Source organism: Cavia porcellus, unplaced genomic scaffold (genome assembly GCF_034190915.1).
Source record: "Cavia porcellus strain 051 isolate PalLab524CR breed Dunkin Hartley unplaced genomic scaffold, mCavPor4.1 scaffold_24, whole genome shotgun sequence".
Classification (NCBI taxonomy): domain Eukaryota; kingdom Metazoa; phylum Chordata; class Mammalia; order Rodentia; family Caviidae; genus Cavia; species Cavia porcellus.
The window spans coordinates 35,905,607-36,159,069 of NW_026947507.1; the positions used below are offsets into that span (position 1 = coordinate 35,905,607).

General features: G+C 49.0%; 2 protein-coding genes, 4 long non-coding RNA genes and 1 pseudogene across 14 annotated transcripts in view; 4 read left to right on the forward strand and 3 right to left on the reverse strand.

Annotated features, from left to right (window-relative positions):
- The window catches only part of Egr3 (early growth response 3), a 5,353-nt gene extending 3,612 nt beyond the window's left edge, over positions 1–1,741 (reverse strand). Inside the window, exons 1-3 of one of the 3 annotated variants that reach the window (XM_005008113.4) lie at positions 1,296–1,451; positions 823–875; positions 1–26 (exon numbers count right to left, since the gene is read on the reverse strand). The exon at positions 1–26 is cut by the window's left edge and continues 3,612 nt beyond it. In XM_005008113.4, coding sequence (XP_005008170.1) covers positions 1–26; positions 823–862 — 66 coding nt within the window. In that variant the 5' untranslated portion in view covers positions 863–875; positions 1,296–1,451. Of the gene's footprint in view, positions 27–822; positions 876–1,019; positions 1,233–1,295 lie in introns of those variants that run through there. The other 2 variants (XM_003479660.5, XM_005008114.4) reach the window with 2 other exon arrangements.
- A 16,860-nt stretch (positions 1,742–18,601) lies between these two features.
- On the reverse strand, positions 18,602–221,257 carry Pebp4 (phosphatidylethanolamine binding protein 4). Of its 7 annotated transcripts, none has more exons than XM_013143648.3 (7): positions 221,055–221,257; positions 208,643–208,776; positions 204,575–204,701; positions 105,793–105,891; positions 31,969–32,014; positions 29,679–29,792; positions 18,602–18,872 (listed from the first exon to the last, which is right to left on the reverse strand). In XM_013143648.3, exons 2-7 carry the CDS (start codon positions 208,756–208,758, stop codon positions 18,745–18,747), a joined length of 630 nt encoding a protein of 209 aa, XP_012999102.1. In that variant the 5' UTR covers positions 208,759–208,776; positions 221,055–221,257; the 3' UTR covers positions 18,602–18,744. The 7 variants fall into 7 exon arrangements, with proteins under 7 accessions (XP_012999102.1, XP_063090947.1, XP_063090949.1 ...); XM_063234877.1 differs by having other exon boundaries at positions 204,575–204,704; XM_063234879.1 differs by lacking the exon at positions 221,055–221,257 and adding an exon at positions 209,062–209,262.
- LOC134472718 (uncharacterized) lies at positions 21,256–62,339 on the forward strand. The gene is made up of 3 exons (XR_010042645.1): positions 21,256–21,520; positions 41,776–41,843; positions 59,792–62,339. It is a non-coding gene; the product is annotated as an uncharacterized LOC134472718 (long non-coding RNA).
- LOC134472719 (uncharacterized) lies at positions 74,279–88,934 on the forward strand. The gene is made up of 4 exons (XR_010042646.1): positions 74,279–75,317; positions 77,650–77,758; positions 81,390–81,564; positions 85,454–88,934. It is a non-coding gene; the product is annotated as an uncharacterized LOC134472719 (long non-coding RNA).
- LOC111754537 (U2 spliceosomal RNA) lies at positions 133,167–133,342 on the reverse strand (annotated as a pseudogene).
- LOC134472720 (uncharacterized) lies at positions 137,088–140,092 on the forward strand. The gene is made up of 4 exons (XR_010042647.1): positions 137,088–137,444; positions 137,634–137,759; positions 139,122–139,225; positions 139,866–140,092. It is a non-coding gene; the product is annotated as an uncharacterized LOC134472720 (long non-coding RNA).
- Positions 190,987–198,341, forward strand: LOC134472721 (uncharacterized). Its single transcript, XR_010042648.1, has 2 exons — positions 190,987–191,278; positions 195,837–198,341. It is a non-coding gene; the product is annotated as an uncharacterized LOC134472721 (long non-coding RNA).
- Positions 221,258–253,463: the final 32,206 nt, after the last annotated feature.

Here is a 253,463-nt window from a genome sequence, read left to right on the forward strand (position 1 = left end):
GGTCAGACCGATGTCCATCACATTCTCTGCGGAGAGCGGGAGAAGGGAGAGGTGAGTGAAGCCGAGCCGGCTTCTGCGCTGCGCCCAGGTCCTTGCCCAGGTACGGAGGGTGCGGCCCGCTGGAGTGCGCAGCGCATGGGTAAGAGGAACGCTGAGCCCGGGCGCAAAGCGGGCGGTGCCGCGCTCCCGGGCGCAACCTGGATACAGCAAAATACTACGGATCGGGGTGTGGAGAGTCTGCGGCACACACTCCGCACACGCCACGCACACGCTCACGTACCACACACACGCGCGCGCGCGAGAAGCATTGTTGTTCTTCCCGAGGTGGGGCGGGCAGGTAGCTGCAGCTACAGGTAGTTTCAGACCCGAAGTGTGCGGAGATCCAGCTCTCCAGCGCACCCAACTCGTCCTCTTTCCCTTGCCCTATCTACTCCAGGACGCCGCGCCTTTACCACCGCGGCAGTGCCCCCTTTGCGCGCTGCACCCAGGTCGCACACCCAGAGCGCTCCGACGCTTTGTCCTCGAGCGTGGAAGGGTGCCGCCCGCGAAGGGAGCTCTCCTGTCGCCTACCCCAGCCCTTGCTTCCTCTGGGCCTGAAGGAGCTTTCAGCTCTCCCTGGAGGGGAAAAGCCTAGCCCCAGCTAGCAGGATGGAGGGCGGTGGAAAACCGGCCGGTGCCTCCGTGGCGGTAGCGGCCGCCCTTCCCAAGCTCCGCGGTCCCGGGATAGCCCCCCGTGGCAGCCCCCCGTGCCCCCTCCCTCTACCCGCCGTCCCCACACCCCAAGGCTTTGCTGAACGCCCCGGAAAGGCAGCGTCGCAGTACCTCTCCCACCGCGGGGACTCCACGCCGCACATGGCTCCATCCCGGGTGGGAGGCTGAGGGAGTAAGGGGGAGAGCGCGGGTGAAAAAGACGCTGGGCTCCTCCCGAGAAAGGGGGCGATAGCACCACGCCTTGCGCGCAGCCCAGAGATCGGGCCCCCTGCGTGGGGAGGGAGAACCCCGGAGCCGCTCGCACCTACCTCCCTCTGGTCGGCGGCTGCCCCCACCCGGGAGAACCAAAACCTCTACGGTGGCGTCGCCAACCAAGCCTTCCCGATCGAGGAGGGAGGGAGGAGTGGGTGGGATGAGCAACTCGCCCCCTGGATAATTCCCAGCGGCCCTCTTCATCTATCCAACCATCTCTGCATCTAGACATCCATCCATCCTTGCATCCATCCATCCACAGCTCGCTCGCTCCCTCCTCCTCCTTCTCCTCCTCTCCCTTGCCTGCCTCGCCGCCTCCCCGCCGCCCTTACCTGTAGCCATCTGATTGTAATGGGCTACCGAGTCGCTGCTGCCGGAGAAGAGGTTGAGCGCGCTGGGGATCTCCTCGGGGTACAGATTGTCAGGCAGTTGGTTTAGCAAACTGCTCATGGTCACCGGCAGCTTCTCGGCGAGTTTGCCGGTCATAGCACTCCCGAGCTGACGCCGCCACCGCCACCGCTGCCACCGCTGCCACCGCCGCCACTCGCTCCTAACGCAGCTTCCAGGCAAGCGGCATCCGAGAGGCAATCCGTGGTGCAGGGGAAAAGCATGCGAGAGGGAAAGTTCGGAGGGAGGAGGGAAGAGGGGAAGGGGTGGGCCAGGGGAGGGTATCTTCTCTTTTTTGGGGATAGGCGGGTGGGAGGGGGCAAAGGGGGTGATCCTCTCGGGTGCCTCCGGTAGTGCCGTGTGAGGCTGGGTCGCGGGTGGGGGGCTGGGGCGTGTGCAGGGGTGGGGTGGGGGCTGGGCTGGGGGGGATCTCGGCTTGAGGGGGTCGGACGCGGCCTCGGTATTGATCTCACAAACAGACACGCGCCCGTCGCCCCCCCGCTCCCCGATCTGCCGCCGCCACCGCCGCCGATGCTGCTGCCACCGCCGCCTCTGTCGCCGCTGCCGCCGCCGCTACCACCACCACCAGCCCCGCCGCTTCCTAGCAAGCTCACTGCTGCCCAAAAGCTCCCAGCCAGGGAACTCCACCAGCCTATTTATCTGAGCCCCGGGAAAGCTCCGTGACGTAGCTGCCCATATATGGACAGACAAAGCCCAGCCGAAGGGGCGCGACGTCACAATGGAAGCTCCTCACAATGGAACATTAGAAAGCAGGAAGCGAGCCGCAGCCAGCGTGCAAGAGCCTTGCACCTCACGCCGCTCTTAAAAAAAAAGAGAGAGAAAGACAAATAAGAGCAGGAAGAAGGAAAATGCGAGAGGAGAGAGGAAAAGAGGAATACAGTTGGATGCAAAGCGCCAAGCGCGCGGCTGAAAAACCAGCAACCAAGCGTGTGAATGTGTGTGCGCGTCTGTATGTGTGTGTGTGTGCGCGCGCACTTGCGCTTGCGCTTATTTCAGGTCTGCATTATAGGGCGCGTTTGAGGGTGGGGTCATAGGGTGCGGTTGTTTGGAACAGGCTTCTGACTACCCTAACCGGGGGAAAGAGAACCAAATCCACCCGGCGGCGTCCCTGGAAACTGCTGGGGATCCCAAAAGGTATCCGTTCGGACCCTGCTCCCCGCCGCTGGCCGAGTCCCTACTCAGGACTCAGACTGTTGCAGTGCTTCCTGTCGGCCGGGGTGGGGCTGGGGTTTCAAAGTGTCAGGGCTCTTCGGTCCACTATCCTGAGAACTTTTGTGCCTACTTCACTTTGATTCGTCGTCACAACTCCTGCCCCTCCCTGGGCTTCTGACCCTGCGCTGACTCCCTGCTGAGCTCAGCGGCTGCGCGGGAGGCAGGAGCGCCTCACATCTGGGGCTGAGGATGTGCGGTTTAGGTAGCCGAAGAAGAAGGGATGGAGAGTAAGAGAGAAAACACGTGCACTAAATAAATTCCCTAACAGCTCCAAAGCAACCTCTTTGGCCACAGGATGGCAGGAGGTCCCAGCAGGCCCGGGCACAGTCGCTATCTGCTGCTGCCTGGGAAGGGCCCGCGGCTGAGCTGCAGCAGGAGGACACCGACCGAACCCACGGTCTCCGCGCCTTCTCGGCGGCTTCCCCTGGTTCTCACCCCCTGCCCCTCCCCCGCCCCAGGACTGTCCTCAGTGCTGCCTGCCGGCGCTCCGCAGTCAAGGGCCGCCAGGGTGCCGACCCGGAGCGCTGTCACCTCCCAGAGCGGCAGCGGATCCCGGGGGCGGGTGCTGTGTTCCCCGAGGCCTGATCCGGGGTTGCGCGAGGCCCGACCCGGGCGAGAGGGGAGGACAGGGAGGGAGCACAGAGGCGCGACCCGGAGGCACTCCAGCTTGGCGGGGGAGGATTCCCTTCTCAGTGGCCGCGTGGGCACGGTGAATCCCGCGTACCCCGCTGGAGAGACGAGGCTGGGGGAACGTGCACATCTCAGAGGGAGTGGGAGTGTTGACGAGGAGGAAGAGAGGATCCCCGGGCCTCACGCCGTGGGAGGGCCATGAGGGCCGGGGATGTGTGGGAGGAACTCCCGAGCTGCGCATTGTAGAGGGGGCGGATGACAACCTCGCTCCCCCCCCCTTCACTTGGGGAGCTGAGGAGGGGAGGCCCCGGCCTCCCCCGGATCTTCTCCGGTTCTTAGGAAAGGAGGGATTCCCGCCGCCCGCGAGCCCCCTCTCGGCCACCCCCGCCGCCTCTCCCGCCAGGCTCCCGGTTCCCGAGCCGTGGAGGCGCAGCGCTTCCGGGCTCTCCTCCGCCCGCGCGGCGCAGGGAAGCAGCGCGCTGCAGCGGAGCCGGGCTCCGGCCGGAATCTGGGCAGGCAGCGCCTCCCGCCCCCGGCTCCCTCCCTTGGGGGTGGCGAGCGGCCGGTCGGGGGCGTGGGTGGCGGTGTGAGCCCGGCTGTGCGCGGGAGGGGCCCCGAGGCTGCAGGGAGGGTCGCGGGGCGGCGGGCCAAGCCGGGAAGAGCCATACAAGGAGCGGATCCGGTGACGCGCCGGCCGCGCCCCTTCGTCTTCTCTATTTGGCTGCAGATTCCGGTCCCCGGATTTGCACATTTTAGCATCCAGTGGAAAAGGAAAGAAGAGCGGAACCCGCAGCCTTTAAAGGAACCGCACAGGCTGTAGCGTCACCTAGGGAGGCGGTCTGGGGGGCGTGAAATATTAGCCACCAGCTCAGGCCTCTGGCCACAGAGCCTGGTAGCAGAAGAAGGGAGGGGAGCGGGGGCGACCCCGAGCTTGGCGCGCGCCTGGCCCCAGTCCTGGCCCTTCCGAGGCGCTTCCTGCTGCGCGTGCACACGAGGCTGGGTGGGGTGTCTCCGCGGGCTCCAGCTCGAGGCTGCTGCGAGGTTCTCAGCCCATGGCGAGCGACAAGGCCCTAAGACTGCATTGCCCATGTCTCCCTGCGCGAGGCAGAGCTCAGCCTGCGGGGGTGGGGGGAGGAAGTGAGAGGCCTCCGGTTGCCCAGTTCAACTCCCAAGGACCCCACAGTGCACCCGCTTTCCACCTGTCGAATCTCTTCTGGGATAGGACAGGCAGAGCGAGGACCTGGCAGCCTTATCCCTCCCTGCTCCACCGGGTCTGCGGTAGGAAAAGCAGAGGTGGTTGCTTTAGCAGTCCTTTGAACCTTCCAGGGCTGCAGCACATAGTGGAAAGTGGCCACTCCAGGGAAGCCACTCCACAAACACCCGGGGGACAGCATGTCGCTGGGGCCTTCTTATTTGCTGGGCAAGAATACTTTCCCTTCTTCCCATTGTTAGCATAGCATGGAAATTTTCCGTTAAAGCATTCAGGAAAGCTTCTGTGTGACTTTGGATAAACTTCTGAATTTCTTTCTTAGGCTCGGTTTTCTAATCTGTAAATTGGGACAATAATAAGTGCCTATCCTGCAGGAAGAATTAAATAAGAGAATCCTCATAGAGTATTAATGCCAGGCGCCTAGCAATCAGTAAATGGCAGGTAATATTAAACTGCATTCTCCCCCATCCTGCCTCCACAGAAATGCTCTCCTGCTGTGTGTCCCAGGAATGAGAGACTAGTAAACAGGGCCAGGTGTGGAGCTCCATCCCATGCCCATATGATCATATATAAGATACTAATGCCTATTATTTATGGAGAAAAGGAAATTCCTATTTGGGCACTGTACCAAGGTAAGGATAAAGAATGGGCCCAATCCTGCGGGAGCCCAGGCATGGATTAAGGTCTCAACACAAGGCAGCATAAGAAAATGTTGCTCTTTCACATTCTGGAGCATCCTTTTAGACTTTTTAATTTTTATTTACTTTAGACTTTTTTAGTGGATTGCTGCGGCTCCTGGTGTGAGGTGAGGACTTCAGGGCCTTTCCTTCTGTGCTAGGGAAGCCCTCCCTACCCACTTGTGCCCTTGCCGACTGCTTCCTGTTCAGGCTGGCCACTGTCACCCTAGATAATGGTGGCACACAGAGGCTACCATTGTTCTGTGGCAAGAGGGATAGCCATGATTGTAGAGCAGTATAGCATGTTTGGAGGGGCTGCTTGGTAGAACTCTAGTATTCTCTTTTCTAGTCCTGATTGCCAGGACTAGAATTCATCATTAAAAAAAGCACCCCCCCTCTGTTGTTCCCTCCTTGTTTTCCCTCTCCCTGGAGAGGGGTTGAAGCTGTTTATTTCAGTTTTATTGGCATGCTCAGGTGAGATTGCCAAAGGCCTAATTACCTGAACTCTAAGCCCTGAACTTGTTGGGGAACGAGTAGGCACTGGTTCAGGGCACCCTCCCCCAGAGCTGGTGAAAGGAATCAGCCCTCTGCAGCAGAGCCAAGCCCCCCAGGCCCTGGCGCTCTTGCTGGAGGAACCCAGCTAGCCCAGCAGCTGCACTTACTGGGACTGTTTCCATTACTGGGGGCAGGAGATGGGATGCCTCACAGCCCCTTCAGAAAAGACATTGATGGCTATGTCGTGGTCCCTTAGTCTGTGGTCACCTCTGCCCTCTGAACTTTATTTGGCTCCCCCCCCCCCATTTGCAGAACATAATCCTTTGCTGTCTTCCAAAAGAGAACGCCCCCCTGTCCCGCGCCAATTAATTCAACCTGGTGGAGGGCGGGATTAGGCAGTTAGTGAATTATCCTTCTCAGAGGGTGTTTGCACTTTGAAATGCTCAGGGCTTGGGATGTAGTCCCTTTGGGGGACACTTGCTTAGCAGGCCAGGCTTGGGTACTTCCCCAGAACCATAAAACAGAAACATAAACTTTAGCAAGGGTAATAAATATAGCAAAGAAACTAAAGTCAGTACCTAGCATGAAGATACCTGGAAGATAGCAGGGCTCATTAATGATGCTGGGATGAATCTGGTAAGAAGTGGGAGGTTTAGGGACCAAATGCCCCCAAACACCCGTGTGGAAGGGCCCACTCTGGTGAGACTGCGCCTAAAAGTGGTGGTTCTGTTGAGGGCCCTTGGTTGTTTTTTACTGGGCCGGGGGCTGCACAGAAGGTTCATAGGGGCCCCACAGCTCACCAGTAACATCTACCCTGGCCAGTCCTTCCTGTATTTCTCTAGGTCATTGCTATTTCTTTGGTAACTACAGGAGGTTTAGAGGCCAAGTAGGTTTTGCCTGGAAGCTTGCAGAAGGGAAATATATTGGCTGCCTGGCAGAGCCCTGCATACTTCATGGAGAACTTTAAGCTGGTGCTCCTGGTTGATTTGAAGCATGTCTAGGGTGACACACAGAGCTTTTTGCAGCTTGAGAAGATGGGGGCAGCTGATTACTGATGCTTGCCTGTCTGGGCTGTGTATACATCCTTGATTTTCTTCATTCTTTACAACAGTCCTAGTGAAACTTTTTTTTTTTTGTCTTTTTCCTTTTTATCGGTACTGGGGATCGAACTCGCGACTGCCTGCAAGGCAGGCGCTTGGGGCCGCTGAGCTAAATCTCCAGCCCCCCTAGTGAAACTTTTTGAACTACTCTGTCAACATTTGCCTTTGTGTTTTTTCTCTTTCTTTCTTTCTTTTTTCGAGATGGTCTTGCTATGTAGTGTAGGCTGGGCTTGAGCTCACTATGTATCCCAGGTGGGCCTTGAACATCCTCCTGCTTCAGCCTTCTGAATACTGGGATTAGAAGTTTATGCCACCGCACTTGACTGCTTTTTTTTTTTTTTTTTAAATGAAAAATCTAAGTCATTGGGAAGAGTCTGAATAGCTTTCTGGAGGTCACTTGGCCACAAAGGGACTGATCTGACATTTGAATGCACCCTGCATGATTCCAAAAAGAATGCTTGCAACCTCACCTCTAGTGTCCATTATTGCCATGTCAGAGGAAAGAAATGAGACGGTGCATATGAGTAAGAGGATGAATAGGTACCAAACCTGGGGAGAAAGCAATATGTAGGAGAAAGACTTGAATGTGACATCCCAGCATCCCTTGAATCCAGAATGGGGCTGGGGGGGAACTTTTGCCCAGGGAGGACCAGCGTCAGGGGAACTGTGACCTCTCGAGCTTAGGTCCCAGTTCCTTAGACTGTGTCAAAGGCCACAGCATCCTTTCTAGGCCAACCATGCACTTCCATTTTATTTTTATTTTTAAAATTTCAGTTATTGATTTAATTTATTTTCAAATTTTGTCTTCGTTTTTTGAAACAAGGTCTCACTGTGCAGCCCAGGCTGGCCTCCAACTTGTGGCAGGCCTCCTCCTGCCTTAGATTCCCAGGGTTGGGGGTTACAGGCCACACTTCCCTTTTATGTACCTTTTTGTATCTAAATTCAAAGTGCACTAAGGGATACCAGTCATGAAGAAGCAGGATGTTTTTGATCAAGCTTTAGATAATTTAAGGGAGACTCTGGTGACCAGGAAGAGGAAGTTACAAAGTAACATTTGCTAGGAGGGTACACCAGAACCCCCCAAGGCTGATTGTTCTAAATACTCTTCTCCAGACAGGAATTCCTAGCCTCCAGTTACATGGCATGGGTGGGCAGAGGATGAGAGCATGCACGGTACCTGGCTGGGCTACACAGCAAGTGGCATGGGTTGGGGCAGGGAAGGAATAGGAGGGAGCAGAGGATGAGACCTGGGAAAGGTCAGGTGGGTAGATATCAGCCCCAGCTTGGGAACCTGGGTTGTAATTTCTACGATAAACTACGGAACTTTGGACCAGGCCTCCTTCTTAGGTTTTAGGGAGGGGTTGGACTAGACCACCTTCCTCTAAATTTTTCCCAGCTCTGTTAATCCAGGGGTTTCTGGATTCTGTTGCAGGTAGTTCTGGGAAAAATGTGTTAGAGTTCCATTTGGGGGTTTGGGGTGCTGCTCTAGAGTCCCTAGGGAGAAGGAAGAAGGGGTCAGGAAATGAGGGCTTGTAATGGAAACTGCTGTCGTAGCTCAGGGAGTCATGGAGAGTAAGAAGAATCATGTGCTTGAGGGCTTGTTATTCCCCTGGGGCCTGCTGTGGGACGGCCCCTTCTCAGCTGGGAGAGATGGTGTCACTGTAGAAAGGACTCTCAGGGGATGGCGCTTTTTGGAAAGAGGAACTTTATGATTTGAAATGAACCAGAAAAGGTACAAATGTGAGGGGACCAGCAGTCAAAGGGAGCCAAAAAGGGGGTGATAGAAAAGGGGAGAGAGAAAGAATGGGGGAGCAGAAAGAGGAAGGGGCAGGCGAGAGGAGGTGACAGGAAGGGAAAAACAGATGAAGGCATTATGTCATTTCCATGGTTTGCCATACATACGGCATCTCTTCCTAGGCTTTTACCCATGTGGCAGAGACTGATTCTAAAGCTGGCAAGTCCCTCTGTTCTCTCCTCTGTAAGAAAAGCCATTGGGAAACTAAGGAGGATTGCAGTTCCTAAATCCTCTCTCTGATTCTCTTCTAGCCTCAGTACCCTCCTGGGCCTAAGACACTGCCTGTCAATGAGGGGTTGGAGGTGTACATTTTTCTTCTTTGCTCTCTTACGCCATCAGTAACCTGGGACTCAGGGAAAAGCAGTTAATGACTCTGGGGGCCCATGATTGGAGTTCTCTGGAGGCCTGCGCATTGACCAGGAAACCCTTATGATAGCATTGCTTTCCCAGACAGGTAGAGTAGAGGAACAGGAATGTGACTTCCCTCTTTCTCTCTTAGATAATGCAGAATCATCTGGGTTGGTTGCCCAGAAGGTTACTGAAAGTTAAGAGGTAGTATCCAAGCTCCCTGTGAGCAGAGTCAGAGTCTTACGCATTTTAGGGGTTCAGCCCTGTGCTTATCTCTGGGATGAGGACAAGCTTCTTGTCCCATCCCAGTGAGAGCTTCTTGACTCTCCTCCAGTGTCCAGCTTGGTCACTCCTGATTCTGAAATGTGGTTGATTAGAAGGAGAGCTGGATCCACTCCACCTGCCCTACCTAACCCTTTCAGTCCCATCCTCTGCTCCCCAGCTCCCTATTACATGGGTAGATCAATGAGATCCACTTCTCCAGACCACTTCCTGCCACTCTGAAAGAAAGCAAACTGGAGATTTGAGCCTGCTCTTAGAAGCAGGCAGTTTAATGCAGGATGAGGAGGAGCTCTGGTGCAGACCGTCACATCTAAGACAGAAGTGTCCTGTAAGGAGGCACACCAGGGAGTTCAGAGGAGATGAGCCAGGCGCAGAAAGGAGCTGTTCAGGGCGAAAACAGGTTTGATGGAGGAAAAAGGTGTCTGAGCAAGCCCTTGAGGAGGGGCTAAGACTCCAAGTGAGGAAGACAGGGAAGAAGGGAACGGAAAGCTGCAGTTGCTGGAAAAGACCTAAAATCCAGCCCCTCTTCAGGTTAACGTCAATGTTCTAGTTTCATCTCTGAAACTAGCAAGCACTAGCACTGTCCTTCCAGCTTATTCCAAGCGGTGCCTGGCCTAGGGCCATCTGTTGTCTGGACAAACAAGAAATCCTAGCGGGAGGGAGTGGGACTGAAGGGAATCCTGGGTATGGGTCAGAACCCACTTGGACATTTGGACCCCTGAAGGTAAGCCTCATGAAAGGGCTCAGGTCTGTGACCTTCCCTGCTGGATGCCAGCGGCTTGCACCTGACACATCCGGGAACCTCAGTTGATGCTTGTTGAATGGGAATTGTGCCAAGTGGCCTACGAGGGCCCCATTCCTGAGGAGCGATTTCCAATGTGAAATTCAGGAGGAAGGTGCTGGTGGCGTGGGGTGTGTGGGGTAGCCGAGGCAGGGACCTTAGCACAGAGTGGGTCCCAAGTTAGGGGAGGGGTCAGGGTGGGGTGGAATTAATCAGGCATAAACTCAAGAGGTAATAGCTCCGTTAATTGAGTGGTAATGATCCTTGCCATTTTTCATCTTCAAAGCTAGGAACAAACTGTAATTAATACTCCTGCCACCCGGGGGCAGGGTATGTGTGGGGGTGGGGGTGGGGGTGGAGCATCTCAAGTTACTGCTACTCCATTTAGGAAACTGAGGCATTCACTAGTGAGAAAGTCTTTAGGAGATAAGATGTGAAGCCCAGCCCAGCCTGGGGTCTTCCAGGGTCACCTCCAGAAGCCAAGGAGCCAAGGCGATGAGTAGAGAGGGGAGAGCTGATGGCTGTCGAAGCTTCCCACCACAAGTGGCAGTGGGAGGACTGGGTTTGCAGGTGTGTCTTGGCCCAATGATGATAGCTGACCCAGACCCAGGCTGCATCCAGCAGGGGCTGGGGTATCCTGAGGGCGGGTGCAGCCCAGGGAACGGACCAGGGACTAGGTCCTTTGCGCCCAGCACAGGCCTGCTCTATGTACACTCAGCGTGAGTCATCGGCGGCTCCCAAATGCCTCCTGGTTTCCTCATCCCAGTCTGGCGGCCCCAGCCCCGAGGGAATTTTTCATTAGAGTGATTACCCCGCCATCATTAAGAGCTGGTAAATAGCACCCAGGGACAGGGCTGCCTGCTGCTTCTGAACTGCAGCCTGGGTTCACAGGCCCTGGCTGTGCCTCTGTCCCATGGGGGCGGGTGGGGGGAGGGAAGGAACACCCTGCAGTGTGAATCACCCCGTTCTGCTTCCTCCTGGACCCTACTTCCCGGGGGCAGGGGCAGGAGCTGGGTCTTTGCAGTGTTACACCTCGGGCACCCTCAGTTCAGCCACCACTACTCAGATCCTTCCCTCTGGCGCCCTGCTAGGAAGTAAGCTCAAATCCTCCCTGAGTGCCGGGCTCCTACCTGCTTACATTTTTATGTTCATTTGTGTAATCCTTCAATAAACGTCTGTCTCCCACATTAATAAATACTATCTGCCTTCCTCCCACCCCAACTTGCTCCACAAGCACAGGAGCTACTTCTGATTTGGCATTATGTTCCCATTGTACATACACCCTCCTTCTCCCCTGTTTCACTGCACCCCACTCCACACAGGTGCCTGTGCATAGCAGGCCTCAGCCTTTCTGAACTAACCAGCCCCCCTAGGGCACTAGGAGTGCTGGAAGGCTTTCCCTCCGCCCACCCTTTGGCAGTTGATTGTGTATACACCGTCCTGTCACACACGGGGATAAGGTGTTGATGAAAGCAGTCCAAGTCTTTGCTATAGGGAATCTCAGATCTGATGAATACTCAGGGAATAAGGGGTGTGAGGAAAAGCCAGTTAGGACAAGAGGGAGAGGGCAGTAGGGCATTGAGATCCTGCCTGCTGCCGCAATTTCTCTAACCATCCTTGCATTCGCAGCTGGCATTCATTTAACCAGCTTATTTGTTTATTTTGCAGCATTGAGGATTGAACTCAGGGCCTTCACACTGGACCACACCCCCAACCCCTTTGTATTTAATTGTTTGATTTTCTTTTTATTTTGAGACAGGGTCTTGCTAAGTCTCTAAGTTGCCCAGGCAAATCTTGGACTTTTGATCCTTCTGCCTCAGCCTCCCAGAGTTCACCATCTTTTTAAAATACTGAATCCAAATGGCACGGGTCTGAAGTTCAGTCAAGTTATGGCCTAGTTTAGTGGCTGTGGAACTTCTCTGTAAACAGCATCTTTGTAAAAGAGAAATAAATCCTCAAAGTACACAAGACTCTGAAGGCAAAAATCACTGCCATCTCTGACTTTCTACCCCAGCATCAGCTCCTCTGCCTCTGGGTCCACTCTGCCACCAGGTGGCCCGAGATCAAATTCTACAGCGTGTGAGGACAGGGTCATTTTCAAAGGCCTTCTGGGGGAGTGTGGGGGAAGATCAGGGTGACTGTGCTACAGTGTCCCCTAACCCCAATCTCAGAGGCGAACTCCCTTCTTACCCAAACCCTGGCTTGGAGAGGTGAGAAAGCTTCTTCTAGACCTCAAACGAAAGAAAAAGTCACCCGCAATGGAAACTCAAACGAATCCTCTCCTTTTGCCCTACTTCCCTCCCTCGGTCACACTTCCGGCTGCTGCCACAGGGTATTTCTGGCTCAAAAACAAAGCGTCAGATCTATTTGAGCAATTTTTGTTCCACTGGAGTAGAAGCCCAGGGGCCTGTGGCTGCCCTGGGCTAGGCTACTTCCCCAGGGAACTGACGCGTTTCCCCTTCTCTGCCGAGGTCCAATTTAGCAACTCAGACTGGCCACTTTTGGGTTCTCCTTTCCCTGGCCAGGCAGTGTGTGGGCAAGGAGTGAGAGGTAGGGCTGCTGAGAGGAGGGGCGTGTGTCTGTGTCTGGGTGCCTTCCTTGTAAACTTCAGGGGAAGGTCTGGCTCCCTGCTTCTGCAAGAACTTCCCCTCACCCCTCCCAATCGCCCTCTCTCAAACCGCACACATAAAATCTCTCTTGCAGCCACCCAAAAATCCGCTTGCAGCTTTAGGAGGCTGCAAAGTGACAGTTGTGGTTAGGTCATGTCTGCTTTTCAGTGTACTCAGGATGGAGGTGTCTCTCTGTCCATGGTGGACAAAATCGGTGTGCATGGATGGAGACTGCATGTACATGCAAATCCCATGGGTGCATTTGCTGGGGCTGAACACACACACACACACACACACACACACACACACAGCTTGCATGGATGTCTAGGAAGAGCTTGGCAGAATCGATACCCTGGAATGTCTAGCGGGTGCGTACACCATGTGATTGTGTGTGGGCTGCTATATTTACAGTATGTATGCACAGGTTGCCGACAGTAGAGGTGTGTGTAAATGTGTGCGTGTACGCTTGTATATGTGTGAATGGGCAAGGTAGAGCTTTAGATGGCAGGGAAAACTTTAGGCTCTGGACAATGCTGACCAGTGTGCTCATGGGCAGACTGGACTGTGAGTGCTATCTGAGGGTCAGAACTGGAGGACAGGTTTGTGAACAGCAAGTATGAGTCCGTGTACCTGGACGAGCACTTGTGTGCCTTGGATTCCAGCCTCTGTCCTCTAGCCTCCTCCTCATCACCCCTTTGTTAGCTTATCTTCCTGCTGCCTTGATCTGCGGCTCAATCTCCAGAGTCACAGGGCTGCCTTTGTATGTGCCCATTTTTCTCCTACCGTGCGGGAAGATTTTTCTGGGGCACAGATAGCTAGGTTTCTTTTGTGGTCCCTTCAACACCCAGCACGCAGCTCGCAGCTCGCGGCTCACAGCATGCAGCATGCCTGCAGCTTAGCCTTCCTGTCTGTCCTGGAGGAGGCTCGCTTTGCAGCCTGTGCATACAGTGTCATTTCCTTGTGGTGATTTGAGTGTGTGTGCCTGCCTTTTCTGTCTCTGTTGTGATGGTCTCAGGATGCGTGGAGTGTTTGGACTCCCTGGCTGCTGCCTAGGCCCGAGGGGAAATGTACTCAGACTGCTTTTCTCTTGTTTCATGAGACTGGAAGTGAAAGCTGCCTTCCTGACAAATTCAGCTTTTTCCTTTAACTCTTTCTCCCCGCCCTGACCTACTGACCTGTGCCAGTAGGGTGGACATCAGCTGGTGCTTCAGTGTCCATTCCTTGGTCCCGTGGCCTTTCCCACTGGGTACTGAGGGTTTCCAGGTGGGTTTCTTCCTGCCGGGGACTGGAGTGGATAAACTGGCGCAGCTTCTGGATAGTTTCAGGGCCTCCAGCTCCCCACGTCTGTAAACCCATCTTTAACCTGAATCTCCCATTGGGTTTTCTGGCTCTGCAGCCAAAATTGGTGCTGTCTAATAGCACTAGTTCTGCCTGTTCTGATGGCTCCCACTTGCTCCCAGCCAAAGGGACTGATCCAAACTGCCCACAGAAAACCTTCAGCTGAAGGGGCCTCAGAAAACATTTGTCCCAAGCTCTGTAATAGATGGGGCAATCGAAGACTAGGCTTACATGGCAGTGAATGGCAGCGCTGATGCTGGAATCAGACTTCCCATCAGCAATTCTGATAGCTACCTCACAGCAAATAGCCATGTCCTTTTTCTGTTTCCTTCCCTTTCTCTTCCTCTCCTTTGCTAGGAAATCATTTCATTCTTTTCCCTAAAGATGTTCATTCTGTGTTGAATAGGATTATTGATGTACCCAGTGCTCCCATGATGGCACTCAGAGATAAGTACACTGTATTGGCATGGATGTCTGCAACCTTTTCCCTTTCCTGTTTCCTGTCCCCACAGGTCTGTAGCCAGGGACACTCTCCTCCCTCCCTCCTTCCCTGAACCATCCTTTTCAGCTCCCGTTTCTCCCTCCAGACACAGGAGGCGGGGAGGGGGCACAGAAACCCTTAGGGAATTGTTCCTTTCTCACCTTAGTTTCCTGATCTCTAAACTGGAGCAAGAGTCTCAGCCTCCTGAGTATGGCCTTTTGTGGTGTGTGTGTGTGTGTGTGTGTGTGTGTGTGTTTATACACGTGTCTCACTCATCTCCCAGCAGCTCCTGGAGGGTACAGAGGACAATTAATAAGCATCTGATGGAAGGTGTCCTGGGATCATAGCAAGTGCTCTTAGAGTGGTCAGGAGGATTGGTTGAGAGGTCCCCAGAGGTTCTGGGGTGGATAGCCCCAGCTCCACTCCGGGGCTCCACTCTGGTAAAGGTAAAGTTGGTGAGATACCTGGAAAGGCTGGGAGGAGGGAGTGTTCTGAGTGAAGGGTCTTTGTCTTTACAGGGATATGCATGCTAGTTGCTAAGGAACTGAATGTCTTTCCTGATCCAAGCTTCCCAGTGTTTCGCTTAGCTTGGGAGGGGGATGCTAGGCTGGGCTTGAGGCTCGCATGGCAGTTAGTCCTTTCCCTAGGGCTGTGGAGGCTCTGATGGGTCTCACAGGAAGGATTCTCACCTGGGAGCCATAGTTCTTGACCCTAAGCCTCACCATTTGCTCCCGTCAAGCTGGCGAGAACAGGTGAGGAGCAGGCAGGGAAGGAGGAGAATTCATGCATTTACTGAACAGTCTGTACACCAGGCATTGTGCTCAGCAACTGCCATGCTGTCTCATTGTAACCATCTTAAGAGGTAGGCATTTGCTTCCATTTTTTCATTATAGTTTTGCACTTGAAACATAGCTCTGAAACAGTTAAGTAAGTTGCTCAGGGTCACTGTGCTGTCAAGTAGTAGAAATTCTATATGAATTTAAGACTGATAAGAAATATTGTGCTTTTACAAGTATTCAATGTAATGTACATATGAAGCTTTCTTCTTATTCCATGACTATCACCACCATCACCATCATCACCATCACCACCACCACTGTCAACACCGTCACCACCACCACCATCACCATCACCACTGTCACTACCATCATCATCATCACCATCATCACCATCACTAACACTACCATCATCCCACTATCACCACAATGTCATCACCATCACTATCATCACTATTCCACCATCACCATTACTACCATCACCAGCATCAGTGTCCACATCATCACCATCACCACTATCGCCATCAGATTCATCACCCATCATCATCAGCACCATTACCATAGTCACCATCAGAATCATGATCGCCTAGTGATCCACTGAGTCTATCTAGGGGGCTTTATCTCCTTTTCCACCTTCTCTTTCTAGGAAAGAGAGGGGGATAGGGGCTGGTGGGTAGAGGCTGGTGAACAGTCAGGGTGGTGACCGTCGGCAGGCAGGGGTGGTGATATCATGGGCTGGGCAAGTCTGTTGCCTTGTATATTCAGAAATACAGCTCTCCCCACAATCTGACCTGGCCTAAGATGGCTAAAGCTTTAAGCTGTTGCAGCCTTTCTCTTTGGAGCATTCCAGCTCTAAAAAGGATAAGTTTTTAGTTTATATACCAGAGAGTAACAAGAAAGCTCTATTTACCTCAAAATACTATGGTAAGAGGGCCTAATGCCAGATTCCATTACTGCTATTTGTGGAACAGGGAGTAGGTCCCTTCACATAAGGGAGTCTGGTTCCTCATCTAGAAAACTAAGAACAGGGCTACCTGCATTATTGGGCTCTTGGGATGACTGAATGAGAAAATATGTTGAAGGTCCAGGTAGGCCGTGAAGAGGGGTGAGGAGTGCATTAAATGAGACACTACATGCAACGCCTGGTACACAGAAGGTGCTTGGTAAGTGGTGTCTGACAGTGATGATGACAATGTCAGCCCTCTCAACCCTGCAAAGGGATCACCGTTGCTCCCTTGCATCTTTCTTGTCTGTTTCATTAGAGGCCTTGAGCAATTTGCATGTGCATCTTGTTTCCACTTGGAGGGAGCAGTGGAAAGAAAAGGAGAGGCTCAAACAGCCTGAGGCAAAAAGCTTCCTCAATGGTGGTTGCCATCCACCGCGGCCTCCAGGTTTCCCCTGTCTGCCCCAGGCCCCTCCTCTGTGGTTTCCAGGGACAGCCTGGTAGAGCTGGCTTCAGCCTAGAATCTGGGCCAGCTGTGTTCTTTTTTCACATTTTGGGGCCAGGAGGGTAGAGGGGTGTCTCTCCTGCCACTGAACCCAAATCTCAGAACACCAGGGCAAAGCAAGGAGGGGGAGAAAGAAAGCAAGCAAGCCGATAATTTCCTCGAAGGATAAACATCCGACTTTTTTCCCTTACCCAAAATAAACAGGCTAGCCACAAGGAATTAAAAGCAGAAGAGGGGAGGATGTGTCTCAATTTGGGGCTGCTTTAGCAAGCTGACCTTCTATTTATCCTGGCCCTGGGCACCAACCGGAGCTGCCAATTATACACTGTGCCTAGTGGGGTGATGGGTACAGGAGAAGGTCCCAAGGCATATGGAACCCAGAGAGTCCCTTCTGAGGCTGCCTTCCATGACACTGCAAATCCTTTTGCTCCTTATGTTGGCTCTGTTTTCAGGCTTGCCTGGTGGGGGAATGGGGAAGGTTTGTTTTGTCCTGGGCTGGTACTAGATGCTGTTCTAAAGCATAGGACTTTGCTATCTGCTGCCCACCCCCTGGGCATGGAGGAGAGTATCAACAGGAGAGGCACCATCCTCTGTGGTCACAAACTCAGTCTGCCACCCTGCTATCTTTTACAGATGTCATCTCAGGAACTGTGCAAGTAGTTGAAAGCATGCTCCCTGGCTGACCTGGGCCCCCTGCCTTGCAGCTAACCTGGTGCATGCCTCTAAGAAGACAGTAACCCGCGCCCAGCTCAGTCTGCTTCTTTCATCTGGTGAACTCAAAAGCACTTTGCATGCATGAGTCACCAAGGTTGCTGCACCGTGGCCAAGGAGGGGGCCTTATTAACTCTTGGAGGGAAACTGAGCTGAAGGCCTGTTGGAGGAGTGAGTGGGCCACAGTTTAGGCCATGCAGGAGGTCAGCAGAGGGGTCTGCAGAGGGTCCTTGGGCGGGAGCATCAAGAGGCCTACAGTTCAGTCCAAAGCATGCAAAAGCTGGAGTGCTTTCCTTGTAGACAACAAGGAGTTTCCTCACAGTTTTCCAAAAGCACACATCTGATGGTGCCACCTGTCACCCTCCAATCTGTTTATCATCCAGTGATGTCTCAGTGTTTGCAGGGTACAATCCAAGATATTAGCAGGGCCACAGGACCTGGCCTTGGCCCATCTATGAGCCCTTCTCTTCCTTGTCTATTTCATTTCATTTCAGCATTTCATGGTTGGCCCTTTATTTCCTGGAAGATGCCACGTGTGCCCCTGTCAGCTGCAGCAGCTTGGGGAGCTTAGGGATGTTCCCTGTCCCTATCTGCACTCACCCAGTTAACCCTACCTCACCTTCCAGGCCTGAAGTTAAAAACCACGTCTCCTGTGAAGTCTTGCCTGAGCCTTCAACCCCCACTAGAAGCTAGGCCTCCTTTCCATCCTCACAGCCCAGATCACACTCTGATGCTCTCACCCTAGTCAGTACCATGCTCGCCCTGTTCACCTCTGGATTCCCAGGCCCAGCATACAGCAGGTCTCCACTATATTTGCTCAGTGAATGCTGATGCACGAGTGGGAAAGGTCCATGGAGATAAAGGAGTGTCCCCTGCAGCGTCTTCCCACCTCTGTGTTACTGTTGAGCAAGCAGAGCTTAGAGAAGATGAGCCACTTGCTTGAGGGCTCAATTCTGGCCTAGGGATCCGCACCTCCTGTCTGTCAGCCCCCAGCTACACCCACTTTCAATTACGGGAAAGCCCCAAACCTAGTTGGATATTGGCTGATTTTCCTTTGACCTTCTTTCTCTTTTTTCTTTCTTTTCTTTTCTTTCTTCCTTTCCTTCCTTCCTTTTTTTTTTTTTATTTTTCATCCCTGCAGATTAAACCCAGTGTCTTCCCGCTGAGCTATATCCCTTTTTATTTTAAAACTGGGTTTTATCAAGTTGTCCAGTCTGGGGCTTGAACTTGCAGTTAGTCTGCCCAGCCTCCAGAGTTCCTGGATTACAGCCATGCTCCACCATGCCCCGCTCCCTTTGCTGATTTTACAAAGAAGACAAGTTAGGAAGCAAAACAGCTGTAACTGGATGACTTCTTATTTTTATTTTTAAAAATTTGGACAAGAAGGGATCCATACCCAGAAATGGTCCTGTCCCCAGACTATTGTGGACACACACTTGGACAGTGAAGCTTGTGGCCCAGCAAGCAGTTCCCTCTTGGCCTAGATGCCACCTGCCTGGGAAGTTTGGAACGTCGATGAGTCCTGGTAGTTCTGTGTCATGAACTGGGTGCTTGCTTCAGGCTCGTTCAGGTGGAAGCGGTACAAAAATTTGTCCATTTCCCAAGAGCCTGGAAGAACAGACAGACCACAGGGTGGCAGTGAGAGAGAACCATGGTAGAAAGAGCTGGCAGGGACCTTGGCCCCTTCTGGCTGTGGGGGCATAGTTCCTGGGGAGCCTTCTGGCTTCTGGCTCCAGGGCAGCCCCTGAGTGCTAGTAGGGTCCCTGAGAAGTGCACCACAGTTACCTACTTTCCAGGAGTGTAGGAACTAAGTCCAGCCTGAGTCAAGGCCACCTTGTGCCTCCTTCCTTGGGCCCTGTGTTTAACATGCTGCTGGCTGCTCACCCTATGCAGAAAGGAAATGCCCAGCGAGCAGGCAGTTCCCTGGCTCTGCCCTCTGCCTCTTCCTGCAGGTGTCCTGACGCCGTGACAGACTTCAGTGCTGCTCCTCACCACACCTTGTCACATTAGCTGCTGGGGCTGAACCTGGCAAAAGTTCCTGTGCTGCTCTTACGATCTTCTTCCCTGAGTCCCAGTGGCTCCCCGCTCAGGGCTCCTCCTCCTTGGTGGATGTAGATAGGCAGTGTTGTATACCAGAGGAAGAACAAGTGTGGGAGACACATGAAAAAACTGGATCTTGGAGAAGCCCAGTTGGTGCTCAGATTGGAGGGGACCTTCCTCAGGGGACAGAGCAATAGGGGACACACATCTTCTGGGGCAAGGGTGAACAGGCCTCATAGTGGGACAAGGAGGACCCAGTCCTGGGTGCTGGTGAGAGGCTGAGGGAAGTGATCCGTGGCAAATTCCCACCCTTGTTTCCCAAACCTTGAGCTCAGGCACCCTGGGTGCATGGTTGCCAGGAAAACACAAGAAGCTCAGATAAATTTGGCTTTCAGATAAACAGCAAATAATTTGTTGTGTCTATTTCACAGAGCATACTTATATTGAATTATTTTTCATTGTTTATCCAGAACTTAAACTGAACTGGAATTAAAATGCATCCCATAGTTTTGTTCTTTTGGAGCTCTCGTGTTGCTTTGGAAGATCAGTCTGCAACCTTCCCCAGAGTGGGGTTGGCTGTTCTGGGGCGCAGGAGCCACGGCTAGGCAGTGGCTGATGTCCTGGGGGCCGTGAGGCCAGCCAGTCACCTTCGATACCCAGACAGAAGAGGTGAGGGCTGGCCGCCTGCAGTGTTTAGACACAAGAGTCACGGACCACTCATTCTCCCTGCATTGCCTCTGCCCGCATCCGTCATCCTCTTCATGACACCAAACGGAGCGACTCCACCCAAGTGTGTTTCTCCCTCTATTTCTCCTTCCTCCGAGGGTCATGGATATTTCAAAAATATTTTTAAGGATAGGACAATTTTAGTTGTACCCCCATCCAGTAGTAGTAGTGGTAGTAGTAGTAATAGTAATATTAGTAGTAATAATAATAATAATAATAACAATAAAGATGACGACCACGATGATGAGGCCGCAAAAAATAACACCAGCAATTGCACACCTCCGTAGTGCTCCTAGGAGCCATTTGCACCATGACCAATCATTCACTCGATTCTTACAACAGTCCTAGTGTAGAAGACTGTGATGACCCCTTGCTTACAGATGAGAGGCTGGGTCCAGGATGAGGTTCAGGGGAGGAAGCACCCTAAGGCAGCCAGTTTCCTGGAAGACAACTTTCCCGAAGACGGTGGGGTGGGTGAGGGGTGGCTATGGGGCGATTCAAAGGCGCCTGCAACCTGGATCCTGTGAGGGCACGTGCCATTCGCAGTAGGAGTCCTGCTCCCATGAGAGGCCAGGGCTCCGCCTGATAGGAGGTGGTAATTCTAGTGATGTGGAGCTGCTGTCAGTACAGATGCTTTGCTCGTGGTCCAGCTCTCACCTCCTCCTGTGTGGCATCAAGCCAACTTGGGCAACAGGACCTAGGCAAGTCCTTTCTAGCTTCCCTCTGTCCTGCCTGCCTCAGCAATGGGATGCAGGAGCAGCATGGGGAGGGCTGGCCGAGGCGCTGAGAACTGGGCTGTTGGGCGGGTACTGAATTCATTGGGCATTTCCATGGTGCAACTTTGTGTCACTCCAGTGTCTTTTACAGGTACTGTCCTTGGCTGGGGCCTCTGCACACCTGGGGCTGGTATCAGGTATCAGAATTCTGGTATCAGGACACTAGGAAAATGTGTGCATGCACATGTGGGCACACTAGCACATGCTTGTGTGTATATGGTTGTGCATTCATGAGTGTGCATACCAGCACATATGTACATGCACATGCACATGCACAGGTGTATGTGTGTGTGCATGCTAGGGAAAGGGCCCATGGGTGAATTGGTGGGTGACAGGCACGAGGGACAGAGGGGCCTTCCCCACTCAATAGGGCAGGAAGGAACCTGGGGGGTACGGAAGGAATTGAAACCCATCACGAGATCAGGCAAGCTGGTGAAAGAAATCCCCTTGCGCCTTTCTTTCAACAGAGCTGGCCTCTCCTGGCTCAGCGGCTGGCTCCTGCATGAGCTTGGAGTGTCCCTGGGGTCTCTGGCTCCTTCCCTGTCCCACTTCCGACAAGGCTGTAGTTCTCCGGCTCCTCCGGCAGCTGTTCCCCACACCCAGGCCCTGTGCAGGCCGCCTCCCCTGGCTTGCCTGGACTCTTCACCACCCCCCAATTTCCTGCCGCAGAGGGCAAGAGGAACTGACCCCAAGCAAGTTCTAGAAGGGAGAGAGGTGAGTCAGGCCCGCAGGGGTGCGTGGGGAGAGATGGGAGCTGTGGCTTCTGTGGTCACCGCTCAGAGGAAAGCCCCTTCCTGTATGGCATACTGGGTCCCTGACTGCCAGGAGGCTGCTGCCATGCAGGAAGAGGGCAGGGCTGTGTCTGCTGGAGCCACTACACTAGGGGCCAGGCTGGGCTCTTCCTGGGGCAGAATGGGGCGGTGTCTGGTGTCTGTCTTTTGAGCTGCCCAGAGATGAGAATACAGGGGCCTGGGCTCTCTGGGGCAGGGCTGTTACATAAGATATGTGAGTCCAACGCAGGACAGGCCCAGGGGTGACGCCCTGTCCTGCAGAGGCAGCCCTGCAGAGAGGACATCCCTCACTTGCAGGTCACTGCTGATATTAGCCAAGAGCTATGGATGTTAAGATACTGGAGCGGGAGGAGGCCGAGGGAGAGCACATCTTACCTCAGGCCTGGGGAGGGGGGCGGTTTCTGAGCTACTGCTTGTACCTGAGCTGCTAGACACAGGAGACATCCTGTCCAGTGGCTGAGAAGGGAGCACATTCTCTGGGCTTTAGTCTGGGAACTGCCACAGCTGCAAGATTTGCACCAGGCCTTGGGCCAGGTCTTGAGAGTCACTTTCTCCACCCCTAGGTCCTAAATCTGTGGAGCTGGCTTTGCATGCTTTGGGAGTGGCTTGTCATGTGCTCCTGACCAGCTCCACTGAGGCTTTTAAGGGCTAAGCCAGCCTCCAAAAGACTAAAAAATGGTGCTCCACCTACCCTGACCCCAGAGGCTTGCAGAACTTGGGAGGAGGGATGGGCTGCTCTTGGGCTGGGATATGTTCTGTGAGCCCTAGAGCCTGGAGCAAGGCCCTTCTGTGTTCCACACAGAAGCCTCTGCTGGGTGTGGGGGGCAGACTGTTGCTTTATCCAAAATCATTGCTGTCCTCCATGAGTTTCTGTTCTCTTTTTCCTTCCCCGCTTCTTTCTTTCTTTCTTTCTTTCTTTCCTTTCTTTCCCTTCCTTCTTTCCTTTCTTTCCCTTCCTTCCTTCCTTCCTTCCTTCCTTCCTTCCTTCCTTCCTTCCTTCCTTCCTTCCTTCCTTCCTTCCTTCTTTCCTTTTTGTTTTGAGACTCATTATGTAGTCTAAGCGGGCATTGAACTCACTATGTAGCTCAGGGTGGCCCTGACCTCACCATGATCCTCCTGCCTCAGCCTCCCAATTGCAGGTACATGCCACCACCTTGGATTTTCTCCACGAGTTTCTAATGTGAGACAATTAACAGTGGACAAATGACAAACTTATCCTTTGAAGAGAGACCTTGGCCAGTGGGCATCTTTGCCCCTAGGTCCTGGAAGAATCTGCAGGCCCCCTCTTACCTGCCATGAGATAGGACTTCCTGCCAAAGTGTGTTTTCCACTGGATGTGTCTCTTGGTCCTTGGGGGTCCTTGGGGGACCTGGAGTCAGGTGGCTGAGCCCCTAAGGTTGGGACCTTATGCTGGACAGGTGCTGCAGGGCCCTGGGAACTTGGCTCTGAGTCACCCTGTCTCCCCAGGCTGGTGACCTGTGTCTAACTGAGGCAGCTACCTTTTTCTCTGGCCCTGGCCTTGCTCTATCCTCCAGCTTGGTAGGGCACCACCTCTTGTCAGGGCACAGTGTCCCTGATGAAAACAGCAAGGATTCAACCCCAACCTAATAACCGCCCCACGGCGAGCTCAGGTCTGTAATTTGTCTGGCTCACTTGGGCTGGCTGCCGTGATAGAAGCGCTGATGCCTTTCTGCCGAGATTAATGATGTCCCAGCAGTGGTAGGCGGGAGGCCTGAGCCTTTTATTTTTTTGTGTGTGCCATTAAATGATATCCAGAGACTTTCACTCAGGAGCTGAAAAGCCCTCGTTCCATCACATCCAATTGCTCCTAGAGAATATTTGCTGAGTGGCGGATCCAAATGGTTCTGGGGTGGAGGGGACACTTGGACACTGGGGAGGCCAGGCAGTTGCAGGGTGGTGAGGGAGAAGTTGGGGAGACTGGAGAGTGGGAAAGAGGTTCCTAATTGTCCAGTGAATGGGTCATTCAGGTCTCCTTCTTCCACCTGTGACTGAGGGTGGGTACAGGGAGGGGACCAAGAGGAGGAGGGGCTCTAGGCTGCTCAGTTAGCTTCCAGTTATAATATTTGAGGGTTACCCGCTGTTTCTCCAAGTGACCTCTCTAATGGGGCTTTGGACAGCTGGTGTTGGCTTGGCTTGAGAAGGATGCTCCAGGAATTCTGTCTGGGGCCCGTGGAGATTTCAGGCAGCTCCTGGCCAGGGTGCCTTTCTGAGTGTTGCCCAGGTTGGCTCTGCCTTGATGCTTGTCTGAGCCCTCATCCTACCAGGTAGGTGGGGCCTTCAGAGGCAGAAGAGAGCCACCTGTCACAAGCTTGCCTGGTGTTCAGGGGCTGGGCCTTGGGTTCTGGGGCTGGGCCAGGTGAATCAGCATGGAAGATCATGAGGGTGGGTTGGGCTGTTCTGCAGTGAGCTGTGTTTGTGTGTGTGTGTATACACACGTGTGTGTGCATGTGTGTGCTGGCTGGTGGGGAGCTGGTCTCCAGACAGGGCCTGTTTCCTCTCAGCCTCTTCTACTATACTTCACCACACCCTATGCTGCCCCAGGCTGCCTCTAGGCCGGTGGGCTTTCTCCCTGCCTCGGTGCTGTGTCCCCTTCTTGTGTCTGTGGCTGCTTGGGGCTCTGCTGCCCTCATGCCTTGGCCCCTAGTGCTCCTGTCTCATTCACCCAGGGAGCCCCAGAGACCTTCGGATGTCACAATAAGACTGAAACCCCACCATATGGCAGGTCCCTGCCTGCCCCCGCTTTCTGATTCCTGGAACTCAGGTGCTCATGGTGCTAGGGAGCAGTTTATGGCCACTCTTGGTGCCCTTACCTGGCACTTCATTGGTTTCCCAGCAAATGGGCTTCTGTCTTTGTGAAGACCCCTGAGGCTGCCCCTGTGAAATGGCAGTGGAGCCCCCATGAGCACTCTGGCACTGTCCTAAACTTGTGACCTCGGTGTGGCTTCTGGAGAAGGCTGTCATGTGTTGTGTGTCTGTCATCTAGTGGGACAGCAAGAGGAGTATGCGGCCACTTTGTGATACCTTGGGGCAAGGTGGCTGGGGTGTGGCGAGGCGCTGACTGTGGCTCCCTGGAACTGTGGGCTGAGCCACGGCTTTTACTGAGATGGGAATTGTGGGAAGGATGGACAACTGTAATTCAGGGCAGGTAGAAAGCAGCTGCGGTCTGTTTGCCCTTGAAACAAAGGTGGAGGTCTAGGCAGCTTCTGGGGACACAGGCCCTTCCTCAGGTGGCAGAGAAATTCATCTGCTGTTCCCAGGGACCTTTGGCCAGTCATGCCACTCACTGTTGGGGCTCTGGTTTCCTCATCTGCTCTGGGAGATGCTGGCTGCTATCCCTCCTATCTGACGTGAGGGGGCAAGGTGAAGGTGTGGAGAGGGGGCCCTGCCCAGGTTGGGACAGGGAGGGTATGATGTGGAGATTGTCCTTTGTGGGCATGGCGCTCTCAGAGGTGACAACCCCTTCAGGTGCTGAAGGCAGTTGATGTGTGTTTGTGAATGTGGGGGTGTGAGAACGTTCAGATCTGTCTGTGTGTGAATGGCTTGTGAATGTGCGTATGTGGGTGTGTAGAACACACAGACACACTCATTGACTGAGAACTCAAGGTGGCTTGGGCCCAGTGACAGGTACTAAAAGGCAGGAAGAAGTGAGCTCCTCTTCAAGGAATTTATAGTCTCATAGTGGAAGCAGGGTGATATGAGTGAGTGAAACTCGATTTAATAACATGAAAGAGATACAGGCAGACTCCTGAGGACAGTCAACAGAAAGACAGGAGATTGGACGTAGAGACAAGGACCCTAACAGGAGAGGGCAGGGCCAGCCCTGGAGTGTCAATGTGGAGCGCATTAAGGAGCCTCGGGCTAGAGCCAGTGTCCACGACAGTGTGGTCAACACATCCCCGGGCTGAGGGGAGGGAGGAGAGAAAAGGCCCACCTGGATTGTCTGGCAAGGACAAATCATTTACTTGGTGAGAGTCGTGGGCAGGGGGCAGGAGTGAAAAACTGGATGTAAGGGACATCTTGGCAGTGGGGGAGGGGCATGCCCATGGAGAATCCCTTTGGTTGGTTCCTCTAGAATCTGGAAGTCTATCTAGATGCTGCATGCAAGGTGGCCACGTGGGAAACATGCAGTGAGATGATGGAGAATCTCGGGGAGCTCAGAGGCCAGATCTGGGGCCTTGGGAATGTGTGTATGGGTGCACGCGTGCTGCACAGCATGGAGCTGGAAGGAACAGCTCGTGGGCAAGCAGAGGATGGAAATCAGGTGTGTCCCAGGCCTGAGGTGACAGAGCTCGAATATGGGGAGGTAAAGTGTGACCTCTGGGGCAGTGTCAGTGAAATGGGCCAGCCCTTGTTAGAGGTGGCAGTGCAGGCTTTCTGGCCTTCCTACCTGTCCCCTAGTGGGGGCCTGGTTATGCTTCAGCTGCCTAAATAACTCCCCTGATGCTCTCTGTGGGTGCTAGCTCCCCTGGGTTACACCATGGTGACACATCCATCCATGAGAGGAGGAGCACGTGGCTCCTTTTGCACTTGATCCTTGCTATGATTATCTAAGGTCCATTAGAGGGACTGTGGAAGGCAATGGCCAGTCCTGCTGCAAGAGGAAGGACTATAGAAGGTGAGAGTGGCATGAGGTGGCAGGACTTTGGAGCTAGAGGAAGGGTAGCTCGAACCCCCTCTGGGCCCCAGCTGTGGTCCTAGATGCCCAGGAAGAAGCATGCTGGGAGGCCTCCATACACATGTCCAGGGCTCACTGGCAGGGCCAGCCAAGCTTGTCAGCTCTCTGTATCCACGTGGCAGAGCTCAGAGGCAAGAAAGGCCCACAAAGTGGGTAGCAAAGCTGTTTCTGGTCACCCAGTTGTAGAGCAACTAGTCCAACCTTTTGTCTTGGAAAAGCAGAAATCAAGGCCCAGGGAAGCAAGGTGGCTTGTGTGAGGTCACACGAGAGTGTGAATGTCATGAAGTCTTCATTTCCTGGCCACATGTACAATGAAGAGGAATATTGGGGAAGGCTTCACCCCTTGGCTCTAAAGATGGCCACTTTGTCACCTGTTTGTGTGGTCAGGACAGGGCCAGCTACATGAATCTCAAGCTCCTCGAATACTCTTAACCCTGTCATTCACATACAAATACCAGGGAGGCCAGGAGACTAAACAGGACAGAACCATGGCTCTTCAAAGGTTTGTTCTCCACCATGTGTTTTCAGTACATTGAACTCTGTGCCACACTGGGGACCTTTAGGTTACTTCAGTTTCAAAATTGCTTGGCAGAGTGTTCTCATAATGGCCTGCTAAGTGACTAGTTAACCATCTGTATCATGCCAGTTTACGTGGCTCCTACAGCCTACCCTTTCCCCTGCAGCCTGTGTACTGGGGGACAGGAGAGGCTGATTACAACCCCTTGCCATACCTGGGGGCTTGTATTCCTTGGCAAGACCCTGTTGCCTCAGAGCGTCAGTCCAGCCTGGGGCTCCGTGAGTCTGCAAGCACTATCCAGGTGCTGTGGAGCCTGCCAGGCCTCAGCACACCAGCCTTGCCCAAGCACTGCCACTGCTGCTTTTGCAAATGTACTGGGCTCATCTTTGCTACATCCTCACGTTGTGGTGCCTCTGGTGGCTTCTGTCTCTGGCCACTCAGTTTGGGTTTCAAGAACAACCTTCATGTGTTGTGTTCAGTGACTTCTTATGGTCTACCAAGCACGCCAGTCCTGGGGCATTGAGAACCTTCACAACCTCTGCTGCTTTCTCCTTTCCTTCCCATTTTTCACTATGTATATATATATAAAACCCTCCTCTCTCTCTCTCTCTCTCTCTCTCTCTCTCTATATATATATATATATATATATATATATATAGTGCTTCTGCCTCCTACTTCCGTCAAGGATTCAGACTTCCTCCTCTCCAGGGCCCAGCTCCACCATGGAGTCTCCAGGCCACAGGGATCTAAGGAGTCTGCTAATGGTCATCTCATTTACCAGAGAGCAGAGGCTCAGAGGCAGATTTGTCCCATTGGATGGAGAGAGGAAACACAGTTTCCCCACCCTGGAGGAAGAGGCCATGCTCTCCTAGAGAGACCAGGTACCCAGAAGGCCAGGGATCTGTCCCCAAACCCATGTGGTGATCTCTGTGTCCTCACAGTCAGAACCACACAATTAAAAGCTTAATTATAAGCTGTTCTGTATTACTATTTAACTGGTTCTAAAGTAGACTGTACATCCCTTGAGTAGAGGGAATTCCTCTCTGAAGCCCCCAGCCCAGGGCTGGGTATATGGAAGGGGTCATGGTGCAGGATTGGTTCCATGGCTGGGGCTTTTGCTCACCAGGACGATTTTCCTACTTTCATTTCTGGCAGCAAACAAAACAGCAGAAGAGCTCAATGAACTGTGCATAGATAATAAGTCCAGTGTGTGAGTTTTTATGTGGATGGAAGGGTTGCCCGCGTGCATGGGTATATGTGTGCGTGCACAGTATAAGTATGTATGTTCACGCACAGGCACAGGGAATGGTGTTTTGACAGACATCCAAAGGAATGAATAATGGTTTCAGCCCTGCTAGGCTTCCTTCCAGCTTCCTTCCTTGCCACCTGTGACCTAGCAGGGCAGGCAAAGCCTTCGTGTTTTCGGGAAAGTGGGCTCTGGGACAACCTCAAGAGGCATTGCCTTGACCGATGCGGTGCCCTTGGGGCAGGTGGAGGTGCAAGGCCCCTGCAGCCACAGAGCCTGGGCTTGTGGGAGGAGCTTCCTTGTGTCTTTGGTGAGATTGGTACCCAGGATGCAGGTGAAATTTTTGCATTTCTTTTTGACTTTGTTTCTGTTTCTCTCTGTGTCACTTGATTAAACCCAGGGCCTTTTCCTTTAGCTATATCCCCAGCCCTTTAAAAATATTTTATTTGGAGACTGGAGCTTGCTAAGTAGCTAACATGCCCAAATGAGGCTTGAACCTTTGATCCTCCTGCTTCAGCCTCCCACAGTGCCAGAATCACGGGCACGTACCACCACACCTGATTTCCTTTTCTCTCTGTATCCAAATTTAAGTGTGTGTTTGGCACAGCTGTTCAAACAGGTCTGATTGGCAGGATGGGAGGGCAGCCAGGGCAGGGTTCACGGGTAGAAAGGTGGTGCTAACTCCATTCCTAGGGTGGCTGGAGCCATCTGTGATTGGTGGCCCCTACTCCACACAAATCTGAAGGGCTTCAGTGCTGAGCCAGTGCCTCTCTGGGCTCCACTCTCTGGGGCCTTGGGCTTCCCAGTGGGTGGAGGTTGGTCAGGGTCACTGGGTGAGAGGAAATGGTTACTGACATGAGCCCTCCCACTCGCCTTCCCCAGTGCCTGGAGGATGTGCACGGTGTACTCTCAAATTGCCATTTCTACATTCGCCATGTCCTCCCTTTCTTAAAATCAGGGTGGTTACGCAGCATGCAGAGATCACTTTATGTCTCATTTTCCTGAAGAGGAATCCAAGGCCCAGTGAGGGGAGATGTGGCTCACATGAGGGGGTCACCTGTGGGCTGTTGTGGCCAGGTCCACAGCTCTTCCTTCTCTCCAGCCTTGGTGCTAGGAAGACCAACGCCAAGCCGGTAGGAGGCTTTGGGCAAGGGGGTCCTTTGCCCAGTGTAGGGAGGCATTGCTCCTGGGCTAGGGGAGGGGTTGTGACTGGAGAAGTCTTTGCTCCTCCAGGGAGATAGCAGGGCAGACCAAACAATTAGCCACCAATGAAGACAGACCGGCAGGGTGGCATTCCAGCATCCTCTTGCCCAGATCAGCCTCAATTATAAGGCACAATTACTGGCCAAGGTGTTGTGGGGTAGCTGCCTGCACATGCCACGCAAGGTTTTAGGGATGCTTCTTGGTTTAGGGGATTTGTTTCTGAGAGGAGACCACATCTGAAGCCAGTACCTCCTTTAGGGCACTTGTTCCAGTTCATGTGCCAGAAACACTGTCCTCTGACCCCTGCCTCCAAGGCTCATGGGTCGCTGTCAAGTTCTGACTTCCCCAAGAATGCATGAGGCTTTAGTTTCACCTTATAACCTACCCTGGCTGCAGCAGGAAGGATGGGCAGGCCTTACCTCGCGTTTTGTTTTCCTTGGGAAGGAGGTTAATGGTCTTTCCTTCCTGAAGGTAGAGATAGAACTGGTAGCGATGGAAGCCACTGTGAACCGGGGGAGAGGGAGGCTGGTAGGCTACAGGTAGAGGAAAGAGAGACAGGTGAGTTCATACCCCACACGACCTGCGTCTGTCTGCTGCTCCTGGCTGCTCTAAAAGAGAACCGCCCTTGACTTTCAATGGTTCCTGCTAACTTTTCTGGGGTCCCAGAGGAAGGTACCTCCATTGCACACCCTTAGGATTTATATTTGGCAGGCTCTTGCCTTCAGTATCTTCATTTAAGATGTACATTTTGGGGGCTGAGTGGGGGAGGGAAGGAAGTGGTCCTGGAGGAAATGCTCTGTGCTGATTGAAGGTCTGGGGTGCTGGCACAGCTCCCAGGCCTTTCTGGGCCAGTGGGTGTTGGTGTTGTCCTGTTTTTTGCTTTAGTCTATCGTGATGGATTTCCTGCCTCAGGAGAAACCCATCTTCCCTTGTGAATGTGTTTGGTGTGGATTTTTATTTATTTTTTCAGCATTTCCTTGTGAAGTCAATCCCCAAAGAAGCCAGTTTCTTGGCTGGGTCTGGAGGATCTGGAAGTGGTTACGAGGGTGGGTGGGACCAGGTTCAAAGGTTTGATCATAGGCGCTGTAGGAACTGGGCGCTTGGGGCACTGGGAGAAGGAAGGCCCATCTCCCTCCCCTTCACTCTGCCTCTGGGATACTGGCTTTTTAGAGGGGGGGGGGGGGAAAGTAGGGTGGAGATATCTCTCTTCCTTCCCCCAAGTCTGTGTAGGAACCCAGGGTTTTGCTGGCCTGGTCTGGGTCTTCCAAGCTGGGCCTCTTTCCAAGAGCCCCTTCTCATTCCCCTGTCCTTTCTCCATCTCTCTTTCCAAGGAGGAGAGTCAGGCTGGAGCCAAGAATATTCCTGGGGTGGGTGGGGAAGGAGTGTTTGCATGAGCTCCAGGGTGGGAGGGAGCATTGGTACTTTCTGGCTGCCCCCCTCCTTTCCTCTCCTGATCATTAAACAAAAGAGCAACTGGCTGTTTGGCGCTGTTGGAAGTGTTCCTCATTGTGCACTTCCGGCCACGGGGGCCTCCAGCCTGCCAACAGCCAGGGGAATTCCTGACTGATCATCTTTCCCATCGCAGATTGGTGTGTGTGTGTGTGTGTGTGTGTGTGTGTGTGTATGTGTGTGTGTGTGTGTGTGTGTGTGTTCAGAGAGAACAGAGGAGTTGTGCAAGTCTGGTGGCATGGAGTCCTCATCAGGGCAGGTGTGCATTTGGGAAGAACCAGTGAGCAAATGCTGAGGCTACATTGCAGGCTCTGTGTCGCCGTGTGTGGATTTGTGTAAATCTGTGTGTCTTCACACACACTGGAGAAAGTGAGGACTTTCCAGTGTCTCTCCATGTGCCTGAGTATGTGGAGAGCAGGTGTGACAGGAGAGCTTTCGGCCAGGCTGGTTGGCACAGGAGTATCCAAGTGTCCCTGAGGTGGGCATACCCCACACTTCCAAAGGCAGGTAACCAGGATTATGAATTAAAGCCCAGGGGTTCCCTGCCATTGTGGACCAAGCCTCAGAGGAGATGGACACTTTGCCCTTCCCAGGAGGGCTTTCCTGAAGAAGCCCCACTCAACACCTCCTCAGGCCAAGTCTGGGGGGCCAGAGGGGAGCATACACTTTGGAAGCTTCTCTGGCTAGGACCTGACTCTCCAGGCCTTAGTAGTGTGAGCACGAGCTCCCCTTTCTGGCTGAGGAAACTGCTCTCAGAGGTTAAACTAGGATCCCAGGAAGTGGCAGAGCTGGGATTTGAACTCAGGCCTGTGAGGCACCTGAGCCCGTGTGGCTCCATAACCTGTCAGGCCATTTCTCCTGAGTCATTTGTGACTCCCCCAGTGCCAGGATCCCCTCCCAATGGGGCTCAGGGGACACCTTGGGAGTGGGGACCTTGTGAGGAAAAACGCAGGATGAGGCCTCAGAAGAGACCACGGCTCTCAGGTCAGACAGACTCCAGTGTTCTGCCTCTGCCCTTCACTAGCCCTGTGACAAGGGGCAGGTATGCCTGGGCCTCAATTCAGTCTCTTTAAAATGGAGACCTGGATGTTAGTAGCTTTGCAAGATAACTGTGGAGATGACATCCAGGGCACAGAGGTGACCTCTGGGCCTGGCATTTGCAGGTTGGGAGGCACCACCAGGAAGCTGTGTTGCTGTCACTCCCAGGATTGTCACCGAAACCCTGGCTGGGGGAAGGGGTGCTGGAAGGCCTTTACTCACTTGATAATTCCCGGCCTTGAATCATCCCTCTCTTCAGGTTGGTACCCTGAAATGAGAAACACGAGACTGGGCTCACTGCTGAGGCGTTGAAGGCTGATGCCCCCTGCTTCAGTCCCCCTTTGTGGCAGCGGGGCGTTCATAGCCACTCTAAGGGGATGGGCTACAGGGCTTTGCAAGGGGTGTATCAGGGGCTCTGAGGGGAGAATGAGGAGACATGGTATCCGAGGGTGGCCTGGAGTTGGAGGGCAGATGCTCGACCTCTAGGGTTCCCAAAAAGACCTTTTATAAACGGCTGCCCCATGACTATATCCGCACCCCGAGACTGGGCCTGAGATGTAACTGTTCATGGGGACAGGGCCACATGGTCCTCAGGAGCCTGCTGGCAGCCCATCCTCTCAGGAGACAGTTCTGCTGTCTTCAGAGCTTTAGCACATTAGGCCAATGGCCATCTGGACAATCAGAGGGGACAGAAGGGCAGGAGGGGCTGGACCACCTCCCTCAGCCCACAAGATCTAGGCACTTTCTTTGGCCTCAGTTTCCCTCCTCTCTCTCCCTCTGGCTCCTCCACTTGGTGTCTGTGGGATAATGAGGTGCTCCTGGGGGCGGGTGCTAATTACTGTTTGTGCAGGACTGGGAGATGCTCAGATGAAAGGGACTGGAGCCGGGCCTCTGGGTCTGTGCCACAGCTCGGGGCCCCGGGCCATGCTGGGGAGCCCTGCAGGCCCTAGGTGTGGGGTTTTATAGTCTTAATGATGGTGATTAGCGTGGCTCTTAATTGATTCTGCCAACACCTAACTGTGCCCTGGCCCCCTTTCCAACCTTCCTGGGGCAACTTTTGCCCCTTCTCTCCCTGAGGTGCTCGTGGGGGTGCAAGAGGTGCCTTGAGAAGAGGATGGGAGGCCTTGCTGGAGCATGGGGCCATGGAACTGGAGAGAGGTGAGATGCAACCTCTGACTCCCATCCACCCATCTGCCCACTTCCCCTTCAGGCTACAGCTCATCTGCTGTCTTCAGTTCCAGCCTTACTCACTGTAACCCTATCCTCGGGCTTGTCCCTATAGGTCTCCAGCACTTTGGGAGGGGACAAAGGGCAGGACGCTAGGAGGAAAGGCCCCTTCATACTTTGTTCCAGCCTGTGCAGGTGAAGTCTCTTTTCCCAGCACCCTCACTCCATCTCTGTTCCGGTCTCTCTGAAGCCCCACCCACACAGCTCTGCACACCCCAGTCCTGCCTGGCCCTGTAGTCCTGACTTTCTTGGTTTGGCGCCTGATGTTGTCCAGGACTGGGATTAGGCCTAGCGGGCCAGGAGCCGAGAGGTGGAAACCCATGGGGGAGCATCAAAGGCTGGAGCCCAGGCCCCTCCTGATGACCTCCATTCCTCTCAAGAGAAGAAATCAGGACCCAACAGCATCCAAGTAGCCACTTTTCCCTAGATAACTCTTCCGACCACCCTGGCAAGATGGAAAGAGCTGGGCTGGCCCCTGGGAAGCCCAGCCCATCCTCGCCCACTCTGTGTTGCTCAGCCTCCCCCTCTTTCCTTTCCAAATGGCCCAGCCAGTGTTTGTTGAAACCAAACAATAGCAAACTAGGCTGGCTGTTTCAATTCCCCACAGGCTTGGGTCCCGCCCAGGGCCATGAGCAGGCCTCTCTCCTCTGAGTGAGGGCAGGGAGGCCACCATGGGCCTGCTGGGGCAGTGGAGTCAGAGAGCAGCCTGCGTGAAGCTGAAGCTGGGCCCTGTGGAAAGTTTGACTTGTAGCTTGCAGGGTGGGGAGCCTCCTCCTGCACCCTGGGAGTATCTTCTTACCCAGTGGGGCTGCTTGGCAAAGACTGCATGCTGGCCCTTAGGGTGGACTCACCAAGGGGTCCACTGAGACCACCACCACCCTTCTCCCAGTGGACAGATACTCAGTGCTTGCTGGTAGGAGCAGCAGGGAAGGACCCATGGCAGAGGTGCCCACCTGGCAAGAGGATGGTGTGGCAGTGATTTACGGGGTTGGGGTGAGGACTGGTGGCTTGGCACTCTGGCCATAAACTTTCCCTCCAGTTCCCACTGGACTGTCTTAAAATCTCTACCACAGAATCAACATGTGGAAAAGACACTAGATTCTAAAGTGTGAGACAATTGGGATCCAGAGAGGTTGAAAGAATTGTCCCCAGCCATTTGAGCAGTGAGTTTGAGCAGACTAGAATGCTTAGGGAAAAGGGCAGCAGACTCAGACACCCCCAAAGCCTGATGGTTGAAAGGCTCAAGGCTCCTTGACCCACAGTGCTGCACTGGGCTGTTCCCTGGCTCGGATACTGGCTGGAGATGTGATTTAGTGACACAGTGGGTGCTTGTCATGCGTGAGGACTTGAGTTCAATCCCCAGCATCAACTAAAACAGAACGGCTATTAAAAAATACACTGCTATTACCTGGAGAGCTGGGGCTGCAGTGGAAACAGTCCCCTTCATTCTATACCAGCTTTCTGAAAATATCTTTGTGGGTTAGAAAATCACAGCTAGCTATGACAGCCTTAGCGAGCAGCAACTCTCCGGAGATGGAAGAAATTCAGTTCTAGGAGCTGAATAGGGAAGTTGCTAGTTGTTAGCCCTGGCCAGGGAAGTCCCCTGCAGGGGGCAGGGTAAGAGTCCAGGAGCAAGGGTAGACACTGCACCTCCCAGGGTAAGCTGAGACAGGGCTGTGGGAGGAGACCCTGCAGGAGGCCAGGGCCTGCCAAGAGCTTCCTGCACTTTGGGCCTGCTACCCTTCCATCGGCAGCCTTCACCTGCCCCTGCCAGCCTGCAGGTGCGTGTGCTCCTCCTTAAGACGGCCGAGCACAGACCGACCTCCTTTCCCTCACTGTAGCTAAAGACAGGTTGACATTTCCAAAAGGAACTTGTCAAATGCTCAGGTTAAAAAAAGGAAATAATTATGGAAATTACAAACAGCGTAGATGCAGTTGGGTTTCTGAGCCTCAGGAACACAGAAAAGTCAAGGATGGGGTTTTTAGGATGACAGGACAGGGGCCCCGAGGTGTTTGGCTAGTGTGGCTGGGAATGCATTCTGGGCTCCTGTAAGTGTGAGGGATCAGATGCCTTAATTAGCATCCTCTGGGGATAGGGAGTCTGATACCCACTCCAGCCCTCCTAGCAAAGACACAAAGGAGGGGGGAAATTGCTGGGTGGATCCACGCTCAGGACATAAGAACAGTTGCTTTTTTTTCTTAGAAGTTGGTCTCACATGTATGTGTGTGCATATGCATGTGCGCATATATATGCGTGATATATGTGTATATGTGTGTGTGTGTAGGGTGCTGGGTAGACACATAACTGCCTATTACATGAAGAGGTACAAATGACTCAGAGAATCATTGCAGAGAAGGGCACTGGGCACTTCGGTGAATTTCTGCATTTAACACAAGGAACCTACTTCTTCTCTGTCAAGCTAGTTTAGAACCGGCATACGAGATTTTTTTGGGAGGGACATGAGATATTGAGGAAAAGTTGGGGTTCAATCTTGAGTTCTCACAACCCCATTGCAGGACTAGGGAAACAGTCTCAGACACAGGTCAAGAATACAGTACTGGACACTGGTGTGGAGAGTGAGGGTCTGTCTTCATCTACTGTTCGGTTCCATTTCTAACAAGATTTTTGTGGTTGTTCTCTAGGATTCTATCCTATTAACCAAACTTACAGTATCCCAACATAGGCAGGGCAAAGAGCATTATCTCCAAGGAGCCAGACAGACAACCGAGGGCTCATCCTCTGGAGGGCAGGGACCTCAGGGTACTCTCTTTGCAGCCCCTGAGATGCTTGCATGCCTCTGCCACTTCAGTAGGATCCACTTCCAGCTGCCACCCATTGCTTCCTGTCCCACAAGGACAGCTGAGAACCATGCTTTCTGAGACCTTTCTTAGAGTTAAGGGTCCTAGGACCTCCCCCACTCCCACCCTACAGGTACCTGCTCTGTGGCTGGATACGGTTTATGGACCCTGGTGGGTGGAAAAGGGGCTGGCTGTTGCTGTCCCAGCAGGGTCCTGGCTGCTGTCCTTATTCCCCTTCAATTACCTGCAGTCAGCTGCCCGCCCACCTGGGCCTTCGTGGAGGCCCGAGGCCCTCAGACTGGCCAACCCTAGAGTGGAGGGTCAGTGCATGAAATGATTTAATCTCTTCCCTACTTGGATGGGAGGATTCAATCACTTCTGCCTGGCTACAGATCCCTGGCAAAGTGGGAAGTTTCACTTTTTTGATCTCTGGGAGGGTGGGGTACATCCAAAGAACCTCTAACTGAGGCAGAGAGAGAGAGAGAGACAGAGAGACAGAGAGACAGACAGAGAGACAGAGAGACAGACACAGAGAGACAGAGACAGAGACAGAGACAGAGACAGAGACAGAGACAGAGCGAACAGAGTGTTCTTGGGTGGGTGGGTGGGGGGGGGGGAACAGCCAAAGAGGGAAAATAGAAACAGGGTTCCAGACTGTGACACTGGTACTGAACGACAAAGCTCTTTGCTGTTTTATACAGCTGTCTGCAAGCTGCCAAGTGGCAAAAGAGCCAGGAAAAGGCCCAGCACTGGGAAGTGCTACCCAGTAATCTTTGCATTCTGCAATTAACAGAGGGTAAGTGAGTGGAAGGCACTGACAGCTCCCAGGCACTGAGGGCCTTGGCTGCTGGGCCAGTGAATGCCAGCTTGGAGAAGCCCCAGCCTGGAGCACACTGTTGCTTCAAGGGAAAGGCTTCCAGTCAATTAACTCCAAGGCCTGCTCTTGCCCTGGGGCTGGAGGAAGGAAGGAATAGTCTCTGAAGTGGTGGTCTGAAGCCAGCGTTGGGGAGCGGTAAGGAGGAGGCACAAGGGACAAGCCCTCCAGAGCTGAGTGCTTCGAGACCCCAGGGGGTGGGAGACTCCATTATGTTGTACACCCTGATTCCTTGAGAAATGTCAACATCAAAGGCTTCATGGGCCTCTTCCTGGCACTGCCATAGCTTGTGGGGACGGGATGGTGGACAGTATCTTTAGAATACACCAAAGGAGGGCTAATGGCAGACCCTGGTAGGTTGGCAGCAGGACCTCTGAGGCTTTGATTCCTAACTTTGGCTTCCAATCTGGAGTGGGTTACTTCCCCAGGTCACTAGATGCCAAAGTGGGGTGGGGTGGGGTGTGGCCGAGGGGGAATGATTTATTTCTTGGAGTCAGTAGTTAGTTACCCCAGGATAGGAAAAGCTTCCTCTGAACTTCCCTGCCTGGCATGACACTGGGTTAAAAGGCAAGATTTCGTAAGGCCAGTGTTGCCCGAGGCTGGGGAAGTCCTGAGGTTGTCAGGACCCTTGGTTCTAGGCCACGTGTAGGGTCTGTGGTTTCTTAATAAGCCTGCGCTCTTGAGTGTGTGTGTGTGTGTGTGTGTGTGTGTGTGTGTGTGTGTGTGTGTGTGATAGCATGGCATCCATCCTGAGGAATGGTGGCAGGAGAGATGGGTAGATGAATGAATGAATGGGAGACATTCTGTTCTGTTGAGAGAAATATAAATAAAATATATTTCATAGCATCGAGGAGCTCATAGTTTAGTGGAACAGATATATCAACAAGGAAATAACAACAACAGTCAGCACTACAAAGGAGTACAGACAGTACCCAGATATAACTGCTGGGCGTGGTGATCAGAGAGAGCTACTGAGAGACCACTCTTTGTCTTGAAGGATGCATAGGAGTTTTCTGGTTTTCCAATGGACAGACTAGGGGTGGGAAGCACAGTTAAGCAGAAGAAACTGCCTAAGCAGTGTATAAACGTGTGAGATCCAAGAAGATTTCACAGGACTGGCTGCCTTTTGAAGCCAACTAGTGTATGTGTCTGGAAGATACCCAAGAGGAAGCTGGAAGTGTAGGCAGGAGGTCAGGCTTGGGTGGCGGGCAGTACTCCCGATTGAGAACCAAAGTTATCAGCAGGCTGTTCCTCAAGTCCACAGATCCCAGCAAGCCTTTTTGTCTTTCCCAAATGCTCACCAGCTTTGTCCCAGAGGGACACTAGAGTGGGCTGCTTGAACTTCCGGTCAAGAAAAGACATGGGTGGGACTGGGCTTCAGGTTGCTGTCCCCACAGCCTCACTCAGAGCCAGGTTCGTCTGGGACCCCTGACCCAGAACATCTACATTTTACAAACCATAACTTTATTTCAGATCATAAAAGGACTAAATGGTCATTGTAGAAAAAACTAAAACCACAAAAAAACACAAGAAAGGAAAAGAACCTGCCAGATTCTGTGACACACGGAGAGCAGTGTCCCAGGACCTCTTTCCTTCCTTCACATTTGGCTCCCAAAGCTTCTTGTCATATAGGGCCAGCTCCTGGGCCCCCTGGAGCATGCATTGGCTGGGACTCCCATTTGTCTGCCTCAGGGACCTCCTGTGTGGGGACACTGGCCCCAGCTCTCGTCAGTCTTTGAATCGCAGGAAACCATGGGGCCTCCCTCCTCGACTCTGCTTGTCATGGGTCACTCATTCTCTGGATGTGGCTCTGGGGCCATGAGGCGAGTGGGAAGAAGAAAAAGGAAGAAATCATGCAACATAGGAGTAGAAATATTAAAACGGACGGAAAGCAAACACTATGAGCTGCTGGCTAAATGTGACTCCTGTGTAGAAGTCTGTTCTCTATTGGCATGAAAGATGAAGCCTTTGTTGTCAACAACAGGTTGCCCAAAGGCTCTGCTGATCCGGAGCCATGTGAGGAATTGGGTGTTCCTCATAGGTACGTTTCTCCCATAGCTTGAGCTTTGTGTGACTGGCTCCCTAAGTCCTTTTATCTGAACGATTTTGAATAGACATCTTATTAAAATGCTAGGTTTCATCTTCTCAAACACAGGACACAGAGAAGACTTTATATTATTTTAAATGCCATTGCGGATGTCACAGTGGATACCAGTTGTGTGCCTTACTATAGCACCACATTACAAAGCAAACAAAAAGCACCATTTATTCAGCCGTCTACCTGCTCTGGCCTCCTTCAGGGTCAATAATGGGATGTTTCCGCAGTTGTCACTGCTTGAGGAAAGAGGAACCCCCTTATACGGGATGCCTGCACTGTGGCAGGCATTTTGCTGGGTGTTTTGCTTAGTTAGCTCATCCTGATCTTGGGGGCGCCCCAATGCGAGGGCAGAGGCTTCTGTCTTTCCTTTAAGGAGTTTTGCTTTACCAGCTGACTTCTGGAAGCCGCGAAGGCCAGGAAATGGAGACATCCAGTTGATGGGCAACTCCGGCTTTCATCCAGTGTCATTGCCAATTAGCCACATGACTCTGAGCAAGCACTTTTGCAGTGTTTCAGTCCCTGTACCTATAAAGCGGTGATGATAACGCTGTAGCGCCGGTTTCCTCACAGAGCTATGAAGATGCAATTAGGAAATGAGTGTTCTGAAGTCCCACGGGGCCATCCAAGTGTAAGGGTCATTACCAAGCCAAGCTCCTGGCTGAACTCAGCAGTGCAAGGCACGGCAGACAGAGGAGGGGGCCGAGTGGCTGCTGAGATGTCAGAACCCAGCCTGCCAACACTCCTGGGCTATGCCGAGCCTAAGGAGACTAGGGGCAGAGTCAGCCTTGTGAGGCTAATGGCTATGTTGTGGGCTTGGAGGTCACCCAGCTGTGACCACGGTACCCCCCCCCCGCCCCCCTGCCGAGCCTGTGCTCGCCCAGGGTGTGTAGAGTGAGCAGCACATGGTGTTTATTAATATGCCCTGATGAGGGCATTAATCTCTCCTAATGACACCATCTGAGCCCAGTCTGCGTCTTTTCTCTCCCTTTTCTCCTCTCTGTATCTCCCATCTTTTAGAGATGCACACCCTCGCAGTCATGGAGGCATGGGTGGCCCTGAGGAGGCTCAGGATAGAGGGCCAGGGCCTCTGCAGGAAGCAGAAGTCCAGAGGGAGGGTCCCAGGCGCAGGGAGCAAGCCACCACTGCTAGCTCTGCCATTGAGTGGAAACTTGGCCAGAAACCCCTTGATGATGGGAGCAAGGGAGGCAACACAGCCCGAGACTTTTCCAGAACAGCAGGAAAGGGCGTGGCAGGGGTGAGCTAAGAGCTGTTGGGCTGAGAGGGCTGGAAGGAGGATGATGAGGCCTCTAGGTCACACCTGGGCTGAGTCTGAGCCGGCGGGGCTGGGGGGAGAAAGAGCCAGAGACGCGGAGGGAGAACATGGAGTCACACATGCACACGCGCATTTGCAATATACTTATAGAGCACCTGCTCACACCTGCATGCTGACATGGCCACATGGCCACTTATTTACACTCCTACCCGCAGTGCGCTAAGACATCCAGTGTTCTCGCAGATGTGCCCTTGTGCTGTACACACTCACACGCCACCCACTCACTCCACCTGCTCACATTGGAATATGTCCCCCACACAGATACCTATGCTTAGACCCTGCACTCACATGTGCTCACGTATACACATGTTCACACTCACAAATGCTCACCCATGTATGTGCTCACATATAATATGCTAGCACTCAACATGCTCACACATGTGCATGTTAGCCCTGCATCGCATACCCACATATACCCATGCCTATGTACACAGATGCTCATCCACACATTCACACACTCACAACCCCCCTGGTATGTTCACATATACGTGTTCATACACATCTATGCATGCATGTGGTCTTTCCGTAACCTCACCCACACACTCACATGTGTGCTCATAAATGCACACTCACAGATACACTCACACCCACAGTGGCTCATTCCCATGCTGACACACATGTTCACAGACGACAGGCACACTGACGGTGCTTATATACACTGTGTGTCAGGGGCCAGATCTGACAGGAGAACCAAAAGGCTGCATTTAAAAAGGATGGGGTTAGCAGAACTGGTTGCAGTCTCACTGTTTGAATCCCCACTTTATATGCTCCATTTTAGTATCTTGAATAACTATTTTGTAAGAGGACAATTTGTAATCATCAACTAGTGATTTCTTACTGTTTATTTTTTTCTTTGGAAGTATGTATTATTTCTACCCATTTTCTGTTTTGTCTAGTCTTTCTTTAAATAAAATTAAAAAAAAAAAAAAAGACACTACAGTACCCAGTGCTGATCCCGGAGTGTCATGATGTGAAATCCAGCAATACTATTATTCTTTGTTCAGAATGACTTTAGCCTGCTTTGGTTTGTTTAATCCCAACATAAATGAAGATATGGATAACTGCATGTATGTTTAAGTGTATAGGATTGACAACCATATTACTAAGTTTTTGTTGGAGAGTTGAACTGTTTGTGGTCTTGCTGTTTGAATTCCCACTTTATATGTTCTACTTTTGTATCTTGAACAACTACTTGTAAAAGGACAGTATGTAAACATTAACTGGTGATTTCTTACTCTTTATTTTTTCTCTGAATGCATGTATTATTTCTACCCATTTTCTGTTTTGTTTAGTCTTTCTTTAAATAAAATAAAAAAAGAAAAGAAAAGGATGGGGTCAAGACTAAAGCTCAGACTGTGGAGTTAGAAGTGGGTGAGGGACCCTCCAACCCCAACAGGGAAGGGCACCAACAGACAAGTGGCTAGGCCTAGAGTCTGGAACAGGTATCAAGCCGATCTGTTAGGTAGAGAGGGTCTGCAGGCCTGTGGGCCGGGGTTGTCCAGGATAGTGGGAGAGGAGGGGTCGGCTGGGGGCCAGTGGGGCACCCTGACTCAGCCCTTCCCTGGGGCTGCGTGTAAGAGGCCACTGGCTCTACAGAGCAGCAAGACAATTAGGAAAGGGGTGCAGTTAATCTCTGAACAAACAGGGGTTGGGAAATATGGCCTGGCCACAGACTCTAATGCCCTGTCTCTCTTACAGGGAGCAGTGAGGGGAGAGGATGAGGATTGAGACTCTGGAAGGAGGTGACCCCCAGCAGACGTTGCCAGGTCAGCACACCCCTGGCATGCCCCACCCTGGAGATGGCGCTCCTGGGGCTCTTCTGGTTGGGCAGAGCATCTGCTTCTGGCCCTTCCAGCTCCCCTGTGTTTGGCTGAGAGGTACCCCGGGACCCCACCCTGACTCTGGCTGTCTACCACCAACCAGGAAATGGTCAGCTGTCTCTGGGCTGCTCTGTACTCCCCACCTGCCATTGAGCATAGGAAAAGCTCCTCCAGAGCCTGGCTCCACAGGCTGGGCCCTGACAATCAGGGGACCTCAGGCTGGCCACTCTGGGGGAAAGTTGTCCTGGCTTCCCCTCTCTGCTTTGTTCCCCTCCTGCTTCCAGTCCTGGGATTCCATCCTCAGCACTGATGGGAAGAAAAACCACAGTCCCACAATTTTGAGCCTCCCACCATTGGTCCCTGACCTGGGGCTACCTTATGAATAGGGCGGGAGAAAGGAAGGAAAGTGGAGGAAGGAAGGAAGGAAGGAAGGTTGGAAATTAGAGAAAGAAGAAGGGAGAAAGGAAGGAGGAATCAGGGAGATAAACGAAGAAGGAATTATAGAGGGACTCAGTGGAGGGAAGTTTAGGAAAACCTGGCAAGAAGCTGACAAGAGATGGAGGCTCCATGAGATAGGGGCTTATTAGGATGTGTGATACCAAGAAGAAATGGTCCAAGGCCCATTCGAGCCCATCTTGCTCTTTTCCAAGGACTGCCTGGCCTGGTCTGGAGCCCCTGGCTACTCAAAGCACAGTGCTTCGAGTGGTAGCGGCAACCTGCCTGGGATGGGGACCCCCCCTCCCCCGAAAGGCAGAATTACGGGCTTCAGCAGGCCTCATGAATCAGAATCTCCCTTTCCTCAAGGACCTGTGGTGATTCATGGGCCCATTAACACCTGGTCACGACCCATCCCTGAGTCCAGCCTGCTCCAGAGTCTTGCCTGAGTCCTTGGGACTGGAGAGCTTCTGGAGGTCACCCCATTTCCTGTCTCCTCCAGGCTCAGGCCCCTCGGGAATCACCGTTACCCCGGGACCACCGTTACACCTTCAGGTCTTGAGGTAGCTTCAGTTCCCAGTTTCACACTGGGTGGCTGGAAGAAGTGTATCACACTGGGAAGGCTCTGCTGGGCCAGAAGCAGGAGGCGGGAGGCTCTGTGCCTTGTTCTTAGGGGCCAAGCACACTGCATGATGGGCTCCTGAACCCACTGGTGCTCCTTCCCTGGACCATGCCCCTGCCACCCATCCTATGTGAGACGGGAATGCCAGTTCTCCAAGTGGGCAGGGGCCTCAGGGGCCCAGGGAAAGGAAGAGACAGGATGGCTAGGACAAGGAACAATGGTTCTTCCTTGTAGCCCATAGGCCCAAGGAGAGCACATGGCCAGCCCTGGGTTGAGGGTTGAGATCTACTCTAGACTCTGGCCCCATCAAGAGGCCTCAGCCCAGCCATTGCCTGAATTTTCTCCTCTTCCTGTTGCCCAAGCAAGCTGCCAGCCCTAAGCAGCTGCCCTTTTGCTTTCCCTGCCTACAGGTGGCAAATTGAATCTGTTTGTCTGGGTTGAGGCAAGGGTGCATGCAGCCCACCACAGGCCTTGCCAAGGTCCTGGGCCACACAAGCCAGCACCAGCAATGCCCTCATTCTATTGTGTCACTTTTTATAATGCCTAGCAGGCAAATGCCAATCTGAGGAGCTTGGCAACCACAATGAAAACAACAACCGAGAGGTGGACAGTCAACTCCACCCTGACCTCCTAGTTGGTCTAATTGGTTTCTGGATTGTGCTGGGACTGGTGTGAACCCAGGGAGAGGACAGGAAGGGAGGTCCTGGCCCCCTTTGGCAAGACAAGGTGAACCTGGGTGGTCGTTTGCTGAGGGCCATTCAATGCCAGGGGCTGGTGGGGAGGTTTGTATGCCCAGGAAGCCCTGGCTGCCTCTGTGGCAGGCAGAAGAGCAGGTTCAGGGCAGCTTGTGGTGCTTGGCATCCAGCCCTGGTGGGGAACATCCTCAGTCTCCAAGTGTTGAAATGAGCCTTTGCACAACCTTGAGGAGGCTGTTCCAGGTGACGGTGCCAAGGGGCATGAGGAGATGGGAGGAAAGGGGACCAGGTAACAACATAGCAGAACCCTAAAGGGGGGCAAGGGACAGCATCCAACTCTCTAGGCCTCTAGGTACCCTCCTGGCATGGAGCTCACCCAGTTTCTGTCCAATCAAAGGCCATCTATCTCGGCCCAGGTTGGGTCCCCACCCATGCCACCCATGCCACCCATGCTGTGGGCCTCCCAGGCCTCCCAGCTGGGGCATCTGGGAGTTGAGGATACCTAGGCCAGGCCACAAGGAGCTGAGACAAACTTTTCCCTAGAACTTTTTTTGTGAGCAGTTAATTGCCTTGGTGTCGGGCTGCAGAGCACTGCACACAAGCAAGGGGCCTTTAATGGATGCAAATGACAGCTGATTAATCTGCAGCTCTGGAGGCCTGTCCTCCTGGTGGGTTTTGGCTACGCTTCATTCAGCCTCGAGGGTCTACAATAGTTGTGTGGGCTCTGACCTATTACTGTGGGCACTTCTGTCCCCCTTCCCCCTTGCCTGCCCTAGAATATTGACCTTGCCTTTCCTTACCTCTCAGGGGACCAAAAGGGGGCAGATTTCAAGGTGAGAACCAACTAGCATCTGTGGGATTTGTGGGAACAGATTATGCTTGAGAGGTAAGCAGGGGCACTGGCTAGATATGGGCAGGTGGCTTGTTTTATAGCCACTTGCTCTCTGTTGCTTTGAGAAAGCTGCCAGGCCATCAGAGCTGGAAAAATGGTTCACATACAATGCTTTGACTCCTAGCTGGTGCCAATGCAGCCCACATTTACAGTGAGCTCCTGTTAGGTGACTGCACAGATGATTGGAGGGGTCAGGGAAGGCTTCCTGGAGGAAGCCGTATAGGAGCTCTGCACTTAGCAGTGTCTGATGGGGAAAATGGTGAGAGCTGTGTGCTGGGGTGCAGTGCTGCTTTAGCTGGACTATGTCTAGCTGCCAGGCCTGGCACTGAACAGGGCCTCCCCTTCTCCAGGTGGCCCCAGACCCTTACCGCTCCTTCCTGAGCTCCTTGTCCCTCCCTTGGGCTGCCTGGCTCTAAGGGAGGAGCACGAGAGGGCCTGGGAGTTGGAAGCTACTGACCTGGAAGCTGAAGCAGGGTTCCCTTTGGGGGAGAAACCCCCTCAGTTTCTGCTGCAATAAAGAGGAGGCCCGAGCTCTCCCTGCAGCTTTTAATGATGGGCTTGGGCTGTAATGAATATCTGCATGCTCATAAAACAGGCTTAATGACGGCCCTCATTTCATGGACCCCTTTCATCCTCACTGTTCCCAAAGCAGAAGGGACTGTCCTGGGGGCTGAGGCTCAGGGCCCAAAGGAAGCCAAGGACCGTCACTGACTGTACTCGGGAACCCTGGGCTCAGGAGGCCACCGTTCCTGCTTCCATCCCTTATCTGAGTAATTCAGGCTTAGAAAGGCACAGCCTGAGGATGGGGTAGAGATGGAGGAGGGAGGATGCCCAGTTCCTAAGAACCGAACTCACAGAGGAGGCTCGGAAAGCACAGACAGCACCTGAGGCAGTGCCACGCCCCCTTCCCCTGGCCAGATGCTGATAGGAGGCCCTGAATCATCCCAGCCTCCCCCCAACACCTGAGCAGAGCTAGACTGGGAGGGAGGGGCTGGCCTGCTGACTCACCGCAACACCTGTGTTTTGCTTGGGAGGTCTCCCTTGCAGGGACCAGCCAGGCCTGACCCTGTTTGGCTTCCTGGAGTTTGGTGAGCTCACAGCCTGAGGTGCTGTGGCTCCAGGCCAGTGTGACCTGCTAGGCAGGGAGGATTTTTTAAAGAGATACTCGCTCCTGTGTTCCCAGAACTAGTTCTATGAGAGAGATTCGAGTTGTACTTTGAATCTCCCACCCCAATTCCAATTTGGTGTAGAAACCAGTCAAGGGAACATAAAAGACCCTTGGATAAAATATTAATAGAAATCAACAATCCAATCCGTTTCCCGTAGATGAGCACCTGGGCGGCTGCCAGGGGGTCTTGATGGTCATGCACTTTCAGGAGGTGGGACATGGGTGGCACTAGAGCTGCTGTTCCCCTGGTAAAGGAAAGACCAACCGGTCTATTCTCCCTGGAGTTCTGGAACTGCCTGAGGCCTCTGGTCACAGACTGAACAAGGCTACTGTGTCAGGGTCTTCGATGGCCAGGGACTCACTCAGTACTGGTTCCCGGGCTGGCTGGCTCAGCCCAGCCTCCAGGCAGCCCTCTGGTAATAGGGGTCAAGGGAAGGCAGGTGATTCCAAGAATGTGGGTTCTTTGCACCCCAATCCGACCTCCTCATTTCATGGCCTTTCTCTTCTGAGACAATGGCTCTTTTACAAGCCAGGACCCACAACAAAGCCCCATCCCAGGTCACACATAGCTTTCTGTGGGGTACAACCATAGGAAAGGAACTGCTGAATCCTAGGTTTGGGAGAGTGGGTGAATAGGCCCCCAGACCTCCCCAGATGAGGTAGCACTGAATCCTCCTTTGCTAAGAGGCAGAAAGGCAGAGGCTGTCACCCTGAATTTGTGGTGGGGGAGCACAAGCCCTCCACAGATTAAGGGACTGGCTGGGAACTGTAGCCCCTCCCACTGGCAGATGTGTGAGTGGAATCCAGATGTTCCAGGTGCCCTGGCCCTCGGCTACCTCCTGACTCACAGTCAAAAGCTCTCTGGCCTGCACCCCAGAACAAAGGGGGCTGTGTCAAGGGAGCCGCTTCCAAAGGGCAGGGATGTTTTCATCCCCCTTAGCTGGAATCTCTCTGGGGACTTTGGACCTGCAGGTGTGGAGTGGAAGGACCAGTCTAGGGCTTCTAAATCTTTCCTACATCACACCAGGCCCAGTCAGAGCTCTTTCTGCAGTGCCCCCCCTGGCTTAGGGGGCCCAAAATACCATGGTGGGGGTGGGGTGGGTAGAGATGGGGCTTCGATGAGCCAGCTTGTTCCCAACCTTGGGTGCCATGCAGGTATCCTGACAGGGAGGGGGCCCTGAAGATGTCACCAGGCACTTTGCTGTCACTTTACCGTGTCACTTTTTACTAGGATACGAGGCAGGTGATTTTGAGGGCCTGTACCCCAGTGGTGGGAAGTTCCTCATCAGGGTTTGTCTGGTTTGATCAATATGAGCAGGTAAGAGGTTCCTGCTGCCTGTGACTCATGGATTTTATCGGCCCTCAGAGTCTTTCTGGAATTCTCGCTTTGTTTTTTTAAATTAAACTTTTTTGGCAATAATGATGATTGAAACTAGGCCTTTTGTACTGAGCTCAGCCCTTTTGTTTTGCTAAATTGCTCAATCTGGGTTTGAATTTAGGATCCTCCTGCCTCAGCCTCCCAGAGCATTGGGATTCCAGGCTCCCTTCTGATGATCTTACCGGCCCACTCCATGCTCTTTTTCCTCTACAAAGCCGCCCTCAGCTTCCCTCCTCTCTGCACCACCTCCTTTGCCCTCTGCGCGTGTCTGCTGTGGCGGGGGACCCCCTTGCAACTGACCCTTCTGCTTCTTTTCGGGTAGGGAGCAATTCATTTTCTGCCTCCTGCCCATCACACAGGGGAGCGCTGGGCCAGAGAAGAGGAGCTCACATACCCCAAACACCTGCCTTGCCTCTCTCAGGGCCCTTCCTCAGCTCATCAGGCCCCCAAGGCCAGAAACTGGGGCTCAGGGTGGGTGGGGCCCAGGTGCTGAGGGGCAGAACTGGAAACAGAGCCAGACATTTCTGGATTTCATGGGTGATGCTCTTTGCCCAACTCAAAGCTGCCTCTCAAATGTTTGCTTAGAAGGATGTGGGAAGAAGTGACAAAATGGATTTATCACGTGGCCATGGCATGGAATCAGTGTCCCCTCATTTGAAAAATGTGCTCAGCTGGTGGTGGGAAAAGCATTTTTATGTTATTTAGTGCTTTCTTTTTCTTCCTTCCTATGTTCCTTCCATTCTTTGACACATTTTTCTTGTTGATATGACCTCAGGCCTCCCGTTAGATCCACCCTTCCTACAGCAAGGGGCAAGGGCCATCTCTCCACCAACCAGGGCTCAGGGGTGGAAGCCACATGGGGACAGAGAGTGACCAGGTGGAGGCAACTTGGGCTCTTTGGTCCCCAGCTGATGGTGGTTACTGTGATATTAGGCGCTGGCCCTTAGGAGGAGGGCGGGGATGGTTAGTCTCCCAGAGTGAGAGCCAGTGGGGAGAGCCAGATGGGTGGGTGATCTTAAACTGTCACCTCCTATTTCCCCTTTCCACCTCTCCTTCCCTTGCCCAGCCTCTTCCTCCTGTGCCCTCCTTGCTCTCCTTCTTCGCTTCCCTCCTCTTTTCTCTTCTTCTCTATCCTACTCTTCTTCCTTTGTGGGAGACCACAGTCCTCCATCAAGGGACAGATGGGTTCAGGCCATGGACCCCGGTCTCCCTCCCTCCAGATTGGCCCTGCCCACTCCAGTATTCTGTGATGGTGGGAACATTGTCCCCTTTCCTAAGTGTCCCCTCAACATTGCTAATGGAGCCAGGGCTAACTGAGGAGCAGAATTAGAACAACACTTCAACTGTAATGAGCTGAAATGGTAAGTCACTCTACGGGGCCTCAGAGCTCTAGGTAGCACTAAACGCTAAACTCCTGGAGGTCTCTAGGCTGCCCATACCCTGTCCAGGCCCTGCCCCTTCCCCCAGGTACCTTCATCTGGACCCAGTGTCCTGGTCCATGGGACAACACAGAAGTCTGGGTTTGGCCTTGGAGTTGGGTGACCCTGGGCAACTGACTTGCCCTGTGGGTCTTTGTGGCCTCTTCTGTAAAACTATAAGGATAATATTTTGCAAGCCTCAAAGTTTCTTCCCAGGCCCTCATTGCTCTCAGCAGGAGCCTAGTACGATCAGATCTGGGCGAGTCTGAATGAGCAGCAGGGCAGACAGGGTGCACCTGTACATGAGTGTGCACACGTGTGTGTGGGAGGGGTTCCGAGAGGCAGCAGTGGATCTTAATTCTCTAGAGGCTCCTGATTTTCTGCCCACCTCACCTCGCTGAGGAGTGGGAGTCTAGGAAAAGGGTTAAACGCTGCAGCGTTAGTGGGAAGGCTGTGGCCCAACTCTACTCCTGGCAGGCATCTGACCCAGGCTGTTCCAACGGTGCCCAGACTTCCTTTTTGGCCATAAAAGTCTCCCGGAAAGCTTTCTCCCCAGGCCCCAGGGGCATTCTCAGGGAATGTGTGAGTGCAAGCATGGTCTCCTGCAGAGCCATGGCCAGTGCAGGGTGGGGGGGGGACGTCTGTCCTGCCTGGGTGGAGGGAGAAGGGGAGGGGAGGCTGGGCTGAACCTGGACTCAAGCCCATCTTATGCAATGCTAAGGTTCTTAGTGAACTTGAGCAACTATGCACACGCACATGAGTTTGCACACATATACGCACATACACTCATGAAGAGAGACTTGAGGGAAATAAATCAAGCTTTGCTGCATTGCCCTCCTAGCCTCCAGAAGAGTGCCCCAAATCTGGAAAGAGGAGGGGGATCCCCAAGAGAGGGCTTCTCTCAGCCTGCCTGGGTGTGGCCTCGCTCTCAGCCAAGGGCTGGGGTTTGATGGCCCCTGAAAGGAGCACTAGGGCCAGCAGAGAGAAGCCCAGTAGCCAGTAATTCATGGAACAAGGCCATGGTGTAAGAACAGAGGATGCTGTCTTTTCCTGCCCCGGAAGACGCACAAGCCTCAGGGATGCTGGGTCACAGAACCCGCCTGGCAGTGTTGCGTCAGAGTGAAACCTGTGCTAGGTGCCTTTGGTGAGAGGGCAATGAGGGCTCAGGAGCCTACTTTTCCAAACTTGAGGTGCTCAAGGTCTAGTGCTTGGCCTCCACCATTCTTCTCCCCAATCCCACACTCTTTTGCAGGGGACTGCACATAGATGGAGGTGGTCTCTGACGGAAGGCAGTGAAGAATGGGGGCGTGAGTCAAAGGTCACCAGGCTTTCATCAGCCTTGAGTCAGAGGCAGGGCAGGGAGGAGGGTGGGAACAACTTCAGGCAGTGTTGGGGTTCCCCAGGAACAAGAGCATCCAGGGAACAGCGAGCCCTCCTGGAAGCTATGAGGCTCCCCACATGCAGGCAGCGCTTCTTCTTGGCCACTGCTCTCCCCAGAAGTGGGGAGTTTACCACCAGGCTTAGCAGTAGAGCCTCCTAGGGGCAGGGAGCTGGCCCAGTTGGTCCCTTGGGTCCATCTGCACGCCTTGATTCTGCACAGAGGCCTCACCACGTCAATGCTTCTTTGCCCTATGGATCCAGATCAGTCTGCTGAGAGTTTGGGTGCTTCCACTCTTGGGACTCAGCGGCAGACAGTCTGGGTTCAGGGGACAGTTTGGGTACAGGAGGGTGTGTCCACAAGGCCTTGTCTGCACTGGCTCCAAGGTTTTTGCTTCCAGGAAATAGGGAAGAATAGGGACAGGTTTTAGGTTATGCAGGGTCTTGGAAAGGAAGTCTTGGGGTGTGCTCCTCCGTATCCTAGCTGACACACTTCACTTCCCTCCTTGCAATGACTGGAACCTGAGGTCTGACTGGTTGACTCCTGCTTCTTCTGTCTCTAAGGGCCTCTCTGTAGCTCTGTGTGCTTTCTAGTTGAAAGCAAGAGTTCCCATCCCTCCCATGTCTCTCTGGACAGAGGTGTCACCAGGACACAACCACCCAGCTGGATCGACTCTCTGAAACAGTCCCCATTCAGTTTGTCTGAACATTGCCTCCTCCCGCTGCCTTTGAATAGACTCCTGCCCAGGTGGGGCACTGCCAGGGCCTCTCCTGCATGGGACAGAGCAACAAATTAGGGGCATAGCACCTGTAAGACCAGGTGCGGGCAGCAGGGTGGTTCTAGAAGCCAGGTGCCTGATTCCTAGCTTGAGATTATTTATAATAAGTTAATGCTTTCATTTTTCTAAGGCTTTGGGTATGCATGGACCTGGGAAAACATATATCTAGCACAGATTTTTTTTCTTCTTCCAAAGCCAAGGTGGATGGTCCTGGGCAGGCGGTTTGTACTTAATAAATGCTTGTTGACTGATTTGTTACACTTGGCAACTCCTGTCTCAGCTTTACTGTTCGCACTGTGATTGACTTTTCTGGCAATGATTTGTGGGAACGCAGGATGCCTGATACTGCCCACCCCTAGTCCCCAGGGCCATACTTCGCTTTTCTTAGTCTCTCCCAGCACTAAGCCCTGAGCAAAGGAGGACGTCTACGCAGTGCAGCCACCCTGATTAACTGTTAGAGAAAATAAACAAGATGTTATTTTTGCCGAGGGGAGAGGAATTACATCAAAAGTATCTCAGAAAGGAAGAAAGCCAGTTTTTTTTTTTTTCCCCTAATATGAGATGCATGGATAGGGGGAAGAGAGGGGAAAAAAGTGCCTGGGTAATTAACTTAATAGGTTTCTTAAAGAATGCCCTTGTGAGTGATGTTCAACACATTCAAGTGTTGACAAGAAGGCATTGAACTCGACACCCACGCAGCGGGCAGAAGCATGCTCTGGGCTCCGACACACCTTCTTTGTCTGAAACTTGTAGTAAAACCCAGGGCTGGGTTGTGAAATCTGCCCCAGAGAGTCCATGCAGCAGGGGCTCCAAGGTCAAACCCACTTGCCTCTAGGTAGGGTTGGGTGGACCAGGGTGGCCACCCTAGAATAAGATTCCATGAATAGGAGAGCAGATGGGGAGGCCCTTGACTCAAAATCCTAGAGATGCTACTGAACTTGCCTGTGACTCTTTTGGGGTAGGTGTCAGAATGAAGCCCTGTTCCTTCTTTTGAGCCCTCGCTGCCAGGGAGAGCAAGGGTCTGACACCCAGAACAACAGTGAGACCCCCTAGGCCTTTTCTATCTTGAGGAACCAGTGGAGGATTCCAGGTAAATACGTGAAAGTGCATTTTTCCTTTCTCAGAAATCTGCCGAGGGGCGGGAAGCCCCCAGTCTTTATGGGCTGGTGGAACAGGAGGTTTACCTTGTAGCGGGGAAGAGCTGTGTGTTGTGGTGTCTGGGTATTTTATTTAAAGAATACTTGGGTTGTTCTTGGTTGAAGCCCCAGAAAGATAAATCACTTGACTCCAAAACACAGAGAAGCTTCTGCCAAGCACTCTCCTCCGAGGCCCTGGATGGGGACGTGCTGTGTGCTTATCAACCTGCTTTTCTGCTCATCTGTCATCCAGCCTCCTGTCATCGGTCATCTCCTCATCATTCATCCTCCTTCTCGGATGTTAGGCTCAGATTTATCAGATCAGAATTTTCAGGCTGGGACCTGAATGGCAGGGACTCTGTCACAGTAATGGTGGCCAGATTTGTGAAATGGAAGGAAAGGTGACATGAATGCCTTTGGGAAAGAACTTTTCTTTCTTAGATACTTAAAACAATACTTTCAAAACAAAATAATTGAAGTCTATCTTTGCCTGGCCACCCAGCGGCAGCTCAGAAACCTGAACTGACCTCCACAAGTAATGGGTTTCCAGCCTGGCAGAAAAAACCAGCATTGCTCCTCATGTAGTCAGATCCCAAGGGTATGTGTGTTTGCACGTGTTTTGGGGGAGCGCAGCGACTGGAATTACTTATCACAGATGGCGGTGCAGGAAGGCATGTCCCTGTGCCACTGGAAAGCATGGGCATAAGTTCTTGCTCCAGACACTCATTCTCACCCAGTGAGGTCAGTTCTCATCCAGGCAAGGCCACTGATCAGGAGGTGTGGGGTTCTGGGGATTGCACACCGTTTGAAGGGTCTTATGAGTCTAGGATAGCGAAATGATTCGCCATCTTGCAGCTTCACTCCCAAGGCATTAGGTCGTGCATTGACAAAGAGGCCCTCTGAGTAGGGGCCGCTGGTTAATTTCACACTCCAACGTCTCATTTCCTCCACATTGGGGTCTCTACTCTACACCTTGCTGCATCTCACCTTTTCCTGATCGCCCACGTGGTTGGTGCTTCCTAACTGCGAACTGGAAAGGTTCATCAGCTTCCCCGCTTGCCTGTTTGACCCAAGTGTGTACCGGGCGAGGATGCTGGCAGCCCAGCTAGGCCTGCACCTCCTGAGCACCTCCTGCTACAGGAAGACAAAAAAGCACAGTCCCACAGGCTGCCCTTGAGGAGTGGCCCTCCCACAGGAAGTGTCCCAGAGAGGGGATGCTCTGTGCTTAGGATCCAGGAGGGCGCAGCAAGCGCCCCAGAACAAGCAAGGTTCAGAGACCCATCAGCTCCTTTCAGCAAGCACACCCCACCTCCTCCCAGCAGCAGGATGGCCAGCAGGATGGCGGGAGCCATGAGTCCTTCCATAAGGAGGCCGCAATCAGGTGCCACATCTTTTTGCATCAAACTGTCTTTGAAAGTGATCCTTTGCTTCCCTTCAAGGCACCTGGCATGAGTGATGAAGCCAGATCAGTGATACTGTGGATGTGTTCCATGAGGACGAAGGTCGCTGGGAGGACTTCAGAGCCCGGCAGCTCCTGAGCAGCGGCCAGGAGACGAAGGTCGAAGTCCAAGGCACAGCCCTCCAGAGTGGCCCAAGGGAAGACGCTACCTTATTGAAGTCCTTCCCAGGCCACCACTCCTTGCCCGGGAGTGGGAAGGGCAGGAGCTGGGGCTCTGTGCTTTGCTATGCTGGTGGCCGCTTCGACACTGGCTTTTGGACTGAGAAAAAAAGTCTATGGACTAGACTTCCCCACCCCTGCGTGGGAGGTGTGAGGGGCTGGAGCAGGCAGGCAGGAAGTGAGCGCAGATGGGCCTCCTGGCCAGCTGTGCAGGGAACAGAGCACATCTGTCTGGGTGTGAGTCTGCCGGGGCCCCTCCCACAACCTCTATCTGAGTCTACACGTTCATTGACAGGGTGTGGGCTAGGTTTGGGTCCCAGATGGGGAAAATGATGGGAAAGGAAAGTCTGAAGATAGAGGCTGGGGCCGGGGGTTGCTGGTAGGGGATTTTCAGATGGAAAATCTCTGGGTTATAGGGGAAACCAAAGACAAAGCACAAGTTTGTTGAGTGAATAAGTGATTTCATGGCCTAAACTCATACAAAGTTCCCTATTTTATTCCTTAATTTTCTCTAATTGGCTTCAAATGTTTCTGGGAAAGCTTATCCTGAGTAGACACCTGGGAGAGATCTTTGGGTGATAGAAGCCGAATCGGACTTTTCATCACAATTCGCCTGCAGGAAGGGGTGGGGTACAAGGTATGGAAGGAAATCTTTTGTTGTTTTCTAGGAGGCTGAGCAGAGAGGAGAGGCTTGTTGTCCTGACACTGGCTTGGTATCCGGCCCTCTGTGTGGTCTCCTTGGGACAGTCACTGTTCCCTCTGCAGAGCTGTCACCTGTCTGGTATGGAGCCAGAGAGGCAGGCAGCATGGATGACACAGGCCTTGCCAAGTTGAGAGGCGGACAGATTCTCCGCACACATTATCTCCAGCACCCCTCTCTGGTCTTCCCAGTGTAACAAAAGGAGATGAACCCTTGAATGGCTGTTCAGTTCTTCAGTCCGGATGAAACATTTCTCCTTTCTGGGCCTCAGTGTTCTCATCTGGAAAGTGGGAAGGCTGGACCAGATTCCCTTGGAGGCCCCTTCCGGCTCTTCCCACTCAGGAATTTGGTAGGTTGGTGAGTTAGGGGTGTGGCCTATGGTGGGTATCTCAGTGCAGACTGCCTGGACTGGGGCCATTCCCTCCTTGAGGCTTGGGAAAGGGAAGAGAGCCCAAGACGCCTCTGCCCTTCTCAATGACTGCTGGGCTCCCCCACACAGTAGTGTCTCTTCCTGAATGATGAGGTCAGAGGGATCCTTACATGTTTCTCAAGCTCTCACCGCTGGTTTTCTATCATCTAACAGAAGCATCAATGGGCACGAGAGAAAACTGAAGCCCCTGGGGTTGGGTCAAACTAGGACACACATATTCTTTAACAGCCCCTCCACCATCGTCATCTTCATCATCAATATTGTTAAACACTGCTGGTTCTTTATTCAGCCATATGCAGTGGGATGAGTGTATCAGCAGGAAAAGCTGGCCACAGACCCCGACTCCATCCTAGGGAAGCCCTTGGTGGAAGCTGATCTCTGCTTGGTGACACTGACCTCTCCATAGAGGTCAGACCTGACTTTGGGAAGTGGTGTCGATGGCTCAGAGCATCCATGTCTGCCCGTATTGGCCTGGAAGCCCAGGCCACCACTTTCCTTATCTTTGTAGCACTGACAATGCCTTGACCAGAGCACAGTGAATGAAAAGTGTCCCCACGGTGCTTGGGGGGGGGAGGTTAGTTATTGTCACGATGCATTATGGTATATTCAGCAGTGAGAGTGGGCCTGGAGTGCCTGCGGTGTTACTGAGCTGCCAGCAGCTGAGAACCATTTAACTCATTGTCTGGGGCATCTTCCGGGCTAACGCCTAGAGCTGGGCTGTGGGTTGCAGGACTAGCGCTGGATCGCATGGGAGGCAAGTGGCCAGCCTCCTGCAGGAGGTGAGCTGCTGGCGCCTCCTTCTGGCCCTGCAGAATCAGGCCTGGGGAGGGCCAGTGCTGGAACCTTAGCCCTTGGGCTCCCTGCCACAGACCCAGAGAGCCCCAGCTCCTGGAGAGCTAACTGAAGAGAAGGAGGGAGGCTGTTATGTAACCGGTTTAACTCCTCGTCAAAACTGGTGACTAATTCAGACAGTCTCGGCCAGGTTGGCTCGGCAGCTTTGCTATGAGTGGCATGGAGGTCTTGGCTGGTCTGTGGCTGGTTCTCACACCCTCTGCTGGATGGATCTCTCAGCTGCCTGGCTGGCCTTAGCTCCCACAAACTCAGTTGCTATCCCATGACCACTTGGATCAGCTTGGTCAGTGAGGGAGGCCTTTTCCATGTGAGTCCAAGGCCCATCTTTGCAACCCTTCTTGCAGTGCAAAAAATGGCCAGAGGGAGAGAGCTCATGTGTGTCTGCCCCAAGGCCTGGGGATTCACTGAAGTCTGGCATTTGCAAAAGAAGAGCAAGGAGTGATCACCACTGCTTGAGAGGAAAGATGTCCCAGAAGTACATGGTCACCACAGTCTCTGACTGAGGGTCCCTGGGCTCCCAGGAACCCTGGGCAATGCTGGAAAGCCCTGTGGTCACTGCCCACTTTTCTTGTTCAGAAGGTGTTCATGGGCCACTCAGTCCTTCTGTCCATTAGAAGGCTGTCCTTAGGGAAAAGGGTGCACGGTAAGTGTTTATCAACAATCATCACAGTGAGCGTCCGTGCTGTGCCAGGCACTATTATTAACACAACACCCTCTGTGTTTGGAGCCGTTCCGTTTTGTAGATGAGGGAGCTGAGGCTGAAAGCGGTTGGTTGTGGGGTGTGTCAAAGCTGGTAAGCCGCTGAGGTGGGATTTGAACTCACAGCTCAGAGACTTGGAAGCTCAAGCTGGCTGTGACACATGCCTTACTGCGGTATTCCCAGCGCTGGCTCTGAGGCCCTTCAAAGACTTCCCACGTCTCAGCGAATTCATGGTAACCACCCAACCAGCCCCAGAAGATAATGTGGCCTTGTACGTCTCCTGCTGCTTCCTTCCGCCAAGCAGCTCACAGACATGACCTCATTCGCTCTCCCAGATCCCATACTAGGGCTGGGGAGGGGTGGGGAATCCTTCACTCTGCTCCCAGGGAGAAAAGAGAGGCACAGAGAAGCTTGGGAACCACCACTGGCCACACAGCCAGAGGCAGGAGAGCTGCCACTGGAACCAGGCTTCTCTGCCCTCTAGGGCAGTTACACAGCTTGTCGGTGGGAGCCAAGATCACCCTTCCAGATCCAGCACATTGGGGTGCTCCTCTTAGGGGTGACTGAGTGACTGAAACAGGTCCAAGAGCATTGGGCATGTGTTGAAAAAGGAAATTGGAGATGTGCTGAAACTGGATCCACATGAGAAGGGTATGTGGGATGAGGGCTTGTCACCTCCCTACCATGGCTGCCCTCCTACCCAATCACCTGGGTTCCCTGGGCTGCTCAGAGCCTCTCTGTGTCCCAGCTTCCCTTGCCAGAGGGTCTGGAGGTCAGAGCCAGCCTGGTAGGATGGAAAGAATCTGGAGAAGATGCCCACCAGACACCCCTATGTTAGTCATTTCCCCTCTCAGCTTTTCCATCTTTCATTCAAAGCCCGAGAGGCTGACTCCAGGAAGGAGACGTGGCGTGTGAGAGACTTCATCATCAGACAGGGATGAATTTGCTAGTGTCCTTTAGCCCCATCACGCTAGGCAAGCCCTCTACACCCTCAGCCCCACATTTAGACACTTTGGTTGGTCCTGCTGTTGTACTGTTTAGGAGTAAAGATTAGCTGGAGACCAAGCACTGATTATACACCAAGCCTGGTGCTAGGCATTTTATCGCATTATCTCACTTATTATTGACAAGTGGGTGAAGAGGTGGCCTTATCTCCATTACAGACAAGGAAACTGAGCTTGGAGCAGCTAAATAACCAGCCAGGGTTCCTTAGCTGTTAAGTGATCAGGCTGAAATCCGAATCCAGACCATTTGACTCCAGCGCTCGTCCGTCCTCCTCCTCATGAAATTATATTGCTTCCCTTATATTACTCATAATTGCCCTGGATCATAATTACAAATTTATGGGCCCGTAAATGTCTCAAGAACAGAGACCGTGACTCACGGATTTCTGTTGTCCTAGAACGTGGTGCACAGTAAATACACACAGTAGGTACTCAATGGATGCTTATGGAATCAGTGTTGAATACAAGGCTATAGGAGCTGAGGTCCCCAAGGAATGTGGGATGCCTGAGAATGGATGCGGAGGTCAGCCGAATGGAGACAGTGCCAGCCTTCCAGGAGAGGGAGTCCTAGCAGCCCAGCAAGAGTGACAGGATCCAGGATGGTGTGCTGACCTCCTACTGGGGAAGCATCTGCAGGGCTCTAGGAAGTGTCTCACATGCTGTGTTCTAAGTCCGGCATGAAGGAGTGCCGTGCGAGTCCGAGGCAGCCCGTACTGGAAGGACAGATGCCCCTGACCTTGTAGGGTGGACTGTAGCATAGACGCTCCCTGAAGGCAGGGACTTCGTGACCTTGCAAATGACTCTGACCCTTGCAGGCCTTTGTCCTCTCTAATGCTGTGCAGGTTTCAAGGTGAAAACAGGGATGTGCACCTGGTCTCTAATCTCTTGCTTATGCTCTCTGCCTGGCCCTACAGCCTAGAGGGCTGGCGAGGTCTTCCTTCCTGGACGGAGGAGACAGCTGACATTTCTCTCACAGGTGGACCTGTCTCTGGGAGCTGTCGAGTGGCATGTGGGAAACACCACCACTAGCCTCATTCACAGCCCCCTCTGGGGCAGAGGCAGTGGTGCCCACTGAAGCCAACCAGAAGTGCCTTGCTGTCCCGGAAGCGGCCCACAGCCTGGGTAGTTTGCAGACATGGTGGGGTGAGGCTGCGGTGGGGAGGAGGGAGGCACTGAGTGAGAAGACCCCCCTGCGAGCCGCATTCATACAAAATGCATTTCCCAACGTATCCCTCTGGCCTGTCGAGGCCCTTCTGCTCACTGCTCTGTTTATACATGATAGACAACTAATTAACAGCCGAACCTCTTGAAAGGTCTTTTCAGAGGTAATGTTCTGACAGATTATGTCAGCAAGGAGCACTGATTTGTCTAAGCATGGATCACATTGTTTCAGACTGAATGAGGTGAATATTAAACTGCTTTAAATGTACTCTTCATAAAGTACTAATTACACACTCCCAAGGGAGAACAGCCAAGGAATACTAAACAGCAGAGAAGTCAACAGAGGGTTCTTTTTATAGTATGTTGCTGGGCTCTGTGTTTTTCTGTCTCCTTTCTTGCTCTCTCTCTCTCTCTCTTTTTACAGTAAAATCACAGCACGCTAAAGAATACACATTTATAGCACAATGCTTCTCATCTAATTATATGGCAATCATTAGTTTTAAGCTGGATGCATTATATTTTCCTTGATATATTATGCCTAAGGCATAACTCTGCATTTATTGCTGCTGCTGGCAGATTTGAGTCCCCTACCCCCCTTTTTCCAAACCTGAAGGCTTCTCTATCCCCCACCCTTCAACAAATTATTTAACCCCACTGTTAGTTTTCTTATTGTCTCAAAGAAAAAAAAATTACAATTTAAATTAGCAAAAAGGGGGGAAACAACACACCCTTTTTAATTTAAAGAAAACACACACACACACACACACATGGAAATTGTGTGTTTTAATTTAAAGAACACACACACACGTGTGCATTCTAGGAAGCTGTGCAGGTTTTTTATTATTATTATTAACTAGATGGTGTCCTGGATACACAATCTCTATGTCCCACGCCAGCAAAATTCCTTTGCAGAGAATCCTAACAGACCACAATGAATTCCCACTTGGTTAAGCCTCATTGTTCCTCAGGGAGCAGGGATATTTATATGTACGTAAATATATGTCTATATATCTATAAAGCAGCACAGGGGCAGAAGACCACATGGCAGGGGCATTTCTGCAAAATGCCTATCTGCAGATGTTGCCAGAATTCTGCTCCCTCAGTTTTTTGGGGTGTTTGTGACAGTCACCTTTGTTCCTGCTAGAGGAAAATCTGCTCTTAACCTCCACTGTTCCTCGTTCTTCAACTTTAGAGAACGTGAAGTCATACTGGACAGCTTGAAAAGCAAAGTCAATGTTGAGGTGCCCTAGATTCTTAGATTCTCAGTCCTATGGGAGGAAACGGCTAAGTTCCATGGGGATGGGTGAGCTGGTATTGATCTGCCTGATTTCATGCTGAAAATTCTCTAGTGACCATGCCACTAAAGAGGCAAAAGATGGCAGAGGCCAGAGAGGTAGAATTACTTCTGCACAGGGAACCGAGCAGGGCGTCTCCTATGGTCTACCTTTTCCTCCTCTACAACAGAACTAAGAACCGTGGGATGCTGGAGTTGAAGGGAGTAGAGATTTTCTTTGTTCTCTGTTTTACAGCTGGGGAACCTTGACCAAGAGGCACTGTGTACATCACTTAATGTCACACAGCTACCTGCAGTAGGGCTGGACCCCAGGCTCTTCACTGCCAGGTCAGTGTCCACTTCAAACAGAATGGTCCCAAGCAACTCTTCCTTCAGAAGAACAACCACGGGCAAAGGAACAAAGCAGTTAAGAGTTGCCCATTCATTTGCTGCTGAGTCCCTGTGACAACGTCCATGATAAAGAACTTGTGCCTTCCTGGTTCTGGGTCCTCTCTTGTGGTGGTCCAGCCCTCATGGCCTGGCTCCAGGGTTGGGAGGGTTTACGAGAAGTGACTGCTGGAGCTAGCAGGCCTGGCTTCACCTCTGACCTTGGATAAGGGACTTCATGTGTCTTTGCTTCTGCTTCTTCCTCGGCTGAGAATGGGGACATTATGAGTGCCTGCCTCACAGGATTAGCCATCACCACTGCCAGAAAGCTCCTGCCTTCTCTTGAGCTCTACCCCTGTGCAACAATTACCAGGAAAGAACGATCTTTCCCCAGCAACTACCATGGCTATAATTGTGCGTGGAGCCCCATGGACCAAGATGAACTTTTCTCCTATCTGAACGCTTTCAACACTTTCATTCATTTCGTTCACCACACAGCTTTCACCAGGTGACTTCTTTTTTTCTTTTTTTTTGTGGTACTGGGGATTTAACTCATGACCTTGCACTTGCTAGGCAGGCACTTATGCCACTGAACTAAATCCCCAGCCCACACCAGGTGACTTCCACAAGCCAGGGTCACATCTGAAGGAACTTATCACTCTGCTTCAGAGTTCTTCCTCAAGGGAAAAGAAAAAGAAGGGCAGCAAATCTGAGCTTCCATTAAGCTGCTGTAGTGTACTCATGGTCTTGGGTTGAAGAGGGTTCAGTTGAGTCTAAAACACACAGACACACACACACACACACACACACGGACTCCACCCTGGGTCATCTGACCAGGCTGCCTTTGTTCCCATCTTGTCTCTGGGATTCACTCTTCTCCTGCTTCTGCTGAGCTGTGCCCTCAAACCCAGGCTGCTCTCTCTGAGCTGTTGCTGGAGGTACCACGGGCTGCCTGCTACACGAATCCTCCAGAAGCACCGAGTTAGGGGACAGTCCCACTGCCCACTATGACCTAACCTGAGCACTGGGACTGGCTTCCTAGGAATGTGGTCACTGTCGTTCCCAGAGACCCTGAGCATCAAAGGGACCCGTGTCTGGGTTTAACGCTCTGTGGTTGTTGTGTTTGAGTTTCTAGTACTCTCATCTCTGAATCTGGGTTTTGTAAGTGAGAGCTGACAGAACAGTGGCGCTTGCACTGGGCCCCTGCAGCCTGGTCCCACCCGCCTTGTGATTGCTGTTTTCCTCTCAGTGGCAGCCTGGGCACAGGTGCCCAGTGGTCATCAGACAAAATCTGATGGGTCTTAGAGTGGGATAATTGCCTTTGTTCCTAGCTATGACTCCTACCCACCCCCAATCCAGGGACCAAACACATCTCCACATGGAGGTTGTGATCCCTAAGGATGTTCCTGGCCCTGAGGGTGGGAAGAATGGACTGACTTCCCCACCCTGGGTGCACCCAATTTCCTTGTCGTATCAAAGCATACATCTGGACCTCTAGGGACTTAGCTGAGAGCTTCCCCCTCACTGCCCTTCCATCCCATGGCCACTTGATTCTTGGTCCTTTCTCAGGAACATCTCTTTTCAGGGATGAGTGTAGCCCCACATAAGCCCACGTCTGGACTACTGTCGCTACTGCTGAGGCATGGCCAGCATCTGGTCTCCTATCTGCTCTTGACTGCTGCTGCCAAAGCTGGCATCACAGGAAATAGATGTGACCTGGTCACTCTCCTATTGAGACCTATTCCATAGGTTTCCTCCCCTGAAGCACAGTCGTTTTCTAGATCCCGAGGATATGATGGTGTCTCATACAATTTGTGATGTCTGCCTAACACAGTGCCTGACACATAGTGGTTCCCTGTTACAAGTTTGGTGAATCAGGAAACCATGACCCTTAGCATTTAGGGCCCAAAGGAGGGGACACATTGTGGTGAAATCATGGACGGTGTGGGTGCTGTCTTGGCAAGGATGAGCTCCTGTCAAGAAGGACTAGCAGCAGATCTAAGCAGGCAGTCCCTTGGCCTCTTTGGGTGGAAATTAAACGCACTTTCCTATTGAGCCCTTACATCTGCACGCTACATCTCTAGCCAGGCCGGGTGCTGTGAAGCCATCTGGTGACAAGGACGAAATGGTCTCAAGGTTGGCCACACCTGGCCATACATGTCCATAAGACTCAGGCAGTGAAGTCCATGCATAGGTAATGAGCACCCAGACAATGTCACACAGTGGAACATGCCGGCCACCAGACCCTTCGGTCCCTGCCTTCACGGAGGCTGCAGGCTCATGATGATATACCTAACTCTAAGCAGGACTTTCTCATCTCCAGAAGGGGCTTGGAGGACCCCTCACACAAGTTTCTGTAGAGGCTGAAATATCACATGTAAGGTGTTGGAGCCAAAATAAACCTCTTCTCCTTTAAATTACAGGTGTCTGGTATTTCGTCCCAGTGAAAAGTGCCTGCCCAGTGATAGCAGAGATGCTGCTCTTTTTTCTCTCCTTGACACTGCTCCGTGCCCCAGGGTGTCACTTTCATCCTCAGTGTGGCTTCTCCGTCTTGCTCACAGACACTCAGGGTTTGCTGTCCCTCTGGTCCCTCGTGAGTCACAACATGAGCTATGGAGGAGATTAAGCTGGCTTTGATTGCCTCTGCCACCTGATGGTCTTTGGCTGGTTCTGTGACCTCCCCGTGCCTCAGTTTCTTCATGTACAAAGCAGGGATAACAATATCACGCTCCTCAGCATGTGGTGGGGATGGAGAGAGGGCCGCACAAGGGCAAGGGTACAGCACAGGAGTTTCGGTTCCTTGTGAGTCACGCTAAGGGGCACCGTGGACTAAACAGATTCTCTCTCCATTCTCTCTCTGTGCAATTAAAAAGGGGCTGCTTTTTGCAGTGCAATAAAATGACTGGGGTGAGACTTTTGTGGAGGCGGGGGGGGGCAGGTATTTCAGGGGCAGGAAGTGGCCTTCCTTTCCTTCTGAAATCACACCCCTGAGACTAGCAGTTTTCAGCTTCAAAGCTGTGACACACTGGTGTGGGACCAGCAGTTGTGAGATGTAGCACAGACAAATATGTTACTAATAATAAAGTGCCACCGTTTTCGAATAATCCCCCCTTATTTCTTTCTCTTGGAAATGAGAGGGAATTCAAGGTTATCCCTGCAATGTCGTCAGACCTGCTGTCATCCCCGTGTCACTTCTGCAGGGTGGAAGAGGTGTAGGACCCTGGAGTTGAGCCTAGCGGTGTGGATGTGCATGGCCCCAAGGTCACAGATGGCCAGGAGAGAAAGTCACAGTTGACGGCCTCCAACTGAGACACAGTCATGAGAGCCTCTGAGAAACCAAAGGACAACAGCGCGTGGCACGGGGAATGAACGGCTGCTTCCACAGCCATTCGGCTGACTCTGGAGGAAGAAGACCATGACACAAATCACCATCTGCCACCTGATGCCATTTACATGGTGTTAAGAACATGCCCAATCAGTGGTGACAGCAGTCTAAATAATCCCCATTGTCGGAGGTGTGGAGTGGGAGAGAAGCCTGTGAGGCCTGAAAACCGGGGTACTGAAAACCTATAGTTTGATCTTGGTGGTGATTCCACAGGTAAAAAGCTGTACAGGAATTCACTTGAGATCTGTGTCCTTGGTATATGCCTTTGTAACTTCATAAAAAGTATGTGAAAGCCACTGTGGAGTCCTAGTCACACACTGGCAAGGGGTTTTCTGACAGCACCTGTTGGAAGTTCCCCAAATACTCTAGGGCTTAGGCAGGGACAGTGGGGTGATGATGTTAGTTCAGGACTCCTGGGTGCTCTGGGGTCCCCAGCAGGCTCAGTTTCCCCCTCAGGGACTGCCCTGAGCTCTTTTCAGTGGCTCTGCGGCTCCTCTGTGGTGCTCCCTGGGAGATGACTGACTTTGGGAACCTGAAGTCTCAGTCTCATTAGCTCCAGGACTGGCATATTGGCCCTGATCAGGAATCTTTTTCTGGTTTTCCTGATAACACAGCTCTGTAGAACAGTGGAAAGTGTTCCTTACTGGCCTGGAGTTTGGAGCTCCCCATCCTGAATCAGCTCAGATTAAGGAGTGAGACAGGCATGCCTCAGCCTGGTCACCAAGGCCTCAGGATGCTGAGGTGACTGCTCCTGGGCCACCCATGTGGATCTCATTCTGTTTGCTTTGTGTTACTTTTCACCCACCCCTTCGGTTGCCAAGGAAACGGTGACACAGCCCCAGATGAGACCTGAGCCCAGTCAATACAGTCTTCTGACTCGAGGTACAGGGAGGCAGGCCTAGCACAGAGGGCTGTGGGTGTGGGGGATCAGGGCAGTGTGGGGTAGGCAGTGGGGAGAGGGCTGGCTGCTGGCCCAGACAGAGGCAGTATTCTACTCTCAGCCTTGGGAGACCCACCCTTAGCTGTGTCACCAGCAGATACCAGACAGATGGCTCCAGAGGCCAGAGTGGACAGCCTTTTCCATCCTGGTGCTGTGTGGCCTGGGGACATTGGTTTCTGAGGCTCTATCACATCCAAAGCCTCTGTAGACCACAATAGAGCCAAGAGCCAGACAGAGTGGGTACCTGGGCACTGGACAGTTGGGGAGGGGGCACTGACTAGAAGCTAGGATCTACACAGACCCTTCTTTATGGGAGACATGCAACCTGTATCCTTTAGGGCTGGACTTCCTCAATTTGCAGGTCTAGTAGCTGTGGGCCCTTTGGGACTTTCCCAAGCCTCATCCTGTCACCTCTGTCCCACCTCAGTCTCATGCATCCTGCTGGCTCTCTGGATGCACCATAAAGCCATCCTTGCTTCCTGCAGATCTGCCTTTGCCTCTTCATACCAACTACACAGCCCAAGTGCCCAAGCTGGGAGCTGGACTGGTTCTTGTGTATGTGTGTGTTGTGTTTGGGGTGTTATCATGGTTCCTTGACAGTAGCACAAGCCTTGAGATAAGGTTATTCTGAGTTTTGTCCTTGGCCCCAAGCCACCCTGCAATCTGACGAGTTGACCAACAGCCTCTCTACAGGTGCCTCAGGTCTTTTTGCAAAGAGACCCTCTGTGGCCATGTGATGGCCCTCTAGGAGCCAGCAGCTGGACACTGCAGCTGGACACCGAGCTGATCCTCCCTCCATGACTGCCCGCCTGCACTCAGGTATTTCCCTCTCACCCAGTCACAAAACTTCGGAGTTATTTTTGACCCATCTATCTCCTTTGTCTCCCTTACCTAGTCACTTATCAAATTCTGTCAGTTCTTCCTTCAAAATGCCTCTAGCATATATCTCTTTCTTTCTAAAATACAAATTTCAGGGCCAAGGATACAGCTCAGCAGCACAACCAGTATGAGGCCCTGTGTTCAATGCCCAGTACCAAAATATAAAAATTTCATTGTTTTTCTTCCTATAAAAGAGGAATATGCTCAGTGTAGAAAATTTAGAAAATACAGTACTTATAACCAAGAGGAAAAGAGATTGCCCACAGAGCCTTCTGCACAGTTCCCTGTTCTCATTGCTTCGATCCGCGCACAGCTGGCCACTTTGCCTTGCCCATGAGCCTGCTTCTTGCTCTTCTTCCCTTCTCCGTCTCCATTTCCCTGCCACCCTCCTCCCTCAGGGATCTCTATCCATTCTCTCCTTGTCTTCTCCTTGTGCTACCTTTGAAATGCTGCTGTGGTGTTTGGAGGCAGCTGCTTTTGGTATCATGGTGGTACAATGGCTTTGTAAGAAGCAGGAGAGAGAGCCAAGCTGGCATGCTCGCTCTGTTTTCTGCCATGAGGTCTCTGTTGCCATGTTGATAATGCAGCACGAAGCCCTCACCAGATGCCAAGTGAATGCCATGTCCACTGCCATGCCCTAGGATGAACCACTCTCCAGGACCGTAAGTCAGATAAGCTTCTATTCTTTACAAGTGACCCCATCTCAGGTATTTTGTTATAGCACCAGATAGCGTACTAAGATACTCAGGACTTGAGTAAAAAGTCAGCAGAAGATAGGGTCCCGTCAGGAGAGCAGTAAGCACTGTGGGAGGTGGTCCCGGTCAGATCTGCCCCTGCAGCACAAGTGTGAAGCCCACCTCAGCTTGTCTCCCCTTTCCCCAGTGCTTACCCTTCTTGTCTAATTGTGCTTTTAAAACCTGTGTGTCCCATCCCTCCTCAGACTCTGCTTCAGCTGCATCTCCTCCTCCTTGCTACATCCATAGGTCACACCTCAAATGCCTCCTAGGTCCAAGCAGGTCCCCTGACTTCATCAGTGGGTGGGGTGGGGTCTGTGGTGAGCAGGAGAGGTCCTTGGTCTCCAGATCATTAAATGTAACCTCTAATTTTTCAGTGTTGCCCACTGATATCAAGATATCCTCCTTGATTTATGCCGTCACAAACTCATCCTAAATGAAAATTATCATTATTTGAAGTTGAATTTTGTTTTGTTCCAGGGATCAAACTCACAACCTCACGTTTGCCAGGCAGGCACTTACACCACTGAGATAAACCCACCGGCCCATGACAATGAATTTCAGTCTACCTAATCCACTGCACATCAGTTTAGTAACCCAGCAATTGAACTGTTGGTGACTTTCCTCCTGACTGCAGAGCTGACTGGGAGCTGAGGCCCCCTGCCCTCGTCACAGTCATGTTCCCTGGTGCATAGCCTGGAGAAAGATCAAATTTCAAAATTCCAAAGCATAGTTTCTCCTGAATCTGGATCACATTTGCATCATCCTAATGTCAAAAAATATTACGTTGAGCCAACATTCAGTCAGGGACTGTCTATAGTTCAGTACCGTAAAGTCCTTACCCAGGCAGAGGAGAGCTGTCCAACTGTCCAGCATGCCATTTCTCCTCTGGAGAATTCTGTGGCTCCAGTCCATGGGCCACTCCTTGATCAACCTGGATCCTCATGAAGAAGTATACACACCCTACATTTAGGTAGGGTCTGTGCTTTAGTGGGAGACACACTTATGCACCCATTCAACAAAGATTTTGGAACTGCAGATTTTGCAGTAAAAACCTGACTTTAGCTACCAATGCCAGCACATTCTTGAGCAAGTCACTTATATTCCCCAGTCTTCATTTTCCTACCTGTAAGGTAATGAGGATTATGAGGACCCGCTTATGAGGACTCGCTTATATGGAATCGTGTATGTGAAAGCATGTTGCAAAGCAAGAAGCTTTGTGAGGTGCCATTAGCACCCCCTTTCCCTTTGCTCAGGGCTGCTAGCCTGTGTTTCTAAATAGTGGGCACCAGCTGCCTGCGGTCTGGAGTATATGTCAGGCATTTAATAAAATCTATTTATGATACCGTATCTACCACCGTCAGTAGAGGATCTGCACAGATTACCACAAAACCATATGCAATGAAATAATAACATAGTGATGTTGATAATGATAAGTGACCTTCATGCAGCTCCTACTCCATGCTTGCCGTTCTCCTAAAAGCTGTATGATCATTGCCTCACTTCATCTTCACGATAAATCTATGCAGAAGGTACCATTGTTGCCAGCGTTACATAGATGAGGACTCTAAGGCTTAGTGCAATTAAGCAACTTCTCCAGGGATGTTGGGCTGGTGAGAATCTGGACAGGACAGGGAAACATCTGACACAGTGTTTAGCCTATAGCTTTGATTATTAGAGGTAACGCATGGAAGAGTCTCAGGTGAACTGTATGCAGCCAGTAGCTCGTGCCTATTACTACTGGGCTCCAGGCTCATTCCATATTTAATTTAATTCTCATAACAATGCTGTCTGGTGGGTATTTTTGTGTTCATTTTACAAATGAGGAGAGCAGCAATCAGAGAGATTTAGCATATCTACCCAGTCTACCTGGATAGGGACCGACAGGCTGCCTTGGGACCCACGTCTTACTGTCTCCTTGAGCCCATAGTCAGCTTTGGGCAGCTCAAGAGACTTGCCTCACCCAAACAGGTGAGACGGTTTGCCATATCTTTGATGATGGTTTTTCCATGGGCTGATTAGCCAGAAAACTCCTGTAAGGCCTTCAAGGTGTCTCCAATGGAACCCAACTGTCTCTCAGTAATACCTGAGCAGCTCCTGTAAACCTCAAGGGAACAAAGGCTTATAGAACTTACCCAGGCCTTCCCCACCCCCTATGTATTCCCCCCCCCCGCCAAGAAAAATGAAAGAATCTGATAATTACTTCTATCTACCACCCAACTGTACTAATTACCAACCTATTTCTTCACAGTGTGACAGACACCAGCTCTGGAAAACACATAGAGATAAATTAGCACTAATTGGTTTTCCTCTGGCTGTTTGAATTAGTATTTAAAGTTCCAATTACAAAGCAGAATAATTGCTATTAATGTCCTATCACAGTACAAAAGGCAGTTCTCTCGAGAGCCAGCCCAGGTGTATGATTACTCTGATTACAGCATATTTAACCTGGCTCATTAAGAGAGAGACACAGGGGACGGTTTCAATATGGCGGACGGGCCACTTCCTGCAGGGTAGAGAGCTAGAAGGGAGGACTGTGGCTGGAGGGAAGAAGGTGGGTGACGAAGAAGGGAAGGGAGAAGTGTGAGGTTAGGAAGGATAGAAGCCAGAGGGATTTCTCAGCTGGGATCCTGGGGCCTCTTCCTGCTTATGTCACCATCTTCCGGGGACCTGCTGAGGCCCAGCCTGCCTCACTCCCTCAGAACTTCCTGCTCACACTTGAGGCCTGTACAAGCCTCCTCAGGTTTGTGGTCCTGAGAAGGATGGCCACTGTACTGGCATCAGCTTGGTACCAGTGAATGAGGAGGGCTTTACCTCCATTCATACCTCCATCTCTCACTGAGGAGTCTTTGCTTTACGTTCACCAGCTCCTGGATCCTTCCCAGTATCATTTTTCCTCTATTTCTCTACCAGAGATCTTCTCTGCTCTGAGTAGAAGATTCTGGGAGAGCTGAGGATGGACGCTCCACAAGGGTACTTAGAGCAGCTCTGAGCAGGGCAGTTGAAGTAGGCTCCCACACCCAGGAGGGGGGAGTCCTCCAGCCTCTAAGGTGGGTCACTCGGATTGCTGTGGAGCAGCTATGGTTTGAGCTGGATCTGCCTCTTGCTGCATTTTTTTTTTCTTTTCAATAACTTTCCTTCCTCTTCTTTGTTCCTTTCTCTGATTCCCCTTCCTGCCTTCCTTTCTGGCTCTCCATTGCCCAGATCTCCTCATTCACTCTGGAATATGAAGAATTCAATGAATTCTTTCCTGGAGCAGTTGTGTTTAAGAAGGGAGGGCTATGTTTAACCCAAAGAAATGAGTCACTAATGGTGAACTTTCAGGCAAACTGAGATGATATTTTGTGGGGAAGCATGAGGATGTCACAGCGCTCTTCAGAGCCCCCCAGACAGCTGTCTACTTGCTGACACACTGGCTTGGTGTGGGCCTGTGCCAGGCACAGTCACAGCCAGAGAAGGAAGAAGATCCGCAGAGAGAAAGGCAGAAAGACAGGAATCACTTGTGGGCCACCAGGGTCCCTGCAAACCTGGCTGAGCCCGCTAACCCTGAATGTCAAGGTCACCTCAAGAGGGCACCTCCTGAGGAGCAGCTAGCCCTCTCTGTCTCTCTGGCCCAGAGTATGTTTCCTGGGCAGGCACCCTTGAGGCCTGTCACCCTCTTTGCCTTCTGTTGTCCTAGCTTGTCCCCTTAGAGCTCCTATGTTGCCATACGGGAACAGACCCATCTGACTTTCCCCCACAGGACTCCTAATAGGTCCTTCTCGTGCCCTCTGGATCCTTTTACTTCTGAGCCTTCCCAGGTAGCCTCTTCTCCCTTGGTCCTACATCTTCTGTGTATTCCTCCCCTCTGCATTCAGGGAGAGATACACAGGGCAAAGGCACAGTGGCATTCTTGGAACCACGACCAAGGTCCAGCCCAGGTCTGCAGCCCTAACCCTTTTTCTTTGTCTCTCTGACCTTGGTGTCCCACCTGTACCAAGGAGATGGACACTAAGGCCCCTTTGAAGGTAATAGTCTAGATTGAGGGCCCTCCTCTCCTTCTCCTGTCTACCCACCTGTTCCTTTATACCCAAGCAGCCTGCATCTCTTGGCAGTGTCCATCAGGGACCCTGGAGCCCTGAGAGTTTTGGCAAGGGAATTCCCAAAATGGGCAAAGAAAAGGCCTCCAGGGCCTGTCTGCCAGGCAGAAGCCCCTGGGTGGTCTCTGTTGGGTGGGCCCAGCTGTAGCAGCCCAGGCAAGGAGCAGCTCTGCCAACCAATCCCTCCTTTACAACCATGCTGGGAGGGATGTGCAAGGGCCTGTGGGTGGTGTTCACGTATGGGGGGGGGGATTTCTTTTTAAGAGACAAGGTGGGTGGAATGGGGGAAGCCAGCTGGCTGTGGGCTCTATTTCTACTGACAAGGCTTTACCCTGTAGGTGTGAGGAATTCCAATTAAATATGCAGCCTATTTGTCTGTGTGTGGGAGAGGGTTTGCTGGGAGGGAGGGGGACGGAGGCAGCGCCTCTGCGGCATACCAGCAAACCAGAAATTAGCTCCGTTCATCACAGGCTCACGGGGCTTCCCTCAGCCCTCCTGTGCACTCGCAGGAGTGGCGAGAAGGAGACAGACAGAGGAAGTGAGAGAGAGGTTGGGGAGGCGGGTTCCCCGGCTGGAAGGGCTTCCGGAATCTCTGAGTGGGCAGGAAGGATTGCCTGACTCCTTGGCTCTTAGAGGGGAGGGTTTCCCATTCTAGAGGCTGTGGCAGTGAGCTCCTCTGGGCCATCTGTGCCCCCCGGGGATGGCCAGGGTGGTCTGGGCTTCCTCTGGGACAAGGTGGGAGGTCTTTGATACACATGAGGTCTGTGCCCATGCTTCCAGGTTGGATATCATTTCTGTACCTCTGCTAGGGACCTCCTGAAACCGTTGCCTTTCTTCCCTCTATGCCTGAAAGTCTTACCTGGGGCCAGTGGTTTAGTCACAAGATGGAATCCTGAAACGGCAAGGCTGGGGCTCACATGTTCAGTGTCTTAGGGGTACAGGAGCCATTACAAACCCTTTGCCTTCCCTTCATCTCCCTTTTTACTCATAGGTGGGATTTGGTAGAAAACATGAAGGCTCCCCAGGTCACAAGGGCCAGTCTGTGTTGCAGCTGGTAGACACAGATAGACTTTTGACAGCTCCTGTGGTTATCTGGGAGGTTTCTATGGGTGGGGCACTTTGGTTGTCACTGGTCCTTCCTCCAGGTGTTCATGCCACCTTCTGGCTCCTCCATCCACTAGTTTCTCCTCTGTGGAGTCCCCTGTGCCTTTACTGATTTTGGATGGTATTTCTCTCCCTAGCTCCAAACAGATCCCACTCCACCTCTAACTCCACTGCTTACTTCCTGACCGCTTAAAATGTAGTCACTTAATGATAACTGGATAGATAGAGGGGGAATGGTCGGTTGGCTCTTTTTTCTAAATTAGAGAATCCAAGATGCTAGTTGAGTAAGTCAATGCCAGTCAATGCCACTGGCTCAGAGAAACCTCAAGGAGAGCCTGCTTCATGCCACTTGCTAGGGTGGCATGGGGGCATGGTCATGGCAGCTAGTGAGGGGCCCAAGGAGGGCAGTCCTAGGGAGACATGGGATGGGTTCTGGGCACAAGGGGGCACCACAGTGGGGTCTCAAGGGAAAGTGTTACAGAGCAAGTGGTTGCCTGGACATGGGCCAGGGCCAGCTGGTGAGCAGCTGGGGAAGAATCACCCCCTGCCTCACCCTCCCTGATTCCCTACCTCCCCCCTTTTCTACCTCTCCTTTACTTCTCCATCCTCCTCCTGCTCCTCCCTCTGTGGCATCTCTGACATTTACAGGATAGAAATCCGGCATGGCTCCTAGCACTGAGAAGAAGACTCTGCAGTGTATGATAGGATGTGGCCCTTGCCCTGCAGAGGCTCTTCTGGAGTTTTGCATTCAATGTCAAAAAGATAGGACTCCAAGTTTCCTCCCCAACTACTGTATCCTCTTTCTCTCTTACCCCTCCTCTTTCAACAGGAAGATGGTGACTTTTAGAGGAGAGAGCTGGGGTGGAGGTGGAGGCGATCAGAAGAGGAGAAAAAGGAGGAGAATTTGGGGAGGGAGAAGGATCTCTGCTTTGTGAGGATCGAACAGTAACAAGTCCATTTTTTGAGGAGGGAACCCTGCAGGCCCATTATGTGGGGTTTGCAGAAAAAAGACAAGGGCTATATTCAGACACAGCCTGGTTCCTTGCCTTGGGCTTGGCTAGGGTTGTCCTCGGTGGATGTCAAGGATGCTGTGTTGACCGTGAGGCATAGGGACTGTGTCACCTTGCCTTCTTGTTACCCTTCCCACTTCTTGCTTTGGGAACCTGGGACATTAGGAGCTGTGTAAGTCTTACAGATGACACCAACACTGGCCTCTAGGAGTACACTAGAAGAGACGTCTCTCAGCAGGAGGAAGCGACTGCTTCTTTCTGCTGCCTAAGATTGGGTTCACAGGCCCCTTGAATAGAACTGGGCTTTGAGCCTAGAAGAGTGTGGGCAGTCCAGCGCTGAGGTGTTTCCCTGAGCCCAACCAGGAAGCTGGGGAGCACCTGGGTGGCAGGTTGCCATGGGGAATGCCATTAGAAAGGGCAGCTATGTCTGCACTGCCCTGGGTGCGGGCAGGGGGGGAGACTTAGGCTGCAGGTGGGAGTTGTGCTGTATGGCAGGAAGTGAAGTGGCCAGCGGGGAATATGTGGCCGGTGGCATCCTTCTTGGCTTCAGATCTATGCACACTAGAGAAGACACAGGCCCCAGGATCGGCCCCTGGGCCCTGGAGGAGACAGGGGGGCCCCTGCTGCTGCAGGGTCCCATCTGACAGGGTCTCCCTGTGACAGCCGAAGGCAGCAGGTGGCTCAGTCCCTGGTTCCCACCCTTCTCAAGCTCCTCCACATGCAGCACTCCTGTCACTCTGGAGCTGGGGGCGGCTAGGGTGAGGGAATGTTGTGAATGGCAGAGCTGCTCCAAGCCCCCAGCCTTCCTCTTGAGAGGGAGGAGAGAATCCGACCATGAGGTGTTTTCCTGGCATGCAGGATAACCTTGTAGGAGGCAGAGGGAATCCAATTAGACACACAAGGCTGGGGAGCTGTGCCGGCAGCTGGGGGTGTGGGGAAAGCGGTGCTGTTCCCTCTCTGACTTCCAAGTCCTCAGGGAGACATTGCAGCCTGGCTCTGTCTGCCAGCTGTGTCCCCCATTCTATGTCCCCTTCCAGGATCACTACCCCACGGAACTTGTGGTGGGACAGTCCCCCCACAGGAGGGGACAACCCGGAGACTGCAGCACCACCAGACAATGGCTACCACTGGCACTTTCTTTTCTCCTGTGGCCCCTGGGCTTGGACTGGAGGCTGGCTCCTGTACCCTAGAGCTGGAAGCCAGCTATACCTGGCTCTCTACTTGTTCTGAATCTACCTGAGCTCCATGACAGGTGTTTGTATCACCTGTGCTGCTCCCCGGGGACTCCTCTCAGAGTCAATGTCCCCAACTTCCCCCAACAGCCAAATCAGGGAGCTGACCTCTGAACCTGGGCTCTGCCTCCTCACAGCACCCCACTCAGCTTCCAGCAGGGGCAGTTATGGGGGCGCACGCAGGAACATGCATATTGTAGATATTGCCATGTGCCTTGGCTGTTGTGGGCTTGCAGCAGGTGTCCTGCGTATGGTGGCAGCCGCTGCGTACCAGCTGTGTCCACCTGCCCCCTATTGTTCATGCTTTTCCTCCTCTGTGGCTCTGGAAGGGCAAAGAATCCACCACTGTAGGGAACCAGGGTGAGACTACCCTTTCTACCGAGCCGAACAGGCCTGAGCAGAGCTCTTCCAGCCAGCCTCTGAGAAGGTTCTGGAAGTTCTGTCTGGTTTCGAGCTAGGCACCAAGGTCTCTGTTTCCTTTTAAGCTCTCTTCCCTGCATGTGTCCTGGACTTATTCTTAAAAGGGTCCCTTGGGTTGAAGGGACAGCCTGCCCTGGCCTTTTCTTCCTGCCCTACATGGCCATCTGAAGGCCATGTAGTGCTTTGTTGGGGACATCTGGAGGGAACCATTTTGGGGAAGGCCAAGTCCTTGGCCAGTGTGCCCCTGCCCCCCACAGGCCCTGACTCCTGTCATCCCTGGCAGGCAGGCTGTCCTCGGAGGTGTGAGGAACTCCAATTAAGCCAGTCTGCCTATGTGGGGGGTCTGGGCTGTGGGGGTGGCAGTTCTGTGCTGGCTCAGTGACTAATCCTCACAACACCAATTATGAGCCTCTGGGGAGTAGGTGGTGGGAAGGTGGGATGGGAGGCGGGGGAGGTGGAGGACGGGGTTTCCTTTGGAGTCAGCTGCCTCTTTGCTCCCCAGCTCCCCACGAGTGTGGGCCATTGTGCTAAGAGGAGAGCTTGAGATGCAGACTCCCCACGGAAGGACCCTGCCCCAGACAGGAACAAGGAACCCTGTGTTTAGACGCAGTGTCTTCTGAGGACCCTGATGTCCTCCCAGGCCCTCATTCTCTGCACAACCCTGAGCCAGCCTCTATGTGTGGCTTCTTCATCTGAGGTGCAAAGAAGTGACTTGTCAAAGGTTGCCAGTGAAGCTCGGGCTGTGGCTCCAAGACCAGGGGTGGGGGTGGGGTTTCTGGATGCTGTGAAAGCCACCAGGCAGAGCTCTCAGGGTCTCAGGGAGGATCTAAGTCCCAGATTACAAGTAACCTCTGCCCCCGTTATACAGGGAGAGAGTTGGGGCTGGTCCGTGGCTTCCTCACCCCCCATCTATCAACAGGTACAGTTCTCAGGAAACTGGGCATCTTCTCCTGGGAAGCATCAGGCAGGCAAATTCCCTTCTCTTACTTCTATTGTGTCCCCAGCCCTCCGCTTCCCGCTGGGAGGGGCCAGGAAAGCCAAGTCTGGAGAGAAGATGCTCAGCTGAGTCTTTGAATTCAATGGCAAATGCAGGTGGCACTAAGGATCCAGGAAGAAAGTCCAGAGGGTTCGACTGGGCTTGGGAGAAGCTAGATTTGGGCCTAGGCTGGGCCAGGATGGAGGAAGGGGTGGGGTATCTCTGCACCTCTCCGGTGGCCTCTGCTGTGAGGGAGGGCCAGTCTGTCCCTTGGACCTAGAGGACTGTTTTAAGTGTAAGTGCAAGAGAAATGCAGGGAATGGAGCTTTAAAAAAAAGAAAGAAAGAAACAGAGGGTCTCCTTTCGCATCGCTGGGGCCTCTAGAAAGACGCTGGGTTGCAGGCCTTGAACACCTTGTGATGGTGTTCTTTGTATACTGGGCTTATGAAGCGTGAGCATACAAAAGGCAATTAGCTCTTCTTTTGTGTGATATTTCTTTCCAAGGAGGACAAATGAGAAGAATCAGAGAGTAAAAGGTCACACGGGACAAACAGACCCTCGAGAGAGAAGACTGGTGGTGAAGAGGGCCTGTTGGGACGGAACAGACTCCCCAGTATCTTCCTTTTTCATTTGAGGGTAGGTGATGGGTCAGTTTCATTCAGGCCTCGGTCAAGCTCACTAAGGACAGACATCCCTGGTCACAGGGCACACAGCAGGGAGAACAGAAAGCTTGTGGCACAGGCCATGCTGCCTGAACCGCAGATGAGGTTTTTCAGTGACAAGATCTCATCATTCTGGTGAGGTTCTGTGGTTCTCTTGGGCTGCTCTCAAGAGGAACCTTCTGGTAAATGATCCCTGGGTTGCGAATTTTGAGGCCTAAAGGCCTAGGCTCACCCTGCCTCATGCTCACTAGGCAAAGTGGGTTTTGGGGTTTGAGAATGTAGGCAGACTTCAGTGATGGGTAGACTCCAGGCCCAAGAGAGTCTCACACTAGTCTCAGGATCTCCAGGGCTCCTTCTGGCTAAGAGGGAAGGGAACTTGCACAGGGCGAGGGCCTCCCACATGTCACCCTCTGCCTGCAACTGCGTGGGCACAGTTGTCTAAGTGAATTACCCCCACAGTCTTGTGGGCACAGACACTGTCCTGGCTAGGTCAGTTCTCCAGGGCCGCACACTTGACAAGGACTAGTGTCAAGGTTCCCATCTGGAACTCTCTTTTCCCAGTGGATGGGCCTCGGTTTCAGAACAGGGAAAATCCTTTCTCCCCATGTTGTGCACACCCTAGGCACCATGCTCCGAGCAGAGACCCCACAGTTGTCAGGGTCCACCTTTGAGGCCAGGATGGAGCAGCCCCTGGTCTGTGCTGTGTGCTCCCCACCTTATTGGGGTGCCCTTGGCAGAGAGCTGGAGGACCCTCCTCCTAGCAGTCCTGTGGAGGAGTAGGGAGTTCCGGGAGAATGGGAGGGGGCTGGGCCGGTGGAAACTCCCCGAGGAGGCAGGCTTGGGACTGGGAGTGGGGAGGAGGGACACGGGGGTGGGTTCCAGGCTTTTCCCCACACTTCCTCAGGGATCGCTTTACATAACCAGGCCTGCTTAGTCACCGCTTTTTACTTTTTTTTGGAAACAATTTTCTCAGCATCACAGCTCCTCGTCTCCATCCCTTACTAGTCACCGGTGCTAGGGAAGTCCCTTTTCTCCCGTTCCCTAGGCAACCCAGCACATTTGCCTTTCAAATGCTCCAAGGCCTGGGCGGGGGTAGGAGTTCCCTCCCCCTGTACCCGGCCTCCTACACAGCCACTCCTGCCTCAGTTGGTGATGTCAGGTGGCCCAGCCACCCAGAGACATCTGGAGAGACCAAACTTCCTGCCTGGCTTCAGCCCCTCTTCTGGACCCTCACATTTCTGCTCCGAGTTTGGCTCAGGCTCAGAGCCCTCTCGGCTCATGTTCGGAGGTGCCCGTGTTGGACTTTAGGGATGGATGGCTGGCCTTGTCTCTTTCTGGGAGAGAGAGGGAGCAAGATATCTTCGGAAGGTGACAGTGCAAGGCCTATCTCTGTGGGCTGGAGCATCGTGCGGCTCCCATACCCTAGGCACTGGCCTGAAGGCCCTAGTTCCCCTCTTTCCTCTCGGTGTGGTGAAGGACAGGGTTTGGGGTGTGGTCATCTTCCTTCTCTGTGCTATGGCCCATGCCAGCCTTGACTGGACAGAGGAGCCTAGTGGCTTGGAGAATTAGTCTAGGGTGAGTGAGGATGAGGTCTCTCAGTGTGGATGCCACAAACCCTGGGCAGAGGATGTGAAAGGCTAGACTCCATGTTCCCCCAACAGATCTCCCTTTAAAAATCCTGTGATCTTAATGACATGAGAGGCTTGACCCGTGGACTCAGGAGTATGATTTAAGATCATTTGTGTGAACTATAAAAAATAGAGTAGTACAAAATCACAGAACATATAGAACATTTCCTTCTTTCAACACATGTTTGTGGAACACCTACTATGTGCTAAGCATTATGCAAGTCCTTGAAAAGCCATCAGGACCTAGACCCATGCCTCTGGGCCACCCAGCAGGGAGTTTCAGAGAACTGCAAATTTCAGACACTGGCCAGGACCCCTATACAGAAAGCCTCTTGCAGTGGCCTCAGAGGAGCACATGCCTTCTTCAAGCAGGAATTCTTAACTGAGGACTCCTGAACAGGCTTCAAGGGGTGGGTGGATGGCCAGTAACCAAAGCACTGCACCCCTTTTGTGTATTTACATGTGTCTGTCTCCAGGTAGCAGCCCAACACCTTTTGTCCAGTTTGGGTCTCTGGTCCAATTCAACTGTGTGTGCAGAGATCTAGTTTGGCTGCTCCTTCTGATTGGTGATCTGAGGTGGAGCTGAGGTGGTGATGCTAGCATGACACTACTAATAAAAGAAACTAATCCCCCCTCCTCCCCACTCTGACACTTTATCTGTGGAAAACTGTCTTCCAGCTTGTCCCTGGTACCAAAAAGGTTGGGCCCTGCTGCTCTGTAAGGTTACGGACCCTCTCGTTGGAGGCTGATCTGAGAATGAAAGTCTGTGCACACATCCTACTTGGAGGTTAGTGTCCATGCTGGTAGCCTCACAAACACCCTCCCAGAACTCCTGGTGTTTGCTTTTGCTGGGTCACAGGGAAGACCTTCAGGGCCCCTCCCCCTACTTACCTGCCCAGACCCATAACAGGAAGTGCCAACCCCAGGAGGTTTCAGTTACTAGCAACCCTGCCTGCCATCTCAGCTGGAGGGCCCTGAGTAGGGACCTGCTTCTGCAAGAAGGGCAGTGCCAGGTGTGAGAAACCCTCTGGGGGAAGGGTTCGGGCAACCTGGCATTGCTCAGGGTTCTCTCTCTCTCTTTTTTCTTTCTCTTTCTTCCTTTTTTTTTTTTTTTTTTTTTTTTTTTTTGGAGACAGGGTCTCTCTATGCAGTTCAGGACATCCTTGAGCTCACTTTGTAGCCCAGGCTAGACTCGAACTTGCAACCATCCTCCTGCCTCAGCCTCCTCCATTCTAGCCTCATTGTCCCTTTCTATTTTGGTCCTTTCTGAGTTCTTCCTTGGCACTACCTGGGTATATGTTCTGTGCAGCTTTGCTGCTGACAAACATGGTGTGGCTATCCACTTGGGGCAGCGGGTGTCAACGGATGCATGGGTCCTGTGATTTCTGTGTGGGCGGCTCCCTTTGCCTCTGACTCAACGCTGGGATTCCTCCCCAGTGTCAGTGCTTGGGGCTACCCTCTTGGGAGTCACACAAGGCCCAACAAGAGCAGCTGCCGATAGTTTCTTGGGGCTTTCCACAGCTTTCTTGTGGCTAATGGCCAGTGATCCAAACAGGATCGCAGTCAGTGTTCTCAGCAAGACCTCAGCGCTGTAAGTGTCAGGCCAGCAGTAACGAACAATGCCACCTGACACATACTTATTTCTCAGTGTCTCTTGTCTACCAGGAGTGGGCAGATCACAGGCCTCAGAGTCAGACCTGGAGGAAAAACCCAGAAAGACTCTCCAGGTCCCTGTCCCAGCCTTGAGCAAGTTATATAACCTCTCCAGACTCTGCTTCTTCATGGGTAGAAGGAGGTTGCGGATATCCAGCTCTAGTGGTCATAAGGACTACGTGGATAGTGTCTGCAAGGCTATGTGCTGGCTGTCTTCTGTCCCTGTTCCTGGCACCCTTGCCACCCAAACTGAGCACATGGTGATATGTGAGTGGACAAGGATGTCGGGAGGCCAAAGTGTTAGTGGAAGAAAAGGGGATAGGAAAGAAAAACCACAATAAACAAAACCACGCCCTTGGAAAGGAGGTTGGACTCAGGAATCAAAGGCAGGAAAAAGGGCTGGGCAGGCAGGAAGAGACAGAGTGTGTTTTCCTTGTAGTTGTTTTTAAAATTTGTCACTGAATGCTGACTTTAGGGAAACTGAGGCAGTGGGATGGCTGGTACAAGCTGTCTTGCCTTGAATTCTGACCCTATTGCCAGTGACTACATGTGACCTCCCATCCCATCCGGGGAGAGGACGAGGTGCCAGGCTTGGGTGCTGCCAGCCGGGAGCCTGATTTAGCGCAAGCCTTGTTAAGAGAAGCTAATTAACAAACCTGCATTTAAATAAGCAGCCGCCCGGGTGTTTGTAACCACCGCCTTATTGAATTGTGACAAGTTATTAGCCCTTGCATGTTAAATGAAACAGAAGCATCCAGGAAAAGCCCCTAAATCCAATCTGCATAAAGCAGATTCCTGCTGAGAAAATGACGGCAGCAAAAACTGATTCACTGCCGCCGAGGCTTTGGGGAGAACTCCAGGCTCCCCTCGTTCCCGGGTTACATAACCCTCTGCCACCGGAGAAAGGCAGAGAGCCGGAGGGAGGGCCTTGGGAGATGCCTGGGGCCTCATCCGGGACTCTGCACCCTTTGGGGGTGCTGGGGACATAGCCTAGACCTCAAGGCACCCGTCTACACGGATTGCGTGAGTGGCTGCGGCCGGCCTAGTGTCCGGGGAGCCTGGTGTCCTGGAAGTTCCTCCCACCACCCCAGAGAGAAGAGCTTGGCACTGACTGAGGCCCAGTCTCAGGGCAGCAGTGGCCCCACTCAGCAAGGTCCCCTCTGCATTTTCTTTAAATGATGGGAGGATACAAGCAAGAGGCAAATTCAGGGGTGCCCTGAACACTCTTTTTTGATTGAAAAAAGGTAGCCATTGGTATGTAGTGGTCCCCAACCAAGGATGCCTGACCTTAGAGAATGGGTCTGCCTTGCCTTCTCCTGTCCAGTAGCTGTGGCCATGTCAAGATTCTGAGTGTCCTCTATCTAATGTGTGCTCTCGAAGAAGGCCACACCTCTGTGACTACTCTGGGGGCTGGTTTGGGACAGGTCCGCTAGCCACAGATCCTGCTCCTCTTCATTGGGAGGAGGGGGGAACTGAGACTAAGCTGGCACAGGCAGCAGGGGTGATCAGGGTCAGATGGGCCTAACTCTGCCTCCTGGCAGCAGCGTGACATGGGGATGCTACTGGTCCTCCCTGAGCCTGCCTCCTCCTCAGAAATGGGAACAATGTCTTCCAGGAAAGGTCCTGCAAGTCTGGCTTGGAGGAAGGTCCTAGGCAACCATTATTAGAGGAAGGAAATACGGGGCAGGAGCTGATTCTGGAGATGACAGGGGTGTCAGAGACCAGTAAGGCTAGGTTTAGATCTCAGCTCTGCTCCTTACCAGCTGTGTGACCCTGGATTAGTGTATTAATGTCTCAGAACCAGGTTTCCTTGTACATCTAGTAGTGTTTGCAATTATTTTGTAGAGCAAAGGCCAAATTCAGGGGAGAAAATGGATATTTACAAAGTGCCCAGCAGAGTAGAAAGAGAATACTTCCTGCTCTTTGCCTTGCTCCTGCCATTTCATTTGACCCATTGTCTCCCTGAGAGAGAGACAGAGACAGAGAATTAATCCATGTGTTCTGGAGAGTTCTGGACTCGTAATCCAGGCAGGGAGGGCTCTGACATGTGACAGTGTTCTGAGATGTGTTTGTCTCACTGTGCAGAAGATGCCCATGGTAGGGGCTAGAACTATTTCTAGGCTTCAAAAACCCATTTCTTAATGGATTGCAAAGATTCGCTAGAGCAACTTGAGGGTACAGAGAGGAAAAATGTCTTTCTCTGAACAGTCAAACCCTCAGTGAGTGGACTGATTGAAGTTACTCACCAGAGTACATACAGACCCCTGGACTAGGTATGGGGGAGAGGATTGGTCCTTCTGATTGGGATCCTGGCGATTAGGCAGGAGAGATGGCATCAAGAGTGGTTCTCTCAGGGAAGGCCCCAAATGCCTCTTCGAGGGGAGGTGGGATTTGCACATGCAGGGAGAGGGCAGAATTTAAGAGCAGCTGGAGAGGGGGCTGGGGGTTTAGCTCAGCGGCATAAGCACCTGCCTTGCAAGCAGGCGGTCATGAGTTCGATCCCCGGTACCGATAAAAATGAAAAAAGTGAGACAGAGAGCAGCTGGAGAGTGGGGCTCTGTTTTAGGCTGTCAGTTAGGTTAGCATGAGTTTGTACTGCACAAGTAGGCAGAGGGCAACAATCACCAAAGGTCTTAACATCTCAAACTAACCTTGCCTGAGGGCTGTTTGTCAGGTCTGAAAAACTGGCAGATAGGAGAGAGGAAGGCATAGCAGCAGACTGGCAGGTTACTTGATCTCATAACACCCAAGCCCTTCCCTTGCAGTCCAAAGCAACTCTTGGAACAGATTCTCAGCTGGCAGAGGATGGCAAAGAAAAAAGACGAGATGACATTTGCTTTTCTTCACCACCCGACTTAGTCTGCAAATGCACTTTGGGACAAGGCCCATGGAATGTGGCCTCTGCTCTCAAGTCGTTGAGTCTACTGGGGCATCACAGAGGTAAAGTACTGTGACTTCTAAGGGCACTGCCACACTAGGTTCCACTCCACGGGGTGGAGTGGGGTGAATGTGCTAGGGTGGCTTCCTACCCAGAGGGGGCTCTGTGTGCCCTCAGATTACCCCTAAAGGATGCTGTCCACTGGCAAGGAGCGGAGGGGAGGGCTGGGACAGGCAAGAGCTGATGAGTTTGTGCCTAACACATGGCAAGTGACCTTGCAGAGGGTGCAGGGACAGGCTGTGGGCAGAGGGAAGGAGGGTGTGGCTGGAGCCTTGGGAACAGAGGCTCATCCTGAGAAAGCACCGCTGCAAGGAAATAAATAGCAGCAACATGCAGGGAAAATCAGGTAGCAAGAAGGTGCCTGGGAAGGTGAGTGAGGACGCCTGGCATCGGCTTGGGAGGAAAACCCTGAGAGGAGGGAGGCGAGGATTTGGATGCAGGGCATTTCTTCTTGATCACTGAGCTGCCCATGGGGTGAGAGCTGCTGGGTGCCATCAGAGGTGGCACAGGAGGAGGAGTGTGAATAGGGAAAAGTGATGGGAAGTGTGGGGGCAGAAGTGGCCAGGGAAGCCTGCTCTCAGAGATGGGAGGGCTGCAAGGGGCAGCGGGTGAGGGGCAGGGTGCTGGGCAGAACTGAGGTTTCAGTGGCCTGAGTTACAGTTACAGTTGTGGGCCCACAGTGGGCAGGCAGGGAGGTGATGGGACACTAACAGGGTCTCTTGATCTTGGGCTTGTGGGGAGTGCCCAAGACAAATATGTAGTCCCAAGCCCAGCCTCAGTTTCCCCACCTATACAAGGGAAAGAGAATGGGCCACCGCCTTGTTTTGTCTTTCTTTAGCCCCGAGATAAGATGTCCTGATCACTATTCACAAGCTATTGCTAGGATTCTAAATGGATAGAAATTTCTAAATTCTGAATGGCATTTTAGTAACATGGACCAAGAAGATTTTGGAGATGCAAAACCTTTAACCTCTGAGGGTTTATCCTAAGAAAGTCACCCCAGAAGGGAATGAATGAATAGCTGTGTATTCACAACTTGATTCATTGTAGCTGGTGACAATATATATCAGAAATGCAGACACAACCTAATGTCCAACAGTAAAGGATTGGCTGAGTAAATTATAGTACATCCATATGGTAAACTACTTCTGCAGTACAAATCATGGTTTGGAAGATTATGTGTTGACATGGGAAAATGTTAATGATATATTGCTAAGTAAAAAAGCAGACTACATTACAGAACATACAGTATGATACATTCATTTTCAAAATTTTTGATTAGGACACAGACCAAATCTTTAATTAATGTCATTTTTCCCCCTTCTCTTGGCAAGTAAGAGGAGTATTATCTGGAATAATGTAACTAGAAAATGCAACAGAAAGACAAGCGTTCCACACCAAGTGTGTGCACGTGAATTCCAAGTCGTTAGGATAAAAAACAGGCTGTCAGTGAGTCAAGGAAGAGATGAGATTGTGCAAGTGCGGAATTTTAGAAGTGGAAATCACCTTGGATGTGAGGGCCTGACCTCCTCAGCTTTTCAGCTAAAGGAATTCAAGCTTGGTGGGAAGTCTTGGACAGCTGTTAATCAGGATGGGCTTGTCATCAGGCCTGGGGCCATGGTCTCTTAATTTCCAGCTTATGCCAACTCATTGTCACCCCTCTAGGAACAGCAAGGCTACTATGTACATGGTGACTCTGAAGCTCCCAGGGCTGGGACTGGGGCCTCCTGCATTCCTCCAGCCCCTGGATATTGTGTAGCTCAGAACCACTGGAGGGCAACAGGACCGTACCCCACCCCATTCAGAGTTCTGGGGTGACCTCTCTAAGTGTTGGAGCTGATCCATGCCCCACAGGGAAATCTAGGTGACCCTGAGCTGGGTTTTACTGATTTCCCCAGTTCCCTGACCTTGTCAGGCCCTTGTAACTTAACTCTCCTTCCTTACAACAAGGCTCCTCTCTTCCATTGGGCCTGCTAACTCCCCAACATGCTAACTCCCCAACACGAAGGGAGCACCTCCTTTTCACTGAGCTTGGTGCCCCTGCATATGCTCCATAGCAATGCTGGAGCCGTCACACACTTTCTTAGGCATGAGTAGATCCAGCTTGGACTTCCCTTTCTGCCTGGACTGCTGCAGTGGATCCTAACAGAGCTTCCTGTTGCTACCCATCACTCCAAGCAGCCTCAGGGATTCGGCTAAGACCCCGACCTTAACATGCCCCTCCTCTGCTCACTGGTAGGGCTGTGGCTCCACCCACCTGCCCCGGTCCTCTGCACTTGCTCTTCTGCAGCTATAGGGAGTTCCTGGGCTCTCCTTGGACACCCAGGCCCACACTTGCCTCAGGCCTTCTGCACTGCTTGGTCCCCCTCTCTGGGGCCCTCTTTTGTTTGAGCTTCACTCTTTCATCACCAGCAAGTATTCAGACCAAAGTCAGCTCTCAGCAAGCCACTCCCTGGCCACAGTTCCGATCCTCAGTCTGCATCTCACCTCACCACACACTCCTCTTCCAGTATGCCGCACGCCTTCTGATCTACTGGATGGCTTACTTCTTATTACTTTTACTGTGGTGCGTCATCCTCTTTTAGAGTAGGCTGTGGGGGTAGGGGTGTTGCATTCATGGAAGTTTCCATAGCTCCTGGAGCATATCAAGCATTCAAAAAAAAATACTTGAAGGCTGGGTGTGGCAGTGGATTGCTATAATTCTAGCACTGGGGAAGCAGAAGCAGGATTGCCGAGAGTGAGTTTGGACTTCATAGTGAGACCCTGTCTCAGACAAACAAAGAAGCAAACAAACAACCCAAACAACAACAACAACAACACATGTGTTGAATGAATGCAAAAAGTAGATCAAAATTAAAAGCTGGGAAACCTTTCCCCACTCAGGAAAGCATGCAGAGGAGGCTGAAGAAAGCATTCAATCAGAGGAAACTGCGTTCATGGTGAAAACTGTGTGTGAGACTAAATGGATGATTGGCTTCTAAATTCTACCCAACATCCCTGTGTCCAACTCTCAGGCCTAGAAACCTGTCTTCATGTACTGCACCCATGAGCTTCCCTTTGTCAGCCTTTGCAGGAGCTGGCTGCTGAAGCATTCATTCATTCACCCATTCATCCATCATTGATGTGTTCACCATCCATGCAGGCACAGAACTGGACACAGTTTTGCATTTAAGAAGGCTGCAGGTCAATAGGGCACAGAAACCTATGGCGCTGACCGTCCCCCAGTTAGGTGGAAGCCCCTCTTGAGAGGCAGATATAGGAGGAGGTCAGGGGAGAGGACACCCCTCAGGACTGAGATAGGCATGGAAGCCAGCCCTATCCTAAATGGAGGTGGCATTGGAAATACAGATGGGTGAGAGGGTGCAGAGAACAGAACGGAAGCTACCAGAGAAGGCAACCAGCTTGGTAAAGACTCGGCAATGGCAGGAAATGCTGGGAATACTTGGGGGTTAAGGTGACTGGTTAAGGTGATGGGATCAATTGGGGTCAAGTCGACAAAAACTGAAGTGGGGGCCTGACCTTGAAAGGTCTTGTGGCTACCTCTGAAGGCTTAGTGCTCTAGTTCCGAATTTGCACATTTTACAGGCTTCTGGAGAAGTGGAGAGTTGGCTCCTTTCTCAGCAAACAGACGGGGTTTAATTGCTGTTACTGTCAGTGTAGTTGCAAATATCATATAAAAAGGGCTTTTTGGCTAATTGTTTTCAGAATAAAAATTCCAGAACTATCTATAGATATTATGCATCCAGGGTTCTTTAAAGATCAAACTGTTTATATTACCCTTAAACACAGTCTTTAACATGAGGCACTGGGAATCTGAGGCCGGGGACCCGCAATTAGCCCCAGGGCTTATGAAGCCAGAGCAAGATGACAGTGGTGACTTTCTTCCTGCAGGAGGAAGAGGGGCAGCTGGTGCTCTTGGCTTGGCTGGGGGCCCAGGAGGATGGACGACGAAGCTGGGTGCTTCACAGGCACCGGGAGCCTAAAGCGCCCCCCCCCCCTGGAGGAAACAGAGCTGCACCGGTTGCTGGGGTGGGGATGGGGAGAGCAGAATGCTGCATTGTCCCCAGGTTCCCACACAACCTCAGGACCAGAGATGAGGACAGGAGGTAGCGTCACAGGTAGCCTCGGTGCTGCCTGGGTGGCTTCTTTACCTCCCCTCCGCTTGCTTTCCCCACCCTGAAATGGTACAGAGAGGATTTCTGAGCTGCACAAATAAAGCAAATTCATATCTATTCATTGCCATCCTGTCCTCATGTTCAAGCCTCTCAAATTTTAATTTGGGAGCTTTTAGAAAGGCAAATTTATTTGTGACACCATCCAAATTCTATTTTATTGGGCTTCTATTCTCAAAGGATGCAGTTGACTCCTGAGAAAGCTGTGGGCTTCTCCTTTTGATATTTTCCCAAATGCTGTGTGAGTGTGTGTGTGTGTGTGTGTGTGTGTGTGTGCATACACAAGCATGCACATTCATTTTTGGGTTTTCTACATATCTGATGTACAAACACATGCTGCATACTCACAAGCAGCCACAGAAGTGTGTGTAGATTCATCACATGTATGTGTAATGTACTGTAGGCTCCTATAAGCCAATATTTAAGTTATCATATTTAATTTATTCAACAAACATTTAATAAGCACTTACTATTCATTAAATTCCATCATAAGCCCTGATTATTGTAATGAGTAGGTTTTGGGCAAAGCCATGGCTTTTGGGAATTGATATTTAAATCTACTGGCTTCCTAATAAAAGGCTTCCAACAAATGTGAGGAAATCTGTACGGACAGTCCAGTGTGCTGACTGGATGTGTCAGTAGAGAGGTGACTTTTGGGCAAACTGATGACAAGGAAGAGTGACATTAGCTTCTTGGCTATAGGTCACCTCCCTGGGCTATGAGACCTGGCCCTGGTAGCACAGTTCTGGGTGCTTCTCATTAGAGATGAGAATGCTGGGGCAGGGATCATCGGGACCACTCCTCGGTGACATTTTTAGCTCTTAACCCCATGTTCTTGGTCATGTCCTATGCACACTTCCATGTGGTTTTCAATGGCTTCCTCCTTCATGAAACCTTCCCAGCTCATCCCAGGCAGGCCTAACATTTTTCTCTTATGAGCTCATCCTAACATCTGGGTGATTCAATGGGTACTTAAATGATTTGTACTTTGTTAGGGATCATCCTTTATTCTAAATGTATGTTGCTCTTTCGAAGAATACACAGAGAATTTCTAGTGATGCAAGGAGGAAGGAACCTGGTTCTGCCTGTTTGGGGCTCTCGGTGAACACATTTGTAATTTAGAGTGACAGAAGTGACAGAAGTGTGCTCAGGGTGCTCTGGGGAGATTGGTGGTGAGGTGGTGCCCAGCTAGGTGGTGACACCTAGCTGCTCCCTAAAGAAACCACAGACTCTTTGGGGGGAAGGGACTTTACCTAAGTCTCTCTAATCCCCTATACCTGGGACGACCAAATTTTCTTGTCCTATAATTTAATTTTTTAAATAGCACTTTAAAGTCTGATGATAAAAATAAATATTACAGAAAATTTGAAAAAACTAGTCAAGCCCAAACACAAGCATAAAAATCACTTGTAATTCTACCACAACTACCTAGATTTGACTACTAGGAACGTTCTGGTACATATGATTTCCATGCACCCAAAATGGGTTATTCTCCATTTATTTTTAACTTGCTTTTAATGTAACAAAGGCACTAATATTTATCTTCATTTGCTTTAATGGCCACATATTATTTCATATCCATCACTTAGTTGGTGGTCCTTTCCCTCTGGATGAACAGGTCAGGTCTAATTGCTTTTTGTGCATTGCTCACCTTAAACTACACACAGACACATAGCATTGTGGGTAAAATGTTGCTGCCAATCTTTATCCTTTACTTAGTAATAGAGCACCTGGTAGGTCCTATCTTAATTTGGTAGATATCATTTCTGAATATAAATTTCTAGAAGGAGATTGTTGGATTGAAGATTAAATACATTTTAAAGGCATTGACATTTGATATTTGCATCCAAGTAACCCTGCAAAAGAGTTCTCAACAATTCCCACCAGCACTCTATGAGAAGACTCTGGATGTTATTTTTTTTTTAAACAAAACTAAATTCAATTTGTTGGTCACAGTTGATGTAAGGAGAGATAGATGGTTTGTTGCATCTGTTTGTATTTCTGACTATTGACTACTAGCATTTTTTTTTCTTTTCTGGCTTTTTTTTTTTTTTTTTTTTTTGATATTGGGGATTGAAACCAGGGAGCACTTGGTTACAACCTCAGTTCTTTTTTCTTATTTTCTCATTAAGGTCTCAGGTTGCCATTGAACTTGTGATTGTCTTATCTCAGCCTCAGTAGTTAGGATTATTGGCTACCATCACACCTGTTCATTTTTCATGATTTTGTGTTACATTTCTTTTTAAAGAACTCCTTAGGCTAGCGTTGTAGCTTGGTGTTAAAGCATGTGCCTAACATTTACCAAGCCTGAAGTTTGAACCCTAGCAGTAAAAAAGTCCTATTGATGTCTTTTGGCCATTTAAAATTTTTTCTATCGATTAAGAAATGAGTTAGTAGTGGTTAACATTTATGGAGAGCCTACTATTTTCCAGGTGCTGCCATCAGTCCTCCATGTATTGCTTAATTTCTTTTACTTCTTCAAGAATCCTATGAGGTATACACAATTGTCATCTTACTGATTCATCAGTGCTTATATGTCAGGGGCAAGGGACCTTTTGTGAGATATACACATTATGATACATATTCATATATATATATGACTTTTTTCAATGTGTTCAATATGTTTTATCTTTGGATGCTTTTATTTATAGAAGTTTGAAGGTTTTATGAGGTTAGATGGATCATTTATTTTACTTTGCATCCATGTATAAAATGGTCTCTTCTTATATTAAGATTTGAGAAATGTTCATGTATTTTTAATTCTTTAATGGCTTAATTTTAACATTTAATTTAACATTAAAAACTAAGAATTAATTATGTAACCCACTTAGAATTTATTTTATCATAGGAGAAAGAACTTGAGTATCTTTTTCCCATCCCACATGGATAGCCAATCATTCCCAAGCTGCTTGTGGCATAATCAATCCCTTCTGTTTTGAAATGAACCCTTTATCATATCTGAGTATTTTAATCTGTTTCAGATCTTTCTTTTATGTGTCAATATGTCTGTGTGTTTTTCACTACTACCATATTTTTAAATTATTGTACTTTTACAATGTGTATTAATATCTAGAAGTAGACATGCTCTGTCTGACCCATTATCCTTGTTAATCTTCTTTTGCAAAACTTTCTTGAATATTCTTTGTATGCCCCCCACAGGGTGGAATCATCTTAAATTTCAATAAAGATTATTTTATCAAGCTCTAGTAAAAATTCCTTTTGTATCAGCAAGATATAAATTAATTTGACTTGCCTTTGTATCATATATATTCAATATTATCCCTTATTAGTGTAAAATATAAATGAATTTACCATATTTTCTGAGCCAAAAATCAACACATACATTGATGAGACTGTGTGTGTGTGTGTGTGTGCATGTGCATATGTGCACACACGCACGTACTAAGTATCAAGGATATTTTAAGAGGCGCTGTTTGCATGCTGAAACGTGGAAATTTCAGATCATGCCTAAGGTCAAGAGGACAATGAAGTGAACCCCAATGCTCTGCCCTGAGGCACATAAAGTCAGTGCTTAGGGATGTCTTCCATTGTGAGGCTTCCAATGCTGGCAGATGCCAAGAGGGATTAAAAGCGGTGACTCAGAGCCTGGGGTGTAGCTCAGTGGCAGACCTTGCCTAGCATGTGCAAGACCCTGGGCTCCACCCCCAGTGCAGTCAAATCGAAATGAAAACCCAGCAGAGAAACAGTGAAAGTTGGTATGAAAATCAGGTTCTTGAGCATATAGATTCATATGGTTCCTTTGGCAATTTTCAAATGGTTTGTGTGTGTCTGTGTGTGCATGTGCATATGTGCATATGTGTGTGTACATTTGTGTACAGCCCCAGCCTTCCATAGCACCCCTCCTCACCCAATGCCCAGCAGAGAGCTGAGTTGAACAGATCATTCTAACCATCAGTGGTGTGGCCCCCAGTAAGGAGATGAGAGGTTCCCTCCAGGAGTCTGTGTCCTTTCTGGGGCGAGCACACCCTGACCACAATAGCCCTGTTGCCTTAGGGGACATTCTTGCCACAGACAGGAAACATCACAAGACAGAATGTTAGCACCCCAGAGGGCACAGCCTGAAAGGGCCTAAGTGACCTTGTAGCCGATTCCTCAGCTTACCTAGCAGGACACTGAGGTCGACAGAGGAATACTTAGCCTCCAAGTCAGCCAACTCATGGTAGATGAGTTTGGTGTAACTCTGAAGGCTACAGGTTGGCTGTGAAGCAGAGTTTGGAAACTAGGAAAGGCGGGAAAGAAGGGAGAGGTTTGGTGGTAGGAGGGTGAGGCTGCCGCTGAGCAGCAGTAGTGGTCAGATGGCAGAGGCTGTGAGGAAGCCGTGCGGGTCCCAGAGGTCAGGACTGGGGGAAGAGTCTCTCCATTGCTGGTGGGAGGGGCAGCACAGTGCCCTGAGGCAGTGTGAAGGAGCAGAAGATGTGAAAGGGGAGGGGATCAGAGTGAGTAGGCTGGCTGGGTGGTGACCAGGGAGGGCTGACGCTGAGAACCACCATGGCGCTCTGGGTACAGTGCCAAATCCCTGCCAGCGCAGGAGGGAGGTGAGCCCAGCCTTCCCGAGGGAGTGGGAAACTGGGGCAAGTGCCCTGGGAGGACGAGGAAATGAGAGCATGCAATCAGGTGCTAAATTATGTGGCACAGACCAAGTGTTAAGTGGACGGCCAGTGAAGGGACAGAATTTAGAGTTTAAGCACAATTAAAAAAGAAAAAGAGCAGTATCCAGAGAGAGAGGGTGCTAGGCATAGTAATCATGTTTTATTTTCTCTATTTTATGATGCTTTGACACCTTGGGGCTTCACTTCCTCAGGAGAGAGATGCCCTTTAGGGCTCGCTGATTCCTAGAGATGCAAGCTGAGCGCCACTGTAGACATACAGCCCACTGAGAGCTGTTCCCCAAATGCCCTCGCCTAATTCTATGCACTGAGCCAGTGTTCCTGCTGCTCTAAGCCACCCCCGGGACGGGACAGGCAGCCGGTGACAGCCTGGAGCCCATGGACACCATGCCAACTGGCACTGTAAGCTCGCTCAGACTTGCTTATACTGCCTGGTGGTTCCTTCCCTTGGATAGCACAGTAAAGGCTCTGGGCTACTATCTTGGCTCACTCGTCTGCTTCCTGGCCCACCTTGGAGCTGCCAGGGCTCTTTCTCTTGGAACTTCTTTCAAAGGCATGTATCTTTCCATGTCATTACTCAAATGCAAGCCTAGGCATCATGGAAACACTAGGAATTGGAGCAGACATTGCTCTGGGGCATAGCCAGGTATGGCAGCGCTTGCCTGTTATCCCAGTACTTGGGAGGCTGAGACAGGAGAATCACTGCAAGTTCAAGGTCAGCCTGGGGTACATAGTTGAGTTCAAGATCAGTTTGAATTACATAGTGAGAATGTATCTCAAAAAACAACAACAACAACAACCCCCCCCCCGAAAAAACCCAACCAGCCAGCCAGCCAGCCAGCCAACCAACCAGCCAACCAACCAACCAACCAACCAACCAAACATTAGAGGCCACTGGTAAAGAGGAAGGAGCTGATAGACGATAGATATGTAGATAGATGAGCTTGGGTGTGGTTGCTCTCTTTCCTTTGAGTCTTCCAAGGGCCTCATGGGCCCCCTGCCCTGCTCTCCTCTGAGTCCAGCCATCACCCCCAGATCACTCAAGATCACTATGATCCCCACCCCCAAGCTTGTAAGTGACCTTTTCAGCCAGCCCTTCCACAGCTTTCTGCTATTAAGGAAATTTAGACACCTCTAAAACCTATAGGGGAGATAACATGGGACCTGGGGATAGGTAGATGGGAAAATTTCTCTAGCATCTCTAAAACTGTGGTTCTCAACAGGGGCCAGGTGAGGCTCACAAAATAGCAGATTTTGATTTTGGAAGAGACAGAGATAAGAGATGGGAATAGAGCACCCAGAGCAAACTTTCTCTTTCTTCTTCATGACAGTGGGCCTTGAAAGTTGCTTCCTGTGCCTGGGACCACATCACACAGGGACCACCCTGGAGCCTCCAGTTGGATGGTGGCTTCTCTCATTCAGCAAGGTTGGGACAGGGAGCAGAAATAGCAGTGTGATTACAGCCGAGGTATGTCACTGTGTCTTGCATGACTTTGGGTCTCAGTGTCTTTATCCATCAAATGCAGAGTATGATAAGACAAATCTTCCAGCTCTGGGCTTCTAGACAACTCTGACGCAGGCGAGAGGCTGCTTCTGTGCTGGCAGCCCTGTCCCAGCTATGGGCATTTGTGGGACCTTTTACTCTTATTGTCAAAGGAACAGAAAATCCCCCTCATGAAGCCCTCCCAGGCACATAGTCCCTGGGCAGGATGGCTGTAGCCTGTCTCCCTGGGGAAACTGCCCCTCAGACAACCGGGGACACAGAACAGAAAGGCTCTGGGATGACAGTCACTTTTATCCCCTGGATGAGAGTTGGCCAGAGCAGAGTGTCCTGCCTGAGGAGGGGCAGCAGATGAGCTTCCTGGAGCCACCTGCAGAGCCCTGGATCCTAGGGAAGATACTGATTGATTATTTATAACCTAGGAACAGTCTGGAAGTTGGCTGCTTTTGCTTTCAGAGATGAACACACTCCTCTTTCTTGTCACTCTCCTCCTGCCCATCCCAATCCTACCTATCTTCAAAGCCCCACACACAGCCATATTCAAAGCCTGTTCCGTGCCCTCCTGGTCCACTTGGGGCAGGCTCTTCATTCTGACCTTCCTCTATGCCCTGCTAAGACCCAACAGAGTGCAGAACACATGGCAGGTGCTGAGTGGAAATTGCTGACCACAAGATCACACTGCAGAAAGATTAACCCTGTGCCTAAGATGAGTGCAACTTCTTCAGCCCAGAAAGGAGGCAGGTCATAGGCAGGTGGCAATTGAGGGACATACTTCATATCAATGTGCATGTTCTTGTTGGTCTCATTGATCATGATCTCACGCAGGAGTCTCCAATCAGTTCAGTGAGGTACATAGTATCCTTGCTTATGGCAGGTTGGGGGTTCATGAAGAGTCCTAACTGATCAGGTCCACCTGGTATCAGTATCCTGCTCCTTCTGTGGTACTGCGTTGCCTTCTGGGTCAATGAGGTCCCTGCTTCCTGGCTGCCTGGATCTTCTGGGAGGAACCTGCTCATGATGTACAACAGACAAGAGGGCACCCACGGGGGGATGGGGACAGTGGAGGGAGGAAGAGTTGAGGGTTTCTATGAGGCTCTTGGCCCTGCAACCTTGAGATGGAGGTCTCTTTGGGTGGGTAGGGAAGTGCGCAGTTCTTAGGGCAAAGGCAGAAACTGAGCTTACCTCCTGGGAAACAGCTTTGCAGAAGCACATGCACATGGGCACCCATGCACATGCAGTGCGCACACACATACACACACACACACACACACACACACACACACACACCACACAAATGCCTCCACACCCAGAGCCACGGCAGCATGGTTCCCAGCCACCCTGGCTCTCCCCCCACCAGCCCTGCTCTCCCTCCTACCCTATATGTGCAATCTTGTGAAAACTCCACCACTCTTAAGGTTAATAAGGCTCATTTGCTTAAGATAGCACCTGTTTCTATGGTGACTCCTGCCACCCAGAATCTGTTCATCAACGGAGACAAGAAAACAGTGACTTCCACCCTCTTTGAAAGGAAAAAGCTAATTCTTAGCCAAAGGCTTGACAGGCCAGCAGCCCAAGGCACTCTGGGCATCTGTCCTTCCCCTTGAGCTAAGTCCCCACTCCTGGATCTCTCCCCACCCCTGGCAGAGTCTGCAGGTTCCTCCTGCGCATGCTGGCAGCTCCCTCCTCACCATCCCTGGGTGCCACGGAATTCATTGTGTGAGGATGCATTTTCTTGGCACCCTAGGCCACCAGCTATGTGCCCCTCAGCCTCTGATTGCACCCTAGTTCCACTGGGGTCTTTCTGGGCAGAGCTAGCAGAAGAGCCTGGGATGGTCCTGCCTTCTCCCAGCCCCACTGCCCCATGCTAAGCCTGCCCATTGCCTGCTAACCTGGGTTCCTGAAGCTGTCCCTCATACACCTCCTGCTGGGGAGTTTGTCCTTCCTGTCTGCAGGAGGCTGCTGGCTCACTCTGGCTCCTAAAACCAGAGCTGTTCACACCTCACCCCTGCTTATTAGCCCATTCTGGTCCTCTGTGGCCTGCAGTTGTGGTTTGCAGCACTGACCTGCTACAGGACCCAACCGTGGATCACAAATCACTGGGGAAGTAGGTTCCCAGGCAGGTGTGACTAATAATAAAATGCCAGTGAGTGATGTACCTTTTAAAGTAAATGAAAGCAGCTTCCACGTTCTTCCTCTAATAATTTCCCTCTGGCTCCCTCTCACTGGTGTTCCGAAACACTTTGTTGATGGGGAGAGCGGCACGCAGGGAATTGCACGGAATTTGGAGCTTGTTTTATGTGTTTCGCGGCCCAGGGGAGCTGGTTGTGCTTATGAACAACATTCTGGCAGAGGAAAAGGTTGAGGGCTGCACAGTGGAGGATCTGTTATGGAATCACAAGTTACCGGGGCCCGGCGCTGTCCCCCAAATCTACTTAGCTGTAGGGAAGACCACAGAGATCCACCCAGGGGCAGAGGCTGAAGCAACTGGCAAGTGGCCTAAGGGACGAGTCTTTGGAATCCTGGTCCTAAACAGTTTCTGAAGCATCACTAGTCCCCACCTAAACAGAGCCGGTTCCTTGCCCTGGCCTCCCTGTGTCTCTCAAGAGGGTGCTTGGCCAGGGCTCATTTATAAAGTCCTACCATCTGGGAGCCAACCTGGCTCAGCCCGGGCAGACAGTTCTCCTTGGGAATCACCAGAGACAACTCCCTTGGTCTAAGAGGCAGTAAGAAATCCCACATCCTTATTGCAAAGCCAGACTCCTGTCTCTGCCCCTCCTGGGAATTCCAGCCTCATTTCAGCCTACTACTTGGAGATCCAAACAGCATCTCAATATGAGCAGCTCTACAGAGCTTCAGGTGGCCCCTAGCTCCAACACTGCCCACCCTGCAACGCCCCCTCACAGTCAGTGACACCTAAATCGAGGAGCCAACCTGAGATTCCCCTTCACTCTCCACTCTAATCCATTGGCAGGTCCTGCTGACTCCTAGCCTCCTGGGAGATCCCCAAACTGTCTCCTCCATGTCCTCTCGTGCCTTGACACGGGCCACTCTCACCCCTCTCTAAAGAACAGCAGTGTTCTCTTCTGGTTGCCTGCTGCACCCACAGGGCAATTCGATCTGCTCAAAACCACAAGGAGTTTTGACCCCAGGATCAAGCCTTCCAGGAGTCTGCACACTGAACTCCTGCCCAGACCCGGGGGAAGCTTTGCACAACAATGTTTATCAGCCCAGGACACCACACACCACCTTTTTATCTGCTGAGAACACCTTATACGAGGTGTACCTTCAACATGAGTTGAGTGCACCATACAGTATTAGGAACTACAAGGACAATGCCCTACAGTGGGTCTCTAGGATTTAATCAACTTGTGTAACTGGGACTTTAGAGCCATGGACGAGCCCCACTTCTCCCTCCCACCACTCGGTGCCTGGATGCCTCTCTGCTGTCATCTCTGTACATTCTACCTGGACCACTGGGCTCCAGCCTCACCAGCCTGCTTCTGATTCAGGACATGTCTGGCCCCCGCCCGCTCTCCCTCCGCCCAGACCCTTCTAGCTTGGTCTCCTGGTAAGCTTTACTCTGCTCACAGAGCAGAGCTCTCCACTTGCCCTCCTTCTCATCTCCATGGTTCTCAGACTTAACTGCAGCCCAACACTCCCCGCTGCATGTACCTCAGCCATAGATTTTCTTCCTCAGCAGGCAGGAGCTCCTTACTGGAAGGGATCTGATTGTGTAAGCTTCCAGTTTGCAATGTCTGAATGAAACCTACAGCCCAAGATGCACTGAGCACACGCTGAATGAATGAAAGAAAGAATGAATGAAGAAAGGAAGGAAGGAAGGAAGGAAGGAACAGAGCTAGTCTCACAAATACAGATAAGGAGAGCTTTCATTCTTCAGTGATCTGAAGCCTCCATTCTACTGATGTGGCCTAAGATTATATTAACTGTCTTAACTCCTGCATTACAGTTTGATGTTCTATTATTAGCTTAAAATTTGGATTTAAATTAGCTTAAGAATTAACAGAAACTCTTATAATCTTCTCCCTTCATGAACCTCTGACATGCCAGATCTTTCCCATGTGTGCAATGGGCTTGGAACCTAAATATAGAACTTCAGATTAATCCATATTAAAGTGAATTTTTGTAATGCAACTCTATCCTTCTGATTTACCAAAATTAACTGTTTCATTGTAGCAGCTATTCTTTGAAACTTTTGTGTGACCCTACAGACTTGGTGGGCATGTTATCCATCAAAATATCAAACAAGCTGTGAGTCATCCCGGGATCTTATAGCATGTCACCAGTGACCAGCCTTAGAATGGATACTCATTCATTTGTCACTGTGCAGGTAGGTGGTCTAATATCTTCCTTTCTGAGTGTTTCTGCCATGCCAACAATGAAAGGGGTCACTAATGACTTGCTTTTGGTCAGCCTATCCAGACTCCTGATGTTCACTTGTGAAATCATTTTTTAATTTTGATGAGGATTGATATGATACTCCAGAGCTCACATTTGGGAATCCATGTTTTCCTTTTCCATTTCTGCAAATGATTTCGTGATTGCAGCTCTAAGCTCTAAGCTCTAAGCTCCTTTTGAACCCTGAATGTGTGGTTCACCTGGAGACCGAGACACTTGTAAAGCAGCTGTGTCAGCACAGAGGGCTTTTAGGACGAGGCAGCAGAGCAAGTAAAGGTCCATAGAGGCTGCAGTGGCAGAGAAGTTGGAGACATTCTAAGAAGATCATCAGGAAACTATGGAACCTGGGTGGGGTGGGGGACAGGGGGGCAGGATCTGGGGCTGCGGAGGCCTTGAGTAATGCGCTGGGAAGACAGAACCCTGGGCTGCAAGACTGGAGAGTCAGTCGCTCAAGGCATCACACAGATAAGGAATACGATCATGTTTAGATTTTAGAAAAATCGTCCTTAGAGGGCTACTTTTGAGGGCACAAAATTATAGGAGAGAAATCAGCAACTTCTGTAATAGCAATGCAAAGGTAAGTGGTAAGGGCCTCACTTAACTTAGCCATCTTGGCTTTTAGGTCTGTATTCATGATTCCTCTTTCTACCCTATGAAACACTGAGCTTCTGGTTGGGCTGTTCCCTTCCTGAAACTCAAGTCTCTTACATCCTTTGATCTTTTCAGGCTTGCTCATAATTCAAGGTTTGTCTCAATTTCTGTCCCCACCCTGAAGTCATCACAGAGTTATGTCACCTCTTGCATACCCAATCTTTATCTGTTTTTCCACCCATCCAGTCACTTATCCGTTGATCTTTAGATTCATCCATCCATCCATTCATCCATCTACCTTTTTATCCATTGATCAATCAATTAACCAATCCATTCATCCACCCATCCACCCATCCATCCATTCATCCATCCATCCACTCTTCCATCCATCCACTCATCCACCCATCCACTCATCCATCTATCCATCGATCTATCCATCCATTCACCCATACATGCATCCACCTGTGCATGCATCTGCTCACTCATCTAAATATCTATCCATTCACTTACCCATCTAATCATCCTTCCATCCCTCCCTTCATTCTTTTATCCATTCATTCCTTCATGCCTTTTATCACTCAACATTAACTGAAGGCCTTTTGTATTCTGAGTGTTGTGCTAAGTGCTGAGGATATAATAAGAAGACACAGTTTTGCTTTCCAGAAAACTATGGTCTAAGAGAGGAAAGAGACTAGAATAATGACAGTCTCATGTGATGAGAGTGCTGGGTGAGGTTTAACTGAGTGGCAGAAGCACAGATAGGACTGAATTAGCTTGTGGGTATTAGAGAAAGGCTTTGGATGGAGGTGATATCTGAGGAGAGCCTTAAAGAGGGAGAGGCGGCCCCCTCAGGAAAAGGAGTGTGCTCCCAGCTCTCACTGCTCTTTGGGTGTAAAGGGCCAGCTAGAGTGGACACCAAGTCACTGAGTATTAATCCTTAGTTATTCCCTTCAGGTTGGCCTCGTCACTCCAACTGGGAATCTGGAAAACCACACTTAACACTCCTAGCATGTATTCATCACATTCTTATTTTTATCTGTTATTGTTTTAAACAGCCACAGTGCTGAGTGAAGTGCAGGTTACACAGTTGGTTCTAACACTTCCCTCTTCAATCCCATGCTCGCAATTGGCTTTTCTCCCTCAAGGTCTTGTAAGTGATAACCACATGGGTAGCTCATTCTCCTGGCCAGGCTCTGTCTTACCTCTAGGGAGGGACAATATGCTCCTGACCATCAAGAATTCAACTGAAGATGACTGTAGAGGATATAAGGTGACAGAAGATGAAACCAGTGAGTATATACATACAGAAACTGCTCAGTGCCAGGTGCTAGGCTCAGGTGCTTCACAGGTCTCATCTCAACATTTCTGCACAGCTGACATTAGTCTCCCCTTAACCAGGTGAGGAAATAGGCTCACAGACGTGGATAATCTGCTCACAGCATGTTGGAAAATGGATCTCCTGGGTCCATGCTGCACATGAAAGACCAGGTTGGGACCATGCCATTGCTGAGGTGGAGTGGCTTAGGGAAGAGGGGCTACCACCACCTCTTAGTTTCCCCAGATGGTCCTGGGGCAAGTACTCATGCTGGCCATGCCTAGGTAGTGAGTGTGGAGTACATAAACTGGATGTGGCTCTGGTGGCAGAATCTTGGTCACCAGTGTGGTGGCGCTGAGATGGAGCTTTATTCTTAAAGTACAAGGTGCCTTGGTGGAAGGCAGTGTCCTCAGAAAGGATTAATTTTATTCTGTTCTTTTGAATGCAAGCCTGATCCCTGATCTCTCTGGCTTCCTGTGGTCCCCCCCACCACCGTGATGCCCCATGCCATGAGGCCTTCACTTGATGCCAAACAGATGAAGCTGCCTTTTTTTTTTTTTTGGACTTTCAGCCTTAAAACTGTGATCTAAATCAAATTTTTTTCTTTACAAAGTACCCAGCCTCAGGCATTTTGTTATAGCTACAGAACATAGACTAATACAGGCAATATGGCCTTATGAGTGTTTGTATAAGTTTTGAGTTCAAATCTTGGACATGTAGCGTGTCCATTTTAGGCCTCAGTTTTCATATGTCTATGACCTTTTTCTTAGGACCTCTATGAACATTAAGTAAGATATATAAAATGTCATGCCTTGCACTACACACCAAACATGCAAATGTTGATTCTTTCTCCCCTCTCTCCTTCTTTTTCTTTCTTACTTTTGTGATGGGAAAATATTAACTGTCAACTTGATTGGCTTCAGAGATGCCTAGGAGATTAGTACACTTCTGGGCGTGGCTGGGTGGGACCTTGGAGACTATTTCTGGTCCCTGGTCCCTTCCTCTCTGACGCTTCCTGCTCCTGGCCACCATGAGGCAAGCAGCTGTCTTGCACCATGCCCTCCCACCATGATGTTTTTGCCTTGGAACCAGTCAACCATGGGCTGAGACCTCTGAAACCATGAACTAAAATAAAAGCTTCCTCCTTTAGGAAGTATCCAGTATTTGATCACATCAAAAAAAAAAAAGCTGAAGAATTAAGTATTATTGTGATTTATATATTAGTTACCTGAATTAAGCTCTAAGAAGAGTGTCTCTGGCCAGCAAAGGAAAGACAGTGGGTGGCACATCTTACAGGTCAGGCACCTGATGCTATGCCAGGGGAAGTTCTCTCAGTCACCCAAGGGTAGCTGCTTTCAGTGACAAAGAGGTGGCTCCTTCAAGGAATTTATGCTCAATTCTTAGGCAGTTCGAATTCTTGGAAACTTCTTACTGATAAGGCACCAAATCTTGCTACTTGTCAGACTTTACCCACAGGTCCCATGATGCCTGGGGAGGTGCAGCTCTCGCTCCCTCCTGGGGAGGTTTCCATAGATCTTCAAAGACATCTGGGTCTGCCTGTCCTGAGGTACCTCTGGGATGCTGGTCCGTCCTCCTCCTTTCCACTATGCTTTCTAAAGAGCCACACTCTCCTGGCCATCTCCCTCAGGCTGGCCATCAGCCTTTGAAATGGTGTGACCAGAACAAAGGACATTGGCCAAAGAGACAGAACTTCTCTGAGCTTAAGGGAGAAGGACCCCTTCACTGCAGTCTGTCACACCCTGCCCCAGGCGAGCCCTGTTGCTTCCTCAGAAATTTCTCCAAGGGTTGGTGACTGAGGTCCAGGGGATGGTGACAAGCCCTGGTGCCTTAGGCAAGGATGGCAGGGGACTAGAACTGCCATATACATTTCACAGGGTGTCCACCCTCCCTGTCAGAGCTGAGGTCAGGGATGACCAGGGCTGCACTGTGGCGTGGTGTGTGTGTGTGTGTGTGTGTGTGTGTGTGTGTGTATGTATGTGAGAGAGAGAGAGAGAGAGAGAGAGAGAGAGAGAGAGAGAGAGAGAGAGAGAAAGAGATTTTTTGCCTGATCCAGGAATTCTCCTGGATGGCAGAATTGGTTTCCATAACGACTTTCTGATATAAACATATTTGATAAAAATAAGTTAACAGTGGAGCTGTGGTGGAGCACAGATTCTCAGAGTGAAGAGAGAGAGAGAGAGAGAGAGAGAGAGAGAGAGAGAGAGAGACTTAAAGAACAGCATTTTCCATTTCTCCCCTCCCAGTCTCTCCACATTCATTTGCCTTAAACCCACCAAGTAGCTTTGTTTACCATATTCCTATGCACACTGGTTTTCTCTCTCTCTCTCTCTCTCTCTCTCTCTCTCTCTCTCTCTCTCTCTCTTTCTCTCGCTCTCTTTCCCTCCCTCCCTGTACCTCTTCTCTTAGCTACCTGAAGCACTACAGTATGTATGGGATAATATGATAAATTCATTTCCAATTCACTGCATTATCCCTTGAATATTTTAATGACTCATTGAATGGAGTAAAAAAAGCTATTTCAAATGAACAATTATGCTGCATTAGTCTAAGGGCTGATTATATTTAAACACGGCTCACATGGATAACAGGACAGAGCGACCTCAGCACAGGAGAGCTAATTTGGCTCTTATCTCCAAATAATTTCATACCACAAATTACCATGAAAACCTAAAGGGCTTTAAAAACATTCATCAAAAGATAATATTCCACTTTGTAGCAACATTTTATTTAAATTATTTTGAATGGGAGCGAAGGCATCTCTGGGGTAGGACAATGACAGCAGAGTGGGGACTGAGAGTGTGATAAGGAAGTGGCCAGGAGTGCTGGGCTTCAGGTGAAAATAAAAGCGGAAGGGGCCCCCGCGTGGCCCCTGGGAAGCGCACAGGGACCTGGCCGTTGCCTGAGGCCCAGCCTGCACCCTGGCTGTGGTTCAGGACGGCTCAGGGGAGACTGCTTTGGTCCCCAAGGCTACTGTGCCATCCCAGAGACTGAATGCAATAGTGACCCATTTCCTATGTCCACCAAAGCCAGCCGCGGCAGATCCCCCAGGCTGGGCCTGACTCCACCTAGACCCAAAAGGCAAAGTGCTGAGCCACGTTAAATTTTTACTCTTAAGACCTGTGTCCAACAGCCGAACGGAAGCACAAAATCCTAAGCAACTGTTGTGGTCTGATCTCAAAGTTGGCAGGGGTGGGTCAAGAATCCCTTATCAAGGTCCTACTATTCTAAGTCAAGAATCTTGCTTCTTCTCATGGAGCACTGGGAAAGCAGACATTATTAGCGTGCCCACTTTTAAGATGAAGAAACTGAGGCTAGGAGCGTCCCATCTGGAAGGGACGGAGCCTGGAGCTGCCGTTGGTTAATCTGAATCAAAAGGCCAGGCTCTTGTCCACTCCCCATGTACATGGCATGGCTATGAACAGTCTGGTTTCTGACCAGTGCCACCTCCACAGTATCCCCAACAAACAATGCTCTTTATGGCCACGGTCAGAACCTGTGTGTTCTTAGGGAGCATAACTCACAGCTTTTGGTTGTTTATTACTTATTTTGTGTGGCACTGGGAATTGAACCTAGGGTCTCTGCACTGAACTGCATCCCCAGACCTATTTTATTTTGAGACAAAGTCTCAGTAAGTTGCCACATTGCCTAGGTTGGGCTCCAAATTGTTATTTTCCTGTCTCAGCCTCCCAGAATGCTAAGATTTACAGGTCTACACTACATGCCCAGCTAATAGTTTATTACTCTTTCTTTCTTTCTTTCTTTCTTTCTTTCTTCCTTTCAAGATAGGGTCACTGTATGTTGTTCAAACTCACCTTGAACTCTCTATAGACCCAAGATAGCCTTGAATCTGGGTTGATCTTCCTAGCTCAGCCTCTCAAGTGCTGGTATTTACAGGCATGGATCACCACACATAGTTACTTAAAGTGGAACCTTTTCGTGTATGACAAAGCATGTGTGGATAGCAGCACAAATACACATAAAACTGAAAATGCAAATCTCAATAAAGAAATGGTTATCAATCCTGTGTCCCTGGCTTGCCCTCTTTATCTCAGTGGGTGGCCCTGGGAAAGATCATTTATCCTGCTGATTATCACTGGCTGGGGTTCTGGGAGTAGGAAATAATCACATTGAATCATTGTTTATATGTACGCATTTACATTTGTACTGGATCTGCTGCTCCATTGATTAGGAATGAGGATTAAATGTGTTGCTTTCTTAGCACCTCTCTCCAGGAAAGCTGGTCTTTGCATATGGAATTTCCCTTTTCCTTGCCTCTGTCCTGAAGAGTAAGGGTTTGGAGCAGTTTTACAGTTGAGAAGCCTCAACTTCACAAAGCTCCAGCATCTTGCCCAACCTCTCCCAGCAGCAGCAATGGTCCCTCAGACACAAGCGTCCTGGCGCACCTGACCACAGAACTGGAAAGCAGGGGGCTACAATCCTTGGCTGTTTTTTGGGTTTTCCATTTATCTTATTCACAGAACACACTTAGAGGTCTTTAAAAAAAAAAACCTCAACCCTAATTATAGAAAAATTCAACCCTATAGAACAGTAGACAGAATAATGACCCCTTAGAAGTCCTTTTAATTCAACCCAGAAATGGTTGCATTTACAGCTGCCAAAGGTTGAGGGCACTGAATGAAAGGGAAACGTGAACTTGCCGGTTCCTTTTCTTTCTTAAAACAAAAAAGATATTCAGGGGCAAATTTTAGAATCATTGACGGTTTCTAGGAAGATTTTCTTTTTTGGAAGAAAAAAAGGTACTCTTGTCTCCTTAATTGTTCTTCATGTTCTTTGTCACCAGTCACGATATTCTTTGTGGAAAGTATTAATGCACCACCTTGCTGTGTTCAATATTCCCATTAACAATAAAAAGTCTAATGAAAATATCTGTATGAAAAGCCCCGAGCACTAATTTCAGAGACAAATAGAAGGGGAACCAATAAGTGCTTCTTCTGAAATGAATGATGCAAATTAATTGATATCTTAATTAGGTTTCAGTATGAAAATTATTATCTCAATTGAACCTGCACTGAAAAGCATCTTTAAGGAAATGCTGGGGACACGGCATGGTGGGGGAATGATGCTCCCTGTCCTGCTCTGGCAGAAATTTCTTCTGCTTAGAGGGAGAGTTTCGAGGAGGGTCAAGGGGATGTGGAGTAGTTCAGTCTCTGACTTCCCTGTCTGACTGGATTTGAGGACCACTGCCGCGTCCTGCCCCTGAGCCCAGGGAAACCCACAGGTTCAAGAAGCGCCTGCCCGAGGCCTTTAGGAACCTTGGAGTCCTGTGCCGAGCAGCACCTTCCTCTGGTTTTGTCTGCATGGTTACCCAGAGCTCTGGAGCTACTGGACCTGAAACGGTGACAATAATGTAACAGCAACTGTGTTGCGTGGACTGCATGTTCTGGGTGTGGCTTTAGGCATCTGGCTTAGAAGAACCCAGATAAGCTTCACTCCAACAATGTGAGGCAGAGACCATCAGCATCTCCATTTTACAAGTAAGTCTATGGAGACGCAGAGAAATTGAGCAACTAGTCCAATATCAAACAGCTTGGAATGGTGGATCTGGGATTTGAATCACACCACTCAAGTGTACTTGCTGAATGAAATGAACAAAAAGATACTAAGCATGCCTGGCCCCTACTGCTTGGCAGCTCTCTAACTCCGTGTTTTTATTTCAGTCTCCTGCACCTCTAGAGCCCTATCTAATACTATCGGGTCTCTCTGGAGGTGGGCGGAGGCTCTAGCTCTTTCCTGCTTTCCTAAGACCTTCACATGGGTTCTCCTCTCTCAGCCCACATAGGCTTTCCAAACATTTTCCCGTACCAAGGGGCTCCTGCAGCCATGGCCTAGTCTATCACCAATTAGACCTGACCTTAGGATCAGGGCCAGCTTGGATTCCACCAAGACTGTCTCCGTGGCCCCTGGGAACCACAGAGCCATTGTCACTCTGTGTCTGCAGGGATGTTGCTCTGTGCTTTAATTCTGAGGGTGCCTGGCTAATGATTTGTGGGGTGTGGTTTTATGGGCTTCAAAGTGCTGACCAGGTACTTTAATTACCAAGACTTCCCTGGGAAGGGTCCCTCAGAAGTCTCCATCCACCAAGAGTGACTGGAGATAGATGCCTGGGAGCGGGTTGGGGGTCTCCTACCTTACGGGCATGGTGGTCCCTTCCATGGTGGATCTGATGGGGGAGGTATGGTGTGACTCCCTCACTGTGTGGCCCAGCCTGGGCGATTAGGAGCCCCATCTCTACAGCCTATAGCTTCCCCTGACTATAAAATGGGTCATGATGATCATGAAGTGATGGCGAGCAGGAGAATTTCTTAAGGTGCTTTTCACTTGAAAATGGCTCTACAGCTGGAATGGTGTAACTGACCACAGAGGCATCCAGCACTGCCCTGCAGCCTCCCTCCCAGCTCCTGTATCACAGGATGCTTGCCCAACATAACACCATGTTCTCTTCAGATGGACTGAATTTTGTGCTCTGCAGGGCAGGCACGGTGCCCAGGAATCTGCACTCCACCCAGCTTGCCAGCCCAGCACTGTCTGTGTGAGACCTTGTTATGGTGGCTTATGGCTGGAATCCCAGCATTTGGGAGGCTGAAGCAGGAAGGTCATGGTGAGCTCCAGGATAGCCGGGGATTACACAGGATTTACATTGCATTAAGTTTGGTAATTCAGAATTATGGTAGATACTGGTAATCTGGAGATGATTTAAAGTATTTGGGAGGATTTGTGCAGGCTCTAAGCAATGCCACACTATTTTATGTAAGGAATTTGAGCACCAGTGGATTTTGGTATCCATGGTGTGGGGGGTCCCAAAACCCACAGTGCCCTGACAACACCCACAGATGACTACAGTGCATATTAGAGTAGAAAAATCTTGACAGCCATTCAGTGAGGAATAAAATCAATTCAGTTTAACCCGGAACCTCAGAAACTTGCTTGTCATAGAGCTTCTGCTGACCTCAAATGCCCCCTAACACTCCGCCAAATTTGTGTTTATCAGACCAGGTCTGAAAAGAGTGAGCTGGACACCCTTATAACTATCAGGAGGCAAAGATGAGGGTGGATGTGTGTTTCTGTACAAAGAAAAGGAAACCAACAAGCCGTCTCTATGCCCCTCACCCCAGCAGGAAGAGGACCCCCAGACACCCCCAGGCAGTGCTGCTCCCCGGATCCCACAGAATTACATGGCTCCCCAAACTAGTGACATGTCCACCCCTGCTGTTATGCTTTCAAAACTTTTGTGAGAGCCAGTTTCTCAATTCATTGTGGCCTTGAAGTCAACCATGGAAAGAGAACTCATGCCTACAAATCAGCAAATACTCAGCACCAGGGCTTTTTCTCTTGTTCTCATCTTGATAGCTTGGGTACCAGTGCACCCACTACTGGCCCTTGACAGTTTTTGAAATTGTTATATTTCACTTGTGAGACGTGACAGCCGAATACTTGGGGCCTTCTGACACAGAAGTCCTTGCTTACCTAGGTCTCCAAGCCTCTCGCGTGACAGCTGAGATGGCACAGGGTGATCACCTACCAGCCACAATTGCAAGTGAGTCAGAGGCATCGATTGATCGGCTTACCTCGATATCTGTCACCAGCCAGTGTCTCCAGAATCTTGCTCTGGGATTGTACCTGCTGGGCGCGTCCGGATCCACCATCACCAGGATGTACTTTGCATCCTGTAACACATGAACCAAAAAGTAATATAGTCTGTGGTCAGAATTTTGATTGGAGAACCCCAAAGGAAGATGCTCTCCATTAGTTCTATCCCAGCTGAGAATGACAGCCAGTCCCTGACTCCTCCTACCCAGTCTGTCTTTTTTCTCACAATATTCATCTCATGTCACACATTGACTCTCAGAGACATAAGGTCCGTGCAAAAGTAAGGCTCTCAGCCTCTCCTTGATGAAGCAATAAACCCAAGTTATATTTCCTAAGCATGCAGAAGTCCCTGGCACCATACTAGCAGCTAGTGTGGAAACAAAGAAACCTACGAAAGGGCATCTGCCCTCCAGGAGCACCCAGCACAGCTGGGGGGACTTAGCTACTAATTCAGCAGATAAATAGGAGCTAGCTCCCTGTCAGTCCCACTAGGATCCATTCATCCCTTTAATAAGCATGAGCTGAACATGTGCTATGTGCCAAGGTCTATTCCAGATAACAGGAAGCCAACAGAACACAAGGTAGGAAGATTCACACCTTCAGGAAGCTTTGATGTTAGACACAGGCAATAAAAATAAATAGTTGAAATCACGTCCAGTCGTATCCATGTCCAGAGCTCAGATGAAAGTGAAATAGCAGGGATGAGGGGCGAAGCAAGCATCCCATGAAAAGCAAAGAGCCACTGCAGGTCTTTAAGGTGGGGAAGGGGAACAGGTGGTTTGAGAAACAGAGACAGCATTGTGACCAGGGGCATGCAAGGGGCTTAGAGAAATGGGGTGCCACGTGAGATGTTTGGTGCCAGACACGGAAGGCTTTCTAGGCCTGAGTGAAGAGTGGAGCTGATCCTAAGTACAGCAACCAAAGCATGAGGGGGTTTTAGGCAGGGCAGTGATGTGCCTTGATCTGCAGTTTTGGCTGCTCTGGGGAGAATGAAGAGCCGGCAGAAGGCGACAGAAGTGGTTAGGACACCACTGCACCAGTGCACTGAGGGTGTTTGGACATAAGTGGCAGAAATGACAGAACCAAACAGATGGATGGGGGAAATGGTTTCAGGGAGAATTAACAGGGTTTGCTGGCGGGTTGGATGGCAGGACGGTAAGAAGGGGTTGGAGACAGGAAAATCAAGGATGACTTGGTTTTTGTCTTGAGCAACTGGGTCATTTAATGGCATAGAGAAGACAGGGAGATGAGGCTATTTGGAGGGGGACATTGAGTGTTGTACTTCAGACTTTGCAACTAGAAATGGCTTCAGAAAGAGTCAGAGCTCAGGGTAGACATCAGGACCAGATATGTAAGTTGGGGGTTAGTGAGATAAAACAATCTTTAATTCTTTTTTTTTTTAATTTTTATTTAAGGAGAAAAGAAAAGAAAGAAAAAAAAACAGTGAAGGGGTACAAGTTATACAGATTTACAGAATAAAAAAATGCGCAGTAGGAAATCACTAGTTAATGGATTACATATTGCCATCTTAGAAATAATTGTTCAAGTCACAAAATTAAAGCTTGTAGAGTGGACATTCCACCAATGATACTGCAAACAGTTCTGTTCAATGATCCAATAAAACTCTGTGATATCATTTTCTATCTTATACTTTTAAATATACATGCAGTTATATAGTTTAGAGCACTTTCTTTTCCTCTCTTTTGTACAGTGACTATTACACATTTTGGGTTTCATTGCTCCCACGGTTCTTGTTGCTTTTTTGGAAGAGAGTAAAACCAAATGTGACATAACAGAACAGAATCGGTCAAGTCAAAAGGGTGGACATAATAGATAATATAAAAACATAATACAAGGTGATCAACAATGGTTACCCTAATGCCTCCCGCCATTTCTAATAGAATTGCCTATATCATTAGTTGTAATACAATTGAACAAAACCGTAAAGAATAAAACCGACAAAACCAAAACATTGGAGACATTGTAGGTCTTCAAAAGTAGATAAAAGTCAACGAGAATGGGCGTTATAATGAATCTCATTATCTTCTCAGCTGATGCCTAAACTTTCGAACCTGATACTATCCAGCAAAACAGAATATAGGAACCTCAGTCAAAAACAAGATGGTGAGAGTAATACAGGGCTTCAAATCGAGATAATAGAAAGTCAAAGTGGGTTACTATATTATATCCTGCTATATTTTTCCCTGTAATTAAATGGGTAAAAATAAAAAAGTAAATAATGGAGTGGAGATTGAGAAAAAAAGAGGGCATAACAGCGAAACAGGGCAGATCAAAACATAACCATTTAAGCAGAATAGTGTTTCACCACCAGCTAATCCTGACCCAAAAATAGTTACCATATTGACTCCCTCCCTGAAGTCCTTGAGTACAACTTCATATACTGTAGCATTAAGTATATCAAAACAATGTAAATCCATTTAAGAGAATAACAGCATTATAGAGTATTTAGAATCGACTAACAGAAAATGAACAATGGTCTCTGTATAATCTCCTTGTCTTTAAAAGGTTTTTTCTTATACTATCGTACATAGTAAAATCCAATAAGATACAACCTGTTTAGACCATTGGAGACAGAAGAACAAAAGCTAGATGAGATTTCAAAACAAGATGGTACTAAATCAGCATTACCTATTAAGATGTCATTTTCTCCAAAAAAAAGCTGTTCCTATCATCCAGTCTTCTCTGTCTCATTTCTGTTGAGCTCTTTTTCTGTCAGTAGCTGTCAGTTTGTCTTCTTCGTTTTGGTCTCTGCTCTATTCGTTGTGGCCTCCCCGCCCCTATTTCTGGGTTCTTTGTATTTTTCTTTTTTTTAGAATATCCTGCAATACTTTCTGTAGGGTTGGATTGGTGGTTGCAAATTCCCCCAGTTCCTCTTTATCTTGGAAGCACCTCGTTTTTCCATCAATTTCCAGGGACAGTTGTGCAGGATATCTCAATCTTGGCTGTAGATTATTATCTTTCAAAGCTTGAATTATTTCTCCCCATGCTCTTCGTGATTTGATGGTTTGTGAAGAGAAATCTGCTGTAATTTTGATGGGTCTTCCCTTGTAAGTGATCTGTTTCTTGTCTCTTACAGCTTTTAATATTCTGTTCTTGTATTGAATTTCTGGAATTTTTATTATTATATGCCTGGGTGTTTCTCTGTTAGGGTTGTAGGTAGCTGGGGTCCTGTATGCCTCATACATTTGAGTATCTTTACCTTTTGCTAAATTAGGAAAATTCTCCTGGATTATTTCTGTGAGTAGCTTTTGTAGTTCACTTGTTTGTGTCCCTACTTCTTCTTTTATGTTCTTAATCCTTAAGTTATGGCTCCTCTTATCATCTTCTTGTCTTTGTATTATTGCTGTGTGTTTCTTTGTTATTTTTAAGAAGTTTTTCATTTCATTCTCCCATGTTTCAAGTCTGCCCTCCAATTCAGATAGTCTGTCCTTAGTTTCTTTCAAGCTGTTATGCCAGTCTTGGGTATACTTCTTGATTTCTTGATAGTCCCTTTGCACCTGCTTCACATACTCAATGCTTTCTCTGTTTTCTCCATCAAGCAATTCTCCCCTCTTTTTCTGTTCTTCCACTCCACCATCTGCTTTTTCCTGGGTGGTGCTTAGCATTTCTCTAACTATTCTGCATACTTCTAGCTTCAGGTCATTGATAACTTCATTCCTGAATTGGTCTATGAGGCTCTCTAAATGGCGCTTAATGTATATTGGTACAGTGTCCACTATTGCCTGATTCTCAGGATTGGGGGTCGAGGAGCCTTTTTTGTTGCTTCCCTTCCCCATATTTTCTGTTCCTTATAAAATGTAATCTTACACAGGAGGCCCGGCTTCCCTGCCTGTCAGCTACAGCTTGATCGAATTGCGCTGGCTAGTTGTTCCAGCTCACCGCTGCGCCCCAGGGAGTTGCGGAGGAGGCAGCCTACGCGGAAGTCGGTCGCTCCTCCGGGCCACCGTCAGGCTCTGGGATCTGGGCTAGGCCAGCCTAGGGAGTCCGCGAGCAGCGTCCCTCCGGCCAGGCACCTTTCACCAATCCCGTCCGAGAGGGAAATGCGCGGCTGCAGTTGCCACCGCGCCCTGCTCTTACAGGACTGCCCGCGCCCAGAAAATCCTCCGCTGGAGTCAGACTGCGGTAGGGAGTCAGTTCCTCGCTCACCTCGCCACCAGTCAGCCTTCCTTCCTGCCCGTCGCGTTTCCGAGACCGTTCCCAGACGCCCGTTCCCAGAGCTCGGGGGTCGCGTCTCTCCTTGCTGAGCCGCTGTGGAGGTAGCCGGCCGCCGCGCGGCGGGAAATCCAAGCCGCGGTTTCCAATGGCGCGGAGTCGAGCCTCCACACCGAGATTTTTCTGTTCCTATTTTAGCGCCAGGACTGTATTCCAAGTTGGATTCTCTCAGCCCAGTTCGTTCCTGAGTCAGCAGAGCATATCTCTACTGGTTCGTATCTCCTTAGTCCGCCTCATTCCTGGCCTCTGAGCCGAGCCTTTAGAGAGCATTCAGTAGTTGCTGTTGTCTGTCCGCCATGTTCTCCAGAGTCCAACAATCTTTAATTCTAAAGAACAATGAGTTTATTCACAAACATTAAGGTATACAGAAGAAAAGAGGTTTCAAGGTTCCCTCCCAAATTCCCGTATGTGTGGATGGCAGTTGGATCACGGTTACTGTCCTTACCAGTGGACTCATGCATTCATGAGTTTAGTGGTTGAATATGCTGTTAGGTGGTGGGACCTGGTTAGAGGAAGGCCACTCGGAGGTGCCCTGCAAGGATGTATGTTCATCCCCTTTTCCTTCCTTCCCTCTCTTCTTCCTGGCAGCCACGGAATGAGCAGCTCTCCTCTGCCAGGCCCCTCACCACACCCTTTTTAAAGTCAGCCAACTGTGGACTGAATCCTCTAAAACTGTGAGCCAAAATGGACCTTTCCAGAGTGATCACCAGTTGTGATCACCAGGGACTCCTAGCAACTGTCCAAAGAAGAGAAGTCCACAGGTAAAACACCAGTTGCTGAATGTTAAAATCCAAAAGGAACAGTAAACTCTGCATTAGGTGACATAGGAAATTAATCAGAGACTGTGAAGATAAACCCAAGAATATCTCCAAGTTCTTAGAAGAAAAAGACTAAAACAGGAAAATATTAAGATATATATGATCCTTGTGCAATTCCATCATGAAGAAACAAAGCATAAACACAGTTAAAAAAAGAAATAAAATAATGTATTGTTTATCTTTTTCTTTCTTTCTTTTGTAAATGACATGAAGAAATTCATTTAAAAAACCCAAACTGAAAATAACTGAATTAATATTCAGTAAAGTAAGCCACCACCAATGTATACAAAACCAATACTTTCCTATATACTAATAGTGATAAAATGTGCTTTTAAAACCTCATCCATAATTATCACAAAAGTGTAAACCATCTCAGAACTAGCATGATGAAAAGTACACGACTTACATATGAAGGAAAAATCTATTCATGTCATGAGAAGAAAATTGAGTAATTGAGGAGAGACACACTCTGCTTTCATGTTGCTTCAGCTTCCTGAGTAGCTGAGTAACTGGTGAGCACCAAACACCCAGCTCACAGTCTGCTTTGAAACTGAAACACTTGCTTTGCAAAGTGACAGTAAAGCTTTATTAATCTAGAGCAAACCTAATAAGAAACCTATGCAGATGTTTTTGGAACCTCAACAATTATTCTAAAGCTCATAATTAAATTTTAAAAAGTAAATTGTAAAAGAAAAAAATTAGCCAAGGCAATATTAAAAACAAGATAGAATAGGCAGTGGTGTTCATTTTGTAGATATTAAAATATATGATAAAACTGTAATAATTAGAGCAACATAGTGTTGGAGAAGAAATAGGTAAAAGAAGCAAAATAGAAAATCTATAGAGAAACTCAAGTTTTCCTTACATTAAAAATATGACAAATATATGACAAAGTTATTTCATAGCAGAAAGGAAAGGATAGATTACTTTATTAATGCTACTGGGACAACTGGCTCACTAGCTGGAGTAAACTTAGGCCTCTAATTCTTTCAGATACTAGAAAAGTTCCATATTCATATGCCAGATTGAAAATCCTTAGAATCTGGTTTATTAATGTAATATATAATTTATACAATAGAAAATTCAGAGTTAGATCTATGGCAATATGGAATGTATCTACAATATTCTAGTGTGTGAACTAAGCAAGTCACAGATATGTGTATGATTCTCAAATGTTCAGGAAAACTTTATATATCTAAATATAAACATTATATTTATAGATATATTTGCATATGCACAGAAAATGTCTGGAAAAACACATATCAAACTGTTAAGAGTAAATGGCAAGAAGAAAAAGATTGATATATGCCTACTAGATATAATTTTTTTATTTTTATATGGCAAAAAAGCAAAAGAAAGTTCAAAGACAATAAACTAGGGAAAATTTGCAAGATCTATGAAAAATAATTAATATTCTTAATATATACTTTTCAAGTCAATAAGAGAAAGATTCAATGGAAGAACAGACAACATTGGGGCTGGGGATTTAGCTCAGCGGCATAAGCACCTGCCTTGCAAGCAGGCGGTCGTGAGTTCGATCCCTGGTACCGATAAAAATGAAAAAGACAAAAAAAATTAAAAAAATAAAAAATAAAAAAAAGTACAGACAACATCAAAGGTAATCCATAAAAGAGGAAATATCAGTAATCATTAAACATAGCAGATGCTCTATTTTTTTTTTTTTGTATTGGGGATCAAACTCATGACCACACACTTGCAATTATGCTGCTGAGCTAAATCCCCAGCCAGAAGCTCTATTTTACTAGTACCAAAAGATATGAAAAAAAATCCCATTTTGTCTTAAAAAAATTGCCATATATGTTTAAAATGTTTACTCTTGAGTTTTAAGGTACGCAGGACCCTGTATTCTCAGTCTTTTTGAGAAGGAAAGAAGACCTAAAACATCTATTGCACACTTGTAACCCTTCACAGTGAGATGAGCAGAGAAGCAGGGAGTTAAATGTGACTGATGATCACTAAGTGATGGCATAATTAGAACCTTAATTTACTTTGTGCTTTTCCTGTATTTTCCAAGGTTTTTGCCTTGCTTTTATACTTTGAATAAAAGATTTGTACTTTCTAAAAAATTGCTTTCAAAAAGCCACTGTAAGAAGTCCTGGCACCCTCCTTCTCCCCCTGTTGGAACAAGAGTTGGGGATTCTCCCCAGTGACCAGCTTCACTCCTCCTCATCCTTCCTCTCCGTCCTCTCCTTTCCACCACTGTCACATTCCCTACTTAATGCACCTCAAGAGTAGTGGGGGGTGAGTGTCTGTTGCATGGCCCATTCTGAGGCTTGCCCTAGATCACTGCTGTGAGCTGATTATAAATTCCTCCAAGGATTCATTCATGTGTTGGAGCTTTGGTCTTCAGTGGGATGTGGGACCTTTAAGAGGCAACGCTGAGGGGAAGGTCTTTGGGTCACTGGGACCCCAGTTATTCCCCAGCTGTTCACTGGCTGTCTTGCCATGTGATCTCTTGCTGCCATGTAGGCTCCTGCCACTGTGATGCCACTCCCCATGCAGCTGTCACTAGAGCCAAGTGTAAGTCAGCATCACACCCATCCTCTAGCACAGCAAGACACAGGGAGGGACATGCAACAGACACTTTCAACAGTGGAGTCAGGCTGGGGATGTGGCTTGAGAGTAGAGTGATGGCTAGCATGCATGAGGCCCTAGGTTTGATCCCCGGTGCTGCAAACAATGGTGTCATCACCGGGTATCTTCATACTTGTCGTGTGTCTTCATACTTGTCATGTGTCTTCTTTCTTTGGTAGTGTCACATGGACCTTGTAAAATGTCAAACATCTACTTGGTACCATTAATGCTGGTCTTACTGCAGCCTGATGGATTTTAGCTAACCTTCCCCTACTTGTCCTGTTCCTAAAAAAATGAAGAGGCTGAGCTGGATAATTTACTTTCTCTCTTCCTTTTAACATCTATTTAAAAGATTCTGAGACTTCTCAACATAATGTGAAAATCAGCCTGTCTGTATGACCCAGGAATTCTGCTTTTGGGGATTTGTTCAAAAGAATTAAAGTCAAAGTCTCAAAGAGACATGTAATGATGTGGTTCAAATTTAAATTGTCCTTCAAAACCCTCACATTCAGAGGTGAAGTGTGATTGAAAGATGATCTCACTGTGAGTGGACCTGGAAGGCTATAGTCCCTCCCCTCTTCTCTCCAGTTCCCCTTTTCTGATTCCTGGCCACCATGGTGTGAGCTGTTTTTCTCTGTCATGTTCTTTCACCATGGAGCCCGGTGACCATGGACTGAGCCCTCTGAAACTGTGAACAAAAAAAAATCTGTCGTCCTTTAAACTGTGTCAACAGGTATTGGGTATCAGTAACAAGGAAGCTAATAATGTACAGTTCTATGCTCATTGTAGTACTGTATGTAGCCAAAATATGAAAGCAAACCAAATGTCCATTAGTGGATGAATGGATTAAAGAACCATATATATGTGCATGCTCCTTGACTTACTCTTGGGTTACATCATGATAACCCTTTGTAAGTTGAATGTATTGTATGTTGAAAATGCTTTTATTTCCAGCACTCAGCAAGCTGAGGCAGAAGAAACCCTGCAAGTTTGAGGTACATAGTGAGTTCAAGCCCAACCTGAACCACTAAGTGAGATCCTGTCTCAAAACAAAACAATAAAACCCCCCAAATAAACACAAAACGCTTTTATTATATCTAACCTACCTATAGCTTAATGGCCAACCTTAAATGTGTTCAGAACATTTACCTTAGTCTATCATCAGGTATCAAGAGAAAGCATTGTATTACAAATCACTAGTCTGAGAACTTCCGGGAAGATGGCGCAGCAGTAAGCAGCAGAGAAAATAGCCTCTCTGAGAGGCAGCATCTAGACTCAGGAATGTACCATGGTGAGGAAGATAAGAAAGAAGGAACGGGGTCTCCTAGACCCAGGAAGAGTCTGAATCTGAATTGAAGCCCATAGAGAGAGTAAAAAGAAAAACTTCAATGAAGAAGAAGGCGGTAGCTGGCGGCACCTTCACCTAGAGCCAGACTCACTGCTTGAGGGGAGCTGCTGGAACCTGGGGACGCGCCGTCATGGTGACAGTGGTGGCTAGCTACCCCAGAGGCCTCTGCAGAAAGACTCGGCAGTGGAGGGGAGCAGCAGACAAGAAGGCCTGCCCTGGCTGGCAGTGAGTGCAGCGGACTCGGTCCTCCCACTGGAGGGAGCAATTGGCCGGGAGCCATTTTGGAGTGGGCTGGATGAGCCCGGACCAGAACTGTAGCTGGCGTCCTCCAGCAGCTCCTAGTTGGGTACAAACCCATGGAAATTTCTTGGACTAAGGCAAGCCAAATGAGCCTGGTCTAGGGCCCGGCCTGCTGAGGTTGTCTGCTACTCTGTCATAGAGCAACTCCTGGCTTGTGGGGATACAGTGGCACGATTTGAGACGCTGTCTCCACAGGACAGTAGTGAATCCAGCTATTTTTTGTTTTGTTTTTCTTCTTTTCTTGTTTGTTTTATTTAATTTTTTAAATCTCTCTTTTATTGTTTTCTTTTTTTGAGTGTGAGTGTGGTTCCTAACCTCCATGTGGGTGTGGTTTGGTTCTGTTCTACCTTTTATCTCTTCCCGTTCTCTTTTCCTTCAGTCTTCCACATCAGTTTCCCCAAGTTGGTGGGATCCATCCTTGTCCTCCAACTTACGTGTAGTGTCTTTTTCTTTTCCCACCTGTTTTCACTTTAATCCATTTTGAATCTTAATCCTTGAGGACAGAATTGGTATATTACAGACTTACATATTGCATATAATTGTTTTTTATTCTGTTGAAAAGATATGGGCAGACACATAAAGAAGACACAACCTCAGACACCCAGTTCACCAATGGCACACCCAATCTAAAAGCTCCCTACCAGGTCTCTCCAAAGTGGTAACAAAGCAAGTGAATGAGGCCCTGGAAAAAATGAAATCAGAAATAATCGCTCGAATGACTACAAAGATTACTAAAATACACACCATACTTAGTGATATGAGAGCAGACACAGATTAAAAAAAATAGATGAGCTTAAACAAATTATGGAAGCACAACATTGGAAACAAAGGGAATCCATAAAGCAGATTCAAGAAGATCTCCAGGGGAATAAAACTCCATTAAAAGTGTTTGAAGCAGATTAGACCAATGTGAGGACAAGATCTCAGATACTGAAGACAAGCTTGCAGTTAGTGACCAGGAAAGGAAAGATTTCTCAAAACTAGCAAGGGACAATGAGAAATCAATCCAGCAGCTTCTAGTTAAGACAAAGAATAACTTAAGATTAATTAGAGTCAATGAACAAGCAGGATATACTACAAATGACATTGAAAACATGTTCACAGATCTCATGACAGAAAACTTTTTCTGGTAGAGAAAAAGAATTTGATATACAAATAAATGAGGCATATAGAACTCTAATTAGCAATGATAAAAAAAAACTACAACCAGGGATATCAAAGTCAAGATTCCAGAGATTCAACAAAAGAATAGAATTTTAAAAGCTGTTAGGGAAAAGAAACAAGTCACTTATAAAGAAATGCCCATCAGCTGACTTCTCAGTACAAGCTCTCAAGTCAAGGAGAGCTTGGAGTGAAGCACTCCAAGTTCTAAAGGGAAACAACTTTCAACCCAGATTGATGTATCTCACGAAAGTATCTTTCAAAATTGATGGAGAAATAAGATACTTCCATGACAAAGGACATTTCTGACTACCAAACCAGCTTTCCAAAATGTTCTAAAGGACATTCTAGAAAGAGATAATAAGGACTATAGCTCTGAGAACCCCAACAGAAAGAATCTACTAGGAAAGGCAAACAATTAGAGGAAGGAAAAAGAAAAAAAAAAAGGTGGGGAGCCAATAACAGGAAAATAACCTGACAAGGATAAATCAATACATATCAGTTTTAACCATTAATGTTAATGTCTCCGTTCACCAATCAAAAGACACAGATTGGCAGAATGGATCAAGAAGCAATATCCAACAATATGATGCATACCAAAAGTACATTTAAATCCAAAAAGAAATTCATAGACTGAAAGTCAAAGGATGGAAAACAATACTCCATGCAACAGGAATTCAGAAAAGAGCAGGGGTTGCTATTTTATTTGCAGATACAGTGAATGTCAAGCCAAGACTGATTAAGAAAGATAGAGAAGGTCACTATATCTTGGTAAAGGGAACAATCCAAGAAGAAAGAGATAACAATCATAAAAATATTTGCAACAAATATTAGTGTACCCAGTTACATAAAACAATTATTAATGGGCATGAAAAATCAGATAAGCCTTAAAATAATTTTATTGGGAGACCTCAATACCCCACTGTCACAAAAAGACAGGTCAACTAGACAAAAACTCAATAATGAAATATTGTAATTAAATCAAACTTTTGAAAAAATGGACTTAATAGATGTCTATAGAATGTTCCACCCCACAACATCAGAATACACATTCTTCTCAGTTGCACGTGGGACATTCTCCAAAACAGATCCCATACTAGCTCACAGAACATGCTTAAGTAAATGTAAAGGAATTGAAATTACCCCATACATACTATCAGACCACAGTGCAATGAAACTGGAAATCTATGCCAAAGGAAACCACAAGATCTTCATCAACACATGGAAATTAAATAGCACCCTACTGGATAATCAATGGGTCACAGATGAAATTACACAGTTCTTACAATTGAATGATAATGACAATACAATGCACCAGAACTTGTGGGACACAATGAAAGCAGTCTTAAGAGGGAACTTTATAGCAGTAAACACGCATATTAGGAAAACAGAGCAAGCACGTTTAAACAACTTAATGTTGAACCTTAAACTTCTAGAAAAAGAGCAGATTAAATCAAAAGTTCATACAAGGGAAGAAATTATAAGGATCAGAGCAGAAATTAACACACCAGAGACTAAAATAATAATAAAAAGAATTAATGAATTGAAAGTTGGTTCTTTGAAAGATTAAATAAAATTAACAAAACCTTGGTCAACCTTATCATAAAAAGGAAAGAAAGGACTCAAATCCATGCAATTAGAAAAGAAAAGGGTGAAATTACAATAGATCCTACAGAAATACAGAAAATCATCTATATGTACTTTGAAAACTTGTATTCTAACAAGATGGAAAATACAGGCCAAATGGACAGATTCCTAGATACATATGAATTACCAAAGCTGAATCAAGAAGATATAAAAATCCTAAATAACCCAATATCAATAAATGAAATTAAAGATGTAATTAAAAATCTATCAACAAAGAAAATCCCAGGCCCTGATGGACTCACTTGAATTCTGCAAGAATTTCATGAAGACCTAACACTACTACTTCTCAAATTGTTTAATGAAATCGAAAGGGAAGCAATATTCCCAAATTGGTTCCTGGAAGCAAGCATTATTCTGATTCCAAAACCAGAGAAAGACTCAACTAAGAAAGAGAATTATAGACCAATGTCACTAATGAACATTGATACAAGAATCTTCAATAAGATACTTGCAAACAGACTGCAACAATTCATCAGAAAGATTGTACACCATGATCAAGTGGGATTCATCCCAGGGATGGAGGGATGGTTCAACATATGAAAATCCATAAATGTAATACACCATATTAACAGAACCAAGGACAAAAATAATATGATCATTTCAATAGATGCAGAAAAAGCTTTTGACAAAGTGTAGCACCCATTTATGATAAAAACCTACAGAAAATTGGAATAGATAGTCTTTATCTCAATCTGATAAAAGCAACCTATGTCAAACCAAGAGCCAACATCATACTAAATGGACAAACACTGAAAGCTCACTCTAAAATCAGGAACAAGACAAATATGTCTACTGTCTCCACTTTTATTCAACACAGTCCTGGAAACGTTAGCCAGAGCAATTAGACAAGAGAAAGAAATGAAAGGAATAAAGATAGGAAAGGAAGAAGTTAAATTATCATTATTGGCAGATGACACGATATTCTGCTTAGAAGACCACAAAACTGCAATAAAAGACTTCTAGATTTAATAAGCAAATTTAGTAATGTAGCTGGTTTACAAAGTCAACTATCAGAAAATCAATAGCTTTTTTGTACACAATAACAAACTCACTGAGAGAGAAATCAGGGAAACCATACTTTTTACAGTAGTACCCCCAAAAATGAAATATCTAGGAATTAATCTAACAAAAGATGTAACAGACCTCTGTGTTGAAAACTATAGACTCTGAAAAAGAAGATTAAAGAAGATATTAGAAAATAGAGAGATACCCCATGCTCTTGGATAGGAAGAACCAGTATAGTGAAAATGGCCATGCTTCCCAAACTGTTATACAGATTCAATGCAATCTCAATCAAAATTCCAGTAGCTTATCTTACAGAATTAGAGAAAACAATCCTGAAATTCATCTGGAATCGCAAGAGATTTTTTCTAGAACAGCAAAAGCGATCCTGGCAATGAACGCAAGACAGGGGTCATCACAATCCCTGACTTGAAATTATACTGTAAAGCTACTGTGATAAAAACAGTGGGATACTGGTTAAAAAAACACAGACCTGAAGACCAATGCAATAGATCCGAAAATGCAGAAGTAACTGCAGACACACTAAGCTACTTTATCTTTGACAAAGGCATTTACTGGAAGAAAGATGGCCTCTTTAATAATTGGTGTTGGAAAAACTGGCTCTACTTATGCTGAAGATTAAAACTGGACCCATATCTTTCACCATGTACTAAGTTAAAATTAGAATGGATTAAAGATCTTGATATTGAAACAGACACATTACATCTGCTGGAAGACAGAGTAGGTAAAACTCTTGAAGACACAGGTGTAGGCAAAGGCTTTATGAATAAAACCCAGATTACACAGGACTTATCGCAGAGAATTAACAACTAGGATCTCATCCTACTGAAAAGCTTCTGCACAGCAAGAAAAACCACCAATAGAGTGAAGAGACAACTCGCAATGTGGGAGAAAATGTTTGCCAGCTGTTCCTCAGATAAGGGATTACTGTCAAGAATGTATAAAGCACTTAAAAATAATCAGTCCCCTCAGATTTAAAAACCCAATCCAAAAATAGGCATTGGAGATGAACATATACGTCTTAGATGAAGAAGTACAAACAGAAAATAAATATGTGAAAAAATGCTCAATAGCACTGGTCATTAGAGAGATGCAAATTAACGCTGAGATGCCACCTCACCCAGAAAGAATGGCTAGTATTAAGAAATCAACCAATAACAAATGCTGGAGGGGATGTGGGGAAAACAACACTTTCCATTGTTGGTAGAAATGCAGACTGGTGCAACCACTGTGGAAATCAGTGTGGAGATTCCTCAAAAAACTAGGATTGGAGGTCTTATTTAACCCAGCTAGTCCCCTTCTAGGTATCTTCCCAGAAGAATTAAAAACATCATACCACAGTAATATTCATGCACCCATGTTTATAGCAGCACAGTCTATAATAGCCAGATCTTGGAAACAACCTAAATGCCCATCAATGGTGGAGTGCATAATAAAGATGTGGTATTTTCTATGTAGTGGAGTACTACTCAGTCATAAAGAATGATAAACTGGACATTTTTATAGGTAAATGGATGTACCTTGAGAACGTACTTATTAGTGAAATTAATATGTCACACATGTATAAACATGGTATTGTTTATACCATTAGTGTGACAAGCTGAAAGAAAAAAACATGTATTTTGCCCCAGAGTAATGACTTCAGCCAAAGCAAAGACTCAGGCCACACCTGCCTTTACATTAAATAACCCACTGTGAGCCATTTTGGGTTGACTTTTGAATGTCTTGAGAAATTTTGATGTGCTATAAGGTTTGGGTTTTTTGCACGTGGATAACTAGTTGCTCCAGTATATTTATTGAAAGTACAATTCTTTCTCCATTTAATTGCTTTTGCATCTTTGCCAGAAATCGATTGTCTGTTATGTGGGTATCTATTCTGGAACTTCATATTAGTACTTTGGCGATTTGTCTATCTTGATATCAATGCTGTTTTGTCATGATTGGTATAACTTTGTGATAAATCGTGGGACTGGGGAGAGTTGGAGCTCTAAATCTGTTCCTTCATCAAAGTTGTTTAGACTATTCTGAGTCTTTTGTATTTCTACAGAAATGTAAGAATCAAAACATTAATTTTTATGAAAAATGATGTTGGCATTTTGATAAGGGATTATGTTTTCTGATCTTTATTATTTTCTTCAATTTGGTCTTGGTTTTATTCTGTCTTTTTGATTTCTAATAAATGTACTTGTTGTTAAAAAAAATCACTAGTCTGAGAAAAGACCAAAATTCAGAAATCAAAGCTTTGTACTGAATGTATATCACCTTTGTAACATTGTAAAGCTGAAAAATCCTCAGTGAACCAGGACCATCTGTATATACAGTAGAATACTATTAAGCCTTAAAAGAGGAAATAAATATTGAACTATGTGACATGAATGAATTTTGACAATATTATGCTAAGTGAAAAACCTAGTCATCGGGGGTCAAATTTTGTGTGGTTCCACTTCTATGCACTATTAAAAATAAACCCACAGCAACCAAAAGCGAAAGAGTGATTCCTTGGAGCAAAGGGGAGAGGCAGGTGAGGAGCTGCTTATCTGTGGGTGTAAACTTTCAGTAAAGCAAGCTGAGTAACAGCTAGGGACCTACTATGTAATGTTGTATAAATTGTATTACAACTTACACATCTTTGGAGGGTAGATCTCATTGTAAAGTGGTTGTGTTCTTACTGCAATAAAAAGAAACAAAAAAGAAAGTAATCCTGCTTGAAGAAAGCAGGATGGAATGCAAGCCCTTTCCAAACATGACACGAATCCTGAAGGCTGATCACACATTCTGTGGGTGAGGCTGGGGGGGGGTGCGGTCAAGCCCAATATACCGCTCCTCAAATGCTTATTGAGGGCAACTGGCTCGCCAACTCTGTGATCCAGTTGCTGCCATTTCCACCTGTACACTTGGGAAATAACTTGTATGGAAGGTTATTCATTCATCCCTGTCGATACCAGCAGAAGCTGGAAATAACTCACGTGTCCATCAGCTGGGGATTGGTTAGTAAACAATGATTCATGCTCACAATAGAAAACCCAATTGCTGTAAAAACAAAGCAAAACAAAAAAATGAAGATCTCTAAGGTCTGCAATGGAAAACTCTCTTGGACAAAAGAAGGTGGGAAAAAGCAAGGTGGAAAACAACATGTCTAGTGCCTCACTTTTCACAAGAGAGACGGAGAGATCTATATCTTCAGTTTGTCTGTACTTGCACAAATAACAATGGGACGAGTGGTGAGAGGCTGCGGGACTGTGCAGAGCCACGAGCTGGCTAGAGGTGGAAGAGAGACTTCTATGTGTTGGTTCTAGCATTTTGATTTTTGAGCCGACTGAGCATGTCCCCTGCTAAAAATAAACTGGAGGGGATTACAGGGATCCCATGGCACCGTCCCAGAGCCGTCAGTCTCTCTCTGTCTCACTGATGTCAAGAGGGAAAGAGTAACTTGGTGGCTGGGACGTAGGGATTCGAGTGTCCTGTTTTCTGGGTTTTTGGACTCCGTGCCATCCTTCCTCCTCCAAGTTCACCCCGCAGGCTGGGCCTGGGCTCTCTCTTAGCTCCCTAGCTCTTCTGCTCAGAGCCCATCATTTCTCTGGCTGACCTCTCCTTGAAGCTCCAGACCGGATGTTCAGTGGTCCAGGTCACATCTTCCTTGGTGGCTGCAAAGCACCTTCACTCATTGTGTGTGCCAACATCACCTGTTCCCCTCTGCGAGGGGAGGTGTCCTCCTTCAGGATGTGAAAGTCAGAGCCCAGAGCCATGTTGGCCCTCCTCTTCCGAACATCATCCAGCCTTGGCGGTGCTGCCTGCTCTCAAGTGCACCCGCTTCCCTTCTGCTGCACGAATGAAGCCCCTCCCTCCCTCCCTCCTTCTTTCTTTCTTCCCTTCTTTCTTCTCCTGCACTGTCCTCCCCTCCCCCTTTCTCCTCCTCCTCCTCCTCCTTTTTTCTCTTTCTTCTCCTTCTCCTTCTTTTTCTTCTTCGAGACAGGGTCTTGCTATGTAGTCAGGTTGGATTTGAATGCAGTGTGCAGTCTGAGCCAGACTTGAACTCACGGTGCTCCTCTTGCCTCAGCCTCCTGAGTGCTGGGATCAGAGGTCTGTGCCACTGCACCCGGCTCTATGTCACCCCATCCTTGGTCTTGCCTACTGCAATAGTCTCCTAACTGGTCTTGTCACATTGCTTTGACCCCTGGTTTTCTCTCCTAATCCAGACTATTTTTTTGCAAAACACAAATGAGACCTGGACATTCTGCCCTTTAAATTCCTTGTTGAGTTCTGTGTGATCCTTGTGCAATCCGGCCACAAGCCCTGCCGCCTCTCTGGTCACCTTGTGCACACCCCTTGCAGAGGGCACTCCCTCCCACCTCTGGGTGTCTGCACACGCATTCCCCCTTCTCCAGGCCTGGGATGGGGGTGCCTCCCCCCCATTCCAGGAAACTGGTTAACTCAGTTCAAGGTCACTGGCTTTAGAAGTCTTTGCCAGCCCCCATGCTGGTCATGGTCCTTTGTTGAACACTCTCGAATTTCTTTCCCTCGGCCCCTCATCTTGGTTTATAATCAATAATACATTTACTGGCTTCATTTCTTGACTAAGACCAGAGCATCCTTGACGGGTGGGATGGTGTGCCCTCCTGATCGCCACTGCATCCTCCGCAGATCCCTGGCTCTGCACACAATGACTGCGCCATATATATTTTTGAACAGATAAAGGAAAAATGTATTGCAATTGGTCCTTGCTGGTTCAATTGTTCATTTGTCCACTTATTCAATAAGCATTACAATGTGGATGACTCTCTAAAGCCTCCTGTGATGATAGGTGGGGCTTTGGGGGTTGTGTAGATCAAGAGGGTGCTGTTAGGAGGGGCCTGGTTGGAGGAGGCGGGGCATGGGCATGGCCTAGAATGTCCCAGTCTTCACTCTGTGCATGGAGTAAATAGCTTTCCTCCACCTGTGCCTTCTTGCCCTGTACTGGCCAAGCTTGGACGGAAAATGCGGCCAATACGAACTTCTCCTTTAAGTTGTGGGTGTTGAACATTTTGTGACTAAGACAGTAAGCACTGATTGAACCCTTACCATGTGCTCGGCGCCTCAGCAGGGCCTGGGGTAGGGATGAGAGAGACCAGCTCTGTCTTTGGGCACACAGGCATCCAGGTGTGTGCACAGAGCCTGTGTATCCTTTGTGCTCTATGTGGGGACCATGGGGCACTGTGGAGCTCTGCAGAGATTCTGCCAAGGCTAAGTAGAGCCCAGGGAGTCTGCTCCCGCTGAGCTGGGCCCTGGTGAGGGGAAGTCTGCCCAGGGAGAAGGCTATGCCAGAACCTGGCACAGCAGGTCCACAGGCAGAGCAGCAGCTGTTCTGCAAGGATGGATGTAGAGCTCACAAGGCGAAGGGACGAGAAGACAAGAACAATAAGATGCAGACAGTGGAGAAGCAGCAGCCAGCTCGGCAGCAGTTTACCTGCTGGCTACCATTGGGTACCCATAGCCAGTACTGGCTGGGAGAGCCAGCCAGCCACGCCTCGGAGGAATCGTAACCAGTGTGGGAAGGACCTGGGACCTCACAACCTCTGGACTCCAACCCAAGCAGAGCAAGTCCAAGAGATGTAAACATGGGAAAGATTGGCAGTTGTACACCTAAAGTTTCTGAAATGTTGGCAACTGAAGTAAAGAAACAATTTCATGAGGATATAAAAGAAATTAGAACAGAAATACACCTCAGGCAAAAGAAGAAATGAAAACCATAATAAAAGAATTGCTGAGTAGATCTAATAAGACCTAGATGAAAAAAATAGAGGAGCATAGGAAAATGAGGGAAACCTTGAATGAACACTATAAGCAAGATTTAGAATGCAAAAAACAGATTCAAAGAGATATCCAGGAAATAAAAATTGAAAGCTGACAAAACCTCTTGAAAGAAACTGATGATAAACTTTCAGACCTTGAAGACAGGTTTGCAGCTAACAACTGCAAAAGGAAAGATTTCTTAAAAAAAAAAAAAAAAAAGATGTGAGCAGTGGACAGGCATGTGGCAGGGAAGGTTTGCAAGTGTGGGGCAGGGGTGAGAAGGGAGGACAATGTGGTCAGAGCTGGGTTGAAGAGGGAGAAACCCCACAAGTGAAACAGTTGGGGTGGGCACAGTGATGCCCTGTGCAAGGGACCAGTCAGCGTGGTGAAGGAGCAGTCACCCTGGAGACAGCATGGCCTGCCACACCCCCTGCAGTGCTGAAGTGCTGTGGCCGCACACCCTGGACCCTGCCCCTAGCTCATATCCTGACCCCCAGTGAGCTGGCGTTTGGAGGTAGGGACTTCGGAGGCAACCAGGTCGTGAGGGTGGGGCCCTCAAAGGGACTGCTGCTTGTGCTCTCAAGCAGACAAAGGAAGGTGTCTACAGACCGGGAAGCTGGCCCTCCCCAGACACTGACCCGCCGACCTCGACCTTGGCCTTCTTGGCCTCCCTGATCTGTGAGCACCAGTGTGAGTGAGCTGTGTGAATCACCCAGCTGGTGGTCGTTTATTACAGCAGCCAGAGCTGACTAAGATGGACACTTGGGCTCAAGGGCCGTCTTGACATCGAGCTGAACTTGATGGTTTCCAAGCCCCCTCCTTCCACTGGCCACTTCAGATGTGTTTGTGTCTGCCTTTCCCAGATGGAAAGGAAGGACTTGTAATGTGAGGACAGAATGTGACCAGATTACAGGAGACCTTGAGACATCATGAGTCCTAGAAGTGGGGACCCCAGATTAACCAGGTCTTCTGTCTTCTGCATTTTCTGAGGCTCCAGGAAAGACTGTCCCTGATGCCCTGGGGATGGCCAGATCTTAAGAGAGCAAATCCTGGCCCACAGCACTTTTCTGCAAAATGCAAACTAGTTCTCCAGAGTACACAAGTACAACCACCTTTTTTTCAGGCCAAGCCACCATCGCCCTGCCTGGAGCACCCCTGTGCGGGGGACCACATAATTAAGGACAGCCACGAGCACCCCAAGAGTTTCTCAAATTCACTTTCCTTCCTGTGAACGCTGCAGTGGAGGTCCTCACATGCTGTGGTTCCAAAATGCCTTTCCCAAATCTATGGGCTGGGAAGTTGGCCCTTAAATTCATGGTAGTTGCACTTGGAAGTGGGGGCCTTTAACAGGAGTTAGGATTAGATGAGGCCATGGGCCCCACGACGACTTTAGTGGCATAGTAAGAGGAGGAAGAGAGGTCCAAGTTGGCATTTTTTTGTCCTGCTATGTGATTCCCTGTACTCTCACGCTACAGCAAGAAGGTTTTCACCACAAGGGGGCGACATGCTCGCAGGCTTTCCTAGTCTCTAGCGCAGTGAGCCACATCAACTTCTATTGTTTATAAACTACTCAGTCTATGGTATTCAGTCACAGCAACAGAAGTAACTAAGCCACTGTCCTTCCAGTGGCCCCTCACTCCCTATGCCCCTGCCCGAGACTGGTGCTTCCCCATTGGCCCTGCCTTGTGTGTAGTGCCTCCTGTGTCTCAGAGTACAGACTTCTTTCAGCACCCCCAATTCCCCCACCCCATTCTAGACAGATCGCAGACATTCAGAGCTCCCCGGTCAGCAATTCCGAGATGACTGTCCAGCCTGTCCAGAGCCTCCAGGGAGGGAGATGGTCAGGGTCTGCCCTTGAGAACTTGTAGTTCCTCGCAGGATTATGGCCATGGCTCGGTGGCACAGGCCCAAGGGGAGCAGAGAGTTATTTTCTCCAGGCCCTGATGCTGTTCACCCCTGCCTGTCTATGAGCATTGCCACAACACTGCTGTGAAGAGATTGTGGGGCTGCTTCCCATTGCCAAGAGCTTGGGACTCAAGGATCCCAGTGCCAGGGCTGGGCCTCTCCTGGAGAGTCAGGGCCAAGAACCACAGGCTGAAAGCCAGACCCCTAGGTTGCTGGCCAAACCTGCCCAATGACAGTGCAGGTATGCTTACTTGTACTGAGAATGCCGGGCTCAGGGGACAAGGCTGTTCCCAGCCTCAGCCGGAGCCCCTGCACCTAACCTTGACAGCCCATCGGAAGTGGAAGGCATACACCGCTGGCCAGCCCAGGCCCCGACAACTCGTGATGCTGGTGATTGGAGCACAGATTTATCCTGTGGTGGGCGGAGGTTGGCGCCTCCCCCACACAGCTCTGCGTGGGAACCTAGTTAAGAGCCTTCTTCCTGGGAGGCTGTGCCTGGCAGCTGCTCCTGGCCGCAGGGCTCCAGGATGCTGTCTGCTGGTGCCCTTGAACCCAAACCTTTCATCCTGAGGGCCGGCTCCTGTTTCAGGTTGGCGTCTGCCTGCCAAGCCCGTCTTGCCCCCAGAGCTGCCCACAAAGATGCACCCTGGTTGTGCAGACTGAGGTGCCCCTGCCCCAGAGCTGGGACTCTCCTTGTGCTTTGACATTGTTGGAAAGAGGCCTTGTAAATCAGCTATCCTTCTGCCTCCCTGCCTCTACTCTAACGGCTGAGAACCAAAACTATTAGGTTCTCCGGCCTCTGCTGCACTGAAGGGAGGCTGCTCCTGGGCAACACAGAGCAGAAAAGTCTCGGGGAAGGACATGCGGCAAAATCTCACTAAGAGAAAATCCTCAGTGTCTTTTCATTTCATCATCCGCTCCCTTTCTTTCTGCCTGGACTGTGAACAGGTGTGCAGCAGCCATTCTGTGAGCAAGAGGGGACAAGTGAGAAAGCCATATCCAGAGTCCTGGAGCTGTGTCTGAGTCCCAAAGAGTCTTAGGTGGGTCTGGGAGCCAGGCTGGCACCCATGGAGGCGCACACACCTGCAGCCCTTGCAGGGGCAGGAGAGAGGCTTTCTCTCTTCTCAGGGGCTAAGCTGGCTGGACATGAGGCTGATAATGAGTTCCTTCCAAATGCTGGAAGGAACAGGGCCCATGGATCCTTCATGGGAAACCAGCCACAGGTGTCCCTCACTGTCCTGGCTATACCATTCACCCAGGTACAACCCAGACCTTTAAAAGGGCTGTGTCTTACACAGTCAAAAATGCCTTCCGTACTCATACTTCCTTCCAGAACAGCATGAGAACAGGTCCTGACCAGTTACCTTTCCTTCCAGCCATAGGTTCCAGGTTCTGCAGCTGCTTCAGCTACCACATGGAGATTCTACCTCAGATGGTGCTCAGGCCACCAAGCGAGGCAGGCATGCACACAACTACAGTACCAGCCCAGCATGAAGGCTGAGGCAGGGATACCACAAGTTCCAGCCAAGCCTGGGCCGCTTAGCAAGACTTTGTCTCAAAATAAAAGGTACAAAAAGAGCTTTATTATTTTGATTCAACAGGTGGAAGGATGGAGTCTCAGAGAAATTAGGGGACCTTCTAGGGGGTGGGCATAGTGGTGTGAGTCCCACTCAGTTGCTGTGCAGCCCCAGATAGCTCGCCTAAATGCTATGGTATCCAATTCATTGTCTCTGAGATAGAGATAATAAGCATCCCAGGCTTTCTCTTAAAGCCTTCCACCCACTGGGTGAATTAACCAATGGTTCGCAATGATGTCCGGCGCTTGTAAAGTGAACAGTGAATTCTAGCCACTGTGGCCAACTGGATGGCTTCTCTGGGATTTAAGGCTATGTCCTTTGTCCCCAGATCCTACCCCATCCCTCTTGCACAGAAGGGCAGAGGGACAGGGGAGAGAGGGACAGATTGGGCAGGGGCTTCATTCAAGGCAATATGGTGTTTGTGTTTATAAATTCCTATACAACGAGGTCTCTGGACACTTGTGCAATCTAAAACACACATAACACTGAGACATGCGCGAGGGCAGGATGTTCCAGAGCCCCTGAATCAAGTGCTCTCTTCCCCTGTACTGCCCAGTCTGCTGGGGATGACCAGCCCACCTTGGCATCTACCTGCTCACAGTGGGTGGGGAAGTGGTGCTCTCGCCTGGTGCATATGGCTGTGAGCAAGAGCTGCTGGTGTCTCCAGTGCAGAGTTCAAATGCTCTGTGAGCCCACATCGTGCCCCTTCGCCCCAGAACCCATGTGCTCTGTCCCTCTCTGGGCTGCTGAAACCTCACTGTTCCGTTAAAGCTGAGGGACATAATGAGATGTCACGTCTCTTGGAGGGTGGGAGCAGAGGGGGCTGAGAATGGGAAGGGAAAGGTGCTCCAAAGTGACAGATGAGAGGGTGGGCGGGCTCTGTGAGAGGAGCGTGGACCACAGGGTCACCCCCAGCTCTGGGGTCACACTCCTCTCGACCACGACCACGCCGGCCGGCCCTCCTGACTCCACCTGCTTCTGGGAATGGCTCTGCCTCTTTGCTAGCCACTGAGGTCAATAGATAGCTGGATTATTTGACAGGAGAAGGGAGGGTGATGAGGGATGGGTGTGAGCAAAATCTATTACAGTCTATGCAGGCTAGAAAACAACGTGTTGAAACCCACCACTTTGCAACATTAACAGGTGCTAATAAAAGTGTATTCTAAACAGCTAACTCATCTTCTGACCCTCCCCCAATCAGGTCATGCCCCTTCCCTCTGGACTCTGGACTCTCCCTGGGTCTGTGCCCACACCCTTCCCCAGGGGTCAGGTCCACAGAGCTGTACTGCTACCACATCACCAGCACCCTGGCAGCCTTCTCCCCCACTTCCTCCCTACTTACTAGGTGCCTGCTCACCAGCACAGTGACCTAGCGGGGTACCCAGGCCCTGGCTGGCAGTGCTCGACTCTTTCCCCAGGAAAACATTCACACCAGGGCTGATCTGAGCTGCCAATGGGAGGTCACTTGACGTGGACTGGAAAGACGTGTGGAACTGGCTCTTGTATGACCACCTGGAGAGCTTCCCACAGCTCAGCTCGACGCAGGCTTGGAACCACCACGACCTGGCCTGGCCAAGCTCACTCTCATCAGCTTGTCCAGCCCCCGGCGAGAACCCATGCAGACCAGGACATTGCTGGTCTCTGACACAATCCTTGCTTCTTCACCTGTATGCCTTTATTTGTTCGGATTTCTCTGCCCACCCGAAAAACCTCCCATTCTCCAAGCCACATATCACCAGTAAAGACTTATTCAATTCTTTTCAGCCAGAGACAATGTCATTTTTCTGTGAACCCTGGTCTCATTTTTGGTTGGCCCTCTGCCAGGGCATTCACTCTCTCCTGCTGTGGAGCTGTACGTGGGGACTTTGCTTACCCTTCTTACTAGATGATGAGTTTTTTCAAAGGCAGTGATTATTATTTTTTAACCTTGAAATGCTTCACATCATATAAGATACTTAAGAAATACCTGAGGTAAAATGAGTTTAGCCTTCTGTTCTTTGTTTTTTAAGGGTTTGTTTGTTTTGAGACAGTTTTACAAGGTAGGCTGGCATTGAACTCACTATGTAATTCAAGCTGACCTCAAACTCAAGGCAGTCTTCCTGCCTCAGTCTCCTGAGTGCTGAGACTACAGGCGTATGCCAGCTTTTCCCATTCTCTCTCTCTCTCTTTCTCTGTCTCTCTCTGTCTCTCTCTCTCTCTGTCTCTCTCTGTCTCTCTCTCTCTGTCTCTCTCTCTGTCTCTCTCTGTCTCTCTCTCTCTGTCTCTCTCTCTGTCTCTGTCTCTGTCTCTCTCTCTCTCTCTCTCTCTCTCTCTCTCTCTCTCTCTCGGTACTGGGGATCAAACTCATGACCTTGCACTTGCCAAGCGAGGGCTTGAGCCACTGAGTTAAATCCCTGGCCCTACCCATTCATTCTGAGAGACCAAATGAATTTATCCATTTCCCTTGCTGGAGTAACACATTGTTAGCTCACATTCAAGGAGAGGCAAAAAGCTTTTCCAGCCCCAGATCTGGCCGAGTCTATGGCGCTGCTAGCCCTGCAACCACACTACACATTCCTTACCTAGGCCTCAAACCCTCCCTGCCTCCCCGCCAAGAGCATCCATGGAACACACTGGCTGGGTTGGCTCCTGGCTGGGGCCAGCAAGGTTGGCACTTGCTTAGAAGGCAGGCCTGGGCCTCAGTGGTCACAGGAAGCCCTCCCTGGGGGCTAGGCCATCCCACAAGGCTGGGTGCTGGGTGGCGGCTGGGCCTCCTCTGCCATGGGCCTGAGCCTGCAGTCTCCAGGGCCCCTTGTGTGAAGGAATTTGAGTTCTAACTTTAGGTGGCTACGTGGCTGATGGCTGTGTTTGTGAATATCTCATTCCTACTTTGGTTGCCCAGCTGGTGGGAACAGAACGGGTAGTCATGGGACTGTCATCATGTGCTGTCCAGGTTAACATGTAGCATTTCTATTACTATTAACAGACTTTCTGCTCCTCACTCCATCTGTTCTCTGAAATAATTGCAGTTGTACAGACCATGCCTTCGCTACAGGCAAGCTCTGGGGAAGAGGATAGTGCTTTTATGAGGAAAAAAAAAGTGTTAAAAAATAACAGCAAACACGAGAAGCAAGTGGGAATGGAGCTAGCAGCAGGTTCCAGTTTCTCTCAGATTCCGGCCTGCAAAGGTGGCGTTTTTCACACTCGTTTGAGGTGACCAGGACCAGCTTGATGGGGGTGAACGGTGGGGCTGGTGTATCAGCCTTTCAGAGGCGGTTTTGGTCGCCGGAGGGTTGGGCCCACCAAAGTGGTTGAACCCTTGGGCAGGCCACCCAGGGAGGGATGGGGTCTTCAGCAAGATGGCCGCATCAGTGCCGTGCTGGTGTTCTGCTCAGGGAGCTGGGCAGGGAGGAGGTCACAGGAAACACCCGAGAAATGGGAAGGACTCAAGAAAGGCTGGGCCTTTGGTTATGTCTGGGCCTCTGTTCTTCCCAAAGAAACAGAGGTTCATCTCCATGACCCTCTGTCTTGAAGAGCTATTAGGAGAATGAATGTGTTACTACAAAATGTTTACAACTGTTCTGAGGGAGGGCTAGGAGGACTCCAAAGGCCGATTGAAATTTTCTGTGTGAAATTCAAAAAGCACAAAGCAAATACTGGTGCGTCCTACTCATGGATTTGTGAGCCTGCCCTGGGGGCTTCCGTCTTCCCAAGTGTCCCTGTGAATTCTAGAGTCTGACTGGCCTTCTGACTTGTTCTACAACCTTCTCTGCACCACCCACCTCACCCATGTGAGGCACCCAAGGTGGAGAGGCACATCTCAGCCAGTGAGGCTGAAGATGGTAGTCCCGGCCCCTGGCCCAGCCCCACTGGGAATGGCTGAGGAGATGGACACTTCTCAGCTCCTTAGATGAAAGAGGAAAGAAACAAATGAAGAGATGCAGTCATGTGCCTTCTAAGGCTTCTTCCAGTTTCAAAGGAGTATCTTCATTTCAAAGAAACCCACAGAATTCCACCAGCCAGCTGTAAAGAAGACCCTGGTTGAGGGAAATACTGTGTGTTTAAGAGACACGATACCATTCTCCAAACCCATTAAAAGCAGGGGGCTGGGGATTTAGCTCAGTGGCATAAGCACTTGCCTTGCAAGCAGGCAGTCGTGAGTTCGATCCCCGGTACCGACAAAAAGGAAAAAGACCAAAAAAAAAAAAAAGAAGATTACAAACAAAAATTTTGGAAGGCCTCAGAGAATCAGAGGCTCTCAGAATGTTCTAGATCTTTACAACTGGTTTGGCAAGTTAAGGGGACTGGCAGTCCTTTGTGGAGTGTGAATAAAATGTGGCCCTTTTGGCTTGAAGTCCCCAAAGAACCTTGTTGTCTTGTTAAGGAAATGGGGAGGAGAGTGGACAAACTCTTGTGGATGACAGAGTTAGGGATCCCGGTGTCCCTGGAAAGTCCCACTGTTCTCCTTCACCAAGGGCTTGCTCTGGAAGAACATGAAGCTGTCCCCTGAGGTAATGTCTGTGTTTCCCTCCACCTGTACCTCCACTGGGGACCCCCAGACGCCCCTCAGTATCCTCTACAGAGAGACCCGAGGCCACAACATGACATCTCCCTGATTCTGCCAGTGAGGCCACACCTGTGACTGTGGCCCTGTGAGACTGGAAAGGAGCTGAGAAGTTCATCTTGGCTAGCAACACGCCGCTCTGTAACCTTTGACACACGTTGTGGCGAGGCTGGTATGAACGAGCCCACCGAGCTGCTGAGTGTACCCAGTATGTAATTAAGTACTCTTCCTAACGCTTGGTAACCAGTGACCCTGAGGCTCTGACACTGCGGCATACTTTTATCACTGCTTTCGCACGCACACCTCGTAAAAAGAAAACCATAAGCTGTACGCTGGCCACGCCAGCAGACGCCTTGTACAGTTTTCAGTCATTCTCTCTCCCTTTCCCTCCCCCTCTCCTGCTCCTTACTGTAAGAAGACTTTGGTTGCCGCAGCTGGGTGCCCCTTCCTGGAGCTCCTGCAACCCAAGTGGGTGGGTGGAGTGGGGACGGCAAGCTCCTATTCTATCTCATCCCCCAAAATCACTGTCCTCAGACAGGAGACGTGTCAGGTACCAAACTGGTAAGAACAGATACCAACTTGATCTCAGCTGGCAGGCTGAGAGGCTGTGTTTCCCACCTCTCAATGGCAGCAGGAGGTCACTTTGAGGGTATGACCACCCCTGATGGCTTGAGCACCCTGGCAATGCTCACACAATGACATCTAACAATATTGTCACGGTTCATGTCTAGCTGTCCCCAAGGGCCTCCTGCACCTGCAGGCAGGACCTCTACAAGATGATTGCACGGCGGGGCTGTCCACTGATCTGTGGCTGTAAGGTGGAGCAGGTTGGAAGAGGTGGGTCATGGCTGTGGCTTGGAAGGGCTTATCTCCCTTCCCTTCATCCCCCTTGCTCCCAGTCTGTACCGCTTTGAGCAGCCGCTCTCCCACAGCGCCCTGCTGTCCTGCTGCGCTGCTGGTCACAATGGACTGAAACTTTTACCCCCTGTGAGCCCAAATCCACCTTTCCTGGGTTACACTGCAGGTGTCAGATATCGTGTCTCAGGGATGAGGCAGTCACTAAGACAGACACGTTTCTCAGAACATGTCCCTGTCACCAAGTGACACATGACTGCTTCCCCACCGTCTGACATGCAGGAGATGGTGAATGAAACGCACAGTGAACCCCACTCAGAGTCACACAGTTCACAGCCAAGGAGAGGCCCTCCCATAAAAAGCAAACCTGCGGGCAGGGAGGCTGAACTGAGGCACTCAGTAATAAAAGACCATCAAACAAATAACAGCTACGGAATCCATGTGTACCACATGACAAACACTCCATATCCTTTGCCTTTGTGCTTTTTTTTTGGAGACTGGAAGTGTGTCCACGGCTATTCTGACTGATTTTAGAAGCAGGGTGGGCTTCATGGTGCACAACCTGTACAACTGCACAGGACCCTGCACTGAGAAGGGCCAGTGCTTGGATTAATGCTCCGTGGTCACCATTTTGAAAATTTTGAACTTTGGGGCCCTGCATTTTTGCTTTGTACAGGAGCCCCACAAATGAGGTAGCTGGCCCTGGTTAGGAGCTACTCATCTTGGGAGAATAATGGGGTGGGGGAGGTCAGAGGAGGGCCTAGGAAGGAGGCCAATCGAGGCAGCAGGATCTGAATGATACCAGGCAGTGGAGCATGCATGGAACGGACAGTTTCCTAGGTAACTGGTTGCTCCATCTAAGTGTCACGCACATGCTCTGCTAAAAACATTTCCTGGTGGCAGGGAATTAAAGGAGAGAAACCAGGCCCCAAGAGTGGGCTGGCAGCCCCAACAGTGCTCAGTGACTTGCTTGCCTATGATCAACCCGCAACTGAGGGCATCTAGAAAACCCCAAAATCACCTAGGAAAAAAAAATGCACCTCATATGTTTTAGATGGAGAATGCGCCCCCAAAGCCTCATGAGTTCAGGGACAGGGCTTTGGGAAGGTGACAGAACCATGGGGCTGCCATGGCTGACTTCCGGTCAGGAGGTGGGCCTGACCGGAAGGGGTGGGTCGTGAGGGTGTGGTCTGGAAGGCGCTGCTGTCTCTCTGGTTCCACCACTCACTCTGTGTCCTGGTCACCTTGCTATGCTCTGCACCCTGTGCTCTGCACTGCAGGACTTTCCCCCAGGCCCTTCCTACTTTAGAGCCAGCAACCGTGCCTTGAAACTTCTTCAACTGTGAGCCAGAATAAACCTTGCCTCCATTCACTTTGGAATGTCGGTATTGTGTCCCAGCCATGAGAAACTGACTAATCAGTGCCTCCTCGGGCCTGGTCTTCCGAGGATGTTTGGAGAAGGTGTGGCAAAGCTAGTTCTCCAGAATTCTTTTCTTATTCTGGTTTTGTTTTTTTAAGACAGTCTCCCTCGAACTCACAGCGCTCCTCCTGCCTCAGCCTCCTGAGGGCTGGGATTACAGGCATGCACCACCATGCCTGGCTCAGAATCATTCTTAAGTGACTTGATAGCTCTTGATAAGGGCCACTTATGACTTCTCCCAGAAGCTGTGATCCACAAAGAAGGGATCCACGCTGGACTGGTCCTCCTGGCTCTCATCTTTCACTTTGCCAGGAAATCTCTTAACTTCCCTCTTGAGGGTCTTGAAAACCCTTCTTTGAAAGTGCAGAGAGTCCTTTCTGTTAAGGGTGGGGAGTGAGACTTATTAGGGAAATAATCAACCAGAGTGCCCAGGTGGACCCAGAAATAATTCCAGAAGGGAAATCTAAATCCTCTGGACACTTACTCAACTGTAAACTGGCACTTTTCAGCTGAGAAAAACACCAAGTTACTATAAATTAGGAGGAGGCTTTGCTACAAAGAAATCACTTGAGCACAAGGCTTGGCTCAGTGAGAATATTTTCAGTATCCCAATAAAGTTTTGCATGTGATGTTCTCCACTCTCATGTAGCTAATTACAGTCTACCATGTCTTTTCTTTCCTACTGGGAAAATTGGCCCCGATGAAATCTATGGCTCCAGGTGTATATGGAGAGACCCACCCCTCTCCTCTCTGCTTTTATCCCTTAGTCCTTAGTTGAATGGATCATGATGAGCACATGACCTAGGGAAAGCCAGTCAACCAGGCGGCATTTCCTCTGACCTGAGGAAAGCTGGGCCACGCCCATCTGATCCTCAGGACTTTGGACCAGGGCCCATTAGCAAGGGGGTGGCACAAGCAATCCAGGGTCACAGCAATCCAGATCTGTGTTCAGGTAAGTGTCATGAGAAGCCACAGTGACTCGGCACCTTAAGGTGGCTGAAAGAGTAGAGGGAAGGAGACTTTAGTCCTCAGAGCCCTCTCTGGCCTTCCAAATCCCAGTCTGTCTTCTCCCTCAGCTGCCCCTGCTTGGAGGGTGGAAGCAGACCCTGTGGAGGAGGGCCCACAGACACAGGTCTCCTGCAGCCCTGGCGTTCTGCAGAGCCACGTAGTCTGGAAGGCTACTTGGTGCTGCACCCGGCTCTGCGGCCTGTTGGGAGAAATGCCTCACCATCATCAGGCGTAGAAACCCATCCTAAATGTCACACTTCTTCAGCCCAGACTCCTTCTGCCTCGTGCCTGCAAGGCATCTCTCACCTCCTTAAGCCACCATAGCTTCTTTAGAAATCTGTCCTCTGAACAGACCTTGGGCTGCTCTCAGCAAGCTGCTCTGTTACCCTCAGGCCCTGGCTGAGCGCCTGGCTGGGTGAGAAGGACCCGGTGGAGGAGGGAGGGACAGCTTGGCAAGGCCCTGGATCAAGCACCCTGCTCCTCCTCGATGTATACCTTGGATGACAGAGGCTCAGACAGGGACAGAGGCTTCTGAAAGGGTAGAGAGGCTATGGGTGAGGATCAGGGATCCAGCGCTCGTCTGCCATGTACATCCCTGCGTTCCCTCCTCAGCATCATGAAAACGAAAGAAAGATGCAGAAAGGCCGGAGGGGATTCTTGTGAGTGGGGCTTCTCCTGTGGAACCCTCTGTGTGGGCCCTGGAGGGCGCCTCCTGCCTGGACGCTCCAAGAGCCACTTTCTGCCTGCTTGCCTGTGCACTCAGAGCAGGGTGGCTCAACACAGCCTGAGGCCGTAGCCCAGGAGTTCTGACCCCATGTGGCCAGGGCCAGTCCCTTCCCTCTTCATGCCACCTTGCAGGGTATAAACCCTGACTTAGAACTCTCAGGAGTGAAGCACCACTGCTTTTAAATGGGTGGGGCCCTGGATTGGAAGAATCTGCTGACCTTCGTGAAGCCAGTGTGGGTGACCTCATCACCCCACTGTGAGAAGGCCTGCCCCACCCCATCCTGGCCCATCTGCTCTTCTAGCCGCCCCAGTACCTCTGGCCCTATCATAGCCCTTCCCCTTCTGGGGAAGAGAAGGGGAGAGCAGCCCAGAGCCCAGACCTGTTTCCCTGAGCCCCTGCCATCTCAAGCAGCCCAGCCTGCAGCTCCAGAAGAGCAGGACCTTTAGGTCTGGGGTCCCTGGTTTTCTGTCCATATCCCACAGCCTGAGGACTACCTCACTCAGGTGCAGAAAGAGGATTTGAGGAGATGTCCCAGGGACACATGTGTGCCTAGGCCTTGCTACAGGGTTAGGATACAGTAGGAGGATACAGTAGGAGCAGCAGGACAAGAAAGAGCAGTGGGGGTGACATGAGGGAGGCCTGGGCCTCAGGATTAAATTCCACCACTCAGGAGGCTGAGGCAGGAGGATGCTGAGTTTGAGGTAAGCTTGAGCTAAATGGTGTGTTACTGTCTTAAAAGGAACCTCACTGTGCTGCTGGGGCCTGTCCACAGGTGCGGTCCCCACTGTCCCTCACAGATTTTCTTTCAAAACAGAGAGCAAAGGCTCCGGCTAGCCCCAGGTGGCACCTCTGACCTGTCCCATTCCCCAAGTGGCACTCTTCTCTTGCAGCAGGGAACACAGGCTATGGAACCGAGGAAGGCCCAAACTCGTGTGCCCCCAGAACAGCCCCTGGCCACCAGCCAAGGTGCAGAGCCCATGCCAACTCCGAAGCTGAGCCCACCGCCCTCTGTGAAGGTAATTGCTGAACTCCATGAGCCAAACACCTTGAAAGAGCTAAAATGACTTTAAATGCCTAAACATTTTAAAACAAACCCTACAACACAGGGCTTTTAATCCTTTTTTTTTCTTCACCCCCAGTGCTAATGCTCTTTCTGTCTCTCCCTGCTTTCTCTTTTGGGGGAAATTCAAAAGCCGTTTTCCGCCTCATTACCTGCACACTGTGAGTGATGTCTGTCGGTCCGTGCGCTGTAAATACCTTAAATCACGCTTCATTAAGAATATCTATGGTGCTATTAGAGAGCTATAATAGACAACGAGTTAACAGATGATTAAAGATGAATTCCATTTGTGTCAGTCACCAGCCAGGGAGAGACAGAGGCTGGAAGTTCTCGACTCATTATCCAGGCTCTGTGGGGCCGGGCAGGCAGGGCTGTCTGCTCTGGAGCTGGCCCGGGCCCTGGGGGTCCCAGTGGGGCAAGGTGAATGTGCTTGAGGGACCAGGGCAGGGTGGCTCTGGGGCTGCGGGGAGGAGAGGTGTGGTGTGCATGTGTGCAGGTGTTCACGTGCATACATGTGCTCACCCCCACCCCATGCACGTGTGTGAGGACCTGTGCTCACAGACGGCTGTTTCCATGCAAAGAGTCAGATGCCACTTGGAACTGCAGGAGACAGGTTTCTGCTGACTGCCCAGTAGCCAGAGAAAGGGGACGGTGGCCCAGAAGTGGAGTCTCCAGAGGTTTTGGCAGCAGCCCCAGCAAGTAGGAAGAATGGAGAGGTGTCCTTTCCTCAACTGTGTTTCCAGGAAAGACTGGGAGGAGCATCACCAAGAGACAAGGGGTTCTGGTGAAGGGGCGGGGTGCTGAGGGAACAGAGTTTCCTCTTGGAGAACTGTTAGTCAAAGACCCAAGCACCACCTTGTGCTAACCTCTCCTAGGGCAGTGAGTACCCGCCTTCCAGCTTAGCCCTGGGGACCAGAAGGGCTCCCCCTGGGACAGATGCACAAAGGCACCCCCAGAAATGAAAGGGAGGGCTGGGGATATAGCTCAGTGGCAGAGCACTCGCCTAGTAGAAAGGGGGGACTGGGTGTGGTGGTGCTTCCTGTAATCTCATCACATGGGAGGCTGAGGCAGGAGGTTCTCTTCTAGTTCAAGGCCAGCCTGGGCTACATAGTGAGATTCTGTCTCAAAAAAACACAAAACAGATAAAGGAGATGTGCAAGGTTTCAGTGTGTTTCATGGATATGAAATGACTTTTTTCATCCATCCTTTGGAAGACTGGGAATTATTCTCCCATTTTAAGTGGCAAACCAAGGCACAGGGTAGGAACAGATCCCAGCCATCTGTGAGTTAGTAGATACGAAGTGCCTTCTCCTTGCAGGATGTGCTTCTGGGATCTAAGGCCTGGTTCTTCTGAAGCTCTTTGCAGATGAGAAGGTGGAAATTCCACAGTAACAGTGGAGGAGGAAAAGCCGTGCACTCAAGGTCAGTTAGAGAGCAAAGAGGTGCCGGAAGCCAAGGCATGTGGGTCGCGATCTTGGTTGCGTCTGAGTAGCTCGTGCTAATGATGAGACACCAGCTCCTCCTGGCATCTTCTGACCCAGACAGTGTTTCAGTGCCCTGTGCCAACTTATCCTGGCTCTGCGGGTGGCGCTGATGTGTGGCATTATGCTATGCACGTCCCCAGTGCTGCTGTCACGTTCTCTGACATCCTGGTGTCACCTGCCATGCAGATTTGAGCGTGCTACTTGGCCTGGGGTGTTACTATGCTCTTTGCACTTCATATCTACTTTTTATGCAAAAGAAAAAAAAAAGATGTCAAAATCTGATGCTTCTGCCAGCCGTGGCATTGCATGCCTGTAATCCCAGCTACCTGGGAGGCTGAGGCAGGAGGATCACAAGTTTGAGATCAACTTGGACAAATTAGTGAGACCCTGTCATAAAATAAGAAATGTATGGGGCTGGGGATTTAGCTCAGCGGCATAAGCGCTTGCCTTGCAAGTGTGAGTTCGATCCCTGGTACCGATAAAAGCGAAAAAGAAATGTATGTAGCATGCCCTTGGGTTCAATTTCTAATACAGCTACAGAAAAAAAAAATCTGATTTTCTGGTTTTTCCTCATGGAGCTGACTGTGTGGCTGTTGACGTCTCCGTGACTCGAACCTGTCATCTGTCCCCATGAACGCACTGGTTTGTAACTGAGACTCAGAGAGAGGGCCTGAGTACAGCTTGAGAAGAGGATGGACTGGTGGGCATTTGATCAAGGCTGGATGGAAAGAAACTGAGAGCCAACTGGGATGGGGGGAGTGGGCACAGAGGGACTTGTGTCTGGCTGTGGCTTAATAAAAAGGGACTTGGGGTAGTGAGTGACAGGGGCAGAATGATTATGTTTTTTACTCCAAAGCCCTCCACCTAGGGTTAGGGTTAGAGGGACTCTCCAGAGAATGACAGGCACAATGGCAGGCAGGGGTAATTGGGGCCCGTGGCCACTGGCAGTGGCCTGACTCAGAGCAGCCAGACCAGAGACCACAGGGTAACCGGAAGTGACACAGCCAGGGGCTTCCTCCCTGCGTGGGCTGGTCTCCCTGCTGGGAGAACTGGGATGCCCGATGGGAAAGTCCTGGGTAAATAGCAGGAGGCAGAGCTGTGAGGGGCTGCGGCACTATTTTTTTTCTTGGTCTAAAAAAGTGCACATTTTTATGGCAAGTGTGCGTGCGATGGTAGAAAGAGCAAGGGCTCCGAGCCTCGCTTGCCACCTACTGCTTCTAGTCTTCCTCATCTTTACCGTGGAGAATCGAACCCTCCCTCCCAGTGCGGCTTGCAGAGGTGCAGGCAGGAGCCCTGGCCGGCTCCCAGGCAGGCAGGCCACTGGTGCTGGGCCCTGCCTACCAACAGCCGCAGCCTCCCAGGGCTCCGGGAGGGCGGGAGGAAGGGGCTGTCATGGCAGTGCAGTGCGATCCAAGTTTAGAAAGGAGTTGGAATAGACTTGGGTTCAGACTCCGCCGGCTTCGTGCCACGTTCCACTTCCAGGAAAAGAAACGGGCTTGTTGGAAAAAGCAAACAGACTCCGAAAGCATCTTGGGCATCCAACAGTTCTTAGGAAACAGCATTTGGGCAAACATCACTGAATCAGCAACACTTGGATCCCGTTTCCATTGACAGCCTCATGAACTGAAGAGCGAGAGGCGGGGGTCCTGGGAAGGCAATCTTTTAGGGACTGGGTCCAAATGCATCCTGGGGGATGGCCACTACCTCCTTTCTCCCATCCCCACCTGGCTGCAGGGTCCCTCAGATTAGATCTACCATGCAGGAGCCATGGGCATCGCTGGACTTCTGAGGGAGGGGGTGCAAAAGACCCTAGACCCAAACATCGGGCATAAATTCCATCCTTATCAGGCTCACATGGCCTCTAATGTGACTTTGTGTTCCAGTATCTTTGCAATGACTTTTTTGAGACAAAGTCTTATGTAGCCCAGGGTGGCCTTGAACTCTTGGCAATCCTTCTGACTTAGCTTCCCGAATGCTGGGATTATACGTATGGACCTACCTGCCCGGGTGTAATCGCTTCATGGGAATGAATGCATACTGTCGAGGAAGTGCCCTGGGGATCCACAGAGAGCTTTTAGGAAAGACTCTGGGGGATTTTACAACCATAGGGTGAGACTTGGAGATCATTTGCTATAACTTATTGTACAAAGGAGGAGGCTGAGGTTCAGGAGGACCAAGTAACTTGACCAAAACCACACAGCTAAATTCAGAGTCTTCTGCCACTCCAGTGCTATTCCACAGTGCCACCCACTGCCAGAGTTATTCAGGTCCCCACATCTGCAGCCCACGGTGAGAAGGAAAACCCTCCTCTCTCTTCCTTGCTTACTGGAACCAAATCACCAACAAAAAGCCGCTAGGAAAAGAGGACAGTAAAGAGCTCCCCGGAAAGCACAGGGGGGGGGGGCAGAGGTGGGGAAGGGAGAGAACACACATGGGTCCTGATAATTGAATCTTGGTGCAGAGAGACAGCTGGACGCTCTTGCAATTCCGTTGAGTAGAAAATGTGATTTCCGTATTGTTAGAAGTCTCTGTGGCCCAAGGCCCTGATCATTTACTCCAAGCACCTGGTGGTCTCGCGCATCTGACCCCAGTGCTCAGCTGAGCCATGGGGCAGCTAGGATCAGCCGTGGGGCAGGGAACGAAATTAATTTTCAGTCCCCAGGGTGACAGTTGGTAGCCGAGCAGCCAGGACTACATAGAGCTGGAGAGAATGGAGCAGGCTCCCTCCGGGGGGAGTTACTGAACTCCCAAAGGACTGGTGAGGAAGAAAAGAGGGGGAGAGGGAGACGGGCGAGAGAGTCTTTATTGGCAATCCCATCACTGGCATGCAATGGACATTTTCCTGCTGGAGATTTTGCCTCTCCCTGATTTCTCTTCCGAATATTTAATTTCAGACTCTTGCCCTCCACCTCCAAAGAAGCAACCCCTAGAAATGAGAAGAGCTGAGTTTCTTTTTTTCTGTCTTCTTCCTACCTGTTGTATGGCGGCAAGAAATTGCTTTGCAAAAAGGCCTTGCTCTAGTTACGTGACAAACGTGGTGTGTTTCCGGCTCCAAAGACCAAAGAGCACCCACATCCCAAAGTCTTGTCCAAAGCCAGGGATAAAGGAGAAAGCTTTGGTCGACTTTCCCTTTCAAGTAGTTGGGAAATGAACAGCAGTTTAAAACACCCCAGTGCCACCCAACCAGCAAGAGCCTAGAAAAATCTGTTTTCCAGCCCGTACTTGGTTCCAGCAGAGTCTTTTGTGAGTGTGAAGAAAATATGAATTATGGTTCCTAGCCATGCAAAGTCCTCACTATAAAAAAAGAAAGAGAAAAAAAGAATCAAAGAAAATTCTGCATGTTTCCATTTCATTTGCTCACGTGTTTAAATACACAGCAGCCTAAATTTTCCATGTCCTGAGCAATTAACAATTAAAAAAGAAAGAAGCCTGGAAGATGAGGGCAACATTGGAGAAACGAAAAGCGCTCAGATGGAAATGTGTGTTAATGCGATCACGTCTCTAACACTGCGCGCTGCAATCCCGGTCCTTCTTGAAGACAGGAGCGGGGTCTCAGCAAAGGAACAGGGCATCATTAGCACAGTCAGATCTCTGTGTCTCAGCCCACAGCAATTACCACCTGGGAGCCCACGGCGCTTTCATTACGGAGATGTAAGGGGGCGCTTACACGGAGCCCCTATATTGAGCTGAAACAAGCATTTTCTGCACTAAGGACCCCAGCTTTGTTTCAATATGTAATTGCTTTGATTTGGGTTCACATGGGACATGGCGACTTCATGACTAAGAATTAGATTAGTCAATAAATTTGCTACTTTTATGAATCATTTGTCAGCTTTCATCTTAGTTCTTTCCCACACGGGTCTCAACGGCGTAACAGATTTCTTTTTTCCCCTGGCGAGGGCCAGTGAAATAGCCCTTCGAGGCCACCTGTTCTGGGAATAATTGGCTTCTGGGGGTAGGATGAAATCAGTGGATGCAAACAGGAAGCCTGCTTCCTGCTTTGCTACTCCACGCTCAAGGAGGTCAGAGCTGGGTGCCGGAAAGGGTTGATTGCAAAGTCCTTATACTTACTGAAAGCTTTTCACTATTAAAACTCCTTAACATCTACTAATTCAAGACCCTGGGAGCAAGGAAGGTACCCTTCTGCCCAGATCACCTCAGTGCTCATTGCTTGGGCTCAGTGAATGGTGGCCCAAATCTATGGAAGGCTCTGAGCAGAAATTTGTCAGATGAAGGTAAAGAAACACTTTTTCTAGGCCTTAGGAGCAGTTGAGACTGACAGATGAGCAAATGGCTGGAGATGTATCTCCACTGGGCAACAAACCAATTGCCTTAAAAAAAAAACAAAAACTGGTGATAGTTCAGATAGCAAAGATAACAATCCCTCCCCAACACCAGAATCCAAAGACTGTAACAAACACTCACAAAAGAGAAGAAATTATGGTGGCTCCACACAACAAAGTCAATGGCTACCATGTCACACACAGATGAGTGGTATCACAGTCTTTCTCATCCAATGCATGAGTCCAAGTGCTAGAGACTGGGAGATAGGCCTTCCCTTTGGGAATTGACTGGGTTACCAAGTGGTGCTGAGATCGCCAGCACACTGGGTGAGGGCAGCACTTTGCAGGGTTCATGGTCCAGGATATTTCCACCTATGGGGCTCTAGTTTCCTTAGGAGATGGAACGTGACTTATGTGTCCCTGCATGTCATAGGATGACTCTTTTTCAAGAGGGCTTGATGGATACACATTCATGCTCTATTTGAACCTTTGCACTTTTAGGGCCTGATGCACCCTCCTCCTACACAACCAGCACAGGCTCGGGCCTTACAGGGGAAAGGGCAGAAGACAGTGACACTGCAGGAGAGACCAGTCTCAGGACAGCCCTCAGTGGAAATGGATTTGTACCTGTGCCGGTGACACCCAGCGATGTAAACACCCCCATCAACGGCCTAGGAAAAGCAGGAGAATGATCAGAGGCTGGGCTCTCGGGAAGCAGAGGGGTTAATGTCTTTCCTCCTGCTTTTCACTTAGGGAGTTTGAATTCTCCATCAAGTGATTTGTCAGGATTGTTGTGTATTTACTGTAATTACAGAACATCAAGTGCGCTTTGACGTAATTACCATAAATATGTGTAAAGACATTATAACGTGTAATTATGTCATATAATTCTTTAATAAGGCATGCAGATGAAAAATCACTCTGCACATGCTCACTTCTTTTCTACTGAAGGTTTTATTTCCTCCCTTTCTCCTCTCCTTCCCTATCTTCAAATTACAGGGACAGTTTTTCCTATTGAGGACTGATTAGCAGAAGAGTGAGGTTAGAAAGTGTGTGTGCGTGTGTGTGCATGCAAGTGTGTGGGAGCAAGAACGCACACGTAGAGAAAGACAGAGAGAGAAAGACAGAGAGGGAAAAGAAAGGCACTTTCCCACCCAGAAGTTATCATAGTCCAGATGTGAATGGCACATCTGTCTGGCATTGGTGTCCTCATTGCTGGTGGTGATGAAGTCTATGACCTGGGATCAACCCCTTCTCCTCATCTGGCATTGGCTGGGGTGACCTGTGTCCCACAAGGTGAGTGTGTCCATGCATGGCCACTTCCTTGTCACTGAGGGCCATCTGCTTTGTTGACACAGAGCTCCCGAGAGGAACACTGTGGAGAGAGCTTTGTAAAGATTTGGACAACAGGGAAATGCCCCCAGGTGGGGTCAGTAGGAGTTTTCTAGCAGTTTAGTTGGGCCGGCTTGTCACAGAGATGGAAACAGACTTAAAAGTCCTTAGCTATGGGCTCTGTGTTGAGATGGACAGGTCCATAGTTCCTCTGCCACCCGCAGGCCTTGTAGAGGCCTGGCAACCCTAAGATCTAGAATGCTATCAACATAATAGCTTGAAATTTTATGTTCCCAGGACTGAGAGTTAACTCAAACAAGAAAAAAGTGCTCTAATGAATGGGGAAGGCCTTCCCAGTAATGATACCAAGAAAGAAATCATAAAGAAGATTGACTGATTAGACTATGCAAAAATGTACACTTTTCCTACATAAAAATACTGTAAGTCTGGTAAAAAGCAAACAAAAGACTAAGAAACTATTTGCAATATTCATGACAGAGGAAATAATACTCTTAATGTGTTAAAAAAAAAAGTTCTGATGGACTATTAAGAAAAGTCTGGGTAGAGAAAAGAGGCAACAGTGAATAGAAAAATCACAAAATAATTACAAATGACCAAAAAGCATATGAAGAAAAACCAACTTAATTCACAACCCATGAGGGAGATATTATTTTCACCTATCAAGTTAGTAATTATTTTAGTAAACTACAATGTACAACGTTGGTGAAGGGTTGACCGTATAGTGTAGAAACTGGTTTAACTTTCTTGGAGACAACTTGACAATAAATATCAAAAACCTTGAAAAGGTGAATTGCCTTTGACCTATTGATTTTTTTTCTAGCATCTTATCCTGAATAATTAAAAATGTAGTCAGAGATTTAGGTCTAAGTCTAAAAAAAATTTTTAACTCTATTTATAATGATGAAGGGGAAGAATTCTCTGGGAACAATCTAGTGCCAAAAAAAGGGTTAAATTGGTCTTGCTCCCCTGCCCAAGGGAAGGGTGAATTGGTTAAAGTGTGGTAGGCTCATACCGCACTTTAAATCTATTCAATTATTGCATATGATAGGTGACATTCTTACTGTAGCGAAATTCACAGTAGCCAAAATACGAAACCTGCCTGGGTGCCCATCAACAACAGATGAATGGATAAAGAAAATGTAATACACACCAGAGTATTACTCAGCCATAAAAAAAAATGGAATTATGTAATTTGTGAGAAATTGAATGGAAATGGACATCATGGAGTGAAATGAACTGGACTCAGACATCTAAGTATGGCAAGTTTTTTCCCTACTATGTGGAATCTAAAGAAAAGCTGATATGAAAGTCTTATTAGGCAAAAGGAAGGGAGTGAGGAAGAGGGAAAGGGCATGTGATGTCAGGTAATGGGGGATGGATACGATGTGTTACACGCATGCATACAAATACCACATCGAGACCCACTGTTTTATAAAATAAACAGGCATTAATCAAAGTATATTTATAAAAGAAGAATATTTGGAAAGAAGAAATGAAGGTATTTAAAAATGATAGATAAGGATTTGATGACATGAACTGATAAACTAATATGCATAAAAATACAGACCAATATATAATGTAAGGCGCAATTATAGACATAAAACTGGAGAAATTTATACCAACATATTACCACCAGTCATCTTTTAGTGTAGGAGGTACTTAATTATGTTTCTTTTGTTCTTTTTTTTCCTTTATAAAAATAATTAGATAGTCCAAAACTTTATAGTGAACATTTGGGCTACTTTTAAAAATGGTGCACGTGTGCATGCATGTGTGTTTGTATGCGCGCACACACACGTGCACGCACACACACACACACACACACACACACACACACACACACACACGCACTTTGGTTTAATGCCCTTACCCATTCGGAGAGAATTCACAGCTTATAAAGAAGCCTCCACACTACCCAGGGCTCACTTCGCCTACTGCCTTTCACCCAGCCTCTTGCTCCGCACCACTCATTCCAGAAACCTTGCCAGCCAGGGCCAAGTTTTTGAAGTCTTCACACCAGGAATGTAGGGGTAGATGCTCAGTGTATTTTAAGCAAGATTCAAAATCAGAATTAGAGGCTAAGCTAGTGGGCCAGAGCTATTCTGGGTGATAGGCCCATGAATCCAGGACCAATGTGATGAATCCTTCACCTGAAGTCACAGGAGAACCCCAAATTGGAGGAGCTTTGGGAGCTGACTGTAGTGGGGTACAGAGTCTAGAACCAAAGAGGGGGGCAGAGGTAGGTTACTAAACCAAGCAGCCACAAGCTAACAGCAAATTCTGAAGCTACCCTAATGAGATTGTCAGTCAGTCAGTCTGTCTGTCTCACTCAGCAGTGTTTAAGGCAGCACATGGATGGACCTAGGCAGCTGTGAGCCATGAAGATAAACAGTAGGTGATGTGCAGGTTGCCGGAGGGCAGCCATCTGTGAGAAGGACCTGACTGGTAGAGGCACCATGGTATACAGGGCAGCGTAGGACCGCACAGTAGAATTCTTCTAGGAGCCAGGCTTGAGGCATTTGCTCTTGATACTATTATGACAAGTGGAGATGTCCACGTCCCAGTGGAGATGCCATCGCTGGTCAAAAGGGTATGATCTGGGAGTTGAGGTGGCAGAAGGAGTCATCCAGATTCTTGCGTTTCTTTTTATCACCTCAGATTTCTTTCTTCAGATGTTAGGCAGCAAAATAGCAAGGGCATCAGAGGAGTTTAAATGATTTTAGCAGTGAGGTCAAAGAAAGGAATTAGCCTGGATCCAATGAATGACCATTCAGGTAACTGCTTATGGTCAATTTCAAAACAAGAATGTTCTTCCTTTGCTGCCATTTTGGTAAACATAACAATAAAGGGTATAAGAAGTATGCCCTCAGTGGTAAAGGTTTAGCTTCGGCACCCATGGGAATGCATAGTATGTAAGTCACTCTGTCCTTCAGATTTCCAAGTGTGACCTCGTCTGTACTCCATTCACTATCAGAGTATCTTCAGGAAGTGAGAAAGGAAGGATACACTCGTTTTGCAGATGAAATGACTCAGAGAAAATAACTGAAGCTTAAAAGCCTCATGTGAAGTAAATCACAGAGCTACACAAAGAGGCCTGTCCTGTGGCCATCTGGTGCACAGCTCCATCTAGAAGGTGGTATTCACGTGTCCCCGTGATACCCAAGCATCAGTGAATACAAGCCAACTCCAAATTGTCATAGACCAGCTCATTCCTACCATCAACTCGAACTTTTGTGCTTAGGCTGATGAAAGCCCAGATGAGGAAGGAAACTGAGACAGTGGCCGCTTTCAGAGAAACCCATTGCATGGCCAGCAGACTCCCCAAGAACCCATGCCCAGCGGAGAGACCAAGATGGGCAGAGCCAGTGACATATTATGTCCTGAGTTCATTCGGTTGGAAGGAAGTCAGGTAACTTAGGTTGGAATGCCATCTATTTTCTTCAGTGCAGCGGGAACCTGACTGCTGAGGGGATCAATTCAAACCAAAGCCAGCAGGGACACCCCAGTAGAACCCAGGCACCCTTTCTGCCCAGCTGAGAGGAGGCTTGGGACCTGTCTAGCAGAACAGTGGGGCCGGGGTAGATGGACATGGCAGCAGGGAACACTCCTCCATAGAATACCTTCATCAATTCCAGGGTAGCTGAGGTTCAAGAGACTATTGAAAGCTCCACCCAGTTTGGGACTCTGCACTCCTTGACATGGCATTTGAAGTCCCTTTGGCCTCCATCTGGCCTCATCTCCTATTCTGTTCCTCTGTGTACTTTTCAGTTTGGACCCTACCAGTCAGCATCCCCTTTCCTAAAGCATCCACAACTCCAATGTCTCTAGCCCCTCGCCACCTTTAAAAAGCACCTATTCTCTCTCTTTTTTTTTTAGTACATAAGGTTTACACTCCTTGTGTGGACTGGAGACATGCGCATATCACATCTTAGTCCACTTTTTTATCGCCTTTTCCTCCCTTTCCTCCATCCTTTGATCTCCTTCCTATTGGAGAAAGACCTCCGTACTTCATGTTATCCTTTAGTTTGCTCTTCATTCACAGTTTTGATTTCTCTCCCATTCTTAAGTGTACCATTAAGTAGCCTTCCCTGTGCTCAGACTGCTGTGCAGCAGTTTTGGTTCATCTTGCAAAACCAAAACTCTGCGCTTGGTAAAAATTCCACACTCTTTCTTCTGCATGGCCTTGGACAACCACACTTCCACTCTCTCCAGCAATGTGACTTTTCTAGGTGCTTCACATGAGCGGAATACAGTATTTGTCTTTTTGTGACTGGCCTAGCATCATGTCCTCAAGGGCCCCCTGTATGGTGACTTGGGTCAGAATGGCCCCTTGTTTAAGATTGAAGGTTCTTCCACTCCGCAGACAGACCTCATCTCACTCTGTCCTCTATCTTGTTGATTCTGTCAACATCTGACTCCATCCCTAAACCCAGGTTGTGTCCTTCATGAAGCTGTCCCAAGCCCCTCCTCACAGGGAGTCACCCACGAAGACCTTCTGAAGTCGTGTTCTATGCCGGGCACCATGCTGGCCAACAGACACGCAGGACAGTCTCTCCCTCACAGCACTGCCAGGCTCAGCTTCCTGACCAAACCCTGGTGACTCTGTGACAACCCTGGCTGTCCTGCTGCCACGAGGTTTGCCTACTGGTCTCCACATTAGTTGTCTCCTTTGTAAGCTCTCAGGACCCCTGGGGCCCAGCACAGTGCATGGAATATAGGCACTATATTTGGAAGAGAATTAAATCTGCACCCCTTGGAATGCGGTTGAGGCACAGGAAGGCTAGTTTAACTACTTCATGTCTACATAGTGAATGAAGAGATGCAGCAAGCAAACACAGAAAGCAGAGAAAGCAAACTGTGCCCACCACATTCTTCTGCTGGACTGGCATTGGCAAGACTTGATGTCAATTACATTTGGCAGAAACTCATTGGAGAATCTTTTTAACACTTGACAAGGCACTTGATCTCGGGGTCTCTAATATCAGGCATCTATTTTCTGTTATAGAGTCTCCTAGGCCATCTAGGTTCTGAATTTTCTTGGGTCCAAAAGATGTCAGCTTGATTAAAAGGAAATACTGAGAACTAAGAGCTTCTCTTGAAAGAACAGGGTTGGGTGGGAGTGGTGGTTCCAGAATATTTCATAACCTAGGCACGCTCCTTTTTTTTGAAAGATACTAGAGATTGAATCCAGGATTTTTGCACTGAGCTACATCCACAACCATTTTCAATAGTTTTTGAGACAGTCTCACTAAATTGCTAAGATGCCCAGGTTGGGTGAACTCATGATCCTCAGTTTCCCACAGTGCTGGAATTACAGGCATGCACCACCACACCTGGCTTTCTAGACTTAATCTTTCACTCTGGTGAAAGCCTTGGGAGTGATTTGTTAGGAGCCTTTAGCCAGTGTGGAGTTGGTTTGGGAAGCAGTAACGGTCATTTTCTCCATTCCCAACAATCTGAAGCCGAAACGAATCTCTTCTAGATGTTTAGCTAAGAGCCGAGTGGGGAGCTAGAAGACTAGGGCACCTAAGGGGTGGCATTGGTTCTGATGGGAATCACAGGGGACAGGGGCACAGCAGGAACCAAGCAGAATGGCCTGGAGAGAGGCCTGGGGCTTGGGTAGCAGGAGGGGGTAAGGAAAGTCACAGGAGATGGCCAGCGTGGACTGGCTGGCTAGAAAGGAAGGTTAAAGCAGGAGTAAAGTGAGACATATGGTCAGCACAGGGACTGACCTGGGCTTTCTTATGTGACCCATGGAGCACTGTGGCAAGACTTTGAAGAGGAGGCTGGGGCAGTTTGGAAAGGTTAGAATAGCAGCGATGCCTTAGACAGGCTGGGCAGGATCCCCAGGGAACGGTGGTGGCCAGTTTTCTGTGTCACTTATAGTGAGGGTACGGAACCTGGAGATTCAACCACATTTGCCTTTTTACCAGAATGGCACCAAAAAGCAAAAAAGGGAGCTCTTGCCCCTCCTAAAAGTGAAGCAAAAGCAAAGCCTTTAGGGCCAGAGATTTAGCTCAGTGGCGTAAGCCTCTGCCTAGCAAGGGTGAGATCATGAATTCAATCCCCGGTACTGAAAAAAAAAAAAAAAAAAGCAAAGGCTTTGAAGGCCAAGACAGCAAAACTGAGAGGTGCCCACAGCCACTCACAGAAAGAGAAGATCTGCGTATCACACACCTTCTGGTTGCTCTGCTGGAACCTCAGCACTTTGGGTAGAGCAGAGGGCATATCACATACTTGACCACGCTGCCAGCGAGCACTGCCCACCATGAAGTCTGCCGTGAGGAAGACGGAACACAGCACCCTTGCGTGCACTGCTGATGTCAAGGCCAACAGGCATCAGTTCAACAGACTACAGAGAAGCTCAGTGACACAGACATGGACAAGTTCAATACTCTGATCAGTCCTGACAGAAAAGGCGTGTGATTGGCTCCTCCAGATTCTGATGCTTTGGATGTCACCAAAACAATGGGGTTTAATCTACTGGTTAACCCTAAATGCACACTTTTCTCACCATTAAAAGAGAACAGTGAAGATGGATTTGAAGGTGGCTGCCCTGGTATCCTTTAGAGGTGATTAATGTCCATAACCATCTGACTTTAACAGAAGTGACCTGGGATCATCTGAGTATGCCTGATTCATCAGTGAAGTCTCCCAGAAGAAGAAATGAGACCCGTGGACTGCCTGGTCCTCCTGGTGCCTACTCATGGATTAGGGACTTGCCTTGCCAGTCCCCTCAATAAATCTCAGATCTGCCACCTACTGGCTGTGTTCATCTGGTCGCACCCTGACTAATACAGAGACACATCACTAAGTGATGGCTTAGGGTAGAGTAAGAGGGCTGTCAATACTGATTGTACCAAAGTTTACATGAACATCACCCATGGAAGATGATGGAAGCTTTAGGAGGTGGGAGCTACTTAGGTCTTGGGGTGTCAAAGGGGATTGGCAGGCCTGGTACCTTCTTCTCCCTCTCTGCTTCCTGGCCATGAGGTGAGCAGATTACTGCGTTACGTGCCCACCAGACACCCAAAGTGATAGATCTGCCTCATCTTGGGCTGGAGGCTCCAAAACTATGAGCCAAAATAAATCTTTTTCTTTATGAGTTAGCCTTTTCAGGTGTTTCATTATGACAGAAAGCTGATTAGAATAGATGGAGGGAGGAGAAAGGAAAGACCAAGACACACTGGTTAGACAGAAGGGTCTGGAGAGAGCAGAGCCCAAGGCTGGCTGAGCAGTGGTGCCCTGGAGTTACAGGCAGGAGCTGGTGTTCCCACTCTCAAAGTCCTCCTAATCATCCAAGTATCTCAACCTATGGGGCTTGGAACAATATGATCTGTCAAGATGTCTTCTGGCTACTCTGACTCCAGATGACAGCCAATTCTCTACAAGTACATTGTCTTCAGTCAAAAGTGGGCTTTTCCTCCTAAATGGAGTAGATATATTTTCTTTCCCTCCAAGACCGAATATAGAGTCAATGGGTTTCTTTGAGGGTTTCGAACACTAAAGGAAGGGATGGAGTCAAACTCTACAAGATCTCAAACACAGAGAGATTAATCAGCTGAAGAGGAGCCAGAGGTACAGGCATATCACATAGAAGTGAGGATTCTGGCAATATTTCTAATAATTAGCACTACCCTGGACAGACACTACGCTAGGAGCGTACACAGTCATGAGCTGTTAAGCTCCCCAAGAACTCTGGTATCCATCCAGTTTATACAGATGAAGATATCAGAGTTTCAAAAGCCACATCCTTTAACTGGTTGCCATGGTAGAGACAGGGTGGGTCCAGGAACACCAGGCATCTGGCTCAAAAGGGCTCCACCTGTATGGCACTACATCTCAGGGTGATGTTTCCCCCACCTGCCTGCCACTGGTGCAAAGGAAGCTGTGTCACCTGACTCTCTAGGAAAGCGACTGTCACAGGTTTCTCAAACACACTGTCTTCCGCAGGGCATTTCTCTGTGACAGACTTTTACCACCTCCTGCCTGGATCCCTGCAGGAGCCTCTTGAGGCACCCAACCCACCCTCCTCCCAGCCACCAGCAGGATCTGCTGAGAGTCTACCTGAGCCCTAATCTCGCCCCCACTCCAGCCCTCAGGCCTGGCCCAGGTTGCACCAGGGCTCCCACTTGCTCCCTACAGCTCCTTTCTCCATGCTGTGTAATTGTGATAACATCAGTTCTCACTTATAATCAGACCAGGTGTCACCTCCTCCAAGAAACCCTTCCTCATTGGACATAGTACCCAAATAGCACTGACCCCTCCCTGCCCAGCTAAGAGGTCTGAGCTCGCTTTGTAACGTTTTCAGCAGATTTTCTTGTGTACTGGATGCTAAGTACACCTCCCCCAAGCTCTCAGCACATTAAGACAGGCACTGCCTGACTTCTGCCCCTAACCCAGTCCCGGGCAGACAGAAGGTTCAACCACCCCTCAGCCCACTGTGGAAAGCTTGGGGTTCTGTCCCGGGCTGGATTCCATCTCCACATCCACATTCGTCCCGTGCCTCAGTTTCCCCCCTGGGAGAAGGTGGGGGAAGGGTGAAGAGGGAGCCCGAGGAATCTCAATCGCTGGGGAGGAAGCGGCTTCCATTCATTAGCATTTGTAAAGGGCTCCCAGCGCTGCAGATGGGAACTGCTCAGCGCAGGCAGCTTGTTAGGACTAAAAATAGCGCCGTGTAGCACCTTCTCGCCGGCGCAGCCCTCCAAGGGGCGGTGGGGTACAGGATAGATAACCAGAGGTGAAGCTGACGGGCCCAAGCTAGAGGGTGGCGCCTGCGGGCGGGCGAACGACCCGGACCCTGGTTGTCCTGAGCGCGTGGCTGGGGAAGTGACCCCGTGCGCACCATCCGCTGGGGCCAGGCGGGGGCATGGCACCGAGGAACGGCGCAGTGGTCCTGGCTGATGCGCAGGTTCCAACGCCTGGAAGCCGGGTGGGCTGGTGGACAGCCTGGGTCCGGAGCCTCGGAAGATGGGGGGCAGGCGGGGCCCGCGGGGCCAGACGGCGGCGGGGCTGTGGGTGGGCAGCAGGCTGGGGAAGAGCCACAGGAGAGGGGGCCGGGCCCACGTCCTCCTGTGACTCAGGTCTGACTCAACGCCGTTTCTGAAACAGCCTGGGGGGCGGGGGGGGGGTGCTGTTTTTGCAAAATGACAAAACAGCTCCTGGCTCCGGGCAACTCAGGGAGAGCAGCAGGCGGCTGGGAATCACCCCGGGTGCCTCTGGCGGGCGCGGCAGGGGGACCCCTACCCGGCTTCCGCGCACCTCCCACTGGGAGACCCCAGGGCGCAACGCGGCGACCTGAAAGGGCAAAGACTGGGAAGGCGCTTCCCGGGTCTGTCACCTCCCTCCGCCTCAACTGCTCAGAAAGCCGGGGATCCGGCCCGCTGCGTGGGAACAGCGAGGGGCGCTCCCCGCCAGTTCTGGGGGTGGGGGGTAGCTGGGCGCGAAGGATGCGCCTCGGGGAGGGGCAGGGCGGCCACGTTTGGGGTGCGAGTGGCCACCGTGCAGGGGGGCTGTCGCGCTCGCTCTCCAGGTCCCTCTTCCACACCCGGGTCTCCCCCGGGCTGAGGGCATCCTCGATGCCACGCTGGTGCCCATTCAGGGCTAGCCGGAGCCCTGGGGAGTTCGCACTTCAGCTTCTGAGTTGTGCGGTTTCCAGAGCGGGTACACAAAGTTATCCTTCGTCTCCGTTTGACACGCGAAGAAGTGGGAGCCTCAGCAAACCTGGGTTATTGTCCCGCTTTAGTTGGAAAGTGAGAGAAACAAGGCTGCAAACCTTGGGTCTTCTGCTACAGGACATTTCACCGGGCTCCTAGTGCCAGACACCTTTCCCTGGGGACTCTCAGGCATTGACTATTGCTGGGTAGCGCCTATAAGCAGAAGTGAGGCCAGACTGGTGAACAAGAGTCACCCTGACTCAAGGGACACACGATCCAATAAGAAAGAGGAAAAAATAAATAAACAGATCAAGTGCAGTGCAGACTGCACTGTTTCACACGGGAAACATTCCCTAGGGGCCGGTGTCTCGGTTCTGTGGCACCGAAGCCCAAGTTGTGCTCAGGATTTGAACCCAGTCCGAGGCCAATGCCTACCCACGTGTCCCCCCACCGTGCTACAGTGCCTCTGCTGAGCTTAGCTATAGAGACTTAACCCGAGACCAAAAAAGGAAATCACTGAACAGTACATATAGTATGCTCCCAATTAAAATACAGGTACACACAGGAAGAACAATAAAAACTAAAAAAAGATGAGAATATATGTCAAAAAGATGAGCAACTTGTTTACTTCCTTTTTTTTTTTTTAAGGTCCACACTTTCTGTACTGAACATGGATTTTAGAAGAAATCAGTAGATGTGATTAGTGTACACTTTAAATCCAAAGCTTTCCAAAGGCGATGGTTGATTTTTGCCCCAAAGGAAGTAGAGGTGTCAGTCACCTTGAGAGCTGGGAAGGACCCTAAAGGGAAGACTTTATACTCCAGAGGAACAAACAGAGACTCTGTGAAGACAGAGGTGAGGACATCTGTGTGATGGGAAGAAAGAGGGAAAGAGTAGAACCGCACTTCTAGGGAAGCCCTCCCAAGCTCTAGTAACCTCCTTGGTCAGCGCTTGGAGGGGAATTCCCCTGGGGACCCAAAAGACCCATCCAGGAGAGGACTGAGATTCCTGGAGGTTATTATTGTGTGTTGTAAATCTTTTCCTATCTTTGCAGGAGAGAGAGCTGTCGGTAGGACATTAGACTGTCAGAGTTCGAGTCAGAAGGTGCCAAGTGCTGGGTGGAAGTCACGGAGGATGGGCTGCAGCCATGCACATTTTCATTAATCAAAGCCCCTTTTCCTAACTCAGTTTTACTTGTGCTTAGATCCGTCCAAGTCCCCAAAGACATCACATCAATAAGCCCCCACTTGCTCCATTCTGCCCATCTCTGTGAGGTCTCCCGGGTACCCCAGTGCTAATATCAGCCTCGGGTTATTAAAACACTAGATTTTCAGGTAGTGAATGGCAGGTCTTACCCCCTGCAGCCTCTCCAGGCTTTCCAAAGCGCCATGATTCCCCTTTCCCCACGGAGGAACCTGAGACAAAGGCCAGCTCATTGCTCTTCCCCTCTTGGCCCTGGCCCTGCAGAAACATCCGACTCCTCCCACTCCCACCCTAGAGTTGCAGCTCTGAGCACAGAGAATGCAGACTAGCAGCTTCTCTGTAGCTTCTGAGTTCCAGGCTGGAAATAGAGGGGCCTTTGCTCACGTCATTGCATGAAATTCACCATCTGCCACTTGAACAAGAGTCAGGGACGTTTCGTGTGAAAACATAGCTCTTGCTTGGGCAGCTGGCTGGATTTCAGGGTGAGGACTGCAGCTGGTGATGGTAGCCTTGAGCCCTGGGGTGCCCAAGTTAGGTATATGGCTTCATCCTGGGTCAATGAGATGAACTCACAGTCTTAGCTGTCCCTTGAAACAGCACCTCTGTGCACACACACAGCCCAGGGAGCAGGGAAGATCAGGCTGCTTGACTAGTGGCTGGGCCAGAGCAGAAAGTACTATCTGGGCATCTTCCTCCTCCCCTGCTTTCTTTGTTTTTCTTTACCTGCTTGTAGGTGAAGAGGCAGATGATAAGGAGCCCTTGCATTAACCTAAAAACCTAGAGCTAGAGTTGTTCTCAGTGTTAGAGGGTTTGCCTGTCTAGCAAAGCTCCCAAGCTTTGATTTCCTTCAGCTCAAAGAGAAAGGAAAAAAAAAATCTGCTTCCCTGGTCCTGAGCCATGGAAAACCTGGTTACCTGGTTACCATGGAAAACCTGGTTACTAGTCAACTTTTGGCTAGTGAGCAGTCAAAGCCTGTCGGGGATTTGTCTTTCATCTGAGTTTTTAAATGGTTCCAAGGCCTAAACCCAGGGCCTCATGCAGGCTGGGTAAGTGCTCAGAATGGAGCGATGTCCTCACCCCTGACTGTCTCTGTAGGACAGGCTTTGGTATCTTAGATTTGCTTGCCTGTCTTCAAACATCAGAGGAGCATGGGAGGAGCTGCTTTGGCAGTGTGTCTATCTTACGCATTCCCTCCTAGATTCACTTCACCTCCCCTGAGCAGAAGTAAGGGAATGAGGAATGGTTTTATTCCTCCTTTTCATTCCCTGCAGAACACAGCCCAGTGTTTCAAACAGACAGCCCTGGCAGAGTATGGTAGCACACACCAGTAATCCCAGCACTTGGGAGGCTCAGGCAGGAGGATTGTTGCAAGTTTGAGACCAGCCTGGGCTACAAGGCCAGCCTGAACTACATAGCAAGACCCTGTCTCAAAAAAAGGCAAAAAACAAACAACAAACTAACAAACCCACAGACATCCCTGAACTCCAAATCCATCTACCCGATACCTACCTGATATTTCAGGAGGATGTCGAAGGACATAAACCAAGAGGTCCCAACCATAACTCCCAGCCTCTGCCCTTCCTAGCAACCCCAAAACCTGGTCTTCCTCATATTAGTTCATCGCAACTTCACTCTTCCACTAGCTTAAGTAAAAATCTACCATCCCTTTCTCACCCCACATCTAATTGAGCAGGAACCCCTCTGTCACCTCCTGCTGGGTGGTGGCCCTGGCCTCCCTCTGGGCCTCCACAGCCTGTTTTCAATATGGCAGCCAAAGAACTTTGTGTTCAAATCTAAATGAGATCACTCCTCTGCTCAAATCTCTTTAATAGTTCCCAAATTCTCTCCAAGAAAGAAGTTATGGGTTACACATGGTACCTGTATAACACATGGTGGCCACATGCTACTGGGCCAGCACACAACACCCTCCACACCATCCTACCCACCATCCCCTGTCCCCTTGGCTTCACTGCAACCACGCCGGTCTCCTTGAGTTCCTCAAGAATACCAGGCACACGCCCCGGCCCTCTGCTTTCTGAGCTCCACCTTCATTGTCAGTGCTCAAGTATCTATTGGTGAAGGTCACCCAGCCATCATATGGAGATTGCAAATATCCCTTAGGCCAGCATGCTGTATCTTCTATGTTCTGTTCACATATTGGACTTAGATCCAGAATGCTATATAGTATACTAATGTATGTTTTTCATTGTATATCTCTAAGTTTACTGTTTAGTACAGTTATTCCTTGGTACTTAGCTATTTCAAAGCTTGCCCAATTTGTTACTGGATAAATTCAATGCAAAAATTTTGTCATTTGTTTGCTGGTTGATGCACTAGCTAAACTTGTTGGTGTCAATTGCCTTGTGATTTGCTACTCTTGCCAGGCAAAATAATTTGTTTGGTATTTGTCATTTTTGGATACTTGAGTTTCCTGGAACCAGTGGACAAGTACCAAAATGACACTTGTTTTACTTCCTCTCTAGGAAACTGTACCTCCACAGCTACTCTGGCTGCTTGGCACCTCTTTCAGGGAGATAAGGAACTCGGGGGTCTGCTGGGTACAGCAGAATGGGCTAAGATGAGAAACAGGCCACAGACTGAGAGAAAATACAGGACTTGCAAAAAACACACCTGATAAAGGGCTGGGAGCCAAAATATACAAAAAACTCTTTAAGTTTAGCCAGAGGAAAACAGAGAGCCCAATTAAAAAACAAGCCAGAAGCATGATGTAGCTCACTGGTACATTGTATGTTTAGCATGTGTGAGGCCCTAGGTTCACTCCTGGGGTAGGAGGAAGCCAAAGATCAAAGATCTGAACAGATACCCCATCAATAAAGATCCCTTAAGAGCAGTATAGATTTCCAAGGTTTCAGTTACCAAAAGGGAACCATGGTCCAAACATACTAAGCTGAAATTCTCAAAAATAAACAACTGGATGAAAGTTTTTACGCTATGTGCTATTCAGAGTAACGTAACAAACTCCATCCTGCCTGCTTTGTCCTGAGCCTGGGCTTGGTATACACTTCCTGCTCACTGGCCCTTGATGGACGCATGGTTTCAAGGAGCCTTTATTTTACTCAGTCCCAACCCCAAGTGCAAGAGCAAAAATGCTGGCCTTTGGATATGTCAAGCAAACACATATGAACCGCCTTTAAGTGAAAAGGTGAAAAATCTAGACTTCATAAAAACATCTTATACCAAGGTTGCTAAGACCCACTACAAGAATGAATCTTTTCATGAAATCGTGAGGAAGAATAAAGAAATTCTAGCTAGTCTTGCTGCTACACCTTAAACTACAAATGTAGAACCACCACATGTGATAAATGCTTCGTTAACATGGAAAAAGTATTAAACATAGAGGGGTTGATATAGTCCATGGTCTCAAGCATCCACTGGGATTTGGAATTTATGCGGCGTCGATAAGGAAGAACTACTATGAACAAGTAGTAAATAAGCATGCAAATGTCATGAGGGAATTGCAAATGATGAAAGCAAAGAGATACAACGATGTATCTATGACAATGGCCAAAATGCAAAATACTGGCAACACCAAGTGTTGGTGAGGACTTGGGGCAACAAAAAATCTCACTCATTGCTGGTGGAAACACAAAAACTGTCTTTCCATTCTGAAAGACTCTTTAGTGATTTCTCATAAAACAAAACATACTTTTTCTATACAGTCAGCAATCGCACACTTGGTATTTCCTAAAATGGTTGAAAGCTTATACCCCTCTAAAACCTGCACACAGATGTTGGTTCATAATTGATGAAAATTGGAAGTTGCTGAGATGTCTGTCAGTGGGTGAGTGGATAAATGCACTGTGATATATCCAGCCAATGGAATATTACTCAGCACTATAAAGAAATGAGCTACCAAGCCATGAAAAGACATGGAGGAAACTTAAATACAGATTACCAATGCAAGATGCCCATCAGCAAAGGTTATATTCTATATGATTCCAACAATAAGACACTGTAGAAAAGGCAAAATTACTACGGAGACAAAGAAAAGATCCCTGGCAGCCACAGGTTAGGAGTGGGGGAGGGACGAACAGGAGGATGTTTAGGGTAGAGAGTGAAAATATAGTGCGTGATGCTATAAGATGAAGAGGTGTCATTACACATTTGTCCAAACCCATAGACTGTGCACCATCCAGGATGAACCCTACCATAAATTATTAGCTTTCCTGTAATAATAATACATCAGTGTGGGCCCACTGGTTCTGACACGTGTATCACTCCACAGGAGATGCAGAGGTGGCAGGGATAGAGGAGTGGGAGGGGTCTGGGGTAAATGCAGACTTTGGATATCTTTCTACTCAGTTTTGCTGTGAACCTAAAAAAAGCTCAAAAAAAGTAAACTATTTTTTAAAAAGGTCTTTTCAAGCAGTAAATCTGCAGACTCTGAATGGGAGTTCCTCTCCTTCCTGAAGAAGCCCTAATGTCTCCCAGGGATGAGACACTACTTTCTCCTAGAACAACCGTGACCTCCAAATTCTCAGGATTGAGGAGGGCCCTTGCTGAGGGTACAGAATAAATATCTTAGTGGACCCTCTAAAGATATCCTAAGCTATTCCTGCCTGTTCCACTGGAGAAGAAAGGCAGGAAAAGAAAGGAAAGAAAAGACTTCTGGCTGCCACCTAAACCTCCCTTGACTCATATAATCCCAAAGCAGGAGTCTTTACCTCACCGAAATGCTGCTGTGCCCTGGGGCGGGGTTGGGGAGAAGGACAGCTTACATCACATATTGTCACCCTCACCATTGTTGTAGTAAATGTAGCTTCATTCTGGCTATTGGGACAACAGGAGGTCTCTCAGGGATAAATCCCCTTGGCATTGTGCTAAGTAATGTGCATAGATTATCTCAATGAGCCCTATTTTATAGGTTTTGTTATACATGAAATCAAGCTTCTTGCCCAAGGCAAGAAGGTAGATCTTGCTAACTCAGTGGAGATCACCTGTGGCCAGTAGGTTCTTGGGTAAGGTGATGACCAAAATCCAACCCGTGGCCACCTTGCCCAATTGTGCTAAGTATGAATCAGACCATAAGACAGGGTTCCTTTTTGTAATTTGTAGCCCCGGGGAAGCCTGAATTCTCAAAAATGAAAAGGCAGCAAATTATTATTTCCACATAGTTTCGATATGGTTTATGCCAAAGGGTTTGTGTGCTGGCAGCTTGGTTCCCAGTGTGGTGACACGAGAGGCAGTGGGACCTGCCTGTAAGGTGGGGACTTAGCGGAGGTAGATGGGTTATTGGGATGGTTCCTGATAGGATTTTTGGCGCTGTTAGAAGACAGAATATAAAGTAAAGTGGCCTTTATTTTAGGAATGTGATGAGAAACTCCATGACCAGCAGGGTGTGGCTTTCTTTGCCAGACACATGGTGTGGGGGGCATACATATAGTTTTGATTTGGGTGGTACCTAAAGGGGCATTGCTGATGCCTAAGCAACCCACTGGAATTCATTTCTCGCCACAGGTAAATTGCCTAGGGCAGGGAAAATGACCTCAAGGTAAGCTTCCTCTGGTCCCGCCTCTCACTGCTGTAGTGTCCTATCTAGGGCAAAATCCTTTCAGTTCCGGGGCTGGGGGTTTAGCTCAGCGGCATAAGCGCCTGCCTTGAAAGCAGGCAGTCATAAGTTCAATCCCTGGTACCGATAAAAAGGAAAAAAGTAAACAAACAAACAAAAATCCTTTCAGTTCCCTCAGAGGAGATCAATGCTGGCCTCTCAGAGCAGGTTGTTACTAACAGAGAAACACTGATCCATCCTCAGTCTCTGGCTTTATGTCTTGCTATGTGATCTCATTGTGAGGCATCACCATGAGACCTTCAGAACCAAGCAGAAGTTGGGCCAATACCCTTGAGCCTCCAGGACAATAAACTACATAAACTTCTTTCCATAGGAAGTACTTAGTCTCAGGCATTTTGTTTCAGCAACAGAAAACATTAATATACTAAAATAGGGCATTGCATTAAGTAGTGAGTTTCCCTGACCAGTGAGTCTGCAACTGCTTTGATTGGCTGGATAAGATTCTTTCCAAATCCTGAGTCCTAACTTTCAAGCTCTTTTTCTTATCTCAGGGAAGATTCTACATACATCCAGATAAAGTTAAATGACAGCTGAAACAGAGCAAGTTCTTGCCAAAATCACTCTTTTTGAGTTGCGTATAAAGAGAAAAGGCCAGGGAACACTTTCAAAGATGGTACAGCCACCCCAGAGAGGCTGCACCTTGATTGTTCTTCCTAAACCCATCTTAGTCTCGGTTATATTTTTCTTCTTTCTCTTCATTGTCAGCCATGAAGGGAAGGAGAAGAGAAAAAGATGTCTTAGGAGACAACTTTACATTTTTCAGTTCAAGTTAAGTTCACGAAGACAGCATTTAAAGTAACCTTGTTAACAGAGCTGCAGGTTAAATATATTACACTCAGTATAACACCTTCATTGCCCACATGGCCCCTGCTCAATTTTTATAATTGAGAAATTAATGCACTACTTGACATATTGATATTCACGTTCATTCTGGAGCATGCTTCAGGGTCGCATGTGGACTGGGGAAGGGGTAGTTCCAGATCTTGATTTTGGGGGCTGTTAGGGGAGATTTAGGGCTTGCCTAATGCATGAACTTCAGGATTTGTAGGTTTGGGGCCCCTATAATCTCCTCCTCTTCTCTGGCTCCACTCTTCCTAGATGTCTGTCTGGTTATACCTCCCTGCCATTTGTTCCAATCCCTAGAGACAGCTTAGCTCTAACAGCAAATGGAGGTAAAAAATCCAAACCCAGAAAGGAATTCCAAGTCTTACTGTGTCCGTCCCCTTAGCTAACTCTGCGTGCTTGGATTCCATCCCATAGCTATGAAGTTGGAGGAAGTGTGTGGACCATCAGAATATACAAACCAGAAATCTAGTGCTTCTCAGGAATGGATGGAATGGACATTAAAAAAAAATAAATAAGTAAGGTCAAGAGAGAAGGAGAAAGAAGTCAAAAGCCTCTTTTTAAGTACCTGGGAAAATGGAGAAGGGAAAAAATTATTATTTCAATCACTATGAAAATGTATTTTATTAGAAGATGGGGATTCATCATTGACACTCAAAAGCCCAAAAAAGCAATATCTAGCACTATAATACCCCTGTCTCTATGCAGGAAAAATGAGTTATTAAATTGGAAGATGAATGTTTTGCAGTTCGGTTAACCGCATCTCTTAAAAAAAAAAAAAGGGAAATAACCATAGTGCCCTGACCCATCCCCATTAAAGAGGCTTCTTGCCGGCCCCCAACCATGGGTACCTTCTTCAAGGATCTTGATCTGCCCCTTTCACATTTCTATGCCATATGAAAATTCAGAGTAGGAAAGAAAGAGAAGCCAGCAAATTAAATGCAAACCAGATTTTTATTATTAAAAAAAAACACCCTGGTTGCATATAGTTCAATTGTCGCAAAGTGCGACGATGTAAATGCGGTGCATTCTTGTGTATAACAGCTCTTCCTTCCGCTCCCATGGCAGCCTCAATAACGCTGCGCTTCTGTTCTGCATGAATAAATATGTATAAAATGTAACACTGCAAAGAAATAAAACCTGATAACTGAAAGATACCATTTCTTCGATTTTGGGAGCAACAAGAGGCACCAGCTTTTCTGATTCTTCAGTATTTATGTGTGCAACCATTGAAATGATAATGTGGGATTTATTACTATGTTTTTTTTCATGGGCAAGTAATTTCCAGCTGTTCATCAGGGCTTTCAGGCCTAGAAGGTCTGGTGATCTACCTAACTTGGCATTTTGTTTTCTGAATGGAAACTGGGGTCTGTCTCCCAGTTTGGGCCATCTCCTCGCTAGTACTGGAGCCTAGTACTTGAACCCAAAGCCTCTCACTGAACTATATCTCCCCATCGTTTTTATTCTAAGGCAGGGTCTCGCTAGGCTGATAAGTTGCCCGGACTGAGTTTGAACTTGTGAGCCTCCTGTCGTAGCTTCTCAGAATTCTGAGACTGCAGGGATGTAGGACCACCCCCGGCTTCCCATGCAGGCCTTCTGCCAGTGGCGGTGAACCTACAGCACATATGTTATTTGTTTTTCTTTTAAGACAAAAGATGTTAACATTTCTAAACGAACACCTCAGTATTCAGGTTTGGTCGCAGTGCTGGCACTTGGGGGTGAATAAGTGGGTTTGGGTTTGCAGTTTGAGCTCTCGATTTCCAAATCATTCGCCATCACCACCTTTGCACCCACAGCGTCTAAATCCTCTGCCTGCTTTAGGAACCAGTGTTGTTGGTGAAATAACTAATCAATCTCAGGAAGCAAGCTGTGCACTGCCTTTTTACCCCTGAGACTCCTACTCTTGATTCCCTGCATTCCCTGGGCAGGGCCACCTGCTGCCCTGCACGATGCCAGCCCACAAAAGGTAAGCTCACCCCTTCCTCTCCAGAGTCAAGACGTCCATGGGGCTGGGTTTTAGTAATGACTGCTAATATGAGTGAATTGGTTTTTGAAAGAGGAAATTGTGCCAGGGATGTAGCTCATCGGCACAGCACCTGCCTGGCAAGTGTGAGGTCATGAGTTTGAATTCTAGTACAAAAAAAGAGAGGGGAAATTGCTTACAAAGTTGGGTATTTTCTGTCTGTAGTAAACCACAGTCTCGGCTTGCTGTCTGCCATCTGCAAAGGCTGAGGCTGGGAGTTATAAAAGGCCACGTGGCTCCAGCACCCAAGGCTCTTTCAGGCAGTTGTGTCCCAGCTTCCCTCCAACTGTCCTGGAACACAGCTGAGCTTTACTTGTACCTCTAGACACGTCAGGCTTTTTAGATCTTCTCTACATTTACTTTCCCCACCTCCAGGTCGACCTGCTTTCCAGCCTTTCTGGACCTATATGCTCCAGCTCAAATATCATCTGTTCTGCGTCTGCTTCTTTCGCTGCTCCTGCAGCTCCTTTCCCATCTGTGCACCCCACAGCCCTCTGCCTTTGCCTCTCTGGCCTGGCTGCCTGCAGAGGCCGTGTGTCAGGACTTTCTCCACCAGCAAGGTGAGTGTAGCGTGGTGACATCAACTATGTCAAGTGTTTGTCAAGTGGCAGAAAGATGCATTACCCAGGACAGGCAGTGAACAGCTCACCCTTCCCACAGGACTTTCCTTTCAGTCTCATTCCAGGAGAGGGCTGGCAGGACAATATTTAGGGACACTCAAAATGCCAGGAACGTGGGCAAGAGTTTACTCACCTGCCATGAAGGGCCTAGGCAGGTGGTGGTCACACAGCCTATCAGCTCAGCTCACAGCCAAGAAGGCAAGGCAAGGCAAAGCTTTGTTGATGACAATGTGTGTTTACAGTGCTTGGCTCTTGTAAATAAACAATGTCGGAAGTATAAAATTCTGAAGTATAAAATTACAAGGAAATAAACGAGCTGGGCATTGTTTCCTCTGCTGTTCAAACAAAGCTATTTCTCAAGGCGGGATGCCGTTAGCTTTCTTGAATGAAGCCATACTTGGTTTGTTAAAAGAGAACAAGTCGGTTATAATTAAAATTGAGAGTAGAAAAAAAGACTTGGATAAACCCTTAGTCTCCCCTAGCCTCTGTGTGGCCCTGAGGCAGTAATTTAACCACTCTGGGCCTTGGCTGCTTATCTTTAAATAAAATAAATAAATAAAATAAAATGAAGGTAATGATAGTGCATCCTTTGCTGAGCCTGGGTCACACTCTAAATACAAATCACCCAGCACGATGCCTGGAAGGCCAGCACTATACATTTACTAGCTGTTTTAATTATGGCTCAGGCTTCAGGGATTCACTCTGCCTTTATAAAAAATACCAAGAGGACAATGAGATATGGAACTTTTCTCTCCAAACTCTGCTTCTTCTCCTCCACCTCCTCCTCCTCTTCCTCCTTCTCCTTTTCCTTCTCCTCCTCTTCCTCCTCTTCCTTCTTTTTTTTGATATGGGGATTGAACTCACAATCTCGCTCTGGCCAGGCAGGTGGTTGTGCTGCAGAGCTAGACTTCTGGCCTAAACCCTGCTTTTTAAAAGATGAGACAGTCACGCAGTCCCTAAGTCACTAAGCAGGGAGGCTGATCCCCAGGAGGCTGGGCTGGATGTGAACCCTTGAACTGAGGCCCTGTAGCCTGGACCATGCTGGCTCTTTGTGCTTTCCTGCCTTGTTTTTGGGAGTCTGGTGAGGAACACTGACTTTGGAATAAAAGAAGCATTTGATTGGGTGTAACTGAAGGGCAATTTTCTCTCACTATGAGTCAAACCCTGAAGGGCCCACTGGGTATGACAGAGCAAACCTATAATCTCATCGCTTGGGAAACTGAGGCAAGAGGATTGTAGCAGGTTCCAGGCCAGCTTAGGGTATCAAGTGAGCCTGAACTACAGAGTGAGACCCTTTCTCAAAAAAAGCAGTCTATCAATGAATCGATCAATCGAAATACATAAATAAGAAAAGAAAGAGAAAGAAAGGAAAAAAAAGATTAAGCTACCTAGCTGCAGGGCCAAGCAGAGGCCTTGGGACCCTTGGGGTGAGTGGGTGGGTCAGGTTAGCTGCCTCTAGAGCTCTGCCATGCATTAGGCTGGAGCTGACCGCCAGGAAGCCAGCCGGCAGGAAGAGAGGAGGCAGCACACGACAGCAGTGCCAAGGTGTGAGGAAGCCCAGGTGACCCTCCTGTGCCCTCCCAGGCCTGTTACAGCGGGCGCTTTCCAGCACGAGCTGGTTACAGAACTGCTGCAGGGACCCCTGCAGTGCAGGCCACCAGGAGTCAGAGATGCAGACACTGAGTCCCACTCTGCTTGCGCCCCACATTGCAGCCACCTGCAGAGGGGGTATCCAGAACTCAGAGAAACCGCAGGCAGGAAGAAAGCAGTGCAATCACAGAGTCCCATTTTGTTCTTTACAGGACTCGACCTTTGTCCCCTGCCTCGCCTCCCTAACAGCTGCCAAATCTAAATTGGCTGGGATGGGAACTCCAGCTGTTGCTACTGCAAGCTGGATGTGTGCAGGGGGAGCCATGAAAGGTGCAGAAACCTCTGGGGACGGAGGAAGGGGAGGATGAAGTCACTGGAACTGAGGGCTCTGGGATAGAGTAGGGGGCCAGCTGTGCAACACAGTGTTGGGGGCCTCTACATATGTCTACATAGGTGGTCAGAGCCACTGGGTTCTGCGGAGGGACTGCTTTGTGAAGTGGTGGGGCTGGAAGGCTCCCAGCTCTGGGTCGTACCTTCTTACTCTCTGGCCTCAGTTTATCCAGCTTGCCAAGTTAGACTAAGTGTGTTGTACACATGTGAGTCAGTAGCAGAGATGAGATTAAACCCAGCAAAGGAGAACCAGACTGCATAATTCAGCACACGTCTGCAGCAGCAAGGAAGTTATCTGAGATCTATGCACCGGTCAATGGGAGTTTGAATTCTCCATCACAGAAAAGAGGAAAAAGATGCTTCCTGGGTCCTGACTGCATTATGAAATATGATAAAGTTCTACATGAACACAGTGGTCATTTGCCCAACAGAGGTGCTTGACACAGTGTGGCGTGGTTACTGTAACTGAAAACACTGCTCCTTTGGGTGTTTCAGACTGGAAAACAGATTGCCATATGTCCCCAGTTTGGTTTAAAATGGGAATGGCTCCCCCCAACTTAGGCATGAGCAAGGAGAGTGTGACAGGCCACCAGCAGGACTGTCTTACTCCTGGGACGGTCTGTGGCCTAGCCCAGAAGATGGCAGGTCATAAGGTGTGTGGTGGGGCTCAGAGCCTGGGACTTGGAGACTTCGGGGAGACCTGGTGAAGCAGAGAGAAGCCCTGAGCGGGCTCCATCTGCCAGGCTCAAATGACTGTACGAACATGAGGTGCAGGTATTACTGCTCCAGTACGAAGTTCACAGAGGGTCTATGGATGGCCACCCTGTAGTTTTAAGGGAAAATTTGTTCACAATCACTCCTAAGGCATCGACATTCTGCTTTCCACTTGGGACGACAGTTTTTTAGGACACTTATCCACAGACGGCTGGCCCTCCATCCCCACAGGTTCTGAATCCATAGATTCAACCAAGCTCAGATGGAAAACATTTGAAAAATAAAACCTTCTGTACTGAACACGTACAGACATTTTTCTTGTCATTCTTCCCTAAACAATGCAGCCTAATAACTATTTACATAGCATTTACATCGTATTAGGTATTATAAGTAATCTAGAGATGATTTCATGTGTTCAGGAGGATGTGCCTAGGTTATATGCAAATACTGCACAATTTTCTAGAAGGGACTTCAACATTTGTGAAGGTCCTGAGACCAGTCCCCCGAGGACCCCAGAGGGGAATGGATTAATGTTGGTCTTGATACCCATGGAGGCCTTTCTAGAGCAAGAGTCTCCAGCCCTCCACTGAGCAGGGCACACTAGCTCTGGGACATTTCAGGGTGGTCTGTGTCCTCTTTCTATGCTCCAGGGTCCTTGTCCCTATCTTGTATTTCCGTGAGGTCTTTCTCCCCATCCTGCAGCCTTCTGCATGGGGCAGCCACGGTGGAGAAAGGATGGTACTTCCTCATCTGCCTTTCTCTTGTCTGTCACTGTCCAGCTGCAAGCTTCCTGAGGACAGGGACTTTATCTTGTCCATGGGTATTATTCCCTGAGCCTAGAGCCATGCCAGGCATCTAATGGATACCAAAGACTTGTTGAGAAAATCAACATGTGAAAACATTTAGGACCAAAACAGAGCTCTCCCCTCAGGAAATGCCTCTCTTTGGGGATTCACTCTGTAGGGCAACCCCTCCTGGGATTAATAACTATTGCTGCCTGGAACACAAGCCATCAAGTCCTTCTTGGGTGGCCCTGGCCCCAGTGAAGTGATCAGAAATAAAGTGATAGAGTATAGTGATCAGGAATAAGATCATGGGGTCATATCCTATGAACAACAAGGTTTAACCTAAGCCTCAGTTTCCCCAGCTTTAAAATGGTTCTGACAGTAGTGACTTATTTGTTGTAGTCTGAGTTTACAAGGGAAAAGATCTAATATAGGATGCACAATTCCTAGAATTATTTTATAATGTTCACCCAAAGAATCACATGCAAAAGACTGCAGAAAATCTGTGCACACACTAGAGACTGCAAGAATCCAGCTGAGGGCCTGGATCCCACAGCAATGTACTGTAGGAGTTCAGCTGAAGAACTGAAGCCCACAGCAATGTCTTGCATGACTCCAGCTGGAGGCCTAGAGCCCTCAACAATGTCTCATGCAAGTCTGAATTAAGGAGCTGCACTGCGAAGACCCAAAGGTCAGCGGTAGAAGCTGTAAAGTCTGTGCCAGTGGGATGAAGGATCTGTGCCAGAAGGCTGAGGGATCTGCAGTGGAGGAAGTGATGCTCAAGGTAAGGACCAGAGCTCCCCCAAAAGAACTGCAGCCATCCTCAGCAACAGCGGGAACTGAGCTCCTCCGATGGGGAGAACAGCTGAATTCATATCAAGAAAACCTGTGCAACACGCTTCTCCGAGAGAACTAACAGCACACCATCTTCCCCTCCGGTTCTCTTGTTAAGCTTTTGGAAATAATCCTCAGGTAGGCCTTTTATGCTGCTTCAGTTCTGCTGGGTGTTCCAAACTGACCACTAGTTAATCCAGCACATCATCTTATGCTTGTAAGAATTAGAGTCTTTCCACCCTATAAGTACCCAAATTTTCAGGAAAAAGGAAACATGTAGAACAGGGATCTGCTCTGTCTCTTTGGAAGGGGAAAAAAGAGCCCCAGAAACACGGGGTTGCCTTACCAAGCCCACACAGACTGCTCTGGACAAAGTCAAGGTGGCGGGGTGGAGGGTTCCTGAGTCAGCCTCCTAATGGCCTATCCACAGTCATTCTCACCAGACGTCAGGACCGAGGCGAGACGGGCAGAGCTGGCCATGGGTTGGGGTAGGGAGGTGAAATCTTCCCTCTTTGACTGCAAGGACCATCCCTGGGCAGGCGTGGAGAATACACCATGGCTGTTTGGCATGGGGCAAAGGGTACAGGGAGCCCTGGAATGCACAGAAAAGGGAATGTGGTTCCAAGAGGTGGGGCTGTGAAGGTGGATTAAACATGGCTTTTATCCTGTGCTCTTAGCACTCTGACATCTTAGCACCACGATGCACTGCCCTGAGAACCCCAGGGCCAGGTATCAGCTGACTAGGGCCAGCCGCCGTTCCCCAGAGCCCGCTCAAACTCTTCACACAAGCCGGTCCTAAACTCACTCGCCCTGCCTCATCTATTCCTCCCCAGGAAAACGGGATCCCCAACAAAACTCTGGACAAGAGAAGAGGTTTAGGATCAAAGAGCAGGGTTTGTTGCTGTTGTCCCCACAGGGGACTTGTGTCCTCCTGAGAGCCCTGAACAAAGCTTTGTTTCCGCTTTCATATTATTTCTTTTATGCGGGGCAATTTTTCATTGGAAATCAGCACACAGTGAGATTTCAGAAGCAGACTGATGGTTAAGGGGGTGAACAGAGCTCAGGAGAACAGGGAGTTCTGGTTGAACTTTGCAAGTGTGTTATGCTCTGGAGACATTACATTACAGCCGTACCTGTACATAGCTGGGATCATAACCCCCCAATTTCCTCAGGGAGCTGAGCTGTACAGTTAACCCACAGTTGCCCATTTTCACCCCAGGAGGTGTTCCCTCTGTTCCTGCCTTCGATCTCGGGTGGCCCTGTGTGACATGCCATGCCTTCTCCTTCTAGAGATCTTTGAGAACTTCCTTCATGACAGACAGGCATCTCTGTGTCTGCACCTGATTAGAACCAAGCCCAGGCGCCCTCCCAGGGCATACAGTTGGGGCATCTGCACAAGGTGGGGTGATTAGAGTTGGTGAGAATTTCAGAAATTCAGGACTTGGAAGGATATTTAGCATGATGATAACCCATAACCTGGTCCTTGATCAAGCCTTTTCTGATGTGGGAACGTTCCCAAGGCTCCAGGAGGGGGTCTGGTTCCTCTTTCACATCAAGAGTTGCTGGAATAGTGTTTATCACCATCACCTCCACTTTGTGTAACACCCCTAGCCCCCGATCCTATATTGGCTACTCACAAGCTGGCACCAATGTCCACGGTGTGCTCCAAAGGGCTATGACAAGGTCACATTCCCATCTCTGTCTTCTTCTCAAGGTTGCATCTGTATGCTTAAATTTTTTTTTAAAAAACTGTGTGTATATAGATATGGACAAAGAAGGCACAGAATTCGTTCCTTCACCAGACAAATTTGCTTCTGAAATACTCTGCCAACCTGCTAATGAGTCGCCTTGAACCTTGTGCTGTGTTACCTCTAATTTTGCAGCCTGCTAGGATTTGAGTTCTGTGGACAGCCTCGAATTTGGTTTGGAATTATAGGCTGGATTGCTGCTTGCTCCTATTATTGTGCTGTCAATCTTGGATTAGCACATTATAATATGGTACACTGCATGCATCTGTTCCGCATATCACAGGGTGGCATTGTCATTTGTTGAATCATTTTGTCTTATATGATTGTTAAGCAATTATTTCATCTCAGGCGGCTTAAGCTTTGGTTACTGTATACTATTTACTGGGGATACAAAGGGGAAAAAAAGAGGCAAAGAGCCTCCACCCTTGGTTCTGGTGATCACATAGTTGTGTCCCAGAGCAAAGGCTGCCTGACTGCAGGATGCGTGCCCTCAACCCTGAGTTGGTGGTGGGGAGAGTGGAGGGAGCACACCCACGCTTGCACACTTGGGGTTGAAGAACCACGTAGACAACAGCCCTCTGTTGTCAGTGGCGGATCTGCCGGTTTCCAGGCTGCAGAGAGGGCTCACGTCCACATCTGGAATGTGGGCCTCTTCAGAATGAACATGAAATGCCCCCTGGGCCCAGTCCCTAGTCAGAAGCAGTCGTGAAGGCTTAAGAGCTGTTATTTGAGATCCATAGCCCAAGTTGTGAGATAGACTCTCCTAATTAGTTAGACAAGCAAGACTAGGGAGTCGCTAAAGTTACCTGGCAGGGCTCGGAGCCTGCTGTCACCACCACGATGACAGCGCTGCCTTCTCCGCTGAGCCCATTTTATGTTCAGCATGTGTGTCCTCTTGTCCCAGTGGGATGGTGGAAGGAACTAACTATAAGATACAAGCAGGTGCCTGTCGCAACTGAGGCTTTGGGAAGATCACTGTGAAGGACCATTCAGGGACAAGACTCACTCTCTTCACGCTGCTGGGGACACCTGGGGAGGAGGACTATCTTTGCCAAGCATCCACCCTCTGACTTGGAATCCCCAAGCCCAGCCTCTTTCCTTTCCTTCTCCTTGGAGTAGGGTTCCCACTTGTCCTTAGCCTTTACATGACAAGTTCAATTCTACACCTCCTCTGTATTCCTCTCTATCCGCTCCTTAATTTTGCCACAGCCTCCAGTGTGAATTTTGCCTCCATGTCTTCAGCTTCTCCTATTCTCTTTGCCTCCCTGGATAAGCCTTTTCCCTTTCCTGCCTACTCACTAGATCCTTCCCACCCTTCAAGGGACTTCAAGCTTACCTCTTCCAGAAATCTCTGCCTACACTGCCATCTCCATCTTTTTGTTGTTGTTGTTGTTGTTGTTTTGCATATTTCGAGACAGGGTTTCACTATGTTTCAGGTTGGCCTTGATCTCACTATGTAGCCCACCCAGGCTGATCTCAAACTTGTTGCAATCCTCTGGCCTCAGCCTCCCAGGGGCTGGTATTACAGGCTTCATCTCTATCTTGAATCACAGTGGCACTGACTGTCAGCAATCGTCCTGTTACCTCTAGCACAGCTCCCTGCCCTCCCCCCACAGGAAGTGAGCTCGAAATACATCTTTTTACACACATCAGTGCATTGCGCAATGCTCTAAGAGGGGCTCTCGATCATACTGAAAACAGGTATCACCTTGTTTTATGGTGGGTAATGAAGAGAGCTTTTATTTGTTGAGCGCATACCAGTGCTGAGTACTACATGTGGATCGTCTCATTTCGTCTTTGTGATAATTCTGTGTACCCTCTGTTTTCTCCTGCTCTATAGAAGATGGGCAATGTACGGATCTCTCTGTGTAAATGTGTACTGTATGTATAAAGAAAAGAGGTTCAGCATCTCATAGTTTGGAGCCTGGAAGCCGCAGACTGGATGGCCTCATCTGTGTGGGCTCTGGTGGGGGCCCCTTAGCCGCATCACAAGGTGGTAGATGCTGTAATGGCGGGAGTGTGCCGGAGAGGGAGGCCTTACAATGAGACAGGAATCCAGAAAGACCTCTGGGGTCAGGTCTGCTCCTTTTATAACATGTTGTTCGTGTGGGAAGGAACTAGCTAGGGTCTGTGAGAATGTGTTCGTCCCTACTGAGGTCAGTGTCCTCAGCACCTCTTAAGGGCTCTGTCACCTCCCAACATTACTGCACCCAGGCAAACCTGACCATCCCTTCAAGGGTGGGTGGGACTTAGATGAGGATTAAACTTCCAGCACTCAAACCATATCCAGTCACATGCTGCTTATGAGACAATTTCTCTCATTCCCCATTGTATAGATGGAAACTGAGGTTTGGTGAGTTTAGAGTCAGTAGACAGCACAAGGCTGCACCAGAATTCAGCTCCAGGCCTGGTGGACTCTAGCACCCTCCCTTCTCTGCAATCCACCCCAAGCAGCAACCTTGCTCTGAATGCCAAGCTAGGATTTCCCACGCACTGATGTGGGGCCCACCCCCTGGGCCCTCCACCCGCCCCACATGCCAGGCACCAAGTGTGTGACACAGCTGTGATCCCTCTAAATTCTTTGACCAAGCTGACACTTTCTTTCTCCTCTTCTTTTTTGAGGCAGAGCCTCATTGTGTGTCCCAGGTTGATCTCAGACTCATGATCTTCTTGCCTCAGCTTCCTGAGTGCTGGGATTATGTTGTATGCCATGTATCCTGGCTGACACTTCCCTTCTTGCTTAAAGCAAAGGAGCTGTCCTCCTTTGTGTTCTCTGGCAGATGTGTGCAGCCTGCAGCCTGCAGGCCACCTGTACCTCCTCTTTTCGCAATACTGGGAATTGAACCTAGGTCCTTCATACTGAGCTACATCCCCAGACCTTTCCTGCCTTCTGAAACTTTCTAAAAATTTTAAAACCAGGTCTCTCAAAGTCACTAAGTTATCCAGGCTGGTCTTGAACTTGCAATTCTCTTGCCTCAGCCTCCCAGAGTGCCTGGATTGTAGTCATATGCCACAATACCTGCCTTTTTCTTTTAAAATGTCATAATAACAAATATTTTTTAAAACAAAGTTTTGTTACTTTAACTACATTATATAATGCATATGCTCCCCAAACAATTCTTCCTTACTCCACGCAGTCCAGGCAGGTCAAAAGGCTGGACACCCCCAGGGGCTGGAGTGGAGTTCCTGAGGCTGTCCGTTTTGGAAGGATACAGGAGAAGAGCCTAGTGCTTGCCCCGAAGTTCTGGCTTCTGCGGTAGTGTTGCTATTGAAACTGCGCTGACAAAGCCCGCTGATGATTTTCTGAACTCTTGAGACTCACACATTCAAATGACTATTCCTCAGCCTGGTTGCCTAGAGAAGCCAATCCTTTGTTGCAGGCACGTGGCCAATGTGCAAGACAAGGGGGACCTGTGCCTCTGGCCCAAACTGCAGGTGACTTCAAGAATCTGCCTCATTGCTTCAGAGTTGTGGGTATCTAAAGAGCTGATTTACTCATCTCTTCTCAGGAGGTGGGCTCAGTCCTCTGCTCTTTAGCATTTAACATGAAATTACTAGCCAAGCATGGTGGCACATGCCTGTAAACCCAGGGCTCTGGGAGACTGAAGCAGGGGGATTCCAAGTTTGAGCCTAAGCTGAGTAATTTAGCAAGATCTGTTCCCCTCAAAAAAAAAAAAAAATGCTAAGGATATTACTAAGGCCCTGAATTTAATCTCCAGTATTGCAAACATGTGAAATTATAGGTTAAGGGGGAAGTTTGATTCATACATGAACTCATTCATTCATTCATCCATTACTACTCAGCAATGAAGCCTTCATTGGACAAACACTGACGTGCTTCTCAGTGAAGTCCCTGCTAGGTGCTAGCGCTGCAGAATGAGCACCAAGTTTCTTACCACGCGGTGTGCAGATCGCCCTCTGTGTTTTGTAGTCAGAAAAGACAGAAGAGGTCAGGAGCAGCCACCCACTGCAGGATGAACAGCAGGTGCCCTTCTGGCAGAAGCCGAGCATACCGTGGCCATCCAGCTGGTCACTGAGAGGCATTTCAATGCAGCCCATTGCTTATGCAACTTGGCCCTCAGTTGAATAGCACCCTACCACTCTGGCCACTCCTGTGACTGGGGGACCTTTAGGGTTTCTGAAATTCCCTGTGGCCAGACTGGCTCATCTTTGAAACAAGCTGGCTGCTATGCTAGCCTCTCAGAGACCTAAGGGTCGTATGCAATTGTGTGTAGACAGTGTCAGGGTCCCCTGAAGTCTGGATCTCAGCCCAAGGAAGGCACGCAGGGTCCAACCACCTGGAGGCCCTTTGGATTGAGACTGCAGTCCCAGTACACACATCCCCAGACACACACAGGAGGGTGACAGCGGGGGACAGGAATCTGAGACAGGACCACCTGGCTGAGACCCTGGACCTGGGCACATTGCACAGAGTGGACTCTCAGGAGGGCACAGAATGGCGGCCACATCAAACAGCTGTGCTTCAGCAGGGGTCTGGAGGGAGAGGCTGGGGGCCAGATGAGGGCCAGGGCATGCCCCCCCGCCAAGTGCCGCTTCAGTCAGAGTGAGTTGAGAGGTGGGTAGTCTGCTAATTGTGACAGCTCTCTATTTATTTTACTCCCTGTGCTTGTATGTATTTTCAATTCTCCAAAGTTGCTGGGTGCTGAGGAAATATTTTTATAATATTTACCACATGAAGTTTTATGTTGTTCGCACTCTATAAATAAAAAAAATAAATAAAAGATTTGGCTGAGAATGTAGCTCAGAGGTAAAGCACTTACCTGGCATCTGTGAGCCCTTGAGTCTGACTCCCAGTACCACAAAACAAACAAACAATTCACAAGAACAACAAAAACAGTAATTCCTGCATTCTAGGAGGCAGAGGCAGGAGACTTACAAATACGAGTCCTGGGATGTAACTCAGTTTGAAGGCCCTGAGTTCAAAATTCCAAGTATCATAAAACAAAAACCAAAATAAAATAAAACAAAAAAAGCTCTCTAGAAAGCTGGCTGTGGTGGCGCACACCTGTAATCCCAGCACCACTTGGGAGGCTGAGGCAGGAGGATCGTTGGGAGTTCAGACTGCCTGGGCTGCAAAGTGAGCTCAAGGCCAGCCTGAACTGCATAGTGAGACCCTGTCTCGGTAAGACAAAACAAACAAACAAAACCCTCTCTAGAAAATACACATGCACGCGCATACACAAACATAAACTCCTATCCGTGGTTGTTTGGAGGTAGAGAATGAGTGGGAGGGAGTCCTTAGGGACACATTTGCTATGATCCTGACATATTCACAGTTGCTAACCCAAAAAATTAGTAATGACAATAAAGAAGGAGTGGGATCTCTAAGTCCCATCGCTCTCCACTTAGCTCCGGTTTGTGTCCTTCCTAGGCTCTGAACTGCAGAGACCCCGCTGTCTTCTCTGGAGCATGAGCTCCCCTGGTGCCTGGCTGACCAGGCCCCTTCCATGGAGATAAGCATGCAGCATCCCCCCCACTCTGAGGTCGGTGGCCACGGTTCTGCCACCTCTCGGCTGGGACCCCCAGCTTTCTCAGGGATGCGGGGACAGCCACAGGTATCTTCTCTGGGTCCCAGAATGTCCCAGGGGTCTTTACAGAGTGCTATGGAGTAGAGTTCCTGACATGCTGATTGCATGCCATTCGTGTCCGGGAGCCCACAGGACCTCCCTTTGTCCTCATCTGGTTTGCTCTTTGCAAACCAGAGACTTCTGCCGGAGAGCTTTGGTGGTGGCCAGCCTGCTGGATGCTCACTTTCATGCAACACAGCCTCAAGCCTCTCTTCTCCATGTCACCAAGTACTGGGCTCAGAATTTTGTCACCTTAGGGGTTGAGGATTTAGCTCAGTGGCATAAGTTCCTGCCTTGCAAGTGTGTGGTCGTGAGTTCGATCCCTGGTACCAATAAAAAAGAAAAACAAACAAACAAAAAAAGAATTCTGTCACCTCATTCCCCTTCCCTTCTGGGAATGTTCATCTCTGTCCTCCTTCCTTAACTCACCCTCATTTCATTGCCTGTTTTAGCACATTAAAAACTATTGTCATAACAAAATACCAGAGACTGAGTAATTTATAAAGAGTAAAGGTTTTTTGGCTCATAGTTCTGGAGACTGGGAAGACCATGAGGCACTGGCATCTGTTTAACATCTGGTGAGGGCCTCGTACTGTATGCTTGCCAGAAGATGGAGGGCACTACACTTCCAGAGAGAGCTAGTGTGCCAGTAAGGGCGTCCTCTTCTCTTTACAAAGCCTCTAACACTGTCATGGGGGGCCCACCCTCCTGACTTCATTTAACCCTCATCATTTCTCACAGATCCCACCCCCAAATCCCTTTCTCTATGAACTTGTGAGTGAGCTTCTAACACACGAATTCACAGCAGGCACACTCAAGCATGGAGCCTGAGTCTGCACAGCTGTAAAATGAGGGTGATGCTCCTGTCACATGGAATTGTTACAACCAGGCCTCAGGAGACAGAAATGCCTTTTTGGATCAAGAAAGAGTGCAAGAGCGACTGTGGTGGAGAGGAACAGCAGGGCGCAGAAGCTGGGCCATCTGAACTGCTAGGAGCCCCCGCGACATCTGGAACCCAGACGCAGGGGCCATGAGACAGGCGGGCTCTGGGGAGAGACCTGGGGCCCCAGCGGGAGCAAACAGGGCTCCATTCTCTGTTCTTCGTCAAGGCTCTGGGGAGCCCAGAGTTTAGGGAGATGGTAAGTGGGAGAGAAAATTAAAGGCAAGAGAAGTCTAAGGAAGTCGTCAGAGCACAGCCAGATGAACAGAACCCTGAGAAAAGGAGGCAAAAAGTAATGCCGTAAATTACAGCTTAAAAGCCTCGTTCTGGGAAAATTGCTTTTTAACAAGCAGACAAGCTCTATCAATAGCATCTACCGTATGTTTTTATAAAGTGCAGAAATATATTTTTAAAAGGCCAGTAAATAAAGTTCCTATCGATTTGAACTCAAGTGTAATCTGTTTTTCTGTCTGCCACCAACACTGGTAATAAAGCAGAATCATGTAATACGGTATTTCAGCTAATGTGACTATACATCACTGCAGGGATGCCCTGTGCCGTGGCGATCTATCATTTTCTATTGGTATTGCTTAGCTGCAGAATTTATAAACTTGCTCCAAATTGATGCAATGTTCAATTTTCTTTTCCAATTTATTTTTGGTTGAGCCAAGCAATATTGAGGCCTCTGAGGGAGCTTCTGAGCACCGCCAGATGTTACCTGGAAGCCCTGGTCCTCCTTGGGAGGACTGAGGACAGTGCCACCTGAAACACCACCTTCCACCGGAAGAGCCACCACGTCCTGAGAGCAATGAGTGATGGAGGACAGCTTCTTTCCTGGGGACCCTGGGGCTGGACGCTATGTGACTTCACCAGGGAAACACTCTCGCTGCTGAGTCAGGCAGAGGCTGTTCTGGGGCTGAACAGTTGAGTTTCGTGCTGCCACTCATGGGTGTGGGGAGAGAGATCTGGCAGCAGAGACATCCAGCCTCTGCATTCTCGGGTCGGGTCTCTGCCCATGAAGAAGTTGACAGGCCCCTAAGACCTGTCAGGTGGTGCTGGCTTCTGATCCCTAGACTGAAGAGACTCTCAAGTGCTTTAGAAATCAGTGGTGACTGCCTCACTCCCCAGCTTCTTCCCTGAGGTGAAAAGAGCTGGTCCTTGCTCAAGCCATCTGGTCACTGCATTCCTGGGGGAGTCATTCATGGAGGCCTGAGCTAAAAGCTTCTCCTCAGCCCATCTCACAACATTGCAAGCACCCAGTTTCCTACGTGCAGTACTTTATGCTTAAAATAGCTAGAGTGTGGTTTCAGTTGTCTGCGAGTAAACACCGACTGACACAGTGTTTGGAACCAGGAGAGGCTGCAGGTGGCAGATCCTCCTGTTTGGGATTGGTTATTTGTCTGGTTAGGTTTGAAAGTCTTTTGGATCCAGCCAAGATGGGGTACTGAGGATCTGGTTTACCCTATCTCCCCAGAGAATGGAAAAACTGAACAGGATATGTGAAACCATATTTTTTCGTCTTTAAACTTCTGGCAGTACCGTACAGTGATCAGCAAGAGAAGGGAAATGAATAAGGTGAATTGTACAATTAATCTGACTTACCCCGGATAGAGTTTCTAGATTTCAGTGCAGGGACTGGGACTCAGAGAGCCTCATGAGTTGAGGAGATGAGAGCTGGAACTCCAACATCACAGTACCTAGCATTCCCACAGCAGAGAGAAAACCACAGAAATTGCAGAAGGCTCTCCTGAGTTCTCACCTGAGTACTGATCAGCACTTGTACAGAAGGGACCTGAGTCCAAGGAAAGAACTTGCCAAACAAAGGAAAAGCTCAGCAGAGCTTGTGCAGACTGGAGAACAGCTTTCCAGCAGCCACAGGAAGAGAAAACCTTGTAATTCGTGGAGCAGCAGCTAGAGCACTCAGCAGTGTGACAAACCCGGCCCCATGACTGTTCTCATCTCCCTTGCTAAATCTTTACAGTAAGCCCCAAAATGATTGAATTACTATTAGGAAGCCTAACAATATGTCAGGACAAAGCTCAACAATATTTATAAGACGATAGTACTATTTCACACCTATGTAAATTTACACAATGCCCAGCTCCTAAAAAAATCACTAGGCATGCAAAAAAGAAACAGCAACCATAACAAGGACAAAATCAGTCAATAGAAACAGACCTAGAAATGACACAAATAGAAGTAATAATACAGAGTGTCTTCAAACAGTTATTATAACTATATTCTACATGTTCAAGGAGGTACAGAAATGCTTAAATATTCCCAGAGACAGGCAAATATACTTTTTAAAAGACCCTCACAGAATTCTAAAAAATACAGGTTTCAATGTCTGTGATGGAAAAATACACTGGATGGGATTAAATAGAAAAACTATAGAGTTAAACATTACTACACTGGAAGATATAGAAAGAGAAACCATCCAAATAAAACCTAAAGGAAAAAGATGGGGAAAATCCAAAATATACATCAGTGAGTTATGAGACATCTTCCAGTAGCCAAATATACATATAATTGGAGCCCTTGAAGGACGAGTCAGAACATATATCAGAAGACATAATACTAAAAAATATTCCAAATGTGACTTATTAAAATAAAACTAAACAAAACAAAAAACCCTACAAACTCACAGATTTGACAAGCTCAACGTAAGAAATGTCAGCAAAAGATGCATGAGGAAAACAAAAATAAACATTATAATCAAGTTGCTTAAAAACCAGTGAAAAAAGATGGAAGATCAGGTTATCATTTACTGATGCAGTTTTAAAAAAAAAACTCGTTTCTTTTTCTTTTCTTTTTTTTTTTTTATTGGTATTGGGAATTGAACTCATGATCACCTGCTTGCAAGCAGGTGCTTATGCCACTGAGCTAAATCCCCAGCCCCAAAGCAAGTCTCTTAATTAACCAACATGATTGCCTAGAATGACATGCATTAGAAGTTCACTGGCAGAGCTGTGTAATAGATGATCATATTGGAAAGAGGAATACAAACATGGTAGAATAAGGTGGCTGCTTCTGATTAAAGTAGAAAGATTAGGGCTGGGAATTTAGCTCAGTGGCATAAACCTGCCTGGCAAGCACGTGGTCGTTGAGTTCCATCTCCGGTACCAAAAAAAAAAAAAAAAAAAAGAAAGAAAGAAAGAAAGAAATATAAAGATTAAAGAAAAAAAATTCCAAGCTAAGGTTTAAATTCTTGGCTCAAGACACAATCAGAAAAAAACAAGAAATAATGTACTTAGGACTATCCTAAAAGAATCTCCCAAGCCATGCAGCTTCAAGGTCAACAAAGCTGAAATCAGAAATGGAATCCAATCCCACAGATTGGTGAATTACAATGTAAGTTAAGTTCACAGCCTTGTGATTGAACCCCCTAAGCCTCCCTTTCCTTCAGAAGCTACCCCTAACCCTGTGATCCTGGCCTGGCAAGAGAATCTCTGCTCACTCTGACCCCACACTTAGACACCTCACAACTTATTCTGAGGTCAGGCTTTAGCGCGTCCTAGCAAGATGTGTACAGAATCAGATCCTGAAACACTAGACCTCCACACCCCAATAGCTACCATGTGCTTTATTACATTTATTGACAGGAACATGAGAAACATATAGTAAGGGGCTAGATCAGAGAGAACAAATAATCTTTGATTGGGCCACACCGACCAAGATGAATTCTAGATCTAAAGAATTCGTTGGATCATATGGGTGTGATTCGGTTGTCTAGCTGGACTACCTACCAGCTGAAATCAATAATCATACACCAAATTAAACTGAAGCAACAGAAGGTCCTCAATGAAATATACAGGAAGGAATCAAAATACCCACAAAGCTGCAGAAATGCTGGAGTCTGTTAACACACGTGGTCCCCTCATGAATGCCCTGACTCTACCCTCCAAGAACATATTTCCCTCGTGAGCATTTAGAAATACGTTGGTGCCAGGCGTGGTGGCTCACGCCTGTAATCCCAGCACTCGGGAGGCTGAGGCAGAAGGATCGTTTGCAAGTTTGAGACCAACCTGGGCTATAAAGTGAGCTCAAGGCCAGCCGGAACTGCACAGCAAGACCGTGTCTCAAAAAGACCAAAAAAAAAAAAAAAAAAAAAAAGAAAAGAAAAGAAAAGAAAAGAAATACCTTGGTGAGGAAAATATAAACTTTCATTCCTTCTTCCTTGATTGTCCTCAGAGTTTATCTTCAGATTTCAGCAGTTTGCCCAGTCTAGGTGGTTTTTAAACAAATCCTGATTAAGAGTCTCTGAGGTTCTTGAATCTGTGATTTGTTGCCATTCATTACTTTTGAAAAATTCTTGGCCAAAGATTTCGTCTGCGCTCAGCCTAATGGCATTCAGGTTATACATGGGTAAGACCATTTGCTTGGGTGCTCGGTTCTGCTCCCCACCCTCACACATAGTTCTTTTCTCTCTTTATGCTTGTGTAGACCATTTCCAATTCTGTCTTCAACTTCACTGATTCTTTTTCTTTTATTCTTTTTAAATATAAAAAATTATATTTAATTTGCTGATAAGTTCATCTTAGGTTCCCGTTTCAGTAACTTGTCTAATTTTGCAGGCTTGATGAAGGTTCTGCCACTTTTGACAGATTATTTCCCGGGAGATGAGACCTATCCCTGAGACCAGCCTACGTGGCCTGGCCCTGCTTCCCAGGGGTAGATTTCTACCTGCAAGCCCACAGCCTGAGCCTCCTGTTGCCTCCTCTTCCTTGGGGCAGGTCTGAGGTGTGGCCTAAGATAGCTGTCTGAAAGTTGCTGGTAGGTAATGCAGTTGGAGAGATCAGACTTGTTCCTAACACATTTTCCTCCGGCACAGAGTAACGGAAGTGCCATCAGAATGTACGGTGATGTGAGAACCCAGGGGAGGAAGGTGTGCTAACCTGGGAGAAGAAATAATGAACAGAGCTTAGGAACCACCGTCCTAGGCCTAGGCGGGATTGTGATGAAGGTGTGAAGCCAGGAAGTGCACGGGTAGGGCTAACACCCATCGGTCATCAGGAATTGGGGGATTTTTGTCCCTGCTAGTTCCCAATTTTTCACCCCAAAGGCTGATGTGGCTGCAATGCTCAGTAAGTTTGTCATCAGAGCTCCATCCCGTTTGCTGAGAGCACTGCTCAGGCCACCTGGAGTCTCCTCTGAGCTCCCCTCATCACCCAAATTACCAGTTTCCTTCCAGTCCCACCCCACCCCACCGCACCCCATCCCAGGGGCAGGCTCGTCCTCTAACTCACTTTCCCGACTCTGTGTTCAGAGAGTTTTTTTCTGGATGCCCATTCCCTTTCCAAGCTGGCTCACACGTCCTTGGTCTGCCTCTCTGTTATTGTTGAAGCAGAGGCTCGGCAGTTCTGCAGCCCCTGCCACCACCTCCTTTCACCACTGGAAGCACTGTCATTACACACTTGTTAGGAGGTGGCAGTGCAAGAAGTGGAGTTTCACAGGCACTGGATGTTTCAGCTGTGTCACCACCAGACACACATTATGGTGTCTAAAATTCCACAAGCAGTGTCTCCTTCAGCTTGCTGGTTTTTAACTTACATTGTTAAATAGTACTAATATATATATACTATATATTAGTACGTGGTCATTATATATTCTTTCTTTTTCATTTATTTGTAATATGTAAATTAAAGTATCATATACTTAGATAGTTTTATATATATTTAAATATATTTTATATATATTTAGATATATTTTATATATATTTAGATTTAGATATAAATTGCTAGAACAAATATAGAGTCATACCTTGGTACTTGACTGCTTTAACATTTGTCAAATTTGGTTTTTTGTTTTGTTTTGTTTTGTTTTTTTGTCTTTTTCCCGGTACCGGGGATCGAACTCACGACTGCCTACTTGCAAGGCAGGCACTTATGCCGCTGAGCTAAATCCCTAGCCCCTGACTGACTCATTTTGACACAAAAATTTTGTTCCACTACTCATCATTTGTGGGTATTCAACATACAAGCTAGAATTCGCTGGGATCGATTATCTTGTGATTTGACATCCTTTACAGCCAAAGCAAGTTTTTGGTATTCAGCATTTTTGGTATTTGTCCTGCCTCTTGGAACCAGTGAGAGGTGAGCACCAAGGCGCCACTGCAAAATGAGTAACATAGCTGTCCCTTGATATCCACAGAGGTGGGAGTCTGGGAAACTCCGTGGATACCAAAATTCACAGATGCTCAAGTCTCCTATGTAAAATGACAGCATTTACACATACTCTCCATAAGCTCTCCCCTATCCTTTAAAACAGCTCTAGATAACTGCTGTGGTCAGGGGTTGCAAGGAGAACAATTACACACAGGACACATATTCATAGTATTATTACAATGGTCACCCAAGGAGTCAAATACAAACAAACTACAGGAAATCTGTCCACAACACTAGACCTAGAAAATTCAGCCAAGGCCTGGATCCTATGGCAATAACCTGCATGAGTTCAGCTGAAAACCTAGAGCCCATGACAACAATTCATGCGAGTCTGTTTAACAGATCCGCACTTGGAAGGCCCAAAGGTCAGCAGTGGAAGTCAGAAAGTCTGTGCCAGTGGGGCAAAGGAGTTGTGCCAGCAGGCTGAGGGTTCTGTACTGAAGCCAAGAAGTGATGCTCAAAATAAGGACCAAGGCTCCCCCGAAAAGTACCACAGCCATCCTCAGTGAAAATGACATAAGAACAGCCGAGTACATGCCAGGAAGCCAGCGCGACAAACTTCTTCTGGAGGTTAAACAGCACACATCTTCCTCTGTAGAGCAAGAAAGTGATGCTCAGAGGAAGGACCAAAGCTCCCCAAGTGAACTGCAGTCATTCTCAGCAACAGGGTCCTGAGTTCTTCTGATGATAACAGCTGAGTTCACATCAGGGGTGCCAACATGACAGCTCTGCCAGCTCCTCTGCCAGCATGCCAGCTCCTCCAGGGGAACCAAGGGCTCCAAACAACAACACTTAAGAGAACCCACAACACTACTCTTCCTCTTCAGGTCTCCTTTTAGGCTGGCAACTTTCCTCAGGTGGGCCATCCATGCTCAGCACCACGCTGATTCACTTCAGCTGGTGTTTAAGTTGATTACCAGTGACCAATCCACTACAATAACCTATCATATGTAATATAATATTTCATCATATGATTAATATAATATTAATATAATTAATATAATATTTCATACTATAATGTTTCATTATAATTTGCTCTCACTCCATGAGGGCAGCACTAATATAATATAAATGCTATTACAAATAATTATTACATTGTTTTGTTAAATTTTTTCATTCAGATTTTTAAAGAAATCTTCATATTTTCCTGAGGTTGGTTGAATCCAAGGATGTGGAATGTGTGGCTCTGAAGGGCAATTGTATATCTCTGTCTGTACTTTCTTGTGTGTGAGAATGTAGATCAGATACCCAAAGATACTAAGGCTTAGCGTAGACACGGAGATGCAGAAAAGATTTAAGAAAAGTATGGGGGAAAACACTTAAAATCAAGTAAAGCCTATTTATTTTGCTAATTAAGAAAACACAGCCAATTTCCTCCTCGTCTTCCTCCTCCTGCTTTCACAGTAAAACTGTTCCACGGGGTGCAGTTGGTGCTTGCCTGTAATCCCAGCACTGGGGAGACTGAGGCAAGAGAATTTCAAGTTTGAGGCCTGCCTGAGATAGTAGTGAGCCCTGTCTCCAAAAACTAACCAATCAGTCAACTAATAAAATGAATTTAAGACTCTTCACCTGTATCACAGAGTCCTTCGGGAAAGACAACATTTTTAGTTGTCATGGGTCACCCTCTGTGATGTGATGCATTTCAGGGGAGCAGACACAGATGGGGGTGACACTGAAGAAAGTGAAGACACCACATCTGCGGGGAGACAGATGCGGGCTGAGGGCCGAGGTGCCAAAGGGAGACTACTTGGTTACTTCATTCACACTCATCTCTGCCATCTTGACCCTCATTTATTAACTCTCTGGCTTTGGAATTTGTAAAAATATTGTCAAGCAATTTGCTTTTCTTATTCAAAACTTACATCTACCCTAGAGGATGGGTCTCAGCAATGCCTGTGGTTATCTGGTGAACAGCGGAACCACCAGGGATCCTGGCTGTTGTATAGGCTCCATCACCTCCCGCCAGCGTGACCCTGGGCAAGGGTCTTTGCTTCTGCAGACAGAGGGTCATGGCAGCCACTGCCCCACACACAGAGCCAGCAGGAAACGGGGAAGGGGTGTGAAAAGAGCGGGCTCTCCATGTACAAGTGACACAATAAAATGACACATCCTGCAGGACAGGTGAGCACCACACAGGGACGGGGGCAGGAGGAAGGTGGGAGATGAAGTTTAACTGAACAGCTGCTATGGGAAAGGCTCTGGCCTCTCTCTGGTTCCTCTGAATAGGTTTTCTCTTTAATCCTCTCAGCACCTCATAAAGCCTCTATTATTACCCACTTTTACAGGTGGGGAAGCTAAGGCTGAGTGACTGACACAGCTATGCAAGCCTATTAGCTACAGAACTGGTCCACGCTCAGACCTGCCTGCTGAGCCCGCACTGCCCCTGCTCTGCCCTTCCCGGGCTCCTTCCTGGTCCCCAGCCCTGTGGCAATCACACCAGTGCATCTATGTATGGCGCAGCTTGGAACCCAAGCCTTTGACTCACAGCCTCTTTCTGAGCATATTTACTCTGAGTGTAGATATAACTCCGATATTCTGTTATCAGGTTTCCCATCCTGTCACAAATTAGAAGGACCATAAGGACACTCATCAGCATTGACAGCAGCAAGAAGTAACAGATGACAGGAGAAAAATAAATTTTAAAATATAATTTTAGCAGTCTTGGGTGGTTTAGGGTAAAGGCAAGTAGCCCCGTGAGTTTTCTTGATCTTGCAAACATCACTGTGAGAGACACTGGGAAAGGCTCGCCTCCCTTAGGAACACAGTGCAGGTGATTTTCTCCCTGTAAGCCTGGCTCCAGGGAAAGAATCTCCACTTGGGTGGGGGCCCTCGACCTCGGGGAGCCCCGAGTCCTTTCCCCAGGATCCACTGAGCCCCTGTCCTGGAACAGGGCCCAACACACATTCGCAGTACCCTAGGAAGCAAGAGATGCAACAAGTATTTGTGTGTGCTGAAGACTCAGAGGCAGCAAGAGGAAGCAGAGGAGGAGAGTGATGGGAACTTAGAGCACCCAATGCAACGTGGTCATGGGTTGGTCTTTCACTTCAGCAGGTGGCCATGTGCCAGGCAGCCAAGGGGACTCAGCGGCAAAGCTGGCTGGCGCTCTCTCTCTCTCTCTCTCTTTCTCTCTCTCTCTCTCTCTCTCTCTCTCTCTCATCCCCCACTGCACTGCCTATGCTCTCACAGGAGGTGTGTTGTGTTCATCTTCATCTCTGAATGCTGGGGAGGGACAGGTCGGCCACCTTCATGTAGCTGACACTATTTTTAACGCTATCTATCCGTGCTTTATCTACACTGTCCTACATCACTGAGGCCACCGCTGGTTTCTAATTCCTTGTCCTCTGTGATTAGTGATTAGGGGTGTTTTGTCCATTTTCTGTTGCTATAACAGAATACCCAAATCTGGGTGCTTCTGTAGACTGATAGTACTAGAGGCCAAAAGCCCAAGAACAGGGAGATCCATCAGTTTGTCTTTTGGTGAGCACCCACTTCCCCAACCGGCTAGGTGACAACATGCTGGAGAATTAGAAAGGGGATTCTCATTGGCAGAAGACAGAGACCATGTGGTGAGACAGGAAGTCAGAGGAAGACTGGGGGGCCGGGCTTGCTCTTTTGTCTTCCCTCTCAGTGCTGGGGAGTGAACCCAAGGCTACTGCACAGAACTCCAACCTTAGCCCTCTTTTTAATTTTGAGACCAAGGGCTTGCTACTTTAAGTAGTTCAGGAGGGGCTTGAATTTGTGATCCTCCTGCCTCAGCCTCCCAGAGTGCTGGAGTAGGGGCACGCACCACCAAGGCTGGCTCAGCCTTGCTCTTTCATTACAATTTGCTCTCACTCCACGGGGCCAGCACTAAGCCCTCCCAAGGGCAGGTCTTCAGTGTCCTACGCACCACCTACGAGGCCCAGCTCCTAAAGGTCCCAGTGCCCCTGTCATGGGCACCATGTCCAGCACAGAAACTCTTGGGGGACAAACCCCGACCATACCACGGGGCAAATTCTCCTTCCAGGTATGGCCAGCCCTGCCTGAGGGGTAGCCAAGTAGGAATGTAGGACAGAAGCTTCGGAAAGCCAGCCACCAACTCTGCTACGACAGGAAAAAAAGGCGCTTCTGTGACAGATGTTTTTAACAATGACATGAACTCATTTAACAAAAGCTAAGTCATGTTCTTTAGACTCTGTTGAAGAAGACGAGGCTGTCTGTTACCTATTTTAGAAAGACTGCCATAAAAAGTGATTAAAAGGAGTTTGAATATGTAAATAGGCAAGGTTCAGCTCTCTGGACGAGGGGTGTAGGAATAGCTCGTCCCCAAGTGTGATACAATGGCATCGCCACTTTGCTTATCACAATTTAAAAACAAATCAACCTCCTGACTCCAAGCCCTGGGTCAGTTCTGTAATAGACCACGCTAAGGTCCCCAGGTCCCACCGGAAGCTTATCATAGGAGGCAGACAGAGTGTCCCCTGTGCCATGTGACCTTGAGAAGCTGTGACAACTCCAGTTACTTCATTTGGGGTCTGATGCCTTCTTCACCTCTCCCACCTGGCTCGGGCTGCAGCCACAGGTTTGTCACCAGCCCTAGGTCCTCTCCAGTCTCTGTTGCTGCAGACGTCCTGAGCTCCTTCTGCCTGGGAAGAGTTAAGGCTTCAACACTTCACAAAGGAGCCAAGGGCTTGCAGGTTCCACTGCAGCATTAAGTAAGAGTTTGTAACAGGCAGAGTCCCTGCAGCACTGCAAGCGGCAATTTTCCATAGAACAGGAAGTTTTCTGAGCTCCCAGAGCCTGCCGGGCAATGCTGGGTCTGCACACACTGTGGGCAGGACAGGAAGGACACTGAACCCTGGACCTTTTTCCTAACACCTTTTAAATCGGGCATTTGCTGCCTGTGGGGCATGAAAGGATGTCTATGACCTTTTAGGAGCAAACCTCTAGGACTTGGATTCTATCTCACACTGATGGTGCCAATGCTCCTGGAGTTCAAGCTAGAAAAACTGCCCCCAGGAGCTCAAAAGTGCTAACAGTAGAATTTATTTACCTGCTATCTGAAGCCCAGCCAGGGTGCTGTGATTAAACACACAAATCTGAGAGCCAGGTAGCTGAATTCAAATCATATCCAAATTTGAATTGTGGTTTTATCACTCACCAGCTGTGTGATCGTGGGCCTGCTGCTTAACCTAACCTATTTGTGTCTTGGTTTCCTCATCTGTAAAATAAAGATGATAATGGCTGTGAAGAATACGACCAGCTAATATTGTTACTAGTGCTTGAAGCCATGTCTGGCACAGGGCCGTGTGTGCTAAATAAAACAAAAATCATCAGCAAAGGCAGAGATTGAAAAGATGTGGCATTTTCAAGAAATGTTATGCAGGCTCAAAGGCACGGGCTGACTCTTATTTCACCCCCAACTCCTCACCCCCAGAGGTGGCAATTCCTGAATGGGGCTGTAGGGAGGAGTGCATGAAGGGTTAAACCCTGAGTGCACAGAAAAACAAGTTCCATCTGGTCCCTGGGACAAAGCGACAGCCTGCAAAGCCCCCAACCCGGGCTCTTGCTCAAAGGACACATTGCTTTTTAAAATTCCAACTTGTGGCTGCCTCCGATCTATAAATCAACCAGCTCTCCACACCCTAGAGCTCCCAGCAGGATTTGCAAATGGCAGCAACACAGTCGTGTTCTGAGAATAGGCGCAGGAAGTCACTCTCCACCCATGGTACCTGGTCCCTCACGCTTCATCTCTGGCTGCCCTTCAAGGAGGACACTGTTCTCCCCTCGACAAAGAGGAAAAGCGGGACAGAGCGTGTGAGCAAGGCGAGGCGGAGGTGCAAGGACTTTGCTTTAGATGCCCAACCTCTGGAACTCTCCCCGGGGCTCAGCTCAGTCCCCAGCTTTGTTCATAGGTGCAACCGCACAAATGAAGATACTCTCCTATCTCTCCCACACCAAGACTGGGATCCATCTTTGGATACCAGGCTGGGAGTGGGAAAGGCTGCTTCATGAGAGCCATGGAACACTGCCAGCAGGTTAGGGGACCCTAACCAGAGAAGCAGGGTCTGTATCTAAGGCAGCTTACACCCCAGCATCCACTCTAGGACTTGGGGCCCTCCTCATATGGAAAGCAAGGAGTCAGGATGAGGGCAGGCAGCTTCCTGGGGCCCCTGCTAGTGTCCTGGCCTTGGCTTCCACCGCCCTAGGCACGTGTACGGAGGAGAACACTGAATCCAGCACGAGTGTTCACCCCACAGAGCAGGCAAGTAATTCACAAAAAGTTGGGCAATTCAAAGTTACGGTTTCCACAGCAACCAGCACTCAGACCATTTGGGGAGCTGAAGCCTTTTCCTCTTAGCGTTCACTTTTTTCTTCCCCAAATAGCATTTTTTCCTTATTATTAAAGTAATACATGTCTATTGGAAAACATATGGAAATTACAGACAAGTGTAAAAGAGAAAATAAAAATCACCCTCAATCCTACCACTCAAGGTGCTCCAATGCTAACATTTTAATGCATTCTCTATTTGTCTAGTTTTTTATTTTTGCATGCATAAAAAGATACAATTTTTGAAAAGCAGAACTAGAATGAAATTACTGTTTTATCATATGGTTTCTTTCACTTAAAATATATTGTAAGACTTCCTATTAGCCTTAAATGTTCTGTGAGAACATGATTTTTAGTGGCTTTATGTACTTTTTCAGATGGATAGAATCTATTCTGCTTAACCAGGGTATTATTGAGCATTTGGCTGGTTTTCCTTTTTTTCCTGCTATTTTAATTTATATTACAATGAACATCCTTTTACATAAATTTTTGTGTCTCTGATTAAGTAATCTGAGTGGAATAAATTCCTAGAACTAAAATTACTGTCCAACCACAGTGGATATCTAATGGTCTTGGTACCCATTATTAAATCACCTTCCAGAAAGGCTGAAGAAATGGATACTTCTACCTGTAACACACCCTCTTTTAAAAAAAAAAAGGCACAAGCTGCCATCTGGTTACATAAAGTCTATATCATTGTTAAAATTTCTATTTGAAAATTATAAATAGAATTGAGTCCCCCCACCCATATTTGTAATGAACTTTCTTCTTTCTACAATCACCTGTTAACATTCTGTAATTTCTTTTCCTCGCCAGAGTTCATCTTTTCTTATTGACTTCTGAGAGCTCTTCATGCATGAAGATAATGATGCTTTGTGTACTTGTGACACATATGTTCTCTCAGTTTGTCATTGGGTTTTAGTTTTGTTTGTGGCTTTTTTTTTTTTGTAGCACAGAAGTTTCAAATATCGTTGCAACTTACATCTGCCCCCCTTTTTATGGGTCTGCTGTTTGATCTTTCACTGAGGCAGACCACCCCTACCCTGAGATAAACAATGACCTGGTTGTTGCTCTTTTTGTCTGCAGTGGAGAGGCTTGGGTAAACGTCCACAGCACCTGTGGTTCAGGCAGAGGTACAGTTGGTCATTTCCTTCCCCTCTGGTCCTGAAGCAACAGCCCAGGAGGCTGAGTCAGGAGTGACTGCCAAGCAGATGCAAGAGCTGATCTGTCTGCTGCTCCCACCTGTCTGCTCTCAGCTTTGCAGGCATCTTTCCACGGGGCCCTGGAATGTTGCTGGTGAACGGAAGAGATGAACAGGAGGAGGGAATAGCTGTTCCACGATTACTCTCTGAGAAAGGTACAGATCACGTGGCCTTGGCTCCCCATTTGAGGTGGGAGTGGTGGAGGTTGGGGAGCCCCAGATGTGTGGAGAGCTGGCAAGCAGCTTCCTGCATAGCGCAGTGGAAATCCAGGGCTCGGATTCCAAACCTGGAATTACCGTCATTCCACTTGCAAGATGAGCTGCCAGAGGCAGTTTTGCTGGCACTGCACATTGCCCAAGATGAGGTTTTCATAAAGAGGATGCGCTGGGGACAGAAGAAGCCCAGGGTGTCTTCTCCTTAAGTTGCAAATCTTCTCTTTAACCCATCCAAGGGCCACTAGAGTCAAAGCACCAGGCAGGATGGCATGATCCCAAACAAAGGGCAATTACATTGGGATTCCCCTCGGGGATGAGACACAGTTCACCAGCCCTCTGTCCGGCCTCGGCATCCTATTTCAACCCAGCCCTCAAATTTTCAACAAGGTTTACTGAGTGTCTTTTTCCTGCAGGGTCCAGACTCCAGCCTATATGTCCATTCCTCATTTCCCCTTCATTTCAACCTCCCCTTCCCCTAACATATCCACGAGGCACTGTTTTGCCTCAGCTGTCATGTGGCAAGGCTACACTGGTCACCTAGGTGGCTGAGATTATCCATCGCCCCTGAACACCATCACTACCACCATAATTGTGTTGTCAACTGAACAATTCCACCCTTAGCTGTGGGCTTTGTATCCACAATCTCTTAAAAATCTCCATACAGTAATCCTCATTAAACAAGAAGTGCCTACTGCGTGACAGACTCTGTCCTAGGGCTTGGGGCAAACCAGTGAGTGAATCAGGTGAAGAGTCTTGAACTTGTGCAGCTTATATTATATGGGTGAGAATGGACAAAACAAATAAGCAAAACATAATGCATGGAGATTAGACAGTGATAAATCAGTGGGAAGAAGCTGAGAAAGTTGAAGGGCCCAGGGCTGTCAGAGCTGGGACCTGCAAAAGGCCCTTGAGGATGTGAGCTTTAAGGATCTGAAGGGAGTGAGGCTAGGGCCGTGCAGATACAGAGAGGGAGTGACCCAGGGAGAGGCAGCTGCTGGTGCACAAGCCCCAAGCATGCCTGCTCAGGATACACCAAAGAGGCTGGGAAGCCAGGTGATGCAGGGAGGAAAGAGCCCGAGGTGTTGGGGTCAAAGGCTGGATCCTGTGGGGACTGAAGGCCACTGCCACACTTTGGCTTTTACTCTAGGGAGCTAGAGGAACTGGAAGACTTCAAGCAGGGGCCGGAGGAGATGTGACCTGCACATGAAGGCTCCCCGGGTGCTAGACTGGGGGTTAGCACGCACAGAGGTAGACAGAAGACCAGGTAGGAGGTTGTGACTGCAATCCAGGGCCAGAGGGTGGTGGCACCTGTGCATACACACCCCCCAGATGAAGTGGTACCAATGAGCAAGAAAGAGCAGGGATGAGGCTCGCCTGCTGGGTGTGACCCTTGAAACAGATTCATAACCCATGCTAAATTGAGCGAAAGCCACCCAGAGCAGGTCCCAAAGCTGTGCCCCTGCTGGTCTGTGCCAACCAGACCGTCTCTCACACTCGGACTCATCCTTCAGCCCGCAGGGTCTGCAGACCAAGGCGGGCAGCGCTCACCGTCCAGAATGCTGAGCTCTCAGACTCAGGGAGTGCGCGTGGTTCCAGGAACCCTTGGGCAATGTGGGGACTGTAGGTGCATTTTTCAAAAGCTTTTCAGTCTAGGTGGTGGGTGAGAGGCATTCTCAGGGCCAGTGCGGCCTCCACATGCCTATTTTCCTCTGCCCAGCTGTCCTATCCTGCCCATGTACCTCACTTCGGGGACATTTGCATCTTTATAGCAGGAGCAATTGGAAACTGGCAAAGGGGTGCAGAAGTGTGCACCCTAATCCAAATCACTGTGTCTTCGCTATGGGGTAGGTCGCCATTGTTCCGTGGCCTCTGTGCCGCCTTCCAGCCTGGGAGGCCCCGGCTGCGCAGCAGGTGCTCCGGTCCCTGATGACGGTCCCCTAGCTCCCTCTGGTGTTTATGCTTCCAACTGCAGCCCCACAAGCAGGCAGAAAGCCGCCTTTGCCCAGGGTCAGCTTCTCCTGGGTGGCGACAAGTCCGGAGAATCCAGGTTGGGAGGTCAAAAGTCCTAAGGCATCTCTTGGCTCCACCTTGGGTTAGGGGTCCCGACCAAATCCATGTGAAAAAAAAGACAGTTCCCATTTGTGCACCCTCTGCACCCCCACCTCTGGGTGCCACGTCTCCCTAGGCTAAATCACTTGACAATGTACAGCCACCATTAGCCCACCTGTGAAGGGAAGGCGGAGCCAAAGGAACCCCACAAGCCTCCCCTTCCCTGTGCTGCCTCCAGGGCCCGGTCGTGTCCATTGGAAGCCATCTCAGACCATTTGGGGCACACGCCAGTTTGCCCTTTTCCTGGCAGGAAGCAGGACAGCAGAGACGACTGTTAGGTAAGGGCTTCAGAGTCTACCCAGACCTCAGTTCAGATTCTGACTCTGTTGCTGTTAGGTGGCTTCAAGATTATGATAAATTTAATGTTCCAGAGGGCTTAGCATAGAGCCCAGCCACAGGGGAACAGCCAGTAATGCCACCACGCCGTAACTGCTTGCAGAAGAATGGCGCTGGGCAGGGAAAAGAGCACAATGTAGACGCCAGAGGATCCAGGCTCTAAAATCATCACCGGCATAACGCGTCTGTCTGACAGAGCAAATGAACATTTGCTGGGCTGTGATGAGACTCCAATTCAGTTCTGTGGACCTCAAATTCCACACCGTGGACAGAGACCAATGCCTGCTGATTGGTCTGGCTGGATTGGTGGGAGATGAGACCACAAAAGCACAGATGCTGTACAGTAGAAAGGACAATCGTGACAGGCCAAGTGTTTGAAGTCATGGTGCTCACTCTGTTATGGCCAAGAGATTGAACCCCATTACCCTGCACTCAGCTCTGTGTTGTGGCGTGGACATCCTCTCAGGGGAGCCACCAGTTTCTTGCTGGTCTCTCCAGCGCACAGGCATCTCTGCCCTCCATGGGTTTACATTCTACTGGAAATTCAGACAAAAAGCTGACACGAGGGGCAGGAGTGGGTGGCTTTCTGCCCACTCCAAGTAGTGACAGAAATGCCCAGTTAAGGGGACAGTGGCTGCCCAGGACAGCTGGCCTCTAACTGGGCAGAGACGTACAGTGTTGCCAAGGCTTTACACAGTGAGGAACAGGAGGCAGGAGTCAGAGTGGCAGATGAGGGTCACTACTGCATGACCCAGCTGAGGGACATTTGGGAGAAGGCAAGACCGTGAGAACAGGGGGACCCTTCAGTGGCTGCCAAGGAAGGGGGTTAGGGAGGGGTGCCGAGGCAGGGCACACAGGATCCACAGGAGAGAGGAACTACCATATGTCATGGCGGTACACGTGTCATTACACACTGTCAGAATTACAGAGTGCTCAGCACCCAGAGGGAACCCAGGGTCAACTCTGGGTGACAGTGGTATCAGTGTATCTCCATCAGCCCTGCAAATGAAACCGCTGCAGTGGGGGATGGTAGTGGGGGAGGCTGTGTCTAAGAGCAGAAGCACCTGGGGACTCGTATTTTCTGTTTAATTTCACTGTGAACAGAAAACTGCTATTTAAAAAAAAGGAAGGAAGGAAGAAAAGAGAAAGAAAAATGAAAGTCTACCCAGGCGTGGCAGTAAACATTTACAATCCCAGCACTCAGGAGACTGAGGCAGGAAAGTCGCCATGAGCTGAAGTTGGAGGCCAGCCTGGACTACAGAGTGAGTTCAAGCCCACCTGGAAGGCACAGCGAGACCCTGTCTCAAAAAAAATCTACTAACCAGAAATAATTTCCTTTGCCCAGTGATTTCCTCATTTGTGAAAGGGAGACAGGAGCACCTGCTCTGCCCCCCACCACAATCACAGGCCGACTGCGCGGTGTGGGGTGCCCTCGTGTGTGGGGAGAGACACACCCTGGAGCCAGATGCAAAAACAGTCCCTGCTGCACCCCATTCTCCCATCAAGAGGGCTGTGGACCCCTCATAGAGTTTCCCAACCCCACCGCCTCTCTCCTTCACCCCTAATTGCGCAAGTTTTAATAAATACTCGACTTAACACTTTCGGGAGGAGGGGCTGAGACACGGTTTCACTATGTAGCGCAGCGTGCCTTGAACTCATTATGTAGCCCAGGCCGGCCTCAAATTCACTTTGATCCTCCTGCCTCAGCCTCCTGGGTACTGGATCACAGGTGTGGGCCGCTGTGCTTGGTTATAAAATACTTTTTTTGAAAGTCTGCAAGATTTCTTCCAAATTCTTTAGACCGCCACATTCTTTCCTTGGCAACAGGTCACTGTAGCACCCAAGAGCATTTGTCCCTCTGAACGCTTGCTGCTTCAAGGGCCAGCTGCTGTTTTAAACTCGGGGAAGACTTTGCTGACACCCTGCCGACTGACTGCTGGGAACAGATCCCAGACATGTGAGGAGCCCCACACAGACATTTGCCAAACGGGCTTTTGAAAACCCGAATGCGAACCCCTTGAACTCTCTCCCTCTTTTTCTCTCTCTCTCTCAGGTCTCCATACTCCCCTCAGCGGGGCGGCCCACACAGATTTTTCAAAGCAACCCCATCTGATCTGAGACACATCTGGAACCGCTTCCCCAGCCCTTGACTGCGAGCCTCCTCCAACAGCGATCAGAGGCTGGATAGGAGCAGGGAGCAATTCGGCTGGCCCAGCCTCCAAGGCTCCCTTACACCGGCCAGCGGCCAGCGCCACTGCTTTAGTCCAAGGCTCTTGGGCAGCCAGAAGCACTGCAAAGGCGGGGCAGCACTGAGCACCTTGGTGGGAGAGAGCTGGGGATAGTGAGCCGGGCCTGGAGGTGAAGACCAAGACGCTTCCTAATGAGGCCGCCATAGAAGGAGGCCTCAGTCACCAGAGTGCGGAGTCCATTCCTCCACAGCTGCCCCTCGCTTATGGGAATGAATGCACTCTGTCATGAAACTCGCAGGGCTCTGTCATGTTTCTGTCCCCAGAGCACAGAGCAAAGCCCCGTGAATGAATGGATGACTGCGCTCACAGATGCATGAGCCCAGCATGAGCCTCAGGGACTGCTGGGGTGGACTCCGAGAGGGCAGCAGGGGACAGGCAAAGGCACAGAGGGCACCCTGCTGCTGTGCAGGACTTGGGCCAGCGTGACCCTGGGCAGCGCCCCTCCTCTGTCATCACAGGTGGACCCTGCTCCGAGGACGGTGACATCCGCCACAGGAAATTTCTTTGTAACCTGATTCGCCTCACTTTCCTTTCACCTGGTCCTGCCGCGCCGAGGCATCACTGGTAACAGGTGGCCGAGGCAGCCTGGGCCGGGTGGGAGACACAGCTGGTGACATTAGCAGACGTGGGCCACCTGAGCTAAGGAGCCAGGGACACGGGGCAGCGCCTCCTAGACGCGTCCTCCCAGGGGTGGGGGTGCTCTCTTCACCTGGCTTCCAGACCTGGCTCTGTAGTCACCCCCAGCTTCACCCCCAGCTTCACCCCCACGCCACGCACTGAGCTCCCACACAGGCCTCCCAGAGCCTCAGAGCCCCATCTGCCCTCCAGATAAAAAGCTGCGAATCAGTCACTCAGCTGGTGGCACACGCCTGTAATCCCAGCACTCCTAGCAGGCTGAGACAGGAGAGGACGACAAGTTTGAGCCCAGCCTGGACAACTTTAGCAAGACCCTCTCTCAAAAAGTAATTTTAAAAAGGGGCCTGGGGGAGTAGTGCAGTGCGAAGGCCCTGGTTCAATCCCCACCACTGCAAAAAAACAAACAAAAGCTCTGGTCGGGCATGCGGTGGACACACGCCTTGAATTCTTCCCAAAGCCATCACTTGGTGTGTTGGTGATGCCAGCCCTGTCTGGATTCCACCTTCTAACCCTCCCTCTGTCCTGCTAGAACAGTGCCAGAGAATTTGCCAAACCTGTGGCTTCTGCGTCTACCTTCGGTGCCTGAGCCTGGAGCCACCCCTCCCCGCTGCCCCCTGCCCCCTGCACCCCACTCCCTGCCTCAGGGGGAGCCCCTCATAGCTCTGCCACCAGCCATCCAGATGCCACCTGCACCCTCTCCCCCCCCCCCAGCAGATGGCGCTGCTGGCTGAGAGCGGCTCACAGGGCCCTGCTGGGGACATCCCACTCAGGCAGGCAGGGACCAAGACAGAACTTCCTGGCCACTTGCCACAGCCCCCCACTGATCTTTGCAGGTTCTTTGGGGTGCCCACCTTGACTCCGGCCAGGCCTGTGACACCCACCGGAACCTCCTCCGAGGAGCCGGTTCCAGCAGGTTATCGCCTCCCTCTGCTCTGTTCCTGTGCCCCCCCATCCTCTGGTCCCATCCGGCAGCACCCAAATATTCTCCGAGGTCGCTTTGCTCTTGGCAGCCAGCGCAGCCCACAGTGTCCCCATCTCACTTCTTCCCCTGTCCCCTCATTCAGGTCACAAATGACTCGCTGATGGTTAGGTACCACTCGTTTTTTGGTTTTGTTTTTGTATTTTTGTGGCACTGGGGACTGAACCCAGGGCTTCCTAAGTGAACTACATCCCAGCCCCTTTTTTATTTTTTATTTTGAGACAGGGTCTCACAAAATTACCCAGACTGGTCTCAAACTTGCAACCCTCCTGTCTCAGCCTCCTAGACTGCTGGTCTGACGGAAGTGAGCTGTCTTCTGTCTGACCTGATGTCTCTGGCTGGCTATTGGTGACAAGGCCTCATCTCCCAAAGTGAGAGGTTTCCTCATAGAGGCCACCCTGCCCAGGCGGACACTGAGGATCAAACTCCAGGCCTCCATCCCTTCCTTCTCTTGTGGCGTCTGACAGGCCTGCTCCTCAGGCAGCTGCCTCTGGGCGCCTGTAGAAAGCCCCGCTGCTGTGCTAGGTGTTTCCCACACCTGTAATCCCAGCACTGGGAATGCTGAGAATGGAAGATTGCAAAGTCAACCCCAATACCAGCAATTGAGTGACTTAGTGAAATCCTGTCTTGAAATAGAAAATAAAAGGGCTGGGGGTGTAGCTCAGGGCAAAGACCCTGGGTTCAGCACCCAATACTGGGGTGTGTATGTGTGCCACTTTTGTTGGCCCTATAAACCTAGTGTTTCCTTGTGTCCCTCTTGGGTGAAGGGCCATTTCTCGGGTTACTGAGGCTCCCTGGAACTGCCCAGTGACAGCCCTGGCTGTGACCTGACTGTGGCCAGGTCACTCCCATGTAACTGTGTCCCCTTCACTCCCATGTCCTGTTTCGATAACAAGTCCTAGGTCCTCTTCTTTCACCTACTCATCCCATCCTAGAAATCTGAGGGTCACACACACCCTCCTCCTTCAGTACCCCACAGTCACCGTCCACGGATGCCACCCCCAGAGTCTGGACTGCTGGCTCCCCTCCCATCCTTTCTTCCCCCTGCTGCTGTCCTCTGGGAGTGCAAATCCCAGCTTGTTCTATGCCCAAGGCAATGATCCTGTGATGGTGCATGCCTGTGATCCCAAGACTTGAGAGGCTGAGGCAGGAGGACCACTATGAGTTTGAGGCCAGCCTCAGCTATACAGTGAGACCCCATCTCAAAGCCACAGAAGAACCTCACATGGTGACACTCCTTCTCCCCCAGGCTGGCTTTAAGGTGAAATCCAGTCTCCTCCTTGGGGCCCATCCAACTTTCTGGGTTCCTCAGTGAAGTGCAGGCCCATCTCCCACTTCCCCAACCCAGCCACTGGCCTTCTGTCTGTCCCTTGCTAGGTGCTGGCTCTCAAGCCACCTTGATGCTTGCAGCTACCTGGCTGTCTCCCCACTATCCTGGGAGCACCTCGAATCAGCAGTGTGCACCAGTGTTTGCTGAGTCACTTCATGTCCCTGACACCAGATCGTCCCTGAACAGTGACCGCAGGCATCAGAAGCTGTGTGCTCTGGGCCCAGGTAGCACCCTAGGATCCCACTCTATGTGCTAAGACACGCAGGGGTGCCGATGAGCCCTGAGATCTGTGTCCCGTGTATTGGTGTCTGCACCTCCAGCCTCTCTGACACTGATGTGGAAATTTGTGTTCCCACCGTGCCTCTGAGGGCAAGGCAGTGGCCTCTAAGGGCAGCTGCTAATGCTGTTGCTGGTGAGTGACACTTGCCCCACAGTAGCAGGGCAGGGTTTCTGGCACCTCGTCTAAGGGTGACAGAACAGAGCCTGGCTTTTTTCATTTTTATCGGTACTGGGGATCGAACTCACGATTGCCTGCTTGCAAGGCAGGTACTTATGCCGCTGAGCTAAATCCCCAGCCCCCCAGAGCCTCTTTTGTCCCTTCCCTCTAATGCAATGCACATTCCCCACTACTGAAAAGCAATTTCTGCTCTTTCAAAGGATTCCAGCTGGCTGAGCTCCACTGGAAGGAGGACCCCACCCCCACCCCCCAGCAAGATGCTTCTCTGGCCCTTTCAGTCTTGGTTGGCCCGGGGACCTAGCTCGGGATGCAAAGATGCTGGCTGCTTAATGATGGGGGGGGGGTCACTGACCGCATCGTGGCTCAGCCCCCAGCCCCCTGTTTTCTGAACCACTTTGCCTTCTGTGAGCCCCCACCTCCTCTCTCTTCCTCCCTGCTTTTCTGCCTACCCCTGGTCCAGCCCTCCTGGGTGAAGGACAGAGAACCACTGCCTGGGACACCTGGGCTCACAGCTTTTCCTCAGGCATCAGGACTCCTCAGGGCAATCGTGGGGCTTGCAGAGCCCGGAGCCTACGCACCAGGAGGTACCCTGTACCCGCTGCTCACTTGCTCGCTAAGCTGGCACCCTGTCAGCCAGCACCGATGGCCATGTTGGCGGGACTGTGGGTCACTCAGGATGGAACCCCCTACTCTTGTGCCCTGGTGTTTACAGAGTGAGAAAGTCCACTGAGCAGGTACAGTACAAGACAGCAAGAAGTCAACAAGCCATCTCCAGGGCAGGGGACAGTAAGAATCCATCAGCCAGGGGCAGGAAGGAGCCCAGAGTGGGCAGCCAGGCAAGACCTTCTGGAGGGGCTCGGAAGCCAGCAGGACCTAAAGGCAGGGAAGCAGCCTGCATGAGGGTGTGGAGGTGGGAAGACCTAGGTGGACACTGAGGCACTGACCCATGCCTGCTGCGCCCCTCTCGTGACAGGCTTGAGACTTGTTTGGGGGTACACCTTGAGAATGCCCCCCGAGGTCACTGTTCTGGTGGAATTGCTTTGATCGCCCCAGAGACTGGGCGGTGTCCGACTCCTGCCTTCCCCTATCAGGCTGGAGGAAATTCACTCACACTCCTCTCCGCCTGAGTGCACAGGCGCTCCCCTGCCTGGGGACCTGGTTCCCAGAGGCATGTGCTTCCGCTCCAGCTCAGCCAACCACACTGTCTCACGTGATCGGTGCCTGGGCCTTCCCAGGAAGCTCCAGCTACCACCCTCCCTCACACTGAGCATCCTTCCTGTCCGGCTTCCATGCTAACTAGAGAAAGCGTCCCTCAGGAAGTCCCCTTGGACTGTGCCAGCACCCACCCCAAGCTCTCCCTTACCACCCTTTGCCAGGAGCACTGGTCGAGCCTGTGAGCTCGGGAGTTGGGCAGAGCTGGGTTGGAACCTAGCTTGGCCCCTTCCCTGCTCCATACTGGCCGGATTTCACTGGGTTCCCCTTCCTGTAAACGAACCTTAGGTCGTTTACTCATCCTCGGTGGCTCTCGGCCCTTGCACAGGGCTGCTGTGTGGTCTGAGGGTGAGCATTGATCAAGGCAGGGGAAACCTGGGGCTTCTAGTAGTTGGAAAGGGTCCATCTTTCTCCACCATTAAACCAGTCACACAAAAGCCCAACTTTTGCACTACAAGGAAAGAGTCTTTTTACACAGAAAAACAGCAGACAGCAGAAAGGAACAGACATGCAGATCTGCTGACGTTGTTTGAAATCCTTGATCCAGCCAGACCTGAAGTTGGCCCTGGAGCTTTCAGTTTTGTGAACCAATAAATTTTCTCCCCCTCCCCTCTTTTGTGGCTTATGCCAGTTTGAGTTGGCTTTTTTCCCTCTTGTCACCCTTGACTTTGGAAACACCTGCCAACTTGATAATTAAGTGACATGATGACCCAGCAGCACTTAGCATCAAGCAGCCCTCAGTAAATCACAGCCCAAGTTTCCAAACAGCGGGAGATTTCAAGGCGAGAGCAAGAGCTTCTTCTTCCTTATTTTCTCCCAGCCCTTTTTATTTTGCGTTTTAAGACACATTCTCCCTAAATTGCCTAGGCAGGTCTTGAATTTGCCACCTCCTTCCTCAGCCTCCCGAGTAGTGGGATTACAGGACTGTCCCACCGCACCCCACACGGTATCTTCTCTCTGGTGTCTCGACCCAGCCAAACCCTCAGCGTCAGCTAAACCCAGTCAAAACCAACTCAGAACTGACTTGGATCGCTCCCGGGAGGGATGTCAGGAGCTAGACAAGCCTTCACTGCCATCTAGTGGACATCTGCAGAAACAGCAGCCCAGGGAAGGACTTGGGGGGGGGGGTCTCTTCTCCCTTGGGACTAGCCCTACGAAAACATTTGGGCGGGCCCTCCTCGCTCTGCAAGTGACACCCCCATAAAAACTGAATTAATGGTGAAGTCAAGAAACTGCCAAAAACTGACAAGCAGGAAGCTTACATACTCGGGGAGAATTTCATTTTGGAGACCCACAGCACTGCTGTTACCGAAAGCACCCGTTCCCTTTTCGAAGCTTGCTAGGGATTATGGTGGATTTAACTCAGTTCAAGGCTTCTTTAATTCTCATAAGAATTTCATGAAGTCTTTTCACCAAGGGTACTCACACCGGAATTTCCAGGAAGGAGCAGCATGGTGTATAGGACCTAAGAATTCAGGCTGTTAGTCCTAGTGTACTCTGGACTTCCCAGAGTTAAGTGCTCAGTTAGTAATCACTCGTGAGAGTGGAATTCATGACCCGATACCAGGCTCTGTCACTGATGCCACACTGTTCAGCCCTTGTGGGTATTGAGTGAATAGAATGAAATTGGATGGAACTTACAGGACTGTTCCCATCACCCCGAACCAGAGTTTTCTCATGTTAATTTGGAAACAAGCTGTGAGGACCTGATCAGCAAAGTTGTGGGAGGCTTCAAACCAGGAAAATCTGTGGCTGTCTTGTTTGACAGCCAGAGTTCTAAATGTCACACAGGGCTTTCTGCACTCCAGAAGAGTGAAGGTTTTAAACATCTCAATTGCCAGAGCGATTACAATTTTTTTTACCACTTTTGCTGAGAAGCAACAACAGCAGAGTTGATAAGGAAAATGAGGTAAAAATGCAAAAAGACACACACATAGGAAGTGGTGGCTGCTTTCCAGATGCTGCTACAGGTGCCTGCTTCCCACGGCGGCCACCTCCTAGTGGAGAAAGCCCCTGACGTTACGATCTTACGACCATGTAGATAGTGTAACCATGTAGAAGTGTGCGCATCATCACAGTAAGGAATTAGGTATCCTGCATGAATGCTCTCTTCTGAGGTTAGATACACCATTCATTCTACACCATTCACTGTGAAATAAAAGCGCGCAGAGGAAAAAAAAAACTTTTACTATATAATGCTTTGCAATGATTGTGAAAATAATCCGATTTGGTTTATGCACACTGTAATATTTCTGCAGGTATCGTGCAAAATCCGCCCCATCCCCAGAAAAGGCTTTTGTCCTCATTCCATGTTGGCCTCCGGCTGATAATCTGGAACTGTTCTATTAATTACATTGTCACCTTCACTTTCTAGAACATATTCTCTACTAACATTATTGAAACCACTCTCTCCTTCATAAAACTGTTTGCAACAGTGATTAAAGTTTTTCTGCCATGATTCAAGTCCTCCTAAGAAAACAATTCCAGTTATTCACTTCCTGCATTACTGTTTTAATAACGGTTCCTGCATTTGAAGTCTTTGATTTCTTCCCTCACTATGGTGTGTTTCCCCACCTCTAGGCCCCCAAATAAAAGCAATACATTTTTTTTTGAGAGAGAGAGAGAGAGAGAGAGCTTGTCGCAGGGAAGGTGCACATACTGGTCCCTAAGGGCCCAGGCTCCTGCAGGGCCACTGCGCTCCTCCACCTCCAGTCACAATAGGCTTCTTTTCCCTGCTCCTTGAGGTTGCCCCCGATGAAGAGGAGGGCACTGCACATGTGTGTATGTGTGCACATGCGCTGTTTGCTTTATGGTCACAGGCGCACACAGGACAGCACATCAACGCTGCATGACTGGGACCGCATAAACCTCGAGGTATTGCACCATTCACTTGCTCTCTGATAGTGAAGACGAACGGACCCAGAGTAAGCCACGTGGTGCCGACCCCTTCTCCTACTTGCTGCCTCACTGGCTGGCTCCCGGGGAGCACCAGGGCTCCCCAGGACAAGGAGAGATGGGGAGAACCCCTGTGGCCTCCCTCTGCCATGCCGTGTAGAAGGAACCAGAAGCAATTGGCCCCACCATTAATTACCCTGCTGTCTCCATCCATTTGTGACCGGAGTCCTGGTCAAAGTCCTGGGACCTTGGTGACACTTTACTTCCTGCCAGAACACACCTGAGAGCAAGAGGTCAGCCCTCACCAGGGATCTCTGGGGGCTCAGTCCAGGGGTGCGGTGGAGAAAGAAAGATGATGACCAGAGGCGGCTCCCCGGGGACTCTCTTTGGTGGCCAGCAGCCACCGCCCTGTTTCCCACCTCCGGGCTTCCCAGATGTCCAAGCCCAGGAAGATCCCAGAACAGGACGGGGCCAGCCACTTCCCGGGGAAAGAGACAGTGACAGGGGCACCCTGCTACTTATCGCTAATTGGTTTGGGGGTGGGGGAGCTGTGAGTGTCCAAAACTCAAGGACCAAACAAATCGTCTTGGCCGGAAAGTGTAGCGAGTCAGAAGGCAGCCCACCCTGATGACCTCTAGTTTGTACAGCGAGCAGCAAGTGAATGGATATGGGAGGGAGCAACACGTCTGCGTCAAAATGCGTCAAGCACCAGTTTGATGAGTCTCAAAGCAGCGGGGTACCAGCTTGGGCTCTGCTGCTGATCCCACTCTAGTCTTCTATTTTGGCTCATTCTGGGCACAAGGAGAGTGCGTCTCCTACCACAATGAGCAAGTGTCACCTGCACCTCCATTACCAGGACTCCATCTGCAGTCTCAAAGCCTCCACCCAGTCCCAGGCTGTGGGCTCACTCCATCTGGTACCACTGGCTGCAAACCCCAGTGCTCCACAGCAGCCCCAGGTCCCCCAGAGGAGGGAACTCGGACCTCCCAGGACCCCACTCCCAGCTCCCCTTTGACCAGCAAGGTCCACTCACATCCAAGGCATCAGAGAACTTGACTGTGGGTTTGGACCATTGGGTGATCTTCTGTCTGTAGTCGTTGCAGTCCGGAATGAACATGCAGCCGATGTTCCCCAATTCGGGGTAGAAAACCTCAAGGCCCCTACTGAGAGAGAGAGGCAGTTAACCCACGCTAGAGCTTTAGGGCACTTGGGGCTTATAAGGCTTCAGTCTAACAGTACTGGGAATGTTAAGTCAGTGTGATTACACCCTAAACCTGCTGTTGACTGGTTATGTGACCTGAGAGTCACTTGCCATCTTTGTGTCTCAGTCTCCTCAGCTATAAAACAGATCATTACGTAGCTGCATGACAGGATGGGTGAGGAGTAAGACTCTGGTCAGAGTCTAGGTTTTTAAAAAAAATGGTGCTGTCATTAGCATTTCCAAGAAGCCTGTGCTGCCATGTTTGTGTATCCGCTGGGGACGAGGCCCAGGCACTACTCCATTGACCCTGAACTCGGCCAGTGCCCGAGTCCCTCATACAAACTAGTGTGGTTCTTGCATACTTAACACAGCATCATTGCCCAGCAATGTCTTGCTGTATAATTAGGGAACAATGATTAGGAAAATGTCTTCACATGTCCAGTACTAGGGAGTTTCCCCCCAAACATTTTTGATTTTGACATACGGCTGGCTGACTTCATGAATTGGCAACTCTCAGGTAGGGTGTGGGGAGGTGGCCAGACAGAGTATCTGCTGGGTGTGGTGGCACATGCCTGTAATCCTTGCACATGGGAAGCTGAGGCAGGAACTTCACGAGTTTGGGGCCAGCCCAGGCTACCTAGTGGGTTGATGGCCAGTCTGGAATACGTAATGTCTTGGTTACTGTTCCTCCTTGCTGGGCCAAAACACCTGACTCCCAAAATGAAGGAAGGGAAGGTTTATTTAGCTCAGTATTTGTGGAGATTTTGGTCCATAAACAGCTGGCTGCAAGGCAAGGTGCCATGGCACTGGGAAACACTTCAAGGCAGCAGCCACGACAAAATGGGGAACTCAAGCCTCTTCTGCTTTAGGTTGCACACAGGTCACCCTCCCCCACCCTTCCAGGGCAGGTGTAGGGCTCACAAAATCTCTTCAGGCACAGGATGAGGACATTTACAAAGAAGAAACCCTGGATCCCTGCTGAATCTCTCAGTTAAACAAACTTTTCAAGTTGACACAATGTATCAACCATAACACCTAGCAAGATCCTGTCTGGCAAAGAAAGGACAAATGCACACACCCACACACTTTTCCAGGGCTAAGCCTTGGTCCTTGTCTTTAAAATAGGACAATATTTACACTTGCTTGCTAGGAACATCCTAAATAGAGCAGGGAAAGGTTTAGCAAGTCAGCCTAGCCTCCTTTATGGAAAGCCATCTTCTCTGTCTTCTCAACTGTCCAGAGCTCCCTATGCCTGAAATTCCATCCATGGTGGACTTTGAGTTAAAAACATAACAAACATACCCCATACCTAGACTCACTTTAAACAGGCAAGTATCCCTCAGGGGTAGAACCTCTAGTCACAAGGACTGCAGTAGGAGCCGCTGGGGTCCGTGTTCTCCTGAGAAGAAGCATCCAGACCGTTCCTGTGTTTGGAGAATCCTGTTAGGGTCCTAAGATGTTCTCACGTTCCTGTAAATGACTCAAGTGTGTGGTCTTCGTTATCTGTTCATCTGTTAGTTGACACGTGATGTTTCCAAGATGCAGCTGTTGTGAGTTGTGTTGCTATAACATGGGTATGCATGATTCACTGTGAAATCACGCCTCTAACTGTTTGGAGAAGACACCTAGCAGGGGACTAGCTGGGGCAAATGGAACTTCTATTTTTAGTCTCCTGAGGAATCTCCATAGTGTCTTCCACGGTCGCTGTAGGAGTTTACAGTTCCACCAACAATGCAGAAGGGTTCCTTTATCTCAGCTGCCTTGCCAGCATTTATTACCTGATTTCCTGATGACGACCATTCTTTCTGGGATAAGATGGAACCTCAGTGTTGTTTAACCTGCATTTCTCTAATAACCAGAGACACTGAACATTTTTTCATAAATTTGCTGGCCATTCGTTCTTCTTCTTCTGAGAAATGTCTATTCCTGTAAGTTGCCAATGTTTTGACTGGGGTATCTTAATTTTTTTATATTTTGTGTTCTTTATATATTCTAGATATTAGTCCTCTGTCTGAGGTGTAGCTGCAAAATCTTTTCCCCATTCTGTAGGTTGTCTCTTCACTCTATTGGTTGTTTCCTCTGCTGTGCAGAAACTCTTTCCTGTGACACGACCCCTGTGTGGATCCTTAGGGTCATTTCTTGTGCAACTAGAGTTCTGGTCAGGAAGTCCTTACATACTCTGACGTCTTCAAGAGTTTTACCTATTTTGTCTTCCAACAGTGTTTCTGTTCCATCTTTCATCCACTTTTAGTTTAGTTTAGCATATGGTGCGATATTGGACACAGATAGCCATTTTTCTCAACATTATTTGTTTAAAAGGCTATTTTTCCTCTGGCAGGTGATGTTGGCCCCTTTGTCAAAGATCTGATAGCTGAATGCCCCTGAGGCTGTTTCTTCATCTTCTCTTCAGTACCACTGATGCAAGCATCTGTTTTTGTGCCTGTGCCATGCTGTTTTTATTGCAGTAATTTTGTAATATAACTTGAAACCCAGGATTGTGATGCATCCTCCTTTGCTCTTGTTACCCAGAACTGCTTTTGCTATTTTGGGTCTCTTCTGGTTCCCTGTGAATTTTAGGATCATTTTCTCTAGTTCTATGATGAATGTTCTGTAAGTATTTTGACTGAGATTGCATTAAAACTGTGTATCAGTTTTGGAAGTGTGGGGATTTTGACTATATTTTCCTATTTTCTGATGTCCTCTTTCATCTCCTTTTTCAGAATACTGTGGTTTTGTTGTAGAAGTCTTTCCCTTCCTTCCACATTAGTTTCTAAGTATTTAATTTTTCTTGCTATTACTGCGAATGGTATTGTTTTCCTAATTTCTTTCTCAGTAGGTTAATTATTGGTGTACAAGAACATTTGATTTTCGTGTTGATTTGTACTGTGCTATCACTTATTTTTGAAACTCAAAAGCATAAGCCAGACTTTCAAATAGATATATTAAAAACTGTGCCAATTTTTTTTAAAAAAAAACCTGCCCTCCTGATGTTCCCTCTCTCCAAGACTCAAGTTCTCGTTTGCATTAATTTGGTTAAGATTATTCATTGCTTTTTTTTTTTTTTTTTTTTTTAGTGATTCATTTTTAGAACTACAAGTTCAAGCCCACCCTGGGCAACTTAGTGTGACTCTTTCTCAAAATAAAAAAGAAAAATGCTAGAGGCTATAGCTTAGTGTAAAGGCCTGGGTTCAAGCTCCAGGACCACAGGTATTTTTAAAAAGTACTAATGTGAGAAAAATTCGTGTCACTATTTTCTCTAGGTTTCAACTACATAACTTTTTAAAAAAGACTTTTATTTTATTGATTATTCTAAATGTTTGTGATGATGCCAATGTGCAAAAGAAGATGGACTAAAAAGTGGAAGTTCCTCTGTTTTGAGACAGGGCCTCACTCTGCAGTTCAGGTTGGCTTTGAACTCCATATGTAGCCTAGACTGACCTGGAACTCATGGTGATCTTCCTGCCTCCGCCTCCCGAGTGCTGGGATTATGCCCAATTAAGACGTAAAAGTTCTTTCTGTTCCCATCTCCCATTTCTGAGATGGGCTTAGTAGACAGTGCCTTCCTCAGCCACCAGACTGCCGAGGGTACGCCCACAAAGTGGCCTAGGGAGCCATGAGCATGACCTAGAAGCGGCTTTTCTGACAGGCAGCCTGGGGGCAGGGAGTACCCTGAGCTGCAAGCTCTACATATGACCGGAAGCGGAGGGAGCATCTGGGCTGTAGGTTGGGGAATGGGGGACTCTGGGCCCCAGAGGGAAGGGCTGGGGTGTGGGGTGCCCCTGCAGTCCAGGAAGGCAGGATGGAGCCTGTTTCAAAGTCCTCAGCTTGTCCCACATTGCCCGCCCAGTGACAGTGCTCCCTGGTTCAGGAAGCACCCCTCCCCCAGGCCTGCCACCTTACTTGCATAGTATGGCGTCTTCATCAGACAGGGGCTCATAGATACAGGAGCTGTCCTCATCATCTCCGGTGGCCACCATCAGGAGGCCCAGCCACAAGACTGCCGTGACCAGCCTCATTGTCCAATTTGTGGGTACCTGGAAACAAACAAAGGAGCCATTCCAGCAGCAGGACCTTCTGCAGGGCCCCTGCTCAGTGTCTAGCCCTGCCCTGGGGCCACCTGGTAGGACACAGCTCGGGTAAGAGCAGGGAGGAGGGTAGCCAGCTGTCCCGGCTGCAGCAGCTAAGCCACCTGACACGTGTCCCCTCAGAGAACCTGGGCCTGCTCCAAGTTGGCCTCGGTTTGCAGTGCTGGCGTGGCATGGCTTGTTGCCACTCGTCCTGGCTGCCAGGGTGGAAGCCTGCTGAGAAAATATGCTTACGGGAGCTCGAAGTGCAGCTTCAGGGCCGACCCTGAGGGGTTGAGGACGTCAGGCACCGGGCAGGTGAGGACTGCAGCTTTGGCTGGGCTGTGCCCGAGACCTCTGCTTCTCACACCCCCAGGTCCTCCAAGGCCACCTGTCTCCACAGCCTCCGGGTTGCCAGAAGGTGGATACGGGTGAGCAGAGCGACCAACCAGCATAGGAGAGGGCACACTGCCTGCCTGAGGCCAGTTTAGAAAGGTCAGCTGGGGCAGAGGGTGCAGGGACAGAGGTGGCCGTGGGTTGCACTTTGCAGCTATGCTAAGCTCAGCACCCTCCCACAATCAGAGCCTCTGCAGGAGGTCTGAGAGGAGGGCTGCATAGCTGTCCCCTTTCAAAACAAGTAAAATGACCCCAGACTACCCCGGAGCCTTGCTGAGGACAATAAGATCCTGACCAGCAGGTATCTGTGGCCTGATCTATAGAGCAACTGTTTCCAGCTTTCTTGTTCAATTCCTGCTTCTAGAGTCCCAACGCTTTCCTTTCAGGCTTCAAGTTCAATACATTCCTGAATCACTCAGCTCCCTGAAGTATGACCAGGACCACTCCCTTGCCACACACACACACACACACACACACACACACATCCTTCCAAGATCTCCCTGAGCAGACAGTGTCTAACAATAGCCTCTTGCCCAGACAACTGGGAGAATGACACAAGCTGTATCACGTAGAAGTGCCCAGCACATGATAACGCTCAGAAATTTATGGATAGTGCAAGGCACTCCTTCCACTGCCTCTGAGATAGGAGAGTAATTACGGTTGGAGCAAACTGGCACAGCCAACTGGTCACAGCGTATCAAAGGTCGTCAAAACCCATGGCTAACACCCATAACAACCCATGAGTGAGAAGTTTTGTTTTGTCTGTTTGAGGCAAGGTTTTGCTATGCAGTTCAGGCTACTGATTTTGTAGCCCTGGCTGGCCTTGATCTTGCCTCGGCCTCTCCAGCGCTGGGATTATAGGTGTGTTCAACCATACCCAGCCAAGTGAGATGTTCTCAAAAAGAGAGGATACGCACAGAACACAAGACCCAAAATGAATCAGTATTATGGCTACTGAGCACTGTGGGATAAGCAGAAAAGATATATTTTCAATCCTTCATTTGAATGTGGCACTGTTGGCAGGACCAATCAGAAGATGCTATTCTCAATCCTTCATTTACATATGATATAACCCATCAAAAGACAGTGTTCCTGATCCTTCCTTTAGTCTGGTGAAGGGCCAAGTGAATTTTCCATATGACAGTGATACATTGTATCAATATGAGAGGTTTAGAAGTCTAATTAAGCAGCTCAGCAGGGGGCCGGGTCCTTACTTTGTAAGCATCTTCATCCTGTGCAAGAGGAGGGCAGGAAGACAGTGTGAGTCCACACCCACCCTAGGGTGGGTAGCCTGCTTAGGATATAAGGGAGGAAAAGAGGCTTGCTGTGCCCCTCTTTTTGCTCTTGTTGCTTTTTCTGTCTTCTGCTACCTTGGACTATTGCTCTTAAGCCATACCACCCTGCCTTGGAGCCAGCTGATTATGGACTGAAACCTGCACAAACTGTGAGCTAAATAAACCTTTCCCTCTTTAATTTTGGGCATCAGGTATTTTGACTTAGCAACGAGAGAAAAAAAAATTAACACAGACAATGTACATGGAGAGTCAGTAAAATGTTCTGATGCTTTCTTTGCATGAAGGGGCATTCAATCCAGGTATTCTACATACTAAAGACCCCTGTTGCATTATCCTTAGGGCCACTGTGAGCCTGTTCAGCTACCTGCTCTTGCTCTGCAGAGAGCGTCTCTTTTCCACTTTCAATAAATGTGCACCCTTGCTGCCTTTTCTGTATGCCTTATTCAGTCCTTTGAGACACCAAGGATCTAGAAAGAGGCCCAACAGGAGACCCTTATCTGGTATCCATGCATTCATTCAAATTCCATGCTGAGCCTGGGGATGTGGGTTGAGTACTGTCCCTGTCCTCACAAAGGTCACAAGACAGCCATAGCCAGAAAATAATGCTCCCAAAATGGTCACCCAAGGTCAAGAGACTCCTGTCTTCAAAATGGCCGCCCCTGGAGAAGCTGGAACTTTCCTAGGAGCCGACAGCTCTTAGGCCAGGGAGGGGAGCACAGACAGTGAAGGGTCACTGCTGTTAAGTTCACTCCCCCCGGTGATTCCTTGTCGTCTATATGCCAGCCCTCTGACCACTCAGTCTTCATGCCAACACTATGACAGGTGCTCTACATTACCACCTGTGTTACAGGGGAGGAGACTGAGGCAGGGCGGTCCCCTAACCTTACGTCGCTCACACAGCTAGTAAGTGGCAGACCTGGATTTGAATCCAGGCAGTCTGGCCCCAGGGTCCATATTCTGAGCGTCTCTGCTCCACTGCCTCCTGCTGCTGCCTTCCTGTCTTCCCGCTTACACCACTTTGTTCTTGGCCTAGGCCCAGAAGCCTCCACATGCCCTGCACCACCTGGCTCATCCAGTCTCTGTAGCTGTGTCCACCAGCCTTGCTCCAAGGCCTTGGTAGGTTCTGCTTCACTGCCAGCCTACTCTGCCGGGCAGCTTATGTGTCATTTCCTCTCAGAAACTCACCTTGACACTGGGTCAGATTCCCATTAGACACAATCAGGTCACCTGACTCCTTTGCTTATTAATCTTTTACGTTCGTAGTGGATCATGTAGATATGTGTTTAGTGGTAGCTGCCCCACCCACACCCCAACACATCCCACAGCCCGCTAAGCCCTGGGAGCAGCATGGAGTGCATCTCACATTCCAAGCTCCCTACCTGGATATGCAGATGCTTAACAGAACACATTTGAATGCACAACCAACTTGCTATTTCTCTTCCTGGAAGTCTTTATTTTCACTTAGCAGCTCACAGCTCTGCATAAACATCAATATGAAGCTCACACTCCCATTGGCCCCCAGCCCTGGATCCCGCTTGCTTATTTATCTAACCTTCCCTGGCTTGTTTCCCCATGGAGACATCTGGCAGGAGGAAGTGATTCTTGGCTCTTTCAAACCTGATCTTTCTCTTGGGCACTCACAGGACATGGCTTCCTACTTGAGATCCAAGCTCTGGAATCCGGGTTCAAGCCTGGGGTCTGACAACTCTCCTTCCCACAGCTGAGCTTCCTGTGCCCAATTGTCTCACTGCCGATGCTCCCATGGCTGGATCCTTCAGTGCCTGAAGCCCCTGCCCCGCCCCCAGTCACCTGGCTTCAGCCACTTCCAGACCCTGTTACTAGGCCACGCTGTTGGCTTCCTGAGAAGTCCTGACCCTTCCAGTCACTGGGGTCTCAAGCCCCCCATTCCCCCCTCCAGTCCTCCTGTGTTTGACCTCCCACCCCACCCATGCCTGGCCTCGACTCCTTCTCTACCCAGCCTTAGGTACACTTTCCCTTCCTCCTGCACCTTTCCCAGTGCCCTCTGGCACCCCTGAACTGTAGAAGATGAGTTTCCCCTTGTTGATTTCCTTTCATTCCTAATAAAACAGAGAGATAAAATTCACAGCCCATGATTCACTCTTAATAGGCACAACTCAGTGTGTCAGTATATTGGCAGAGTTGGTCCTACAACCATCACGGCTACTTAGCTGCAGATCATGTTCAGCTAGGTGTGGTGGCGCACACCTGTAATCCCAGCACTCCACAAGGATCGTAGCAAGTTTGAGGTCAGTCTGAGCTACACAGTGAATTCAAGGCAGCCTGAACTACATAGTGAGAACCTGCCTCAAAAAACAAACAAACAAAAATCAGTTTACAGGTCCTTTCATCAATCCCAAAGAAGCCCTGCACTCACCAGCTGTCACACCTGTTCCTTCCTCTCCCAGCCCTGATGACCTGGTTTGTTTTTGGTCTCCAGTCTCTTCCAGCACTGCTCCCTGACCCCAGAGTCCTTCCCATGTCCACTTTCTTAGACACCATTATCATCACAGACGCCTCTGTCCCTAAAATCCCAACTGGAGCAGCCAGGACTCTGATCACCATCGTCTCTCCTCTCCCCCACCCCCGTGACTCCCTCTGTACCACATCATTTGGCTCATTCTGATGTCTGGTTCCCTGGCCGTGCCCCTTGTGTCCTCTCCTGTCCTGACTGCTGTCCCTCCAGCTGCTGCCTGGGTCCTGAAAAACTGTGCTTAACCGACAGCTTTGCTTCCTTTTGCCTCCTCATATCACAGCCGGTGGCTGCAGCTCCAGTTTTGGGAGCGAGCCCGGGGCATGGGAGGGAGAGGGACAGGGATTGTACTAAGTGAAAGAAGCCGGTCACAAAAGATGACAGCGTGTGTAGTCCCGTCTACATGGAGTGTCCACGACAGGCAAACAGATGGGGTCAGGGCCTAGCGGAATCTAAGGCTGTGGGTCAGGGCGGAGATGAGTGCTGGGAGTGGAAATGGAAGGATATGGGTTTCTTCTAGAGGTGGTGAAAATGTTCTAAAATTGTGTGATAGCTGTACATGATCTAAAATCCTTTAAATTCTATCTTTATGGGGGGGAGGTACAGGGGATTGATTAACCCAGGGCCCTTACACTGAACTACATCTCCACCCCTTTTTGTATTTTTTTTTATTTTGAGGCAGGGTCTCCCTAAATTGCCAAGTTACCTGGGCTGAGTTTGAACTTGTGATCCCCATGTTCCAGTCTCCCAGAATGCTGGGATCACAGGCGTGTACCACCACATCTAGTCAGCTAGTATGCTGAAGCCTGTCTCAACAAACTGGTTTTTTTTTTTTTTTAGCTTGCCCTACACTTTCAGCCCTTTCCAGCCCTCCTATGAAGTTCAGCGTGTGTGTCTGTGTGTGTGTGTCTGTGTGTCTGTGTGTGCGTGCACATTTCCATGGGGTAACAAGCACTTGGAGCTTTCTAGTCTACATTATGCTGACATCACCAGAATTGGTTCTTTTGTTTGTTTGTTTAAATAAAAAAAAAAAAAAAAAAAAAACAGTTTGTTGAGGTGGCGATGTAGCTCAGTGTAAAGGCCCTGCAGGCCAATGCGTGCCCAGCGAGAGTCCAAGAAGAAGAAAACCAGAGAAAAGAGCAGAGCCATCATTCCCCAAATTGAAGAAAGACACGAGTTTAAAAATCTAAGACACGCAAAAGACTCCAAGTAGGATACATTCGGAGAGCTTTGCACTGAGACACATATTCAAATTACTGAAAACAGAAGTCAAAGAGAGAATCTTGAAAACAGCAAGATTCTCAGTAAAATTGGCAGCCAATTTCTCAGCAGAAATCTGGAAGCCAGTAGAAATTTGGATGGCATATTTAAAGTGATAAAAGGAAGGAGAAGAAAAAAAACCTCTACTAGCCAAGAATTCTATCTCCAGCAAGGTTAATCCTCCAAAAATGAGGGGGAAATTAAGGCATTCCCAAGTAAACAGAAGATGAGAGAATTTATTACCACTAGAACTGCTCTGCAGGAAATGCTGAAGGGCGTTCACTGGGTTGAAATGAAAGGGTGATAAGCAGTAAGAAGAATACAAAGATCTCCATTAATGGTAAATACGTAGGCAATGCAAAAGCTAGTGTATTGATTACTTCCCTAAGGCTGGGACAAAATACCCAACACCCACAGTTTAAAAGAGGAGAGTTCACTCGGCTCACAGTTTCAGTGGGTTTGGTCCACAGTCGTCTGGCCCCGAGGCAGGAGTGACCTGGAGGAATGGCCTGCTGGGGGACAGATGCTTACCCTGTGGCAGCCAAGAAGTAGGCGGAGAAGTCCCCCCTCCCAGAAGCACTTGAGCTCATCAGCATACAAATTCACTCATGAGGACAGGGACAGTGCCTCCAGGATCCCGTCACCATCCAAAAGCCCTAACTCTGGACACAGGAGACTTCGGGGGACATTCTAGATCAAAACCATAGCAGCTATTATAATTTTGGCTTGTAACTCCACTTTTAAAATACAGAATTTAAAGACAATGAATAAAAAGATTTATAAATCTGTGTTCCTAGGTATACAATGCATAAATATGTTAGTTGTAATATCCATAACGTGAAGTGGAGAGGACAGACCTGTATAGGAATAGTTTTTATATGCAATTGAAGTTAAGTTGGTATCAATTCAAATTGGATTGTTATAACTTTAGGATGTTATTGTAACTTACAAGGTGATGGAAAAATATATCTATACTAAAGGAAATGAAAATTGAGTAAAATATTTCACCACAGAAAAGCAACTAAACACAAAGAAAGGTAAAAACTGAGGAAATGAGGGTCATAAAAGCTAAAAACATACAGAAATCTAACAAAAAATCTTGGCAAAATAGATCACTGCCTATCAGTAAATTTTTACATTTAAATTGATCAATTCTCCCAGTCAAAAGCCACCAGAAAAAAAGCAATTACAGGCTGGAAGTTTAGATTTTAAAAAACACAAAGTCTGGCTGAACATGGCAGGGCATGCCTATCATCCCAGTACTTGGAAGACTGAGACAGGAGGGTCACCATGAGTTCAAGGGCAGCCTGTACTACGTAGCAAGAACCTATCTCAAAGAATAAAGCAAAACTATAAGAGATCCAACTATATGCTACCTACAACAGACTACTTTTGACTCGTAGACATATCTAGATTGAAAGCAAAAGCGTGGTACATGGGTAACTAAGAAAGTGGGGGAGACTATACTAACAACAAACAAAACAGACTTTAGGTCAAGATCTGTTATAAGAGACAGAGAACAGTATCATACATCAGGACATGACCATCAGTCTGCCAAGTACACTGCTATGCCTTCAGTATGGTCTGAGCATGTGTCCAAGGGGCCTGGGTTGAAGCTCAGTCCCCGCGTGGCAGTGTGGGATTGGAAGAAAATGGGACCTCCAGCCAGGGATCCAGCCTTAGGAAGGGTTACTGTACTTCACCTGGGACCCTGGCCAGTTCTCACAAGAGGGTGGTGTGAAAGAGTGAAACTGGTCCTCCCCTGCGTACTGAGTTCCGGTCCGACTTCCAGTGTGAGCTGTCCTTTTGCACCTACCATGTGACACTGCCAACGAAGTGAGCTCAAGTCCAGCCTGCACTGCATCTCGAGACCCTGTCTCAAAAAGATGAAATGTGTGAAGCAAACACTGACAGTAGTAATGATAAAAATAGATAACTCAGCAATAATAGTTGGAGATTTCAGTGTCATTTTTGACAATGGATAAACTGAACAAATTAATAAGGAACTAGAGGACCTCCACAACAACAACGGAATGCATCTAAGTTAGAGCAGACATTTTCCTAAACACACCCATGGAACAGCTCCAAAAGGGACAATGTGTCGAGCCGCAAAACAAATAATAAATTTAATAGACTGAAACCATAACATTGTATTATTCTGAGCTCAATGGAATGAAATTAGAAAACAGTAGCAGGAGGAAGACTGCAAAGATCACAAATAGATGAAAATCTTAAAACACATCAGTGGATTGATTGATCCATTTCTGTGCTGGGGACTTGGCCCTGGGCTTCACACACATGAGCATTCTACCACTAAGGACTGTCCCAGCCCACGAGCAGCACACTGTAAACAAACTGTAAGTCAAAGACAAGTCATAGGGACATCAGGGGATAACTCAGGAGCCATGGAAATGGACGCACACTGTCACCAGGCTTCGGGGGAGCAGGGAGGGCTGTGCGTTAACGCCTGACAGCTGCTGCTAGCTATTAGGAAGCTGCAGGCGCTTACGCTACAAAGAAAGGTCCCAAATCAACAACCCAAGTTTACACTTTAAGGAATGAGGAAAGAAGAGCCAACAAATGCCAAAATGGCAGAAAAAAAAAAAAAGATGAAAGAAAGAAAAGGAAAAAAATCACAGCAGAGATAAATGGAGGGCAGAAAAGTGAAAAGGAAAATCAACAAAACCCAAAATTGGTTCTTAAAAAGACATCTACAAAACTGACCACCTTTCAGCCAAATTGACCGGTTAGTAAAGAGGAAGACTCAAGTTATTAAAATCAAAAATGAAGCTACAAAATTGAATGAAACAAATAACATTTTACAGAAATAATAAAGATTATAAAAGAGTAACATGGACAAGTGGAGGTCAGTGGTCATTTAACAAACTGGATAATTTAGATGAAACGGACTGATTACCAGAAATACAAAACTACCAAGACTAAGTCATGGAGAAGCCGTAAACTGTAACAGGCCCACAAGTAAAGAGATTGAAGCTGTAGTTAAAAATCTCTCAGTGAAGGCCTGGGAATATAGCTTGGTGGTACCGCACTTGCCTGGCACATGCTGGGCTCTGGGTTCTAATCCTTAGCAACTCTCAAAAAAATAAAATAAACCTGCACTCTTGGGCCACATAGTTTCATTAGCAAATTTTACCAGATATTTATGGAAGAGTTAGCATCAACCCTTCTCCAATTCTTCTCAAGAAATGAGGAGGAAATTCTTCCTATTTTATGAGGCTAGCATTCCCCTGACAGTAAAACCAGGTAAAGATACTACTAAAAAAGAATACTACAGACCACGCAGTGTTCTCTGTGAATGCTGGTACAAAAAGTCTCAGTCAAAAACTCACAAGAGAATTCAACAGCACACTAACAGAATTACACAATGTGACCAAGTGGATTGCATTCTGTTGATATGCAAAAATGATTCAGCATTAAAAAACAGTCAGTGTGGGCTGGGGATTTAGCTCAGCAGCATAAGCACCTGCCTTGTGAGCAGGCAGTTGTGAGTTTGATCCCTGGTACCGGTAAAAAAAAAAAAAAAAAAAACAGTCAGTGTAAAACAAAACAAAACAAAACAAAAACAATCAATGTAATAGATTACATCAACAAATGAAGGAAAATACCACACAATCATCTCAACTGGTACATAAAAAAAAGCAGGTGATAAATTTCAACTCACGTGCTTTTTAAAGTAATAAAAACTCTTTATTCTATACTAACCTATATTCCCTACCCTTCCCCCCCTATTATGACACTATATGTGAAAGAGTTTTGGCCCAGACAGGACACTGTAGCCGGTAAAGCCTCAGGCAAACCAAGGAGCTTCATCTCCCCCACCCCTAGGAATTTACCTCTGGTGCCAAAGGAGTGCCAATGGGCTACCTGTGCATCACTAATGCCCCTTAGGTTCCACCCCAAACCTAGGCTACTTATATGCCTCCATTCCACAGAGAGATCGCCATGGGGGGGGTGGGATGCTGCACCCCAGGGGATCCGGGGTGTCTCTCCCCGCATTCTCAAAATAAAGGTCATTTATATTTCATACTTCTTATCTTTTCAGCCACTGCTGGTCCCCCACAGTTCTATCAATATGTATATATTTTTCAATCTCACTCCTTTTTGGGGTGCCCATATTTTCCTGTTAGGCTCATAGTTATGCACGTACTATTACAAATTAATAAAATTGTAGATGTTTCCTTTTGTTAGAGAAAATTTTTCAAAAAATTCAACTCATTTTCATGATAAAAAGCAGTAAATTCGAAAGAGAAGGAAACTTTCTCAATTTAAGGAAGACCATGTATGAAAACCCCATAGCTACCATGCTACTCAGTGTTGACAGGCTTGAGTTTTTCTTTTCTTTTTTTTTTTTCTGGTACCGGGAGATCAAACTCAGGACCATGCACTTGCCAGGCAGGCACTTATGCCGCTAAGCTAAATCCTCAGCCAGGCTTGAGTTTTTCCCCTAAGATCAAGAATAAGACAAAGAGGCATTTACTGGTCATGTGTAGTCAATTCATACGGGAAGACTGGTAGTAGGAAAACAAAACAAAATAAAATAATAAAATAAAAGGCATCCAAATTAGAAGGAGGAAGTACAAAGATTTCTGGTTGCAGATGACATGACCTTTTATGATGAATCCTATTGATTCAATAAAAGAAAAACTGTGAGTTAAAGAGCACTGGAACAGGGCTGAGAATTTATCTCAGTGGCTCAGTGCCCCCCCCCCCCCCCGCAAGTGCAAGGTCCTGAGTTTGGTTTCCAGTACCAAAAAAAAAAAAAAAGGCAATGGGGCAAAATTACAGAATACAAAATTGACAAACCAAAATTGTGGGAGACAACTCCAGTGACTCCCTTTGAATCCAAAATAATTGCTGTGACTTTGAATACTTGTAGACTCTTTTCCTTATACTGATATGTAAAAGGCTGGCTAGGGTATTTCCTTCTCTCTTCAATTGGCGCTGAGCTTTGCAAATAAGGCTAGCTGAGGTGCTATTATGCAAAGTCTATAGCCATCAGGTAGTCCTGCTTCCTCAAATGGTGCTCTCCACAACAGGATTGAGCTGGCGAGATGTTACAGCAAACAGCTCCAGAAATATCAACGGGGTATAGCCTCAAGATAAGAGGCTATGACTCCCCAGGGCACAAGAGTTTGCATATCAGAAACCGAAGCAATAACCCCCCAGAAACAATTCCACTGCTACCATAATTGGGTTATGTAAATTGATCCTTCTGCATATCTTTATCTCTGCAAATTACAGAGATGCTATTCTTGCACCTGGTCAGCCAGCTCAAGTCACTCAGTAATCCCGGACATCCTCACTATCACTCATCCCTGAGCCACCCCACCTTCTTCACAAGAGAATAAATGCTGGGAGAGGCCTGGGATCAAGGCCTTTGTCCTCTCCAGGACTGGACTTGGAATCCCTTGGCTGTCCTTAACTTGGAACATGTCTTGGTGTGGGTTGCACTGGCGGTGGTAGACTGGAATTAACTTGCTATGATTCCAATAGTGTTTCAATGGGATTACAGATATAACAGTTTGGATTGTGAGGAAAACTAGAAACAGGATTATAATACTTGGATAACTGAACTCACTATTTGGGTTTACAATAAAAATCAAGTATATTTCTGTACTCTAACAGTAAAGAACCCAAGTAGGAAATTATGAAAACAACTCTATTTGCAGTATTATTTAAAAAAAAAAAAAAAAAAAAAAAACTTGTACATTGAGAACTACAAATTACTGGTGAGAGAAATCACAGAAACCTGTAAAAACATATGTGCATAGATTGGATGCTTTAATATTAGTAAAATGGCAAAATTATCCATAGTGATCTATATAGTCAAGGCAAATTCTATCAAAATCTCACTGATGTTTAATAATCTTGGAAAGGATGCAGTGGTGAGACATCTAACATGTCTTGATTTCAAAGTTTAGTGTGAAACTAGAACAATCAACAGTGACATACTGGCTGAAACGCAGACACACAGGCCAGCAGAATATAATGGAGAGCCTGGAAATAAACTGTGTGTGCATGGACAGACGAGTTTTAACCAGAGTGCTGGGAGCCCTGAGAGGGAAGGGACAGTCATTTCAGCAAATGGTATGGAACAACTGGACCTCCGTCCATGTGCAAAGAATACAGCAGGTCCCACCACACACCATGTGTAAAACTGGCATAAAGGGATCCTGAATGTAAGGTCTGAATGTAAGCAGGAAAACTATGCAGCTCTTAGAAGAGGCCAGGGAGAAAACTTCACAGCACCAGACTGGGCGGTGACTTTACATGTATGACTCCAAAAGCACAGGAAATGGAAATAAAAACGGACACAAAAACTGGACTTCACCACACTTAACCTCACTCTCCTTCCAGGAACACACTGACCTCTGGTTTTCGCCACCCTTCTAACCATGGAGGGGAGGAAATTAGGTATTCTTCCTGCTTCATGGACGAGGAAATGAAGACCCCACAAAGGAAAGACACTCGGTGAGTCTGTAGGTCCAGCCCACGGCCCCAGCAGTTCATCCCACACAGCCCTTTCTAGAGGGAGTTAGAGAAATATTTGGCTCTTAGAGACACTGGAAATCCAGGAAGCATGCTCCTGTCACAATAGAGTAAGGAAAAGAAACACTAATTCCTGTCAGCCCTCTAGGCCCAAATTCCTGTCTGTCTGTCTCTCTGTCTGTCCCTCTCTTTTTCTTCCTCCCCACTCACCCAACCTCTCCTCCCTCCATTGCCATCTTCAGCATTTGAAGAACCTCTGCCTCACATTGACAAGGGAGAAGTGCATTTTCACTTACCCAGAGCAGAGGAGGAACTATTGAGTGGTGACCCTGAGGAAATGAGATGTCTGGCAGATTTCTGGAAAAGTCGGGGGAAAGGTTCCCTCCAGGATGCCCCACAGCTTGGACCTGAAAGCAGTCAAGGTCTGCTGGTATTGAGGATCTGAGGCGATCGGAGAGCTACTAGAGCACAGGAGAGGGGCAGCAGTTGGCCGTTGAGGAGGCAGTTGGAGACAGTTCCAGAAAAGTTCCGGAGAGGAGCTCTTAGGTGGTATGGGAGAAAACAGGGAAAGGAGGGAAGAGGGTTTGCTGGCCTTTCTCCTTCCAAGGATTCCAAGGGAAATAGTGGAAATTGTAGAACCAATTCTGGTCCTGTTGCTCCTCTCTTTCAGGGTGGTTGGTGAAGCAAGACACTAAAGGTGCCTTAAAAGAAAGTTGTGGGCAACCACAAAGAGACACAAGACAGTCCATGAAGACCAGTGTCCAGAGACAGATGCCCGGTACTGGACTGTGTAATGTAATGCAGAAGTCACACAGCCACAGCCAGTGGAGGGCAGGGATGGAAACCTCCCTTGGAGTTCCCAGTGAGGGAGAGGTGGGGACCTAACGCCTTCCTCTTCAGAAGGGCAGCACTTCAGAATAGAGAGGAAGAGCCCTGCTTGGTGCAGGCCCAGGCCTGCCTGGTCATCCCATGCTCAGGTTCCCACAGGGCTGTTCCTATCACCAGGGTGTATTAGTCAGCTCTCCTGTCGCTGGGGCAGAATACTTGACACTCCCAACTGGAGGGAGACATTTAATTTGGCTCACGGTTTTAGGGATTAGGTCTATGGTTGGCTGATTCTAAGGCAGGAAGTGCATGGTAGAAGGGCCTCGAGGAAGAAAGTTGCTCACCTCATGGCAACCAGGAAGCAGAGAGCAAGAGGAAGAGCTGGGAACAGATATGTGCCCTTCCTGGTCATGCTTCAAGTGATCTGCCTTTTCCAGCCAGGCCCCACCTTGAACTGCACAGTTACCTATGAATTTACCAGTGAGTGACTCCACTGTGAGTACAGTGCCCCCACAACCTGATCACTTTCCAAAGTCTCTCCTTTCAACCCATGAGACTTTAGGGGAACATTTGAGATCTTAACCAAAACAAATGGGAAGCCCACACTCCTGCAGTAGGAGGCCAGGCCCAAGACAGGTTCCTGAGTCTCAGAGCCTGGGTCTCCTGCTGAGTTTTAAATTACCACATCTTCCATGCAGGTCATTGCATGCCTATAATCCCAGCATTTGGGAGGCTAAGGCAAGAGGATCTCCTTGAGTTCAAGGCCAGCCTGGACTACAGAGTGAAAGCTTGTGTCAAAAGACAAAAAAACAAAAAAGAAAAAGAAAAAATTACCACACCTAGACCTACAACCTTCCTTTCTTGCTAGAGAATTCCTCCCAGGAAAATCAAGGAATCAATAGAAATTCACACACTAGATCAGTTGTTCTCAGCCCTGGCTACCCAGGGACTACCTAAGAACTTTCTAAAAATGGCAATTCCCGGCCTCATGCCAGGTGAATTCTGCCGGACTCTGAGAGCAGGGCTCACTATTGTTTTGTTTTTGTGCTGCTGGGACTTGAGGCCAGGAACTCGCTGTACAGTCACAGTGGCACCAAGCAGCACCCCAGCACTGGAAATCAGTGCTTTAAACCGCCTCTCAGGGGACTTCTGTGCAGTCCCCTGCGAGGCCTTGTGTGAAGCACAAACGCGTGGCAGGCACCGGCCGGAAGGTGCAAAGACGACAAGATGAAGCCACGTGCCAGGAGGCATGCAACACCATACTTGCCTCTGAGGTTTAATGCAAAAGAGGCACTTACTCACGTGACAGTGACACAGAGAGCCCGTGTAAGAGCGACGCTAAGGGAATAGACAGAATAGTGGGGAAACTCAAGAAACGAGAATTGATCAAAGTTTCCCAGTGAGGCGGTGTTTGCAGTGAGTCTTGTGGGCTGTGTACTCAAAGTTCATTCTTTGTTCTTTGAGGGGAGCTAGAACTCATGCATCAAATTCTTCAGGGCCTGCCTGCGTCCCAAGCCCCATCTCCAACACTGTTGCCATGGGAATCCCGAGTGTGAACCGTGGGGGACACACCAAGCCTGTCACACTCATTGCTTGACCTTCTGCCTGTCTGGGTGCTGCTTTCCCGAGCAAGCCGCTCATATATGAGTTGTCACAGCTCTCATATTAGTAGTGGTCCCTGGGAGAACCCCCTTCCGAGGGGCCCGAACTGCCCAGGCAGTTGCCACTCGACAGTGAGACTGTCTCACTTTGGTCATCAAGTTGTCTGCCAGATGAGCAGACTCCCCAAGCCCTGCATTATAAACAGATGATACCAAGACTTTCCCCGGAGTCCTTTGAAGGACCTTCTCCCCTGCAGGGAAGCCAAATGTCCCACTCACCAGTCCCCTCCCTGGTGACTGTGTCAGAACATGGGGCCGAGGCAGGATGCCAGCTCCTATCTGCGAGTTGTGCCTGGATTGGCGAGGGTGTGTGCTCTCTAGATGGCGTAGCTCCCATTTCTCTCCACGTCAGACAGGAGGCAACATTGCAACTTGCCTTTTGGGCTGTTTGTTTCTAATGAGAATACCATATTCCTTATAGCGTGTCATTTCAAAATATTGTGACACAGCCTGTCGTGGTAGTTCGTATCACACCTCTGCATACGGCCATGTGATTTCTTCCTCCCTTTGAAATCAGGAAACGAGTTTAAAACAAGCTGCTAAGGTTGAAATTTAGAATGACTCCAAAGGTCTCACTGTGTTTAGAGGTGGGACTTGGGAAGGCGACCTGATCAGCAGATCATCCACTGCTGAGCTCACATCTAAAGCGGTGTGAGCAGGAGGCAGGTCACTGGTGACTTGACCCAGAAGAGTGTGTTCATGTCCTACTTCCTGGCTGCCATGAGTTGATCAGCTTGTCTCTGCCAGGCCTTTCTTCCATGCTGTTTCTGCCTTAGAACCAGATAACTATGACCAAAACCCCAAAACTATGAACTAAATTAAACCTCTCCTCCTTTAAATTGTAGGAAGTGGGTATTTTGTCCCAGCTCCGCCGATACACAGACTGAAGAGATGTTTATTTTCTAATTGCGTTTGGCATCAAGCACTGCACATTGTGGGCGCTCAGGAAGTACTTACCATGTGACTGCTGGCTGGCTGGCAGGAGCCCCTGCAGCCTTCCTGCCTTTCACTCTGGTCAGTAGCCTTCATGCCAGCATCCCCCCTCTCCCCCTGTGTCAGTGATGCTGTTAGTACAAGGTTGCAAGGTTGCAGACTTCCCTTGGGCTACGAAAGACACACTGGCTTTTCTCTTTCTGACCAGCCAGAGAGCTGAAAAACTGGTCAAAACGCATGCACACTGGATGCTACTGTGACAGCCCATGAGCAGAGCTGCTCTGAGCAAATGATGGTTGCCACCTTGATCACTTTGCGCTTGCTTAATGCCAAGCCATTGATATGTTAAATGATCAGTTTTTAAAAAGTAAAACTGTCGCTCCCATACCAATATACTGCCAATATACACTAAATATATTTAGTTGGCTGTCTTAGTTATTTTTCTCATTGCTGAGACAAAATAAGCAATGTTCGAAGTTAAGGGAGAAAAGATTTAACCAGCTCACAGTTTGTAGAGGTTTCAGTCTATAATCACCTGGCTCCAAAGAGAGGGTGAGACGGCAGACAGGTATCACAGAGGAGAAACAGTTCATGATGGGCAGAAGGTAACAAAGCAAGCAAGGGACCTTAGCAGTGTCTTTCTGCCCCTTTTATATTCAATCTGGAATTAGGAAAATTCCACTGGAATTAGGGAAGTGCCAAATCAATTAAGAGACTGATTTAGTAATCACACACACTTAAAATCCTATCATCACACACTCTGTATCCAGCCACCTCTGAGAAAGCCCCACTCAAGACTGTCTGAGGCTTTGGGGGGACATCTAGACACAAGTCATAACACTGACTCCTTAATAATGAAAGAATTCGTGAAGTTTTCAAACCAATTCAAAAGTCAATGCATGGAATGGACACATGGATAGAATGGGCATAATGAAAGAACATGCAAGTTGGCTTCTGCAGAGGGAGAGAAGATTTCATTGAACCTCTGCCAGACAGAATTTTTACATGTTTCTAGACAAGAACTATCCCAAGTCGCTATTGGTTATCTGCAACTTAGGAAGTTGTAAAATAGATCAAGCCAATAAAAGAATCAGCAAACCTGAAAGAATGTGATCTAACCAGACAGTTTTTCTTTGTTTTTATTGCAGACGCTGAGGAGTCTTTTACAGACTTCCTTACAGAACAAAGGTGACATGTGATATCAAGAGGAAAGAACAGTTTATTCAGTAACTGGCACTGGGGCAATGGTATTTCACATGAGAAGTAAATTAAAGCTGGGAGTTGTGACACATGCCTATAATTTCAGCACTCTGGGAGGCTAAAACAGGAAGATCACAAGTTTGGATTCAGCCCAGGCTACTCAGTGGTTCAGCAAAGATCCTGAATCAAAATTTTAAAAAAGTATTTAAAAGGGTTGGAGATATAGCTCAGTGCAAAGGCTCCAGGTTCAATACCCAAAACCACAAAGAAAATTTAATCAATCAATTAATGCACTGTTTATGTGAAGCTACCTTTTATATACAGCAAATTTCAGGTGGATTAAAAAAGTGAAATATTAACCCCACCCAGACTTAGTAGAATGTTATACTAAGATGCTGAAAAATTAAAATAATTGATTAAAAGATAATTAGCAAAAATAGTTAAAAGGATAGTTATTAGCAGTATTGTCATTCTGTACTGAGCTCGTTACCTTAGTAACCAAGCACCAACCACATAGTTATAGATTAACTGACCGCGTGATATGCTGTTCTGTATGCATCGCCCCCACCAACTAACCTGTGTGCTATGTCAACTTTTGTTCCCCTTGTAAGAGACAAATGATGTTGTGTCAACCATTGTTCCCTTTATGAGAGACAAATGTTCCTGGAACTGGCAGACCAAGGGCTATGAACTGGCTAACCATCCACTGTGAAATGCCTCTTACCTCAAGCAAAAGAAACAAAGGCCCACCTTGTTTCTGTTTCTCATAGCTATGTACTTAATGATCAATGAGCTAATCATACATGAACTATAAAAATCAGTCAAAATTCTGACTCAGTTGCACAGCTTTGCAAATTCCATCTGCACTGTGTCGCTGGGCCAGCTAAAATAAAAGCACTTCTTTTAAAAAAGACTGTCTTGCCCCATTTTCATCTCGGGGATCTTGCCCCGTTTTTCATCATGGGGCCTTGTTTTTTGGGTGGGTTACAACATAGAACATCCCTACAAATAACAACATTCAGGAGGCTGAGGCCAGACAATCACAATTTCCAGGATTCTGTCTCTATACCCTTCCCCCTCAAAAAGGAAAGAAAAATATTAAAACAGAACCATCAGAAGAAAATGCAGGAGCACACATTTATGATCTTAAATTAGGGAAATAAATGTAACTAGGAAAAACTCCATAAGCTACACAAGAAAGATCCATAGATTTGACTTATATTTTAAACAAACCTTTTCTTTCATTAAGAGACTCAATATAAAAGATCACAGCCAGTGCAGTCTCCACATTCAGAATTTATAAAGCAAACCTGCAAATCAAATCAGGAAAACACCAGCAACCCAGAGGTGTTCGAGGTGCGGGGGAGGGCCAGGGAAGAGCCTGCCAGTACAAATCATTTGGGAGTTGTACTCCAGCCAAGCCTTCAGTGCCTCTGAGAGGACCCCAGCAGCCAAAGGAAACTAGTGGGACTGGAAACTCACTTAAACCAAGTTTACCACTACCCTGCCCGATTCCCTAGGACCCGAGACCAACTCACACACTAACAAATGTGCTTACTGGAGATTCTCAATAGTAGAGGCCAACTCTGCTTCTATTATGGAAACCAGTATTCATCCATCCATCCATCCGTCAATCCATCCAGTCTTTGGTATCCGCACTTTGATGAGTACTGAGGATCTACAAGAGCTTCCTGATCAAGGGCCGAACCAGGAGTCAACTGCTGATCACAAATGGCTGTACAATCCCAAGTGGAGGTAGCCACCAAGGAAGGACTCGGGGACCCTCAACCCACACCTGTGGTAAGTGATGAGAAGCCATAAAAAGAGCACAAAGGATTTCCTGCATACCTTGCACTCAGCTTCACTAATGACAACTAACACCTCAAGTGACCATAGAACAACTTCAAAACTAGAAAATTAGGCTGGGGATTTAGCTCAGCGGCATAAGCACCTGCCTTGCAAGCAGGTGGTCGTGAGTTCAATCCCCAGTACTGATAAAAAAAAAAAGTTTAGAAAATTAGTCATGGCCCTGTACTATTAATGAAACCATGGGATTTGTTGCTCCTTCACAAGGTTTCCCACTCATGTCCTTTTCTGTTCCAGAATCTGATCCAAGACCTACATCATATTCATTGTCGTTAGCAGGGCCCTGAGGTTTGCCTTATCTTTGGTAACTGTCTTAATCCCTTTCTCAGCCCTGAGATATAATACTTGACCCCCATATCTTCCAGGGGGAGGGTTATTTTGCTTTAGAGTTTGTAGAGGCTCAGGCCACAGCTGGCTAGCTCCACAGCAGGGCCACATGGCAGAGTGGCCTGGCAGAGGGGAGCTGCTCCCGGCATGGTGCACAGGAAGCACTGAGTGAGGGCAGGAGGTGGGGAGGGAGCCGCACCCTTCCAGGCCATGAGCCTATGACCCAGCTCCTCCGACCAGGCCTGACCTCCCAAGCTCCCCACATAAGTCAGCCCTCAGTACCATTAGCCCATCACCTTCCAAAGGCCTCACTTAGGAGCTAGAGAGGCTCTTGGGTGACACCTAAGTACAAACCGCAACACTGACCTGGACACTTCCCAAGCATGCAGGTCAGGTGTTTCATGGACCACTTTCCCATGATGCCCCTCGGGTGCACGTGATATGGGTGTGCATCTCCTGGACGCTGTGTGCCTGGCCAGGGTGCTGTCCCCCATGAGTCTGTACTCAGCTCACTATTGTTCTCTTCCCATTATTAAACATTTGGGAGAAAATACTTTGAGATTATACAAATATTCTGTTTCTGCTTAAATTTCACAGTGTGTTGTCTTTTAAACACACTCCGGCATCGGGCTTCAGCACTGCTTGACCCCCAAGCTGGGGAGTCACTGGTGTGGCTCCTCTTTCCTTCTGTCCCCTTCCTTGGCAAACAAGGAAGCCACATGGTTCCCATTCCAGGTGCCATGTAGGTGTCGACCCCTCATTCAAAGGGCTCAAAAAGCAATCTTCCCATAGCGACGTTTAGGAAGTGACCCGAGATAGCACGGGGTGACCCTACAAGAGGCTGCTTGAGATAAGTCCTGGGCCCCACAGTCCTCTGTGCTCTCCCTCTGCAGGCTTCTCCTGGACCAGATCCAAAGGTTTGAGACAAGTTTGCTCCCAGGTCAGCCTACAGGGATAGCCGGCAGGTGGACAGGGGGGCAGACCCACAGGGCACAAAGGAGACGCGGCACAGGACAGAACAAAGTTAGCAAACGAGACAAGATCTCAGCAAGATGTCTTCTTTTTAAAATGAACATCGGGCAGTGCAGTGGCTTCCCTATGTTGCAAAAGCACAGCAGTGTTGAGTTTTAGATAGTTACTGCCTTTGTGTACTTGTTACATGGAATAGAATAAATGTTACAAAAACAAAATCAGGATTCTCCAAAAGGAGAAGATGCCAGGGATGGGTGCACAGAGGAAGGGCTGAGTGACCACAATGGGAGAAAGCACCCGTGTGCAAGCCAGGGAGAAACGAGCTGGTCAACAACTTGACCTTGGATTTCCAGTCTCCAGGCCTACAAGATAATGAATTTCAGCTCCGTAAACCATTACCCACCAAATAAAAAAAATTAGGTTTGGTCATGAGCATAAGAAGAAGAAATAGTCAGGCATGGTGGCGCCCACCTGTAATCCCAGCACTCAGGAGGCTGAGGCAAGAGGATTACCCTGAGTTTGAGGCCAGCCTGAACTACATTGTGAGACCCTGTCTCAAAAAGAAGAAGAAAGGAAGAAAAGAAGAAGAGAAGGAAGAGCAGGAGAAGAAAGAAAGAAAGAAGAGGAGGGAGGGGAGGAAGGGGAAGAATAGGAGCAGAAGAGAAAGAAGGGGAAGAGGAAAAGGAAAACATAAAAATCCTGGCTGAGAAAAAAAGTCAAAATATTTGCAGGGTTTGCTTTTGGGTGGTGGACCTCTGAGCAGCTATTGTGGGGGAAGAGGGAGAAATAGTTCTGTTTTTGTGTTTGTTTCTTTATTCTAAAATGTTCTAAAAGAAATATGTTTTGCTATCATAGATTAGAAGATGTGAACTCCTTGCATCATTTCCTTTCTTCCAGCACAGACTCCTCAGCCAGCAGCTCAGCGCGGTCTTTACCTTTGCCCACAGGCCTGACAGACCTCCAGCTGCTAAAGAAGCCACCTGATCAGTTCCTCCGCTGCTGAGAAAACACACAACTCTACAGCTGATGGCCTTTAATTTATACTGGGTCTTCAATGTTACAGCTTGATTTATAATTTTCCAGTCTTCTCATCCTCTTGTTCTCCCATATTTACAAACATTCCCCACCTTCACATAATTGTTTTCTGAGACAGGTGCTCACTATGTATTTTAAACTGGTCTTGAATTCATTACGTAGCCCAGGCTGGCCTTAAATTCATGGAGATCCTCCTGTTTCAGCCTACCAAGTGCTGGGATTACATGGGTGCACTGCCATGCCTAGATACCTACCTCTCTTTTATCCTTTGTGTCTTATGGAAAAAATAGAAGCTATGAGTAAGAACTACCTGAATTCCCCACCCTCCTTCCAACACTCTTCCCTGAGTCCAAACCTTTTCCCTCTTTCTAAGCTGCCAGCCTGTCTCTCTCTCACCCTCCCTCAGGCAATGAGTTCTTTCTTTCCCTTCTCTGCAGCTTTAATCCCTTCCTTTCCTCTTGCTTCTTCCTGCCAGCACTAACCAAGCCTTCCATCCTGAAAAGCTTTCTACAGTGGGTGCTAGGGTGCTCCACTCTGGCGCCCCCTTCTGGATGGAAGATCCAGCTTCCAGAGGCAGCCAGGTAGGTTTGGAGCCTCACCACCCAGTCCCTTGTAGGAATGGCCAGGCCACCCCCAAGGAGGGCTTTCTGATGGGGCGCTTTCTGCGTGCCTGGGCCCAATACCGCACACACAGACAGAATGACTTTCATAAAAGGAGACTTTAAGAAACAGAAGACACTGGGAGTGTCTCTTAGTGAAGCCTGAAGCTCTCAGCTCAGTCTTCAGAAGAAACAAAAAGAAGAAAAGAAATCAAGTATAAGAGATGGGCCATGTGGCACCAAGGGGCAGGGATGCAGCCCAGGCAGAGACTGGGGGAGTGAGGGGACCTCGCCCAGACCCTCGAGTGTGATTTCCTCTGGAAACGCGGTACGCCTTGGGTGGGGTCACTGTTTGGTACCTGTCCTTGCAGTGAGTAAGGCAGGTCAGCAAGGGAGGACTAAGCCCTTTAATAAAGGAGGTGATCAGGAGGCCTAGGCTTTGAATTGGTTGCCTTAAACGTGAAAGCTGCGCTCACTGGGCTTACTGGCATTTGCTGCCTCTGAGAAGTAGCCAGTCCTGTCCAGGGAGGGCAGTCTCTCTCCAGGACCAGCAAGGTACAGAAACTGAAAGACAAGAGCCAATGTGGGGGGAAGGCCCAGCACCACTTGCCCTGATCAGGGGACAACTCCGAAGGGCCACCCATGCCCCGGACAGCTCTGCAGAGGCCTCGACTTCTCCACCGGCTCCACATTGCCTCCCTGCAACACAGAGAGCTCCGCCAGGAGCCCCATCTCAGCTCTGTTCCTAGGTAACCTGCATAAGAGATTCTCTTGGGCCTCCACAGTCCCACTAACCACTGTCCCATCTCTTTCCTCACAACCAAGACAGGGCCACAGGGCGAGGAACAGTCCAAGGAGGGACACTCCTAATACGGTGACATGATCAGAGTCCACAGAGCCAATCACAAAAGTGCTATTTTCAATTCTTCTTCCTTTTATTTATTTATTTTTTCTTTTTTGCTGTTGTTGCTGTTATCAGGAACCGAACTTTCGACCTTGTACTTGCCAGGCAGGCACTATGGCACTGAGCGATATCCCTGCCTCAATCCCTCCTTTGAATCTGGTGTTGCTTACAGAACCAACCAGAAGTTGCTCTCTTCAATGCTTCATTTGCATGGGGGTACAACCAATCAAAAGACTCTGTTCCTGATCCTTCATTTCCATGTGGCGGGCAGCCAGGCTGGCTTTTCAATGGCACAGTTTCCACATGACTTAATGCCAAGTGAGAATCTGATGGAATGACCCTCGCAATGCCTTATCTGCGTAAAAGGAAGATAACCTGGGAATTCAGGATGCCAAAGTTCCCTTCCTTTTATGTTTGGGACTACGGTGAGCTTTTTCATGAGCCTGCTCGCACTCTGAAGAGTGTACTTCAATAAATACATATTTTTGCTGCCTTTTCTGTGTGTCTTTTCCAGTTCTTTGGTCAGGACACCAAGAACCTGCAGAGAAGCCCACTGGGTCCTCTATCCAGTAATAAAACCTCTTGGAGGAGGAACCTCTGTGCCCATCTCTGTGTCCCCAAATTGGCTTCTACACCATGGGTCAAGGGCAATACCACCTCCCTGCTGGCTCCTCATTCGCTGCCCCATGCTGGGCCTCCTCCAGCTGACATAGTGACCGTCCCCCTGGGCATCTCAACCCTTCTGGAGGGCCAAACCTTTCCAGTGTCCTCCAGCTCCCTCTTCAGCTGGACTTCTTTCCTCTGTTTAACTTTAAATGTCATGGCCTCCCAAGGTTCTCTCACTGACCTCTCATCTTCCCACTCTCTACCAGGACAGCTCCAGTCACTCCATCATAGTGGTGACCTGCATGCTGTGTCCAAACTCCTGTTGGTTTGTCCAGCTGTCACCTGGACTTTCCCGCTCGGGTCCTCAGGTCCTTCCCACTCGAACTTGTGTGAACTTGTGTGAAATAACTACTTATTTCACTGCCTGTGTGCCTGCTTTTAGGGACCCATCACCCACATATCACCCCGATCCAGGTTACCCGTACTGTCCCCTCTCAGTCCTTCCCATTCAGAGACCAGGTCCTGTTGAGGTTCTGGTACTAGATAGTCTGCTTCTAAAAATAGCTTGCTAAATAAATGTTACCCAGTCTTGGGGTGTTTTGCTTTTTTGGTTTCCCAGTTCTTCTCATCTTGAACAAAGAATTGAACAAGGCAAGCAAAAATGATGACAAAGTTTATTTGAAAAAATAAAAGTGAAGGGTCAGGGAGATACTGGCTTTGCAGAGTGAAGTTGGGCAGAGGAAAACAGTACATCCTGGGGAACACAGGGTAGGTGACTGGGGAAAGCCATGGCAGAGAGCTTTTCACAGCATCTGTGTCCTTTCACATCATCCACATCCTGCAGGAACCCTTGAGAACATCTACATCTGGGGTCCTGAGAGGCCATGCTGGGGAGACTCAGGGGGCCCTCCATGCCTCTCTTCTTAGCCCATCTGGCTACGCCCTATCTCCTATCTTAGTTCTGAGCACCATACAGCGAGTTCATATGCTTTTAGGAGGTCACAGAAATGTTTCCATCTCTTTTAAAATTATAGCAAAAACTATAATGCAAGCTGGATTATACTCATCTTTATACCAAATGCAGTCATCAAACCAGTTTTTAATATATTTAGAGGAAGACATAATTTACCACTTTAAGAGTGCCCTAATCTCTTCGGATTGAGGCAGGTGATTAGGGCATGGCCAACTGACTAGGCAAGTGGATGTGACCTGTCAATCAACAGATACAGAAGACACGCCCAAGTCCTGCACCTGGAACCAATCAGAAAATGCAATTTTCAATGCTTCGCACAAGAAATCAGACAGGTTTTTAATAGGATGGCCTCAATCTAACTTGAGCTTGAGGAGTGGGAGTTCCAAAAATGAACACCATTAATTAAGCTCAGCCACTGTGTGCCCTTCCATAGTGGTCTGTTCTTACTTTGCAGAGTGTACTCCTTTTTTCTACTATAAATTTGCCCATACCCACTGTGCAGAGCAGTTTTCTTCTCCTATCTTTGATAAATGTATCCAGGTATGGTGATAGATGCCTCTAATCTCTGCACTCAGGAGACTGAGGCAGGAGGAGTGCCAAGAATTCAAGGCCAGCCTTGGCTACATAGTGAATTCAAAGCCAGCCTGAACTACATGGTAAAACCTTGTCTCAAAAAAGAAAAAAAAGAAGAGCCTCCTGACTCTCAGATTTGTTTTGTATAATTCTTTGTTCAGGACAAAAAGAACTTAGAAAGAATCTCTGGAAAGAGTTCCCAGCAACCCAGAACCTGGTAGTAATAGCACCCAGCAGCCCCCACCCCAAGAGTCAGCCCTACATCCAGCTTTCCCAGTGAAGTGGACCTTCAGGTCTCTGCCCTGCTGCTAGCCACCCCAACTGGTCCATGATGCCCAGGCTGAAGCACACTCTGCTTTGAAGGCCTTTCCTGATCCAGCATCAATTTACTCCACCAGTCTCATTCCTGCCCGAGTTTCTTTTTCCTTTCTTTCTTTTCTCTTTTTTGTGGGGGATGGGAGTTGAAATAGGGTCTTGCTTTGTAGTTCAGGCTGGCCTGGAACTCGTAGTCATCCTCCTGCCTCAGCCTCCTGAGTGCTGGGATTGCATGCATGTGCCACTACCCCAGCTTCCCACCCAGCCCTTACATTTCTGTCCACCAGGCATTGTTCAATAACTGCAGCTTTTCTTGGAGGCAGGCTGTCGGTCTGTCCTCCAGGTCTTTGCACGTGTGACCTCTCCTCCGAATGAGATGCCTACAGCCTCCCGTCCCTTCTCTGACCTGCCTGGTTACTGCTCCTCTTTCCAGTCTGCTTTCCCAGGCCACTTCTTTAGCAAGGTCATCTTGAACCTGTGATTGTACCCAGCAAGATCAAGATCAAGAGCTGGGTGTGGTGATGCACCCCTGGAATCTCAGCACTTGGGAGGGTGAGGCAGTAGGCTCCCTGGGCTATATAATAAGATTCTTAGAAAAAAAATCATGCTAGTACCCCTCAGTCCCTGGGAGCCTCCATTTGTCCTGCTTTCTGGGTTCTGAGACCTCAAGGGCAAGAAGGGGTCTTCACCACTGTACCTGCAGTCACAGGGGCCCAAAGAAGTGGGCCCTGAGTGTAGAGAAACAAGTGTTGGGCACAGAAAGAGCCCTGCAGGCTGAGGTGAAGCTGAGGAAGCAGCCAGAGCCCCCTTCTGCAGTGGCCCGCAGACAGGAGTGGCGGTCTCCTCGCCCACACCAGCTCTCTGAACGCACCCCAGGCACCAACCCTTCTGGGAAGTCACCTGACCCCTTCCCAGGCTCTCAGCTGGCTCTGGGGGGAGGAGTCATGTGATCACTTAGCCGTGCATGACAGGCTCCCTGGAGCGTGGCTTTGGGGTGACCTTGCATCAAGCAGGGAACTGCTCTGTCCCTGCAGTTGAAGAGAGGCTGACCCTGAGCCTAAGGGGAGTGGAGAGGGACAGGTCAGGGCAGAGGCAGGGGCCCCCACGTGGTTACTTGGCCCCGATTTCAGAGCCCGGGTTATGTAACACCTGAGGAGAACTAGGCTCCCTGTCACCCACACCTTTCCCTTCTCTGTGGAGCATTTCACAACTGCAGCTGCCTCTCAGAGAAGGGCTATTTTGGGAACTGTTTTTGTTTGACCTATATTAAGCACAGTCACAAGGCAGAGGCGAGGTGCGGGTGCAGGGTGGCCTGCTGGCTCCTTGTGCCTTTTTTAGTGTCAAGGGTGAGACATTCGGGTGAGCCAGGGGTAGAGTTCTGCAGTTGTGGCTGAGTGGCCCAGGCCTCTCTCAGCCCCGCTGAAAGACAACAGCAGCGGGAGGGAAGGGGACATGCATTCCCTCCAGACCTATCAGCTAGGGGCCTGGCCAGGTGGAGGTCAGGCAGGCCAGGAAAGGGAGCAGAGTGTCAGAGGCTGCCTGGCCTAGGCCTCTGCCCTGGGAACCCCTGTTCCTGAGCGCTTTGTTAAACCCCAAGACCAGCAGGGGGAGAGAAAGGACTGCCAAGGTGCCTGCCTGTCGATGTCCGCTCCCGGCCGGCAGGAAGGACACACGACAAAGTCTGGTAGTGGACAACCTTTTCTTTTTATTTTTCTTCTCCGTACAGCCTGCCCTGGGTTCTCCCAGCTGAAGCCTCCTCTGGTCCGCTCCCCGCGGCTCCTTTTGTGCTTCAGTCTGCCCCAAAGCCTCTACCGGTCCGCTCTCCGCGGCTCCTTTTGGGCTTTTACTTCTGGGCTTCTACCTGGCTTCTTCTTCCGCCCAGGGGTGGCACCGGTATATATACGGGTACAGTGTCCAATCATGTTAAAGTAAGCAAGGCAAGCTGATTGGCTAACATCATCAGTTGCCAGGCAGACTATATTGTTGAGCGGGTTGTTTACGCGGTAAGCAGGAAACTAACATATTCGATGGGAGGGGTAATCTACCTCAGGCTTTGCTCTTTACCACAGGCCGCACGTCCGCCGCGCAAGGCGAGCTATCACAGACGCGGCTCCCAACACCTGCCCATGCCACAGCCTTGGACGCCCATAGACACAGTGACAAGGTTCCAAGCACAAAACGGTTCCCTGGCTTAGAACCCCTTCCTCCTCTTCCATGGCTCCTGTCCCTTGAACCCCTTTCTGTCGTCTCCCCATCACCCTGAGGGAACCATTGCCTTCCCCAGGTGCTAACATCTTTCCCAAGTGCAGACCTCAAAACCCACCAAGATCCTCTAAGAGTAAGCCCTGTGTTCCCTGTGCCATGGATGCTGCCTTCAGGTCTCCCAACATGGCCTTGGCTGCCCTGTCCACACCCAAACCGGCCTGGTCAGCCGGGCGCTGCTGGGGGCCGGATGCTTCCATCCTTCCTGTATCTCTACAGGGCCAGAGGAGGCTGTGGCCCCGGGGCTGGGCTTCCCTGTGGGGCGAGCAGCTAGGCCTGCTGCCAGAGGGACCGTGTGACCGCCACCTGCCTGGTGGAGGAGACCGGAGATGACTCCCTGGTGCTGGTGCAGGGGCTGGGTTTCCTATGGCACAGTGACAGGCCCAGGTGGCCTGGGAGAGGGGACGGTGGGGGCTGTGAGCTGAATGCAGAAGTGGGAGGAGATGCAAAGCTCGGGAACTGGACCCCGAGAGTGGCAGACGTGGGTCCTGAGTAGAGACAGGGAGTCTTCTGGCAGGACACAGCTGGAGGGGGGCAGGGCGAAGTACAGTTGCCCTCCCTCCTTGTGCACCCCCTTTGTCTGCAGATTTGCCTTTTGAGGTCTCCATTACCATAGGTAGACTGCTCCAAAAACAGGAAGCAGAAAATTCCAGAAATAAACAGCTCATAAGTTTTAAGCTGTTTCCGGTTGCAAGTGAAATCCTGCACTACCCCACCCAGGATGGGCACCCCCTCTCTGTCCCGCTCTCCTCACATTCCCCCCTTAGCGGCCACCGCCCCTAATCGCTCAGCGACCAGGTTAATCCAGGGGAACCCCTCGCCCTGTTACCGCTCTTAAGCAGTGGCCTGGGTTTGTCCTGACGAACTGGTTCACAGTTCTGATCAGTATACACATCTCATTACAGCCGGTTATAGGCTTCTCTCCTCCCCTCCCCACTTCTCAGGTCTCCCATCTTCATAGAGTATACTTTCTTTCCTCTTACCATCTCTTTTATTTTGCTTATTAAATTACTTATATTAAAGAAACCATGCTGTATTTAACTTTCTGTTTCTGATTTAGTTCACTGAGGGTTGTTAGTCTTGGGGTCCATCCATTTGCCTACAAATGACTCAAATTCATCTTCTTTATCGCTGAGTAGTACTCCACTGTGTGTAAATACCACATGTTCTTTACCCTTTCATCTGTTGATGGGCTTGTAAGCTGCTTCCAATAATTTAGCTATCATGTGCTGTTAGAAGGGTAGGTGTGCATGTATCACTGTAACACAATGTCTAACTCTTTGGGGAAGACACCCCAAATCCTCCCTTCTTCTTGTGCCTGAATTTTTCTTTATTACTTGTATACAGATCATCAGGTTACCCGCATGTGAGTGCACACACAGGTTTGCCTGCACACTTGTGTACACCGTCTGTCTTTGGGGTGTCTGTCACCTACATGAGGCATTCCCTGTTGCAGGCACTGTTTTTCTCCACTGACTCCCCAGGGTCACTAGTTTTGTGAGTTTCTTGGACCTAAATCCCTTCCTGACCTTGGACTCTCTCCTCTGGTCTTGTTATTCGAATTTTCCTGGATTGAAGTGTATGAGCATGTGAGAGTCTCTTCATATAATACCAGGAGGTGAGGGAAAAAAACTCTTGCACTATGTTGTGGGGGCAGCTCCTGAGGCCTGTGAATTAAACCCACACAAAACAGATTTATAGGAGGAAAAAAGATTTATTTTTTAAAATTTTCATTTCATTTTATTTTTTCCAAATTCATTTTATTTCAAAGAGAAATAAAGAAAAAGAAAAAAGAAGAAAACCTAAAACTAAATTTCCAAACGTGTCAATCAGGGGATAACAATGGTCCAAACGTTGTGCATTGTCATCCCCAAATCATTCACCCACAGCACAAGACATCTGCATTCAATTGTCTGAACAATACCATCACAGATCTTTCTCTTCAATGGGCCCAGAGAAATCAGTAATATAACTGTCTTAACTATTTTTAATATACATATATATACATATAAATGTTTCAGCTTCTCACACCAGTGAGACAATATCAGATTTACACATGTGTGTCTTATTTATTTCACTTATTAGTATGGTCTGGAGTTGCATCCATTTACCTATAAAAGACTCCAGCTTATACTTCTTTATGACTGAGTAGTACTCCATTTTATAAAAATACCACATCTTTTTTATCCATTCCTTGATTGATGGGCATTTGGATTGTTTCTAATATATGGTGCACATATATCACTGTGGTACAATGCTTTTAATTAAAAGATTTATTAGTGTGAACATGGAAGCCAACAAAAGAAGTTGCTGGTTCATGGAATGGCTAAAGGCTTAATTAATCTTTATACCAACTCTGGGGTTGGGTGGGTCTCTATATACATCATCTAATTATTCTCCAGATAAAAATTCATACTTCCTTCAACCAAAGTGAGTTGAGTATTATCATTTTAAAAGTTCTTAGTGGGCATAGTGGTACAGGTCTATAATCCTAACATTCTGGGAGGCTGAGGCAGGAGGATCTCAGGTTCAAGCCAAAGCAGGGCAATATGGGTAGCTTAGCAAGCAGGGTAACTTAGAAAAATCCTCCTCATAATTTAAAATTTAAAAAATATTAAAAAAAAATAAAGTAAAAAAGGCCTGACCACGTAACTCAGTGTGAAGGCCCTGCGTTCAATCCCCAGCACCAAAAAAAAAAAAAAAAAAAAAAAAAAAAAAAGATTTATTTAATTAAATCTTAAAATTTTTTAAAGGTTAATATAATTTTTACTTTTTATCACTGAGGTAAATTGATTTAATGTATTCATATTTCTCCTTTTTAATGAACTATAATTACATTTTTATGTGGTTTTTTTTTTTTTTTTTGGTATGGGGAATCGAACTCACACTTAGTAGGCAGGTGCTGAATCCCTGGCCTCTAACTGCATGGTTTTTGCCTATTTTATTTGCTGAAAATAACTTACTAGTGCATTCAGATCCTTCAGATTTAAAGTGGTCAATTGTTACATTAGAATATTTATGAGGATAAACAGTGAAAAACTCATGTATTTATCTTACCAGTGTGAGGAGAAAGAATTCATCTAATCACCAAATTCCTTACTAATTTTGAAAAACAGAATGGTCAGTCCATTTAATCAGGGCAATTTTGATTGTTATCTTAGCCATCTTCAAAGTGAAGTTTTGAGCTAACGTCCAGTGCCAAGTTTTTCTACAAAACAATCTCTGTGGATATTTAAAATCAGAGCTCTAAATTCCAGGGAACTTAATCTTCTAGCAGCTTTGTGCGGTGTCCCAAATACTTTAGAAGTACAGAATCGCAACTTGATGTTTCAACTTGATTACAGTGAAGTGTGCCCAATCCCACTGCCGTGACCCAAAAACAATATTTTTTAGTTTGCTTAAATCCTCTATATTTAACTTTCTCTTTCAGCCACAGCCAATCAAACGAAGACACCAAATTGCTCGGGGCTGTAACCCATTTCCAGGGTGGTACGTTATCTGTTTGTAGACTTGAAAGCCAAAGAATTTGTTCACAACTTCAATTTTTCCAATTTTAAACCTCCTGCTGATTTTTTCCCTGAGATTTATAAATGTGTTTTCCAGAATTCTACTCCAGAATACATAACAGATCCGCTTGTCGGATCAAATTTTGTTTGTTTTTTCTTGCAATCGCAGTTTCTTTTTTCTTTTTTGTCTTTTTGAGACAAGGTCTCACTATACAGTTAAGGATGGTCTTGAACTCACTTTGCAGCCCAGGCTGGTCTCAAACGTTTAGTGATTCTCCTGCCTCAGCCTCCCAGAGTGCTGGGATTACAGACGTGCGACACCATGCCTGGTTCGCACTCACAGTTTCTGTGCTGAAAGGAATCGCCAATACCTGGCACCGCACGTGGTGGGCGCATTTCGCCCTAGCCACTGCTAGGCTCTTAACTCCTACGCGAGGATTTTTTTTTTTTTTTTTTTTTTTTTTTTTTACGACGATTATTTTTAAACCTAGGCTGAGTTGTGTCACCAGCTCAAAGAACGCGCGCTCAGGCGAACCTGGGGGAGCTGCCCTCCCTTGTCCCCGCGGGGGCCCTCTGAGCCCCGTAAGACTTCCCCGGCCGCTTTGGAGAGCCGAGGCTGCTCAGCAGTGCCCTGAATGCACCCTCAGGTCCTGCCAGGAATTTGCAGGCAGTGTCGCCAGCGCGGGTCCTTTCTGTGCTCTCGGGTGAGGTCGAGGCTGAACGGGAGGGAAGAGGGTGGAGGCGCCCGGCCTCCCTCCTGCTGCCTGGCGCCGCTGCCCTGCGCCCAGGGCTACGGACAAGGGTGCAGGACCTCAGCTCGGCCGGCGCAGTCAGCTGAGCCCCCGCTGCAGAGGCGCCAGCACCGGGCCAGTCTCCGCCCAGGTGTCGCTGGCCTGCGTCTGCTCCTCTCGCTTTCTCCAGTCCCCAGCCTCCCCGCTGGGATCCCAGGGCGCCCTCTGGGTGGAGAAGTGGTGTTGACGGTCACCGCAGAGAGAAAGACGCAGTTTTGGCCCTGTCCTCGGCCCTTGCCCAGAGCCCCAGCCCAGGAAGACTCTGAGGCTGCGGGCTGGCCCACCGTCTCTGTCCCGTGCACAGGCCGAGGAAGGGCCTGGGCAGGAGGGTGGCTGTGCTGGTTTGCGAATCTCCCTCCCTATCACTGTGGAACACACAGCGCACCTCCGCCCGGGTCATCCACTACGATAGAAACGGTCTGCATACAGCGCTGTTGACTGGGAATCCAGGCAAAGGCTGGCAGGGAGTTTCCCCTGAGTGCCCCTTTCTCACCATGGTCCTTCTTGCTGAGCCCTTACCCAGTGCTAGGGACAAACAAGCTCCCGGGACTGCCTTTTGTGAAGGCTCTAGTCCTATTTATTTATTTATTGTTTTGAAACAAGGTCTCCCTATGTAGTTGAGGCTGGCCTTGAACTTACTATGTAACCCAGGCAGGCATCAAACTCATAGCCGTCCTCCTGCTTCAGCCTCCACAGTGCTGGGATTACAGGCGTGTGCCGTCACTCCTGGCTGTATTTTCATTTTCTACCTTCAGGGAAGAAGATGCTCAGTGTACAGAGAAAATACAGGCACGGAGTTTTATCAGTGCAGTGCAGTAACTGATCTTACATGCTTTGCACTGTTCCATGCAATAGTCAGCCCTGTAACTGTCCCCTGGAACCTGAGCAGGCCCCTATGGAATTGTATTGGGGTACAAAGGATCCCTTCATGACACGCTATTGCCAGGGATGTGCCAGTTCGTTCTGGATCAAAGGCGGGGCCAGGAAGTCTTCAAGTGGTGACCATGCTCAGCAGTCCGCCATCAGTGGAGAACTCTGTTCCTAAGTGAGCAGTAATCATGCTGGGAGCAACTCCTGACTTTCACAGTCACAGTCACAGGAAGTGCTATTGTTTGTCTCTTTTCTATATTTTAAGTTTTAGAATCTGGGGCTGGGGATTTAACTCAGCGGCATAAGCACCTGCCTTGCAAGGTCATGAGTTTGATCCCTGGTACCAATAAAAAAGTTTCTGTAAGATTGAGTTTCTGTAAGGTTTACAATGTTTAGGTTTTATTGGTCTTGTTCTCTACTGTTTTGTTCAACTTTATAATACCTAATGAGATAGACAATTCTTCTTAAGGAAGCAAGAGGCATTATGGTAACCATTGTTGATAACCTTGTACTCTGTTTTTACATCATGTGCTATGTCTATCCTTGGTTTTGACTGACAGCTTTGTTTTATCATGCTTGATTTTATTCTCTTACAAAAAAAAAGTAATAAGATCTAAGGGAGCAATAAAACCCAAAATGTGTAAATTTTATAAAGAGAGGGGAAAAAAAAGTGCCCTAAAGGATACAACAACAAGGGTGTTTAGGTGTGTTAAATAGAAGACCATATTAATATTTTTGATTGGATTACTGAACACAACTGTTTACAGTCTCACTGTTTGAATGTTCACTTTGTATGCTTTGATCCTGTGACCTGAAACACCGTTTCTAAGATGATAGCGTGTAATCTATTAACTGGTGATAGCTTACTGGTTTTTTTTGTTTGTTCGTTTGTTTTGTAGTTCTGAATTACTTGTACCCTTACACTGTTTTGTTTTGTTCTGCTTTGTTTTCTCTTTTTCCTTTTAAATAAAAAAATACAAGAGAAAGAAAAAGACAAAAAAAAAGTTTTAGAATCAGCGAAAAAAATATAAACTTGCGGATTCAAGGGAAAAAAAGGAAAAAATAAATATACTATACATATAATGTATCAATTTTATATTTTACCTCTAGATCTAAATTAATTAATTAATTTTTGGGTTTTTTTTTTTTTTTTTTGAGGTAGGATCTCACTATATTTTCCAGGCTGTCCTCAAATTCATAATGATCCTCATGCCTCAGCTGAGATTTCAGGGGTCACATTTGTCAGCATTTGTCATGCTAAAAGAAAAAAAAAGATTAGCTCCAGAATGCACAAATTACTAATGGCAGGGTCCCCCAAGTGAGCAAAGGATATTAATGGGTGCCAAGATGTAGGAAGACTGGGATATCTAGATGTCCCAAAACACAGGCCAAAGTCCACGCCTGAAACACCATGTGGGGATGAAAAGGTGGAGCAACTGGAACTCTATAAACTGCTGACAGCAACAGCACTCTGGAAACCCCGTGAGGCATTATCTTCACAGCTGAGCACGCACACACATACCGTGTAACCCAACAATTCCAACCAGGTTCTGTGTTTACCCAGTGAAGAAGGCTTGACCATCTAAACTTTAAGATGAGCTCAAGACTCTGCAAAGAATCACTTTTCATAACAGCAAGAAACTACCACAGAATCCTGTGCAGTATCCATGGAATTGTATACTGCAGTGAAAAAGGAAGGCAGAACACTGCATACTTCAGAATGCCTGTGTCTTAGTCACATAAGGCTGAATGAAAAGAGCCAGTCCAGTAAGATGGTGGAGGCACAGAGTAGTACAATTTCTCAGGGCTTAAAAACAAGTAATTCTAAACAGTCTGTTATTTCAGAGTGCCCACACAATATGATATAAACTATTTTAAATTACTGAAGAAATATTTTAAATGATTGCAGAAATACAACATATAGCTTCCCGCATTGGAGAAGTCAGAGGTAGAAAGGGGGTTACATATGCATAGCTTCTATCTTGCAGAATTCTGAGAGTGTTACACTTTTAAGATGAATAAGAGCTTTACAACTGTTTGGATCCCTATGTTTTGTAATTTAGGTGCATGTAGCATTTTTATGTACCATGTAGTACATCATTTAGCCATACAACTGATGAGCTGGAAGTGTAGCTCACCAGAAGAGCTGGCCTTAGTGTGCTCAAGGCCCCAGGTTCCATTGCCAGCTCCAGAAAATAAATGTTAATAACGACATGAGGTGGCCCTAATGCCTGTAAGCAGGATGCCCTGGATAGGAACTCAGTCTGGCTTGCGATTCCAAAGTCTTAAATCTACATGACCATGACATATTGTTATTAAAGATGCTTTGAAGTTGAAAAAAATTTCCTTTTTATAATCACGGGTATGGAGCCTATCTTAGTTCTTCCATTGCTATAACAAAATGTTGGGAATTAGGTAATTTATAAAGAAAAGAGGTGGTTCATGGTTCTGGAGGATAGGAAGTCCACAGCATGTCGCTGGCTCTGGTGAGGTCTCCTGTGGTTTCGATTCATGGTGGAAAGGAGCAGTGGGTGTATCCAGGGGAGGCAAAACATGAAGGGCCATCTCTCTCTCTCTTTCTCTCTCTCTCTTTCTCTCTCTTTCTTTCCTTCTTTCTTTCTTTTGTAGTAGTACTGGGGACTGGACCCATCACCTTCACACTGAGCTACATCCCCAGCTTTTTATTTTTTATTTGAAGACAGAGTCTAAATTGCCCAAGCTGGACTCAAACCTGTGATCCTCTTGTTTCAGCCTCCCAAAGTGCTGGGGTTACAGGTGTGTACCACTTGGCCCAACGTGAAGGGTAACCTTGCTTTCTACCACACCCGCCTCCCTGGTGAATGAGCTGTCAACACAGTTACCCATTCTTAGAGCTCCGCCCCCATGCTCCAAGCCCCTCCCCTACACCCCACAGTCCAACCTGCTCAGCTGGAGCTTTGGAGGAGGCAAGCCACACTCAGACCATAGCAGGCCCTCTCCTAGCCCATGCCCCTCACTCTGCTCTTCCCAGGCCAGCCAGGCCCTGGCATGGCTCTGAAGGAGGAGGAGATGTGCTGGAGCTGCAGGCTGCTGGTGGGGGGTGGAGTAGATTTTCCCTGATCTGGGGAGAAGCTCTCTCCCCTCCTCCAGCCTCCTCCACGTGGGGACAGAGCTTTGTTTCCAGAGTCCCTAGGGGTGCATCCTCCCCTCAGCCTTCCTGGAGCCTGACTTCTTCTCCTGGGCAGGGAACAGGAGTCCTCTGGCCTGGGAAGCCAGCGGGGAGGTAAGAGGCCAAGAATAGTCAAGCGGGGAATGGGGAAGGCAGTCGCCCCCAGCGGAGTGGAAGTGGGGGAGATACTGAACTCTGGGGAACTCTGCTGGCCTGGAAGCAAAATAGCAAAGACTGGGAAGTGAATACCTGAAGCACTGGGAACACTGGTGAGGTTCTTGCAAACAGGCCCAGGAGAAAGGGGCTCCAGGAGGGACAGCTGGAAGCAGCCAATTTAGCATTCAAAATCGGGGTTCTCAAACTTTTACAACTCACAAAAAGATAAACTGAGGCCCAGAAGTCCATCTTAAGAAGCACAGCAGCCAGCCGGAGTTTCACACATAGACTTTACCTTCTCGAGGTTGCTGGCTGGCCACTCCAAGCTGTTGACAGGTGAGCCCAGCAAGAAAAAAGCCTCTCCATGCCAACCTTGCTGTTTTGTGCCCTTCCCTCGCCCCAGCCTTCATGGGCTCCAGCTCAGGTGGCTGAAATTAATCATCAAAGGGGCTGGAGCAGCAGCACTGTTCCCTGGCTCAGGGCCACACTCTGGGACTCGTGTCAGAAGCGCCATGAGTGAAACTCCAAAGCAGTGTGAATCTCCAGGGCTGAAGTTAGAATAGGATCCTGGGGGAAAGGGGGCGGCCAGGCACCAGAAGGATCACCTGGCCCCTGATGGGGACAGGTGGCTTTACTCGGGGCTCTGCACAGTCCAGGAGACCAGAAGGAACTGACCAGGAGGCCTGGCTCTGGATACCAGGGCGCTTATCTGGCCTCCACTAGGCCATGCTTTGGCTTCCAGCCTTCAAATCAGCCTGGGGTTCCTCCGTTCATGGACCTGGCTCAGGAACCTTCCTCTGCCTCCAAACAAGGAATAGTGACAGGCCAGCAGGTCCCAGAGGAGAGACAGCAGGTGAGTCTGTGACCCCAGGGCACTGGCTGCTTTACCTGTCTGCTCTCCATCACACATGGGCTCCTGTATGGTTTGCAGCTCAGAATCCTGAAGTCAGGACAAGGAGCGGGTGGCCTGGAGCCAGCCACCAAAGTGTGGCAGCCCCTTGGCTGAACCCAGCAGCCTGACCTGGGCAGAAGGCAGAGGGTTGCCACAGCCCTGGGAACAGGAGGTAAGCCACAGTGGCTATGTGCCACTGTAGCCTGGATTCTGCTCCGTTTCTGTGAATCTGCCCAGCACGGAAGAGGAGGTACAGGAGGACCAGGCAGATGTCATCTTCACCCAGGACCCACCTGCTGAATTCTTTTCCATCCAAGGTGCACCAGGCAGGATAGAAACCAGTATGATATTGGGTCACCTTGGTCTATGTGTCCACTCTATCTCCTGCCCCTTCCTGGATCCCTGGACTCTACTGGCCCCTCAGTAAATAGCCCTTTCCTTCAGGGAACTTGCCAATCCATCTGGCCAGGAGCGTTGAGTCTTGCTCTAAGAATGCTTTCCAGGATAAGGAGATCCTGACCCTAGGCCCATGTGACAGCTTTGCAAAGAGGTAGCTGAGGATGGGGCTCCTTTGACTTTGCAAAGGGATGAAACTGAAGTCGAGACTTCATGGGGCCTGAGAATGTCCCCAAAAGACAGGAATATCTCAGACAAGGGGTAAGGCTGAGAGGTGGGCAGTTTTGGGCATAGGCCAAGGTAGAGAAGGCACAGGCCTTGCTCAAGGGTCGGGCCAGCTGGAAGGATCTCTCTGAAGTGATTATTTAAAACACTTACTGACCATCTCTACAGTTGCTGTGGTCCCGGACTGGATGTCAAGGATTTTTTTTTTTTTTTTTTTTTTTTTTTTTTTTTTTTTTTGGTAGTGATAGAGTACAGAGGATCTAGCCTTCTAGAATGCCTGGATTACAGGCACACGCCTCCTTGCCTGTTAAGTTAAGGTATTTTCTAACTTATCCCCCAAGACTGGCCAGCAGTCTTGCCTTGATGCAGGAAAACATTCTTGCATTCTTGGCTTCCTGTGAGGCAGGAATGGTACGGTCCACCCCACAGTGGCGCGGCCTGGAGGAGGTCCCTCAGGCCAGCACAGCCAGTTCATTCTCTGCTTTCCATCCCCCTCCTGCTGTGGAATTCAGATAGACCCTCAGGTGGAAGATAATGTTTATGATAACACTGCACTGTCAGGATTTTGAAAATCAGGGCAGATCAATGGAACCACTAGGGAACTAAAGGCCAGAGATAAAACCCGCACCCCTCACAACCACAACCTAACTCCTTGACTTTGTCCAGGCTCTTTTCTGCTCAGGGCCTCTGTGGGTTTATCTGTAAGAGCAATTAGGTTCTTGTAATGTCAGTTAACAATAATAATACATGAGACCAGAAGCGACTTGGAACTGTCTGGTTCCCTCTGGGAGTCTCTGAGCCCACTGCCCCCTGGAATTCTTTTGCTGCCTGCCCACTTTGAAACCCTGGCCAGTCATTCCTGGAAGCTGCAATTTCCTCCTCTACCAAGTGAGGATGTTACTCATACCCCTTCTCCTAGGGTTATTTTGAAGTTTAAATGAGATAGTACAGGGAGCTGGGCATGTAATACCCACTGAATAAATTATCAGCATTAAACCTAAGCCGCTTGATGGCATGAATGATCATCATCATCATCACTTATCATTTCACAGTTTCTAGCATGGTGGCTGGCACCAGTAGGATCCTAGCATGCATTTGATGAATGCATGGAAGAAAAGATGAATGCAGGAATGAATGATCAAGCCTCATTATTTTCAGAGAAGAGTGAAAGCCAAGTTAGGGGCTGGGACTCGGGTACATGGGTGGATTATGTGTCTTTGGCCTGGTGAGGCTGTTAGTTCCCTTACCCAACAACCCCTATCGCAAGGCTGCCACCTCTCAGTCTTGGGGGCAGCCTGTATTCACACAGCTAGGCTTGATTTCTGACTCTGTTCCTAGCTCTGGTGCCCTTGTCCTCGGTTCTGTGTCTGTGAAGCAGAATGACCCATGCCAACATTGGGTGTAAGGATGGCAGTGCAGCTGCCACTTGGGGCTCTTCCTGGGACTGCCTTCAACCCAGGCTTCCAGCCATACCTCAGGCTCCCAGAGAATTTCTGCTGGTGTCCCCGGAGGAAGGAGAAGGTGGATTGGGGAAAAGGGTAGGTGACAGGCAGGCGACTTTGCAGAGCAGGTGATGAGCCCCAGATGCTTCCATGGAGAGCACAGGCACCTGCACCTCAGCCGTCTGCAACCCATCTTTTGCCTACCCATGGAAAGGTGCCAGCTCTGAGCACCAGCTGCCTCCTTTCACCCTCTCTCGGACCCCAGGACCCTGCATCAACTCCCTCTATGGCTTGGCACTTTGCCTTCCTCCCATCTCACTGTGTACCTTGTCTAGGGTGACTTGGGGACACTAAGCTAGGCATGACCATGCCCTGCAGAGCATACTTTAGTTGTGACAAAGCAAAGTGGACTGTCAACATTCTCTGCCCAGTTTTTCCTCCCTTTTTAGCTGAGCATGGTGGTGTATACCTACAGTCACAGCCCTTGAGATGCTGAGGCTGTTGAGTTGGAGGCCAGTCTGAGCTACAAGATTGCTTCAAGTCCAGCCTGGTTTACATAGTGAGACACTGTTTCAAAAATGAATAAGCAGGGGCTGGGGATATAGCTCATCAGCACAAATGCCTGCAAGTGAGAGGTCGTGAGTTCCACCTCTGTACCAACAAATCAATCAATCAATCAAACTGAAGCCTGGGGAAGGGGTGGAATTTCCTCGGTTAACTGAGTGGTGATGGAAATGGCTGCCCACTAACTAGTGGGAGTCTGTGAGACAACTGTCAGGTCCTGAAAAGGCCAGAGATGCAGCAACTGTCACTACCTGTCACTGTCACTACCTCGAGAAACTCTTGGTCAACATCCTTGACCTCATCCACTTGAGCACCACCTAGACCACGATGTGCCCATGGGGTGGGGGTTGGGGAGCTGGTCTCCTGACAAGTCAGGGCTACAGATCTCTCAGCACCAGGGCAGCACTTCATTTTACTGAGAGCCTTGCAGGGCTGGGAACCCCCTTTCTGGTACAGCTCCAGGGCCCCTTCCCTGTCTTGCAGCATGGGAAGTCCAAGGCACCAGGAAAGCTTCCAGGGAACAAGGGTGCAAGAGAATCCTGCAGAGTCCAGCCTGCCACACTTCAAGGGAGACGCAGGACACAGGTGAACCCCTGGCAATGCTGACACCCGCGCAGCTATAGCCTCAAACTACCTGCCTGTGACTGACGTCCAGCTATACCCAGGGGTTCAAGTTCAGGTCAAGCTGACCTTGGCAAGAATGTGGAGCCTTCCAAGTGTTTGTTGCATACCCCTGGCCTCCAGTGGAGAGGCCTAATTAAAACCGGCCTCTCTGTGGTACGATTCTAAGATGCTCTATTCTGTGCCAGGCCTTCCTTTGTCTGGAGGAAGAACAGAGAACCATGCCTTAAGGTCCACACCAACATAAATCATAATCCCTGAATCCTGGCAGAAGTGCTACCGAGGGGTGAAAGTGGGTTGCAAAGAGGAGACTGGGGCTCCTAGGCACACACCTTCCTCCTTTCCCCACCCAACAAAAACACTGCAGCCACATGCAAACCCATGGGAAACAGTTTGGGCTTTTTATAAACTTTATTTGTTAACAGTTCAGGCTATTTTTTTTTCCTTGCTGCAAGAGATGCCAATGTCTCATGAAAAAGTTGTGAAAAATACAAATCTATTCTGGGGTGATCAGCCTCCTCAAAGCCTTGTACTCTCAGCTCTGTGGGGTTCAGAAGATGGGGCCAGCCCTACTCTGGAGGTCTGCAGCTTGCTGGAAGCCAAGGATGCTTGGGCAGGTTGCATTTTGCCCCCTTCTTGTATCTTCTCTATGTGTAAGTTGGGGCAGAACCAATACCAGTTAGTCTCTCAATGCTGCAGATCTGCCTAATGGTGGCTTTGGGACTTGTCCTGAGGTGTTCAGCTCCCAAGTGACTTGGGCCAGGTCCACACCATGGCTAAAAATCATGCAGTATCATGATAAGCTTTGTATGGTGGTATCAGTGGTGCTATTTTCAGCTCTTTAAAGACACAAGTCAACAAGACCTCGAATTTCTCTGCTGACTGAAGAACCACTTTGGAGCCATGGAACATGTTTCTTGGGGGCCTGAGCCAGTCTTGGCTTCTCAGAAGGCAGACCAGGGTGGAGATGGCTGGGGTTGGGCACAGGGTCTGCAAACCGTCTGTGATCGGGAACTGCCTGTAGCCTGACCACACCAGGTTGTCAGTGTTCTGCACGGTGCATTGTTGATTCTCCTGGAGAAGCTTATAGTCCTGGTTTTTCTCATATGAACTCAGCTGTTATCATTGGAGGAGCTCAGCTCCTCACTGTCACTGAGGATGGTTTTGGGGGAGCCCTGGTCCTTATCTTGAGTGTCACTTCCTGACTCCAGGACAGATCCCTCAGCCCGCTGGCACAGATCCTTCACCCTGCTGGTGCAGACTTTCTAGCTTCCACTGCTGACCTTTGGGCCTTCTCAGTGCAGATCCTTGATACAATCTTGCATGAGACATTGCCCTGAGCTCTGGGCCTCCAGTTGGATTCATGGAGGACATTGCCATGGGATCCAGGTCCTCAGTTGGATTCTTTGGGTCTCTAGTGCATGGACATTTCTCCTGCACTCCCCTGTATTTGACTTTTTGGGTGACTCTTACAAAATAATCCTATAAATTATGTGTCCTGTATTAACTCTTACAACTACAACTACAACACTTGGCTTTCTCCTGCCCTTGGCATGCGGGTCCTTGCTGGGTCAACCATTCCCTGTTAACAACACAGTACCAACTGCTTCCAGAAGTGTCTAGCCGACCTCTCTAAGCCCTTCTGGGTTATTCCCCATCTATGTTGAAATTCTGGAATTTCCTTTGGCTGAACTGGACACCAGATAGGGACTACTCACTTAAAGAAGCTGAAGGTGAGAAGGACTGAAGAATTAGATTCTGTCTGTCTTCCTCACTTTGGGTCTAATCCCTACTCCCTTCCCCCCAGAATAGCTGCCCATTCATTTGCAGCCATCAGTGGATATTTTTCTGGGTCTAATTTGGGTCAGAGGCTGCTCCAATGAAAAGGACAACTGATAGATCCAGGCCTCCCATGCTAGCTACTACCCAGGAAATCAGTGCTGGAATGAGCCTTGAAGATCACCCTTGTCCATGAAAAATTGAGCCCAGAAAGAAAAGGAACTTGTCCAATATTACATAGCTCTACAGGGACAGAATTCAAGCTTCCTGATGACAACTATGCTTTTTTCCAAATTATCCAACCAGTTCAGAATTTGCCTCGGATGGGACATAGCCCCAGTTTCTGTTACCCCTGATTTGCTGCATGGTCTCAGTTGGCCCCTAGGCTGGAGTCTCAGCCCTCTGAGCTTGGACTACAGAAGCCACACTTTCGCCCTGGGCAAAGCCCTCCCTTTGGACTGTCTGATTTTGTGGTCACTCGCAATGTGCTTATTCATTTCTTCCTTCTGTCTTCCTTGATATGTCCTCCTCCCTTCTGTCCATCCTAACCAGGAGCCTAGAAGGAATACAGAGCTATGAAAGCCTGAAGATGAGGCTGATATAGCCCATGGAAGACCTCTGTGAACTATGGGGTGAGTAGCCACTTGTTGAATGATTCCCCTTCCTCCTAACTACTTCTCCCTATTCTTTTGCCCCTCAAACATTTATTGAGCATCTATTGTGTGCTTATTGAAGCACTAGGTTACAGACACTACACTTTTGCACAAACATCACTCAATCCCTGAAGGCATTCTCAGTACTGTGAGAGAGGGAGAGAGAGTTAGAGAGCAATGTGACTGTTACCATTAGGGTAGCACAAGGGGAGAGCAGGGAACCTGGTTTTAACAACAGGTGCTCTTTGCAGGAACCTGGTAGCACTCCAACCCCTGGACAGAGGCTGAGAGCCTCTAGGCCTTCTTGCCTGGCTCCTTTACCCTGCTGAGGTCGTGCATTTTGCTGATAGTCATTTCTGAATTTCACACCCAAGGTGGGGCAGGGCGCTTGTCACCAGGCCTGTGGGATGGGCTTTTGGAAGAATTGGAGTCCTAAAAGAGGAATATGGGCAAAGCCTGGTTCACAGTCAGTGGAGCTCCACGGAGGGCCAGAACTGCTTGTGGAGTGAATGGAAGGTCCAGGCTGGAGCAGGGACACAAAGAAGGGCCTGCAGAAGAAGAGGAGCCCCAGAGCCACAGGAAGAAGACAGGACAGAGGTGGGACTGGCCAGGAGCCTGCCATGTACTTCATGCATCTCCTGGGGACAGGATGGAGATGTCTCTCCCCAGACTAGGCCTTCCTGCCCAGCATCAGGAAAATGACAGCCACATGACAGCCTGGAGGAAGGTGGCTTTCAAGGACAGGTTTTGGGGGTTTATGTCACTGGGGAAAAGGGATTCACAGGCTGTGGTGATGCTGCAGTGGGAGCAGGAGACTCTCCTGCTTGAGCCCAACCTGCCTCAGAGCTCAGGAAACCCTCCAGCGACAGCTAAGGAAGCCAGGCCACACCCAGAGCGTTGCCTGGGAAGCAGGAAAGGGAGATGGATGCTCAGCTAGCCAGAGACATGGTAGAGTTAGTGGCTGCTCTGAAACTATCCCGGAAGCACTCCAGTGGCTGCCAGTTGCAGGAGATGGGCAGAGAGGGCTGGTGTGCATGTGTGACCAGAGAAAAGAGAGACAGAGAGTCCAGGAAGTTTTCTGGAAAAACTTCCCAGCCCTGCTGGCCTTGAGAAGTAACCTGAGCCAGGAAAGCAGACTCTCATCCAGAGTCGGCTCAGGTAAGGGAGGGAGGCTGGGCAGGTGTGTGGGGTAACACTGACAGCTCTTTGCCTGCTGCTGAGGGAGCCCAGCCTCGGTAAGGCTGTGTTTCTCAGAGTACAGCGTTAGAGGGCTGGGCAAAGATGAGCAGCATAAGAGCAGATTTTTGACCTGCAGCTGGTGTGAGGCTATTTGGAACAGCTGGAGGATGGAATCCAGGTCTGGGGCGAAGGCCTGGTACCAGTCAGAACCTGGCACAGCTAGGGATTGATGGGATTGAAAAGCTGGGTGCTGGTGCTGAGAGTGAGGGTATCCATAGGGCTTGCAAGTTGCCCCAAGGGAGGGTTTGCAGAAGTCCCAGATAGCCAGGGTCAAAATCTGAGTGGGCACCTTGGCAGGGATTGGGAGCCTGAGGAGGGCAGAGGCATTGGTTTCCATGGAGGCAGAGACTGTGATGGGGAGGATTGAAAAAGCTTTCCACAGATGACCCTGAAGAACAGCTGAAGAGGAGACTGCACAAGGCAGGGCTGAGATCGAGGCCGTCTCCCCAGCAGGGCTCTGCTGTGTGAAAAGGTGTATGACATCGGTTGACACTCACACTAGTCCAAAACCTGCCCCCAAATCTGAACGTTGGAATCTGGACAGTCCAGCCTGGTTGAGGTTCCCTGCTGAGCTGATTCTTCTCCCAAAGGAGGACAGGGCATGGGCTCCATGTTTACTGGCTGGGGAGCAAACCCCCGCCTCTTCCTGTGCTATGCGGCTTTGGACACAGAGGAATTCCGCTTTCCTACCCTGCAATGCATTGGGACTGTAGATGCTATCAGGACATGTGAAAGGTGACACCAACAGACACTGGGCACTTAGGTGGCTCTATGGAGCTGGATGGAGGGAACAAGATAGGGGTGCTGTAGGCCCAGCATGCTAGAAAACTTTAAGAGATCCCATACAAGCTTTTCTCTGATTCAGTCACTCTTGGATGCATGGGACCATTCTACACCAAAATTTCCTGCTTAAATATGTATCTGAACTAGTACTCTCTGTTTTGTGGAGGGTGAGTGCTAACCAGAAGTGCCAAGCGGAACTCGCAGTCACTGCCAACCTGTCCAGCAATGCTGAGCAGATCCAGTATGTTGCCAGCACCCTGCAACAACGGAGCTGCTGCTGCACATCAAGCAAGCCAAAATGCCTGTTTATCACCAACGTCTTGATTAGCAACTTCCAATCATAAGCTTTAACAGATGAGAAGCACCCTTCAGACAATGCAGCAATTGTTTTCAGTTGGTTTTCTCTGACAGTAAACTTGTCATCCTAATCGTATTTTGCTTAAACTACTATTAAAGTGGATTTGCATTCTCAATGCACAAGCGGAAAGAGGAGGATCGAGGTGGGAGGCATGCGGCCCCAGCAATCACCTAGATGGGTAAAACTAAAAGGAACTGGCCAGTCCTCTAGATCATCCTAATGAAACGGCTT

Bases quoted from the DNA above. Each gene is read 5' to 3' on its own strand.
- Pebp4 (XM_063234877.1), bottom strand. From the start codon at position 208,758: ATGAGGCTGGTCACGGCAGTCTTGTGGCTGGGCCTCCTGATGGTGGCC. The intron at 32,015-105,792 runs GTAAGCCGATCA...TTCTCATTTCAG, and splicing joins GGCTGGTGACAGATATCGAG to GGTACCAACCTGAAGAGAGG. The intron at 18,873-29,678 runs GTAAGGCCTGCC...CTGTTCTTCCAG, and splicing joins CAAGGAAAACAAAACGCGAG to GCTCTTGGGAAATGGACAAA.